Here is a 243,793-nt window from a genome sequence, read left to right as displayed (position 1 = left end):
AAAATACAAAAAACCCAATCGCAAAAACAACCTTCTATAAATTCGCCTTGCAGGTAGTCTTAATTATATTCTGTTTTTGTAAAAATATTTCCTAGCTGTCAAGCAGGTAAAAATCAGCTGACTGCTAATATCAAAACGGCGCTGTAAATAAATAAAGACGCGAAATTTACTTTCGCGAAGTACAGTAGCGCATTTTATTTATAAGTTTGTATATACATATGTATATCTTGGTCGTATGGAAAAACTAGGTAATTAATTATTTGAAGACATATTTCACTAATTATTTAATATGAATTTATATTATTATGGCCGGGTAATTTATAAACATACAGTCAAGGAAAAAAGTCTACATACACCCTATGATTTAGGGGTTTTAGAGACTCCGTGAGGGTGTTTTCCGGCTTATGCACGAATAAGAGCGGTTTTTAATGTTTCAAGGCTATTGATGTCATATTTTCGCAACAATTTTTACAAAACGTCCCATCTGTGCTCTATTGGGTTTAAATCTGGTGACTGGGGTGGTGAATATAGCTGTCTTGGGGCATAATAAAGAAGCCAGAATCGAACAACGTGCGCAGTATGCTTAGGTACGTTATCTTTCTGGAAAATCCATTGATTTCCCAGGCACTATCAACAAATGCCTTAATATTTTGTTCCAATATGTTTTAATATTGATAGCGGTCCATGTTACGCTCGAAAAAAAACCAAACGACCTACTCCAGATGACGCAATGACACCCCAAACCGTAATTTTGCCACCGCCATGTTTGACTGTAGGTATAATATTCTTTGGATCAAGTGCAGTGTTTGGTTTTCTCCAAACATTGAATCGGACATCACTTACGAACTTTAGCAAATATGAGCTTTAGCAAACTCAAGCCAAAGTTTACGATTCTTCGCTGAAATGAGTGGTTTTTTGCGTGCTGTTCTGTTTTAAATCCATTGTCATGTAAAATGTTTATAATTGTTCGTGGAGGAATAATGTTATTGGAAAATTTTTCGATCGGTTCCGCCAATTTTGGAGCGCTTATTTTCGGATCCTGGTTCACTACTTTCAAAATACTGGTAACATCACGTCTCGAAAGCTTCTTAGGTCTGCCAGGTCTTGTCATATTTTCGGTTATATTGGTGTTATTATAATTTTTTATGATCGTCTGTACAGTAGCCGACTTAATTTTGTTGTCTTAGAAATTTCTCCATAAGATTTATTTTCCTTTCTGAGATTTACGACCATATTCCGAACTGGAATATGAATCTCTTTTCAATTGGCCATTTTCAAGGATAAAAATTCAAAAAATCTTTAATTATCACTTTAACAACTGTAATGCTTGTAAATTTAAATAAATCAACAAAATTACTGTTATTTCCTTTTCTTTGTTTTTAATATTATATTTGATGTTAGAAGATACTACGTTGTATGTAGACATTTTCCCCCAATAATTTCTATGTTACATTGTTTTCATATTCTTTTTTACTTCAAATAGTCTTAATATTAAATACCTTAAACATTGCTATAACATATTTTTTAATTTTCGCCACCAACTCTCTAAAACTTCAAAATCGTAAGGAGTATTTATACTTTTTTCCTTGACTGTAGTTAATGCTTAATCAATGTTTAACCCTCTAATGCTCAAGCATACCTATATTTTGCGATGAGTGCTTAAGGCATGCTTAAGCATTAGAGGGTTATTATATTACATATTTTTTTCATACAAATTAAATAAATTTTATCTTTGATTAAGCCTAAAAACATATTTAAAATTTAATAAATTAACCAGCCTATGCATATGCAATAAACAAAACATAATTTTAAATAATGTTAATGATTTCTGATTCCATTGAATTAATTTTTGTACATTAAAACTGAAAATCGATATCAGTTACCTTGTATTTTCTAAAAATGGAGTTTCCAAGTTTTTCCAAAAGAGCTTTTTTTTATATTTTACGGAATTAAGTCAATTTTAGTAATCATTTGTGGCAAAACATATGACTCAGCAAGTAAATTTATCAGTTTTTTTCATTTTATTCCTATATACATACATATCAAAAATAAGCCGTGTTTTTTTTACGTGATATAATTATATATTATTCGATTTTCAGTTAGCTTTTAAAACTATTCAAAAATGAAGAATATTTAATACTGATAAACTTTTTTTTAGTTATTTCTTAACTAGGATGAGGAATGTGATATGCGCAGTGGTCCTATTTGAAAAAATTTTGTTCAGATGTACGTATGTCTGCTTTTACACAGGGCAAGTTTTCTTGCGCAAGTCTAGAGTTTATAGGATAGAGAGGCAAGAAGAAAGAAGAGGGGTACACACTTGCTTGTACTGGCAAGTCTCTTCAATTCTCTTTTGTTTTCTCATTTTCACTATGGCGTCTATTAGATTTTGACATGCAAAATTGAACACAGACTTGCTGTGTGTAAACAGTCGAGCAAGTTTAAAAGGAAATCGAAGAGACTTGCTTCAAGTAAACTTGCTTTGTGTAAAAGCAGACTATCTATTATTTTTCTTGATGAATTTTTAAAATTGCATTTAATTTTCATAGAATATTTTAAAAACAATAAAAATCAGATATAATTTATTTTTTTGAGGAATCATATAAAAATGTAATATCAAATTTCTTCTGAATCGGCATACACATTTAATTTATTTAAGTACCAAAATGTAAAAAAAAAACAAAGAAATTAGAAAAATCCTTCAACACAAAATATAAGCAAAATCACCTCTGTTTTTCGTAAAACTTCTCGCGTTGTATATTTTGTATTTGTGATGAAGCAATTTTACGTTTTCTCTACCTGTGCTTAGCAATAAAAATAGCTACTTGCAGACCTAGGGTAAGGTTGTCAGCTAGATAGAGAAAATACGTTTTTTGAATTTCATGTTTAAATCAATTTTTTGACATGGGCTCATGTTTTAATAAATAAAAGATAAATAAATTTAATTTTGTGATTAAGGAAATTGAATTTTCAGCGATATTCGATTACACATTATGTTTTAAATCGACAAGGGGAGGTTCAAACATTTTTTAGCATCCTCGAATAAGGGGTAGAGGTAAAATTGTTGTAAAATAGGATTTTTTTAGCTAAAGCCGTATTCAAAAACGGTATTATAGAAAATGCAATTTTTCGAATTATCAGAAAACCATTAAAAAACTAAATTGATTTTTGGTTTTCTATGCAAAAGGGGCGAAATATTATTTGTTTTTAAAATAAGATTAAAACGGGTTTCATTTTATGCCAAAATACCCTACAATAATTTGCAAAATATTGCGTTTCAGTTAAATTACTTAAGTACTTACTAATAAAAACAACCACTACTTTAAACACAAAACATATGTTTGACGTGGTTTACTCTACTATATATAAGTGTTTTGTAAGAATTAAAAATAAAACTAAATATACAAAAAAAAACATTTATTTATATACATATTATTATTTAGTGGTCACGTCTTTTTCTTGATATGTTGTTGTTGTATATTTAATATAGTGACCTTTTAAATAAAGTAGGTTTACTTAGCACAGACACTAACCAATTTAAATGGTGATGTGGCAGCGCTATAATTTGCGAAATTTTTTACTTCTGGCAATACCATAAGAAATGAAATTAACAGAGAGGGAGAGAGAGAATCAGGGAATTGTTCTCTTGATAATCAATATGAAGCTGGCAATACTTATAAAGTAGGATAAATGTGTGTTTCCTTTTCCTTTTAATTGTGATCCATTTAGGCGTATGATTAATATAAAATATTTATAAAATTAATGAAAGAATGTTTAAAATTATTACGTGATTATTGTATTGTTTTAAAAATATAAATGAATAATATTTTGTATTAAACAGTTTAATAATAACAAGTTAATTATATTTTTATATATTATTTTTTTGGTTTTGTTTACAAATAAAACGCTATTTTTGCCAAGTTAGCAAAATAAATGAATATGTGTGTATGTGTCAAGAGAAATGCATTTTTAAGAGTAAATCATTTAACTGTTTTTATATGCTCTTCTCTTATGTTATTTTCTTTTAGCTGTGCTTTTTTTATTAAACTTAAACTTAAAAAAGCATATTGTTTGGCCATTTTCTGCTCATTCGCGTAACGTCTGTTGTCTAAAGCGTATCGTTGATATAGTTAAATTTAAGTTGTTTTTTTATACTAGAAAAAAAAATAAATAAAATAAAAACATTTGTTAAAGAAATAAATACACAAACAAACGCGCGTGTTTTGTTTTAAGTTTTTTCTTTCTTTCATTCTTTCTTTTTTTGTAAATTTTTATATTGTTATTAAATTACAAGCAAACAAACTTATAAATAAATAACTAATAAAAGAAAAAAACCTTCTGTTAACCATTTGCTGTTATCGTTTTAAAACAAAACAGCAGAACAAAAATTTACTGACTTTAAGTAAAATATTCAGTTTGTTTTAATTTAAAATGAAAAAGTAAAAATACAAAAGTATAAATTGAAAATAAAAATAAAAGAGAAAATAAGCGTATTAGTTTACTTGCTCATTGTGGTTGGTGTTGTAGAAAAAGTTTCTCTTGTTTAATTTTTGTTTAAAAATAAAATACGTTGAATTTAAATTGTACTAAATATGTGTGAGAGTTTGAAAACGTTGGAGAACAAATTATTAAAAAGTTTGTGTTTCAGATTTGTTTTAGCGCGCTAGTGTGTGAAACGTAAAACGAAGTTTAAAAATTAAAAAAAAAATACCTACTTATAAGTATAAAAAAATGCTGACGTTTTATATTTTAAATTAACAAAAATGTATGGAAATCCATAGAAAGAAATATGTATAGCAAAAAAAAATAGTTATAAATAATGAAAGATAATTATTATGCATTAATATTTATACAAAAAAATAAAGAAAATTAAAAAAAAAATTAAATAAAAAATTCATAATACAAAGTGTCTTTAGATTTTTTAAAAAACGTTTACAAATAAAAACATGAAAACCTTTAACAAAGTAATACACCCAAATGTAAGTACCTATGTATGTAAAAGTAATTAAACTAAAATTTTGCTTTAAACACTTAAAATAAAACGAAATTGACAAAAATGTAAAATAAGTAGATAAAACGAAAAAAGATAGAAACAGCAACAATAACAACAAAACAAACCTTAAATAAAAACAAACAAAACACCTTGAAAGAAATGTCTATAAAAAAAGATCACCCATTAAATTGACTCATTCCCTCTACCACCCCCTTAAACACTTAACACTCTTGAACCTCTTACCGTTATTTACAAAATGAGCGTATTATAGAAAAAAACCTCCAATAATTTTGCTTTCATTTATTTTCTTTTTGTTAAAAGAGAAAAATAAAAACATGACTCTCCATTTTAAATACAGATGTAATAAAAGAGTGTAGTTGTACTCTGTACTCATTTAAGAAAGTACAAACGAGTACAAAATGTTTGAAAGCCAAAAAGTGCGTGATTTTATTTTGTTTTTATTAACGTGTACTTATTTATGCCACAAACGAAATCAAACAAAACAAAAAAAGCAATAAAAGCCAAATAGACAACAACAACAATAACGAAATCAAAAATAAAACAAAAACAAGTGCAAGGTGCATGTTAAAGTTACATATATGCATTGCATGCATGTTTGTGACAATTCGGCATTAATGTACGAGTACATCAAAACATACATACATATGTATATTTATATGTATGTAGGTGAGTGTGTTCAGTAATTTTCAGTCAAAAATGACACTCATGAGTGCATAAATATACATACAAACACACTCATAACTCTATGGCTTTTTTGCACTCGTGTTTGCTGTTAAATGATTTAAACTAATTTTGTATATGAAAATCAAATCGTTTAAATTAAACCTTTATTTTTAATTTAGCTTTTAAATTGTTTACTCACTGGCATTTTTGTAAAGCAAAATATTCATAAATTACATTTAAATTACCAAAACAAAAACAAAACTGTCAATCATTAATATATTCATATTCATATTTTGTTTGTACCTATTTATTTATTTTGCATTTGTTTTATTTATGATCATCATCTTTCTCCCTTATTACAACAACTAAGTGCACATGTACATGCATATTTACATAGTATATATGTAAATGTTTAAAATGTTGTTGTTGTTATTATTTTAAACATATTATATAGATACTATGTACAAGTAAATACCCTCTTTAGTATACAATTTCAATATTTTAATTTGTTTTATTATATCACAGTGGGGTGATAATAAAATTAAAATTGCCTATTGCAGTTAGGAGACTGAGTAACTATTGGGAGTGTGACTTAAAAATGTGGGATTTTTAAAAATTTTTAGCTTTTATTTTGAAACTTTTGTACAATAGAAATTTATTAAAAGTATTGGCAGTTGTTTGCTATTATAACCTTTTCAAATCTTTCTGGCAACATATGGATTCCAAGTCAAAAAAACTGCTCATCTTTTGAGGCCAAGAACGAATTAAACCAATTTCGGATATTCTGAGGTGAAGCGTATCCCAGAGAGAGCGTTCTGCATCGATCGAAGCAAATAGTAGTCGACGCACAGTTGCGCCATTTGATTTTTATCGTTGCAAAAATCATAACTTTTAAACCACATGAGATAATAAAAAAAATTAAAATGCATATGGTAAATAATTCATCAACCTATGAAATGAGTATTTGAAAAGCGTTCTACGGCTTTTAGGTACCTAATTATGGGTTAGTAAAGTTCAAATTTGAGAACAAATTCATGTTATGGGAAGTTAAATAAAATATTTTTGATTTTTTATGTTTCTTTTAAACTCTTTCAATTGAATTTTTACTTTAATCAAGGTTAGATTATTATAAAAAGTAAGCAAAAAATGTCAAGGGTTTTTGTGGTGTGAAGTGGTTAGTTTACTAATCACCGCATAGAGGGATTTTGGTGTGAAAAAGTCAATTTTTCAAACACTTAATTTCAAAAATCAAATGATGCAGTTTTGTAGAGAAATGTTTAAAGATGAAATGTACACTGATAGTTTTAACAAAAATTTTATTTTTTTTTTAAAAATTTAAGTAAAGTCCATGCAAGGGTGTTAACCAAAAATTTACTTATATTTTCACGCAATTCAGTGGTTTATTTATGTATAATTTTCCTAATAATACCATTTAACTTTAACATATTCGAAAAATATAGCATTTCACAAACCGTTAAGAAGATATGGCTATATTTATAAGCCTCTAAAAATTATTTTATTTTTGATTCTCCATGGAGAAAAAAATGTTGCCCCACATTCCCCCAAGCTGTTTTTTAATAAAATGAAAGGTGGGATTGTCTTGTTTCGATTAAAAGAAAAAATAATTTTCGGAAGTTTTTTTGTCGAATAGTAAACAAAATATCAAAAAATTCTTATCTATGTATGTTTTTCGTGGGCGGTGGTCGTGACCGATTTAATTGAAACTCGGCATGCGTTCCTTTTTTGTATCAATAAATGTATGTACCAAATTTCTAGACTTTTGCTTGGATATAAACAATTTTATGCGAAAAAATCAATTTGGATTGTATGGGCAGTGGGCGTGCTCGATTTTGATAAAATTTAAGTTTTTTCATAATTTAGTCCATATAATTCTCGGTGCCAAATTTCAATGCTCTACGACCACTGCTTATAATTTTTGCACAAAAATGTATTGCATTTGGATTGCATGGGCGGTATGCGGTGGGCATGGCCGATTTTAATAAAACTTAGCATACGTTCTTCTTTTGTTTCAGAAAATATATGTACCAAATTTCTAGACTTTTACTGGGATAGGAACAATTTTATGCGAAAAAATCTATTTGGATTGTATGGGCAGTGGGCGTTGGACGTGGTCGATTTTGATAAAATTTAATTTTTTTCTTAGTTTGGTCCGTATAATTATCGGTGCCAAATTTCAGCGCTCTACGACCACTCCTTATTATTTTTGCAAAAAAATGTATGAAGCCAACCTCTGTGCACCGTGGCGTATGATAAAAAATTTCGTTTCGTATAAGTTTTTAGAAATCGAATATTTTTGACTAAATTTTCTGACCAACAAATGAAAAAGCAAAGCAACACTGAATTCGATGATCAATAACACAGGTCAACAGAAAAAAAGGCTTCACTAACCACTATAAGTACAAAAATGGTAATATTTAATCGGCTCAGTAGTTTCGGAGTTATAATAACAAATTGAAGCAAAAAATATATTTTTCACGTGAAAATAGCAAATTTTTGTGTTTTAAAAAACTCATGAAAGGAAAAAACCAGGACAATTTCGATTTTTGACCTATATCTGGATTACTAAGTCATTAATATAGATAACACTGATATCTAATGATAGACATTTCAAAGACTTGTGCAACGACGTATATAAAACCATTGTAAGTTGGACCTACAATGGGTCAAAATCGGAAAAAATATTTTTAACCCGAATTTTTTTTCACCAAATTTTTTTTTCCCTAAATATTAAAAAAATTTAAAAACAAAAAATTAAAAATAAAACAATTCGAAAATTTTTTTTTCAACTTTGAAAAAATAATATATTTTGTTTACCTAAAAATATTTAAAATTTTTATTTGAAGTATAATTTGGTGAAGGGTATATAAGATTCGGCACAGCCGAATATAGCTCTCTTAATTGTTTTTATACCCTTCACCTTCGTGAGAAGGGTATATATAACTTTGTCATTCCATTTGTATATGATGGATCCTTATAGATAGCGGAGTCGATTAATCCATGTCTGTCTGTTGAAATCAATTTTCTGAAGACCCCAGATATCTTTGTGATCCAAATCTTCAATAATTCTGTCAGACATGCTTTCGAGAAGTTTCCTAGATTTTTTACCTATTTTTGACCTATATCTGGATTAATAAGTCAGTAATATAGTCAATATGGATATCTAATGATAGATATTTCAAAGACCTTTGCAACAACGATATAAGTCCATAGTAAGTTGGACCTACAATGGTTCAAAATCGGAAAAAATATTTTTAACCCGAATTTTTTTTTCACAAAAAAAATTTAAGAACTAAAATTTTTTTTTTAAATTTAAAAAAAAAAATTATTTAAAGAAAAAAAATTTTAAAATTTAAAAAAAAAATATTAAAATAATTCGAAAAAATTAAAAAATAAATTTTGTTTACCTAAAAATATTTAAAATTTGTATTTTGAAGTATAATTTGGTGAAGGGTATATAAGATTCGGCTCAGCCGAATATACTAGCTCTCTTGTTTTTTTTTAATTTTGTGTTAGTTCTTTTCCTTTAAGGGGTTTTCTTAAAAAAAAATCATTTCATAAAACTATTAAATTGTATTTGTTTGTTATCGAACATTTCCTTGGTAGCAAGACCATAGTGCATAAATTAAATTTTGTGTGCTTTTTGCTGTTATTTATTGTCATTTTGTTATGAGTCTTTCATTTCAGTTGTTGTCATATACATACATACTTTCCTATAATTTACATAGACTGTATAAGTCTATACATACATCTATGTAAATACTTATATACATTGTGCATACATATGTATTTATTCATGTATGTACTTAAATATGTAAAGGTATAAATTTGCTCCCGTGGCCTATTGTTATTATATATTGTACATAGGTAGTTTATTTTGTTGCTGTAGTTGTACCCAGTTGATTACTTTCGTGCTTGTTACAAAAAAAATTAAATAAAAAAAACAAAAATGTTGTCAACCGTTGACGTTTACTCGTTTATTTACTTGTACCAGTCCGTCTGTCTGAATGTAGTTTTTTGCCGCTTCTGCCTTTTAAGCAACTACAACAAAAACAATAATAACAGCAACAATATAAAATACAAAAAAAAAAAAAACATTGATTACTTGCTGCTCCACTTTTTTTTCTTTCGTTATTGTTGCATTTTATATACAGACGACGTGCATTCAGTCAAATATACAAACATTTCGATATAAATATTGGTTTATATGAATGTTTGATGAACGAGTATGTACTCTTACTCGTATCTACTTTTTTTATATACTAAAAAGAGTATTCTCTTTTGTTATTACTTTTTATGTATATATATACGTTTTTTTTTATTTTTACCTACAACAGTAGTTTGTTGTTATTGTTTTTGTTTATATATACAAGTGATAGCAGTAGTAGTAGTGTTAGTATGCAGTAGCCGTTTTTTTTTTGGTTTTGTTATTGTTTTTTATACAGTGGGTTGCATTTACAAAGTATTTCTTAAGAAATCTTCTTAATAAATAATTAAATTTTTTATTATTTTATAGAATTTATTTTTATTGCTATTTTTTGTCTATGCAATGTTTTGCTTTTGTTTTTATTGCGCCATGTTTTTTTTATTTTTTTTTGTAAGAAATAAAATTAACACTTTCGTTGGGTTTTTTAACCTTTTGTGATTTTTAATTAAATGCAAAATAGCTGGCTTATGTTATAAATAAATTTATATGATAATTTTTTTGTTGATGTTTTCTTTATAATAGAACTTTAAAACTTATAAAGCAAAAAATAAATAAATGGGGCATTTTTTAACGTTTTAAAGAACATTTAATAGTGGTAAATTTCTATAATAGCTATTTATACAAATTAATAAATTATACCTACTGTTGATTTCATTGTTAATTACACAGAAAAAAGAAATTCATAATTGGAATGAATTTTGTAATAAATATTATTAATCGAACTTGACTTTTTTTTCCCAAACTATTTTCATTCAGAATAAGAACATATTCGTAAATATTATAAAATTGTACATGACGGATATTTTTGCTTTTTTACCTAAATTGTACGCTATTTTATAATAAATTGCATTATAATTGTATAATCTGATGAATTATTTCAAACATTTTTGCATAATAGCCATATATTGGCCAATATACATATGTATTAAGACGAATTATAAACATCTGAAACTTAAAAAATATAATTAATCATAATAAAACATCAATAAACAAGTATTTCATCCTTTTAACAAAATTTAGTGAATTTCGCGCATATTTTCACATTTTGTAGCTGAAAATCATAAAAAAATAAAAAATTTTCAAAGGAAAATTTCTAACATTTTTGAACAACATAAAAATAAAAATGAAATTGAAATAATATTTTTCAAGCCTTCTAGATTTTTTTTGAAAACATAAAATATGAACAAAATCATACTATTTAAGAAATTATTTATAAATGTTATGAATTCAATTCAATGAAATCAAATCATAATATTTATGTTGAAACTTTTTTCTGTGTAAGAATAGTTTTGTTAAATTGAAATACACCCACTTCTTTTTACAAAGCATAAAGGTTATAGCCGAAATTTATTTGGCCTAATTTGTTAAAGTTTTAGAATCAAGTAGGAGTGCTAAATTAAGTTCAGATACCTATACGATTCGTAAATAAAGCAGCAAACAAGTGAAAAAGTAGCAAAATTTATAATTTGAAAGTACAATATTATCATTAACCATCAATTTAAAAGTGAAAATGAGAAACCTCCAACATACTATGGCCTTATATACGTCGTTGCAAAGGAATTATCTATCATTAGATATATTAATCACTTAGTAATCCAGATATAGATAAAAAATAGGTCAAAAATCGAGGTTGTCCCGGTTTTTTCCTTATAGCTCAGCCACTTGTGGGACGATGACGTCCGTCTGGATGTTGATGACTATATCGATGACTATATTGATGACTATATCGACTCCGCTATCTATAACGATCCAGAATAAATATACTTTGTGGGGTCGCAAAAAAATGTAGAAATTATAAGCTTATACTTGCTACTCATGGTGATGCGTATAAAAAAGTGCCACTGAAGCACATCGATTGCTCACCAAAGCTTATGGTGAATGTGTTCCATCTGTTTCAACGTGCGAGAGATGATTTGTTCGGTTCAGATGTGGTGATTTTGACAAAGCCAGCCACAAAAGTTTGAAGGCATTACTACATGAAAATTGTTGTCAACCTCAAGAAGAACTTTCAAAATCATTAAGACCTACTCCGGCAACAATTTTAAAACGTTTGAGAGCAGCAGTATTTATCCATACGAATTGAAGCCGAGAGACCTTCATTAGAGTGTTCCTTAGAATTAAATTTTTTGAAATGTTGAAACGGTACCCGCTGAAAACTTTCGTAATGTCCTAAAATACCACCAAAATTTTTTTAGCTTGTTCTAAGAAGGACAACTCGTGCCGACTTTCGATTTAGTTTTGAGGTGCATTTACAAGGGGAAGAAATTATTTTTTTTCAGTTTTTTTTAAAATTTTTGCCATTAAATAATTACTTTTGCAATTTAATTTAAAAGAATCGAAATGTGTATGTCGTTCTAATAAGATATAAAACACAAAAATTGGTTAAAAAATGTTATTAAAAAATCGCCAGGCCATTAACGTGTCTCAGGCCACTAGAGCAAGAAATGTAGGAACAAAATTAACATATTTTGAGAAATATTAAAACAAAAATTTATTCTCACTTAAAATATATCCATATTTACTTAAAATATGAGTTTTTATCTTCATAGGATACCGTTAACCTATTCGCAGGTATAACCAAAAAAAATATATTTTTTAACGGCAGTTTCAAAACTCCAATTTAAATTTTTTAAAAATTTTGTTAAACAAATTTCAGAATTTTTTGATCATCACATGGAAATTTATTTACAACATAATAGGGAATAAAAATGTGAAAAAAGTATGTCAATACCTCGTATAGTTTTTCCGTACCTGTGATATAAATTTTGCGATTTTCGAGAAAAACAAATTTTTTGACCATATTAATTTTAAGTAAAATATCTGTTCAGAATATTATAGTCCAGGTAATTCTAAAGATAGTCTGAAAGTTTGCCTAAAATCGGAAAACGTTAACCCTTAAATCGTAAAGGTCAAAGGTAAATTTTTTAAATATTTGGAATTTCTAATGGAAAGATAGCGAAATATTACATATTTTTTGGGCCGATTTTGATGAAACTTAAGAAAAATATAAAATGAAGTCTAGTATTTACAATAACAGCACAAAAATGAAAATTAACCCTTAAGAGCACTTGGGGTTAAAATTACTGTGTTTTTCGTGATTTTAAAAGTTCAGGGTCATTTGGACCCCAAGGGCTATTAAGGGTTAATTTCCATTTTTGTGCTGTTATAGTTAATACTAGACTTGATTTTATATTTTTCTTAAGTTTCATCAAAATCGGCCAAAAAATATATAATATTTCGATATCTTTCCTTTAGAAATTGCAAATATTGAAAAATTTGACTTTTGACGAGCATTGGCCGAATAACGCCCAGAATATGAGGCCAGACATGAAACCGTAATATTCCATCATGACAACGCTCGGCCACATGTTGTAATACCTGTTAAAAAGTATTTGGAATGAAGTGGTTGGAAAGTTTTGCTTCACCCGCTTTATAGTAAAGACCGTGCCCCGTCCTACTACTATTTGTTTCGATCGATGTAGAACGCTCTCTCTGAGATATGCTTCAGTTTGGAACAGAATATCCGAAATTGGCTTGATTCGCTCTTGGCCTCAAAAGATGAGCAGTTCTTTTGGCTCGGAATCCATATGTTGGAAGAAAAATGGGAAAAGTTAATAGCTACTTCAATAAATTTATATTGTACAAATGTTGCAAAATAGAAGCTAAAAATCTGAAATTTGTATGTTCTTACTTCACTGAGAACAACCTATTATGATATAATGATTCATCATAAGCATGATTTGCCATAAAAATATATTTATTTACTACAATCATGTATATGATTGCTAAAATCATGTGAATGGTAACTGAAAGATGAAACAGATTCGTTGTGATATGTTTCCAAATGAATGATTCGATTAAATCTATAGATTTTTATGTTTCTAGCTATAGGAAGTCAGTTGACAATGAAGAATTTTGATTGAATTTTACCGAATTTTGTTCAGATCATCTAAATTTTTTCAGCCACAGCAGCAAAATTCGGTCATTAAGGCTAAATTATTTGACTAGCAATACAATCAGCCAGACGGACTGTCGGATGTACATCTTTTAATCCATTAAGATGGGTGTTAGACTAACATACCTATGCGTTTTAAAATGCAAACATTAGTAATTTAATATCAAACTTAACAAGACACAACTATGTCCACTCCCCACCACATAATACAAGGTGGCGCAAAAGTAAACTTCCGATGTTTTTTGGCAGTAATTAAAAAAAAAAATTAAAAACTTTGATTCTTCTTGTGGATTATTTTTATTTGGTCTTTTAATTTTTTTTACATCAAGTCGAGAATATGATGTCATGTAAATGGCCGCCGCCACAGTTGATTGTCATTTGAGCCCTTTTTATGCCATTTTCCATCACTTTGGCCAAAACTTCCGGCGATAGGTCCTCACATTCTTGACGGATATTGACTTTAAGAGCTGCAAGAGTCTGAGGCTTGTTGACATAAACCCGCGACTTCAAAAAGCCCCACACAAAGAAGTCTGGAGCGGTCAAATCAGGCGATATTGCTGGCCAGTGCAAATCGCCAAAACGGGAGATTAGGCGCCCGGGAAATGCATCCTTCAGCATATCGGTTGTGGCACGTTCAGTGTGTGCCGTTGCACCGTCCTTTTGGAACCACATGTTTTCCAATCCCAATTCATCAAGTTGCGGTAAAAAGAACTCTTTGATCATTGCTATGTAGCGCTCACCATTCACAGTAACCGTTTGGCCCGCGACGTCTTCGAAGAAAAAAGGTCCGATGACTCCTCCAACAGTACACCATACAGTGACTTTGAGCGGGTGTAATGGCTCTTCGTGGGTTACACGCGGATTTTCAGTGCCTCAGAAGCGTAAATTTTGCTTATTTACGTACCCGCTAAGATGGAAATGGGACTCATCACTCATGATTATTTTTGATGAAAAACCTACCGATTATTGGTCAAATAAATAGTCAGCAATATTCCGCGTTCTGGAGCAGAGTAGCGTAACATTGTTTATTAACGTGTATTTCGCATGTGTTTACTACACAAATGTCAAAACAGAACTGACATTAGAGGCCAATCGGAAAATTTATAGCATTTTCTGATAGGAGGATTACTTTTGCGCCACCTTGTATATGCCAACATAAACATGTTAAACCATTTTATGATCACAATTTTACAACTAACACTAACCTAGCTCAAAATTCCTAAACAACTATTAGATTAGATTTAACAAAGCATTAAATAGCCTGATCAGTTGTATAGTTATTTTGACCTAGGTTAGTGTTAGTTGTAAAATAGTGATCATAAAATGGAAGCGATTTATAATAAAACTAAATAAAGAAAATCATTTATTTATTTATTGGATTATACAAGTAATTGTCAGTATTGATAAGAAATTTGTTTATATTTCACCTGACAATAACAATGTTTACTTTAATCAAATACTACTAAATACTATTTTGATATTTAAACTGTTTACTTAACAATAAAAAAAATAATAACAAATTTCAAGGGCTTAAAGACTGATAAACAAAATTGTAGCCACAATTAATAACAAAAAATTATTAACTGATAAAATGACAAAAACAACTTGGGTAATACAAGTGCATGGTGTTGCGACAATTATATTACAAAGTTCTATCTACAGCTGTATTGAGAATTTTCTAACAGAAAAACTAAACAAATAATTGAGTGTTTCGTAAATTTAAGTTTTTTTTTTTAAGTTCTAAGAATAATTGTTTTAGTATGAAGGTGTTGAGCACATTGGGTGTGTTCGCAAATAAATACTGATTTAAAAAAGCTATACTTTTGTATGATAAACACAAACTTCCATATGCATCAAGAATTTTTAAATTTATCAAAGGTTTTTAAAACAAAATTTCCATTCAAAATTTGTTTTATAAACCTTTGATCCCATGCAAACTCCTAGAGCTTGGCCACCAGATCGTTTGCCCCTTACCAATCTATTAGTGCAGTAACATGAGAAAAGCACACTGTGCAGCAGTGCAGTTAAGCAAGTAGTCAATGTATCCCTTATAGACAGTAATTGTCTCTAATGTCTGATCACTTGGCTGACTCCAATTTACATATTTTGGGTCATTTGATACGTATGTGCTCTTTGTAGTGCAGATGAAAGTTAATTGTTTACTTTATTCATTCCTGGTAATCTATTACTTGAGTGTCTCTAAGTAATCTAGAATGTAATCACTTTAATCATTTCTGTTGCACTTTTTTGTGAGTAATTCGTACAAATTTGTATTATACAAATTGTGTTGATATAATTCTCATACGGTTTATTTTCTTTTAGCTTAAAGACTTCCCAAGTAAACTAGCGTGAAATCAATTGTCACTTTAGTGTCTCAAAGTAATCTAGATTGTAGTCACTTTAAACGTTTATTTTGTACTGCACAAAGTGGTTATTTTACCCACCAGGAGTAATCTATCAGGGAGTTGTTGTAGGAAAGTCTTTTTACAATCAATCGGTTATTGGACTGTCTATGAAATGTCTTTTTAACTAAATATTAGATGTCAATTAGCACCCCTACATGTTAAAGTAACTAGTTGTGTTTTGGGTGTGTGACTTAAAACTCCGGGATTTTTTTTAAATTTTTTGCTTTTATTTTGAAACTATGACCATAGAGAAAACACATAGAGCGGAAACTCTCCTGTCAAAGACCTAACTCAGTGGTGAGAATGTATTAGTAAAAAAATCTATGTGAAAACAAAAACAACACTCGTATGTGTAACTTTTTTGAGTCATTTTTTTGTTTGAGTTTTTTTCGAGTTTCCGCTCTACGTTCTCTATGACTATGACAATGAACTGCTCATCTTTTGAGGCCAAGAACCAATCAATATAATTTCGGATACTCTGTTCTGAAGTCAACCATATCCCAGAGAGAGCATCCTGTAACGATTGAAACAAATAGTAGTCGAACGGCGCACGGACTGGACTATAAAGCGTGTGAGACAAAACTTCCCAACCACTTCTTTCTAAATATTTTTTAACAGTTATTGCAAAATGTGGCCGAACGTTGACATGGTTTTATTTCTGGGCGTTTTCGGCCAATGCTCGCTTCATACGAATCAGTTGCATTTGGTACAGGTTGTCTGTGATGGTCTGGTCAGATTTCAGCAGCTCATAATAGATAGGACTCTTTTGGTCAGACCAAATAGACAGCATTATCTTAGCGCACGCGCGGAGCCATGTCAACCATTTGGGGGGGAAATTGAAATTTGTTCTACATTTTTCTTTTTATTCCTTTTTTATATGAAAACTATTCGCTTTTAGGGGGGGAATTTCCTATTTCACCCCTTCTGGATCCGCGCCTTTCTTAACGCCATGGATATTTGGCTTTGGTGTAGATTCGGCTGGATGGCCGGGCTTCACATACGATATCTTAAGCTTCGTGTTATTGTAATGTATCCATTTTTCATCGCAAGTAATGATTCAGTTTAAAAATGATTTTATTTTATAGCGCTCAAGCATCATTTCGGACATTCAAGGTCTCTCGGCTGGTACCCAATTTCCCTGCTTTTGGATGAATCCTTCTGCTCGGAAACGTTTTGAATTTCCTGCTTGAGTAGTTCCCAATGATTTTGCAAGCTCCTGTTGAGTTTTACAGCAATCATCATGGAGTAATGCCTTCAATTCTTGGTCTTTAAACTTTTTTGGCTGGCTTCGGGGATCTTTGTCTTCCTTGTCAAAATCACTACTTTTGAACCGCACAAATCATCTCTCGATTGCTCACAAAAGTCAAATTTTTCAATATTTGGAATTTCTAATGGAAAGATAGCGAAATATGATATATTTTTTGTCCGTTTTTGATGAAACTTAATAAAAATATAAAATAAAGTCTAGTATTCTAGTATATACAATAACAGCATACAAATGGAGATTAACCCTTAATATCACTTGGGGTCCAAATGGCCCTGAACTTTTAAAATCACGAAAAACACAGTAATGTTGACCCAAAGTGCTCTTAAAGGTTAATATCCATTTTTGTGCTGTTATTGTAAATACTAGACTTCATTTTATATTTTTCTTAAATTTCATCAAAATCGGCCAAAAAATGTATAATATTTCGCTATCTTTCCATTAGAAATTGCAAATATTGAAAAAATTGACCTTTGACCTTCACGATTTAAGGGTTAACGTTTTCCGATTTTAGGAAAACTTTGAGACTAAACTTTCAGATTTAAAATTACCTGGACTATAATATTCTGAATAGATTTTACTTAAAACTAATAACAGTAAGGAAATTGGACTCATTCGCCAAAATATGTCCAAAAAATTAGTATTTCTCGAAAATAGCAAAATTTATATCACAGGTACGGAAAAACTATAGGAGGTATTGACATAATTTTTTCACATTTTTATTCCCTATTATGTTGTAAATAAATCTCCATGTGCTGATCAAAAAAATTCTGAAATTTGTTTAACAAGATTTTTAAAAATTTGAAATTGGAGTTTTAAATTAATTAATTGGAGTTTTAAGTTAAAAAAATATTTTTGTTGGTTATACCTGCGAATAGGTTAATTGTATCCTATGAAGATAAAAACTCATATACAAGTAAATATGGATATATTTTAAGTAAGAATAAACTTTTGTTTTAAAATTTCTCAAAATATTTTAATTTTGTTCCATTTCTTGTTCTACACCATTTCCAATTGTAGTTCAGAAGTTTCTAATTGTATTTCAGAAAATTCCAATTCAATTTCAGAAATTTCCATTTATATTTCAGAAATTTCCATTTATATTTCAGAATATTCCAATTATATTTCAGAACTTTCTAATTGTATTTCAGAATTTTCTAATTGTATTTCAGAATTTTCCAATTGTATTTCAGAAATTTCCATTTGTATTTCAGAATTTTTAATTTATATTTAAAATGTTTCTAATTGTATTTCAGAATTTTCCAATTGTATTTCAGAATTTTCTATTTGTATTTCAGAAATATCCATTGGTATTGCTATTAGAATTTTCTGAAATACAAATGGATATTTCTGAAATACAATTGGAAAATTCTGAAATACAATTGGAAACTTTTTAAGTATAAAATAAAAATTCTGAAATACAAATGGAAATTTCTGAAATACAATTGGAAAATTCTGAAATACAATTGGAAATTTCTGAAATACAATTAGAAAATTCTGAAATATAAATGGAAATTTCTGAAATATAATTAGAAAATTCTGAAATATAATTAGAAATTTCTGAAATATAATTGGAAATTTCTGAAATATAAATGGAAATTTCTGAAATATAAATGGAAATTTCTGAAATTCAATTGGAATTTTCTGAAATATAATTAGAAATTTCTGAAATTCAATTGGAAATTTCTGAAATACAATTAGAAACTTCTGAAATACAATTGGAAATGGTGTAGTGGCCTGAGACACGTTAATGGCCTGGCGAGTTTTTAATAACTTTAAAATTTTTTAACCATTTTTTATATTTTATATCTTATTAGAACGACAATTACGTACACATTTCGATTCTTTTAAATTAAATTGCAAAAGTAATTATTTAATGGTACAAATTTAAAAAAAAAACTGAAAAAAATAAATTTTTTCCCCTTGTAAATGCACCACAAAACTAAATCGAAAGTCGACACGGGTTGCCCTTCTTAGAACAAGCTACATTTTTTTAGGTGGTATTTTAGGTCATTACGAAAGTTTTAAGCGGGTACCGTTTCAACATTTCAAAAAATTTAATTCTAAGGGACAAAAACGGCTTTCAAAAGTTACGCCATCTATTATATGTCATACACCCAATAGCTGATCAGGTAACCAGTTAGGTAGCTAGTAAGGTAACAAACTCTATATAGCCGGAATGTGAAACCAATGCGTTGGCTACTTTAGGCCAGTAATATTAAATATTCAATCTCACTAAGAATTTGTCTAATCTCTGGCCGCAAACTCCTTAACCTTGGCCATTAGAACTTTTGCCCCTAACCAATATATTAGTGCAATAACATGACAAAAGCACACTGTGCAAATGAACAGTTACCGCTACAAACAAATGAAATACATACATACACACTCACACATACTTAAGCACATACAAATACATCCATATATACAAAGTTTGGTGGGGTCTTTGTTTTTTTTGATCCACTTTTAGTTGTATATTTGAAGTATTTTGTTAGGCTTCTCTTAGTTATTTTGTTGTTTATTATTTTACACTTTTTTTGTCTACTTCTTTCGAGTCAATGTACATATATAGTTACCTATACATTTATCTAGATACATTCATACATACATACATACATACATACATACATACATACATACATACATACATACATACATACATACATACATACATACATACATACATACATACATACATACATACATACATACATACATACATACATATGGATGTATCTATGTATGTTTGTCTATAAACGTCTGTTATCATGTATGTAGGTAAGTGTAAGTATGTGCTGTTTGTCTATAAGCGTGTGCTTATGTTTATTATATTTACTAGTTGTATCTATACATACATCCATACTTCCATATTAGGGGTATCCCAAAAAAATAGTGGTCAATTGTTAATTTCAGCATTTCCTATAATGTTTCCGTTGCAGAGCTGAATTAAAGGACCATACATTATATTTATCAAGTTTCAAAGGATCATTATGCATAATGATGGCAATTTCTAACCGAATCCAAAATAGCTATATTTTCCCGTTTTAGTTAAAGATCAAAAAATTACTATACATAAGTGTGTTGTTTTTATTTTCATATCGGGGGACTATATTCAGAACACTCTATCTTGAAAAACACAACTTTTTTTTTTTGCACTTTAATAAAAATTAATTATTTTGATTTCATTATGCCTAATTTAATATTAGTGGTTATTTTGTCGAAGGTTTTATGCTAATAATTACATAAGATAAAAAAATAAACAATATTAAACAAAAAGTTATAGTTATATCGTAAAAATAATTGTATTTCGATGGTCTTACGCTCTTCAAATCTTGCAAATTTTTCAACTTATTAGGCTGAATTGATAGTGGTCCGAATATAGAGGTTTTGGTTCAATCTTAAATTAGACACAGTAGGATCGTTCTTTACTCGTCCTGGTCTAATGGAAGAAAAAACATAAGTTTGTCATCATTGTTATTATTAAAGAAATCATAATTTAAATATTCTGCATCAAAAGCTTTTTTACGATCTCATTGTTAATTTGAATCGATAGGCAATTACATATATAGATTGATTTTACAAATTAATCTCTATCTTCTCTACACGCAGAGAAAAAATATAATTGGGCATGGTTACTGTAACCATTTATATAGTGTTACAAGTTTTTTAACTATATTATAGTCACAGTAACCATTTACATGATTGTTGTAACCATAATATGGTTAACTTACGATTCACATGATTGTCTCAACCATATATATGGTTACAGTAAACAAATATATGTTTGTGGCAACCATATTTATGATGAATAATTTTATCATAATATGTTGTTCTCAGATTATGATAAGCCTTAAGCCGAGAGCACCATAATATGATAAGTCCTTCATCATATAAATGGTTGTCACAAACATATATATGTTTACTGTAACCATATATATGGTTGAGACAATCATGTGAATCGTAAGTTAACCATATTATGGTTACCACAATCATGTAAATGGTTACTGTGACTATAATATAGTTAAAAAACTTGTAACAATATTGAAATGGTTACAGTAACCATGCCCAACTATATTTTTTCTCTGCGTGTAGGAACTTCTGTTCAACAATTTTATTGTTATCCACAGCAAAATTGGATAGAGCTTTAAATAAATAATGATTGCGGTTTTGGTAGCCACAACCACTTTAAAAGTTGACACTTTTTTATGCAAATTCCAACTTTAAAGATAAAATATGTTTATGGCAATTCAATTCAGAATCGGCTTTCGTTATTTTGATAAATGATTGAAGAATGTAAAATTCGTATTCAGCATGCAAAAATTAGTAATTACAAGAAAAAATTATTCTAAAAAAAATTAATTATTTGTTTTTGCATTCAGAAAAAATTAATTGTATAAGATAGAGAATTAACAAAAATTCAAATAAAACAGCAAAAACAAAATATGTTCGTTATGAAATTCACACCATAGATGAGGGCTGTTTTACTGAAAATTTTACCATCAATAAGTCATTTTCGTGAAAATCAAAGATAGAGGGTTTTGAATATAGACCCTCGATATAGTTAATTTTACTAATACATTCTCACTACTTAGGCATTTGACAACTGAGTTAGGTCTTTGTCAGGAGAGTTACCGATCTATGTGTTTTCATCTATAATTATTGGTACTTGATATTTGCAACAAATAATATTAAAATAAAAAAAAAAAATGCTAATGTTGATTTTTATTATAAAAATCAAGAAAAAAAAACAATCGAAAGGATAGAGTTACGAGAAAGTTATACTGTAAGGCAATAAGCATTTAGTAGCAATTTAATACAAATTATTTCTAACAAAGAAACAAAAATCATATCTGGAATGAATTTGTAGTAATTGAATATTCAAATTTATTCCAAAAACATTTGAATTTTGTTTGTTATTGAAACACGAGTATTTGGTTTTAAAACTGGCTTACGTGATAAAGACGCAATATATTAAATGTTGTTTATAACTGCATGCTTAAAGAAAAAATTCCTAAAATATATCAATAGCTTAGTGTGCAAACGTTCTAAGTTTTTTCACATTTTTATACCCTTCACCTTCGTGAGAAGGGTATATATAAGTTTGTCATTCCGTTTGTAATTTCTACATTTTTCATTACCGATATATATTCTGGATCCTTATAAATAGCGGAGTCGATTAAGCCTGTTTGTCTGTCTGTCTGTCTGTCTGTCTGTCTGTCTGTCTGTCTGTCTGTCTGTTGAAATCAATTTTCTGAAGACCCCAGATATCTTCGGGATCCAAATCTTCAATAATCCTGTCAGACATGCTTTCGATAAGTTTGCTATTTTAAATCAGCAAAATCGGTCCACAAATGGCTGAGATATGAGGAAAAACCCAGGACAACTTCGATTTTTTACCTATTTTTGACCTATATCTGGATTACTAAGACATTAATATAGACAATATGGATATCTAATGATAGATATTTCAAAGACCTTTGCAACGACGTATATAATAGTAAGTTGGACCTACAATGGGTCAAAATAGGAAAAAATATTTTTTAACCCGAATTTTTTTTTCACCAAAAGTTTTTTTTCGCTAAATATTAAAAAAAAGAATTGAAAACAAAAAAAAATTTTAAATTTAAAAATTTTTTTTCCCAAAAATTAAAAAACTGTAAAAAAAAAAAAATTTTGTTTACCAAAAATTTTTATTTTGAAGTATAATTTGGTGAAGGGTATATAAGATTCGGCACAGCCGAATATAGCTCTCTTACTTGTTAGCTATAATTTTGAAACAATTGTACAATATAAATTTATTCAATGTATTGGCCATTGGCTTTTCCCATCTGTCTGGCAACATATGGACTTCGAGCCAAAATAACTGCTCATCTTTTGAGACCAAGAACGAATCAAGCCATTTCGGATACTCTATTCAATAGTGAAGCGTATCCCAGAGATTGAGTTCTGCATTGATCGAAACAAATGTTAGTGCGACGGGCGGGAGTGGCAAAACTTCCCAACCACTTCTTTCTAAATTGTTTTGAACAGGTATTGCAAGATGTGACCTAGCGCTGTCATGATGGAATATTCTGGTTTCATGTCTAGCTGCATATTCTGGGCTTTTTTCGGCCAATGCTCGCTTCAAACGAAACAGTTGCGTTCGGTATAGGTTACATGTAATGGTCTGGCCAAGCTTCAGCAGCTCATATTAGATAGGATCCTTTTGCTCCCAGCAAATACGGAGACTTACCTTAGAGTCATGGATATTTGGCTTTGGTGTCGATTCGGTTGGTTGGGCGGGCTTAACATACGATCTCTAACGCTTCGGGTTATTTTAATGGAACCATTTTTCATCGCAAGTAATGATTGGGTGCAAAAATGATTTTCTTTTATAGCGTTAAGCAGCATTTCAGGACATGCAAAATCGTCTTTCAAGGTCTCACGGCTATAATTCGTTCCCTGCTTTTGGATGAATCCCGCTGCTCACAAACGTTTTGAAATTGCTGCTTGAGTAGCTACCAATGATTTTTCAAGCTCTTGTTGAGTTTGACAACATCTTCATAGAGTAATTCCCAGAACTCATGGCCTGGGCAATATTTGTTCCGTGTCAAAATCACCTCTTCTGAACCGCACAAACCATCTCTCGCACGTTGAAATCGATGGAACACATTCACCATAAGCTTTGGTGACATTTTTTTTTAAATTAAAGAAGTAAAGCAAAACTTTCCGCATATGAGGTTAGCGCTGGGATAAAAATGTTAACAAATTGCAGCATAAAATCCAGTTTAGTTTTAGCTGGGAACATCAACTACGGTTTTTGGCTCTAAATAAACGTGGTACACCCTAATGTACATAAATATATTGTTATATGTTCGTATGTCTGTAATTGTATTTGTAGTTATTGTATGATGACATTACCAAATGATATTATGATGATGATGATGATGTTGTTATCGTTGTTGTTTATATTTTTTTCTCTTGTTGTTGCTATTTGTATTTTAAGCTAATGTTAAGCAAAAACAACAGAAGACCAAAAAAAAAAAAACACAACACAACTCGACACAATACCTATACAATACCCCAGTACAACAAAACTAAATCGGGTTCAATAATGATTTTGAAATGTTGTTATTTTGCATATGAATTGCTGGCTGGTTGTTGTTATTTTGCTTTTTTTATTATTGTATTTTGTATTGTTTCAGTTGTTGTTTAAGTGAGTGTGTGTTTTATTTAAAAAAAAACTGTCTGTCTTGTTCGTTTTTTTTTTGCCTTCAGTTTCTGTGTACTTTTGTGATATGACGATTTGATTATTTTTTTACGGTTTCTTTACATTTCACCTTTTTATTGAAATGCTATTTCTTTTTTTGCTTTTGTTTTCCTCTTCTCTTGATTGTTTTTTTTAAGTTTTTTATATTGAAATAAAAAAAACTGCCAATAAACGTTTAAGTTTGTATCTGTGTCTATGTTATCTAGTTTTTTTTTGGTTTTCTTCTTAAATTGCCAATTTCATTGTGTTCTTTTATTCGCATTTTATTTCAATATGTTTTATCGTTTGCATTTATTTTTTTTTTGTTGCTGCATTTTGATTTTCCTCACATCATGCTAAATTATAAAACTCATGCATACATTTTTCTTAAATTTCTTTTAAATGTGTTTTTCTTCTTATTTTTTTTGTTCGTTATGGGTTATTAAATATATTAAATACCTTTTTCTTTTTTTTTGTTGAATTTATGAAATTATTTATTTTCTACTCTTTAAAGCAAAAACTATATATTTCAAATTAAACTGTTTAATTTAAACTGTTATTTTTGTTTACTTTAAGGTACTCTTTAAGTAGTTGTTTCTCTCTCTCTTTATTAAGTCGTTTCTCTATTGTGTTTAATAGCTCTTAGTTTATTGTATTCTCAAATTGTGTTTCTCTATAGAAACGGAAAAAGGAAACGGAAGTTCCTTTCATACATATTTAGTTGAACTTAAAAATAAAACATTCTCTTTATTTTGGTGATGTTAATTTAACGGTTTTTGAAAGTGTTGTAATAAAAAGTTAATAAAAACAGTTATTTCTTATATTTTATATGTATTTCTTTTAAATTCTGGATCTAATAAGGAAAAATATAAAAAAAAAAATTTTGAAATTTTTTGTAAGAACAGCTTTATGTTTTAAATAGATTTAAAAAAAATCTTTTTTTTTTGGAAAAATAATAAAAATAATGTAAATTGTAAATATTTTTTATCATTATTTTATTTAATAAAATTAAAGTGGAAAGATTCGCTTCTAGTATTAATTTTATTATTGACGCTATTTTAATATTTTGAGTATGAAATATTGATTTCATGAACATTTTTTTGCAAATCAAAAATGAATTGAAATACAACAGCCTCAAAAGTGAGTAAACACCACAAATTATTTGAGTTTTTTTAAGATAATGAAAATCCCAAAATCTATCCATCGATTAAAATTTAAAAGATTAGGTTTGTTAGAGATTTGACTAAATAATAGATTCGGTTCTGGAAAAATTAAGCAAGTCGGACTTTAATGATTTTCATGATCTTAAAAAAATCATTGGTGGTTACACACTTTTGAGGCTGTGACGAATTTTATAAGACAAAGATTGAAAACAAACAAAAAATATTTGTGAAAGAATGCTGACAAAATTTTATGGTAAATTAAAGGCTGGAAAACAATTCGTGTTATTGGGTGTATGACTTAAAAATGCGTGATTTTTTTAAATTTTAAGCTTTTATTTTTAAATAGTTGTACGATATAAATTTATTCAAAGTATTGGCCATTGTTAGCTATGAACTTTTCGCATCTTTCTGGCAACATATGGATTCCGAGGCCAAGAACGAATCATGTCAATATTTAATACTCTGTTCCAAAGTGAAGTGTGTCCCAGAGAGAGCATTATGCATCGAAACAAATAGTAGTCAGGCGGGGCAAGGTCTGGACTGTAAAGAGGGTGAGGCAAAACTTCCTAACCTCTTCTTTCTAAATAGTTTTTAACAGGTATTGCAACATGTGTTAGAGCGTTGTCATGTTGGAATATTACGGTTTCATGTCTGACCTCATATTCTGGGCGTTTTTGACCAATGCTCGCTTCAAACAAATCAGTTGCGATCGGTAAAGGTTTCCTGTGATGGTCTTGCCAGCACCCTTTTGGTTGCACCAAATATAGAGCATTGCATTACCGCCATGGATATTTGGCTTTGGTATCGATTCGGCTGCTTCATATACGATATTTTACACTTCGGGTTGTCCTAATGGATCGATTTTCGTCACAAGTAATGATTAGGTGTAAAAATGATTTTCTTTTATAGCGTTCAAACATCATTTCGGACATGCAAAATCGTCTTTCAAGTTTTACTCAGTAATAAATTTTTGGTTTGCCATTTTGTCTAAATACTTAAGAAATAGTTGAAGTACAGTGCTTGTTGCAGTAACCTAATAAGCCACATGAATTCGAAAACTGATATTATATGTACATATATTAATTTTATTACTAACTAAAAGCATGACCTTAGCCTTCGAGTATTAATTAGAGTTTATATACATTGGGGATTAATTGCAGCAATTTGATTTCAATTTGATTGGGTTGTGACTTAATTTTATTTTAAAATTAATTCACAGCCCCTTTCATATTAACACACATCAATTTCTGCCTTGCAAATTTGAATATTAATATTTTTGTAGATAATTTCATAACTCGCGAAAACATATAATTAAGATATAATTAAACATTACTCATACCAACCATTGTCCTGGATTATTTATTCAAGTTTTCAAATGGAATACAGGTGGTATGAGTAATATTTAACTAAATTTTTCGGGAATTCAATAGTTAATCGAAAAAACTAAAGGTATATTCATTCACACACTGTCTCTTATTTTGGAATATTGGGTGTATGACTTAAAAATGTGGGATTTACAATAGATGGCGTATCTTTTGAGCACGGTTTTTGTTTTTAATAACTTATATATCATTTAGAAGGGTACATATCTGTTATTTCTATATAGTGTAAAGAACAAACTTTTTTTTATTTCGATAATGTGGAATTTTGTACCAGCAAATCGTCATATGCGGGAAGTTTGGCTTTACTTCTTTAGTTGGAAAAAAAATGCTGATGAAGCACACCAATTGCATATGGTGAATGTGGTCCATCGGTTTTAACGTGAGAAAGATGGTTTGTGCAATTCAGAAGTGGTGATTTTGACACGCAAGAAATTTTTTGATTTTCTGATTTTGCCCAGGCCAGTTAAAAAGTTTGAAGAGCAAGAAATGGAGGCATTACTCCATGAAGACTGTTGTCAAACTCAACAAGAGCTTGCAAATTCATTGGGAGCAATTGAATCAGCAATTTCAAAACATTTGCAAGCAGCGAGATTCATATAAAAGCAGGGGAAATTGGGTACCATACGAAATACGATCTATGTATGTCCAAAATAATGCTTTAACGCTATAAAAGAAAAAGTTTTTGCCCCGAATCATTACTTGCGATAAAAGATGGATCCATTATGATAAACCGAAGCTTAAGAGATCGTACGTGAAGCCCGGACAACCAGCCGAATCGACACCAAAGCCAAGTATCCAGGGTGCTTAGATAATGCTCTGTATTTGATAGGAGCAAAATGTTCCTATCTATTATGAGCTGTTGAAATCGCACCAAACTATCACATGCAACTTGAGCATGTGAATATTCGGCCACAAATGGAACCGTAATATTCCATCATGACAACACTCGACCACATGATGCAATACCTGCACCATGAGTGTCAGGTATATATTGAGTTACAAAATTTTTATTTTGATAGATATCGCACTCACATCCCACTAAGCGACAAAATAGGTCTTAAAGGAAAAGACCTAGACTTTCTTTTGAGCAAAAAAAAATTTTGGAAAAAAAAAATAAATTGTATGTCTTGCGTTACAAAATATTTATTTTGATAGATATCCCACTCGCATCCCACTAAGCGACCAAAAATATATTAAAGGAAATGATCTTGGCTTTCTTTTGAGAAAAAAAAAATAAAAAAGAGCCCAATTGGAAAAAATTTCGATATTGCAAAAAAAATTGTATTTCTTGAGTTATAAAATATTTATTTTGATAGATATCCCACTCGCATCCCACTAAGGGACTAAAAATATCTTAAAGGAATGGAACTAAGCTTTCTTTTGACTAAAAAAAATTTTAAAAAAGGGCCCTTTTTGAAAAAAAATTCGAATTTGCAAAAAAAAAGTCAAAATTTGGTCCCACTAAGCGACCAAATAGGTGTTCAATGAAAATATCAAGCTTTATTTTAAGAAAAAAAGGGGCCATTTTAAAAAAAAATTCCAATTTGCAAAAAAAAAGTCAAAATTTGGTCCCACTAAGCGACCAAATAGGTGTTCAATGAAAATATCAAGCTTTATTTTAAGAAAAAAGGGGCCATTTTAAAAAAAGTCAAAAAAGTTTTTGATTTCGGAAAAAAAATATTAAAATTTTTTTATTTTTTTTTAAATATTTTTTTTCGAAAGATTGAAGAAAGAGCTATATAAACTAATTGGGACACATTTTGCTAAGAACAATAGGTAATAAGTTACATGGATAAGAAAAAACACCTGCTTGACCAAAATGTCAAAATTTCACCCCCTCTAACTCTCGACCGTTCTTGTTGAAAAATTGTGTCTGAGTTACTATCCAATAGAACTAACCTTGGTGCAAATTTCATCCCGATCGGAAGACATCGATTTCAAAAGTTGGTTCACTTGACATGAAATGCCCCATATATGTATGTATATTCTGGATCGTTAAAGACAGCGGAGTTGATATAGCCATGTCAGTCTGTATGTTGAAATCAACTTTCCGTAGACCCCAAATAACTTACATACATGATTCATACATCAATATATCGGGAATTCTCTCGGATCGGTTGCTGTTTAAAATCGAGATAAGGAAAAAACCAGGACAAGCTCAATTTTTAACCTATTTTTGATCTATATCTGGATTACTAAGTCATTAATATAGATAATATGGATAGCCAACAATAGGTATTTCAAAGTCCGATGTATATAAGGCTATAAGTTGGACCTACAATGAGTCAAACTCGGGAAAAATATTTTTTAACCCGAATTTTTTTTTGAAAATTTTTTTATAAGAAAGTTTTTTTAAATTTTTTTCTTTTCGAAATTGTTTTTTAAATTTTTTTAAAGAAAGTTTCTTCCAAATTTTGAATTTTTAAATATTTTTTTTTTTGGAAAAATAATTTATGACAAAAAAAAATTTTTATGATACTAAAATTCGGTTTAAAAAATATTTTTCCCGATTCTGACCCATTGTAGGTCCAACTATAGCTTTATATACATCGTTGCAATGGACTTTAAAAATCTATGATTAGATATCCATATTGTCAATATTAATGACTTAGTAATCCTGGTATAGATCAAAAATAGGCCAAAAATCGAGGTTTTCCCGGTTTTTTCCTTATATCTCAGCCATTTGTGGGCCGATTTTATCGATTTTAAATAGCAACCGAGGCGGAAGAATTCCCGACATATTGATGTATGAATCATGTATGTAAGTTATTATGGGCTACGGAAAGTTGATTTCAACATACAGACGGACATGGATATATCGACTTCGCTATCTATAACGATCCACACAAAGTATATTATACTTTGTGGGGTTGCAAATGAAAAAAGTAGAAATTACAAACGGAATGACAAACTTATATATACCCTTGCCACTCATGACGAAGGGTATAAAAGAAAAATTTTAAATTTTGTTTACCTAAAAATATTTAAAAATTTTATTTTAAAGTATAATTTGGTGAAGGGTATATAAGATTCGGCACATCCGATTATAGCTCTCTTACTTGTTTTGATCTATATCTGGATTATTAAGTCATTAATATAGACAATATGGATATCCAATAATAGATATTTCAAAGCTCTTTGCAACATCGAATATAAGGCCAAAGTAAGTCGGACCTACAATGGATCAAAATCGGGAATATTTTTTACCAAACATTTTTTTCAACAAAAAACAAATTTTTCTTAAAATTTTTTTTCCAAAAAAAAATTTTTGAATTAAAAAAAATTTTTTTGAATTAAAAAAAAAATCTTTGCCATACAATTTTTTTCGCTAATAAATTAAAAAATTTTAATATTTCAAATTTTTATTTTAAAGTATAATTTAAAATCGCTGAAATGCTAATACCAATACTCTTAAAGCTTAATTCTCTTTTAAGCTTTCTCTCGCTCTCACTCAGTTTCATAAACATGCACTCACTAACACAAACACCCATTCATATTTACCCCTTTTCTCAGTTACACACATTCAAGGAAGAAGAAAAAATCATGTTGAATGAACATAGGAATTTACTTAAACCACCACCCACTCTTATTACCCCGGCAACCACTTGTTTTCTTAAAACAAACAACATGCTTTTAACTTGTTTTTATTTCTATTTTTTTTTTCAACTTTTTGTTTTTTAGTGTGTATGTCCTTTTATATTTATGTGTGTGAATAAGTGTGAGTATTTTTTGTATAGTTTTATATGTATTTTTTTTTGTCCTTATTCACCCCATTAATGTAAACATGCACAAAAGCAAACACACACATACAGAAAAACATTTAAATACACACAAAAAGTAAAGCATACATTTTGGTGTCAAACAGCGTTGACGTTGTTAAAACAACATTGTTGCTTATTTTTTTCATTTCTTTTTATTATTTTCCACACAATATGGTTGCAAGTGTGTGATGTTGTGTGTGTTTGTGTGTGGCACAGTGTGTAGTAGTTTTTAGTATAACTTAAAGTCCCTTTCTATAAGCACGTAAATGGAAATGCTCGTCTTGGTCGTAGTCGTTTAAGAAACAAGAAAAAATAAAAATAAAATACAAAATAAATAAATAAAAATTGTTTCGTGTAGAAAAATGACAAGTAAAAACAGAAAATTGTGACATTTTGTTTGTAAATGTTTGTATGTGAGTCTTTCTTAACACTCGAGTTGAGGAAGAAAAACTTTACGGAGCGTAAAATTACAAAAAACAAACAATTTTAAATTAAAGCAGTTTTTGTTGAAATTCTGCTAACTGCTGCAGTGTTAGTTAGTTATTATTATTATTTTAAAATAATTGCGGTTTATTTTTTTGGAGTCTTTTTTTTTTTTTGTAAAATAAAGTGAAAGTGTTGATTGGATTAATGAGTTGTCGCGGTTGTTAAGATGACATATAAAATTTATAAAAAATAATTTAAATGTTAGTTTTTTTGCCGCCTGAATATCTGATTTAATAGTTTTGTAATTTTCTTTGATTTCTGATTGTTTTTTGTGTGTTAAACGTTCATTGCCTTTAATATTTTCGATTTATTAGTGTTTGAGTGTGCCAAGTAAAGCTATGAATTTCAATTGTCAAATACTTGGAAAAAAGTTTTCAAACTAAAATTTATTTCAAAATGTTATGGTAAGTTGTACATATGTTAGGGTGTGAATGTGTTTCCTGCTAACATATGTTGGTTTATTGAATTGTTTTTTCCCCATTATTTTGTTAGATTTCTATACACATGCAAATGGATGAAATATGTAGGTGTAAATAAGAGATTTTTAATGTAAATTTTATGGTCATTTAAAACACTTTAAAATTGGTCTATCATTATTTATCTTAAGTATGTCATTATTTATCTTAAGTCTGTCAAAACCAGACTTTAAAATTCCTTAAATTTATAAGAATTCTTTAAATAATTTCCCTCATTTGTATTGCTGTTTTCATTTCTATTTGTTGTAATTTATATTTTTCATTTTCATATTTCTTTCTAATAATCCATATTTTTCCTTTAATTTATGAATTCTATTCCCTAATGCATTGTAAACATATGTTTTTCATACCCTTTAAATAGAATTGTTTGTTTCTCCTTTTAGTTGTTATGTATGTATTTAAAAAAAATAGAATTTCTTTACACCCATCCACCCACTCACTGTACAAGGTTAAGGGTAGACTGTCTATCGTACACATATTTTATTTGCTAGATATTAAAATCTTTGGGGAATTTAAATTAATGTATTTCATTTTATTTATATGAACTATTAAATCAACATGTCTTTAAATCTAAACAGTAGTTTATTTTATTAATTAGAACATAATTTAACTGCTTTTGATGTACTTGAAATGTATTACAACCATTACTAATAAACAGTAGGATGGTTCCCATAAACAAATTTCCAAATTAAGGATTTTTTGATTTTCAATACTGCTGTTATACATTTCATTGTGGGGCAGAATCAAAATATTTGAGAATTGTTGGGTGTATCACTTAAAAAGGCGGGATTTTCTAAAATGTTTAACTTTTTTTGAAACCATTTGTACAATATAAATTTATTCAAAGTATTGGCTATTGGTAGCTATGATCTTTTTCCCATCTTTCCGAGCCAAAAAGAGCTTTATCTTTTGAGGCCAAGATCGAATTAAGCCAATTTCGGATACTCTGTTCTAAAGTGAAGCATATCTCAGAGAGAGCGTTCTGCATCGATCGAAACAAATAGTAGTAGGACGGGGCACGATCTGGACTATAAAGCGGGTGAGGTAAAACTTTCCAACCTCATCATTCTTAATACTTTTTAACAGATATTACGACAGATTTCAGAAGTTCATATTATATAGGATCCTTTTGCTCCCACCAAATACTGAGACTTACCCTAGCAGCATGGATATTTGGCTTTGGTGTCGATTCGGCTAGTCGGCCGGGCTTTACATACGATCTCTTACATTTCGGGTTATCGTGCTTTTTGATGAATCTCGCTGCTTGCAAATGTTTTGAAATTCCTGATTGAGTAGCTCCCAATTTATTTACAAGCTCTTGGGTTTTACAACAATCTTCATGGAGTAATGCCTTCAATTCTTAGTATTAGTTTGAAATGTATTAGAAATATGAGGATATTTTTGGACAACTGGAGTGGGGCAAAAGTAATCACCCAATGTACAGTGGGGCAGAATCAAAATTTTTTGGAAATAAATCTGGCATTTTTAAACGGCCATACAAATAATCCAGTGGCGGCGCTATGGGGGCTCAAAGTACCTTCAACATATATCATTTTTAAACACGTGCAATTTTTTTGTTTCCTATCCGATTTCAAAGATTTTTATATTTTTGGTCTTGAAAAAACATGATTGCGTGTGCTATTTATCTCTTATAATTTCCGAGTTATAGGCATTTCAAAATTGAAATTTTAAAATTTTGCCATACCTGGTCCGCTTTTTTAAAAATATGGGTCGTACTTTTGGACCGAATGGACTCGAATTTTTTTTATTAGTTAGACAACTAAATTACGAATAACATACAAAAGATTTCAGAGCAATATCAATTATGGATCCAAAAAAAATAAACGATTTTCAATTTAAGTATTCAAAAAAATTGTTGATTTTTGCTGTTTTATGGGCGAAAAGGCGACTTAACTCTTTTTTAATTAAAAACAGCTTTCTTTAAGAACATATAACAATTTTATGTTTATCTGAAAGATATCTTTATGGATAAACATGTCCTACTCTTCGAATATGTCGCCACAACGCCTTTCGGAATTTGACCTATATTTTATCAAATATTCAACTATGGGCCACATGTTCTAAAATCCCAAAACTGGGATCAGAAAACAAAAAGCAGCTTTGGAAACCTTGATGTGTTCCCTATTTATCGCCAAAGTATTTTCCCAGCCCCGAAGGAAATGTGGACCCTATAGGCAAAATTGTAAAAAAAAATTTTTTGGGATTTTCGCTCCAATTTTTTTTGCGGGATTGCCTTTGACCTTTTGACAAGTTTTTTTACACCTTGTTATTTAGAATGACAAACTTAAAAAACGTTGAAAATTACATTGAGTTTCGTTAATAAATAAAGATTTTATTACATATTACATATTCATTGAGTTTCTAAAACTAAAATTTATATCAAAATTTTAATAGGATTGCAAATATTAGGAATAATTTGATCCACATTTATTCCGAGCTATATTTTTTTGTTTAGATAAGTTAATTTTTGGTGGAATTTTTTATGGGGTTGGAAAACAAAAAATGGCACGTGTTTAAAAATTTTACATATCGAAGTTACCCTAATTTGAGCTCCCATATCGACGCCCCTGGAGTGTTTGTATGGCCCATTTTAATAACTTAATGCTCCTTGGCTACGCCCATGTAAAATTTTATCCCGATCGGACCATCCGTTTAGAAATGCCAGCTTTATTTCCAAAAAATTTCTGCCCCACTGTGCAATGTTTTTTTGCTGTAATTTTTGTTTAATAAAAACTTTGGTTCTATTTGTTTATTTAATCCATTCGAATTTATTCCATGAAGTTGAGAAAATGCTATCGGCCAAGTGGCCGCCGCTAGAGTTGATGAGCATTTTCCATCACTTCGGGCGACAGATTTTTGCATTCCTGTCGAATATTCTCCTTAAGAGCTTCAAGAGTCTGAGGCTTGTTGACGTAAACTTGCAACTTCAAAAAAACCCATAAAAAGAAGTCTGGAATAGTTAAATCGGGTGATATGGCTGGCCAGTGCAAATCACCAAAATGAGAGATAAAGCGACCCTTCAGAATATCGGTTGTGACTCGAGCAGTATGCACCGCCCTGTTGGAATCACATGTTCTCCAGTCCAAATTCTTCCAATTGAGGAAGAAAAAATTCAGTAATCATGGCTCTGTAGCGCGCAGTCGTCGTATGGACCGGGGCGTTCTCAACAAAAAAATGACCCGATGACTCCTCCAGCGTAAATAGCACACCACACAGTAACTTTGAGTAATTGATTTTAGTGGTTGATACACGTATGATTATTTTTTTTATTCACGTAACCGCTAAGATGAAAATGAGCTTCATCGTACATGCTAATTTTCGATGAAAAATCGTCCCCCTCTTCGTTGAGATTAAGGATGGCTTAAGCATTGGCTAACAGCTGAAGCCATGCCTGCACTTTATAAGGGAACATCTTCAAATCTTTCATCAAAATTCTGCGTAGGGAGAGCCGGCTAATGCCCAATTACGTGGCACGTCCTCTGGCCAATATTCTGGGCTCCTACATTTACAAATGTCAAAACCGAATTAACATTTGGCGCCATTTACAAACGTTATAGCGTTTTCCAATAGGTTAATTACTTTTGCCCCACCTTGTATTAGCGAAGATATTATCGTAAAACAAAATAAAACTAAGGGGAGGATCCATGTGAAAGCGGACAGCAGTCGAATTAACCATCTCGGATTTTAATGAAATTTACTACATACATAATATATCCAATATGTTTCTCATATCAGTGACCTTCATTTCGATGTAAAAATATCGCGATTTGAAAATTGAAAAATTTTTTAAAATTGTATAAAATTATATGCTCATAATTTCCCATAACTTCGAACCTACTCAAAGTCCAACATAATTTTTGATACCATTTTAAAGGCAAAGATATTATGCTTAAAATGGTGTGAATAGAATTCCTGTTGAATTCTATGTGGAAAGGTGAAAGGTCACTTTTCGAAGTATGTATTTCCATGTAAAAAATATCAAAGATCTCGGTGTAAAAACTTCAAAAAGAAAATGGTATGAGGACACCTAAACTCTCTATTATATTCGTGCAAAAAAATTTTGATGGAGACTCGATTAGTTCAGGAGTTATAAAAAAAACGTTTAACTTATAAAATTTAAGTGTTTTACCACATAAATTGAAATTGATTCAACTGTGATCTGTTTTCTATTTGCTTAAATTTTTATATGAATTTAATTGAAAAAACGTACTTTTAATAACGTTTTTATATTATAACTGAACTAATCGAGTCTCCATCGAAATTTTTGGCACGAATATAGTAGACAGTTTAGGTGTCCTCATACCATTTTCTTTTTGAAGTTTTAACACCGAGATCTTTGATATTTTTTACATTGAAATATATACTTCGAAAAGTGACCTTTCACCTTTCCACATAGAATTCAACAGGAATAAGTTTAATTTAGACATAAATCAGAGGACCTAATTTCATGGCTATCGGTCTATAATTGGTCGTAGCTCCCAAATAAGGTCCACTTCCAAAAATCACTCACGAATATAAATGATTGAAATTTTAAATGAAAATAGTTTTTCTTCATTTACTCAGATTGATCCGACCATACTTTTTTACTTGTTTTAGATTGTATTCAATTAGTGATAGAGCTATCCTCTGTTTGGCACGATCTATGTTGAAAGATATTCTATTAAAAAACACATAAAGTATAAGCCTTGTACAACCTTATAGCGATCTCATGATTTCTAAATTCTGTAGTTGAGAAATGGAAACAAATTTTTATATAAATAATACTTCTAGATAAATTAGAAATTTCTTAAAAGGTTTCCTAATATAAAACGTGTAAATATTTAATGCGAAAAAAATACATCACAATTGACCCACAAACGCGATAACATCTTCTAACCAAATAAAAATGCATTTAAATATTGTTTTGGTTGCTCTTCACAAGTAAAATACATTTTAATAAAATAAATAAATTACATAAATTGAAGGTAACGTTCGTTGTCATTTATAATACAAATCAACATGAAAAGACAAACAATAAAACGTTTTCTTTATTTAGATAAGAAAACGGTAACAATCTTAAGTTCAAAAATGAATTAATGACAGACAATTCTTCTTTCTTCACACATACTGAAACATTCATCAAGAATGTCAAAAATGTGTGCGATAACAATTTGTAAATAAATTTACAATATAAAAATTTACATATATGTATGTATTTTTTTATTGCTCTGTTACACAAACAGTTACACTCTCAATTAATTCCAAATAGAGGCAACAATTATATTTTACATTTTGTTTTTTCTTAAGAAATGGGAAAAAATTAAAGCGAATTGATAAGTCCATTCGTTCGCTGTCAGTTGAAAAACACTCAACCAAATTAGGTTACAAATTTATTTTGAATAAATTTTCCGTTTTTTTCTCCTTGTTTTACTAATTTAAATAAGTTTGTTTGTTTGTCGGATTATTTGTCTAGGGGTGAGCTTTAATGAAAATGTATAGCTACTCCACACTCCACAAACAAACATAAATATATTACAGCTAGATACAATAATTAAGGTAAAAATAAAAATAAACGATTACCCAGGAAATTTAATTAAGTTAAAATCCATTGAAATAATCTAGCCAACAAAAGTGAAATATCACAAACCTCACACTTAAAAAACAAACTGGCTATTTGTGCACTATTAAAATAGATGTGAAAAACAATAAATTCCTTAGACCATATCAAGGAAGAACGATCAAAGTTCTGTACGATTATGATGAACATTTATGAGTTTGAGAATGTACTGGGCAGGGGCTTTTTACTTTAACTTAATGGTGCTGATTGTCGAACAAATAAAGTCTGCTTAAAATTATTTATTATACTTTTTTTACTAAGCAATGGGAAATAGTAAACTGTGTGTGAAACAGGTACAATTTGAAATAATTTACTTATAAATAAACTAGCGGAGGGCAATGGTCATTTAAAGGAGGGTAGTTGTATGATGTACTTATATGTGAGATATATTTGAGGGACATAAATAAACATATGTGAACAATTACATAGTGGGGGGTGATTGAAATATGAATGTTAGTAAATATAGATTTTTTTAAACTACTACTGCACAGTGGAAGATACATATTTCAAAAGAAATAATAATAAATATCAATATGAAATAAGTAAAAAATTTCAATAATTTATTTTCGTGAGTGATTTTTGGAAGTGGGCCTTATATGGCAGCTATGACCAATTATGGACCGATTACCATGAAATTAGGTTGTGTGATTTATGTCTATATCAAAATTATTTCTGATGAATTCTATGTGAATACCAATATTTTTAAGAGATTTATGCTCGTTAATGTGATTTTCGGAACTGGGTCATATATGGGGGCTATGACTAATTATGGCCCGATCATCATAAAATTAAGAGACATGATTTCCGCATATATATATAAGACTTAATTGGAGTGAAATTTGTGTAGATGCCTATATAAATTAAACATTTGTGACCGTTAAAGTCCTATTTCGGAAGGACATTTGTGTGGGGGCTTGGTGAAATAATGGACCGATTTCATCCTGTTTCTATAGACTTTGTCAGTTAGCTGAAAAAATGCATGTGCCTAATTTGATCGAAATATCTTCAAAATTGCGACCTGTACTTTGAGCATAAGGTTTACATCGACAGCCAGCGAGATGGACTCAGAATGTGATTCTGGGTCGATCGGTATATTTTAAGGTGGATGTTAAACTAATATTTTTGGGCGCACAGTAGTATAGAAAACAAGCAACCAAATTATACTTCAAAATAAAAATTTTAAATATTTTTAGGTAAACAAAGCCCTAATTTTGTAAATCACGTCACCAAAGTGATATTTATATGGAAAGCAAAAACAAAATTTGAAAAGTTTGTTTTTGTTTTATATACAAATCTTAACAGAACAAACGCACCAAAATTAAAGCGTTGATTTGCCTTTCATAATTTGAAAATTTTTCATATAAAACAAAAACAAATTTTAAAAATGTTTGAAATTTTGTTTTTACTTTCCATATAAATATCACTTTGGTGACGTGATTTACAAAATTAGGGCCAAAAATTTTTTTTTTCCAAATTTGTTTTTTCTTTATTTTTTGTAAAAAAAATGTTTCTTTTGTTTTTTTTTTTTAAATTTAAAAATAAACTTTTGGTGAAAAAAATTCGAGTTAAAAAATATTTTTTCCGATTTTGACCCATTGTAGGTCCAACTTACTATGAACTTATACACGTCGTTACAAAGAAAATATCTATCATTAGATATATTAATTACTTGGTAATCCAGATATAGATCAAAAACTGGTAAAAAATCGAGGTTGTCTTGGTTTTTATCTTATATCTCAGCCATTTGTAGACCGATCGTGTATGTAAGTTATTTGGGGACTTCGGAAAGTTGATTTCAAGGGTTGAAGGCTAGAAAAAGAGGGGAATAAATTTGTAACTTTTAAACGTATAGCCCGATTGGATTGAAATTTGACATGCGCAAAGAAACAAGGGCACACCAGGGGAGCGGCCAGGGTCTCCAAAGTAGGACAACTCCCATAGAAATAACATAGAAATTCAGACTTAACAACCTTTTTATGAATGAAAATAACTGTGTTAGGTAAATTCTCTGAGAGATGTTAAGTTTTCCCTAAGTTATTTGCTACGTTAAAAACATAACGTAGGCATGTTATGTATCAATGGATAGGGGACTTTGTCTATTTTTCAAAAATATATATAACTTTTGACAATTAATAAATTCATTGAATATATTTTTTTTTTTTGAAAAATATGACAAAAAATACTTTTTATTGATTTTTTGCGAAGATACAAATTTTTCAAATTGAAATTAAATTTTTATTTATGAAAAGTTTTTAATGAAATTTTACAGTTATATAGATTTTTCTATTGGAAATGGAAAAATAAAAACAAATTTTGCAATTTGTAATCAGGAATCCCGCAATTACCAACAAATTTTTAAAAATCTCAAAAATGGGATTTTTTAGTTTTTTTTTGGTTATAATATCCATACCAGAGGCGGGGTTATAGAAAGATTTTACAAAATAATTAAGAACATATTGGCCCGTCTACAATGGGTTACTAAATTTTTGATATCGACTATGCGATTTGAGAATTTTTGGTCTAAAATAAAATTTTACATAAAAAATAGGTGGTTTTTGTATGGTCCAGGTCCCCTGGGTATCAAAACTTATAATTTTTTTTTTTTATTTTTAAATATTTTATGTAGTTATAGATCTTCTTAGAAATTTTTTAGATAATTTAAAAAGTTCTTTTATTTCCAAAAAACTAGCGAAAAATCGTCTTTTTAAAAATATTTAAATTCAAATGCATATAACTTTGGAGTCAGTCATGATTTTGAAAAAATTATTTTTTTTTATTTGACATATACATTTGTTGTTAGTCCAATAATGGAGAAATTTGGATCCGTTGCTTTCAAAAAAGTGGAGTAGGGTGGGTAAAAATGTGTAAAAATATCTCCTAAGCTATAAGAGATAAGTGATAGTAGTGCTCTTCGAGGAGATTATATATGAACATATTTTTAAATCGGAACTCAATCGAAGAAATTTGATATTTTTAAAAATTTAACATACCTGAGGTGTACTTATTGTCTTCCAGTATTAAAACTGTTAGAAAAATTTTAGTTTAAAACAAACCGAAATAAAATTGAACTTAAATAAAAAATTTGTGTTTGTTGTGTAATTTTAATGTTCGAAATATTAAAATTTTTGTTTTATTTAAAGTTAATATTTTAATTGTTATCAGTTTTTGGTCATATTCGAAAATTCGAAGATAATTTCGAATTTTCTAAATTTGTTTTACAGGTTTTGAACTATTTCTAAGTTCGAAATTTTTAAAAATCTAAAAATTTCGTTTCATTTTAATTGCATATTTAATATTATCAGTTTTAGACATTAATCGGTTCGAAAAATTTCGAATGTTCGAAATTTATCATACATTGTTTTATATTTTTTTTTTTGTAATAAATCATAATGTCAAATGTTCAAAATTTGTAATTTAAAATAATGTTCGTGAAATTTGTGAAAAAATGTTTTTTATAGAAATGGAATTATTTAACTTTTTATGTTCGAAAATTCGAAGTTTATTCAAAATTTTCAAAATTATTTACTTCTCAAAACCTGTTCAAATTTAAATTTAGTTTTATTTCAAATGCATATTATCAGTTTTAGATTATGTTCGAAAATTCGAAAATAATATTGATGCTTCAAATTATTTTTATAAAATGTTTTTTTTTTTGCAACAAATCTAAATATTTTATGCATTTTGAATGTAATTTTAATGTAATATAAATTTTATACCATGTTCGAAAATTCGATGACAGTTCTATATTTTCGAACATTGGAATTTAGAAAGATTTTGGTAAAATTTTTAATATATTATTATAATTTACTTTAATTTTAAATATGTATTGATTTATTTTAATTTTCTATCTATGTTCGAAAATTCGAAGTTTATTTAGAATTTTCGAATTATAGAATTTCTCAAAAATTATTAAAATTTAGTTTTATTTGAATTATATATTAAAAATTATCAGTTTTAGACCAATTTCGAAAATTTAAAAGATACTTCGAATTTTTGAAATTTTGCAATAAATAATTTTATAAAGTGTGTTTTTCGTTAGGAATCAAATATCTATATATTCTAAAATAGGATATATACATATTTGAATGGAATATATATAATTAAAACTAAAGCAAACATTTTATTGAGACACTTCTTAAGTGTAATTCTACGGAAACAAGTGCATGTTAAATTCGTCTATACTGATTACAATACTCCCACTAATTTGGAATTTTTCTTTATATTTATTTAGGTATTGTGAGCGACTAGTTATTTTAAATGACTTAACGCCCCTCCACCAATCAAATGAACAAATAGGTGGTGGGTTATAGTTTGTTGGTAATATTTAAAACATCAGGTTTTTCAATAAAAATCAAACTGACAAAAGTATAAAGTAGACCAACTAAATCAATGGTCTGATGACCATTTAATGTACATATAGACATTTATAAAGTTTACAAGGAGATTGTGGGTTTATTTTGTTTATACATATGTAAATAAATGTGTTATGGATGAATTTGTATTAGTTAGTCTAAGAATTTACCAAACTATGAATACGAATGCTATAAAAACTAAAACTGAATGACATTTAATCATTAATATTTAATCAGTATTTTTGTAGTAATTGAAGAGTCCTTGTCTACCTAGCTATCGCTCTACTTATTACTAGAATTATTAACTGTATGTAGGGTTTATCTGTTCTTTAACTGTGTATGCATGAGGATTTTACCAGCAGGTCCTTTTTAGAGCATGCCAATCAGTTCTAGGAGACTGTACCGATTTAGTGATTTTTCCTATCATTTAGGGTGACAACTAGTTACATAACTAGCTACTTGTGCATGTCCTAAAAAGGGGGTAAATTGATTCTTTTGGATTACAATGAGATTGTCTGGTAGCTGGTCCAAAGTTGTCAACTCATTGGATTCACATACCGGTTATATATTGTCAGTTACCTTACTAGCTTCCTAACTGGTTACTTGATGAACTACATAACTAGTTATTTTAACATTTACGGGTGCTAATTGACCTCAAATAGTCAGTTAAAAAGTCATCTCATTGGTAATCCAATAACCGATTGCTTGTAGACAAATCTTCCTACGACAACTCTTCAATAGATTATTTCGTGTGGGTAAAATAACTACTTTTTAAAGGACAGTACAAAAAAAATGTTTCAAGTGACTACACTCTAGATAACTTAGAGAAACTAAAGTGACAATTGACTACACGATAGATTACCTGGGTTGTATAAAGTAACCAATTGACTTCTCTCTTCGCTACAAAGTGCACTTACGTGGCAAATGAGCCAAAGTATATAAATTGGAGTTAGCCAAGTGATCAGACATTACAGACAATTGCCTTCTAAAAGGGATACATTGACTACTTTGCTTAACTACCGGGTACCTACATGAATCGTATGTGTGTATAGGTCTGTATTTAGTTCATAAAATCATGTTTTTATAATGTCACTTTTTTATAGATTTGTTATTACTCCTTCATACAATATAATACAAACACACCAACCAACTAATATTGACTAAGGGGTTTTTACGCTTTTTTTTATTTTTTTTAATTTTTTTTCACTTTTTCAATATTTTTCACTTTCATTCTGTCTCTATCTACATATTTCATTCATTTTATTTTCATTTTTCCATTTATTATTCTACCACCACAAACGTAGCAATATTTTTTCCTTGCTACTGGGCCAAATTGTTATTAATGTTATTATTTTTATAGTTGTTGCTGCTTGTTATTGTTTAGATAGTCATTTGTGTGTGTTGTAAATTCCATTTGTTCAACATTCAAGTTAAGGACAATATCATTGGGGAAAAAAGCGCAATTTTTTTTTTTTAGTTCAATTGAAGGTGAATTTAAAGTGAAAGTAATTATATTAAAATAAAAATTCTAATGAAAAAAAATATATTAAATTCAATTTTGTTTAAAATAATTAAAAATTCATTAGTGGGATATGCTTAAAAATGAAAAAGGGCTTATAGTGAATGAATTAATGAATTATATTGGATAAATTAAGTAAATCAATTATAAAAAAGAATGTGTTAAACCTGTGAAATATTAAAATATTGAAAAAAATATAAATTTCTTTCAACGAAATTTATTAAAAACTAGTTGAATGTTAATTCTTCAAGTTTCTCCAACCCACATAAACCTGCCTGTTCTTATTTATTTGCAAATAAAATATCTAAATTTGTACTGTATACTTTAGGGAGCTTTTTTATTACTGTTGACTGGACTCCAAAAAATAATAATTTCCGAGTTTTACCCAGAATTTTTGAATTTTTTTTCTTTACAAACCATCTCCTGAAAATTTCAAATCAAATAAAAAAACAAGTAAGAAAGTATGGTCGGTCAAGCCCGACCATATAATACCCTACACTAAGTAAAAGAGCAAAAAAATTTTTCTTTTAAAATTTCAATAATTTATATTTTTGAGTGATTTTCGGAGGTGGGGTTATATGGGGGCTTTGAACAATTATGGACCGATCACCATGAAATTAGGTCATGTGATTTATGTCTATATTAAAGTTAACTATGTTGAATTTTGTGTGTTTACCAACATTTTTAAGCGATTTATGCACGTTAAAGTGATTTTCGGAAGCGGGTCTATATGGGAGCTACGACTAATTATGGACCGATCGTAACAAAATTTGGTGACATGAATTTTGTGTATATAAAACTTATTTCGAGCGGAATTTGTGGAGATACATATATAAATTAAACATTTATGACCGATAAAGTCCAATTTCGGGAGGACATTCGTATGGGGGCTAGGTGAAATAGTGGACCGATTTCAGCCAGTTTCAATAGGCTTGGTCCTTGAGCCGAAAAAATAATATGTACCAAATTTGATCGAAATATCTTCAAAATTGCGACCTGTACTCTGCGCACAAGGTTTACATGGACAGCCAGCCAGCCAACCAGACGGACGGACGGACGGATATCGCTTAATCGACTCAGAAAGTGATTCTAAGTCGATCGGTATACTTTAAGGTGGGTGTTAGACTAATATTTTTGGGCGTTACAAACATCTGCACAAACGTATAATAAAATAAAAAAATCAGCCAAATCGCTCCAGCCGTTCTCACGTGATGCCATTACATACATGGCCCATTTCATTTATATATGTATACATATATAGATAGATTGTTTCACAATGTTCAAAAAATCATTTATTCAAATTTCGAAAATGCTCATAAATGTTTTTAAAATTTATCTTCATAGTTTCGAATTTTTTCATAAAATGATTTAATATATCAATAAAATATACTAATTTCAAATTATTATTTTGAGTGCAGTTTGAAAATACTTTTATTTGATTATCGAAATTTATTAAATATTAGAATTTTTGAAATTCGATCCCTAAAAGGGTAAAAAAGCAAATGAATGCCTTCAAAAAATAAGCGGAAGCGTGTATAATACTTTTTTGATAATTGTACTTTTAAAGGATAAAACGGGTAAAAATAAAATTTTGGTAGTACTTTTTTTATTTAATTTATTTTTTAAGGTATTAAAGATAGGAATAAATTTGAAATCGAATTGTTCTCGTCTTGAAAACATCTCGAATGTGTTTCGGTATGTGTTTTGAAGTTCAAACAACAAAATTTAACTGATTTATGGTACTTTTTCTAAACCAAAAAAAAATTATAAAAAATCTGCTCTTCTTAAAACTTTTGGAATATAAAGTATGCAGTTTCAACAAACTGATAAATTGTTTCAACTGTTAGGAATTAGGAGGATCTTAGGAGGGGTTTCTGCGTGAACGAAGCGGCGGGCAAAAGCTAGTAAAAAATATTTTTGTAAAAAAGTTCCAAAATAGGGATCAAATTTCAAAAAATTGCCAAAATCTATTTGAAATTTTGTTTAGTAGGACTAAATTTAAATTTAATTTTAAATTTAATTTATTTAAAAAATATCATAACTCGATTTCGCCCGTTTTATCCTCTTAAAGTACAAAAATCAAAAAGTACTACACACTTGGTTTTTTGCATAAATTAAGTTGGATTTTTTGTGCTAGCTAGTTCCGGAGTAGAGATATCGATTTTACTCCTTGAAATTCGAATTGCCAAAAATCCCTTGTTAGTGGATCTATCTATACATTGGGAGAGGTGCAAGACATACACATTTTCAAAAGTTCAAAATTGGGGACAAATTTTAAAACCATAAAAGTATAAGTTTTTTTTTTTGCTCACTCATAATTTATGTTGTTTTGAACTTGTAAGTTTAAGAGTACCGTTATTTCACTAATCGAGAAAAATTTTAAGTATTTTTGTATTCCAACAGAACATAATTAGAATTGCCACCTTTTGAAATTTCCAAAACGGGACACCGCTAAATGATCAGAGAAAAATTCAAACAAATTCGTTTATAATTATTATCCTAAGTATTTTATTTATTAAAATCAACTATAACACATTCATTTTAATTGTGTAAAATCTACTCATAAAACTTTAACAAAACAAAAACATAAATAAAATAGGAATAGTTAATATTAATAGGACCAAATTAATGTATGTATGTTTATTTGTTTGTGACTTATAGCAGAATAAACCACTGGACCGATGCTCTTGATATTTGTTCAGTATATTCCCCTATATCTGAAAAGACATACAAAGTAAATAGTTATTATGGAATATCTGGTGAACTATAACTGTGAAAGCCGTAAAACTTACCAGAATTTACTTCGGTATCATTGTTTCTAATTTGTTTCAAAATGGGCGGGTTAATAAAAGTGTAACCTCATTAAAAAAATGGATTATAAAATCTTCCACATATTTTTATTTTACTACGTACACGCAGAGAAAAAATATAATTGGACATGGTTACTGTAACCATTTATATAGTGTTACAAGATTTTTAACAATATTATAGTCACAGTAACCATTTACATGATTGTGGTAACCATAATATGGTTAACTTACGATTCACATGATTGTCTCAACCATATATATGGTTACAGTAAACATATATATGTTTGTGGCAACCATATTTATGATGAATAATTTTATCATAATATGTTGTTCTCAGATTATGATAAGCATTATGCCGAGAGCACCATAATATGATAAGTCCTTCATCATATATGTAAATGGTTGTCACAAACATATACATATATGTTTACTGTAACCTTATATATGGTTGAGACAATCATGTGAATCGTAAGTTAACCATATTATGGTTACCACAATCATGTAAATGGTTACTGTGACTATAATATAGTTAAAAAACTTGTAACAATATTGAAATGGTTACAGTAACCATGCCCAACTATATTTTTTCTCTGCGTGTAGGGATAGCGAAGCAACAACAAAATATATGCTAGTCAATGTATTTTGTTGTTGTATCAAACATATTTTTTGTTGTATTTTTGTTTGACAAATCGTAGTGTCTCGTCTCTATGTACAATTCTATATGCTAGTATTTATAGAAAATTTACATAGAGACGAGACACTCCGATTTGTCAAACAAAAATATAACAAATTATATGTCTGATACAACAACAAAATACATTGACTAGCATGTATTTTATTGTTGCAAGAGTTAGGTTTTTGACAATTACGTCTCGTCTCTATGTTACCCTATGCTAGTATTTAATAAAGTTTAATTATTTCAGACCTTAATTTTAAATTTATATTTTTAATCACTTTTATCAGCTTTTATTAAATCTTTATTTGAAGTAATAAATTCAACAAACTCAGCACATCTTAAGCTGAAATTGAAATGAACCAACAACTCAGCTTTAACTAAAGGTATAAGCATCCTAGAGAGGGTATCGTTATCGTGCCATTTATTTTTCATGAATGTTAAAAAATGTTTACAGTATACATACTTTAAATTTTATTTGATATACATATGGGGGATTTCATGTCAAGTGAACCAACTTTTGAAATCGATGTCTTCCGATCGGGATGAAATTTGCACCAAGGTTAGCTCTATTGGATAGTAACTCAGACACAATTTTTCAACAACATCGGTCGAGAACTCTCTGAGTTATAGGGGGTAAAATTTTGACAATTTGGTCAAACAGGGGTTTTTTCTTATCCATGTAACTTATTACCTATTGTTCTTAGCAAAATGTGTTCCAAATAGTATAGATAGCTATTTCTTCGATCTTTCGAAAAAAAATATTTAAAAAAAAAAATAAAAAATTTTTAATATTTTTTTTCCGAAATCAAAAACTTTTTTGACTTTTTTTTAAAATACGCTATTTTTTTTTATTTTTTTTTTTTTCTTAAAATAAAGTTTAGATATTTTCCTTGAACACCTACTTGGTCGCTTAGTGGGATGCGAGTGGGATATCTATCAAAATAAATATTTTGTAACTCAAAACATAAAATTTTTGACTTTTTTTGCAAAATCAAAAACTTTGTTGACTTTTTTTTTCAAAATGGACCCTTTTTTAATCTTTTTTTTTAGGTTAAACAAAAGCTTAGATATTATCCTTGAAGACCCTTTTGGTCGCTTAGTGGGATGCGAGTGGGATATCTATCAAAATAAATATTTTTTAACTCAAGACTTACAATTTTTGACTTTTTTTTTTGCAAATACGATTTTTTTTCCAAATGGGCCCTTTTTTAAAATTTTTTTTGTAGTCAAAAGAAAGCTTAGGTCCATTCCTTTAAGATATTTTTAGTCCCTTAGTGGGATGCGAGTAGGATATCTATCAAAATAAATATTTTGTAACGCAAGACATACAATTTTTTAATTTTTTTTTGCAAAATCAAAATTTTTTTCCAATATGGGCCCTTTTTTAATTTTTTTTTGTTCAAAAGAAAGCCTAGATCCATTCCTTTAAGATATCTTTAGTTCCTTAGTGGGATGCGAGTGGGATATCTATCAAAATAAATGTTTTAACACAAAAATTGTATGTCTTGAGTTACAAAACATTTATTTTGATATATATCCCACTCGCATCCCACTAAGCGATCAAAACCATCTTAAAGGAATAGGCCTAAGCTTTCTTTATAGCAAAAAAAAAAATTACAAAAAGGGCCCATTTAAAAAAAAAGTCAAAAAAGTTTTTGATTTTGCCAAAAAATCAAAAATTGTATATCTTGAGTTACAAAATATTTATTTTGATAGATATCCCACTCGTATCCCACTAAGGGACCTAAAATATCTTAAAGGAATGGACCTAAGCTTTCTTTTGACTAAAAAAAAATTTTTAAAAAAGGGCCCATTTTGAAAAAAAATTCGAATTTGCAAAAAAAAAGTCAATAATTGAATGTCTTGAGTTACAACATTTTTATTTTAATAGATATCCTACTCACATCTTCCTAAGTGACAAAATAGGTCTTAAAGGAAAAGACCTAAGCTTTCTTTTGAGCAAAAAAAATTTTTAAAAAAAAGTCCCATATTGGAAAAAAATTTCGATTTTGCAAAAAAAAATTAAAAAATTGTATGTCTTGCGTTACAAAATATTTATTTTGATAGATATCCCACTCGCATCCCACTAAGGGACTAAAAATATCTTAAAGGAATGGACCTAGGCTTTCTTTTGAGCAAAAAAAAAAAATTAAAAAAGGGCCCATATTGGAAAAAAATTTTGATTTTGCAAAAAAAAATTAAAAAATTGTATGTCTTGCGTTACAAAATATTTATTTTGATAGATATCCTACTCGCATCCCACTAAGGGACTAAAAATATCTTAAAGGAATGGACCTAAGCTTTCTTTTGACTACAAAAAAAATTTTAAAAAAGGGCCCATTTGGAAAAAAAATCGTATTTGCAAAAAAAAAAGTCAAAAATTGTAAGTCTTGAGTTAAAAAATATTTATTTTGATAGATATCCCACTCGCATCCCACTAAGCGACCAAAAGGGTCTTCAAGGATAATATCTAAGCTTTTGTTTAACCTAAAAAAAAAGATTAAAAAAGGGTCCATTTTGAAAAAAAAAAGTCAACAAAGTTTTTGATTTTGCAAAAAAAGTCAAAAATTTTATGTTTTGAGTTACAAAATATTTATTTTGATAGATATCCCACTCGCATCCCACTAAGCGACCAAGTAGGTGTTCAAGGAAAATATCTAAACTTTATTTTAAGAAAAAAAAAAAAATAAAAAAAAATAGCGTATTTTAAAAAAAAGTCAAAAAAGTTTTTGATTTCGGAAAAAAAATATTAAAAATTTTTTATTTTTTTTTTTAAATATTTTTTTTCGAAAGATCGAAGAAATAGCTATCTATACTATTTGGAACACATTTTGCTAAGAACAATAGGTAATAAGTTACATGGATAAGAAAAAACCCCTGTTTGACCAAATTGTCAAAATTTTACCCCCTATAACTCAGAGAGTTCTCGACCGATGTTGTTGAAAAATTGTGTCTGAGTTACTATCCAATAGAGCTAACCTTGGTGCAAATTTCATCCCGATCGGAAGACATCGATTTCAAAAGTTGGTTCACTTGACATGAAATCCCCCATATATGTAATTGAAATAGTTTTTTCGGAACTCATAGAAGTTAGTGCATCATGTTAAATAGTGATATTAAGTTTTATGTTTTATGTCTATATTAATGACTTAGTAATCCAGATATAGATCAAAAATGGACGTTGTCTCGGTTTTTTGCTTATATCTCAGCCATTTCTGGGCCGATTTTGTCGATTTTAAATATCAACCGAGCCGGATATATTGATGTATGAATCATGTATGTAAGTTATTTCGGGGCTACGGAAAGTGGATTTCAACATACAGACATACATGGCTATATCGACTTTGCTATCTATAACGATCCAGAATATATATACTTTTAAAAAATGTAGAAATTACAAACGGAATGACAAACATGTATATACCCTTGCCACTCATGGTGAAAGTAATAAAAATATTTGAAGATTTGATATCTATATGGAATTTATGTTGCAAAAAAAAAATTCTGAATTTAAGAAACAATAAATATTCTTTAGTGTAATTGTTAGCGTATTCTATATTTTGATAATATTAAAAAAAAATTATTGAAAAATTTCCCAGTCACCTATTTGTAAATCCCCAACTAATTTCTAATTTAAAATTTCTCTCGTTACAGGTTAAATTTCTACACAAAAACACACAAAATAATTTACCAAATACGAAATAACAAACACATATGGATACTTTAAATAAAACACAATACTAAATCAACAACAACATCAACAATAAGAACAAAACAAAAATAACAATAAAAATACGTAAATAATAATAATAATGGATGCAGCTAGTGCGGTGGTGACAGTACCAGCATCAAGTGCCACAGCCTCAGCAACAACAACACCAACATCGTCTAATGCTATAAATGTTAATCAGAGCAATAACCATATACACACACATACAAACACACACAGTGGAGCAAATAGTTTGAGTGCGACAACAAATAGCAGTAACAGCAGCAGCAACAACAGCAACATTAGTATCGGCGGCAATAGCAGTAATAGCAGCAACAGCAATAGTAGCTGTAGTAGTAGCAGTACAAGTAGCAATAGTAGTGGATATGGTAGCACAACAACAACACCCACCAATAATTATGATTTACAGCAACAAACAACACCAACAACCACACCCATACCAACAACACCTGTAGCCATAGCTGAGCCCATAATACCGGTAGCTACGGTAGCAGCTGTTACGCCTTACTACAATGAATCAATAACAACACACAATTTGGAGACACACCAACTACAACACCACCCACCACATCATACGCAGCAACAACAATTGCAGCAGCATCAACATCAGTTGCTGCAACCAAATCACCACCTTCAATTGCCACAGAATCATTTGCAGGCAAACCTACAGCCACAGCAGCATCAATATTTACCAAGACAACAATATTATTCAACGTATGATTATCAACAACCAGCACCAACACACAATTTATCTGGCTCCTCAGCATTAACAGCTGCTGCAGCTTACAATGTGGGTGTAACAGGACCATATGAATTAAGCTCTCCTGCGTATGGTTCAGGGCAATATAAATCTTCGAGCTTAAGCGGGGCCATAAATTATGAACGTGCTGGAATAAGAACCAATACAGCAGCAACCAGTTACAATCATCAGCAGCAACAACAAACTGAACAGCAACAGTCCAAGACAATAAATCAACAGACGCAACAATTTCCGGCAGTGTTGGCCTCCTCGAAACAAAGATCATCCTCCTTAATCGGCAATTCTACGAGTACCAACACCTCTAAACCGCAAGCTGCTGCCACACCTTTCTATGCCCAACCACTGGCCTCACAGTCTCATTCTAATCCCACCCCATTTTATGACAATACCAAGTATAAAATGCCCTTAGAATATCATGACTCATATGGAAATCCCTCGGCTGCTGCCGCGGCCTCATACCATCAGCAGCAAAAATATTATGCGGCCGCAAAATCACAACTTAAAGAGGCTGCTTACGGAGCTGTGGCCGGTTTAAATAGCAAATCTGTATATCCTAATACGGCTAACTTTTTTCCAGGACCTGCGGCCAATCATGGCTTGCCAGCTACCTCGTATGACAAATACATGTATCCACATGCCTCGACCACGGGTTATTCGGCATCAGGACATATGGGCAATGAAACGCCACCAGAAGTCAGCAGCTATCGTAAACCGGTAGTGGCAAATTCTATGAATTCTCCCTCTTGGCCTTGGGGCATAGATTATGCGTCGGGCAATAGTCGTACTATACCGCCGCCGCCGGCCAGCCATTTACCTACAGCTACTGTGGCTCCAACACATGCCACCTATTTGCAACCAAATCCTACAGCTTTAACACGCGATCCCTACTATATGGCTCATGATAAATATGCTGTGAAGTATGACAAATATGCAGCACCATCATACCAGCAATCGTATGTTAGCCCGCCATCCTCCAGACATCATTTATGGCCGAGCACTGCTCATGCCTCCAACCTAACACAACTTAATGAAAGACATATGTTGGCCTCGGCTCCAACTGCCCCACCTTCTCATGGTCTACATACGACACCGTATTTTCCTAACAACTCTACAGCCGGCCTAAATAGTCGACAATCCTGTTGCTCTCAACCCTATCAGCCACAAAGTTGCTACTATCCCTCCTCTCATGCTATACCGCCCCGATTGCCACACAATCAATCCAACTCAGTGGCAGCACCCTCGAGTGGCTATTTAACCTCCCAACAAACACTGGGCCAATCGCCTCATTTAAATGCCTTAACAGCTAGCTGTAAATATGGCGGAGTTATACCCGACTATGGCAATGGAAATAAAATAAAAAACTCTAATGATCTCTATCTAAACGCTCATCACTATGATAACAATACTTCACCGCACACCTATGGCTATGGATCAGCTCATAGCAGCCAGCAGTTATATGCCAGCAATGCTCATCAATCTATGGCCCATGGTCTCACGCCCTCATCTTTACTAACACATGATCCTCTAAACGCTAACCAAGCGTCGTACACAAATGATCTCAGTTTAACGACAAGCAATTTTGATAATTATCATACACACCTTGACCCACATCTAAGCCCGCAAACATTGGCCGGCATACACGGTCAACAGCCACCACCCGCCTATGGGCCCACGGTGGCAAAACGTGCCTTATTGGATTATCGTAAACCCATACAACCTCAACCCCCACCTACAATCGCCGAAGAGTGCTATACCACGCTCTCATCAAGGGACCATTACAATCAACAGGAGTTGTTAAATACACCCGAGACAACAACGACATTTGCGGAATATGAGGCTCAACAAAATAATGCCTCCAGCCTCTCGTCCTATTCACACACACCTGAAGCTCTAGCCGATGCAGAGAAAGCTAATGATGAAGGTAATAAAAATTTAAGTTTACGTGATTTCATAGCCAACTGGAATGATGATGAAGACGAATTTCAAAATAATGAGGAACTAAACTTTGATCAAGCCAACGTTATCGATGAAGTTTTGCAAACCGCTCCTGTAGAACAGGCGGCGGCAGCAGCAGCAGCAGTAGAAGATTCGGAGATAATTAAAACTTCCTCTTTAGATTCCAAAAATACTGAGCACTCTCTCCTAAAATCCCACAAAATTGTGGAAAATCTAGATGCCCAAACATTAAGTGATCAATATGTCAACTTGCCTGATATTGTAATAGATATTGAGAAATCGAATAATGTTAATAACTCTATCACAACACCCTCAACCAGCCCAACTCCCAACACACAACAAGAAGCTAATAGTTTTCCCCCAAATCTCAATAATTTTGATGTAGAAAAAGAATTAGATGAGCTTAAACTAAAGAAACCCACGCAACAAGAATTAACCAAAGATTTAAATGATATTAATGACACCAATAGTGTTACCACACCCCAATTGAGTCCGTGCAAAAATCTGACCACCCAACTCAGCTTTGAAGATTTAAATTTGGAGCCAGCTAACAAAACCGTCCTTAATGCTACAGCACCAACAACAACAACAACACGCCTTACAAACCAGCAGAGCTCGGAGTTAACGGAAACTTATTTCAAAGATATGGAGGGCTACGAAAGTGGCAGTAGTCGTCATTCAAATGAATCCGCCTTTGAAAAAGAATACGAAACATTTATCAACAAGATCACCAGCAATGCATCCGTTAATAAAAACACAGAGGAGAAATCAAACGAAGCGGATAAAGAAATGGATTTTGAGCAAAATGTTCAAGATTTTTCAAAGTTCTATAAACGCAAACGGAAACTAAAGGAAGATGAACTTAAGACATCCTTGCCAGAGACTCCAGGACATAAGAAATTAAAAACGAATGTGGCCACAAAAGTTTACAACTCAAATTTTCCCCAGGTCTACACGAAAAAGTCCAGAAATAGATTAAACAAAGCCAAACAACAAACTCCACATAAACGTAAACCCTTGTCGGTTTATTACAAAGTTATACATTCCATACGACGTTTCGGCTTGCATCGTTTAAAACGGGTAAGAGAATATATGACGGAGTTAAAAGATAAACACTTGCCCTTAATAAAAAGGCAGTCCATCAAGAATTACACTCATGGTTTGCCCGATAATCTGTTTAATGCAAAATCTTTGAAAGCATTATGTATAATGGCTATTAATACAGAGGAATTCCGCCAACGTTTAATGCTATCGATCGAGGATCAAGAAAGCTGTTTACAAACGGAGGAGAAACATATATGCACCGATCCGACTTGTGAAACCTGTGAAGTTATAAAAAGTTTAATGGAGGCGGAAAGTTTCGAAGAGAGTTTACTGCAGCAAGTATGTGAAAATAATACTGAAACTCTGGATATCTCCTCGGCTATTTTGTGTGAAGAGGGCAAACTGGAAACAATAACAATTGTAGACAATGCGGAAATTATTAGTTTCCACAAAGAAGAGCCTACAATGATCTCAAATGAAATTGAAAATGTTCAATATTCCAAAGAAATTGTAACAGAATTTGAAACAGAACTTTTGGTTTCTCCAAATGAAACTAATATCAACAAATCTGAAACAGAATTTGATTTGAATAACTGGTACGAAAAATCAAAATCACCGGAACAAAACTTGCAAACCAAAGAATATTCTGAAATTCCTTTGCAACGAGAGTCTGCAATTGCAAATTGTAATAAGAAAACTAGTCTAACTCAGCACGAAAAAGAAGCTAAAGATGATCTAGAAACTGAGAGCTCTAATTGTGGTGCTTTTAATCAAATTAATCAAATAGAAGCAGCTGATGCCAAGCTCGTTTCTCAAACTACATTATGTGATAATGAAAATTTAAACATTTCTACAGCTTCAAAAGATATCAAAGAACCAGAAATTCCTACAACAGCAGAATTCAATGAATCCTCAAACACAACATTGAAAACAGTAAAAATCGAAGCTGAAAAGTTTTCACACTCTAAAAATCAAGAGAGTGAAAGTGACGATTCCGATTCGAGTGAATCTGATAGTGATAGCAGTAGTTCCAGTTCAGACGATGAATCGTTTGATGATAGTAAAGATTCACACAAGAAATCTGACAGCAATGACAAATCTAGTGATACCGATTCAGAAAGTGATTTAGAAAACGATGATGAAAAAGTTAATTCCGATTCTAATCAGTCATATCATTCGGTAAATAACAAACGAAAGCAAAACATTGCAAGTAAAGTTGATAAAGAGTTAGTTAAGCCTTTTGATTTAACCAAATCGGAAAATATGGAACAAAGTTCAGATAGGAAATATAATGAAATTAATGAACCTAAAAAAGCATCCCTAAAATTCAATCCAGTTAATAAAAACAGAGATGTTAATACAGATAGTGATACAGAAGATGAAATCATTCCAAAAAGTCCTCAACATATTGTGATACGTATTAAGAAATCTTTTAAACTCAGTCCAAATAAAAACAGTTCCAGAGAGGTGTATGTTTCTGAAAACTCTTTAAAATCATATGGTAAATTTGATAATCAGTCCGAAACTGAGTCTGAAGATGAAGACATATCGGAAAAAGAATGCGAGGTGATTTCAACAACTTTGAAATTGAGTCCAAAGCAAAACAAATCCTTAGACGATAATGTTAGTGAAAATTCAGTATCATCTGAATCTGAATTGGAAAATCAAACAAAAAGTGAATCTGAAGATGATGACATTATTAAGAAAAAAGTTAAATTCAGTCCAAAACAAGTGGAACTTGCTAAAGAAAATGTGATGGAACCAGATAATGAATTGGATAAACATAGAGAAACTGAATCTGAAGATGACGAAATTTCGAAGAAAAAAATTAAATTGAGTCCAAAACAAGAAGCTCTTGCAACAGAACAACTGATGGAGCCACATACAGAATTGGAAAGTGAATCAAAAGGTGAAGACATTTCCGAGAATGAATCAAAAATCGTTTCAACATCATTACAATTAAGTCCGAAGCAAGAAGATTCCCTTGAAGATCATGTGCCTAAAAACCCAATTCAACCAAATACTGAATTGGATAATCATACAGAAAGTGAATCTGAAGATGGCGATACTGCGGTGAAAGAAACTGAAATAGTTTCAGCGTCATTAGAATTGAGTTCAAAGCAAAAAGATTCCATTGAAAGTCTTGCTATTGATAAACCAATAGAACCACAAACTGAATTTGATAATCATACAGAAAGTGAATGTGAAGATGACGATAACTTGGATAAGGAATCCAAAATGATTACAAAGAAAGAAGATTCCATTGAAGATCATGCGACTGAAAATCCACATACCGAATCGGATAATCATACAGAAAGTGAATCTGACGAAGACGATATTTCGGAGAATGAAATGGTTTCAAAGAATATAAAATTGTGTACAAAGAAAGAAGATTCCATTGAAGATCATTCAACTGAAAAACCAATAGAACCACATACCGAATCGGATAATCATTCAGAAAGTGAATCTGACGAGGATGATATTTCGGAGAATGAAATGGTTTCCAAGCCTTTAACATTGAGTACAAAGCAAGAAGATTCCATTGAAGATCATGCAACTGAAACCCCGATAGAACCACATACCGAATCGGACAATCATGTAGAAAGTGAATCTGACGAGGATGATATTTCGGAGAAAGAGTACAAAACGCCTTTGAACTTGAGTCCAAAGAATAAGGATTCGATAAAAGATGATGTTTCTGAAAAATCTTTCGAATCGCATACTGAATTTGATAAACAAAGTGAATCTGAAGATGACGAGATTTCGGAAAAAGAATCCAAAATAATAACAATATCATTGACTCAAAAACATGACAATTTCATAGAGGAGAATGCAGAGCCAACAGAAAGTGATTCTGAAGATGACGAAATTTTACAGAGAAACTGTGAAATAAATGTAACATCCCTCAAATTAAGCCCAATACAAAACGATAATGCTGAATTTGATGATCAAATTGAAGAAGAATCTGAAGTTGATAATAAAAAAGATAAAGAAATGGAATTAATTTCAAATTCTTTGAAATTTATTCCAAAGCAAGGAGATTGTACAGACCAGCCTACTTCTCCAAAATCTGAATTGGAAAGTCATACAGAAAATCCAACTAAATGTGATGCATTATACGATGATTTTGAGAAAGAATCAGACATACTTACAACTACTTCAGATTTGAGTCCAACAGCGCAGAATTCAATGGAAGAATGTACGCCTGAGAAATCCGCCGACTTATCGCATGAAGCTGAGGTATTTGCTATTGAAAAACCTGCAGAGTTTTTTACCGAACTTGATAAACACACTGAAAGTAAATCAGAAGATGATAGTGTAGATGATATATCGAAAGATAAATCCAATTTCTTGGAATTGAGTCAAAAAGCAGACGATGTCAAAATTGATGAATTTTCTAAAAAATCTACACAGGAATGTATTGAAGTCAATGATCTTATAGAAAGCCAATATGAAGATGATGATACAGATGACGAAGAAGATTTACCATTGGAACAATCAGACATTAATGTACAACATAAAGATGCTGATCATACAATTATTCTATCAGATTCGGATAGCAGTTCGTATTCTGAATCTGAGAGTGATAATGAGGATGAAGATGTTGCAATGAAATCAATTAAAACATCGAATGACTCAATACCAATCATGATATCTGATGATGAATCTATGCATAATAGTTTTGATAATGTAGACAGCCAAAAATCCACAAATATATCTGAAGATTCACTAAACGAAATTAAAAGTGATACAGAACTCACCGAGTCTAATGATTCGGAAAAGTCATTGATTGATGGAGATAATAATGATCTGTTGAGGAATTCACAAGAGAGAATTATGAATGAAGACTCTAACTTTCCAAGCAATAAACTGGATCCAGAGATACCAGAACCAGCCAAAACCACAGAAGAAACAATGCCTGCAAATGAAGACATATCTCTAGTTAATGATCCAGAGATACCAGAGCTAGCCAGAACCACAGAAGAAACCATGCCTACAAATGAAGAACTTTCTCCTCCAGATTCCAAAATTGTGGAAGATCATAAAGTTTCAAATAACGTTATTGAAAGCGCTGAAGAGTTTTCTTCAAATATTAATAGCCCACAAGAAGATTTGCCATTAGATTGTGTCGAAATCAATCAAACTCAAACTATAAATGATGAAAAGAGTTGTGAGAAATGTATTTCCGAATACTCGAGTTCTTCGGAAGACTCAGATGAAGACATGGATGATAAATTATCCACTAAAGATGATCAAGGAACAGAAAACCAGTCGCCCCCAGAACCATTATTACAAAACATAGAAGATCAAGAATCGATACACTCGGAGAATAATTATTCCGAATGTGAAAAAAATGCAGCTGTTGCTCAAGAATCTAATAATCCTGATGCTGTTTTAGAAACTAATTTCTCAAAAATCAATCAAAATTCTCCTAAAATGGCTGGGTGTGAATCTGAAAGACCCATATCATCGATACATTCACCAGATGAAAATGAACTACTGCAGAAATCGGAAGAGTTAAATGAGGATTTAAATAGCTTAGAAGAAACAAGTAGAATACCAGAAAATTTATCAGAACAAACAAATGAAAATAAGGCTGTCATTGCATTATCCGAGACTGTATTAAATGAAACTTGCGAAAATTTAGAAATTTTGGCAGATACTGTGAAAAACTTTACCACAGACAATTTGGAAAATGCTTTATCCGAGACTATACCAGAAGAAACCCAAGAAATATTGACAGATGACACAGTGAAAAACTTTGCTACAGAACCTGAAAAAATATCCGACAATTTGGAAAATGAAGATCAAAACAAAATTAAAGAAGGTTCTAGTATTATAAATGAAAATATTTCTGAAGAAAGCAATAGTCAAGGTTGTGAAGATCATGAACATTTTGAGAGAGAAGAAACTATTGCTCAGACAGCAAATACTGATGACTCAAATATTCTAGAAGAAGTCAATGGTCCAACATCAGAATCGTCTAAAGAAACACCTGATATTGAAGAACGTCAAGAAGATTTTGAGAGAGAAGAAACAATTGCTCAGACAACAAATACTGATGACTCAAATATTCCAGAAGATGTCAACAGTCCAACACCAGAATCATCTAAAGATACACCTGATATTGAAGAATCTCAAACTAATTCTAAAGCTATAACTGAAGAACTAATTGTGTTAGATAAGATTCCTGCAGAGACTAAAGAAACGAATGCTGATTCTATGGTAAAGGACATCGATTCGGAAACAATAACTGAGGAATCAAATTTTGTAAAAACCCTTAATGATACTTCAGCCACTTTTGATGAAATTTCTTGTGAAAATCCATCTATCGACGATCCACCAACTGAAGATTGTGAGAATATTTCTGAAACAAAAACTTCAGAATCAAAAGAAAGTGATAATGAAACTATTGCTGAATCAATTACTGAAAAATCCGAGACTGCTGACTTGTCAGTGGATATTAACAATGAACCTTTAGAAACTTTAAAGGAAATCTATTATAAAGAGGATACTAATACTGAATTTGTAACTGAAACATCCGCAATAATTAGTCAGATAGTAACTGAAGAGTCAGAATATTTAGAAAAGGTCAATAGTGAAGAAGCCTGTAATCCAAAGGATATTACCGGTGGAAATATAAATGAAGAATCAGCAATAACTGAAGAGTCAAATAATCGCTTATCTCCAGATTCCTTAAAGATAAGTGATAAAATTATCTCCAAGATAGGAACAGAAGTATTAGACATCATTCCACAAGAAATATCTAAAGACTCAGACATTTTGGACAATAATCAAACCCTAGAAATATCCGAAAATACAACTGAACACTGTACAAATTTGGATGCAAATGTGATTAATGAATCTGAAAGTCTTGAAAAATCTTGTGATGATGAAGTAATTGTATGGAAAGAAGCTTTACAAACAGTGGAACACATGTCTGCTGGAAAGGAAGTTGAGTCGCCCGTAACAGTTTCAGAACCAAAACCGGAAACATTGGAGTTAGCTGAAGAACCCAACACTGAATCATCTGAAGTTTTTGAAGAAGACTATGATCAAGCTAATGAATCCCTGAATAATCTGGAAGATACAGATATTTTCAAAGAAGTCATGCAAGAAGATCTAGGAAGTAGCCAAGAAACATTTGATGAAAAGGAATCTAATAATGAATCTTTAATTAAGAACTCTGCAGCAGATCCAGTAAATGATATATCCGAAATTTTAGAGCATGAAAAAGATCATACCATATCTGAACCAAAACCTGAAACATTGGAGTTAGCTGAAGAAGCCAACACTCAATCATCTGCAGTTTTTGAAGAAGGCTGTGAACAAGCTGCTGAATCCCTGGATAATTTGGAAGATACAGATATTTTTAAAGAAGTCATGCAAGAAGATTTAGGAAAGAGTAATGAAACATTTGATGAAAAGGAATCTCATAAAAAATCTTTAACAAAGGACTCTGCAATAGTTCCAGTAGCTGATGCATCAGACATTTTAGAGCAAGAAAAAGATCATACAACATCTGAACCAAAACCTGAAACAACGGAGTTTGCAGAAGAACCCAACTCTCAATCATCTGAAATTTTTGAAGAAGATTGTGAACAAGCTGCTGAATCCCTGGATAATTTGGAAGATACAGATATTTTCAAAGAAGTCATGCAAGAAGATCTAGGAAGTAGTCAAGAAACATTTGATGAAAATAAATCTAATAATGAATCTCTAACTAAGGACTCTACAATAGTTTCAGTAGCTGATGTAGCGGAAATTTTAGAGCAAGCTGAAGATTCAATGACCAACAATGAAGCAATAGTTGAAAAAGCTGAAAGTTTAGAAGAAACCATAAATAAGAGTAGCGAGATTGTTAAAGGTTTCGAAACTAGTTGTGAAAAGGTAATTGAAAAGCCAAATACATTGATTGAAGACGAAAATGAAAACTCCGAATGTATTGAACAAGTATCCATCCCTATGAATGAACGTTTATCTGAATCCGATGTTTTAGTTGAAGTACCAAATAAATGTATTGAGGATAAAAATGATGATTCTGAACCCGAAGCTGCAGCTGAAGAACCAAAGAAAACTATTGAAGACAAATACGAAATGACTGAATGTTATAAAGATTCCGGTGCAGTTCATGGATATCTATCTAAATCTGAAGAGGAAAACGAAGAGTCCGATCCTTCTCATAAAAGTTTATCAAAATCTGAAGCTGTAGTTAAGAAACCAAATAGTTTGGTAGAAGACAAGATTGAAAATTCAGCATGTTATGAGGAAGATCATATTTTATCTAAACTCGCAAAACCAAGTACTTCGATTGCAGACAATAATGTTACTTTTGAAAGTTATGAAGTTGAGACTCATTCTAAAGATGACGAATTGGTGGCATTAAAAAGTCAAACTGATGCTAAACCTTTAGCTGAACATCAAGCAGAAAATCTAGAGTGCAGTTTTAAAGAAAGTTTAGGTGAAAATGTGAATAGTGTCTCCCCAGAAGAGAATGAAAGTATTGAAGATACTGCTCTACCTAAAGATGATGAATTGGTAGCCGAAAAATTGCAAGCCGAGGAACCACTTTCAGCTGCTCATCAAATTGGAGATCTAGAGCGCAGCTTAAATGAAAGTTTAACTGAAAATGTTTCAAACAAAGACAGCAACACCCAAGAAGACTTATCGGGAGACTTTTTAGGTTTCAAAAATCAATCCAGTTTTGAAGATGAATCCGAAGATTTTCATGGTTTCGAAGATTTAGAAGAAGTGGCGAGAATACGTCAAGAAATCGAAAATATAAATGATGACTCAACAGCCAATGATGGTTTCCGGAATTATGCCAACTTAAATAGAGACCTGCACAAATCCTCAACTACTTCATTAACAGGCAGCACAGCATCGGAAATTAATGAACTGGAGGCTTTAGAAAAAGAACTTTCACAACATCAAACCGAAATGGAGGAGGAAAATGAGGATGAGGACAAAGAGACTGATAATGAATTGCAAACACAAACTGTTAAAATTGTGTCTTCAAACGATATAGAACATATCAAACAAATGTTGGAAAGTGATGAAGAACTGCAACAAGATGAAATAGAAGTAATGGCTGATGCTGATAATAGTAAAGATAAGTTTGTAGAAAATAGTAAACTTAATTCAAATGATATTTTAAGTTCTGTAAATTCTATAATACCAAAGTTAAGTGACCTTTGTAGGGCTGCCTTAAATAGTTCCTTGAATTCTAATAGTAATTTAGCACAACACACTGAAACGCCCACGATTTTAGTGGAACGTGAATTAAGCGTAGAAGAAGCTTTAGCTGAAATGTACCGCCAGGCGGGCGTATTATTATCCGATCCCGAGGATTGTGATAATGATATTGCAACAGATGGCCGCGTTGAGGAGGCGCATGATGTGTTATTGATTAATTTACAAGAAATTTTAAATAGTGATAATAATGAAGTCTATGTTTTACAATGTGATATGAATGAAAATCTGTTGAATGTAGTGCAGCAAACAGCAGAGGAGCAGAGACATGAACATCAAGATAGTGATGTAGTTGATGATACGGAAAGAGTAAATACGGTACAGTTTATAGGCATCTTAGATACCCAAAGTACAGAACCACAAATTCACATCATTAGTTCCGATTCGGAAAGTGAGGTTATCATATTGAGCGATGATGAATCCGATTTCGGTTATAGACCATTTATTGCTCGCCAGGAACGCATTACAATACCATTTATCAATGATAACGATATCAATGATTGCGATAGCTTATCCGATATATCGACTATACATCATGAGGAAATAGTACCTGATAATTTAAATAAATTCTTGGAAGAAGAATTCTATAAATATTTACACGAGAAATATGTACAAAGAAATATATCAAAATATTATCATGCCAATCGGGTGTTGAAAAAATATAGAAAACGATTTGTAAAGACGAAAAGGCAGTGAGAGAACTACTATAACGAAGTTAAGCATTTGAGTATTTTGTAGGGAGAGAGTTTAACATTAAGAGTCCCAAACTGAGTAATATTTGATATCAAATTTAGAAAATACCAAGTTTATATTTCCTCTGTTAGGTTAGAGAGAATTAGTTTTGATATCAAATTGAAACATCTCTCTCTCTACTAACTATTATTTAGCCAGTAAAATTTTCAAAATGTTATTGTGCTCAATTTAGAAAAACCATTAACTGCCATTAATAATTGAAAGGGGCGTTATTAATTCAAAAAATATCAAAAAGTAAATTAAATATCAAACAAAAAAAAAGAATCTCAATAACCAAAAGTTTTTAACTAAAATAATTGAAAAAAAACAATTTGTATTAAAAATGCAAATAATAATTATTTTTTGAATCTCATATTTAAAACACAATTAAATCAAAATAGCAGAAAACCATAACTTCTGATCATGGCCTTTTTGCTGGGATAAACGAATTTTAATAGGTTTGTTTTTAAACAAATTACTTTCAAATTGTACTCAAAATACTAAATATTTAATAATGATAAGCTATCGATTTTAAGGTTCATTTACTCTTTCCGTATATACATATTTATTTAAATAATTTTTACATTTTCAAAAAACCAGCCCATTAAAAATATTTTTTTCTATGAAAAAAGTATTTAAATTTTAGATAAAAAACATCAACTATATTATTGTAATAATAACATTGCATGACTTTATACATTTTTATTTTTTTTTCGCTGATTTTGCTGTCATTGTGCATTAATAATTACTTGTAAAACATAGCATTCAATGTTTTCAAAATCATATAGTTTTTGTAGCAAAAAAGGTTTTACATGATAATTATCCATTTTTTTTTGTATATTAAGGTATTTAAATTAAAATAAGTTGATATTTTTTAGTAAAATAGTTTAAAGTGTCAAACTAGCTTTGATTTTATTTAGATTTTTTCGTTTTTAGTCAATTATATTTATATTTGTTGTGTTTTATTTTCTGTTTGAATTTAGATAATTTATATTTGATGGTTTTATGTTACAATTAAAATATAATGGTTGAATTGTTATTTTGTTATTTAACCAAAACACCCTAAGTGCATTAAATTTGTTTTTTTGTTTTTAAAATTGTTTAATTGTTTAGATTTTAATAAACTAAAATATACATATGTAAATCTTGTCTGAAACTATAGAGAAATAAATAAAATAAGACAAGAAATAAATAAATAAAATAAGGCAGATTTTGAAAGGGGTTATAAAGTTTATTAAATTAACTGATTTTACTTAAATATTTTTCTTGAAACCCAGAAACATTTCTTTAATTAAATGTTTCCTTAGTTTCTTTAATAACATTCTGGGAGCTAATAATTTCGGATTCACTTCTAGAACTCGATCTGTGAAATAACGAGTTGTTGCGATATAAAACCAGATATGAACCAGTTCATAAACCGATGTAAAACCGGGTATCTTCTAGCTCTTCTCTGGATCAAGTTTTTGAAAATTGCAGCAATAGTTCTTAGCTCAAAAATATAGTATAGTAGTGAATTCTCTAATCGTACTCGGGCTATTATTCCAATTTGAAATACAATTTAAGGTTATTGGTTTAAAAATTAAATCTAAAAGTGGACTTATGTACATCTCTAGATGTCAGCAGACGTTCATTGTTTTAAAAAAAATGTTCCAAGTTCTTTAGCAGTTCTATGTTAGAAATTATAGTTAATTAGTAAGTCTCAGAGTAAACTTTTCTCTAATCGGTCTCGGGTTATTATTTCAAATTGAAAAAACAGGCTGGTCTAATGTGAGGTTATGAAGAAAATTGTCTGCAAAAAAACACTTAAATTTGGACAAATTCAGATTTATTGATACCAATGTAAAGTAGAAATATGGGAATTAATAATGAAATATGATGTCAAGCAAATGTCCACCTCCGCCCACAACCTCTGTTTTCAAACAATTTTGAATCACAATTTTAAAAACTTTTCGCCGCATCAAACACTACCCAGCAGATAAGCAAATAGTCAATGTATCCCTTATAGACAGTAATTGTCACTAATATGTGACCACCAATTTATATATTTAGGGTCATTTGACACGTATGTGCTCTTTGTAGTGCAGATAGAAGTCAATTGGTTACTTTATACATCTCAGTTAACTTCACTTTAGTGTCTCCAAGTAATCTAGGGTGTAGTTATTTTAAATGTTTATTTTATACTCCATTTTTGTGTGAGTAATTCGTACAAACTTGTTTTATATAATTCTCATAAAGTTTATTTTCTTTTTGCTTAAGTATACTGACATCCCATGTAACCATTAGTGTCTCTAAGTAACCTAGAGTGTAGTCCTTTTTAATTTTTATTTTGCACTGCACTTTAGAAAGTAGTTATTTTACCTACCAGTAGTAATATATTGGAGAGTTGTGGGAGGAATGTTTGTTTGCAAGCAATCGGTTATTGCAGTGTCTATAAGATGTGTTTTTATCTGACTAATTGAGGTCATTTTGCACCCGTACATGTTGATCACGTAACATGTTAGGTATCTAGTACAGGAACTGACTCTATGTAATCGGTATGTGAATCCAATGCGTTGACTACTTTGGACCAGCTATCAGACAGTCTCATTGTATTCCACATGTTAAAATAACTGGTCACATAGCTAGTTGTGTTACTGATTGTCACCCTAAATGATAGGTAAAATCACTAGTTCGGGATAGTCTCCTAGAACTGCTAGGTACTGTATTTGACAGCTTCTACATCCTGACAACCATAATCAGCTGATCGGTTGAACACGCCTGTTAAATGAATTCGCCTTGGTTATTATCTACTATTGAGACCCGTTCAGGGTCTCATGATTAGATGTCATGTCACATCCAAAGAGAGAAATGGTTTAAATGATAAGCGAAAGGATGGCATTCGTGCTGTGTTTGTATAAAATCACTAATAAAGATGAATTTGAGCGTAAAATTTTAAACATTCAATTCAGGTAAGAACTAAAATAATCTAATGCAAGGATGCCCAAAGCTAAAACTGTATTTGTGTTGGTGAGCGAAAGAGAACTCCACTGAAATAAAAGTTTAGTGACCTAAATAAAAGATGTCAGTATTTATAAGACTTTATTTGTTAACAATAATCATTCTATTAATTTGTTTTAATTAAATTAATTCCAAATCTGAAAAAAATGTTCTCAGATGTAAATTGAGGTAAAACACGAAACAACACTTCAATGTTTTTTGAGTTCGAATTCTAATAAACAATCCAATTATTTTTTTCAGTGGTCATGTAAATAGCAATACAGCCACTTAGCATGTGCATTCGTCTCTGTCACAGTGAAGACTAAACAAAAGAGAACAAGAATATGTATGTATGGATATCCATGATCTATAGCTACTAAATCATTTTGAAAATTATACAAAAAATAGTTTGTGTAAAATAAGTTAATGAAATGTTATTTTCCCATTCACAAAAATCTGCCTCAAACAAAATACGTAAAATGTTTACAAAGACATAACTAAAGAAAAACAATGTTAAATCAAATAATTAATTGTTATAAATAACATGAAACATATTTTTAAATAGTAGTATTTATATATTAGAGTGTAAATATTTAAATATTTATATACAGGAATATACACATATAAAAAAAAACTAAAAACCAGGATAAATAAAAAAGAATAACTAAAACATACAAATATTTTTAGCTCAATTTTATAAAAAGAAAATATAAAATAAAAATATATTTAAAAATAAAACAAAAAAAAATCATAATAATTTGTTAATATTAGTAAACAAAACACTGCTTTTTTCGTGTCGTTAATAATTTTATTTAATTTTCTATTTTGTTTTTGTAACACATTCCAAAGTTAAAGGACCAAGAGTTTTAGCTGAATAAATATTAAATATAAAATTTTTATTAAAAATAATACATAAATATATGTATTTATAAAAAAAATATACAAATATTTTTTAAAATAATTTTCTTATAAATTTATTTTTTAATACGCTTATTTTTTTGTAGTACAAAACAAATTTTTCCAAAACAAAACAAAAGACATGTTATTATTATTATTTTCAAAATTTGTATAAAAATTAACGTTAAGTTTCAACATAAAAATGAAAAAATAACGGTTGTTTGTTTATTTTTGATTAATTGACTGATATTAAAAGGATAACGTTTGTTTTTTAAGGTGTAGGCTTTATAATTTATTAATATTGAAAAAAGGCTTTATTTATATTTATAAACAATAAAACACTAACTAAAATTAATATTAAAAAAGAAAAGATTTTATTTATAAAAATAAATAAAAAGAAATATATATTTATACAAAACAAATATAAATAATAAATGTCTTAAGAAACTACAAAATATTTTATATTTGAAAATCTTTAGTAAGTATACATATATACAAAATACACCATTTGGATCTGTTTTTATCGTATTGCCTTTAAAATAAAATTATAGTAGTTTTATTAACCCGTATTTTATTACACCACCCCCCGTATACATTACATCATAATTAATTATTGTTCATTTATAAGATAGCGACAAATAAATTAAATATTTAGATTGTATGTATTTATATCTCTTAAAATTATTGAAAATATTTAATGCGAGTACGTTGAAAATAAAACTACTTAATTAAATTGTAAAATCATTTGTTATCAATCTGAATGTTTAAAAGTGCATTTGTGTAACAATATTTTGTATGTTATTAAGATTTAATATTATAATTATTATAATTTTTCTCTTCTTATTTCGAAAATAAATGTTTTAAATGTATCAATGTTTTAAAAAAAAATTTAAATTTTCTTTGGTGTTTCATTGCAATTCTTTAAAGAGAGAGTGAAAGGTAAGTTCAAGGACCAACCACATACAATACCTTTACTTTAATTGCAACTAAATAGTTAAAAATCTAACTAAACACATGTTTATCATACATTAACATCAGAGATCGACACTCATAGCCAGCAAGGGACGATCAACACAAATGTCAGCGAATTTCATAAATATTGTCAAACTAGTATTAAAATTCGCTGGCCAGATTACAACAGAGTTAGAAAGTGCATAGTTATTTTAACTAATATTTCATGTTCTCTTTATGCCGGCCACTGATATACATACACACTTTAATTAAAATTATAACCTTTAAAATTGACAGCAGCACCTTACTCAGACCATTAATGACGACTTTTATTAGGAAATATCCAAAACCTTTCGTCTCGTACAGCTCACTTGGGTCCCTTTATGGGAACGATCTCTCTTACTAACCCAGCGAAAATATGGAAATGTCCAGCCATTACTGTTTAACATACTTTGTAATAAGTACTACTGTGTCATCTGCATTACTTAGAAGTAGTTTAATAATGCCTGTACTTTGTATCAACCATATATATGGTTACTGTAAACAAATATATGTTTGTGGCAACCATATTTATGATGAATAATTTTATCATAATATGTTGTTCTCAGATTATGATAAGCTTTAAGCCGAGAGCAACATAATATGATAAGTCCTTCATCATATGAATGGTTGTCACAAACATATATTTGTTTACTGTAACCATATATATGGTTGATACAATCATGTGAATCGTAAATTAACCATATTATGGTTACCACAATCATGTAAATGGTTACTGTGACTATAATATAGTTAAAAAAAACTTGTAACAATATTGAAATGGTTACAGTAACCATGTCCAACTATATTTTTTCTCTGCGAGTGGATTTCGAGCCAAAACAACTGCTCATCTTCTGAGAAAGTAAAGCGTGTAAGAGAGAGAGAGAGAGCGTTCTACATCGATCGAAACAAATAGTAGTCGGACGTGGCACACTTTGGACTATAAAGTGGGAGAGACAAAACTTCCCAACCACTTGTAATGATGGAATATTACGGTTCCATGTCTGGACGCATATTCTGTGCGTTTTTCGGCCAATGCTCGCTTCAAACGAATCAGTTGAGTCAGCTTTCAGCAGCTCATAATAGATAGGACCCTTTTCCTACCACCAAATACAGATAATTACCTTAGAGCCATGGATATTTGCCTTTGGTTTCGATTCGGCTGGTTGGCTGGACTTCACATACGATCTCTTACGCTTCGGGTTATCGTAATGTATCCATTTTTCATTGCAAGTAATGATTCGGTCATGCATCATTTCCCTATGGTACCCAATTTTCCTGATTTTGGATGAATTCTCCTGCTAGCAAACGTTTTGAAATTGCAGCTTGATTAGCTCCCAATGATTTTGCAAGCTCTTGTAGATTTTTACAACTATCTTCATGGAGTAATGCCTCCAATTCTTGGTCTTCAAACTTTTTTGGATGACCTGGGCGATCTTCTAAACCACTTTACTAATGTAATAATATCGAATTTTATGCTTTGGAAAATAAACTAAAAACAACATTTGGTTAGGTTGTGAAAAGTCATAAGATTTCAGTAGCATTCATAATTCCTGAATGGTATTAACAAACAAGAAATTGAACAACATAATACAATTAAGTTTTTGATATATGGTCAAGTTTCTTCTGAAATTTCATATTTCAACTGTCTCACAGTGGTTTTAAAACTTTTTATTTTGGAAATAATTCGGTAGCTCGTTTTTGAGTTGATTTGTATTTATATCTACCCCTCAGGAGACTCACAAACCTTGCAATGCAAACTAATTCGTTTATCCTGCAGTCAGACGTTCAAGTTTTGCTTTCAAGTTTTTTACACATACGGCTTGTCAAAATTCATTTAAATTGACAGCTGCGACGTTGGCTGCACGCAACTTTAAAGCAATTTTATATTTCAAGATGCCATAATTTTAAAAAATTGTTTTATAATGCGGCAGAGTTTTTGTTAAAAACACTACAAAACAAGTAAGGGAGCTATATTCGGCTGTGCCGAATCTTATATACCCTTCACCAAATTATACTTCAAAATACAAATTTTAAATATTTTTAGGTAAAAAAATTTAATTTTTTTTCCAAAGTTGTTTTTTTAATTCATATTAAAAAAAAAAATTAAAAACTAAAAAAAAAAAATTTTTAAATTAAAAAAAAAATTATAAAATTTAAAAAAAAAATTAAAATTTAAAAAACAATTTCGAAAAAACAACTAGAAAAAAATTTAAATTTTGTTTACCTAAAAATATTTAAAATTTTTATTTTAAAGTTTAATTTGGTGAAGGGTATATAAGATTCGGCACAACCGAATATAGCTCTCTTACTTGTTTTTTTTTTGAAAAAAAATTCGGGTTTTTTTCCAATTTTGACCCATTATAGGTCGAACTTACTATGGTCTTATATACGTCGTTGCAAAGGACTTTGAAATATCTATTATTGGATATCCATATTGTCTATATTAATGACTTAGTAATCCAGATATAGGTAAAAAATCGAGGTTGTCCTGGTTTTTTCCTCATAGCTCAGCCATTTGTGGACAGATTTTGCTGATTTTAAATAGGAAATATCTCGAAAGCATGTCTGATATAATTATTGAAGAGTTGGATCCCGAAGATATCTGGGGTCTTCAGAAAATTGATTTCAACAGACAGACAGACGGACATGGCTTAATCGACTCCGCTATCTATAAGGATCCAGAATATATATACTTTATTTAAAGGGTATAAAAACTGTGGCGAGAGAATATTTGCAAAAACTACTATAATCAGATGTTTTCTTGAAAGTGAAATTGAAAGCAAATTCGTTGTAATTTTCAAGAGATTAAGTGTATCAGACCAACAGACCATTTCATAAGCAAAATGCAACTAAATTGTAGAATAAGCTTATCATAACAGAAAAAGTTGACAATTTAACAAATATGATTGCAAATGACTTATGCACGCAATAGTTTTGTAAGTATTGTTGAGAATGATGTCCCGTTATATGACGTGTGCGTGCATTTAGTATTATTTCTTGAAGTTTTTAGTCTTAGTGTTTTGTTCAAAGAGTGAAGTGTTTTAAAAAGTTTAAAACTTTTAAAAAAGTAATTATTAAAATAATAAAACTTAATAAATAATTTATAAATAAATTTCTGAAAAATTAAGTACAAATGAAAAACGAGTACAAATATTATTTGGTTATATTCCCAAGCTTACAAAAATATTACGATTGTAAGCAGACAAGTAATATTATAGCAAGGGCTCAGTTTCCATTATTAAATAATTTTTAATAAGAGTTTTACAGTAGTAATCACAACACTTTTCTAAGCTTAAGGCTTATGTTGGTAAGCTTGTTATAAGTTATTTCTAAATAGTTTTGGTTTGTTGGGAAGTAAAAACCTGTGTGTGTATTAAAACTTGAAAGGCAAAATTTGAACGTATTACCCCCAAGTTAATAAAGTGAATATCGAGTCATATTTGATCATAAATTTCATGTTAATTGACTTGAAAAATTTTCTATGGTATTGATATGAATATGGGTCGATTTTTACAGAGGTGAATTGGGGTTTTTCGCCCCACTAATGATGGCATTAAATAATCTGGAGGCAAATTATCGCATTTCTGTCCTTTTCTTATTGAATAATACTTATCCGACAACGAACGATAACGAGGGACAATTCCGTACTGGCTTAAAGTTAATTTTTAATATAAAACATAATAAAAACTTACCAAAATTTTAATGCAATTTTAAATTAATGTCTCACAAATATTCCTATATAAATATTACTTATACATACTTACCTACATTGTAAACATAATTGTATTTATTCATTTTCGAATATTTCTTAATTAGCAACTTAGTTTAAAATAAAATTAAAATTACTAAAAAAAAACGGCCACCGTATAACACTCGCGCGGTACTAACTAAACGCACAATTTAAAACAGAAATTCTTAGCATTTTATTTACTGAATCACTGATTTAATTACTATAATTTAAACTTTACACTATTCTAATTTTAATCGTATGCAAATTTAAACAATGCACATTTTTTGTTTTTGTTATTTTGCACAATTTTACAATCATTTTATTAGCACGTGTTTAAGTTGCGCGCACAGACAAGACAATTAACTAAGAAAACAAAAACTGTATGGGAAATCATAACAAAGGGAAGAGGAAGAAAATAATTGAAGTAAAAACAACATGAACATCAGCAACAACAATTGAGAGTAAACAACAGTTATGTTTGTGTTTAGGTGTTAAATTAAAGTGATGCCAACTTTTTCAGAGCAAAACATTAGAAGCAGAAAAGTAAATAGTTGTGTTCGCGTACTTGATAATTTGTACAAATTATCACTGGAAGTTACTGGATTCCGTTCGTTTACTTTTAAAAACTTGTAACGACTTTTTACTGGACATTTTTTGTCCAATAAAAAATATCAACATAAAAAATATGTTTAAAACATATTGTTGCAAATGTAAATAAAACAAAAAAGTTGAAAATTAACACAATTTACAAGTCTTGCAAAGAAAATAAGTAAAATAACACAAAACAAACGTTTTAAATTGATTTATAATAAAATACAACTTATTTTTACAAATTGTTGTTCGCGTACTTTTTTGGATATTTTTTTAGATTGAGAGTAAATATATTTTTACGCTCTAAATTAAAGTTACTGGATAATTTTTACTGGAAAGTACGCGAACACACTTAATAATACGAGATTTACACGAGTCATGTATTGGATGTATGACTTAAAAATGCGAATTTTTGAACGGGGTTTTTGTTTGTAATTACTTCTATGTCATTTTGAAATAAGCATAAGCTTACTATTCAAGCAAAAAGCTTGCAAAATCATGCTAATCTCGTATAACTCGCTTAACTTTGATATGTCTATTTTTAATTGTAGTTCTATTTTTAATTATATACCCAAGTAAATGCTATAATTAAATTTCAATCAATTTCAATTCAATGTTAATATTAAATTTCAATTTGTAATTGTTTTTATACCCTTCACCTTCGTGAGAAGGGTATATATAAGTTTGTCATTCCGTTTGTAATTTCTACATTTTTCATTTCCGACCCTATAAAGTATATATATTCTGGATCCTTATAGATAGCGGAGTCGATTAAGCCATGTCCGTCTGTCTGTTGAAATCAGTTTTCTGAAGACCCCAGATATCTTCGGGATCCAAATCTTCAATAATTCTGTCAGATACGCTTTCGAGAATTTTGCTATTTAAAATCAGCAAAATCGGTCTACAAATGGCTGAGATATGAGGAAAAAACCAAGACAACCTCGATTTTTGACCTATTTTTTACCTATATCTGGATTGTTAAGATATTAATATAGACAATATGGATATCTAATGATAGATATTTCAAAAAAAATTGAAAAAAAAAAATTTTTTAAATTTAAAAAAAAAATTTTTAAATTTAAAAAAAAAAAAATTTCAATAACAATCGAAAATTTTTTTTATAAAAACAACTGAAAAAAAAAAATTAAATTTTGTTTACCTAAAAATATTTAAAATTTTGAAGTATAATTTGGTGAAGGGTATATAAGATTCGGCACAGCCGAATATAGTACTCTTGTTTTTTTTTAATTACATCCATGTAACTATGTTAATATTAAATTTCAATTTGTAATTGTTTTTTTTTTAATTACATCCATGTAACTAAAAAGATCTCCAAATTTCTTTGAATTTCTCATTTGTTAAAAATACAGCAAGGCGAATTTATACAAGGTGGTGGTAGTTCTACAAAAACAACAAATGGTCTTAACAAATGCCAAAAAACAGAAATTAAAAATTAAACAAATATGTATTAAAACTAAATATAGTGTAGATAAATGAATAGTGAGGGCTTTACTTATTTATGCAAAATATAAATATTTTGTTAATTAGCTTAGAATATGTAGATATTGAAGTATAAAAATAAGCTTAGACAGGTGTTAGAACCAAACAAGCGAAAAAAGTGTAATCAGCTGATTCACTGACTCCACCTTGTATAACTTCGCCTTGAAATACAGCAAGCTGTCAAAAGTCCCCATTTTGAAAACTAATCTCAATTTAAATTTAAAAAAAAACTATTTATAACTAAGTATTTGTTTTAATTGCAATTTTTTTTATTAAAAATCTTTTTATATTGTTAAACAAATACAAATGAAGTTTTGTTTTCGATTTTGTTGTTAATGCTTTTAATGTTTATTACAATAAGCCTTATTTAAATAAAGTTTAATTTGTTCTGTTTTTTTGTTTATGTTTTGTTTATGTTAATTATAAATAAATTATAAAACATTTATGTATATTAATATTTTGTTGTTTTATTTATAAAAAAGAATTGACAAAATAATTTAAGTATGACTGTAGATAACAACTTATTCATTTAATTAAGTTTATTATGTTAATTATTACTATTATTTTTTGTTCTCAATAAAATTGTTTAATGATAATCTTTGGTATTTTGTTCATTTAAATAATGCGAGTGCTTTTAGAAAGAAAGTAAATTTTAAAATTAAAATACATATGAGAAATTTAAAATAATTTTCATTGTACTTATATTGACAAATTAAACGTAAATCCAACCTCTACAATGCGAGTACTCGTATTTTATTCATAAGTAAAGTAATTATGAAAAAATTCTATTATTTCTTTAACTACTTTCAAGCTTTTTAATGATTTTTTTGTTTTTGTTTTCTGTATTCATATTTTCGTTTTGTTGTGGTGTATATAGAGACAGACACTGCTGATCCAAAGAATATTAATAGAATTGTTTCATTCATATTTTTCGAAAAAGCGTTTTTTTAAATCCGGCGGATAAGTTACATAAATATAATGTTCATTGTGCCCAACTTCATTTTGTATGATTTCATGAGATGAGGAGGAGGCGCGCAACGATTGCTGCGAACCGCTGACATAACGTTGTCGGGGTTCGAGAGGTCGTGGTATGGTATTATAATGTTTGACGCCCCCACCACCAGCCATCGAAGCTGTGCTACTGGCACTGCCCAAGTGTGTGGCCGGCAGAGTGTTATCACAATCCATTTGTGCCGAATGATGACTGAGGGCTCCGGTCGAGCCGGAATTTGGTCCATGCGTATTAATGCCACCTGTTACCACAGATGTTGCAATGGGTCTACTTATATAGTCGCGTCGGTCTAAAATGTCCTGTTGGTATGCCAGATTCGTCTGCTGATGACGCAGTGGAGTCTGTCCGCCTCCTCCCATAGGAGGACCGCCACCGCTCATCGTAATCGTGGGCGTACCCGGCAGACGCTGATCTCCTATGTAGCGTCTTGGACTGTGACGATAATCGTATTGCACTGGTTCTGGGTATATATCGTGTTGCATTGCTTGCTGGTGATGATGTAGTTCGGCCTGTTGCTGTTGCTGATGCTGTTGGTGCTGCTGCTGCTGAGCCTGTTGCTGTTGTTGTTGCTGCTGTTGGTAATAGTATGAGGTGTTGGTCTGAGGCTCGACGTTGGTCATACCATGATGTATGCCGGTGGTAGGGTAATCTTGAAAATGATAATGATCTTGGTGCATAGTTTGTTGTTGATGATGCTGTTGCTGCTGATGCTGTTGCAAATGTTGTGGGTGATAGTGCTGGTGGGTGGGTATATACATATGCTGATGATTGGCTGTGGCATTGATTGTCGTCTCTTCGGAGCTGTAACAAATAACTTGGGTTTAATCAACATTTTCTACCGCTAGTCTCAGAAGGAATTTTATTTAAAGTCTACGAGGGAAGGTTGAAGTGTTTTAAAGTTTTTAACAGACCAAAAATAAAAATGTTTTCGTTTTACACGGTTTCCTTTAAGAAACTAATTTTGATTTATAAATAAGCATAGTTTTTGGTGAAATTTTAAATAAGTTGTAGAAATTATATACAACTATTTTTTAAATGTATAAAAATTATGTTAGAATTAATTATTGATTCGTATAAAATTTTGTTAATAATTCAGTTTCGAAAAAAGTAGTAAAAATACTACCTTTTTTATATTAAACAAAAATCATTACAATTGTAAGGAAAAATCCATTAATTATAACCTTCAATTGAATTCTTTATTGAATTTTTCATAATAAACCAGATTTTTGTAAGATTTTATTGAATTTATTACTTTTTTCGTAAAATTTCAAACCACAAAATTAAACAAAAATGGTGTTAAAGAAAGTTCATGTAAAAAAAACATGCTAAAATTATGAATTTTTACATTTTAAAAAAATTTAGTAGAAATACTACTTTTTAAAATTTTCACTAAAATCGTTAGATTTGTATGTTATGTTTATTTAATGTTTTTCAACAATATTTTTTATAATGCAAAGCATTTTTAAAGAATACTAGTACTATTTTATCAATTAAAAAAAGTAACAAAAAAAAATAACTATAGTTTAATATATTAAATGTGTGAAAATTTTGTTAGAATGATAAACCAACAAAATCTGTATTAAATGTTATTAAAAAAAACATTTTTGAAAAAAGTAGTAGAAAATACTACCTTTTTATATTGACCCAAAATCATTATATTTGTGTAAAAAATGACTTAATTCATAATTTTTTATTAAAAGGAAATATTTTTGGTAATATTTCGCTACCTTTTTACTACTGCTTTTTTAAAAGTACTAAAAGTTTAAACTGTAAGTTTAACAAAAATATTGTTAAATAATGTTCATGTTAAAAAAAAAATCTAAAATTATGAAATTTTATATTTTGAAAAAAGTGGTTGAAATACTACTTATTTAAATCTTCACCAAATCATTAGATTTGTATTTTAAGAGATTATTCAATGATTATTAGTACTGTGTTCATATTAGAAACCAAGTACTAAAAAAATAATCTACAATTTGAGTGAAACTTATGTTCGAATTATTAAATCCAAAAAAATTGGTATTAAATTTTGTTAATGATAGATTTTTAAAAAAAGTAGTAGAAAATACTACCTATTTATATTGACCCAAAATGATTTAATTTGTGTAAAAAATTATTTAATTCATAATTTTTTATTACATTTTTTAAAAAGGAAATAATTTTGGTAATATTTTGCTACACTGCTCCTACTGCTTTTTGAAAAAGTACTAAAAGTTCAAACTGTAAATTAAACAAAAATATTGTTAAAAATAATGTTTACGTTAAAAAAAACGTAAAAAATTATGAAATTTTACATTTTGAAAAAAAGTAGTAGAAATACTACTTATTTAAATGTTCACCAAAATAATTTGATTTGTATATTAAGAGATTATTCAATGATTTTTAATTCAAAGAATTCTAAAATAATTTAGTACTATTTTCATGTTCAAAATTTTAGTTAGAATTATTAAATCAACCAAATCTGTATAGAATTTTATTAATGACAGATTAATGGATTTTCCCAAAATTATAAGTTTTGTGGAAAATCCATTAATTGAAGGGTTTTTATTGATTTTTGTAACTATTTGGTACATTTACTACTATTTTTAAAACTGCACTAAAAGTTGTAATTAACTACTATAGTAAGCAAAAATAATGTTAAAAACAATTAAAAATCATGAAATTTTACATTTTGAAAAAAGTAGTAGAAAAATTATTTTGAAATTTTCATTGAAATTCTAAAATTGTGTTTGAATTATTAATCCAAAAAAATCTGTATAAAATTATGCTAATGAAACAGTTTAAAAAAGTAGTAAAATTACTACCTTTTTATACCCTTCACCTTCGTGAGAAGGGTATATATAAGTTTGTCATTCCGTTTGTAATTTCTACATTTTTCATTTCCGACCCTATAAAGTATATATATTCGGGATCCTTATAGATAGCGGAGTCGATTAAGCCATGTCCGTCTGTCTGTCCGTCTGTCTGTCTGTTGAAATCAATTTTCTGAAGACCCCAGATATCTTCGGGATCCAAATCTTCAATAATTCTGTCAGACATGCTTTCGAGAAGTTTGCTATTTAAAATCAGCAAAATCGGTCCATAAATAACGGAGATATGAGCAAAAAAACGGGACAACCTCGATTTTTGACCTATTTTTGATCTATATCTGGATTACTAAGTCATTAATATAGACAATATGGATATCTAATGATAGATATTTCAAAGTCCATTGCAACGATGTAGATAAGGATATAGTAAGTTGGACCTCAAAATCGGGAAAAATATTTTTTACCCGAATTTTTTTTGTCATCAAAAAATTTTTTTTGTCTTACATTTTTTTCCCAAAAAAAAAAATTTAAAACTAAAAAAAAAAATTAAAAAAAAATTTGGAAAAAACTTTTTTTAAAAAAATTTGGAAAAAACTTTTTTTAAAAATATTAAAAAACAATTTAAAAAAAAAATGTTGAAAAACAATTTAAAAAAAAATTAAATTTTGTTTACCTAAAAATATTTAAAAAAATTTATTTTAAAGTATAATTTGGTGAAGGGTATATAAGATTCGGCACAGCCGAATATAGCTCTCTTACTTGTTTATTTATAGTATTTATATTAAACAACCATGTTTCAACAATTTTTAACAGATTTTGTTAAAATCGTTAATGTAAAATATATGTATATTAGAGTTTTTTGTTACTTTTAGTTCGAATTTCGAGGTTAAAAATGTGTGTCAAAACTCTTAATAGACCCGCAAATTAATATTTTTGAAACTCTTCAATCTACCCTCGCAGCAATATCGGAGGTTTTTAAATTACTTACTCAAATAGTATCCAAATGATATAATAACAAAAACAAATGCCGGTTGATAAAACGAAAATTAAAATTAATATTAAACCCCAAGGAAAGGCACGTGGTTCCAAAGGACCATCTTCCCAATAACGCTCACAAGTTAGATACCAGCATACAGCTTTATTCATTTCCTCTATAGAATTTAAAAGAAACTATTAGTACACATCTTCTTAATTACTCATATGTATGCCAACTTACCCTCCATATCCTTGAACTGTTGATCGGTCATCGAGAGTATAAGGCCTCCTATACAACTTCTAACCAAATACTCACATTTGGCTTTAAGTTTGCTCAACTCTTCCGCCTTACAATTGGCTCGTATCTTTTGCATATTTGTTAATTGGGCACTCGAAGTCTTATTGCTGTCATCTGCCGATGTGTTGGCATTTCTTTTCGAACTATTTTCATCGTCATCATCATCTTCATCAGGCGTTTGGTCCTTGTTGGACCCAGTCGAATCTTCAGATAACTCATCTGTTGGTGTATTGGCTTGTTTCGTTGTTGTTTTTGTGGCAGATGCCGACGAGTGTTTGTGTGCATGAGATTTTGACGAAGACGCAGCTGAGGACGACGATGAAGATGACGACGAGCTGCTGTGATGTATATGTGGGGCTGCCGAAGATGTAAGACTTTCGGCTGAAGACTGTGCTTGGGGAAATTTTGAACGCGAGGCACCATTATTGTTGTATATATTTTCATTAGAATTTTGGTGTGAATCTGTAATAGAACACTTAAATATTTTCTTCTGTAAAAGAGAGAAAATATTTGATTTACCAGTCTGTTGACATTTAGTTTGGCCAATTTTATCCTGACACAATTGACGATTTTGTACTTTGGCTGCACGTGATGATGCACCAGTTGAGGAAGTTCTGAAACAAGACAACAACTTTATATAATGTATATTAAAAATACTTTGATTCTGCCTACCTGATGGGTAATAAACTTAAATATGCTACATTCGCCTTAGCCAGTGCTGAATTTTGACCAAATGAATCGCCCCAAACTTCAATATCTGTTACAATACTTTGATCGCCCAGCTTTAAAGATGATGACTCTTCCGATTGAAACACCTCACAGCGCATTATATCGCAATAATCTGCCAAACAAACAGCATCTTCCGCCTGAAATTTTAATTCTTAAATCCATTCATCTATAACGATTTATTTCAACAATAACTTACCTCATTTATAATCGTGTTATGTCTTGTTTCAAAATGTAAATCCAAAAATTTCTCCTGATAGAAACTTTTACCACACAAACGACACGTCCATTGTGTGGGTCTATCACGTTTTTTGGCATCTTGTCGGGGTGCAAAAATATCTCGAAATGGATGTAGAGGACATTCGAGCGGAAGTTTAACCTAAATATTTATTTTTTTGTATTAATTTGTGTGTTATTACAGAGGGAGGTTTTATTAGTTTGTTTTTTACCTGATATTTATCTAATATCGGTGTCCATTTGGATCGAACAATTTTACGTACTAAACGACTGTTATCTTTGGAGCACAAACGTTTGAAAACATGTGTATGAGGCCATGGTATTAGTAGAAAAAAGTAAATAAGGAAAATCTGCAAAAGTAGGTAATGATGGATTATTATGTAGATTTTTTAGAATACACATTAAATAGTTAGTTCGCCCATGACTTCTTGATACCACGAATATAGACATTGAATGTCGTATAGATATAAATTAAATCGTCCTATTTTCTAAATATTTCTTTCAGAAGGTCAGACAGATTAATCACAATAAATATACAATAATCGATATCTATTCAAATAAAGAACTGGCACAACGTTGAAGAAATTAATAAAATATGAACAAAGATTAGTATATCAAGCAAATAGAAAAAATCCGTGTAATGATTATTTGGAAGAAACAAGAATAATAATCTAACAATTGTACCGCAAAGGTCTTTGTCACCATATCTAATAAAAAATTAGGAGCTTACGCGGATTTAGTTAGGATGGTTTATTGAATTGATAACTGTATTTGATGCATGTTAAAGATTCCTAAGAAGTAATAAATCCAATAAACCTCTCGATTAATAATGGTTATTTGTATAATAAAACCGAACTTTAGTAATTACATTGGCATTAAAATACTGTACTAATAATGTAGACTATTTACGAATACTAAATCAGGAGAGTATACTTTTTATATCCACCATCGAAAATGATGTGGGGTATATTGATTTTATCATTTCGTTTGTAACATATCGAAATATTGGTCGTAGAACCAAAAAGTTTATATATCCTGGGTCCTCATTAGATTCTAAGATGATCTAGTTATGTCCGTCCGACTGTTATATCAAATTCTGTACCGTTCGGACCATAACTGATTCAAGTTCACATAGAATAGCAAAACTACATATTGATGGTGGGTATACAAGATGCGACACATCCAAATATAACACACTTACTTGGTCTGACTGTTATTAATGATGTTCTATTTATACCCTATACCACCATAGTGGGGAGGGTGTTATGCGTTTGTTCAGATGTTTGTAACGCCCAAAAATATTAGTCTAACACCCACCTTAAAGTATACCGATCGACTTAGAATCACTTTCTGAGTCGCAATTTTGAAGATATTTCGATCAAATTTGGTACATATTATTTCGGCCCAAGGACCAAGCCTATTGAAACTGGCGGAAATCGGTCCATTATTTCACCTAGCCCCCATACAAATGTCCTTCCGAAATTTTACTTTATCGGTCATAAATGTCTAATTTATAAATGTATCTCCACATATAGCGCTCCAAATAAGTTTTATATATACAAAATTCATGTCACCAAATTTTGTTACGATCGGTCCATAATTAGTCATAGCTCCCATATAGACCCGCTTCCGAAAATCACTTTAACGTGCATAAATCGCTTTAAAATATTGGTATACTCACAAAATTCAACATAGTAAACTTTCATATAGACATAGATAATTGGTCATAGCCCCCATATAAGGCCCACTTCCGAAAATCGCTCAAAAATATAAATTATTGAAATTTTAAAAGAAAAATGTTTTTGCTCTTTTACTTAGTGTAGGGTATTATATGGTCGTGCTTGACCGACTTGTTTAATTTTGAATTTGTTCAATTCTTAGTAGAGGGACGTTAACATGACCCATACCCCGTTAAACACATTTCGATATGTTGTACACACTTAGGAAAGTATTCCTCCCCATATACAAAAGCCCATAAAAATAAAAGTCGTCTTGATTAAAAACATAGTTCCCTTGTTTCGTATTCTTTCTTGATGAGCCTTCAACTCAGTATGGCCAGTTTATGCATTAACTAGTCTTCTGAATGTTGGTCTCGTTAGGTTCTGAACCTTCTTTGTTTTTGTTGGGTTTCGCCATATACTGTCGATCGTTCTACCGACTACAGAGTTCTGACAGTTTCACTGCCTATTCATTAACTTTTAAATTTTGTTAAGCGTTTGAAAGTCTTATCCATACATGATTTCTTCCTGTGAAAACCTGGGACCCATATTATCTCAAAATGTTCGAAACTGGTTCTGAGATTTAACACTATCGTTTTTTGTAAAATACAAGTTGGAGTTTTGTTACCAATCCTCTTCAACCATGTAATGCTATCCGTAATCGCCATTATCTTATCCTGGAAAACAGAATTATGATCTGGGAGAGGAAAGTATTTAACTATAACTCAGATTAGTTCGCTGAGCTCCATAAAAGTTCGGTCACCTATTTTTGAACCATCTGTATATAAATATGTTTATTCCCTACTCCTGTTACTTTACATGATTCTTTCCCTTTCGATATTATGGTGATGCAGTTCTTAACTCAGTTAGAGCATTGATATCTATCTATCCTCCTCAACCAATTATCTAAGCCTGGAAAACAGTATTATGATCTAACTATAATTCAGCTTAGTTCGTTGAATCCCATAAAAGTTCGGTCACCTATACATATATAGATAGGTTTCTTTCTTGGTCATTCATTATTCTTGTTACTTCATTAGATTTTTCCCCTTCCGGTATTATGGTGATGTAGATCTTAGCTCAGTTCTACTAAATAAATATCAGATGATGAGTACAATTCAAACTGCTACAGATTTTAAATGCAAGTTCTGATAAATTTTAAAATCATAAAGTGGGAGTGTTTAATGGGCGAAATATATAGAAATCGTAAGAGCAGAACCAAAAATTGAAAGATTAGTAGTATAAACAGTGATGTTATTAGAAGGAATTTTATGTCACATGATCTAAGTTAAAAGATCATTATTATGTCGAATAGAGGTAAGGAATTTGCACGATAAAAATATGATAATTAGCAAAATATATCCTGTATCCTTCTTGAAATAAATTTTATTATTCGAATAATAAAGTTAAATTTTAAATAAAATACATACATGGTACAGTTTTATTATTCGAATAATTTAAAACCCGAGTTATTTTAATTTAATAAAAAAATCCTGTTTTCATTATTCGAATAATTTAAAAACCGAGTAAATTATTCGAATAAATAATTTAATTTAATAAAATTTAACATTTTCTTGTTATATGTTACAACTTTTATTATATAGATCCGATTTCTTATCGCATAATTTAGTACGCGGTTCTTTTATTCGAATTATTACCAAATTTTTTTATTATTTTTTATCTATCGCCTTAGCGCCGAAAAAGGCTTTATAAGAAAGGCAAAATTAAGAAAAGAAATTTTGTGCAAGAAATAATTAAATTTGTTGCGAAATACTGCAAACAAATATATGAACTGGTAAAAATCGGTTTTTATTATTCGAATAATTTAAAACCAGAGTTAATTATTCGAGCAAGTATGTAATTTGAAGTTATAAAATTGTATATATGTTTGTTATATTTTATTCGAATATTTTAAAACTCGGTTTTATTATTCGAATAATTTACCAAAATTTATTAGAAAATTAAAAAAAAACCAAATCCAAATTCTTAAAAATCAATTTTATTATTCGAATTTTAAAATTTTTTTAAATTATTCGAATTATTAATGATATTTAATAACCTTTCGATAAAGGAGATTAAATACTCTTGATGGATATTCTAGCCAAATTTATTTCTTAAGACCATCTAAAGAGGTCAGTCTAAAGCTTGAAATTAGTTCTATTTTCCCGAATAATTAAGTGGACTTGATGATGGTAACAAGTTGAGTTCTTTATTAGTACAAAATTTCCCTTGCTCTCATTAAAAATCTATTTAAAAACAATCAAAACAGACTCTCGCTATAGAAGAAAAAACCTCGGACACGAAATTTGTTCATTAATTTCACACTTGATAAACACCGTTTTCCTTTTCTTATTAAATACAGTTAGTTACAGTTAATCATAAATTGCCACCATAAAATGGCCAACGGAAATGTTTATAAAAATGTCTTAAAGGTCTTATTCTAACATACCGGAAATGTCGACAAAAACTAATCAACAACCTTTACCAAATTGACACGAAACACAAACCAACTAACTACGAGTGACGATGTTAGTTGAAGAGTTCTAACTATTTTTAGTTAGTTTTGTTTTTTTGACAAAATGCATGCCAAATGCGACACGACGACGAATTATGCAAATTCCAACATGTTAAAGGAAATCCCACCAAAAACAAACGAATGACTTTAAAAAAGGCCAGTCATGAAACCATCGACAACTGAAAGAAAAAGTACAAGTGTTGGAAGGAAAAATGTGTCAAATGGCAATTAGACGACACGCTAACACACAAATAACTAAGCACTCAAGTAACATACTTACTAACTAAATGCTAAACAAGTATGTACTCGTATTTGTACAACAAAGCCCTTTAAACTTTAGCTATAAATTAAAATATTATTAAATAACTTTCTGTTCAAATGGTACGTACAATGAAAATGTAGCCATATTGGCTACAAGTTTTACCACCATTCGCATGTTTGTTTTGTATGTGTATTAGTTGAGTGAGTGATTGCACTCTTCCATTATAAAAGAATTGTATTAGTGGTAACAGCAACCAGCCAACCAACATATGCAGGCGAAATTGGCCTTAAAACGCGCAAAGACATTTCCGTTTTTATTTATTTTTAAGCGCCAAATGCCGCATACTGAGACCTAACGGCAAATGTACAACCAATGGTCATTAGCACATGCACCGTTATTTTTAGGTCATTTGTGTGAGAATAACCAAAACAACAACAAGAACAACTACAACCACGCGTAAAGCAAGAGTGTAAGGAGAAATACTAAATGGAATAAGAAGGACCAAAGAAACAGACAAACAAACAAATACCAAAAAAAATGAGAACGAACACTCACATATGTATGACAAGTCACAAAAAAATCGATAACACGCTTTGACAGGACTTGGTAGGGAAAAAACGAAACCAAAAAAAAATATAACGAAAAGGGAAAGAGTAGGAAAAAAACTGTATATATATGTATATAAATAAATATGTACTATATTCATATCTACCATTGTATGTATGTGGAAATATGAAAATTTTTTCATAAATTTTCATGAAATTATATTAAATAAGTTTCTTTTTTGTTTTTTATAACACAAAATATTTAACATTTTTATCAAACTCACCTCTAAATTAACAATTTTGGAACCCATACATAATAATTATTTGTATAAAATTTAATTTCAAATATATAGGTGTAAGAGTAATATTTCTTCTATATAGTTTTCCAATTTTTTTTACTTTTTCTTTACAAAAAAAAAGAACTTTGTATAAATTTGTTGTTTTACTTTAAACTTTTCTTGTAATTTCCAGTTAAACTTATGAAATAACAACTTTTTCACTATATTTTTTATTGCTTTATTTTTTTTGTGTGTGGATCTTATTAATAATTCTAAAAATAAAGATTTATTACTTATGAAATAATGTACGTCTACACCTGTGAAAATATCTTAACTGTCTAAGAAAATTTTTTCAGAGTTTTTCTTCTCCTTTTCAATCGACTGTAAGGACTTTTTATTGGTATTTTTCTCTGAGTAAAGTTTTGGAGTAAACAGGAAACCAAAATACGTACAATAAGTATGCTTTAATAATTTTCAATTGGCATTGCTCTCTTTTTTTGTGGTGTTTTTGCGTATGTATGTGTGTAGAGTTTTGTTACTTGATAACAGCCGGTAGTTGAAGTGTTGCCACATTGTTTAGCTAATTAAGAATTAGAGATGCCACATTTATTTTATTTATTTATTTTTTATAAAAAAAAAAAAAATTGTGTGATTTTTTCGGTGGTTTTTTTTGTTGGTGTGGGTCTCGACTAAAAAGTACACTCTCTCTCTCTCACTCTAACTATAAAATAATCTCTTTCTTTCTTTCTATCTAATTCAACAACCAACCCACATAAAAAACTGTAAAAATTCATTGCCTACTTTTAGGATGAAAATTTTTTTGCATGACCTTGAACAATTTGACATAACGGTATTTGTGGTGAATTTCTAAAACTCACCACGATTTTTTTATTCACCACGATTTTTATTCACTCACCACACTTTTTTTCTCACCACAAAAAAATATAAAAAAAAATCCGTCCGTCGAGGGAGGGGGTGTTTTTTTCCCCTTCCGTCCGTCCGTGTCTGTCTGGCGGTCGTCGACGTCGTCCGTCACTGCTCTGGCGCTGCTCGGTTCCGCTGCTATGTCGTCGTTTTCTGTCGTCGTAGCTGGCCTCGCTGCCGCAGCACCATCAGCGGCTTTTGAAGAAAGCCGGGTTTCGTGGTATTTATTATGCGAACTTTAAAAAAAAAAAGAATATGGGAATTTTTTCAACTATTTTTCCAAATTTTTTAACGAATAAAAAAATGACTCTGGCATCTCTATGCCATGACAGCTGTTTCGTCGTGGCATGCTATCACTTTCCACTGAATACTTGCATTAAGAGGCAGCATTTTCTGGCCAATCAGCGCAGACCACGCAGTTGTCATAATTTTTTTTCTAACAGATACCGTGGAATAAATTTTTGCAAGCAAAAAACATTAATAAATTATGTATTTTTAAAAGAAAAACAGTATAAAATTAATATACCTATAGTCAATAATTCCTAACAAATAGAAGTAAACAAATAAATACAAAAACAATGAGAATAATAGCCGTAGTTTTACTAATACAAATTGCTGTATGTCTACTGGATTCGGCTTTGGCCGGAAGGGATTTTTATAAAATTCTAAATGTCCGCAAATCTGCCACAACAAATGAAATAAAGAAAGCCTACAGAAAACTAGCCAAGGAACTGCATCCGGACAAGAATAAAAATGATCCCGATGCTTCAACGAAATTCCAAGACTTGGGTGCCGCCTACGAAGTGCTGTCCGATGCGGACAAACGTAAGACCTATGACAGATGCGGTGAAGAGTGCTTGAAGAAGGATGGCATGATGGATCATGGCGGTGATCCGTTCGCCAGTTTCTTTGGTGATTTTGGTTTTAATTTCGGCAATGGTGATCCCCATCAGCATGACACTCCCAAAGGAGCGAATATTGTCATGAATATGTTTGTCACATTGGAGGAATTATATTCGGGTAATTTTGTGGAGATTGTAAGAAATAAGCCAGTTTTGAAGCCTGCTGCCGGTACAAGAAAATGTAATTGTCGCCAAGAAATGGTAACACGAAATTTGGGTCCCGGTCGTTTCCAAATGATACAACAAACTGTCTGTGATGAATGTCCCAACGTTAAGTTGGTGAATGAGGAACGCACTTTGGAAATTGAGGTGGAAGCCGGTATGATTGATGGCCAAGAGACGAAGTTTGTGGCCGAAGGTGAACCCCATATGGATGGTGAACCGGGAGATTTAATTATTAAGGTTTTACAAATGCCCCATGAACGTTTCCAACGGAAGGGCGATGATTTGTATACCAATGTTACCATCAGTTTACAGGTGAGATTCTTTTTTTTGTTTTAATTTTCAAAAATACAGTTTCCAAGAAAAGGAAATTTAAGAGTAATTTTGGTTAAAAAATCTATATTTACAATCTAACAAATGATAGATTGATTGATTATTTTGAAAAGTGGGCGTATTTTGTAAAATCAATAATTTACTTACTAGTATTTTGTAATTTTGTGGACATTTCATTTAGATTTCGGTTCTTACTCATACTATGCATAAACTGAAATCAGAGTTGGGGGTAGTGCACTAAATGTTGAGTGCAATCAACATTTCGCTAGCACTATATTTTAAAAAATATATTTTTAACTAATTTTCATCAGCTTTAGTGGTAGTGAAGCTTATATTTTTATCACTAATATTTTATAGTGATAGTGATATTTGTTTAACTATAAATCAATTGAGTGGTAGTGTAGAAATAAGCACTAAACTCAAATAGTTAAAAAAATTTACAATAACTAAAAAAAAGCTTCAATAATTAATTTTCTTTGCACTAATATATTCAAAATTAGTGATCATGAAGTTATTCCAGTTTAAACTAGAATATTAAATATACAGATGTTTGTTGAGCAAGCTTCAAAGTGTTTTTCAGCATCCGAAGAAATAATAACACAAAAAAACACTCAGCCCAATTATGAATAAAAATTCCCTGGGAGTTTTTTCCCTTTTCCCATTTTTCTTATTTAAATTCAATGGGAAAAAACTCCCTGGGAACAAACTCCCGGGGAATTTTTTATTCATAATTGGGCTGACTGATAATGTAGGATTCTTAGATTTTGGGAAAATTGACAGTAAGTGAAAAAGTTATTGAAGAAATTACTTAGTTCAATATTAGGACCTTCAACCTTTGTGCAGAAAGATGGCATAGAAAGTGAAATACGTGCGTTCCTTTTAAGCTCGGACACTGATATTTGCATTCTCAACAAATATCCAATAATAAGGCAAATGTTTTTTTAAATTTAGCACGCCTTTGGCTTCTTCTGCTCCAGTAGAGCGGTTATTTTCTTTTAGTGGAATGGTGGATTCTCCTCGGAGAAATAAATTAAGTGATTCGAATTTCGAAAAGCTTGTTTTACTTAAAGCCAATAATCGCTAATTATTTTCTGTGTAATTGCTTATTTCTCTTTTTATTGTAATTTGTGTATTTATATACAGCTTTTACGTTTTTTCCTTAAATATATTAACTTAAACTATGAATAGAGTAAAACATTTCTTTGTTGAAAAAAATAGTGCAGGAATATTTTTTTAACTAAAAATTTTAGTGTAGAAAAAATTATTTCATTAGGCTGCAAAAAAAATATTTGACCTATTTTCAAAATATTATTAATTAAAAAATTTTAACTACACTATCACTATTATTGAGTGAGTTTATATTTTTCAACTCATCATTAAACATTAAAAAAATTAGTGAATTATTTTACACTACCACTAACTATTAGTGATAGTTAAAAATTAGTGCACTACCCCCAATTATGACAGAAATCAATAACCATTTTTTAATTTGCCTACATAACAATTTGAAACTCTTTCGAACCAATAATTCGAATCTATTGGATATTATTGGAAATGGTCAAACATTTCTAGTTTATATTAGTATTGAAATTAAATCTTTTGACATACAAAAATGCGAAAAAAGGATGGAACAATTTCCAACAAACGTTTTCTAGTGATTTTTTTTTTAATTAATGTTAAAATGAAGTATGGCTATTCCGTATATCATATATCCAGTACCTTAGTATGCACAAAAAAAAAATAAAAAACTTGCATTTAGTGAAAAAAATTTAATAATTCTAATTTATTGAGCTTAAGTCACTTTTTATATTGAAAAACAATGTTTAATTTATTTCCGATATTTCGCTACTTCATTGAACATTGTTTTTCAATATAAAAATTGACCTTAAGCTCAATAAATTAGAATTATTAAATATAATAAAAGGTCGAAAAATAGAATACAAAATTGAAAAAATTTTATTTATGAGAAATCGATTTTTGAATAAATTTTTAAAACACAAAATATTTTTTTATGAAAGTTTGAATTTTAACGGGTTTCGCTTATTACTGACATTCATGGACCAATTTAACAGGGTTTTTCACAGGACTTTTTATTACATATCTGAGCCTTTACAAAATATTTTCATTCATTGTTTTTTTTTCATTTCAGGATGCTTTGGTAGGCTTTAACATGGATATTGTACATTTAGATGGTCACAAAGTAGCAGTATCTAGAGAGAAAATTACATGGCCCGGAGCACGTATCCGTAAGAAGGGCGAGGGTATGCCAAATTATGAAAATAACAATCTACATGGCAATTTGTATATAACATTTGATGTTGAATTCCCTAAAAAAGACTTGGATGATACAGAGAAAGAAGGTAAGTTACACATTATTCTGCCATTTTTAAACTGAAAATAGTTAATTTGTTTAAATTTTAAATTTTTTTTTACAGATTTAAAGAAAATCTTAGATCAAGCCTCAATTAATCGTGCTTACAATGGTCTGTGAGAAGGCTCTGAAAATATGAGCTCTTTAAAAGCTGTAAAGACTTACAACAAAACACTTTAGTTATTTAATTTAGTTTGATTTATTTTTTAATAAAAACTTTGTGAATATTAGAATTTTTTCCATTTGATATACATATATTTTTTTGTGAATGTAGTTTACTGAAAGAAAACCAATCCTAAAATTGTGAACACGAATTTTCTTAATAAAACTTTATAAGTTTTTTTTTAATAATTTATTTAAATAGTAAACCAAAACCATTTATAATAAAGAACACACAACATGATTGAAAAAAAAAATAACAAATTAAGTCGAAATTATTTAAATAAACTGCCTATTACTAACATGACTAGCAATAACAGACACTGGAGAACTGTCTTTCAAATTAGCCAATGACTTGTCTTAGCCTCTCAAATCCTGATCCTTGGAATGCTTGTTGTCATTTTTTAGGCTTCTGACGCTGCTGGTTTCATATAAATTCATCTTGATGTGATTGTAGAGCTACTAACGAGGAGTAATTTGGTGCAATTTCATCAGGACCAGTATGTAATTATTTGTTCGATTCATTATAATACCATAACTCAAGGCAATTTTTAACTTAAAATTAAATGCAATGTTTCTTTGTTTTTCTCGTTATAGAGACAGTATTATTCATCTTTAAATTTTAAGTTAGACATTTTTAAAATTAATCACCCTTATTGTGCTTGGCGTAAACGTCATACGCCTACGACAGTTTCGTACTAGATTAAAGAAACAGTTTGCATTTTAATCTAGTACGAAACAGTCGTAGGCGTAAGACGTTTACGCCAACCACGATAAGCACCAATATTTTTAGGTGATACATTAGATATAATTTAGAAAGAGGTATAAAATGAAAATTAATGATACATATAAAAAAATTAAAATATGGTCTGTTGTTGTCTCTGCTGCTCAATATTTTGCAAAATTTCCTGGTGTCTTTCTTGCGCCCTTTTCTGTTTAAAGGTTCTTTTTCCTTTATTGCCATCTCTTGTACGCGGTGGCCTGCTATTGCAGCCTTGTTCACACCATTCCTGTATTTCTTTGGCCATATTTATGTGGCCGGCTATGTGAATTTGCCGTATTTGCACACGAACGGTTAAAGGAATTTTGTTAGAATGGCGCTATTTTCAAAAAGGCCGGCTACAAACGGAAATATTAATCAGTGAAGTCTGATTTAAACACACACCTGAAATTAAAACCATTACAAGGCGACCATAGGGCGCCTACAAAGACTTACATTTTATGTCCAAAAAAATAACTTCACACATGCTATTCTTATGTGCATGATATCCAGCGGAAAGAAGGTAAGTTACACATTATTCTGCCATTTTAAAACTGAAAATTGTTAATTTGTTTAAATTTCAATTTCTTTTTTACAGATTTAAAGAAAATCTTAGATCAAGCCTCAATTAATCGTGCTTACAATGGTCTGTGAGAAGGCTCTGAAAATATGAGCTCTTTAAAAGCTGTAAAGACTTACAACAAAACACTTTAGTTATTTAATTTAGTTTGATTTATTTTTTAATAAAAACTTTGTGAATATTAGAATTTTTTCCATTTGATATACATATATTTTTTTGTGAATGTAGTTTACTGAAAGAAAACCAATCCTAAAATTGTGAACACGAATTTTCTTAATAAAACTTTATAAGTTTTTTTTTAATAATTTATTTAAATAGTAAACCAAAACCATTTATAATAAAGAACACACAACATGATTGAAAAGAAAATAACAAGAATGAAGTAGAAATTATTTAAATAAACTGCCTATTTGGCGGTGGCAATATTATGGTATGGGAATGTTTTTCAGGGCAAGGTATGGGCCCAATTGATATTAAAAAAGATACCATGACAGGTATAGGATACAGAACCATATTAAACAATGTTATGTATCCATAAGCTGAGGAAAATATGGAGATTCCAACACGACAACGACCCGAAACACACCTCTATGGTTGTAGCCGAGTGGTTACAATCCAACGAGGTACGTGTTTTGAAGTGGCCTTCCCAATCGCCAGATCTCAATCCCATAGAAAATCTATGGGAAATTGTAGATCGTAAAATAAGGACACAAAATTACACCAGGAAGGAGATTTATCGGAGGCGGTTATAAGGGAATGGCAAAATATATTTAAAAGGAGACCATTGACTCTTTAATTATTTCAGTGCATCGTCGATGTGCAGCAGTTATAAAAAATAAGGGCTACCCAACAAAATATTGAGTTATTGCAAAGTTTAGACCATATTTGTTAAAATAATACCTAAGTTTCCATTGTTTTGTCAATGCCGTAATAAAGAAATCTTTTAATTTTTTCTCATTTTTAGAATTTAATTAATTATGTCCTTTGTTTTTTGTTAAATTAAGTTAATAAAAGTATACAAATAAAATACTACAAAAAGTTAAAATTTTTAAAAAAATTATTTCAGATTTTAGGCCACTAATGAAATATTTGGAAAAGTTTGTCAACCACTGTATATGCACAGAGAACACAGATTCATGATAGCAACCGAATTTGTTGCCAATCGAATGATTCTACCGTAGTGCCTACAATATGTTAAAAGGGGTAACACAAGTTGTTTGGTTGCTTTAACCGAAATTCTTCTTTGTCAACTGACTTTCTGTTGATAGAACCGAAAAGTTCTATGTGTGCAACCAAATCATTCGATTGGCAACAAATTCGGTTGCTATCACGAATCAGTTTTCTCTGTGTACTTACTTGTTGGTTCTAAGACTAATATCTCGATATGTTATTGGATGTAGTATGAAAGAAATCGTAGTCGGGTGCGGCATGGTCTGGACAATAATGCGGGTGAGGCAATACTTCCCAACCAATTTATTATAAATAGTTTTTAACATGTATTGCAACATGTGGCCGATCGCTATGATGATGGAATATTACGGTTTCATGTCTGGCCGCATATTCTGGACGTTTTTTGGCCAATGCTCGCTTCAAACGAATCAGTTGCTTTCTGTACAGGTTCCCTGTGATGGTCTGGTTAGTTTTCAGCAGCTCAGGACCCTTTTGCTCCCACCGAATACAGAGAATTACCTTAGAGCCCATGGATATTTGACTATAATATAGTAGTAGCAGCACCGCCCTCTTTTAGACACTTTACTTTTTAGATGTTGTTGTCACAAAATTATTAATGAATCAACACAACAATTGCACACACCAACACGTCTATTTTTTTATTGCTGATTTTTATTTTAATAATTTCAATACTTGTGATGATTATTCCACCTTATAGGGGGAAAAAATATCAAAATATAACAAATATCTTGATTTCTTCTTTATTATATCTTCGCAAATTATTAGACTGATATTTTTAGTTTTTTCTAATTCCACTTTTCTTCCACCAACAATAACATCTTCCCCCTTCGACTTACTTGTAACAACTAAATTATGACGAAGAAATTTCATTGAAACATTGTGTTTGATTTCCATAAAAACAAATTCTGCGACAGAAAACCTCTTCAAACAGTCACCTCACACGAACACACGTAAACCTTACCTGACTGACAGTTTGACTTTTCCCTGCTTCACCATGACTGACAAACACACCATGTAAATTAGATGGGGTGTTTGAAAGGTCTGACTGACAAGCAGGATGTTGCAGCGCTGTCGTTTCCAGTCTTGGAAAGTCTCAAAAACAAATACAAAATACAACTCTGTATAAATGAATTAGAAGGAATCAGTGTTGCCACAACCTCAAAATATTTCTAACAAAGTTTGTTTAAAAAAAATAACCGAAATGCAAAAAAAGTAACCAACAAAATTTATTGGAAACGTCGTTTTTAGATTTTTTTTAAATATGAACAGAAGTATGAATATATTTAATTCATTTTACACAGGTTTTTATACTTCAAGATAAAGTTTCAACATTTACAATGTTTTTGGTTCTTATTAATCGCAAAATCGATAAGTTTGGTACTTTTTGGAAATTCGAACCTTTAAGGGATAAAAATTGTATTAATTTTTGGTACTTTTTCATAAAATATGTTTTTCTATAATTTGACATAGAATACGAATATTTTATTATGAAATTTATTTTATTACATAAATTTATTTGAATGAAATTGTACCACCTCAATGGGGATAAAAAAGGTACCAAAAAGGGGATAAAATCGGGAAAATATATTATATTTGAAATTAAGCCAATTTTGATAATTTTTTTAACGTTGGTTCCTGGATTCATACAAAAATTAACTAACAGGGTGTTATTTGGAACTCGAGTACCAATGTGTATATTGGGCCAAATCCGGGTAAACAGTTTGGTACTTTTTTAAAACATATTTTTTCTTGGGCACATTAACACAGATTTTAATATTTTGAGACATGTCTGTAGCATAAACAATTTTGGCAAAATGGAATATTTTTAAAGGTCGAACTTGAGGGGTGTTCAGGAAGAAAAGGGAAATTGGTACTTTTCCCCTAATGGTACTTTCTTAATATTTTAAATTATTGCACTTATCGACATTAAAGTTAGCTGATTTGTATCTGAGTGAAGTTTGTGTTAGGCATAGGGTATAATATTTAGGTACCAAAATGTGTGAACAGAACTATAGGTACTTTTTTGAAATTTCTATAACAATGGACTTAGAAACATGAAATTAAACATATATGGTCCTAAGTGAGTGATAATTCTAGGGGGAGACTTTTTGGTACTTTTTCTTTATTGGAATGGTACTTTTTGTAATTTCTTCACCAATGAACCTAGAAACATAAAATAAAGCTTATATATAAACCGAGTGAGTAGGAAACCACAAGTGTGGGTTTTTTGGTACTTTTTCTATATTCTAATGGTACTTTTTTTGAATTTTCTATAACTATGGACTTAGAAATATGAAATTAAGCATATATGGTCCTAAGTAAGTGAGAATTCTAGGGGGAGACTTTTTGGTACTTTTTCTTTATTCGATTGGTACTTTTTGTAATTTTTTCACCAATGAACCTAGAAACATCAAATAAAGCTTATATGGAACCGAGTGAGTGGGAAACCACAATTGTGGGGTTTATGGTACTTTTTCTATATTCTAATGGTACTTTTTGAATTTTCTACAATAAAGGACCTAGAAACATGAAATTAAGCGTATATGGTCGTATGTGAGTGAAAATTCAAGCGGATACTTCATGGTACTTTTTTTTATTATAATGGTACTTTTTTTTAATTTTCTATAACAATGGACTTAGAAACATGAAATTATGCATACACGGTCCTAAGTCAATGAGAATTCTAGGGAGAGATTTTTGGTACTTTTTTTTAATCGAATGGTACTTTTTGTAATTTCTTCACCAATGAACCTAGAAACATGAAATAAAGCTTACATGGGCCAGAGTGGGTGGGCATCTACAAGTGACTGCTTTTTGGTACTTTTTCTATATTATAATGGTACTTGCACCTAGAAATATGTAATTAAGCGTAGCGGTACTTTTTGAATTTTCTGTAATAATGGCCATAAAAATATGAAATTAATCGTATATGTTCTAAAGTGAGTTAGAATTCTAGGGGGCGACTTTTTGGTACTTTTTCTTTATTCGAATGGTACTTTTTGTAATTTCTTCACCAATTAACCTAAAACCATGAAATTAAGCTTATATGGGAGTGAGTGGGAAACCACAAGTGTGGGCTTTTTGGTACTTTTTATATATTCTAATGGTACTTTATGAATTTTCTGTAATAATGGACATAGAAATATGAAATTAGGCGTCTATGGTCCCAAGTGAGTGGAAATTCAAGGCGCTTGGTACTTTTTCTTTGTTCTCATACGTACTTTTGTGAATTTACTATAATAATGGACCTAGCGTTTCCAAAAAACCAAAGAATTTCAAAACCGCGGTTTCGTTTTTTTTTTTGGGTTTTGTAATAATTTTTAAATATTAATTGTTATAGAAACAAAATTAGTTGATAATATAGGAAAGGCTATACAAATTTAAAATTCAAAATTGACGGGTTATGGTTTAGTGAATGCGAATTCAGAAGTGATAATCAATGGTACTATTTGTTTATTGCAATGGTACTTTTTGAATATTTTATAATAATTTTAGGCACACATGATTTTAAATGAATTTGAATTCACAAAAGGTGACTTTAGTGGTAACTTTCTTTTGCATTTTCTATAATAAGGGACCCAGAAATATGAAATTAGACATTTACAATTAGATTCACAAAGGGAGACTTAATAGTACTATTTCATTCTTCTAATTGGGGTGGCGAAGCGCACCGGGTCTGCTAGTTAGAAATATTTTTTTTTACAATTTTTGTTATTTTTCTATTTTACACAATTATTTTTACTGAATGTAAATCTTTTAATTGTACTTTATTTTGTCTAACCTCTACATGAAATACCTGACTTGAACATAGTAGTAGTGGCATAGTTTATCAAATATTACACTTTTTCTGTTGTTTTACTAAACAATATCTTACTTGCGATACTGTATAGAGCAAGACTATTTTATAATTTTTATAAAATAAATTATTAATGAAATTTTTGACAAATAAAACGAATTTGGCGTTAAAAGGTTATAGGGAATACAAAATTAATATTTTAGTAAAATTGTTTTTATGCAAAATTCCCAATTTTATTGATAAATTCACTGAAATTTATTGTTGGGGGATAATTTGTTTGAAATTGAAATATAATTGTCTCATGTAAATACAGTTTTATACATACTTCTTTACATTTTGGTTTGGTCGAAAAATATAATTGATAAAACATATTATTATATAATTTTTGGACAGCTCTTGTTTTTAAAGTATCGCGGTTTTATTTTGTTTGGTTATTCTATATACATATTTTTTTCTTATTGGTTGAATATAGCATAAATTGATATAATGTATAATTAAATATATATGTATTAGGGTATTCGAATAAGAGATTTTAACTTGTTCGACTAATGCGATCACACATTTAAAATTAATTGAATTATTCGAATAATTTTTTTTTTTTAAAAAAAGTAAAGAATGAAGTTTTGATGTAGGTTTTTTAATATTTTATTGTTAAAGAAAAACAAAAATAACGTTAATGTTAACAATTCAAGTATTGATAATGTTAAAATGAAAAACATTAGAAAACAAAGGACATCATTAAATTTTCATCAGAAATATTCTGATCAGATTCCCTCCCGTACAATCTACAAAACAATTGACTAGCAAACCCTTTAGTTTCCGTTTTGAAGCTATGCTTTAAAAAATTTGAGATATGGACATGATCCCGAAATCATGTACAATATAAACGTATTAAAAACTTTTTTATGTCGTTCATTAATTCGGGTTTTAAAATGAGTAACTAATTCTTTAGTAAATGAATTATTCACTTTTTCTAAATTATTTATAACAAATTGTATTATACCCTCAAGATCTATCAATTGCTTAATCAAGTGGTCTTAGGGAGTTACACAAATATATCCAAAGTTTGATATCATTGTCAACGCAATCATTATAAAAATGTCATCCTCAATATCACTTTCGACGACCGTTTCAAAATCACATTCGACATCAGTGGTGTTGAAACACTTTAATCTAAGTTAATATTTTGATTATTAATTGAGATTCTGCTATTTCCCCAGCATATGTTCATGTATATACGCTAAAATTTCAGTTCCGAAATCAATTATAAAAACATTAAGCCTTTTTTAGTAAATAATAAATATTTTATTCCGTACCTTTTATTTTCATTGGGTCAAGTCCTAAATTAAAAATTGTTAAGGACTTATATTTAGAATTGTAACTTCTAGAACAAATATTTATAGGAGCTATCGTACCACCCATCTGCAGTGATCGAAATACTCCCTTTAACTTTAGTTATTTGTCGAATTTCAGAAACAATACAATTTCAGTTTTTGTAAGTTTATTACTTATTTAAATTTGGAATTATGAAAAAAAATTTTAAGCAATTTAATAAATTTAAATATATATGTAAATTTATTCGTTTTATTCGATTATTCTACATAAAATTATTCGAATTATTCGTTATTCGAAGATGGCAATTGTTATATTGTTCGAATAATTAATTATTCGATTAATCGAACGATCATTACTCGAATAAATACCGTAATATGTATGCACAAATATATTTTTTTCTATAAAGTTTTCTTGATATTATCACTTTGATAAAAATTTTACCAAAAACGCTGTATTTTATGTTTTGAAAAATTTTTGAAAAAGTAACCAAAATGAAAAAATAACCAATTTTTTTGGTTGTAAAGAATAACCAAAACGGCAACACTGGAAGAAATTGTAAAAAAAAACAAATAAGAAAAAATCATTTTGTTATTTTCTTTTTGTCACGTATTCGCAATAACACAGGGTTGGTTAATTTAAACATAGCACCGGAAAAATACAACTCTGTTTAACAGAGCTAATAATAACCAAAAAAAATTTTCACAAACGCACATTCAATCCATAATTTTTCAACACTTTTATAATACGCGCAAATTTCACAAAATCTATGTATAATTTTATGTTTTCTGCTTTTTGCACATTCTTTTTATAATTTTTAGTAGCTAAATAATGCAACCGTTTTTAGGTTTTCACAGCAACCAGCTTTTTCATATAAACCAGTCAGCTGTTCCATTAAAAATTTAGTTTGTTGTTGTTCTAGTTAATGAAATCATTTAACATTGTTCTTTCGGTGGGCGAGTGTTGCAAAGTTTTTAATTAATTGCTAATTTAAACAAAAACAGGTTAATAATTATCGTATAAGTGAAAAGCAAACAAAGTGCAATATTAGATATATATAAATATAATAAAACAAAAAAATAAACAAGCTTTCTACTGCCAATTGTACTTGCTGTGTCTTTAATATTAAACAAATAAAGTGCCTAATTTTAGTTAATGCAATATATAAAACGAATTATTTAAAGATACAAATTTAACTAAAACGTGCGCAAATTTTGGTATTTGTATAATTTATTTATTTAATCAGTGATTTTTGCTGTGCAACTACTATCTTTTGCCAAGGTTTTCCAGTTGTCCTTGGTTTATTTAGCAAATCAGTGAATGATTTTACCAATTTTACACTGTAAGTAATAACGAACTTGACTTTCAACTTTCTGTTGTCTTGTATTTGAATTATTTGTACACATATGTATGACTTGCAAAGTTATTAAATATGTATAAACATTTTCAAAAGTACTACTACTGGGTATTAATTTATATGTCCAATATTTTAAATGCCTTTAGTTTCGCACTGTTTATCTAATTGATAGAAGTAAAATTGTTGAATAAGTATTATAGTGCATTCAATAAGGTCAACAATTAATTGGTTATTTGATTCTTTTTGAGACGATTGACAGCTCGAATGTTTTTAAATATTTGAAAATAATATAGGGTATCGGTCAATCATTAACCAATTGACCGGTATATTTTTGACGATTAACTGTTCAAAGATTTTAAAATATTTCAAATGCTTATGATCGTTAACTTGTAACCAGCGTTTGAGGTTTCCCGGATAATTTTATTTCTGGGAATGATCAATTTCATTTCAAGTTTACAAAAAAATCTTTGTTTGTTCATAGGAAAAATCAAGTTTAATTTTGGACAAATTATGAATTTTTCATGCTGATTTAAAATTTTTGAGTTTGATTATTTTTCACGACTAGGTTTGGAGTTTATTAGTTATAAAATAATGTTTTTAGAAAAAAATTTGCAGAAAACAAAATAAAGTCAAAGTAAAAATCAAAAATTTAAAAATTGAAACTTAAATATCTTTTTAACTGATGGTCAACTTTGACACCCTGCATTTCACCTTGTATTCTAATAGGATGGTCACAGATTAAATTTTTTGAAAGTTTATCTCATCGTGTACGATTAGTTAGGATATCATTTTGTACCAATTTTCTACCGACCACACTGTGATGGATTTGAACAGAATTATCAGGGGTTTTGAGACCAGTAGCTTATGCTAGGAAAGTATAGTTGTAGTGTCGTGAGTGAGACAAATAAAAATGCATATTTATAAAAACGGAAAAAAACATTTGGAATATTCACACGGTCTGCTATTAGTCATATTGTCATAATTTCCTAATATATTATTTGTATATATGTATATAATATTTGTTGTTGTTGTTGTGTTTCAAACAAAAAAGATCTAAACTAATAACACTTGGTCTGTTCAATAACAAAAAACTAAGGGTACTCATTTAAACGCTTAAGTTTCCCATTTGTGCAAATGGGCAAATTTGCGCGACATGTTTCATGAACCCACCTTTTCAATTATGTGCAAGTTTATACAGAAAATTTATATTTGTCAAATAAAAATACATAAATTCAACAAAAGCTTTAATAATTTTTTTTCAAATTGTATAAATTTTAAAATGTTGAATGAAAGTTAAATCTTTGGAACAAACGGTGGTATACATAGTTTGGAGGACTTTGTTTATGTTCTAGCTGTTGGTTAATGTTTTCATACACAATGTCATTTAATACAATCATTCTGTTCCAAAGTTACACAATTTTCACATGCACAAAATTTTTATATTTTATTTGATTTTTATTTCTTATAAATAAAAGTAAACAAAAGCAGCTGATTCATCAATTGCACAATAAATTCAAGTTTGCGAGTCTAAATTGTCGCGCAAACTTATCGGAGTTGTGCAAACGAATTTCCATACATTTTTTGACATTTCATTTGCGAGAGTGTAAAAATGCACAGATTGCACAGTTTGCGAGGCTTTTAAGCGTTTACATGAGGACCCTTACTATTATGAATTATCACAAATTGTTTATAAATTTTCCTGTTTTTCAATACAAATTTAAAATGTTTGTGTGAAAATTTGTAATAATTCGAAATAGTTTTTTGTTATTGAACAGACCAAGTGTTATTAGTTTAGATTTTTTTTTTGTTTGAAACACAACAAAAATTTGTTTAATCTATCATAATATATTAGGACATTATGACGAAATAGTAGACCGTGTGAATACTCCAAATAAATATTTGCAATTTACAATAGTTATTCATGACTAGTACAGCTATATTTCAAAAATAATATCTCAGCCTACATATGTATTTCAAAAATGCAACTTACAATAATCTTAATATGCAGCAAAATGACTCAGTAGTCTAATGACATCATCAGCACTCTCTATCCAGTAATTATAGATAATTACTTTTTTATACTTATATATTTTTTTTTAATAAACTGCTTTATTTTTCTTAACTTTAAACCTTAAAACACGAACCCTCAATCTACTCCAGCTATTTACAGCAAATCGTTATCAAGCGTATGAAAAAATATATTTTTCCAAGTAACTAAACAAAACAATAAATGGATAATTGCATGTAGTTTTATTGTTGATATACGAGTTTGAGTATGTAGAATAATTGTTTTTAAAACGCAAATATTTTCTTTTGATAAAAAAAATAAAATTGCTTATATTCTTATAAAAAGAAAAAATAAACTTTTGGTCAGAGAAACCTTACAGCAGAAAATAAATTAAAGTAAATTGTATTGAATAAAAAAACACTGCACGTTAGTTATTTGTGGAAATTAAATTGGTATTTATTGATTTTAAAGGTAAATTAATTGAACAATTTAAAGCATTATCAAAATTGTAGTATTTTGTGTCTGAGTGTCTGTTTAATTTCTAAATTATTTTGAGTTGTAATAATGAATGTATTTAGTTTGTTTACTTATAAAAATGTAATTGCAGTGGTAATTTGGATTTTCTTTTTCATATACATTACAATACATACAATATTATATTTGTAAGTACAATGTACAAGTAAATATGTATAACGAAACAAAAAAATCCAGCTAATGTAAATAATTTATTTGAAATATTAATTAGTACTACGTCACCTTAATTTTGTTTATTAATTTTCGACTGAATAATGATTTTCAAATATTTTTCCACAATCATTATACAAATCTTTGCATTTGGTTGCTAATTCTGTTGTTAATCTCCAAAATGTATACACATGTATGTAAATTGTAATTAGGAACATTTTTAAAATGAGGTAAATAAGCGTATAAAAGCTTAAAATTGACGAAATGTTCGAAATCAATTTCAAACCACAACAATATTATTATAATCAATAACAAATTAGGTAGAATGTTAACCTCACACTTTCGAAATAATTCATTTAATCAAAAGTATGACGGCAACAAAATAAAATTGACGAATTTAACCGGTTTTTAAATATTTTTTTTTTAAATTATTGGGTGTATTAATTAAAAAATTTACAATGTTTTTTGAACGCGATAGCCCTCAAATAACTTACATACATGATTCATATATCAATATATCCGCTATAGACCTGGTTGGGTTGCTATTTAAAATCTAGTAAACCAGGACAACCTCGAATTTTGACCTATTTTTTTTATCTATATCTGGATTACAAGTCATTAATATAGACAATAATATTAGATATTTCAAGTCATTTATATAGACAATAATAACAGATATTTCAAAGACCTTTGCATCGGCGTATATAACCATATAACCAGAAAAATATATTTTAATCCGAATTTTTTACACTCAAAAAAATGTTTGGTCAAACATTTTTATCACTTATAAATTTAAAAAAAAGTTTATAACAATTTTTTGCAATAAAATAAATTAAAAAACAATTTAAATTAAAAAAAATTGTTGAATTGAAAATTAAATAAAAAAAATTTAATTTTTTTTTTACTGAAACAAAAGAGCTTTTTAATGTTGAAAATAGCAAATGTACAAAATCTGTTATATACCGCAATAAAATTTTAAATCTCTATTTTAAGAAAAAAGTTTGCGCAATTATTGTTGGCGATTTTTTTAAAATTTCACCTCTTTATATTCAATTCGTTATCAACCACATCAGTTTTAACACCTATTTATAAATGATTAAGATTCTAATGTTTTAAAGTGAAACTTTACAGCATGATTCCTGAGTACACAATACTGATCCTTGGTAAATTTTATGTGTATATGACTGTTTTAATAATTAAAACTTGTATGAGTATAAAAGTGCAATTCCGAGGAGAAGTTGTATGGGTGTTAGGCGAAATAATGGACCGATCAACCAAAATCAGTTGGGTTTGTTCTTGGGTATAATTAATCCTAAAAATATTAAAAAAATCTAGCCTTTAACTTAAAAAAAAACATTTTACCAGGTTTTCTGGTAAAATGCTCCAAAAAGAGCGATTGAACTAGATGAGATACATACCTAGTCCATTTTTGAACAATGAACTGAAATGAGCGTTCATTGAATTGAACTAAATATAAATCACAAGTCTAATACTTCGTGATGTCAACTCGCAATACATTGATAAGAAGAGAAAAAATAAATAAAATAAAACAAATAAAAATATTATTTTTAAATAATATTTTGAAATCCGGACGTTCCGTAGCCACCAAATAATTTATATACATGATCGATACATCAATATATCCGCTATAGTTCAACATAGATTGCTATTTAAAATGGTAAAAATCGACCCACAAATAGCTGAGTTATAAGCAAAAAACCACGACTACCGCGATTTTTGATCGATATCTGGATCAATAATATATAAAAGATATCCATATCTAATGATAGGTATTTCAAACACCTTTCGTATATAACGCCAAAGTAATTGTCAAACCATTGACAATCTAGATTTTTTTTACCAAAAATTGTTTTTAATATTTTCCTTAAAGTATACTTTGGTGAAGGGTATATAAGATTCGGTACTGTCAAATATAACACTCTTACTTGTTTAGTCTCATACTTCCACTAGCTTTGCTCAAATTTATTTCCAAAATTGTTCTTTTTTTAATGGAAAATGTGGCTTTTTAACAAAACTACAATTGTTTATGGGAATAAGTCTTTATTATTATTTTCACAGCAGCATTTTTTATGTGAATGTTAAAAAATAATAAACAAAAAAATTAAACATATTTTGCTTCTTTGTTGCTAAATTGTATTCGTTTTATGTGCTCTTTGTTGAATTTAATTTGTTTATTGCTCAGAATTAACTTAAAAACTATTTTTTTTTTAATTTTATCTTAAAACTCATTTGTTTAGGTCTAGCATATTTACAATACCTACGCAATTGCAAAAAGGTTTTTAGTCTTGCAAATACATATGTTTAAGTTTAGTAAATCAGAGTTAAATAAATGTTGTTGTGGTTGTATTGCAAACTGCAGAACTTTTACAAATCCTACTACGTTTGCAAGGGTAGTTTACTATGAACAGTAAAAACTTTGAAAATTTGGAAGACCTCCAAGTCGATAATCTTAAATAAATATTAAAAGAACCTTGCAAAAATAATACATATAATGGCTATGATATAGAATCTAAATTTTAGATGTCTGTGTTTTTCTTTTTTCTTATTCTCAACAAAGAATATTATTGAAATTTGTAGAGCCTACGCGTTCTTTATAATTTAAATCATAGAGAATAGACATAGAGCGGAAACTCAGTTGTCAAAAACCTAAGTTGTGAGAATGTATTAGTAGAAAAAACTATGTGAAAACAAAAACAACTCTCGTATGTGTGATTATTTTGAGTAATTTTTTTGTTTCAGTTTTTTTCTAGTTTCCGCTCTATGTTTCTTTATATTTTAAATATTGCTTCATATTTATTACTTATATGTTTATTATTGTTATTTATAGATTCTATATTAAAAATGTTTCTTTGTAATATTTACTTCTTATCGATTTAAGTATACACATATTTACATTATGGGAAATTTCGTCAAAAAATGTATTCAGTGGGGCTTTATGAATATGTTTGAATTTCAATGATAAAAACAAAAAAATATATACAAGTATTATTGAAATTAGTATTAAAGAAAAACGTCATTTACTAAATACATACAAATATATAGTGATTATCTTGTATCTGTTATCAAATAATATTTTTTTTATTAATAAAGTACTTAAAATGAGTACATTTCAGTTTATATAAATATTAATGAAACTATAGCTACATGGATACAGTGTTGACGATCTAAATAGTAATACTTATAAGTAAAATAAAGAATTGTAGGATTAACTTGATTTTCATTATATCTGTTTTATGTTTAGTTTCAGATGTCTGTATGTTGAAATTAACTTTCTGTAGCCCCCAAATAACTTACGTACATGATTCATACATCAATATAACCGATACAGTCCCAGTTGGGTTGCTATTTAAAATCCAGAAAATCGGCCAATAAATTACAGAGATATAAGCAAAAAACCACGACTACCTCGATTTTTGATCTATATCTGGATCATTAATATAAACAATATGGATATCTAATGATAGGTATTTCAAACACCTTTCGTATATAAAGCCAAAGTAATTCGGACCTACAATAGTAAAAATTGGGAAAAATATTTTCATCAACAATTTTTTTTACCATACATTTTTTTTCAACGTTTTTTTTACTAATAACATTTTTATCTGGGAAATTTTTTTTTTAAGATTAACATTTTTTTCATGAAAAAATTATTTTAATCTTTATCTTAAAGTAAACTTTGGAGAAGGGTATATAAGATTTGGCACAGCCGAATATACCATTCTTACTTGTTTATGTAGTTTTTTTTTTGTACTTATTACTAATTTATTATTCAGAACTGTATATTCATATCTTCCAAATAGTTAAATACAAAATTGTTCGTTGGAGGCCTATTTTGGAGGCTCAACTTAATCTAATCTGTTTAGAAAACAACTAAAATGATTAAACATACAACGCATAAACATTCTTTTTATTTTAGTTAATATATAACTATTCTTTCAACAATAGATATGCGGAAAATTTAAAATTTCTTTAAAAAATATCAATTCTGTTGTCTTTGTCTAAATCATTGTAAATATATATTTGGGTTAAAAATTAAATGGAAAAAAATTGTTTTTGATTACAATGCATTACAGTAAGCATATGGGTGTATGGCTTAAAAATGTGTAATTTTTAAAATTTTTAGCTTTTATTTTGAAACATTTGTACAATATAATTTCATTCATTTCATCCAAAAGAACTGATCATTTTAGTAAAATTGTTTTATGCTAAATTTCCAATTTTCCAATTCACTGAAATTTATTGTTGTAGGATAAGCTATTTCCTATGCGCATTTCACTGCTTGCTTAGGCCAGATCATCAGGAAACCTTTTCCCAAAAGGCTTTAGAAAAACTAAAGATATTATACAAATAAAACTATAGAGCGTTTGAGAATTACAGACACTCAAGCTTTATTTGTAAAAATATCAAAGCTTAAACAAAACACCAACAATAAACCGTGATTTTATCTTTTCTTACATTTCCTTTTGAGGCCAAGAACGAATCAAGCCAATATCGGATACTCTGTTCCAAAGTGAAGCGTATCCCAGAAAAGCGTTCTGCATCGATCGAAGCAAATAGTAGTCGGACGGGGCACGGTTGGGACAAAACTTCCCAACCACTTAATTTTAAATACTTTTTAGATGGTATTGCAACATTCTGGCGTTTTTGACCAATGCTCGCTTAATATCAGTTGATGGTCGGTCAGATTTCAACAGTTCATAATAGATATGACCCTTTTGCTCCCGTCAAGTACAGATAATTACCTTAGCGCCATGGATATTTGGCTTTAGTGTCGTTTCGGCTGGGCTTCACAAACGATCTCTTACGCTTCGGGTTATCGTAAGGGATTAATTTTTCATTGCAAGTAATGATTCGGTACAATAGATCTTTCTGTGGAAATGCCCATACGTATGTTCTTTTTATCAATGTTATTTTAAATAAATTAAATACTGTTGTTTTTAAAGAATGCTTTTCATAATCTATATTACTCTATATGAGTTTATAAATGTTTATGCAACTGTTTGCTGGAGGTTGTTTCTTGTACTTAATAGTTAATCTTAATCTAATCATATACCTAAATATTTTAAAAAGGAAATACAATTTTGAATTCATAAATTAAACTTTGAATATAAAATATTTACTAGACTATAAAAAATAGCACAATAAATCGATAATTAGAAGCTTGATATATATAACTACCGCAAATAAACCGAATTGACTATTTTTTTGATGATCCTTGTTTTATGAATTATACAGCAGATCTGGTTCAGCGACTGCAATTTGTTTCTACTAAACTTATACAAGTTTAAGACCGATCATATAATAATCTACACTAAGTAAGAGCAAATTTGTATTCTATTAAAGTTTCAATAATTTTAATAACTATTTAGAAAGAAGTGGTTGGCAAGTTTTGTTTTACCCGCCTTATAGTCCAGACCTTGCCCCGTCCGACTACTATTTGTTTCGATGGATGTAGAATACGCTTTACTTCAGAACAGAGTATAAATTGGCTTGATTCGTTCTTGGCCTCAAAATATGAGCAGTTATTTTGGCTCGGAATTCATATGTCAGCAGAAAGATGGTAAAAGGTCATAGCTAACAATTTCCAATACTACTATTACAAATGTTTTAAAATAAAATGTAGAAAATTTTAAAATTTCACATTTTTAAACTATTAATTGTATAAATTAACCAGTCTGTAAGAATTTTGTTTCTAGACTGAATTAAATAAATATCGGAAACAAAAACCTATTTGTAAGAGTTGGACAAATCGTAATTTACAAGGTTATAGAGATGTTAGAAAATTGTGGAAACAAGTGTATTAGATATAGTATTTTGCTAACAATTACTCGTAAATGCTTGAAAGTTATAGATTTAAATAAAATTGCCTTTATATATTCCATAGAACCCCAAAATTTGCAGTTATATCTACTTCTGAAGTGATAAAAATGTAATTAGGTAAAAAACTACTTTAATTTGTTATAAGCCCAAGACAAATACAAATTCATTATCTCAGTGCCCTTATTTTATTTACAAATTGCAACCACTTGAACACTTTTTTGCGATTGCAAGAATATACTATAGGTACATATTTCAATTTTATATAAGCTACAGCTATTTGTGGCATTATTATAAGATTAGAGACGATTAGAAATCGATTGATTAAGACCTCCGGTGTTTATCGTTGTTGTTATTTTCTGTTATCTCTTGGTCGTTCATTCACTTTCTTTTTGCTAGCGATTAACTTATTTAAATATGAACCCTGGTCTGCTATATAATTTTAGTTTAATTTAGTTTTGCTACTTAAACGGTTGTAGTTATATATTTTTTTTTAATATTTTTGTTTGTGAAATCGGAATAATTTTTTATTTCCTTGGCATTTCAATAAATTTATGTGTTCATAAGTTTAGCAGGTATTACAATTTATGTTTAATTTTAAGAGTGGCAATATATTTTAATTGAATCAAAGTGATCGGACAACAAAGTGTTTAAAATGTGTTAAAATTTATTAAAATAAACATTTTCAATAATTTGAAATTTTGTTTAAACATTGTGTGCAAAGTTGTTGGCAATTTATTGTTCAATTTTGTTGAATATATAATTTAAAGAGTTGTTTATATTCAAAATCTTAAAAATAATTATTTTGCTCTGTGTGAATTTTTTTTTTTAAATTTATAAATATTTATAAATAGTTGACAGCCCCGGCTTCGCCGGGTAGCATTTACTAATGTTAGTTCTTCAAGTTTCTCCAACCACATACACCTGCCTGTTGTTATTTATTTGCATATAAAATATCTAAATTTGTACTGCATACTTTAGGGAGCTTTTTTATTACAGTTGACTGGACTGAAAAAAGAAATTTCCGAGTTTTTTTTTCTTTACAAACCATCTCCTGAAAATTTCGAATCGAATAAAAAAAAAAATCAGCCAAATCGTTCCAGCCGTTCTCCCGAGATGCCATTACATACATGGACCATTTCATTTTTATATATATATAGATTTATTTATAATAATTCAAAGAATACATTAAATTAATTATTCTAAACATTTTGCAGACTAAAAATTCCTAAGGTTTGAAACAAATAATTGTCGCTGGGAACCAGAAAACTCCCAGAGCCGCATGCTCTGGCAGTTTTTTGCCAATGCTCTCCTCAAACGAATCAGTTGCGTTCGGTACAGGTTCCCTGTGAAGGTCTGGTCAGATTTCAGCCACTCATAATAGATAGGACCCTTTTGCTCCCACCAAGATCTCTCGGCTTCAATTCGTATGGTACCCAATTTTCAAGCTTTTAAATGAATCCTGCCAACGTTTTGAAATTGCTGCAAGAGTAGCTTCCAATGATTTTGCAAGTTCTTGTTGAGTTTGACAACAATATTCATGGAGTAATTCCTCCAATTCTTGGTCCTCAAACTTTTTTTGGCTCACCTGGTCGATATTTGTCTTCCTTGTCAAAATCGCCACTTCTGAACCGTACAAACCATCTCTTGCATGTTGAAACCGATGGAATATATTAATCACTAGTTGATCGCCCCGGCTTCGCCCGGTAGCATTTACTAATGTTAGTTCTTCAAGTTTCTCCAACCCAAGCACACCAGCCTGTTCTTATTTATTTGCAAATAAAATATCTAAATTTGTACTGCATACTTTAGGGAGCTTTTTTATTACAGTTGACTGGACTCACAAAAAAAAGAATTTCCGAGTTTTACTCGGAAATTTTTTCTTTACAAACCATCTCCTGAAAATTTCGAATCGAATACAAAAAAAATCAGCCAAATCGCTCCAGCCGTTCTCACCTGATGACATTACATACATGGACCATTTCATTTTTATATATATAGATAGATAGAAGATAAGCTTTGGTGAGCAATCGGTGTGCTTCAGCGGCACTGTTTTTCAAATACCCAATACTAAGTTAAGAGAAAACACTTTTTGGTTGTGATAACCGAATTTGTAGCCATTCGAATCATTCTGTCGTATTAATCCAATTTTTTCTGTTTTGGCTGACAAATTTAAGTTGTGGTGGCCAAAAATTCGGTTATTTCAATAGTAATTCTTCTTTCTCAACTGACTTTCTTTAGCTAGAACCTAAAAAATCTGTGAATATAATTTATTCATCACAACGATTCTGTTTTCTCTGTGCAGTAAAGTAGTTCGAATAAGCAGTTTTAGTTTAGTTAGTTGTTCGAATAAGCAATTTTCATATTTTAGGTTGTCCAATGTTGGACCTACGTTTTGTTAAGAGTTTATTGTATGTATAACAGTGATATTTGAATGAAGTTATCACTATTAGTTTTAATCAGTCAAAATTCTATGTCTTGAAAAAAATGCGTAAAATTCATTTCGACACATTATTTTTCAAATCAGAATGTATAAACAAATTTAAACCACAGACAGGTCACGGTCTGGACTTCCCAACAACATCATTCTAAATACTTTCTAATAGGCATTGCAGCATGTTGTCATAATGGAATATTGCGGATTTATGTCGGCCGCATATTCAGGGCGATAAGATATCAGCAGCTCATAATAGATAGGATCCTTTTGCTCCCACCCAATTGTCATTATTTTCTTTAAATATTAATATCCTTAGAAGTTTTAATATTAAGAACTTTAAAAACCTAGAAAAGCTATTTTTTAAGTTTTAAATTACATTTTTTCTGTTTTTATCACACAAAGAAAACTGTTTTGATTGTGATAACCGAATGATTCTAGATTATTATAACAAAATTTTCATTAAATATCTATTGGATAGGACCTGCAAAACAAATAAGAATCCCGATTAAAATTATTTATCTATCACTTGAACTTTTTTATTAATTAGCTACTGTTAATGTTAATAACTGCGTATAAACAATAGATAACAGTGAAAAAAATCCAAAAAATTTAACTAACTCAAATAGAAATCTAATATTAATAATAAAATTGAATAAAAAAAACAGGAACACGACCACTTGAAATATGAATAAATGATCAAGTTTTGTTATCACCACTACCTCTTTATGGTAGGTAAATTCTTTATATACTTAGACAACATTTAAAGCATTTTATTTGAATTAATTGAACAAATCTTATCGATTATAATAAAGATCTTATAAAGGCTATTAAGTATATCATTTAATATGCATATTCAATAATTGTTATATAACTTAACTTAGACTTAGTCCCATTTTCTCAATCTTTGGTTATTTTTTATCGTGACGATATACCGACAGTTTTCATACACTCATTTTATTAATTGGAGGTATAGTTACGAAAAACGATAAGACTTAAACTATGAAGAGGGGCAAATAAAATAAATAGTTATCTAATCTATAGTCAGTATCTTTTTACAAAATAATTAAACTTCTATTTAGTTTTCATTGTTCACCTATATTTGTTTTTAGCTGTAATCTATTATGGGCACTTGCACTTGCAGTTTTTATTGTATAACTTGTCAATAAAAATATCGAGGGCCTGCTTTTGCAATTATTTTTTACTTGCAAATAATTGCATTTAGTTCATTAATTCAATTATTAAAAGCTGGTTATATAACTTTAGATCAGTGGTATGGGGCCGAATTACCGCATTCGATATCTACACGCAGAGAAAAAATATAGTTGGGCATGGTTACTGTAACCATTTCAATATTGTTACAAGTTTTTTTAAACTATATTATAGTCACAGTAACCATTTACATGATTGTGGTAATCATAATATGGTTAATTTACGATTCACATGATTGTATCAATATGTTTGTGACAACCATTCATATGATGAAGGACTTATCATATTATGTTGCTCTCGGCTTAAGGCTTATCATAATCTGAGAACAACATATTATAATAAAATTATTCATCATAAATATGGTTGCCACAAACATATATTTGTTTACTGTAACCATATATATGGTTGATACAAACATGTGAATCGTAAATTAACCATATTATGGTTACCACAATCATGTAAATGGTTACTGTGACTATAATATTGTTAAAAATGTTGTAACACTATTTAAATGGTTACAGTAACCATGTCCAATTATAGTTTTTCTCTGCATGTAGTAAAACTGATCGTAATTTTCTTATTTGAGATTATGGCATTCGAGACAGAGAAAGTGTAAAATAAGTTATTATTATCCATGCTCTCTTTATGAAGACCAACAATTTTTTTTTTGAAATAATACGGTAGCTCTTGGCCGATTGGAGATATCTTAATGAAATATCTTATAGTCAATGTTGAGGTGTTTTTATACCCTTCATCTTCATGATAAGGGTATATATAAGTTTGTCATTCCGTTTGTAATTTCTATATTTTTCATATCCGACCCTATAAAGTATATGTATATATTCTGGATCCTTATAGATAGCGGAGTCGATTAAGCCATGTTCGTCTGTCTGTCTGTTGAAATCGGGATCTAAATCTTCAATAATTCTGTCAGACATGCTTTCGAGAAGTTTGCTATTTAAAATCAACAAAATCGGTCCATAAATAACGGAGATATGAGCAAAAAACCGGGACAAACTCGATTCTTGACCTATTTTTGATCTATATATGTATTACTAAGTCATTAATATAGACAATATGAATATCTAATGATAGATATTTCAAAGTCCATCGCAACGATGTAGATAAGGCTATAGTAAGTTGGACCTACAATGGGTCAAAATCGGAAAAATATTTTTTAACCCGATTTTTTTTTCATCAAACAATTTTTTTGTCATACATTTAAAAAAAAAATTAAAAACCAAAAAAAAAATATTTTTTCAATTTTTTTTTTTAAAAAATTTGGAAAAAACAATTTCGAAAAAAAAAAATTTCAAAAACAATTAAAAAAAAAATTAGATTTTGTTTACCTAAAAATATTTAAAAAAAATTATTTTAAAGTATAATTTGGTGAAGGGTATATAAGATTCGGTACAGCCGAATATAGATCGCTTACTTGTTTTTAATTTGATTTGTATTTACATGGGTTCGTGCATGTAATGGGGGCTAGTGAGTGGCATCAAAAAGTCAATTCTTATCCAAAGTCACGAAATTTCATTGGGTGTATGACTTAAATGTTTTATTTCGAAACATTTGTCCAATATAAATTTTTTGATAGTATTGGCCATTGTAAGCTATGACCTTTTCTCATCTTTCTGGCAACATATGGATTCCGAGCCAAAAGAACTGCTCATCTTTTCATGCCAAGAACGTTCCACTCTGTTCGAAAATGAAGCGTATACCAGAGAGACCGTTCGGATCGATCGAAACATATATTAGTCAGACAGGTCACGGTGTGGACTTCCCAACCACTTCATTCTAAATACTTTCAAACAGGCATTGCAGCATGTTGTCATGATGGACTAGTGTCGGTTTTATGTCGACCGCATATTCAGGGCGGTAAGATATCAGCAGCTCATAATAGATAGGATCCTTTTGCTCCCACCCAATAGCCATGAATTACCTTAGCGCCATGGATATTTCATTTTTATGTCGATTCGGCTGGTTGGCCGGGCTTCACATACTATTTCTTACGCTTCGAGTTATCGTAATGGATCCATTTTTGATGATTTGACAACAATCTTCATGGAGTATTGCCTCCAATTCTTGGCCTTTAAACTTTTTTGGCTGGCCTGGGCGATCTTTGTCTTCCGTGACAAATAACCACTTCTGAACCACACAAACCATTTCTCGCAGTTTGAAACTGGTTGAAACTTCAGCTGCACTTTTTTTTAAATTAAAGAATTAAAGCCAAACTTCCTGCACATGGCGCTTTGTTGGTACAAAATTCTTCATTTTATAATCAATTGAGGTAGAAATCAAAAGTGAATTTTTGTCCCTCAGAGTACTAAATTAAAATTTATTTTATTTATTAATTATTTTCTTATTAGCTAAGTTATTCTTTGTTATAGAATGTCTAAAATTGGTGGACACAGTACAATAGCACTGAATTTATGACTCAGAGAGGTCATAATAATTTTTTGTTTCAAAATTTTATAGTTCATATCAACTACTAAACAGAAGCATATTTTTCAAAATATGTAGATAACATAATAATGCACACATAAATATTTCTAAAACTGAATTTTTTTATCAGCACTTGCACACTATGGAATTGTTTTTATTCTAATTTCATTGAAGTCTTATATATATTTAGTAGAGTGACAATCAGTTGTATGGAAAAAATTTTTTGTTAAAATTTTGAAGAGTGCCGGGTGGAATATTGTGACACTAGGCCTAAATGTTAAGTGCTGAAAATTTGAGCCAAATCGGGCAACGATTTCTGGACGCGCATCGAGGTCAAAGTTCAGATATATGCAAAATTTTACTGTTAATATGGAATAAATAGGTGAAACTCGTTAACTTTCTGCATTGTTTTCTAGAAATATGTAGATTTATTTATATTAATGAATATTACATTGAAAAAAAAATTTTGGAAATTAACCCTGTATCTCCTTTGGTTCAAAATGACCCAAAAACTGTATTATCGCCAAAATTAGAGAAAAATGCAATTTTTCAGTTTTTGAAAAAATTTTGCTACTAAATAAATACTTTTGCAATTGAATGCAAAAGAATCGAAATATGTACGTAATTATCGTTGTAATCAGATATAAATGACAAAATTTGATTAAAAAATTTTAAAGTTATTACAAATTCGCCACACCATTAACGTGTTTCAGGCCACTTGAACAAAAAATTTAGGAAACAAATTAAGATCTTTCGAGAAAAATTAAAATAAAAGCCCATTTTTACTTAAAATATGTCCATATTTACTTTTATATGAGTTTTTGTCTTCGTAGGATACCGTTAACCTATTCGCAGGTATGGCCAAAAAAAATAATTTTTTTAACGGCTGTTTCAAAACTCCATTTTCAAATTTTTAAAAATTTTGTTAAACAAATTTCAGATTTTTGCGATCATCACATTGGGGTTTATTGAGATCAAAATAGGGAATAAAAATATGAAAAAATTATGTCAATACCTCTTACAGTTTTTCCGTACCTGCGATTTAAATTTTGCGATTTTCAAGAAAAACTAAATTTTTGTCCATATCTAGGCGAATGAGTCCAATTTCCTTACTGTTATAAATTTTAAGTAAAACCTATTCATAATATTATAGTCCTTGTAATTTTAAATATGTTCTGAAAGTTTTACTAAAATCGGAAAACGATAACCTTTGAATCGTGAAGGTCAAACGTCAAATTTTTCAATATTTGGAATTTCTAATGAAAAGATAGCGAAATGTTATATATTTTTGTGCCGATTTTCATGAAACCAGAGGAAAATATATATTGCGGTCTAGCATTTACAACAACAGTGAAAAAATGGATTTTAACCTTTAAGAGGACTTGGGGTCAAAATGGTTGTGTTTTTCGTGATTTTAAAAGTTGAGGGTAATTTGGACCCCAAGTGCTGCTAAGGGTTAATTTCCATTTTTGTGCTGTTCTTTTAAATTCTGGACTTTATGTTATATTTTCCTTAAGTTGCATTAAAATCGTCCCAAAAATATGTAACATTTCGCTATCTTTTCATTAGAAATTCAAAATATTGAAAAATTTGACGTTTGACCTTCACGATTTAAAGGTTAACGTTTTCCGATTTTAGTAAAACTTTCAGACCATGTTTAGAATTGCCAGGATTATAATACTATGAATAAGTTTTACTTAAAATTTATAACAGTAAGGAAATTGGGCTCATTCGCCTAAATATGGACAAAAAATTAGTTTTTCTTGAAAATCGCAAAATTTAAATCGCAGGTACGGAAAAACTGTAAGAGGTATTGACATAATTTTTTCATATTTTTATTCCCTATTTTGATCTCAATAAACCCCAATGTGATGATCGAAAAAATCTGAAATTTGTTTAACAAAATTTTTAAAAATTTGAAAATGGAGTTTTGAAACAGCCGTTAAAAAAAATTATTTTTTTTGGCCATACCTGCGAATAGGTTAACGGTATCCTACGAAGACAAAAACTCATATACAAGTAAATATGGACATATTTTAAGTAAAAATGGGCTTTTATTTTAATTTTTCTCGAAAGATCTTAATTTGTTTCCTAAATTTTTTGTTCAAGTGGCCTGAAACACGTTAATGGTGTGGCGAATTTGTAATAACTTTAAAATTTTTTAATCAAATTTTGTCATTTATGTCTCATTCTAACGATAATTACGTACATATTTCGATTCTTTTGCATTCAATTGCAAAAGTATTTATTTAGTAGCAAAATTTTTTCAAAAACTGAAAATATTGCATTTTTCTCTAATTTTGGCGATAATACAGTTTTTGGGTCATTTTGAACCAAAGGAGATACAGGGTTAATTTCCAAAATTTTTTTTTAATGTAATATTCATTAATATAAATAAATCTACATATTTCTAGAAAACAATGCAGAAAGTTAACGAGTTTCACATATTTATTCCATATTAACAGTAAAATTTTGCATATATCTGAACTTTGACCTCGATGCGCGTCCAGAAATCGTTGCCCGATTTGGCTCAAATTTTCAGCACTTAACATTTAGGCCTAGTGTCACAATATTCCACCCGGCACTCTTTGAAATCTAAAAAAAAAAAATCGGCTGTCACTCTAATATTTAGTGATAGTGTTTTTTTTTTGGCGGCCAGACATAAAAACTATTAGATTGCAAACATAATATTAAAGCAAGAAGTGAATTTAAAACATATCATTATTAAAATATTAGTTCAGACATCCGCAGTGTACCATATATATGATTGGCATAAGGAGAATATTAATAATAATAACAAGTTATGCTGTTTCGCTGTAATCTGAACAGATATTTATATCTTATTTGATAACTTTTATTCATGTTGACTACAGATAAATAGCCGCTCTTATATGGCCCTTGGTGGATACTTTAAATCATAGTACTTTATATAAGTAATTAATAAATAATTTTCTAATCTTTCAAATATTTTATTTCTTTCAGATGCCTACCTAAAGAGCTACAGCAAATTTGAATATATATTTAAGAAGCAAACTAATTTTTAACTCAAATAACAAACAAAACAAGGACAATCGATTTCGGCAGCAAATCGTGCTTCCATAAATAGTTAACACTTTTATTTGAAATTAACTAAATATAAACTAAAAATGTGCTGCAATTGTTGCAGCGTTAACCAGCGTAAAGCTTGGGTTTATGGTTTGGGTACCCTATTTGCCACTTTGGGTGTAATCCTATTAGTTTTGTGGGGTAATTGGGCGGAATCATTAGTACGAAGTGTAAGTATTTATTCGTGCATTAAGTTACACATGTTTTTTTTTATTTATTTAATTGTTTGTTTATTTGTGTTTATTTATAAACTAGGGTTTAGTTTTGAAACCGGGCAGCGATGCTTATGACAGTTGGGTGGAGGCACCCATACCTATTTATTTAACATTTTATATGTTTAATTGGACCAATCCCGAAGAGGTTAGAAATCCTAAGGTTAAGCCTAATTTTGTGGAAATGGGCCCCTATGTTTTCTTGGAGAAACATTTAAAGGAAAATATTTCGTTCTACAACAATGATACAGTTTCGTATTATGAGAGAAAAACCTGGTATTTCCAACCTCAACTATCGAATGGCTCGTTGGATGATATGTTGACTTCGGGACATGCTGTAACAGCGGTAAGTTAAAAAATCACTAAATATTTGTTGATATATAATTTCGTTCAACTAATTAAACATTTACCGCTACCACATTACAGACTGTAGCCGATGAAATGCGTCATTCCAATAGATTTTTAAAGAAAATCATTAATTTCATTTTCAATCATGAGGGTGGTAAACTATACGCCACCAAACGTGTGGGTGATTGGATATTTGAAGGTTATCAAGATGATTTGGTAGACTTTTTGAAACTCTTCAATACAACCAAAATAAATATACCATACAGTAAATTTGGTTGGTTGGTGGATCGTAATGGTTCCCTAGAATATGATGGCTCTTTTACCGTTTACACTGGTGTGGAAGATATTACAAAACTGGGCCTACTATCGCATTGGAATAGTAAAAACGAGACAGGCTTTTATGAACCACCTTGTGGTATTGTTAATGGTACTACTGGAGATGTCTTCCCTCCAAACTTGGATCCAAAAGGTGAAATCACCATATTTGCCACCGATGCCTGCCGTTTTATGAACTTGCGTCCGAATGGTACAATGGAAAAACATGGTTTAACCGCCATCGAATGGGTGGGTACTGATGAAACTTTAGACTCTGGCGAGAATTTCCCCAACCAGCAGTGTTTCTGTGATCCCAGACTGGAAGATTGTCCCAAAACTGGAGTGGTAGAGTGCAAGAAATGTCGTGATAATGCTCCCATATACGCTTCTTTTCCACATTTCTATCTGGCCGATGAATCATATTTGAATGATGTGTCTGGTCTGACACCAGATCCCCAGAAACACAAATTTGTATTGGCAGTGGAGCCAATTACAGGTCTGCCAGTGCAAATCAATGGACGTTTACAAATTAATATGAACATGATAGCCGACAAAGATTATGAGTAAGTTAAAAGAAATAAGAAATTTGCCAAAAATCTGTTATTTAATTTATTTCAAAACTCTTTTTAGTATCTTCCGGGACATTAATGAATTCTTAATGCCACTGTTTTGGTTTGATCAATCGGCTTACTTAAGTCCTGAGTTGGCCAAAAAAGCCAGGGTAATTATTACAAACTTAAACTTAACACTCGTAATTTATATTAATCAATTTTATTTTTCTTTAACAGCTGGCTATTAATTTAGAAGATTATGGCCGCTACTTTGGCATTGCCTTAATCTGTTTGGGTGGTGTCTTCTTTATCACCGGCATTGCCCTGACTCTTACCAAGAAATGGAAACGCACGCCCAACGATGATGAAGACATGTTAACTAACTGATTTACTTACAATCATATTTATATGTATTAGTTTTTATTAAAAAAAAACTCACCATTTTAGTCTTGTTTCTATTCAGTTATTGTGCCAAAATTTAGTTTTTTATGAACCTGTTTGTATATATTTAATAAGTTTAGTATTTTGTTTTTATCTCATTTAGTTTATTTTGTGTTTAAATTTAGTTGTGGGATTTTAATAGCAATATTTTATTTATATTGCTAGATTTTTTGTATTTTAAATTAAGACAAAAAAAGTACTATACCATTTAAGTTTTTTTTTTAATTTTTTAATTTAGTTTATAATTAAACAAGTAAAGCAGTCACTTAACTATAAATTCCATATTATGTACGATAAAAAACAAATGTGATAGCTTATAAGCATAAAATATGTAAATAAATAAAAATTAACGTTTTTTATATAAAAAAAACTAAAAGTTTATAATAAACAAGTAAGAAAGCTATATTCGGCTGTGCCGAATCTTCACAAAATTAAATATTGAAATAATACAAAATTTAAATACATTTAGGTAAAATTTTTTTTTTAATTTTTTGTTTTTTTTTTCATTTTTTGTAAAAAAAATTTTCGAATTGTTATTTTAAATTTATTTTTCAATTTTAAAAAAAATTGTTTGGTACTTCAAATTTTTTTTGGTGAAAAAAAAAATGGGGTTAAAAATTATTTTATCCGATTTTGACCCATTGTAGGTCCAACTTACTATGGTCTTATATACGTCGTTGCAAAGGTCTTTGAAATATCTATCATTAGATATCCATATTGTCTATATTAATGACTCAGTAATCCAGGTCAAAAATCGAGGTTGTCCTGGTTTTTTCCTCATATTGAAATCAAAGTTTGGCGATAACTTGATTTCGAGAAATGGACCTGTCTATTGGAACCAAGGTCGTGCGATTTGACACCTCTCGATTACTTCCTGTGGGGCCACGTAAAGTTACTGATTTATGCTGATAAACCAGCGCCTTGGAGGCCAACATTGTATGGCAATGCTCGAAAAAGTGGCCTAAAAGTCCAGAATGCGCTTCGTCAAGAAAATATGCCCGAAATTATTTTCAAATGTTGATTGGGTCGCAAATGAAAAATGTAGAAAACGGAATGACAAACTTATGGTCCTCTATTATGGATGGCGACCGAAAAAAAGTTGCGTTGTCAGTTGACAAAATGATATTACAGATGGCAACTGCCAGCTATAATTTTCTGTTGCCAACTAGACATTTGTGGTGGCCATTTGACAATGCAAATGGAGTTCGGTTGCCATCCAAACTTTTTTTAAAATTTTACTAAGTGCTCGAAATTTAATACAATTCAATTGAATATCTATAAAATTTATTAAAAATATAAAATATTTCAGGTTTTCTAAGCTATTTCCATCATTGAATGTACAGAACAAACATTTAAATGCAACGGTTTTATTTTGATGCTGTAGCTATAAATTTATAGCATACCTTCAGGCGTTACAAGTAATTACATAACCATACTGTTACACTAACATTCTATGTTACATTCTGGTATTATAGAGCCTTGTATTTGGAACGCTATAATATGAAAACGAACTGGAGTATAATCTCACTATGGATAACAATTAAAAGCTAAGGAAAAGTAGTTTTAATAGTTAAAACATAACACCAACCTAGCTCTCATAAGTGTAGATATATTTAAGCTTTTAGTAAAATCATATGAATTACTCCAAGTGGGCGTGGCAGTGGGCGTAAAAATTTACATATACATAAAAGCCTTAATTCCGTTTTATAGTATAGTCAAAGTTTTTTGAATGTATCTTTTTTAGTTTTTGAGTTAATACGTTTTAAATAAAAGTAATATTAAATCTTTTGCTTGCTATTACATGCTGTTCACCTGTTACTAACAGAAAATGTTACGATTTTTGGAAAATAACAAAAAAGAAAGGAAAAGTTTATGGAGTAATATGAATTTTATTTAAATTTTTACAACTTCAGAACCACAAAAGATATTTTGATAATTTTTTCACTAAAAGGAAGTTTTAAATAGCGGCTATTTATCAATATTTTTTTTATAAATCAATCATAACTTTAAGACAAATTTTGAGGTAACTTTCACTAGAAAAACTGAGTAAATTAAATTAGTAGCTAGTGAAAAGATTTACCGCTTTAGAACTTACTCTTCCAAGATCATAATTGCGAAATTTTCAACCTTCCATCAAGAAAAATATTAGAAATTGCACAAAATACACTACAACTAGGCATTCAACATTATCGGGGTTGGCGGAACGGTCGATATGGCTAAATTAATATAAATGAATTCCTTCTCAAGTTATAAAAATGAAACTCCTTGATTTTTTTTATTTTACATTTTATTTTTATTTGAAATTTTTATATAAAAATTCTTATAACTAAAAACAGTTTTGTATTCGAAAATACAAACATAATTTTTGAATTTATTTTGATGTTTTATCGAAATTATTTTTATGCAGAAATTAAAGAGAAACAAAAAATAAACCAGTTTATATGGAAAAAAAGGCCCTTTGCCATTTCAAAATAAAAGAATAAAACATAATTATTTGAATAAAAACTGAAAAAGAGAAAAAATCATAAAAATTTGAAAATTAAAATCATACTAAACAAAGTTTGGCCAAATTTAAGTTTTAATTAAACAAAATTTTATGATTTTTTTTTTATATAAAAAAACAAAGATTTGTGACTTATTACTAAAAAATTATATAAGTTTTTTGAATTATTTTCTTTTTATTTTCAAATTAAACATAAAATATTCAATGGGAATGTTGTTTTTTTTGCAAATAATTTTTTTTGTTTATTTATTTAAAATGTGAACAATAATAACATTTATATTATTTGTTTAAAAAAATTAATTAATTTAAGTAATTTTTTTTAAGCTTATCGTATACAATTTTTTTTAAATTTTTATTTATATTTTGTGGTTTTTTTATTGTTGAATATTTTTAATATATAAATGCAACATTAACGATTTTTTTTTAAAAAAGAAAAATATGGCAATTTAATTTTTTATTTTTTGAAATATTTGTGTTGGTTTTTTTATAGTTATACACATTTTGAAATTTAGCCATAGATTTTCTTAAATAAAATCTATGCAAATTTATGTGTTTTTTATTAATGTTTTTTTAACTGCGGTTAACTTAATTCAAAATACAAGTTTGGAAAATACAAGTAATAGTTTTAATTTCTTTTTTTTTAATAATTAAATGTTGCTAATTTTTTTCCTAAAATATATGTTTTTTTTTGTTTACTTTCTAATTGTTGCGTTTTATTTTTTCCTAGAATTATTTATTAATTCTTAATATTCTCTATACATTTAATGTATTTTAGTTTACGGTGGGGCAAGTTGTTTGCAATTTCTTTTTTTTTATATAATAAATTTTGTATAAAAATAAAATAAATATTCTTGTTGAAAAGACATATTCGTTTTCAATATAAATTTTCTTAAAGAAAAAATCTTCTAAACATACGAGTTTCATTTGTCATTTGTGGGTTTTAGTTGTAAGTTTTTTTTTTTTTAAATAAAATTGTTGGTTAAAAGAAATTTTTACAGTAAACGATAAAATTATTTAAATTTTGTGGGAAATCATGAATTGGAGTTAAATTTTTAAAAAAGGGATATTTTGAGTTTAATTTTTCATTAAAGTTAGAGAACCCCCGGGACCCTGAAGGGAAATACTTTCAAATTGTATTATATTTATAAAATCGTACATTTTCGTTTTCAAATAAGTTGCGGTGTACTCACTCGGGATCTTCAATTATAAAATTCAAAGATATTTAAAGAACAAGTTATTTCTTCTAGAATAATTATTACAGAATAACCCCCAGGGGGAATTTTCTAATTACAAACCTAGTTCTGTTTGCACGAACTAGAGTTGGGTTGTTCATGAACGAAAAAGCTCAATTGAATTCTTTTTATTATTTTTGTTCGTTTGACATTACTGTAGATGTTTGAAACCTATTTTTTTAAAACCCTTTAAATTGGTATTTAAGTTGTTTGAATTTTATAACTTTTTGTTTTCCTCATTATTATAAATCAAATTTATTTCCAAAAGGAGGTAGTCCTGTTTATTTTGATCACTGTCTGCAAAAACATTCACAAAATCGTACAGTCAAACTCCTAAGAATTAAAATGAACAAACTAGTTCACATTATCAATCAATAAACAGAACGATTAAGCTCAACTCTAGTACGAATGAAACGTTCGCAAGAAATTATTCTTAATTCGGTTTTCAAATTAAAATTAATAATATTGTCTTTACCATTCCATTGTAGTTGTCTTAATTCAAACGTATTCGTTTGAGAATTCATTCTTTATAGAATTAATTCCTTATAGAATCATTAAAGTTTTTTTTTAATTCAAATCCATTACAAAATATTGATTGCTTCAGTACAAATCTATTACAAAAAACCTTTAGAAAACTTGTTTTCATTCAATTTGTATTAGATTTGAATTAACAAAAATAGATTCATTCCATGAATGAATAAATTTTATAACGAATTAATTCAACAATGAAAACTAAAGAAATATTCATTCTTTGGAGAATTCATTCATAGAATTAATTCCTTATTGAATCATTAAAGTTTTCTGTCATTCAAATCCATTACAAAATATAGATTAATTCAATTCAAATTAATTACAAAAAGACTTTAGACAATTTTGTTGTTCAATTCTTTTGTAAATGATTATAAAAACAACTGAATGAAGAAAATATATTTTCTTTCAATTTGTATTAGATTTGAATTAACAAAAATTGAATCATTCCATGAATGAATGAATTTTATTACGAATTAATTCTGAATTAAGATTTTAGTGAATTAAGCTCAATTTGAATCTGGTACGAACTTGTTTATATTTATTTTATAATCTATTTACGGAGTTGTTGTTGTAATAGCAGTGGTTGCTGGATTGAGAGCTCTTGGCCGATTAAACTCGGTTCATTTCGGTGCATAGAGTGCGAAGTAAACTCAGCTGATAGATAGAACCGATGGAACTATACATTCAAGCTACTTAAATACTTGTTATACAGGAATTGGTTCACCTGGAGATTATTCTGTAACCAAACATTGAAAATTCAATTATTTCTTTGAAACTATTAAATCTTTTAAGTCCCCGAGCTATAAATCTACTATATTTAACAAATTTGACTCAAGCATTTATATTCTAAGCCAAATTTTCTCAATCTCTGGTTATTTCTCATACAAAAAATATATTAATTGGAAGTATAACGTTACGAAAAACGATAACCAGAGATTGAGAAATGTTTTTCAGGCTATTTAAAACATTAGGGAAGAACTAGACTCTCTAGTTACTAGAGGCTTAACTGGGAGTAAGCTGAGAGTAAAAACAATTACTCTCTCCCAAATTTTATATCTGCAACAACAAAATATATTGATTGACATGTATTTTGTAGTTGCAATACTTGGGTGTTTGTCTCTCAGTAAGGCTTCTATGTTTAATTTATTTTAAGGTTTATAAAATATTGAAAATTTCCCTTAAACTAAATAATTTTATCGTTTACTGTAAAATTTCAAACAATTAATTTAAAACTAAAACCGAGTATTTTATTAGAGTAAGTTTGTTTTGATGAAGGTTAAAAACTAAATACCTTAAAATTAAAATAATTTATAATTAAATTAAAAATAAAAAAATATATATAATATATAAAAAAATTCAATCACAGTTGTTTTGGGCGGAATTATTAAGATGTTTTAAGTTAAAAAAATGAGTTAATAAAATAATAAAATAAAAAATAACAATAAAAGATTTATTCAAAAAGTTTCCAAAAAAGAAATTATTAAAATTTATATTACATATAAATTAAAACAAGAACCTTAAAGCCCCCAGGGGTTATAACTCAAAATCCTTAACTAAGCTAAAGATTTTGAAATATTTTTTTTTAACTCAATTCATAAGTAAATTATAATTTGTAGCAAGGAGTAACTTTGAATAAATCTTGTATTTGTAAAATAAATTTTTAATGAAATTTTGTATAGCACTTGTTGTTTTTTAAACAAAAAAAAACTTATGTATAACACAAGTTTTTTTTCTTTTCGTTTTAAAATAATAATGGTTTGTTTGTTAAGTTTTTTAAATTATTTGAAATAATCCGTATTTTATACTTGAGTATTATTGCTGTAAGTTAATTTTTGTGGTTTTTTGTTTGTTATTTAGTTTGAATGAATGAGTTTTGTTTTTCTTCCTAAAAGTGACTAGATTTTGTTAGTTCTGTATTGTTGTTCTTGTTATATATTTCTTTTTTTTTAATTATTCGGCTTTTATTTGAGGTTAGAGTTTCTTTTCTTTACTTGCTTTCTTTCATTGTGTAAAAGTAATTATAAAATTACTTGCTAGTTTTGTTTACTTCATATTTGTTTTAAGTTATTAGTATTTTACATAAGTTTTTTTATACATCTGTCACATTTTGCTGATATTACACGGATTTTATTTTGAAAAGTTTTCAAAATTTTGTGTTTAAGTGTGTCGGTGTGTGTGTGAGAGAGAAGTCAGTTAATAAAGTTTTGAATAAAGATTCTTAAGGTTTAAGATGTATTTTCAATGAAATTATATACAAATAATAAGAGATTTATTAAAACTGAGACACTAAATGTCATATTTTATAGTTGAATTGTTTTGTGATTTGAAAATCTCTTTAGTTGTATGTCACTTTAGTTTGTATTCCTTGTACTTGTAAGGCCTGGGAATGTCTTAGTTGTTATAAAAAAAAAAATCTAAAATATTTAGATTTTGTATGACTCTTAATATTGTATAGGATTTCTGTTTTGAAAAAAATCTAAATTTTTCTCAAAATTTTGAAAAAAAATATTTTCAAAATTTTCTTAAAATTTAAAGTGTTTTTAAAGTGGTTAGATTCGTTGACTATTTTCAGCAAATGTTTACTTGATATTTCATGAATGTGCATATAACTTTAGTAATCAGCAAAAGTTTGAATGAATCAATTCCTAATTCAATTTCCAAAATCAAACTAAATCTTGTCTCTTAATGCATTCAGTGCGAATTAATTCGTTGTCTTAATTCCCTAGTATTGAATTTATTCCTTTTTGAGAATTTATTCTTTATAGAATTAATTCCTTATTGAATCATTCAAGTTTTCTTTAATTCAAATCCATTACAAAGTATTGATTGATTCATGTTTTCTATTCAATTTAAATCTATTACAAAAAGGCTTTAGACAATTCTTTTTCAATTCATGAATGAGGAAAAAATATTTTCATTCAATTTGTACTAGATTTAAATTAACAAAAATTCAATTATTCGATGAATGAATGAATTTTAATATGAATTAATTCAACAATGAATAAATTCTATTCAAATAAAATACTATGAATGAAGCTAAAGTAATATTCATTCCTTTGAGAATTCATTCTTTATAGAATTAATTCCTTACTGAATCATTCAAGTCTTCTGCAATTCAAATCCATTATATTTTTCAATTCAAATCTATTACAAAAAGGCTTTAGATTTTTTTCAATTCATTTTGTAAATGATTATAAGCTAAACAAACACAAAATTGAATGAAGGAAAAATATTTTAATTCAATTTGTATTAGATTTGAATTAACAAAAATTTAAACATTCAATAAATGAATGAATTTTATTCTGAATTAACTCAACTATGATTTAACTCCATACAAATAAAAGCCTATGAATAAAGCTTAAGAATTTGTTTTTGTGAATTGATTTAGGGATTGAATTGCTGATTCAAAATTTCAATTTGATTTTTTAATTCAATACAAATTTTTCATTATAAAACTTGGACTACTATCCAATGAAGTATCGTTTATGTGAATCATTTCTTTTTAAATGTTAAACATTTTGTGGTAAAAAACTTTCCTTTTTAATAGTTGTCCTCATTTTCTGAAATAGACTTCAAAATTTCAGCATTGTCCAAAAAAGTACTTAATTCGTAAATGTAACAAATTTTGTTACACTTACGAATTAAAATATAGTCAATACGAAGATGTAATTATGTTTTTCTTTTTGAAATAGCAAGATTTTTGATGTAAAAGATTTTGTAACAATTTCTATAAAAAATAAAAAAAAACAATTTCATAAAACTTTGTAAACACTTTCTGAATTCGGACAAATTTAAAGTCATAACATTTTAAAAATAACTGTTAATGCTAAAATGATTTCAAACCAAGTCTTCTTTAATAGAAAAAATGATTTGAATTTGTTAAAATTTTGCACAGCAAATAGTTAAAACTAATTTTTGCATAGCAAAAGAGAAAATACTGTTTGTTTAATAAAAAAAAATTTGGAAAATATGTTAAACATGGAAATTTAAATAAAAACATTAGGGTACTAAAGGTTACTCATTTAACCCGGTACTCTATACCAAAAAGTAACAACTCTGTAACTTCAGAGTTGTATTTTTCAGTACAATAAGGGGAAAATCTTCAATATTTGTCAGTGCAACTCTGTTTTTGGTATAAGAATTTTAAAATGTTAAATTCAGTTTTTAAAAGAATTGAGTTGTATCGAGTACCCAAAAAAAAAATATATCCGACATTTAACAACTTTAGTACTAACCATAAAAACAGGAGCCAAATTACCGCATGCGTAATTGAAAGAAATTGCATATCGATAAAGGATTACGATATCGTAATTATGATTTCATGCTCGATATCGAATGCAGTAATTCGCTTGCAGATCTAAATCCCAATAAAAGATGTCGCCATACATAATTTCAAATGCCCATCAATGACAAAATCTCGTCAATTTAATTTCAATACATTATTTAAGAAAGGTATATCGTCCAAACTGAAAACGTCTCTCAAAACCTCTAACTATCAACTGACTTGCTCTCGGTGTTAGATTCTTTTTAGTTAAATAGTAAACAATTTTTGCTTTCATAATTTAGTTTTTTTTTTGGGTTAAAGTTAGTAAAACATCTTGATAATTTCCACCACAAACATAAAAAAGTGTGTTGAGAATTTATATAAAATTTATAATTTTTTCTTTCATCTTTACTCAAAATAAATCATTTTAAAATTGTGGTAAAAGTTTTTCTATTTTCAAAAACTTACTTTTTGTAATACTGCTGGTTGGTTATTTTTGTAATGGAACTGTTTTCACAAGGTTTAGAGACGATTTTTATCTTTATATTTACTGTTAACGAAAACGAATACCTTTCAATATTTATATATTATTTTTAGGTTAATTTAAACGACGAAAATTGCGAAATTTGCCACCGCTGTTCTTCAAATTGGTTTTTGTAGTTGTTGTTATGTATGAGAATTGTAGCTCTTATGATGTTTTAATATTGCTGGATCCATAACATAGTTGTTGGCCTCGGCCAATTGCATGGGTAATGGTGGCAATTTGTCATTGGGATGTCTATGACTTATAGACGTTTTACGGGATTTGGCCACGGCCGTTGCCAGTAATTTGCTAGAGGAAGTTGCTGTTACCGTGCCGGTTGTTGGTGCTGCTGTCAAACTGCCCGATGATGTTGAGCTTATTGTTGTTGTGGATGATCCATTATTGTGGTGTAGACTTAGGCTGGGTAATGATAATTTATTAATCATATGTCCGTTATCTCCTAATATTGTTGAAGTTGTCGACAAGGTGGGACTGGTAGAAGTGGTACCGCTTAGGGTTGTATTGCTTAGTCCTTGTTTAGGATTTCTTGGATGTGCCAGTACTTTTGTTTGCTTGAGTAGGGAACGATCATTGCAGAGAGCAGATATTAAGGGTAAATCTAAATGCTTACTTTTCTCTCTCAATAGAGCGATGTCGAATTCATTGGGTGTTGGAGTGTTGGCTGTAGAAGTGGTTGATGATGATGAACCATTTGTGGCGGCCATATGTAATTGATTTTGTTTGGCGGCTGCTGCCGAGGCTTGCAGTTGTGCCAGAATATTGGTATTTTGTCCACCACGTCCTAGTAGCATATCGGGTTTGGGTCGTTCTCCAGCCCATTGTGCTCCACTGGAAGTTTTTGTCATATGAATGGCTCCGTTTCGTGGCACACTTAGCGTAATGGGTTTACGTGGTGGCAACTGACTGCGTGTAGTTGTTGTGATAATTGATTCATTTGGAATGCTTATTGATCCGCCGCTACTCATGTGGGGTATGGGCTTGGAAGGTACTGTCAAATGGGAGCAATATTAATAAAACATTTCAAAAAATCATAAAATGTATGCACTTACTTGGTGGTGGTCTTTCTGTGGGTGCCGGCATTGGAGGCTTCTTCAGCCGTCTGTCCACGTACGGCGGTGGAGGTGGCGGCGGCAGACGTTTCACTTTCGGCATCGAGTCGAGCGTATTCAGAATATTATCGTCTGAACGTGATCGTGCGAACAGTGGCGCTGGTGTAGGATTGACCACGGCAGCAGCTGCGGCTGCATGCAAATGTGCCGGATGCAAAGGTGGCGGTGGTGGTGGTTCATAAGACGAACAAATACTGGCCATTGAGGGGCTGTACATGGGCGAATAGGCACTCGGCAGTTGGACATAGGAATCCGAGAGATTTTGCGTGGAGGCATAACGTGAATGGGTGGAAAGAGCCAATGGTAAATAGGGAGTGCTACGGTAGATAGCATGACCTTTACATGCTTCCCAGGCCTGAGAAGCGGCTGCATGATGATAGGCCGCCAAATAGGGATGATGATGGTGATGGGCATGAGGAGGCGGTGGTGTTTGAGCCATTGCCGCCAGTATGGAACCCTGTTTGGCATCTAGATATTCCTGTTGACTGACGGCTGGATCCTGCAGGGGATATATGACATAGTCCACATCACTGTACAGCTGTTGCTGGTAGAGTTCTAATTGTTTGCGTGCCAAAGAGCTGGAATAGAGACCCGCCAGTTGTGTAGGCGGTGGTGGAGGTGGCTGTCGTGGAAGACTGGGTGGAGGCGGCGGCAAGTATTGCCTCGGTTTGATTACCGGCAACAAGACACAGGTTCTTGGTGCCGTTTGCTTAAGCTCAGCTGGATAAGGTGGTGGTGGCGGAGGTGGTTGCTGTTGCTGATGCTGATGCAGAGATGACATGCTTTTGTGACCTCCGTGAATGCTATAGGATACCATGGGTATGCCCATGGGATTGGGAAGTACACCAGCTGTTGCTACATGATGATGACCGCTCATTGAATTGTGTGACATGTTGTTTGGTTGCGTAGGTGTTGTGGGTGTAGAGTTCAACGGATGATGAAGATTCAAGGAGGCTTGTGAGCCCGATACATAGTTGGAATTAGGCACCGAATGTTGTGATAAATGGCTGGGTATATGATGGCTACATATTGATCCCGTCGAGGAGGCCGCTGACGAACAGTTTGTTGGAGCTGCATAGCTGGGTTTGGTATTTTCATTGACAATAAAGGTTTGCGCTTTTAATATGTTTATTTGTGGCCTGGTGGTTATAAAACGAGCTGTTATTTCTTCTGATTTCAGGGAAGTCATGGAACCTCCTACATTTGTGAATACATTTGAGCCTGGTTGGTTTAGCGATGATGTGGATGAGGCCACCGATATCAAGGATGTTGGTCTAGGTTTAGAGGCTGCCGGATAGGGTGGTGGATCTCTGCGTTTAATGGCGGGTGGCTGTATGGGTGGTGTTGGAGGTTTCGCTATAAGCAGAGGTTTCACTAACGGTTTTGTATCTGTTAAAGATAATGGCACATGATTGGGGGTAGGTGGCTTAATAACAGGCAAATTAAGTGGTGTATTGGTCGTGGCTGGGGGAATATTGCTTGAAATGGGACGTATGGGAGGACCGCACAGACCTGTTTTCTGGTGTCGGGCGTTGTAAGGTGGTGGAGAACGTGTTCTAATATTGCTTAAATTAGGCATATTGCTGTCCACTCGTTTGGGCGGTGCTGGCGGATCTGTGGGCAATAAATCACTTATTAAATCCTCCACATGATCCTCAGTGGGTGCGGTATCTTGATGACCCTGTATATAGGATTCTCCGGTCATTGACAATGGCAGCGTAACATAATCGCAATCCGAATCTAAAGTGCTTGACACAGTCTTACGATTAGGATACGAGCCTCGGCCCACTATTAAATCCGTGAGTTCTTCGGCTGAGAGCAGCGTATGTTTCATATCGGCCGGATCACTACCATCACCTCGAAACGAATCAGAGGTACTGATATTCGAATCGGATCTCAAGCGAAAATCTATGTTTTTCATACGTTTGCCATGATAGTTGCCACCATCTACTGAATCCTGTAGTTTGCTGTGCTCCATGCGCATGTGTTCTTCACTGATCTTACTTTGCGAAGGCTGAAATATGCCATAATGAGAGCTTTTCTCCGATTCAGCTATTTCCGATGATTGTCCGGTCATTTCACTGCTGTGCATGGTATAAACACCTGAAGTCTCAGTGGGAGCTACCGCATGCACCAAGGTGTAAACACCCGAAACACTTTCGGTTTCATCTCGAGTCGATGTTATAAAATCGTGATCTATACATGATGACTCTGGCTCGCTTAGGGTGGAATTTTGGGCCGTGTGACTGAAACCCAATTCCAAACTGGAAGAAGTGGAGTTTTTCCTTTGGTGATTTGAGTCGGATGTATTTAAACCTGTTCTTACCGCCAAAGTAGACAAGGAAGTGTTATTGTCATTTGTTGAGGAAGCCACTACCACCGTACTACAGGTGGAGGAGCACTGAGAGCCAATATTATGTTGTGACGAGGGAGAGTCCGTGGAAGAGTCATTGTTATTACGCTGACCTTTGGAGGTGGGTATAGAAGAACCGCTGGTTGAGGTTGAATTACCCGTGGAAGAGGTATTACTTAACTCTGTGGGTGAATTGCGTTGACTCTGCTGTTGTTGTCTTACCGTGAGAGCGGCCAATTGCTCCTCCAAATCCTTAAGTGACACCTGGCCCACTGAAGACGTTTGTCTGCTCACACTAGGCCTGTCCAGCAAATGAGCCAAAGCTAAACTCTCGGTTGAGGGAGCAGCTATGGGAGCTGGTGGTGAGTTGATCATTATTTCCAACTCATCTTCCGAATGCACACGATCACTTACTATACCCGATGTCGTATTCGAACTAGTGCTGGATATAACTGATATTCTTTGATCGTTTTTATTTTTATACGTAGGCAGATGTAAACTACGGGAATAAGCATAGCAAGCATGTAAACAGTCACTTTCCTCTTCCTCACGCTTGATGACCTCCTTGAGTCGGGCAGCAATTTTCATACTAAATTGATGTGTCTCTTTGCATAAAGTCAAAAGCATTTTATTTTTCTCATCCGATGTGGCATAAAGAGTTATTTTACTTTCTCCCGATCTTATTTCGAACTTTTTCCTCTCAAACGACAGCTTAGTAATGTTGGGCCACAGAAATGTTATTTGTTGCTGTTGGCCATCGGGTCCAGTTCCGGCGCCAAATATTTTAATACCCTTGGCATAGACTACAAACCAAGAATTACCGGGACCAATTTCACTCTTACTCATGCGCATGCGAAATGTATGAGCATTAATGCATTCGTGCACCAGACAGGCTTGTTGTATGTAATGCAACTCAGCATCGGCTGGTGTAAGGCCACGATTTTCCCGATGACAGGCCCTTAAGGCACTGGCAGCCCAAGCGGTTCTCAAATGTTCGGGCAGATAGTCTTCCAAACGAAAATATTCATTACAAGAGCTGGCAGTTGTGGAGACGGAAGCATTGGTGGAAGCATTACTGGGTCCACGACTTATGGACGATGATGAGGAAGATGGCGAGAGAGGTGTTTTAGCTGCTCCCAAAACACGTTTCAGACCATCCATACCCATAACATTTTCCCGCGTAGAAGCCATATAGCTAGATAAACGTAACACTCTTTCATTTACCATATTAGCTCGTTTACTAATCTTTGGTAATGTGGTAGTAGCTGAGGATGAAGATGAAGTTTTACTAATTTTCTGCTCCCCAGACGCACCATCCAACTTGCTGTCATTTAAATCCACTGATGTCTTTGTGTCGCTACCTCCACTTATTATGCCGCTGCCTCCACTGCTATTACTATTGTTACTGCCAATACAGGGTGCATCTCCTAAATCTGCTTGCAACGCTAGACCAGCTAATAAAATCATCGATTGTTCGGCATATTCACGGGGTATGTCACGCTGTAGGGCATTGTATTTTAGTTGTAGGTAATAATTGTGACGGGTGGTTTCATCTTTTAACATAAACGGGCTCTCGATGTAGAATTGCACCCGAAAATGTAACTCTAAGAGGGGTCGCCCATTGGCATCTAGACCCTGAAATCAGAGAGAGAATTAGTTTTAAATAAATTTCTATAATGTTAGAGAGATGAGTATTGTGTTTTTAGTTAGTTACATGAGTGTGTGAGGAACGCCAACTTTTTGGACCATATTTGGAGAGCTTGCTCTCGGGATCGGCAAACATATATTCGCCATCTGTAATGAGAGAGAGAGAAAGAAATATTATTAAGCAATTTGAAAAATAATTGATAAACAAAATTTAAATTTTAAGAAGAGATCAACAAATAGAAATAGATATAAGATAACTTGAGGTTAATTTAATTTAAATCTTACTCCTCCCCATAGTCTTAACTCGATCCAACTCTGAAACTGTTTAATTTTTAAAACTTAAACCATCAAGGTCATTTTGTATAAATTCATTCTTAATGTTCTGCTTTCTGTTTTTTAGAAGGAATTTAAAGACCATTAAGACAGAAGAAACAAAACATTTTTTCAGGCTCCAACAATCTATGTACAATGTGTTTTTTTTTCATTTGTATGACCCAAACCAGACAGAAAACTAATCAGAATTTTAAATTAAAACGTTTTTTTTTCGGGGTATAATTTGATGGCATGAAATTTCCGGCCAAGAAAATCAAATAAAAATCCTACAATACAACAACAATAACATGAATAAATGAAAGAATGAACAAAAAAAAAATAACAATCATTCCAAACAACAACACCTTATGTCATTTTGACAGAATGACAGACACACACATACCAGCAACATAAAACACTGACAGACCATACATTCAGTTTGAGAGGCACACATATAAAACTGATCTTTTGGATCAAGGAATACTAAAACTACAACAACAACATCAGCAAATAACAAAATGTCAGAGCCAGGCTCTTCAATCTATAAAGATTGAATTTTTTTCTTTAGTTTTTTTGTTGTTATTTTTGTGTTACAGAATACAAGGTGGGTTTTGTTAAAATGTCAGTTTTAAATTGTATGAAAACTAAATTTTAACATATTTTTCTGTTAACGAAAATAAAAAATAAAAAAAAAAACAAAAAACCAAAATAATACTACACACACTCATTCACTCCCCACAATAATTTAACACAACCTGTGTGTACGTTTCTACAGAGTAGAGTATTCATTCTGGGTACACAGTATCTTTTTGTACAACAACATGATCAATTCAACCAAACACAACAACAACAAAATCTATGGAGATGGAAAAAAATTAACAAGAGATAAAAATCTCAAGGGCATGACCGTTAATGTTTGAGCTTTTAAATTCGAACTTACAACAACAGCTAAAATAACAACAATTTCAAAACAAAACAAAAATTCAGCTTAAATTTAACAGAAGATACTACAAATGCCCGTTTTCCATTTGAAATTATTGTCAATGTTCGAAATTCATTTTGAAAAAATCCAAACATTCATGTTTAAGGGAAGGCTTTAATTTAACACAAATACGCCCTGTATATATAATTAATTTATGATTTTTGGTTAATTTATATACCCCACATAATCAGTTTAAATGTTTTGTATATTTGAAATTTAAACTTAATTGATTTTGTTTTTGTTGTTAAAATTTTACTTTCTTTTTTTCTCCAATTTTGTTATGTTAAATATTATGTTTTACTAAATGTTTCTTTTTGGTTTTTAAAAGTTTTAATTATAGTGTATTCTTGATAAACTAACTATACACATTATGATTCAGTCAGTTACTTTTTTAGTTAGACGCATTTTAAAGACTATATGAATTGTCATGTAAAAACTATGTCCGGTATCAGAGTCAGGCAGTGACTCATTTCAAACATTCAGATTTTTGAACTGAGAACATAACAATTTATTTAAAAAAATATTCATGACTAAAATCTTTAATTTAATTTATTAAATACATATCTGTGGACTTTTGATCAAACAACTTAAGTGGAATTTTCAAATTGTAAAAATGTTTAAACGGTCATATAGCAGCAGTTAAGCAAGTAGTAAATGTATTCTTTATATACAGTAATTTCCACTAATGTCTTATCAGTTAGCTGACTATAATTTATATATTTTAGGTCATTTGACACTCTTTTCAGTGCAGAGATAAATCAATTGGTTACATTATATGGACCAATATCTAGCGTGAAGACAATTGTCATTTAAGTGCCTCTAAGTAATCTAGAGTGTAGTCACTTTGGTTATTTCTTTTACACTTTTTTTGTAAGTAATACAAACTGGTTTTATACAAATTGTGTTGATATAATTCTCATACATTTAATTTTATTTTTGCTTAATTATACTGACAGCTCATGTAACCTAACGTGAAATCAATTGTCACTTTAGTATCTTTAGGTAACCTAGAGGGTAGTATCTAGAAGTGCACTTCAAAAATAGTTATTTTTTAATCTTTGGAGAGTTGTTGTGAACCCCTTGACTACTTTGCACCAGACAGTGATAAATCAATAGTTGGGGACAGTCACCAGTATTACTAGTAGTAGATTTATCATTTTAAGATATTGCTAATTCTGTAACAAGTGCTGACCCTAAATGATACGTAAAATCACTAGTTCCTGACAGTCACATAAAAATATAAACAAAAATACTACGATAGTATCCCACATGAGATAAACATAGTCAAAATACGTAGAATTACATATTTACATACACAAAAAATCAATTTAATATGTTTAATATGTACTCCCTTTCTACCCAAAAATATTTGTTTTGGTATTTCTACTACAGGTTTAAAAAAAGTATTATTTTCACTACTTTTTCCAAAAAGTAGTATTAATACTACTTTTTCCAAAAAAGTAGTATTTCTACTATTTTTTTAAAGTAGTATTTCTTCAACTTTTTTATAAAAGTAGTATTTTTAGTAATATTTCCACTATTTTTTTTTCTAAAAAAAAGTAGTATTTCTACTATTGTTTTTAAAAGGACTATCTTTATTAGTATTTTTTCTAAAAAAGGAGTAGAAACACTTTTTCTAAAAAGTAGAATTTATACTAAAAGTATTTCTACTACTTTTTTTAAAAAGTAGTATTTCTACTACTATTTCTAAAAATAGCTTATTCCAAAAAGCAGTATTTCTACTACCTTTTCTAAAAAGTACTTATTACAAAAAGTAATATTTTTACTACTTTTTCTAAAAAACTACTTTTTGGAATAAGCTATTTTTAGAAAAAGTAGTAGAAATACTACTTTTTTTAAAAAAAGTAGTAGAAATACTACTTTTTAAAAAAAGTAGTAAAAATACTACTTTTTAAAAAAAGTAGTAGAAATACTTTTAGTATAAATTCTACTTTTTCTAAAAAGTAGTGTTTTTACTAGTTTTTCTTCTATTGTTTTTAAAAAGTACTATCTTTAGTAGTATTTTTTTCTAAAAAAGGAGTAGAAACACTTTTTCTAAAAAGTAGAATTTATACTAAAGGTATTTCTACTACTTTTTTAAAAAAGTAGTATTTTTACTACTTTTTTTAAAAAGTAGTATTTCTACTACTTTTTAAAAAAAAGTAGTATTTCTACTACTTTTTCTAAAAATAGCTTATTCCAAAAAGTAGTATTTCTACTACCTTTTCTAAAAAGTACTTATTACAAAAAGTAGTATTTTTACTTTTTCTAAAAGTAGTATTTTTACTACTTTTTCTAAAAAGTAGTATTTTTACTACTTTTTCTAAAAAGTAGTATTTCTACTACTGTTTCTAGATAGTAGTAGAAATATTTATACTACTTTAAAAAAAAATGTATTTTTAATAATTTAAGTAGTATTTTTAATACCATTTTGTAAAATGTGGTAGACCAGCTGTCCCCTGATTCATTCGAATACAAAAAATTCAAACAATCGAGGAACAAATTTGTTTTATATTCGAATGAATACAATTTTTTAATTTGGAATAAAAAATTATTCGATCAAATATTGTCGATTAATCCAATATTCGAATAAATTTATTTTAAAGTTAAATTTTAGAAAAAATATTTTAAAGAAACAAAGACAATACACGCAGAGAAAAAACATGGTTGTGGTAAACATAATCTGAGAGCAATATACATATTATGTATGATAAGATTTATGATTGTAGTCCAAACATATTATGATCACTATTAGTATTATAAAATCTCATATTATGATCAAATATAGTCGTAATATTGGGTGTATGATTTAAAAATGCGGTATTTACAATAGATGGCGTGGCATTTGAACGCGGTTTTTGTTTTTGATGTCATTTTGGAAGGTACGTATCTGTCGTTTATTCTCACTTAGTTATTGAATATTATCGTGTAAACAACAAAGTTTTTTTGCCTCGAAAGTGTAGAATTGTGTACCAACAAAACGTCATATGCGGGAAGTTTTGCTTTACTTCTTTAATTTGAAAAACATTTTGAAAAGCATTGTCACGCAATAATGAACTTTCGACATTGCCAAAGCAAAATCTATTGAGTTTATGAACACTATGCATTAATTTAATTCTGAAAAAAGAGGTGTAGTGACATTTAAAGTAGACCTTAACTTAATTATAATTTGGTAATTAATTTTTTTTCTTTGTAACAAATACATGTATTTAAAAAACTCTGCATATGAAATGAGTTATTCCATTACAAAAAAAAAATATAACAAAAACCAAAACAACATTTATTAAAATTCGTGCAACAGCCTCCAAAAAATTGTAGCATCTTGAAAAAAAAACACTTAAAATAAAAGCAGCTGCATACAAGACATATGAATACATTGACTGGTGGTTGGCATGTTAAGAGAGTCATCTTCAATGCCTTTTGTTAATAGTTACCATCAAAAAACACCAAAAGCCAAAAAAATACAAAAATAAAAAAAAAACTATAAGACAACCATCAAAATGATGTCCAAAAACCAAAACAGGTTAGAGAACACCAAAAATACTTAAAAAATACCAAACAAAAAAAACACAAACAATTTTTTTAAATACTTGTATAAGTAAGGTAACTTTTCTTGGGGGTACCAAATGCAATGCTGGGTTTTTTTATAAATTGGAACCTGGAATTTAAATTTCCACTGATGTTTTTATGAGTCTAAGTATGTGTGTGTGTATGCTGATAAAAAAAACACTACAAATTAAAATTTATTTCAATGACGGTCTGCATATTTTTTGGGGGTATTTTTATGGTTTTGAAAAACAGCATCCAGTCAAAACAACCAACAAATTGTTGTTGAAAAATAAAAGCAGGTGTGAGTTTTTGGTTATTTGTTCATCATTATTACTGGGATACTGTTTGGTTGTTTTCTAGTTATAAGATTAAAACAAATTGCCACAATTTATTTGAATTCTTTCCAAATTTTTGTTTAAAAAACTAAATTTTCAAAGATTATTTATTGCATTTTTGTTGAGTAAGTCTTAAATTGTATTTAGTGTTGTTTTAGTTTTTAATTAAAGTAAGTAAGTCCCTAAAGGTGTTGTAGGGTACTTACAATAAAATAAAAAAATATAAAATATAAGGTTTAACAGACACACAATTCACGCAATCATGTTGAAGAACAAATCAACAACAACAAACAACACCCAGGAATCCAAAAAGAATATTTCAAAAATCTTTAACGTTGGCAAACAAAACACAAAAACCAAAGAAGTCGTTGAAAAAAAATTAAGCATCTGCTGCATAATTTTTTTTGTTCTACACACAAGACACGCATTGAGCAAAAGAAAGATACAATGGAATGTTAAGTTTGTTTTCACGAAAATTTATAATAAAAAATCAACAACCAGCCAAATGATGATCATTATTATTACGAGATAATGATCATTATTTTAAACAACAAGAAGGATGGTTTGTTATTTTTTTTTGTATATTCTAAGTTGATGATCATATGTACATATATACAACGTATATACATATATGAGATTGTTTAATGTTAGTGTGTAAAAAGAAATAAAAATATGCTGCTGCAATATGCACAAACAACATACAGTGGGGTTAATGAATACAAAAATGTAAAACAATGTGAACAAAAAATTATTTTAATTTCTGATAAAAGACCATTCCGTTAACCGATCAGAACCAGAACTGCACTAGAACTGAACTAGAACTGAACTAGAACTGAACTAGAACTGAACTAGAACTGAACTAGAACTGAACTAGAACTGAACTAGAACTGAACTAGAACTGAACTAGAACTGAACTAGAACTGAACTAGAACTGAACTAGAACTGAACTAGAACTGAACTAGAACTGAACTAGAACTGAACTAGAACTGAACTAGAACTGAACTAGAACTGAACTAGAACTGAACTAGAACTGAACTAGAACTGAACTAGAACTGAACTAGAACTGAACTAGAACTGAACTAGAACTGAACTAGAACTGAACTAGAACTGAACTAGAACTGAACTAGAACTGAACTAGAACTGAACTAGAACTGAACTAGAACTGAACTAGAACTGAACTAGAACTGAACTAGAACTGAACTAGAACTGAACTAGAACTGAACTAGAACTAGAACTGAACTAGAACTGAACTAGAACTGAACTAGAACTGAACTAGAACTGAACTAGAACTGAACTAGAACTGAACTAGAACTGAACTAGAACTGAACTAGAACTGAACTAGAACTGAACTAGAACTGAACTAGAACTGAACTAGAACTGAACTAGAACTGAACTAGAACTGAACTAGAACTGAACTAGAACTGAACTAGAACTGAACTAGAACTGAACTAGAACTGAACTAGAACTGAACTAGAACTGAACTAGAACTGAACTAGAACTGAACTAGAACTGAACTAGAACTGAACTAGAACTGAACTAGAACTGAACTAGAACTGAACTAGAACTGAACTAGAACTGAACTAGAACTGAACTAGAACTGAACTAGAACTGAACTAGAACTGAACTAGAACTGAACTAGAACTGAACTAGAACTGAACTAGAACTGAACTAGAACTGAACTAGAACTGAACTAGAACTGAACTAGAACTGAACTAGAACTGAACTAGAACTGAACTAGAACTGAACTAGAACTGAACTAGAACTGAACTAGAACTGAACTAGAACTGAACTAGAACTGAACTAGAACTGAACTAGAACTGAACTAGAACTGAACTAGAACTGAACTAGAACTGAACTAGAACTGAACTAGAACTGAACTAGAACTGAACTAGAACTGAACTAGAACTGAACTAATGCTGAGTTGAAGTCGTGTAAAGTTCAGAAAGTTACAGATCTCAATGCGGTGAAGAACTTAGAAGCAAAAGAACGAGCGAAAAAAATGAGGTCAAATTTTATAAAAAAATACACCTGCTGTGGGATGAATGATGAAACTTATGTACTGGCAGACTTTTAACAATATTCTGGTCAAGATTTTTATGTGGCTGATGGAGGAGGTGAAGGAGGAGGTTCATTAACAATACAATTAAGAGAGCTATATTCGGTTGTCCCTTCACCAAATTATACTTCAAAATACAAATTTTAAATATTTTTAGGTAAACAAAATTTTCCAAAGTTGTTTTTTTTAATTTTTTGGAGTTTTTTTTTCGAATTGTTATTTTGAAATTTTAAATATTTTTAAATTTTAAAAAATATTATTTTTGTGTTTTAAATTTTTTTTGGTGAAAAAAAAATTGGGTTAAAATACCGATTTTGCTGATTTTAACTTGGTTTCAACTGACAGACGGACGAACAGACAGACAGGCGGACATGGCTTAATCGACTCCGCTATCTGTAAGGATCCAGAATATTTATAGTTTATAGGGTCTGAAAATTATATTGTGGAAATTACAAACGGAATGACAAACTTATATATACCCTTCTCACGAAGTTGAAGGGTATAAAAACACACAAAAATCCCTGAAGTTTCTTGTGGGACAAGCCATTTGCAGTTGTTGCAAAAGAAGCCAATCATTTATGACATCAAGCACGATAAACACAGAAATATATATTACTGAGTGTTTACAAAAACGGCTTCATATTTCTGGCCCGATTTGACACCATGTCACTTTGGAAAAAAGGACTTGATTGGTATTCAAACAATAATGATAATTTTTTACCACGAGAGGCAAATCCACCCAACTGTCCAGAACTTCCAGTGGAAAGGTATTGGGCTCTTGTAAAAAAAGAATTAAAGAACAAAGGAAAGATGACCCAGGGGGACAATTCTCGTTCTGTTAAACGGTGAAATGAAAAAAAAATTCATTTTCGTTTTCATAAAAACTTTTCATATTATCATAACACAATTACACAAATTGCGATTCCCGTTCTTTTAATGATTTTTCATTCCAATTGTTCTTTTCATATGAAAACATTTAAATTTATCACTAAACGAGAATCAGAAACACTATGAAACTATGAAAAAACTTTTCATTTCACATGTCCGATTTAAAGCGTAAGTGGACCACCTCGTCCAAAAAGGTAACGGAATCAACTATAGAGGCGATTTACTTAAACTTCAATCCCAGTATTTTCGCGAAAGTTATAGATATTATTGTAAAGATTTCAGTATTTTAAGTAAATCTGCTTTCTTAATGAGCGGTGAGCATTCAACACATAGATGCTATTTTAACGTATTTTAAAAAGTTATTTTTTTTTTCAACAATTCATCTGAAAAATGTCGAGCCCACTGTGCAGCGTTAGCATTAAATGCAACATCATCAATATTATTGTAATCAAGCATCAGTAATACAGAAGCAAAATAACAAATTTTTTGTAGTATTTTTGTTGCTGTTGTTGTTTTTTGTTTATTTGTAACTTTTTTTTATTGTTTAAGTTGTTTTTGTAGTTTTTTTTTTGTTAACCAAAGGCATTCTTAACAAAATGAACAAAACGAAATGAAAAACAAAACAATAAAGAATCTACAATAAACTACAATAAGAACAGCAACAACAACAGAGGCAGCAGCAATAAGACAAACAAGCCATTGAGCCAAACAATACCACAGATTTTTGTTGTTGTTTTTGTTGTTGCTTATTTTAATAGTGGAGTAGAATGGAGTGGAGTGGCATTTTATGCACAATCAACAGATGACGATGATGTTGCTGATGATGCTGTTGTTGGTTTGGTTTTGGTCATGATGATCATGAAAATGATGAAGATGACGATGGTGGTGATTATGTATAGTTGTTGTTGTTCTTGTTGTTAGTTGGTGTTGTCAGGTTAAATGAGAGGGGGAGCTTCAACGTAAGAGGCGCGTGTGCTTTGGTGAAAACCAGCCACTTTTAGTAACAACAACAGCAAACAACAACGAGTAGTACCAGTAGCTAAAGATTCCATTAAAAAATAGCTCTGCTTATTACTCCTCTTAACAAAAACAAAAAATGTTACAAACATACTACACAACAGCAGCAGCAGCATATGAAAACACACACATGCAGGCTTTAGCAGCAAGCATACAATTTAAGCTTACAGTGAGACAAAAAAGTGTTCGTCAAGTTGTAAATGTCTGCCAGAATTTTATAATAATTTGAAACGAAAAGGCTTAAAAGTCTGTCTCTGTTTTTTGTAGTTCAATGTTGGCATTTTAAAAATTTTGTTTATGAAAATGGGTTTACGTTCTAGGTGTCATAACTTTGAATTGCAAAACCAGACTTCTCATATTTAGTATGGAAACATTAGACAACATTAAAACCTTTCAGATGACTTCATATTTATTGAAATATAATGTAACGTCCTAAAGTTATGTTATCTTGGACTAAAATATATATAAATTTCTTATGTATTTTTAAATTTTACAAAAAAATGATTGTGTTCTCACACTTTATCAATCACTGTACTGTATTCAACCTAATAAAAGAAGAAAGTGCTTATTTTGCCTTCACTTGGCCATATTTATATTGCTACTACTGCTGCTGGATTTTTTTTTATTTTTTATTTCAATTTTATTTAAGAGTAGAGTATAGTTTGTTTGGTTATTGATTAAAAAATATTACAGCCACAAAAGCAGAAAAAGAATACAATATAAAAATAATAAAATAAAAGATGTCTTAAAGTAGTTCATCAGCAAAATCGATGACATGGTATTTTTATTATTATCATCAGCATCTACTATATAATTTTGTTTCTAGTTTCTAGCTTTGTGTATTTTTTTTTTTATTTTAATTTGTTTTATTATGATTTTTTTCCATATTAAACTAAAACAAAACAAAAAATGAATATTATTAAAAACAGAATTCAAATTAAATGGGTTTGTTGTGGAAAATAAATTATAATTGTTGGAATTTTTTTTAAAAATGATTAGAAAGCTTGTTTGTTTTGAAGTAATGTTTATAAAATCAAACTTTATTTCAAACTCATAGGTATTTCCTTAAAATTTAGTCATCAAAATTTAAGTTTTTGAGGGCCGACCACTGCTCTAAACAAATTCAAAACTCCGTATTTGAGAATATTAATCAATAATTTATTTTAGGTACATGACTTAAAAATGCGGGATTTACAATAGATAGCATATCTTTAGAATGCGGTTTTTGAAGGGTCCATAGCTGTATTTATTCTCACTTATTTATATAAACTGTAAACAAAATATTATTTTTTGTTGCTACGAAAATGTTGAATTTTGTGGCAACAAAGGGTCATATGCGGGAAGTTTTGCTTTACTTCTTTAATTTGATAAATGAGTCGCAAAGCACACCGGTTGCTCACCAAAGCCTATGGTGAATGTTTTCCATCGGTTTCAATGTGTGAGAGATGGTTTGTGATGGTTCAGAAGTAGTGATTTTGACACGGAAGACAAAGATCGCTTAGGCCAGCCAAAATCGTTTGAAGACCAAGAATTGGAGGCATTAATCCATGAAGATTGTTTTAAAACTCTACAAGAGCTTGCAAAAACATTGCTAGCTACTCAAACAGCAATTTCGAATTTCGTTTGCGAGAAGCAGGATTAATCCAAAAGCTGTGAAATAAATTGAAGCCAAGAGACCTTGAAAGACGTTTTGTATAACTGAAATTCTGCTTAAACGCACCGTACCATTACTTGTGATGAAAAATGGATCCATTACGATATACCGAAGATTAAGAGGTCGAATTTGAAGCCCGGCCGACCAGCCAAATCGATACCAAAGACAAATATCCATGAATCTGAGGTAATGCTCTGTATTTGGTGGTAGCAAAATGGTCCTATCTATTATAAGCTGCTGAAATCTGAGCATTTGCCGAAAAATACCTGACATGAAACCCTAATATTATATCATGTCAACGCTCGACTACATGCTGTAATATCTATTAAAAACTATTTAGAATGAAGTGTTTGGGAAGTTTTCCCTCATCCGCCTTATAGTCCACACCTTGCCAAGTCCGACTACTATTTTTTTCGATCAAATCAGAAAGCGCTCTCTGAGAGCTCAAAAGCTGAGCAGTTCTTTTGGCTCAGAATCCATATGTTGCCAGAAAGATTGGAAAAAGTCACAGCTTACAAATGGCCAATACTTTGAATAAATTTATATTGTACTAAAGTTTTAAAATAAGAGTTATCAATTTTTTAAAACATAAATAAAAAATTTAATTACGAAATTGTTGATATCAATTAATAAATTGTTTGATTTAGCTGCAACCATCAAAATTATAGCTTTTTCTACCCGCTAAAGGATTGAAAAAGTCTCTGAAATTCCAAATTATTCTAAAATAGAGGTAGTCGTATATGTCTCTGCCATTAGTGGGCCGATTTTACCTATTTACTGACTTGTCTATAGTCAAGACAATTGATAAGACTATAGTCAAGACTATTGACAGGATTATAGACAAGAAAATTTACAGTCAAGACTACAGTCAATAATAATAACAAGGCTATAGTCATTGACTTGCCTATAGTCAAGACTATTGAGAAGATGATAGTCATAGACTTGTCTATAGTCTAGACTGTCGACAAAACTATAGTCATTGACTTATATATAGTCTAGACTATAATCAATATTATTAACTAGACTATACTCATTGACTTTTAATAGTCAATATTATTGACAAGACTATAGTCATTGACTTGTCTATAGTCAAGACTATAGCCTAGACTATTAAAAGGATTATAGACAAGACTATTTTAGGTCAATACTATTAACAAGACTATTGTCATTGGCTTGTCTATAGTTAAGACTATTGAAAATTCGATAGTCATTGACTTATCTATAGTCAAGACTATTGACTTGCCTATCGGCAAGACTATTGACAATACTTACATATATTCAAGACAATTTACAAGACTATAGTCAAGACAATTGACATGACTATATACAATACTATTTTCAGTCAAAACTACAGTCAATATTATTAAAAAGATTATAGTCATATAGTCAAGACTATTAACAGGATTATAGACAAGATAAGTTTAAGTCAAGACTACAGTCAATACTATTAACATGACTATTGAGAATTCGATAGTCATTGACTTAACTATAGTCAAGACTAATGACTTGTCTATAGGTAATACTATTGACAAGACTTTCGTATATTCAAGATAATTTACAAGACTATAATCATAGAGAATTATACATAGTTAGAGACACTTCTATTTGTCAAACAAAAATACAAAAAATAATTTTTCTGATACAACAACAAAATACATTGACTACCATGTATTTTGTTGTAGCAAGAGTTAGGTTTTTGACAACAGACTTAGGTTTTTGACAATTACGTCTCGTCTCTATGTTACCGTATGACTATAATCAAGACAATTGACATGACTATATACAATACTATTTGCAATCAAGATTACAAGGAGTATACCCGATAAATTGATATAATATCATGTGTGCAAGTTGTTTAGTGCCTTCGGAAAGGCACCAAATAATATCAACAGAAAGACGGACATGAGCTAGATAAAGTAGATCGCAGTAGTGTTTAAAATCACTTCACATTTTTAATACAAATTAACAGTTGGTACTATAAATATCAGTGAACATTTTTCCAAAATTAATTATGGAGGTTATTTTAAAAAAATATTTAAAAAAAATTATTACAACTGTTTAACTGTAACTGTACACAAATTTAACAATAAAAGATTTTTATTTCAATTCCCACTTAATTTAATCATAAATACATTTTTTATAGTCGCACTCCTTAGTAACAAAATCTTTGGAAAATCAAATACAAAGCATTCTACTTGAAAGTATTATTCTGTTAACAAAGAAAACTAAGTAATTTTGTCAAGTATATCTACCTTTCTACATAGCTGTTTCAATAAAAATAAATCAATTTATCTTTAAATACCATCAATACAGAGTTCGAAACATTTTAGACTGTCTAAATTTAACATGGATCTAATTTTTCTTTCAAAACTAAAACTCTAAAACAACAACAACAAATTAGAATGGCAAATATTTCATAGCCTGGCAAAAACAAAGAAAAAAAGCTGGCAGGCACATCTAATTAGAAAGTGTTGAAAAAAATTCAATACCATTTTTGTTGTTTTTGTGGTACAGCTCTTAACTTATGCAACAGGAAGACAGTAAGAAGAACTTTTTAAAAATAACAAAAACAAAAAAAAACTATTCAAACATTTAAAATTTATTTTGTTACATTTGTGCATGCTGAAAAGTAATAATGATGATGATCAACAACAAAAAAAAACCAACAGGAAAAACAAAACTTTCAACCAAAAACAGAAAACCAAGAAAAAAAAACTTAACTGGTATGCAGTTTAATAAACCTAAAAATACTCGTACCAGAGAAGACAAACTTCTTTTTTTTTCATTCTGGCTTTACATTTCATACACCAGTCTTTACATAAAGCATACCTTTGCCAAGAAAAGTATATAATAATTGAGAAGACAAGAGGGGAATGAGGACGGACGAGGCAGAGAAGAGATATTTTTCATGAACACTTAACTGCCAGATTCTAAAATTTACGTTCCTTAACATATTAGTTGTTGATGTTATTGTCGCTGTTGCTATAGCTGTAGCTGATGCAGCAAAAGCATCAAACGGCACGCTTGCTTGCGGTTGTATTAAAGCAATGCACAACAGCTACCTGAATTACTGAACACGCGTCTTATGTTTAGGTATGTAAGAGTATGACTTGTTTGTCTGTCTGTCCAGCCGTCCGTCCAACCATTCAAACAGACACACTGTTTGTATGTGTTTTTTTTTCATTTCATTTTTTTGTGGTACATTACAAGCATCCCATACCTCCGTCCGTCCTTCCTTTCATCCATGTCTGTCCCATTTTTTTCATACTTTTTGTCTTCAGTTTTTGAAATGTTTAAACGTTCTAAAGTTTTGTTGCTGCTGCAGTGTTTTTTTCGTTTATACATTTAGTTTTTTATTTTAGTTTATAAATTTTAGTACTTTTTTCTTTTCGTTGTATGTAGTTCTTTATGTTGCTGTTCATAATGTTTTAAATGGCCTTTGCATGCATGCAACATGCAGCATCATCTTTTTTTGTGCAAAAAAAAACAAAAAGAGAAAAAATAATAAAAATAAGGAACACAACAACCTCTCCAAAAAGAACCAGTATAAGTAAGTCTATGGTTTATTTCAAGCCACCATCCATCCAACAGAAATTCTATGTATGTTGAATACAGGTTTGTATATGATAGTGTCTTGGATTGTTGTTGTATTTTGGGATACGCCAGTTTAAGCATCAGCAGAAAAATTTCATCCAAAAAAAATTTATTTTAAATGTGAATTTATTTTTTTTTCTTTCGATATGTTTGTAATGATTTTTTTCTTCTGTTGCTTAAAACTTCTAAGTATACAGTATAAATTTTTGTCTTTTTTTTGGGGTTCTTTATTTATTTTGCTTTATTTTTTCCAGCATCATATAATTTTATAAATAGTTTTTGCAGCATTTTTGCCAAAACCCAACAACAAAAAAAACACATATTTTTGTGTTGGTTGCTTGCTAGTAATCAAATGAAATACCAAAAAAATGTTAAGTTTAAAGCCAAATTTGTTAAGAGCAGATGAAAAAAAAAATATAAAAGAAACGGTTGAAGCACATGTTTCTTTTTTAAATACACAGAAAAATCCAAAGACTTAATGTTGTGTTGTGTTGTTAGGCGAAAAAGTGTTAAATGGCTGAATGAAATAAAATTCTGCTCAATTCAGGCATTAACAAATTAAATAATCAATAACTATGGGGAAGAATGTCTAAGGAGTGAGATCGAAAAATTCTTAACATACATATATGTTTATAAAAAAGAAACCACTAAACTTACAGCTTTAATTTTTTTTTTATTTGATTGAAATTATTATTACAATTTACAAAAAAAATTATTTTTATAGTTTTAATCACTAGTGATGAAATTTTGAACCTTTTTCGGAAACCCTTCCATTAACGTTTTTATAGTGCTTTCTGTCACTTTGCTCGAACATGTAGTCCATCTCCGTTTAAAATCTACCACACTTTTGGACACCTTTTTTGTACTCTTCAATTCTCTTTTAACAAGAGCCCAATATCTCTCCACTGGCCTTAGCTCCGGGCAGTTTGGAGGATTTGCCTCTCTTGGTACAAATACCACATTATTGTTCTTGTACCACTCAAGGGCTTGTTTGCCATAGTGACTGGATGCCAAGTCAGGCCAAAAATAAGTGGACACATTATGAAGTCTTATGAATGGAAGCAGCCTTTTTTGTAAACATTCCTTGATGTAAATTTCGGTATTTATAGAGCCCGTTGTAACAAATGAGTGGCTTCTTTTGCCGCAACTGCATATTGCTTGCCATACCAAGAACTTTCTGGGAAATTTTGTCTGCTTTTGGGTCCTAAACTTTTCTTCAACATTCCCTCGAGCATCAGCAACATAAAATTTTTGACCTGGAAGTTGCGAAAAATCTGCCAGAACATACGTTTCGTCATCCATTATGCAGCAAGAATATTTTTTTATAAAACTTGACTTCAATTTCCGTGCTCTGTTTTTGGCCTCTAAATTTTTAGTAGCGTTCCTGTCAGGAACTTTTTGAGCCTTGTATGTTTTTAAACCTGCATTAGCTTTAACTTTTCGTACCAAATAGTCCGAGCACTGAGCTAACCGGGCTGCTTTCCTACCGGATGTGTTGGGAGCTCTTTTGAAAATGCGTTCTATTTTTTTGGCTTTAGAAACATCATGTGGACCATTCCTTCTACCTGAACCAGGTTTTCTATCAACTGACAAGTTCTCCCGGTACTGTTTAATAACATTGGAAACAGTTTGACGGCAGACCTTTGTATGCTTGGCCAACTTTTTGTAAGACCAAGTTGGGTTTTGTTGAAAATATTTAATAATTTCAGTACGCACTTTTTTCTGGTCACTCATTTTAATCAGATTAACAAAAAAATTAATATAATTGACATTACACATAATAACTGACATGTTTTTCAAAGGTAACTTGATCAAAAAAAAATTCAAATAATACTTGGGTTAAAAAATGTAATGAAAAACGTGTGTTAAGAATTTTTCGATCTCACTCCTTAAGTAGGAATATAATGAATGGCAGTGTGACTACAACTAGGAACATGAGTTATTTCCTCATATATTTTTAGAAAGATTTAAGACAATCTTCTTTTATTAAGCACAGGGGCATTAATAAAGTAATGAAATCTTAGCAAACTTGTTTAGTTATGAAAAATTAATGGAAAATAAGGAAAACTTAATTGAGGATTGTTATTTAAAGTTATGGGATCTAAACAGAATATGCAACGGATCCGATTCTTAAAATTTTAACATAGAAACAATTGTACAATTCACAAGGCCTGCTATCATGTCATATAGTCATAATGTTCTAATATTTCATGACTCGGCTGCTCGGCTTAACCGGCTCTTATAAACACAATAAACATAGCATAGAGAAATTTTAGAACAATATGACAATATGATATGATAGGAGACCTTGTGAATTAAACAAATGTGTGCAATAAAACTAATAATAAAATTCTTCCTAAGATAGTTCTATTCATACAGTCTCTTGATTTAGTATAATTCAGATTCATATAATTTATCAGAAAATTAAAAATTTGGCATTTGTTCAAATGTTTAGCATTTATTTTAAAACATTTGCGCAACATAAATTTATTAAAAATATTGGCACTTGTTAGCTATGAACTTTTCCCATCTTTCTGGCAACATATGGATTCCGAGCCAAAAGAACTTTTTGAACTTTTGAGGCCAAGAACGAATTAAGCCAATATCGGATAATATTTGAGACAAGGTCTGGACGTTTTCATGGACACATTTTGTCCCATCAAATACAGAGCATTAACTTAGCGTCATGGATATTTGGCTTTGGTGTCGATTCAGCTGGTTGACCGGGCTTCAAATATGATCTCTTCGGGTTATCTTAATGAATCCATTTTTCATCGCAAATAATGATTCTGTGTACAATTTTTTTACTTTTATAGTTTTCAAGCACCATTTTAGGCATACAAAATCGTCTTTCAAGGTCTCTCGGCTTTAATTCGTATGGACTCAATTTTCATGCATTTGGATGAATACTTCTGCTCGCAAACGTTTTGAATTTGATGCTTAAGAAGCACCCAAATGTTGAGTTTGACAACAATCTTCATGGATTAATCTATACAATTTTTGGTCTTCAAACATTTTTGTCTTCTGTGTCAAAATCACTACTTCTGAACAGAACGTTGAAAACCAATTGAACACATTCACAATAAGCTTTGGTGAGCAACACTTTCGAAAATTTTTGTTTGAATTGATTTCTAAAATCTCAATTTTTCCAATACATACATATTTGCAAGAAAAAGATATTCCGTATTCAAACACCCAGTTTATCAAGGTTTCTTTCCGTAGAAAACAAAAGAGTTAAGACACAGGCACTGTTAATGTCTCTTTCGTTAGACTCCTAAAAAACATAAGAAAGAAACAGTTTGAAGACGAAAATCAAACATGGTGGCCAAATTCGTGAATAAAAACAAAAGACTTGAGACACATGCGCTAAACTTACTCTTTCAGGAAGAAATCTAACATGGCGGCCAAATTCATGTACAAAAACAAAAGACTTAAGACACATGTTATTAACTTACTCTTTCTAAGAGAAATCAAACATGGCGGCCAAATACAGAGATACAAAACAAAAGACTTAAGAAATAAACGTATTTTTAATATAAAAGGAGACAATTAAAAATGGCGCTTAAAATCAGAGTTGATAACAAAATTACTTAAGAGACTTCTTTTAATGGTATATTTAATAGATTTTTTAATAAATTTTTGGTTATTATAAAATTGCACTTACCTATCAATACCGCTAAACCGAATAGTTCGGTATCGAGCATGCCTTGTGTGGCAAAATGTAGACATGTTTGTGTATACACTTCTCTGACTCGACTCTTTGCATCGACTAGGAAGTATAAAGTTTTGGGTTGTTGATTGCCTAAGAGCCTAGAAATAAAATGACAATAATTAATGATAATGTTTAATAATAAAAGAGCTTTATTTGTTAATAAATATTTCAGAAAACCTTTTAAAAAGTTCAAATATTCTTAACAAACATATTTTGAAAAACAATTTCCTTAGAAAAGTTGTCAATTTTTAATTTTTGTTATAATTTTGTAAGGTATACTTTATACAAAAACTTACCTTAGAGCTAAAAATCGTGAGCCCGGTGATAGCTGTTCGGCCGAGGACGCGCATACTTCTAATGGCGCGCTGACAGTACAAAACGCTCGCATGCTGCATCATTATTTGAATGCAACAAATTCGTTGGAAATATTTTTCTAAAAAGAAAAACAAAAAAGAAATGAAAATAAAATAAATTATTATATAGATAAAAACCTAAACAACTAAAAACCATCAATCTTTTATACATATTTTATGATAACAAAACATCAAATTAGAAAAATAAGCAGCTTAACATTCCTTTTCCAGTAAGAGTTTATCAAATATATATCACAAATAGTTTTACGAGCTTTAAATATATCAAAAAAAAATATTTAAAAGCTATAAAAAATTTCACCAAACCAAAATATAAATAAAAAAAACCATGCAACTCAAAACTTACAGACAAGTTTCTAATACCGAAAAAAATAAGTCTTGATATATTGAATTATAAAATAAACCTAATAAAGAAAGTTCACTTTATGTTTAAAAAAAAATAAAATAAAAATATCATAGATTTATGCATAAATTAAATTTAAAACAATATATAACATGTATTTTTTTTTAACGAAAAAATGCTACTGTAGCAGAAAAGCAGCAAGTTTACACCATATAAAGCAGAAGACAAAATAAAACACACATAAATATTTTTTCCTTAACAGCAACCTGAAGAAAAAATATGGTATACATGATAAACAAATTTATTTTTTTCATTTTCGTATGACATTGTTTTCTCTCTAGCAGTTTTGTGTTGGTTTTTTTTTTTTTGAAAAATTTAAAAAAAACACATACAAAATATTTATTAATATTCATGTCTAGTTTCTTTGTTTTAACTATATGTTGAACTTTTTTCCAAAAAAAAAACAACAGAAAACAATAAAATGTTATAAAAAAAACAATATTTATGTATTTTTTCCATAATCAATCAATAGCAGACAGACATAAATTATATTTAATCCCCAAGATGTTGAAAAATTATAAAAAAGAAAGAATATATATGTATAAATAAAACTTAAAGGTTTAGATTAAATTTCAATCACTCATTTTTAGTTTGTAAGCTTTTTTTCTTCTTAATTTATTCATATAAATGAGACGTATTTGTTTAAAAACTGCTATAATTTATGAATAATTTCAAAGGCTTTCAGAAATAAAAAAAAATATATATTTTAATGGAGTTGAAAACATTTTTTAGTTTATAGTAGTTAATATTAAGTGTTATTAAGGCTGGTAATAAAAGTATGTAGAATATTTCACATATTTTTTTATTTTTGTTCGAAATTGATTAGTCTAGGGGGGTAATTATGAATTTTAAAACCAGTATGTTAAATTATGCGTTCATTTAATAATAAGAAAAGGTTTGTGTATATTTTATGTATAATAATTAAAACGAATTGTTTTTGTTGTTGTGTTATTTTTTTTATTAACGTTATAATCTTTTAAGATTGTACTGATTAGTTCGTTAGCGAATTAGTACTAGCAGGCATAGTTTTTCTTAACAAATGTTTGTAATTAATTAAAGTGGATTATAAAAATTGTAAAATCTTTAAACATTTATCAAATATTTTGTTGTTGTATTAGTAGTTTTGAAAATAGTGCTACTGGGATTTACGATGACTTGTGTAAACAATTACACTGGGCTACAAAATATGTAAAACTTGATTATGAACTGAGAGCGTTACAATAAGTCAACTAAATTTTAAATTTTTTTGGTTATGTTTCGGAGTATGTATTTTAAATTTTTGAAAACCTTCAACAAGTTTTAAAGCGGGTGATATTTCAGCTACAGGATAGTATTGAGAATTTTTTAAAACCTTTCTGTAAAAACTACACCTTTCTAAGATTCAGAAAAGCTCTGCTATTATTTTTGTCTATTTTTAAAATATATTTTATAAAAAGTTATTTCAAATTTTCAATTTCAAACCTTTTTAAAATTTTGTTAAATAAATTCAAAAAGGTATAAATTATTGTTTAAAAATATATTAAAGGTACAATGTGGAATAAAAGCCAAAAGGTATTAGGTTAATAACTCTTTGATGTAGTTTGGTTTTGAAATAGAAATTTTCGACAATAATTTGATCAAACTTTTTAAAATGTTGTTAAACAAATTCTAAAAATGTAAGAATATTTCTTTAGAATTTTATTAATCACATATTGCTGAATAACATTCAAAAAGAATTAGGCCAAATTGTTCTAATAATTTTGCCAAACCTTTGATTTGAACTCTTAGATTTTTCTACTTATACATTCTCAGCACAACTAAGTTAGGTCTTTGACAAGGACAGTTTATTTATGAGAAAAACGTTAACCCTTTTAATATCAGTGTCAAAGGTGTTACACTCTTAGGAATCCGTAAAAACTCAATAATTTGGTGAATACTAAAAGTTGCAGTTTTTTGGACAAAATCTTCAAAGATTAAATTGATTTTAATTTAATTAGTAATTGTTCTTAATAGGCTGATAATATTATGTTGTGGTTTTCAAGTGCATATTGCTAAAGAAAATGTACAATTATACTGAATTTGTCATCCCTGTTCAGAAATATGTACGTAACCAGTCCGGAGTAACTAACCAGACTTTTCGTTTCACTGTTAATTAATTCCGTAAGTCTTTACGACCCATGAGTTAGTAATTCCTTACATGTAATTAAAAATTTAATCACACCTTCATCTCGCCTCCAAAAAAAATTAAGTTGTTTACTCTTGTGTGTTGTTTTCCACACATAGCAACATTTTTTTGGGCAGTCAAAATCAAATTCAATTACCTCAAATTATTTTCCTAGTGCAAAATACATAGATATTACATATGTGTGGAAAACCACACACCAAGATAAGCAACGTCACTTTATAAATATGTATATCGATATCTCTGTGATAAAGCAGTAGGAAAAAAATTCATGAGCAATATTATTTAAAAAATATAAAAAAATGTTCATGTGTGGTTTAACACACAAGGGAAAAATTAAGGTTTTTTCCATATTCGAAGGCGTGTGTGTAAAATAATGAAATAATATGGTCATGTATAAGTAGTTAAGAGTCGTTATGTTAGCGTTTTAATCCATTACATGTTAATGAAAGTCTAGAGCAATTCTAAATTAAGTCCATTTATTTAACAAGGGGGAATGACAGTAGAGGGTAGACATTTTAAATCAGTTGAAAGCAATTAATGTTTACTAGCCAAAAATCATTGTTAACTTAAAGGTAAAAGTTCGTGGCTAAGATTCTGTACAAAAAGCCTTTGAAAACCCTTTAGGAAGTCACCAAAAATGTTGTGTTTCTTTTAGCAGTTTCAAGACTAATTGTAACTTTATTGTCATTTTAAGTTATTTGTGTCTGAGTTTTTTTTTGTTTTTTTTTGTTTTGTTAAATATTGTTTATTATTGTTTTTTTATTTTGTATTTTATTTTATATATAGTAAGTTTGTGTGCTTATTTATATTTATTTAGTGTATTGTCATTGTACAAATACTATGCCTAAAAACGGAATAAGGTCAGTAAAAGTTTGTTTGTTATTTGTTTTGAGATTCTTTTTTTTTTGTTTTGTTTGTTTTTCTTACAGTGTGTGTTTTTTCTTCTTCTTTTGTATGTCTTCTTTTACCACTTCTCGAATTTATGTGTGTATGACCGACCGACCGACCGTGTGGTAATAAACAGGGGATATAAATGTTTGTTTAAATATGAGTGTTTGTGTCAGTGTAATGTTTTTTAAAACAATTTGCAATAACACTTACAAACAAACAAACAACGGTTATTTGTTGTTAACAGCACAACAACAACATCAGCAGCAACAGCAACAAAAGCATTATTTTAAAGAAAACTATAGTTTTTTTGTTTGTTTGTTTTGTTATTGTATTGAGGTAGGTGTTGTAATGTTTAACTCAAACAAATGAAAATAAAAGAAGAAAATATACTTTTGTGATTTTTATTTATTTTTTGTGTTTTTTTTATTTAAATTTATGCAGATTTTTTTGAATTTTTTGTTTATATTTTTTATTATTATTTCTTGCTTTATTTGTATATGTATGTTTTTTTTCTCAACTTTATTATTTAAGTGGCCGTTAAATGATGTGTGTAATGAGTTTTAATCATAAACATTTAATGTCCACTTTAATTTCTATTTCATTATTATGATTTTTGAGTGTGAAATTAACAAAAAAAAATAAAAAAAACAAAAATAGTATAAAAACATTAACCCTTAAATGGCATTTCGTTTAAATATGAAGAATATGGACATTTTAATGGTTTAAATTTTATAGGCGCCAACTATTGTTGGAAGCACATATTGTAATTTATTTTCTTGACCTATTCTGTTAACCATAATGCCTAAAATACTTAATTTATTGCTGATATTGGTATTTATACTAAACATTTTATAGAAAAATTATATAGTTTTGTTTAAAATCAAAAAAGGCTAGCTAGTATTTTGCAATTCCCCAGCAATAAGTACTTGGAATAATATAACTTTAGTAGTAAACCTATTGGGTAATGAGAAAATTTCTAACATTTTTTAAAAATTTTGTAATTTCCATAATTTATTATGTTTTTAAAAATTTCGAAAATAAATTCGAATTTTCGAAATTCACTGAATTGTCCTAAATTTATATATTTAGGCTTGAAATTAAATAAAAATTAAGGAAATCATTTATGTTTAGCTAAAAATATTATTTTAGAAAGTTTTAGCATGTTATTACACAATCTCGAAATTAAGTTCGAATTTTCGAAATTCACCAAATTGTCATAATTTCTTTAATTTTTGCTTAAAATTAAAGAAATATTTAAACTTTAGATAAATATTGTTCTTTCGAGAGGTTTTACTCTTTTTTAAAGAATTTCGAAATTAAGTTCGAATTTTCGAAATTCTCAAAATTGAACGAAATTTTATATTTTTGTTTAAAATTAAATAAAAAAAACAAGAGTAAACACAAATTTTAAGGCACAAATATCATTGCCGAGACTTTTTTAAATTTCGAAAATTAGTTCGAATGTTCTAAACTCACCAAATTATACCAAATTTATTATTTTGACTTGAAATTAAGTATAAAATTTTTATTTCAAATATGCCAAATTTGACATGAAATCAAGTATAAAATATATATAATAAATATATAATATTTTTATATTACTGTGAATAAATGAATAGATAAATAAAGAAATTAAAATTTTTTTTAGTCAAAATTTTATTTTCGATAATAAGTTTGAATTTTCGAACTTAAAGTTCCAAATAAAATTTAGAAAATTTAAAAAAAATTGAATTTCTAAAAATATTATTTTAGAGAAATTAATTTCAAATTTTCTAAATCCTACTAAATTCAAACGCTCAAAGTTTATATATAAAAATAAAAATTTAGGTAAAACTATCTTTTTAAATTTCTAAATTAAATTCCAATTTTCTAGATTAAGTTCTCGGAATATTCAATAAGTGTCGAATATTCACGGAATTTTACAAAAATTAATATAAAATTATAAGTCAAAAAATTGTATTATCGACATTTTTACACAATTTAGAAATTAGTTGGACTTTTCGAAATTAAAATTTTTTTAATTTTTAAAATTTTACATTTCGAAATTTAATTCGAATTTTTGAAATTCTTCAAATTTTATTAAATTTTATAATTATGTTGAAATTAAGTGAAAATGAAGAAATTAGTAATTTTTAGATAAAATTCAAGCTTCTGAATTACATAATTTTGAAATCATGTTCGAATTAAAATTTTTAAATATTTCATAATTTTTATAATATATAAGTATAGGCGAATATTTTACAATATATTTTAAGATTTCGAAATTAAGTTCGAATTTTCGAAATTCTCAAAATTGTATTAAATTTAATATTTATGCTTGAAATTAAATATAAAATTAAAAAAATACTAATATTTAGGTAAAAATATTATATTAGAGAGTCTATTTAAAATTTCGAAAATAAGTTGGACTTTTCGAACATAAAATTTGAAAATTATTTTTAAATTTTCGTAATGTATAAGAATAGGCGAACATTTTACAATGTTATTTTTAAATTTCGAAATTAAGTTCGAATTATCGAAATTCACCCAACTAAACTAAATTTCATAGATTTACTTGAAATTAAATAACCTAGCGTTTACACATGCAAGTAACAGTTCGAAAAACACAATACATTCACACTTTTGCACTAACACAAGCACACATGCAGCCACTTACAGCTCACTGCCTAGTGAATTTCGATGGACAGTGATTTTTTGACACTTACTGCAATAAAGTGTCAAAAACACAAACAGAGTTGCCTAACTAAAAAAATTTAAAAAAAATTACTGGATTGTGGTAAAATAATTATTATATTTTTAACTTATTTTATGTATTTTTGAAAAAGAAAATAGTACAAATGGCCACTAATGCTTATCGTTTTCGTAAAAATAGCAATTTCATTAGTTTTAATAAATAAAATTGTTACTAATATCTATAAAAATTGTTAACCTAACATTTTCCCCAGAAATGTTTGTATTTGAATATCATGGTAACACTTTATTGTTATGAATAAAAATAATAAAATTTGGTTTCAAGCCGCAAATTGACTTAAAAATAATAAATGCTGATATATAAATGGTTTATTTATCAAATTAGCTGTAATATTCTTATATTTGTGGCATTTTGAAGACATCATTCTCCTTCGCTAACATTTACAAAATGAACTTTTACTTGCATGTGTAAACGCTCAAGCAACTTGTAGACATTTCGATGTATTTTCGACATTTTCGATAATAATACGTATTATCAACTTTCATCAATCTACTTGCATGTGTAAACGCAGCGTAAATCATAAGCTTTTTAGGTGAACATTTTACACTGCATTACACAATTCGAAATTAAGTTCGTATTTTAAAAATTTTAAAAATTCTGTAATTTCATCTATTAATTGTTTCGAAATTATGTACGAATTTTTGAAACTCTTCTTATTATCCCAAAATTTTATATTTATATGTACTTCGAGAAATCGAATCTTAATTTCAAGTTTCTTAAGCTCTAAAAAACGAACTACATTTAAAATTTACCATTTATCATACAAAATGGTATCCTTCTTTAAAGTAAACTTTTAATTAATACTTATAAAACTTTATCTTTTTTTTAAACTAAACATTTACATAGTAAATTTAAATAAAATTTTTAATCAAAATGCTGCAAATAATTAAATTATTCTAGAAGGCTTTAAAGCAAATATTTTTGCACATATTTTGTTTACATATTTACATTGAATAGAATAAACCTGGTGTAAATATTTAATGTTTGATTATTGTGGTTTTTTAATACAACATGGAAATACCTATACAGACAAACATACATACATACATACAGATATAAAGACATGCACATATTTAAACGTAAATAAATAATGCTGACTCTTAATGCCAGCGTCTTATGAATAAAAAATTTTAAATTATAAAAAAAACAATAATAACGCGCCACAAAAATACCATTCTTGTGAGATCATAAGAAGCAAGTGAAATAAAAAAATAAAAATAACAGACAATGAGTAAAAAAAATATTAATAAATTATAAAATAATATTTGAAAAAAAATGGCTATTAACACGTAAATTTAAGAGTAGAAGTTAAGTTAATAAAAGTAAGTAAACATTAGAAATAAACTCAAAAATGTTAATAAAAGCAAATATTTACAATGCTGTCTATTTTATAAACATTTTGCACACAATTAAAATTAATAGAATTTCTCTGAAACCTCTTTTGTTTTTTTTAACAATTTTAGATAAAACGTTTAACAGTTATAAAATTAAGCAACTTTAAGTTGTTTTTTCAGTTTTTTTTAAAAAAACAATTATTTGTTTATTCTCTTCTAAACGTTATGGCAATTTAATGTTTTTGCTATTTACTTTAATTGTTTTATTAATTGTATTTTAATTAAGTAATTAAATTTCAATTAAATGTTTATACATGTGTATTCGTAATTGTTTAAGAATGTTTATTTTCGTTTAAACTACAACCACAAAAAATAAGTCAAGTTTTGTAAAATACTTGTTAAATGTGAAATAAAAAAACGTTACTACAACCCAGCGATATATTTTTTTAAATATATTTCAAAAACCTTAAAGTTTTTGAAACATATTTAGAAATTTTCTTAAATTGTTTATATCAGTTTCTGTTTTTAATATGTTGCTGGGTTATATTTGAGTATCAATATATGTATAATTATAAAAATGTGTGCTACATTTTGTTCCGTTCAGTTTGGTTTTTTTTATAAATAAATATCTGTCCGTACTCGTACATTCTGTGGTTTTGGACATGTATTTAAAGTTAAAGAGAAATTATCGTTTTTTTTATTTTTTGTTTAATGATTGTTTTATTTAAATGAGACATTTATGCAATTTTATTTAATGAAATATTAAAAAACACAGAATGTTGATTTACAGGTTTTGTATTTCTTGCATTTTGTATGGGAATTATTTGAAGTGTTTCGTTGTGAATATTGGACCGATTATTACAATGGAATTTCATAATTTAGTGTTCAGACATACATATATAAGAAAAAATGTAGTTTAGTTTATTAATTATAAGTGACATTCTAAGAAAATAATTGAAATTAACTGGAAAATATCTTATAGAAAACCTTAAATACCAATTACTAAAAGGGTAGATTTTAATGCAATATAGAGCAGACATTACAAAATTTCATACTGTACAAAACCTATAAAAATACTTTTAAATTAAAACAAATTTTGAAATTTCCCTAATTTTATAATCTAAAGGAGTATTTAAAATTTTTTTACCTGAAAATATAATAAATTTTTGAATTTCCCTAATGTAGACACATTTGTCGAATAAGTTTTAGTGTGGTTTTGAAATTATGTTCGATTTTTAAGAAAACATTGTCAAAACAATTCAAAATTGAGAATTTTTTTTAACTTTAAGATTTAAAACTCCATCATTTTCAGACTAATTCAATAATTTAAAACATATTTTTGAAATTTCGAAATTTCGAATTTATTTTAAATCATTTAAAAAATCCAAAAATTTATGAATTATCAAAATTAAGTTCGAAATTTAAGCATGAAATTTTGAGATTTCCATAATTAAGAAACATTTAAATATTTTAGCATGTATTTGCCAATTTTTAAATTAGGTTCGATTTTTACCAAATTGTAATAAATCAAATATCAAGGAAATCATTAATTTTTAAGGATTTAGATTTTTTGGAGTTTTTTTTAAATTTCGAAATTATATTCGAATTTTCGAAATTCACCAAATTGTTATATATAAAATTTTTATGCTTGAAATTTAATTTAAAATTAAGGTAATTATTATTTTTTATAAAAAAATCTAATTTTTGAAAATTTTACAAGGTTCCGATTAAGTTCGAATTCTATAATTTAAAAAAAATTTTGTCATTTCCGTAATTTACAAACATTGAGGAGTATTTTACCAGGCTTTTTAATATTTCGAAATTAATTTCGAATTTTCGGAATTCACCAAATTGTACTATATTTAATATTTATGCTCGACATCAAATATTAAATGAAGAAAATCATTAAGTTTTAGGTAAAAATATTCTTTAAGAGAGTTTTATCATATTTTTTTAAATTTCGAATTTAAGTTCGAATTTTCAATATTAATCAAATTGCACTAAATTTAATATTTTGCCTAGAAATTAAATAAATCATTAAGTTTTAGGTAAAAATATTGTTTTAGAGATTTCAATTTCTAATTTCTGTAATTTATTGATTGATCATATTTTCTTTTCGAAATTGGTTTCGAATTTTCGAAATTCGCCGAATTGTACCTAATTTTATAATAATGCTTAAAATTTTATATAAAATTAAATAAATCATTAATTTTTTAATTAAAATTAAATTATGTAAAACTGGAATTTTCGAAATTAAGTTCGAATTTTTGAAATTCCCAAAATTATAAAAAAATTCATATTTATGTTAAAATTTTAATATGAATAAATCATTAATTTTCATGTGAAAATGTTATTTTCGAAAAATTCGAAAATAAAAAATTCTCAAAAATATTTATTTTCAAATTAAATTACAAGAAATTTTATAATTTCTGTAATCGACAGACATAAACGGAAATTTTATCATGTTTTTTGAAATTTCGAAATTAAGTTCGAATTTTCGAAATTCAAATTATAACAAAATTCACATTTATACATTAAAATAAATATATAACTAAAGAAATTATTAATTTTTATGTAAAATTGGAATTTCGAAATAAAGTTCGAATTTTCGAAAATCACAAAATTATTGTAAAATTTATATTTATGCTTGAAATTCAATAATAAAAATTAAAAAATCCTCCAATTTTCACAAAATTTAATATTAATTTCAAATATCAGAAATTCTCAAAAATATTTATTTTCTTTTCAAAATTTTTACTTAAATTAATAATTTCGAAATGAACAAAAATAATTTTCGAACTGAGAATTACAAGAACTTTTATAATTTCTGTAATCGACAGACATAAACGGAAATTTTATTATGTTTTTTGAAATTTCGAATTTTCGAAATTCATCAAATTATACCAAAATTCACATTTATACATTCAAATAAATATATAACTAAAGAAATTATTAATTTTTATGTAAAATTGGAATTTCGAAATAAAGTTCGAATTTTCGAAAATCACTAAATTATTGTAAAATTTATATTTATGCTTGAAATTCAATAATAAAAATTAAAAAATCCTCCAATTTTCTCAAAATTTAATATTAATTTCAAATATCAGAAATTCTTAAAAATGTTTATTTTTTTTTTCAAAATTTTTACTTAAATTAATAATTTCGAAATGGACAAAAATAATTTTCGAACTGAAAATTACAAGAAATTTTATAATTTCTGTAATCTAGAGACATAAATGAAAATTTTATCATGTATTTTGAAATTCCGAAATTAAGTTCGAGTTTTCGAATTTCACCAAAATTCACATTTCTACATTAAATTCAATACAAAACTAATGAAACCATATAATAGTGTTAATTTCAAGGAATTTTGAAATTTCGAAATAAAGTTCGAATTTTCGAAATTTACCAAATTATTGTAAAATCTCTATTAATGACTTAAGGTAGTAGTAAAATTTAAAAAAACTTTATTTTCGCCATATTTCATATTATGTAATTTCGAAATTCACCAAATTATACCAAATTTCACATTTATACATTAAATTCAATATAAAAATAAAGAAATCATTAATTTTTATGTAAAAACGTTGAATTTCACAAATTTTATATAGAAAATTTTTTCTAATACATTATTAACAAAGTATGCTAGGTTTATTTAAACGACTTATTTAACATTAAAATAGAAATAAAAGTTTCGTAATCAAATTTTCGAAATTTTTAAAAATATTCATACCAAACTTACTAATAAAGTACCAAAATTTCTAAATATGAGCAACAGTAAGATTCGACCTGTTTATTTGAATAGAGTGCAATTACGTCCAATTATTATTTATACTTAAGCTCCATTGTTAATTAAAATATAAGCACATATTTTAAAATTTTTATTTAATTTTGCATCATCATTCTTGATTAGCTAGAATTAATCACAAGTAAAATGTCTACCATTACCATGATTTAATAACTTCTGGCCCCTTTTCTTAGCATAAAATAACTCTTCACACCACTAAACAATCAATTAGAATAAAAACCTACACTTTTATTACATTCTTTTTCTTTAAGTGTCTTTATACAAATGGCTTCTTCTAGCTTAAGAAGGCACACCTAGAATTATTACATTAACCGTATGTGTAAGTGTGTTGTTGTTTTTTTCTAGATTTATTAAATAGTTAATTTAAAATCAACGCATAAACATGAAAATTATTACCATAAACATTTTATGATTACACCAAAACTAACACACGCACAGACACACACATGAGCAAACATTCTTTCAAATCAATTTCATACACAATTAACTGACCTGAATTGATGTTTGAAAAAAAAAAAATGAAACAAAATTAGTAATAAAATAAAAATAAAAAAATACTAAACAAATTGTTTAAGTACCTGCATAAAAATAAATATTTATCATCATTAAAGCGAAACATTAATAAATTTATTTAAAAAATAAGTAAATAACCTAAAAAAAAATTTTGAAAAATTCTAAAGATATGAAAAGTTATTAATAGTACAATATTAATTAAAAAGGAGATGATAAATTTGGAATAAATAGTTTAAAATTAATAAAAATTAGCCATTTGTAGCAATATTTTTCTAAGTTACAATGTTCGAAAATTCGAACTTTATTTCGAAATTACAAAAGTTAAAAAATACAAAAAAATTGTGAATTTCATTGTTCGAAAATTTTAAATTGTGTAATTTCGAAAATTCAAACATAATTTCGAATGATAAAAAACTAAATAAAATTGTTGATTATACAAAATTTTTCAATTTCGAAAATTCGATGTAAATTTTCAAAGTTCGAAAACTTGCAAAAATTCTTTATTCTATCACAAATAATTTAAAATAAATTAATTTGTTTTGCTTTAACGTAAAATTCTATGCAATTTTCAAATTATTTCTTGTCTCCCCTGTTCAAGCCTTTGTATAGAGGTGCATTTATCTCGACCTGTGTATGTAAATTAAGGTGTTAACAGTTTTTTTTATTATCATTCTTATTACATTCAGCCATTCTCGCTCTCAGACACACTTGCTTACACATATTTGTGTTTAATGTTTTTTTTATTATTATTATTATTTTTATTCTTTTTTTTCTGTATTTTAACCATAACAAATTATCCGCATTCCTAAGCAAAACACAAACACATTAATTATAAATAAAATAAGCAAATAAAAGAGGTTTTTTTTTCAAAAAAGCCTTAAAGCCAGCAACAACCAGCTTACTAATAAATAATAAAAAAATAACACAACGACAACACCAATACAATGTGCAAATAAAATGAAATGTGAATAAAAAAATGCTAAATTTATTAAATAAAAAATTGAAAAAAAAAATATATTAAAAGTCCATAAATAACAAATACAAACAGCGTTGAGTGTACAAAAAAATGTGTTTTATGGCGATGAACAAACAGAATTTGTTAAAGGAATTTCAAAAATGTAAAATAAAATTATAAAGAGATCAAAAAAAAAACGAAAAATAACACACAAATATTAAAATATTAATTTGGGCAAGGGATTTCCCCATCACAATTTAAGCGTATAAATCCAAGAAACTTTTAGAAAATTATTTTGTTTAATAAAATAGTTTATAAGGGAATTCTTTAATTTTTTCTATAAATTAATATTGGGCGGCCTCTTAGTCATACTGTGCCGGTGGGGGAGGGGCATTTGAATTAATAATGTTTAAGTTTATTTGACCGCTAAATAATAAATTAATTATGATAAATTTGGAATAAATAGTTTCAAACTAATAATTTTTTTTCTTAGTTCCAATGTTCGAAAATACGAACTTTATTTCGAAATTACAAAAGTTAAAAAATATAAAAAATTGTAAATTTCATTGTTCGAAAATTTGAAATTGTGTAATTTCGAATATTCGAACATAATTTAATTTTCCAAGGAAATATTTTCTTTAACCCATTTCGCTCCGCTGTTCGATTTTTCGAACAATAAAAATAAAATTTTTCAAAAAAAATTTTATATGTGAAAAAGGTGGAATTTCTCATCTTTTAGCTAAGAAAAAACTATATCCCGACGTGCCCATCCCCCTCCCCTCGTTGCTAGGGGCAAATTTCCGCAATTACATTATATTAAAAAAGGTGTCTAAAAATAGACATTTTTTAAATTAATTTTTTAAAATAATAATAAAACTAAAATTAAAATAATAAACATGAATTATTGCGAACATATGTAACTGTTTCATAAATCATAAACTTAACTGTTCGAAATTTTGAACTGGCTTTTCTGAGAAAACGAAAAATTTTTTTGACCAGATATTTGCAATCAGGGAGTCATAATTACCCTAAAAAAGTTTTTTTTAAATAAATAAAAATTTTATCTCGGAGCGAAATGGGTTAATTTTTTGTATAATTTCGACATTATGTTCGAACATTTTCGAAAATACCAAAAAATAATTTTCGAAATTAAGATAACAATAAATTTTATAATTGCCGTAATTTTGAAACCGAAGAGTTTATTTTGTTACCATACCATTTACATAGATTGTTTAAAAATGGGTTGAATCTGAACAGTGGGCGTGTACCACCCATAAAAAGTAAATAGTTATTTTCGAATATATTTGAAAACTGTAATTGTGAGAGTAATTTTGATGCCAGTGTTCACTGTTAAGCCAAAAATAAAATAAATCGAAAATTGGTTACTTCTATACATCCCATGTAATCTAGCGTGAGGATAATTGTCACTTTAGTGTCTCTAAGTAATCTGGAGTGTAGTCACTTTAAATGTTAATTGAGTATTGCATTTGTTATAAGTAAATCGTACAAACTGGTTTTATATAAATTGCATTAATATAATTCTCATCAGTTTATTTTCTTTTAGCTTAAGTATATTAACATCCCATGTAATCTAACGTGAAGTCAATTGTCACTTTAGTATCTCTAGGTAAACTAGAGTGTAGTCACTTTAAACGTTTATTTTGTACTGCATTTTAGAAAGTTGTTATTTTATCCACTAGAAGTAATCTATTGGAGAGTTGTCGGAGGAAGGTTTGTTTACAAGCAATCGGTTATTGGACAGTCTTTGTAACTAACTATTTGAGGTTAAATAGCCTCTGTACATGTTAACATAACTAGTTATGTAGCTGATCAAGTAACCAGTTCGGTAGACTCTATGTAACCTGTATGTGGATCCAATGCGTTGACTACTTTGTACCAGCTATCAGACAGTCTAATGTGTAATCCAAAACGGTCACCCTTGTTTAGGGAATGCATGTATTAAACCCAAAAGGGTCAGTTGACCCCTTGCTTAGGAAATGCATGTATTAAACTAATCAGTTATGTAACTAGTTGCCACACTAAATGATAGAGAAAATCCCTAGTTCGGAACAGTCTCCTAGAACTGGATTGTGTCTTTTCTAACATTTTAACGAGTTTCGCTCTCATTCGTATTGTGTACCTATGAATAGCCGATTGCGTTTGGGCCCTGTTGGATGTGAGTACCAACCATTGTTCTAAAATACCCCTAAATAGCACTCTCTTTTCTTTACAATTATCAACAAATTTATTTTATTGCCAGCAGTTTTTTTTTCATTAAATTTTACATTTGCAATAACCCAAATTCCTTTACCTCATTTAACTCATTCATTCTTTTTCTTCATAAAAATTTTACTAATCACTGTAAATTTGTATTTAATGCATTTGTTTATTAAGCTTAAATAAATTTTTACACAAAATGGTAAAATAAAAATATTGCTATTATGAGAAAAACTAAATTATCATAAAAAAATTACTAATAAATAAAATCAATATAAATTTAGCATTAACACAAATCACTAAAACAACTCAAGAAATAATGAAAAAAATATGCAGCATTATTTTGCATTTTGAGCAAAAGTTTAGTTAATTTTATTACTACAAGACTTATTAATTACTTGACAGTTGCTAATCAAAATATTAAATAGCAGAAATAAAAGATACTTAAACATAAACTTGCATAGCAAAAACAGGCAGACAAACGGATGGAATGTTTAACAAAAAAATACTTGAAATATTTAAACTTAGACTTAGATTATAGATATTTGTTAAGAAATCCAAAATATTCTCATAGTACAAGGTATAACAAGAACTACCAGCAAAAATATTTTTAACAGTTTATGGAAAATAATAGAAAAAAAAGTAGCTTGTTAGTAACAAATCTATGGGTTAAGTTTAGTTACGAGACCCCAACTAGTGCGCAACAGTAACACCAACCTGTACATGTACCTGCATGCATGTACACAGCTCCCCTGCCAGTACCATTAGCTGGGGATAGAGATACAACAACATTTATACATATGTACATTGGATATGTTCAGGTAGATATAGTTAGATAAATAGCTAAAACCACTTATCGTAAACACTTGTAGTAATTTATTTTTTTTTCTTATTTTTTCTTCTTAATATTTTTTTATTATTATTTTACTAATTCTTAAAAATCCCGTTTTACCACTTTCAAATGCATTAAAATAAAAGTATAAAAAAATAAGGAGAGAAACAAAAAAAAAAAACAAAACTACAATAAATATCATTCTATGCCATGGCATGCCATACTTCAAAAAAAAACTTATTTGAAAATGTAACTAAAAGAATCTCAAGATATGTATATAGGAATACAGTTAATGACAAGAAAATGGTTCAAACATTTAATCTGTAAAAAATATAAATATTAGAAGAAATCTAAAACAAACTTTAAATATATCTTGAAATTGTGATCAATTTTATAATTGAAACTGTGTACCACCGATCACAATCTCTCGATCGGTTATTTATCTGTAAATAACAAGAATGTCAACGAAGTTAATACAAATTATTAAAAAAGGAACGAAAATCACATTCAATATCTGGTTAGATTACAATAGATAAAGAAAATGTTTAAAGTAATATTCAGACATGGAAAAATAAAATTAAAACTACAAAGAAATTAAACATACAAAGACCGTATACACCTTGGTATTGAGGACTCCCTTATACACCCTTATAGACAGCAATTGTCATCAAAGTCTGATCATTTGGCTGACTCCGATTTATATATTTATAAGTCAATTGGTTCCTTTATACATCCCAAGTAATCTAACGTGTAGATATTTGCCACTTAAGTGTCTCTAAGTAATCTAAAGTGTAGTCAATTTAAACGTTTTGTAAGTAATTCGTACAAACATGATTTATACAAATTGTATTGATATAATTCTCATACCGTTTATTTTCTTTTTGCTTAAGTAAACTGACAACCCATGTAACCTAGCGTCAGTTGTCACTTAAGTGTCTCTAAGTAACCTAGAATGTACCCACTTTAAAAGATTATTTTACACTGTAATGTACAAGGTATTTAGTAATTTTACCCACACGAAGTAATCTATTGGAGAGTTGTCGCAGGAAGGTTTATATACAAACAATCGGTTATTGAACTGCTTATGAGATGTCTTTTTAACTGACTATTTGAAGTCAAATAGCACCCATACATGTTCAAATATCTTGTTATACCAGCTAGGTTAGCTAGTAAGATAACTGACTCTATGTAATCGGTATGTGAATCCAATGCGTTCACTACTTTGGACCAGCTGATAGACAGTCTTTTTGTAATCAAAAAGGGTTAAATGAACACGTTCTTAGGACATGCACGTGTTAAAATAAATATTCCCGTAGGTAAAATGAGTCCGGACAGTCTTCTGGAACTGCCGAGCAGATTATGTTGTAATTCAAAATGTTCACCTTTCAATATATTCTGTGGTAAGTTTTATTACTCCAACTTAAACAAGTTTTAATGTTCACAAAGCAATTTAAACGAAGCTTACAGATTCTCACAATAATAGTTTGTCAAGTTTATATGGGAGCAACCATGCCCACTAATCCAATTCCATCCATTTTTAATCAACTTATTTACAATCATACAGAAGTATTTCATACAAAGTTTGAAGACTCTCACTATTGTAGTTTTCCAGATATTCGAAAATAACTATTTAATTTGTATGGGTGTTGCCACGCCCACTGAATTGGTCCAACCTATTTTTATTGCAACTACGTACCATGGTACCATCATGTAAAATATTTAGAATCTCCCTTTCCACTGTCCACCACTGTTGTAGTTGCAAGGACAGGGAAAAGGAGGAAACGGTTTTCCACCTTCTCTTCGAATGCCCGACCTTTACTGACATGAGATATGGGGGTTACGCCCACTATTCTAATCCCTCTCAGTTTTAACTCAACAACGGATACTGGAAACAAAGTAATTTACACAAAGTTTAAAGAATCTTACAATGTTCCAGTTATTAAAACTAACTGGAACATGTGAAGGCATGTGAAGTGCCACGCCCACTTTACAAATACCACTCATTTAAATTCCATTTGTATACAATAGTTAAAAACTAATTCATGCCAAATTTTGAAGCTGTAGCAAGAAAAGTTCCCCGTATATTAGAAAATAATTATTTACTTTATGCGGGAAGAGAAATGCCCACTAATCCAATACAGGTCCTTTTCAGTGAATCTACATATTTGTATGAAAATTGGAAATTAATTTAAAGTTTTTGAGAATTATGAAAATTCTTTGAAATTATAGAACTAAAAACAATTTTAATTCAGTAATTTATAATTTTGCACTGTCGAATTTCTCTAAAATTCAAAAATAATCTGTTTCATAAAATTTCGAAATAAATTGTGAATTTTCGAAATTTTAAAAAATTGTATTCTCACATATTTGAAATGCAATTCAATAAAATTCAAACAAAATATGAATATTATTTTAGGAATGAAATAAAACCTATTGAAGTTCTCTTAAAATTCTGCAATTATGCTGCACAACTTTTTCTTGTCGTTGAGTGTATGCCAGTAAATGTTCTTAAATAAAAATGTTGTCTGTTTGTTGCATTGAAAGAACCATAAAATAACATTAAGAGATTTGTAATATAAGATTTTTTTTTTGAAATTTAAAACAAACACTCTAACAAAACTGCAGGCAATATAAACAATTTATGATTACAAAGTGTATGACTGCATGTCCGTCCATCCGTCTGTCTATCTATCTATTCAGCTTGTGGTAAATATGTTTATTTACAATGTTTAATGGTTCAACATTCTTTTACATATTTTTCGATAAAAACTAAAGATTCCAATAGCTTTATAATATTTGATGAATATTGGAAAATGCAATAAATTGAATTTCTTTTTTTTTTTTTTTGATTATTTGAAAGTACAAAAATCTCACCTCATTTACAGCTGGCAATAGATATTTGTAATTGTAATTTTTTTCTTGCATCCGGCTTTTTTTTAAATGAATCAATTTTGTATTATTGTATTGTATTGCTAATTTATTTAATGTATGCCTCAGTGGAAATATTTTATAAATATTTGACATTCCAAACATATAAACGTTAGTTTTTTTTCGCTGGCAACAATTTCGCATTGAATATTTATGATTGGGAAAAGGGTGTGTTGTTAGAATTTCAATTCAATATAGAGGAGTATTTAGTCATTTGGCTATTTTTTGCTTTTATTATTAGCATAGTTGGCCAGTAGTTTACAGAAAAATCACTTAAAGCGCCGGCTGAATTTTGAAAAATTAAAAAAGAACCGCAATTTTAATTGGAAAAATAATAAATCAAAACAAATTGTCAATAGAAATACATAAATACTTACATACGTATAAATTTACCTACATACCAGTAAATTCCAATGAATAGCAGCAGCAAGTGCTTAGATTTTATTTATATTTTATTATATTACAATATTAGTTTTGAAATTCAACATAGAGCTACAGCAACAAGCGGCCAAATACTTGTACATTTTATGCAAATTGTTTTGAATTATTGGAAAAATTATTACAAAACCCTGATTGATCGGCTACGTGTATGAATAAATAATTTGTGTGAGTTATTTTTTTCTTCTCTCTAGTTTTTAATAATTAATAGAAATAATAAGTATTAAAGCCATTAAATGAAATTTATTGATTTAATATTAAATAAACTATAAAATGCGTGCCGGTATTTTTATGCCTGGGAATCTATAATTGTCTTTTTTTAACGACCTCCTTTTTTGAATGAAACTTGAGCGAAAGCTGCCACCCAGAGTAAAACTTTCTGTTGATATTAAAATTTATAAGCCAAAGGAGTACCTAGTAGGTTTTTTACACAGACAATTAAAAGACATTTTATGTTTCCTGTTGTTGAGAGTAATTTGTGCAGGCAGATATTTGTGCATATTAAATAATAGCCAGACTTAGGTTTTTTTTTTTGTTTTTGCTAATTGACAGACATTTGACAATTGTTTTCAGTGATTTCAGACAGAATGTAAATTGCTTTCTAGCATTTCAATTTTCATTAGATTATTGTTACTAGACAAATGACAAATACGGCTGATATCAGTTCAAAAGAGTATGGTGCCAACCTGAGTATAGCAAGCAGACAGGAGTGGCAGCTGTTTCAAAACAGAAGAGTCAGGAATTGATCATGTTATTTTTAAGCATGATCGAGCTATAGTTGTATATATATCTCAAACGTAATTGAGCATTTGTTTGATTCGAATGAATTCAGAACGTTAAAATCAATTTTTTTTTTCAAATTTTTGCCATATTTTTAAGTCTCGTAACGAATTTTTAAAAAGACAAATTTTTCATAAAATTTTCGAAAGAAGACACAATTTTCTTATATAATGATGTATAATATGTCTAATTTATCTTTATTACATGTCAAACTAATGAAATTTGTTGATTCAAAACGTTGAAATCCAATATTTTTAATTTTTCCCTTTTTTGACTATTTCTTTAAAAACGACAAATTTTTTATACATTTTTAAAAAGAAGATACAATTTCCTATTCAATGATGTATAATATGTCCAATTGCTCTTTTTCACATGTCAAACTAATGACTGAACGTTGAAATCAAATTTTTTTTTTTGTCATATTTTAATTTTTTTTGTCATATTTTTACAAAAGTCTTTTTTTAAGAAGACATTTTTGAAAAAAAGACACAATTTCCTATACAATAATGTATAATATGTCTAATTGATCATTATCAAATGTCAAACTAATGAATTCGGAACGTTGAAATCCAATATTTTTCATTAAAATACTTCCTTTTTTTGTCTATTTTTTACAAAAGTCTTTTACGAATTTTTAAAAATACAAATTTTTTATACATTTTTCAAAAGAAGACACAATTTCCTATACAATGATGTATAATAAGTCCACTTGCTCTTTTTCACATGTCGAACTAATGAATTCAGAACATTGAAATCCAATATTTTCCACTAAAATACTTCCTTTTTTGTCATTTTTTTACAAAAGTCTTTTACGAATTTTTAAAAATACTGATTTTTTATACATTTTTCAAAAGATGACACAATTTCCTATACAATGATATATAATATGTCTAATTTGTCTTTTTCACATATCAAACTAATGAATTCAGAACGTTAAAATCCTATATTTTTCAGTTAAATATTTCACTTTTTTGTCATATTTTCACAAAAATATTCAACGAATTTTTAAAAAGTCTTATTTTTTATACAACTTTCGAAGGAAGACACAATTTCCTATACAATGATGTATAATATGTCTAATTGGTCTTTATTACATGTCAAACTAATGAACTCTGTATGTTGAAATCAAATTTTCTGAGACAATAGACAATTTGAAGAACTTTTGTCTGTAAATTTAAGTTCTCTACACAGAGAAAACAGATTCGTGATAGCAACCGAATTTGTTGCCAATCGAATGATTCTGTCTTAGTGACCGAATTTTACAGTTGTGGCTACAATATTTTGGAAGTGGCAACTAAAGTTTGGTTGCCTCAACTGAAATTCTTCTTTATCAACTGACTGTCTGTTGTTAGAACTGAAAAATTCTATGTGTGCAACCGAATCATTCGATTGGCAACAAATTCGGTTGCTATCACGAATCTGTTTTCTCTGTGTATAGTCCAGAATAAATCGCTATTGAAAATCAGTTTCAAAAACACTTATTTCGGCAGATTTTTCAAATATTATTTAACAGTTCCGCAGGTCTTTCGTTGAGGGCTGGCCGCTTCATTTAATAAGTTTGAATATAACATTATTTTATTATTATTTTCTGTTAATTATTTCTTGTTAATTTTTCTTTATTTTCATGAAAATAATTTGTAGTTTTAAGAATATTTCGTATTTTAATTATAACCCAAACTCAAGTCATTTAGTTTTATTTTTTTTGTTTGTAAAGCCAAATGTCAATGCCAAGGTTAATGTAATTAAAATCGTAGCTTAGTTAAACAAATAATAAAACAAATTGCAAACAAAAACCTAAATGAAAGAATTTGTATTTAAATTTAATTATACAAGAGACAAAACAACAAGATATGTATGTACAAAGAAAAACTATAAAAAATAATAAAAATCATTTACAAAACAATAGACTCATTGTAGAGCATTTAAAAGCATATAAAAAAGTTTTTGATTTTATTTTAGATTTTTAAATTTCTTTTTAATGGCTCATTAACAAATGGCAATTGTGTTTAATGGAAGAATATAGAAAATACAAAGAATTAATAGTTTAAAAAAATAAATTTCAATATTTCAACAAATATTGAAGTACAGACTTCTTAGAGAATGAAATTTTAAGTACTTCAAAAGTATAAAAAAGAACCTAGTTTGCTATACATAATTCTATTAGTAAATTGAATAAATTAAAAAATGATAAGCAATTCTTATTTTCTAGTTTTGTCCATTAGATAGATAATTCATGAAACTACTAGAAGATGGCCAGTGTATATAACAGAAAATTGCAGTAACATTCAACTGAATTACCAGTACATTATAAAATGTTTGTTTTAAAAGAAAGTGACCATTTAAATTGTTGTGTAAATTTTAATAAATAAACAGTTGTTACAATTTTAAACTACTAAACTGCTTTAATTTGCAATAAAAATAATACAATTTTTTTAAAGCAAATAAACCACCATTTTTAAAAGGTAAAAACGTAACAATACTTTAAATTCTCAATAATTATTTTTAAATTTCTTTAAGTTAAAAGAATACATTCCTTTAATTCTATCTATATCCCATTAAATGGAATAAATTCATAGACTTTATGTTCAAAATAATACCGGTTTTTATGAAAAGATATTTTTTCTTCTAAAAAAAAACAACATCAGACAAATTTAAATTAAGAGAGATTATCATGTAATTACAGTAACTCAGGCATGACATGTCAATCTAAATTTATATAAACAAAAAATAAAAGAAACAACAACAACAATAAAATTAAACTGAGCTGTCTTTATAAACAATTTGTATCATATTTCTTTTCTTTTAATTTTTTTCTTCTCTGAGTCCCCTTAGCCAGCACAGGGTTAAGGCGTGTGGTGTGAGTAGGGTTGCCAGCCTGGCTGGACTTGGCTGGATTGTCCAGCTTTTTTGATGCCTGTCCAGTTTCAAGCTAAAATTTTATTTGTCCAGCTAAATAGAAATTTTCGACAATAATATCTATATTATTTATAAAAAAGTGTATGTATTTTTTTAAGAAAGGAAAAAATAAATGCCAAAATGTCGATATAATGACCGTACTTATAAATAGCCAAAGTTAACAGCATTTTAAAAAAATTTCGCCTAATGAACAAAAAACTTTTAAGACTGAAGTAGAAGACTTTTCAAAAACAGCGGTCAGCTATTTAGAAAATCGTTTTTTTAAAAAATAGCATTTTTAAAATTAAAATAAAAACATATTTTCATGGGTAGATTTACAAAAACTTCCGCAAAACCTTCAAATATCTGAAGAAATAGATAACGATAAACTTAACATATATCGATTACTGCAGCCTTCGCGAAGTTTATAAACAAATACCAAGAGATTTGTCAAATGATATGATCCTATTTTATTACCAAAGGTGAAAGGAATGAATTCAAGAATTTAAGAAAAGTTATATGTTTCGTATTTTCAGTACCAGTAAGCAAAGCTTTTTGTGAAAGAGTTTTTACTGTTTTAACCCTCCGACGGTTGAGGAGAAGTTGCCCTTATACGAAGTACAAGGTCCACAGCGACCCTGTACTTCTATTATATAAAAACGCATTTTTTTGTTTTGATTTTTTATTATTTACTAATTATACGAAAAAGTTTTTGACACAATTTGTAATGTACTCAACAAAACCTATAACCCACGCTTTGTAGTTTTCCATGTTTCCATGTACCGTGTAATACAAATATATGTTGATTACAATAGATAAAAATATATTTTAATAAAAATTATTTACACAAATCAAAATTAACATTTTCTCAGTAATTTTTTTAATATCCAGTTTTTTTTTGATTTGTCCAGCTTTTTATACCCCAATGTCCAGCTTTTTGCAAATCTGAATCTGGCAACCCTAGGTGTGAGTGTGACGATCATGCCAGCGAATGAGTGAGTGACTGAGTATGTTGTTGATTGTCATCATAATATGAAACAATAAAATAAAATTAAACAAAACCAAACAGCCACAGCAAAAAAAAAAATAAATAAAAATTGTTTATACGACCTGTTGATTAAACGTGTAGGAATTTCAAGATCATTAAAACATGTTGAATTATTTGCTAAAATAGTTTAATGAAAAATAAAAATTTCAAATAATAATAACACATATAATAAATACGAACTGAGTAACTGAAAAATTATGACGAAAAGGTCAAGGGTATATTTACGTAGTACAACAACTTACATGATATGATGCATTTTATATGCAAAAACGTACGTAGTACGAGTAATTGGAATAAATAATGAATGAATGAAAACGTATTTCGTTTTGTTTTTTTTTTTTTTTTGTTTCAAGATTGACGTAAATTTTTATGATAAATTTATTTTAAAGCATTGCTATAAATTATAACACATTAGTGTTTGTAAAAAGTAGGTGAGGTTAATAAATCACCTGTTCTGTAATATTGATTTCTATAATCATTCTGTACGTGCACGCAGAGAAAAAATATGATGGTACATGTTTACTGTAACTATTTCAACATTATTACAAGTTTTTTTTAACAATATTCTGGTCATTGTAATTAACTATATGATTGCGGTAACCATAATATGTTAAAGTTATGATTCACATGATTTTAGCAATCATATATGTGATTGTAGTAAATAAGTATGTGTTTGAGTTTTATTAATATTTGCTTAGTGCCTCTGAAGCACACCGAAGCTTATGGTGAATGTGTTTCATCATTTTCAACCTGCGGTTCATAAGTGGTGATTTTAAAGGGAAGACAAGGATAGCCCAGGCCATCTAATAAAGTTTGAAGACCAAGAATTACTCCATGAAGATTGTTGTAAAACTCAGCAAGAACTTGCAAAATCATTGGCAGCTACTCAAGCAGCAATTTCAAAATGTTTGTGAGCAGCAGGATTCATCCAAGGGAATTGGTTACCATACGAATTGAAGCCGAGAGACCTTAAAAGGCGATTTTGCAATACTTACTTGCGAAAATGAATCCACTACGTTTACCCGAAGCGTAAGAGGTCATATGTGAAGCTCGGCCAGCCAACCGAATCGACACCAAAGCCAAAAATCCATGGTGCTGAAGGTAATTCTCAGTATTTGGTGGGAGCAAACGGGTCCTATCTATAATGAGCTGCTGAAATCTGACCATACCATCACAGGGAACCTGTACCGAACGCAACTAATTTCTTTGAAGCGAGCATCGCTCAGAATATGCGGCCAGACATGACACCGTAATATTCCATCATGACAACGCTCGGCCACATGTTGCAATACCTGTTAAAACGTATTTAGAATGAAGTGGTTGGGAAGTTTTGCCTCAGCCGCTTTATAGTTCAGACCGTGCCCCGTCCGACTACTATTTGTTTCGAACGATGTAGAACGGCCTCTCTGGGATACGCTTCACTTTGGCTTGATTCGTTCTTGGCCTCAAAAGATGAGCAGTTCTTTTGGTTTGAAATCCATATGTTGCCATAGAGATGGGAAAATATCATTGCTAACAATGGCCAATACTTTTAATAAATTTATATTGTAGAAATGATTCGAAATTAAAGCATTTTTAAGTCATACACCCATACCCCATATTCATAAAATAATCTTAAATTTAAACAATGTTTTAAAGCTAAATTTCCATACAAAATTTGATTTTAAGATCATAACTTTTGAACAAAATGAAAAAAATTAAAAAGCGTATGATAGACAATTGATCAGCCTATGAAATGAGTACTTATGGGTTAGCAAATTTGAAATTTTTAAATTTAAAGATTAAAAAAAATTTTTTAGTTGGTTTTTTCACGTTCATATTCATTTTTGGAAACATGTCTTTTTTCAAAATTTTACATTCAGCAAAAAATGCGGCAAAAACGGGCAGCTGGAAATGTTTACATTAGGTAAAGGAATAATCAAAGAACTTATTTTGAAAATATGGTAAATATAGAAATTGATAGTTTTTTTATTTTCCTTCAAAGTTGAGAAATATTGAAAAAATGGATTGTTGGTAAATATCGATTTACCTGCACAAATATAAATCAAACAGTACAATTTGTGTTTATTATTTTCTTAATAAATATATCTATCAATAGAATCAAACACAATGACTATCCGTTATATAATTTTCAATATATTGTATCTGAAAGCGGACCAAATTACCTAAAAATGGTCTGTTTTTTTTTTTGAAAACTGAAAATCAGTCGACTTTGAAGTACTATATCTTCTGAACCAAAAATCTGATTGTAAAAGAGTAGCATATTTGAAATCGTTGGACAATTTACTGCAGAAGAGGTTTATTGGTTTTTTTTTTTAAATTAATTTTTTTTTATGAATACGGGGAATAATATTTAATTAAAAATCCATAAAATATATTTGTAAAAAAATTAAATATTTTCCAGATAAATTTTAAGTTCTCTTATTACTTTTTATCATCCATATTATATATATAAAAAATATAAAATAAACGTATTATACATCAATGAAAAGGTGATTGTTTCTTCTTCAAAAATATATAAAAATGTTATTTATTTACAAATTCATAGAATGTATTTGCAAAAAAAGTTAAAAAAAATCGAGTTAAATTTCAAGTTTTATTATTATTTTTATCATTCCATTATATATAAAAAAACTATAAAACAAACGTTTTATATATCAAGGAAAAGCTAATGGTTTCTTCTAATCAAAAATATATGTATAAAAAAAGTTATTTCATTAAAAAATCAATTCAGACATTTCCAGAATATCCCATTCTGCGCCATTTAGTTTAATAAACAAACTTGCATTTTAAAATTCTTTATTTAGCATAGAATTTATATATTTACTACCTCTAAAGTGTCACTAATTTTTATGAATTTATTTTTCTTTGTAATAAAATTGTAAAAAATTATAAAAAAAATATATATATAAAATTGCTGAACTGGTATTTATGGTTTCAGTTATTTTTTTATGGTGGGTTTTATAAGGTAATTTTTTTTCTTTGCTGTCATAAGTTATTCACTCTAATTTGGCACACATTTTTTTTCTTTATTTATTGTTTTCAATTTAATTATCACACTTTGTACTTTGTAAATTTATCAAAGGCCCCAGCACAAGTAAAATAATTATTTTCTATTGTGTAAAAAAAAAAAAAACTGCAAAAACTTAAATATGCATTATTTTGTTTTATGTCACACAAATTGTCACCTTTATGGGTTTTATTTAAACAATTAACAAGTAAATAAATAATTTTAAATGACATACATTCAAGTGGTGCTTTGTTAAATGCTGCTGATATAACTTTAGTCATTTATTGAATTTAAATTTTGTAGTTTTTTTTCAGTGGGCGAGTGTTTGAAGTTCTATTGCTGTTTTGCAAAATATGTTCGAAGTTTAATTTGTTTTTAATAAATATTTGATTTATTTGTTGTTCTATTAAACATTTTTCTGTGGTTTATTAATGCAAACCAAACACATAACTACATTTTTGCCCCACCCTCTCTCACTATTAAATTGGAAAAAAAAAATAAAGTCAGCTATTTAAAATAGAAATAAGTTTTAATCAATTCCAAATAACTGTCATAAATATTTAAACAGTTTTAGTTTCATTTAAGAATTCTCAAGAATTTTATAAAGAAATAATTTACATGTTTAGCAAAATATAACAATAAACTGAATTTAAAAATAAAACTTGCAGAATCATTATATTTTCCATTTAAAAGGACTTATATTTTATTAAGACTGTTCTCAGTTTTATGTATTTATTGTATTTTGTAATGGATAATTTAAAGAACTGAAAAACGTAGCGATCTACAAAATACATTACACTCTTTAAGGTGTGGATCCAGGGCCGAATTTTTTTTTATAAAAAAGGAAAAAAAATATAAATAAATGTTCATTTATTTAAACAAGCACCAACTTCCCCAAATGTTTGAGATGGATCCGCGCCTGAAATTGTGTCTTCTTTCAAAAAATATGTTAAAAATTTAAATATCTTGTAATGCATAAATTACTTATGTTAAAAGAAGATACAAAGAGAACAATTTTACACCGATATGTTATGTTAACGTGCTTTAATTTGTTATATATCTATATATATAAAAATGGTCCATGTATGTAATGTCATCACCTGAGAACGGCTGGAGCGAAATTTTCAGGAGATGGTTTGTAAAGAAAAAGAAAATTAAAAAATTCCTGCTAAAACCGGCTTTTTGAGTAAAGTCAACTGTAATAAAAAAAACACCCTAAAGTATGCAGTACAAATTTAGATATTTTATTTGCAAATAAATAAGAACAGGCAGGTGTATATGGGTTGGAGAAACTTGAAGAACTAACATTAGTAACATCAACTAGTTATATATAAAATATACACATTATATATCGTTAACAAAGAAATTGTGTCTTCTTTTTATAAATGTATTGGGTGTATGACTTAAAATGCGGAATATTTTTTTTAAATTTTTAGCTTTTATTTTGCAACATTTGTACAATATAAATTTATTCAAAGTATTGACCAATAGCAGTCGAACGGGGCACGGTCTAGCGGGTAAAGCAAAACTTCCGAATCACATCTCTCTAAATAGTTTTTAACAGGCATTGCTTAATGTGTTCCAAGTTCCAAGTCTGGCCGCTTCAAACGAATCAGATGCGTTCGGTACAGTTTATCTGTGATGGTCTGGTCAGATTTTAGAAGCTCATAATAGATAGAACCCTCTTGCTCTCACCAAATACAGAAAATTACCTTAGCGCCATGGATATTTGACTTTGGTGGGCTTCTCTTACGCTTCGGATTAACGTAATACATCCATTCTTCATCGCAAGTAATGATTCGTTGCGCGAAATCCTCATTCAATGTCTCTCGGCTTCAATTCGTATGCTACAAAATTTCCCTGCTTTTGGATGAATTCGGCTGCTCGCAAATGTTTTGAAATTGCTGCTTGAGTACCTCGCAATGATTTTGTTGGGTTTGACAACAATCTTTTTCTCCAATTCTTGGTCTTCAAACTTGTTTGGCTAACCTGGACTAAAGAAGTAAAGCAAAACTTCCCGCATATGACGCTTTGTTGATACAAAATTCGACATTTTCAAAGCAAAAACTATAATGTTCAATAACTAAGTGAGAATAAATGACATCTATTGTAAATCTCGCATTTTTAAGTCATACCCCCACATGTGAAATTCATCATCGTGACAAGGGTATATATAAGTTTGTCATTCCGTTTGTAATTTCTACATTTTTCATTTCCGACCCTATAAAGTATATATATTCTGGATCCTTATAGATAGCGGAGTCGATTAAGCCATGTACGTCTGTCCGTCTGTTGAAATCGATTTTCTGAAGACCCCTGATATCTTCGGGATCCAAATCTTCAATAATTCTGTCAGACATGCTTTCGAGAAGTTTGCTATTTAAAATCAGCAAAATCAGTCCACAAATGGCTGAGATATGAGGAAAAAACTAGGACAACCTCGATTTTTGACCTATATCTGGATTACTGAGTCATTAACATAGACAATATGGATATCTAATAATAGATATTTCAAAGACCTTTGCACCGACGTATATAAGATCATAAGTTGGACCTACAATGGGTCAAAATCGGAAAAAAAATTTTAACCCGAATTTTTTTTCACCAAAAAAAATTAAAAAACCAAAATTTTTTTTTCAAAATTTTAAAAAAAAAAATTCTAAATTTATAAAAAATTAAAATTTAAAAAAACAATTCGAAAAATTTTTTTTTCCAAAAAATGAAAAAACCTGCAAAAAAATTTTTGTTCACCTAAAAATATTTAAAATTTATATTTTGAAGTATAATTTGGTGAAGGGTATATAAGATTTGGCACAGCCGAATATAGCTCTCTTACTTGTTTTTATATAGCTTTGAAAAGCAAACACAATTTCCTTTAAAATGATATATAATAATTGTATTTTTCTTTTTAGGGGAGTGGCAATTTATGAAATTGTAGGTTTTGTTGAGTTTAGGGGATTTTTTTAAGCTGTAACTTTGGAATAATGTTGTTTAATATTTTATCGTAATAAATTATGAAATTTACAGAGTTTTTCTATCAAAATTTTCCTAAAAATGTTGTATGACTCAATATTTGATATTTCTGCCTAAAAATAGTTTATGACTCTCTTTCTAAATTGAATAAGGTCTTCATTTTCTTTATTTATTATCAGATTTTGGATTGTTTGTCAATATTATAAGATCATCAGCTATTTATCATTAAACTGAAAACGATTTTTTCGATTAAGTAGCCAGTCAAGCGTAAAATCTATTTAGCAAATATATATTTTTTTTTTATAATTTTTATGTTAAATAATGTGAACATACCATGGCAATGGAATAAACATTTATTTTTATGGACAAAAAAAAAACACCAACAAATAAAAATAAATATAAAAAATACATACAATATACATAAGTACGAGTATTTTTTGTATTTACAAAAAAGATTATAAATTGCCAAGAATTTCATATAACTTTTTTTTATTCCATTATTTACTATTGTTAAAAAGAGCTCATGTGCGAAATGGCTATGAAAATAACAACAAAACACAAAATATTATTATATTTATTTATTTTGTCGTAGCTATTTTGGTATGTAAGGTAAGTATTGAATAAAAAAAACTTAAAATCATTGGGCGGTGGTGCAGTATAAGGCACACCTTACAAAACAACGACATCTACCCAAAACGGTATAACAAAAAAATAAAAAATAAAAAAAAAACAGCCAAAAGGTATGTTCAGTTCAGTTCAGAATATGTTGGACTGTATGTGACTATTAAACAAAATAAATTTTAAATAAATAAACAAATAAAAAACTTATTGGTTTACATACAAAACAAATCAGTACAAACATACAACAGAAAAAGTACGTACGTACGTACATTAACCATGTTTTGGTACGTAAATAAGTACGTATTTAGTTTTCAAAACATTGAATTCAAACATATTATTTTTTTGTTTTAGTACAACCCATGAATTTCATACAAAAAAAAAATAAAGGCAAAACACAAATTTTACACATATAATCATTCAAATAATATTAAGTTGGAGGAAAAAAAAACGTTTAACTTATAAAAAAAAAGAAAAATAACAGCTACATAGTTTTGAGCAGCTCAATGTTGGCCAGAAATGAAAAGGAGTTCAAACATTTTTGAAAGTATGTATAGAAGAATAAAGTTATAATTTGAGTCTTTTAAGACATTTTTAAATTATACAATTTATATAACCTACACCAGCACAGTGCACAGTAGAGCAGAATCGAAATTTTTTGGAAATAAATCTGGCATTTCTAAACGGCTGGTCCGATCGGTATAACATTTTACGTGGGCGTAGCCAAGGAGCATTCGAGTTTAAGTTATTAAAATGGGCCTTACAAATGCTCCAGGGGCCTCGATATGGGGGCTCAAATTAGGGTACCTTCGACATGTAAAATTTTTAAACGCGTGCCATTTTTTGTTTCCCCATCGGATTTTCCATAGGTCTTCAAAAAAACATGCTTGCGTGTGCTATTTATCTCTTCTAATTTTCGAGTTATAGGCATTTAAAAATTGAAATTTTAAAATTTGCCCATACCTTGGTCCTATTTTAAAATATAGGGCGTAATTTCGGACCGAATCGACTCAATTTTTTTTTTGTTAGTTAGAAAACTAAATTAGCAATAATATACAAAAGAGGTCAATATCTATTATGGATCAAAAAATAAACGATTTTCAATTTAAATATTCAAAAAATAGTTAATTTTTGCCTTAATTATTTTTTAATTAAAAACAAACTTTCTTTAAGAACATATAACAATTTTATGTTTATCTGAAAGATATCTTTACGGAGAACATTTTGATATAAATAACATGTCCTAGTCTTATATATAACGCTCCTATGCCCTTCGGAATTTGACCTATTTTTTATCAAAAATTCAACTTTGGGTCACATGTTCTAAAATCCCAAAGCTGGGATCAGAAAACAAAAAACAGGATTTAGTATGTTATTCGTAATTTAGTTGTCTAACTAAGAAAAAAATTCGATTCCATTCGGTCCAAAAAGACGACCCATATTTTTAAAAAAGCGGGCCAAGGTATGGCAAAATTTTAAAATTTTAATTTTGAAATGCCTATAACTCGGAAATTATAAGAGATAAATAGCAAACGCTATACCTAGCCGAGCGCTTTCCAAAAATATAAAAATCTTTGAAATCGGGTATTCAAAAGAATACGGTTTATTTAAGTTTAAGTTTTTACCATTTAAAACCACCGTTTTTAAAAGGTAAAAACTTAACAATATGTGATCGTGTTTTTGGTTGACACTATTTGCTTTCAGGTAACTGTGAACTTTAATATCCTGTATTTAATTGTTCCAACACGTTACATCCAACAAAATGTTTACACTCTTTCAAGCCCCTGCCATGCAACTTGGTATGTGTGCTGAGTATGAAAAACGCCAACTATTTCTTGAATTTTTTTCTTCTTATTTTCTGTTTTTAATAAAAAAAAAATAAAAAAAAACTGAAAAAAACACACATTCAACGACATGGTATGCATCTTAAATAAACGTGCGAACCAAAACTATTCATACTTGTTGTAATCAGCCACCGTACAAATAAATACAACACACAACCATCATGCCATTCCATACTTTAAATGTTGTGTAAAAATATGCGAAATGGCCTAAAATAAACTTGTATATAAAATATAAACTACAACAAACGAATAACTACAATAATATTTTATTATTATTTCTTTTTAGATTATTTCTAGAGATTTTAATAAGTGAAACAATCGATGTTTAATCAATCGACTGTTTAAAAAAGGTTTTTTTGGAGGGATTTGTTTTTAGAATAATATTAAAATTGATTTGAATATATAGATCTTCTTCACCTACGCCATATATAAGAACCATGAGGACATGCCTTTTCGGTATAGTTACTATCACTTTGAATCTACAATGAACCCATTTCGGGACAAAATTTTTCTATATTCATTTGTATTCTATATATTTTGAACATACGAACAATTCATATATATCTAATCGATTTAACGGTATTCATTTGTCCATGTGTTACATAAATTTTGTACCAACAAAGCGTCATATGCGGGAAGTTTTGCTTTAATTCTTTAATTTGACAAAAAGGTGCCGCTGAAGCACTGCGATTGCTCACCACAGCTTATGGTGAATGTGTTTCATCGGTTTCAACGAGCGAGATATGGTTTGTGCTGTTCAGAAGTGGTGATTTTGAAGCGGAAGACTAAGATCGCCCAGGCCAGCCAAAAAATATTGAATACCAAGCTCAGGAAGCATTAATCTATGAAAATTGTTGTCAAATTTAACATGCAAAATCGTTGGGAGCTACTCAGGTAGCATGTCCCAAATGATGTTTGAACGCTAAAAAAGAAAATCATTTTTGCACCGAATGAATCATTACATGCGATGAACAATGCATCCATTACGATAACCCGAAGCGCAAGAGATCGTATGTGAGGCCCGGCCAACCAGCCGAATCGACACCAAATCCACGGCGCTAAGGTAATGCTCTATTGTGAACTGCTAACCACACCATCACAGGGAACCCGTACCGAATGCAACTGATTCATTTGAAGCGAGCATTGGCCGAAAAACACCCAGAATATGCGGCCAGATATGTAACAGTATTATTCCATCATGACAATCCTCGGCCACATGTTGCAATACCTTTTAAAAAGTATATGGAATGATGTGGTTGGAAAGTTTTGCCTCAGCCGCTTTATAGTTCAGACCGTGCCCCGTCCTACTACTATTTGTTTCGATCGATGCACAACGCTCTCTCTGGGATACTGTATCCCATATTGGCTTGATTCGTTTTTGGCCTTAAAAGTTGAACAGTTCTTTTGGCTCGAAAGCCATAATGTTGGCAGAAAGGTTAAAAAAGTTCATAGCTAACAATGGCCAATACTTTAAATAAATTTATATTGTACAAATGTTTAAAAATAAAAGATAAACATTTGAAAAAATCCTGCATTTTTAAATCATAAACCCAATATGTAGTTAAAGGTAGTGTATAGCCAAGATATTAAGCTTTATTTTAAGGTATAATACTATACTGCATGCGCTCACATTCCAGAGATTTTCATTACGTTTGTAACACACCAAAATATTTCACGCATTTTGATGCATATTCTGGGTCCTCATAGGATTCTAAGACGATTTAGTTACGTCCCTCCGTCTGTCTGTTGAAAAGACGAAAGGGCCCAAACAAAAGGAGCTAGCTGGCTGTGAATAATGTTTTTTGGTATGGAAAATGGGCAATATTGGGTCAAGATTTCACCGAGCCCCCATACAATTGTCTCCCCGGAATACTGTTTGAGCTGTCATAAATATGTTGATTGAACGACAATCCAGACTCAATTTTACACAAAGTAGTTCAAACTACTCTGAAATTGTACAGTAAAGTATGGCGAAAATCGGGCAAAATTTATCCCTAGTCCCCATACAAGGTCCCCCTCAGAATTTAACATGAACATTCATAATTGTCTTATAATAATTAATTGGATATAAACAAGTCTTATATGAATCTAAGGGCCGTTTTCTCATTAGGTGATTATCTTTTTTCCCAACGAAAAACTGCAGATTAAAGAAATTTGGTTTTCTCAATGTCTCATTTGCTTCTATTCTGTCGCAAAGCTAACCCTTCCTCATCTGCCAATTATTTATTTATCGTACAGATGAATTCAATCAGCTGACTGCTGTTCATAGTTTGTATGTGTTTGTGTTTTTGTAAACGAAATTAAATAGATTTTATAAAAAAAAAAGTTTAATAGAGGAATTAACATTAATTTGATGGAGGATGAACACGAAGAACATGAGTTCCAAGTGAATGCTGAAAAATTTTATCATGTCAGGCCTAACTACCTGGCAGACATGGAGGATAATGAATATTTCAAAAGATTCCGGCTGTCGATGGCCACGTTAAACAGCTGATTTATGTAAACATGTTGTCAATTGAAGGCGGGGTTCCCAACTTTCACATCTATTTTGAGAGGTATTGCCAACTGAAAATAATCTTTTTTGTCGGTATATTGAGAAAAACAAAATTGTTAACGGACAGTTTATCGGCCTAATAAATTTATGTCGACATTTAGTAACAGGCAGTTTGTCGATACATTGAGAAAACGGGCCTAAATATGTTAACGTTTAATTCTAATTTTGAGAACTTTTTTTTTAAATCTAAAATTTTATTTAAAACAAATTGAAATTTTATTTGTACCCCCTACTTCTGAGTCAGTAACAAACTGTTGTTTTATTTATATTTAAAATTTCTTGTACAATATATTATTAATCAATCTATATAATTAAATTCATAAATTCCTTAACTTTTGTTTTATAAATGGCGTGTTACATGAAATACAAAAGAAATGTCATTGAATTTAATTTAATTATAAACACACTTTTTAAATTTAAAACAATATTTTTTCCAACTCATAACACATTTATCAATAATTAATCTATAAATAAAACTCTATGGGAAATTGCTGTGAATAAAACAGGCCTTATAATAATTATAAAAACACAACCAACAATGAATATATTGTAAACAATTTCTTCAAGAATTTATATATTAAATATTAACAAATTAAATGTCTGTTTCTTAATATAGAACGAATGATTTTATTCGCTTTTAAAGTGAATCTTTTGATTGTATTTCTAACTTAAATTCAAATATTTCTTTTAATTTTTGGTACTTAATTCCAGTAATAACTGTTTTATCTGCCTTAATAAATTAATTTTGAATTCTTAGACTTTCTATTATTTTTGATTTCAAATTCAACTTTTATTTTCTTTTTCTGTTATTTATTATACCCTTCACCTTCGTAAGAAGGGTATATATAAGTTTGTCATTCCGTTTGTAATTTCTACATTTTTCATTTCCGACCCTATAAAGTATATATATTCTGGATCCCTATAGATAGCGGAATCGATTAAGCCAAGACCCCAGATATTTTGACCTATGTATATCTGGATTACTAAGTCATTAATATAGACAATATGGATATCTTATGATATATATTTCAAAGACCTTTGCAATGACGTATATAAAACCATAGTAGGTTGGACCTATGGGTCAAAATCGGAAAAATATTTTTTAAGCCGATTTTATTTTTAACCAAAAGTTTTTTTTCGCTAAATATTAAAAAAAAAAATATTGAAAAAACAAAAAAAAAATCGAAAAATTTAAAAAAAAAAATATCGAAATTTTTTTTCCAAAAAATGAAAAAAAACAAAAAAAAAATAAATTTTGTTTACCTAAAAATATTTAAAATTATTATAATCTGGTGAAGGGTATATAAGCTTCGGTACAGCCGAATATAGAACTCTTACTTGTTTTTATTCTGTTTCTATCATTTATCTGTCTTCAGTTTTTGTGATAAGCTACTTTAAAACAAATTGTATTATAACTTATCTTTTAAATATTTTCATGATCGTTATAAACTAATTAAATAATTAAACTATTGTATTAATATTAGAGTAAAACAAAGCAAAAAAAAGAAAAAAACACTCACCTTACGCAGTGCTGAAATTAGCACTCGTTTGCATAAATTTATACAAACATGTTGATGATAAAATAAACATAATCCACAGAGCAAAAATTTAAAATTTAAAACAAAAAAAAAATCACTTACAAATACAGAATTTCGTTAAAAGTTTATAACAATTTTTCTCTTAGAGCAAACAAAAATTTATTTTAAAAATTTTTGTAATTTTTTAAATTGTAAACGAAAGTATTTCTAAAACTATTTTGGATTATTTTATGTTTTAACACTTTTATTACACTTTGCTGGATTGTAAAAAAAACACGCGCACTGCAAAGAGAGAAAGAGAGAAATATAAAGAAAATTAATGATTTTAAAGTGATTATGAACAATTAATAAAATTATATTCTAATTATAACAACATAATACTTAAAATAAAGATTATACATAAATAAGTGGGATAAATAAGGAAAGTAATCATAAGAATGGTAACATAAACCTTCATCAGTAAGGTCAGTATTCAATTGCGATCCTCATTTAAGAGATGTCCGTCTATCTGTATATAAGTTGAAATAGGTTTCCCAAAGCCCCCAAAAAACTTACAAAACCCACATATGGTATCATTATATGAGGAGCCGCAGAACAAAAGGTACTTTTTCGAATTTTTTTACAAATTGATTTTTTGGTATTTTTATAATATTTGGGTGAAATCTTCTAGAAAAAATCAATTTCCCAAAATTTTTAAATTTTCAAAAAAGTACCTTTTGTTCTGCGGCTCCTCATATCAATATAGTCTTGAGAATATTTGTATTGAAAATCAACAAAAACGGCTGAAATACAAGGGCGGGTCAATAACTTCGTGACTTTTTTAATTTCCCGGCTCTTAACTGAAAGGACATACAGCTTCTGTCAACATGCATCTGTCAGTTGACTCCTGTTAAAAATTTGAGCCAGCTGCGTCGTTTAGTTTGAGTTTGACAGCCATTGATAGCAGACTATCATCTCATGACTTGAGGAGAATATTGAAAAAAGTTAAATTCTTCTGCTCATTAAGCATTATTTTGTTGAGGACAACAACCTTGGTTTGAGAGATGATCTAAGCTTAATAAATACCATGGAAACTCTACACTATCAATTTCAATGGTAAGCAAGTGGTTTACAGAATTGCTATGTGACCGAGCAAGCACGGAAGATGCCGAGGTTACCACACCCGCAACAATTCGCGATCGGTGATTGAAAGTAAGAAAGATTGTGGAAGACATCTGAAATATCTCCATGGTTTCAATTTTGAATGATCACTTGGGTATCAGAAAGCTTCCCGCTAGATGGGTGTCTCGTTTGCTGACTATCGTGCGCACATTTGCAGTTTCTATGGCAAAAATCTATAAATTATGCTACGAATTCCTTACTCATCCATCTTATTGACCGGATTTAGCCCCAAGTGACTATTTCTTGATTCCTCAGCGGAAAGAGATTTGACTTGAATGATGAAATCATCTCACAAACAAATACCTGATTTTGATAACCTCGAAAAATCTTATTTTTTGGAAGGGATAACAAAAAAATGGGAGAAACGTTGGACAAAGGGCATAGAACGAATCAAGCCAATTTCGGGTACTCTGTTCCGTATCCCAGAGAGAGAACGTTCTGCATCGATCGAAACAAACAATAGTCGGACGAGGCACGGTCTGGACTATTAAGCGTGTGAGGCAAAAATTCCCAACCACTTCATTCTAAATACTTTTTAACATATATTGCTACATGTGTCCGAGTGTTGTCATGATGGCATATTACGGTTTCATGTCTGGCCATTTTAAGGCCAATGCTCGCTTCAAACGAAATAGTTGCATTCGGTACAGGTTGCCTATGATGATCTGGTCAGATTTCAGCAGCTTATAATAGATAAGACCCTTTTCCTCGCACCAAATACAGAGAATTACCTTAGCGCCATGGATATTGACTTTCGGTGTCGATTCGGCTGGTTGGCCGAGCTTCACATACGATCTCTTACGGTATACGGTTACGGGTTATCGTAATGGACCCATTTTTCATCGCAAGTAATGAATCGGTGAACAAAATGATTTTCTTTTATAGCGTTCCAGCAGCAATTCGGTCATGCAAAATCGTATTTCAAGGTCTCTCGACTTCAATTCGTATGGTACCCAATTGCCCTGCTTTTGGATGAATCCTGCTGCTCGGAAACGTAGTAGCTCTTAATGAGTTTGACTACAATCTTCATAGAGTATAATACCTGCAATTCTTGGTCTTCAAACATTTTTTAAGACAAGATTGTCATCCCTGTCAAAATCACCACTTCCGAACCGCACAAACCATCTCTAGCACGTTGAAACCGATGGAACACATTCACCATAAGCGTTGGTGAGCAATGAGTCTATTTCAGCGGCACTTTTTTCAAATTAAAGAAATAAAGCAAAACTTCCCGCATATGACGCTTTGTTCGAAATTTTTGAAGGAAAAAAACTTAGTTGTTTACACTATAATGTTCAATAACTAAGTGAGAATAAATGACAGATATGTATCCTTCAAAATGATATATAAGTTATTAAGAACAAAAACCGCTCTCCAAAGATACGCCATCTATTGTAAATCCCGCATTTTTAAGTCATATTCCCAATAGAATAACGGTATTTTCCATAACGATATTTTAGCGGTAACGGTATTTGAGCTGAAATAATATTTTAGGGGTAACGGTAGGCAAAACCATGTAAATAGTTACTGTGACTATAATATTGTTAAAAAAAAACTTCTAACAATATTGAAATGGTTACAGTAACCATGGAAAACTATATTTTTCTCTGCGTGTATACAGCCAAATTATGAATAAAAATTCCTCGGGAGTTTTTTCCTATTCATATTCAATGAGAAAAAATTCCCGGGAAAGAAACTCCCGGGGAATTTTTTATTCATAATTGGGCTTTATTTCGGTAACGGTAGTCGAGCAGAAAGGGTATTTAGGGCTAACAGTGCTTCAAATCGTAAAATATTCAATATAGTTCAGCCCTATTCAAGAAAATGTGACTGACAGTTTTGAAGCAATAAAAAAGCATGTATATATAAATTTAAACCTGACATTATTAATCCTTAATTAAATTCAGATTTCAAATTTATAAAAATCGAAAATGTTTTATGTGATTTCTTGAATAGGGCTGAAAAAATTAAATGAAATTCTTAAAATAAAATCTTTTAATAACAATCTTTAGTTTTCAATTACTTTATAATTATTTAATAAGACATTTAATTTCATCATTTACTTTATTTAGCACTTCAATGTTGTGTTTATTCTTAAATAAATTTTAATTGAGCTGTAAATATTTTTCTTGAAAAGCATGCGGTCTTTTTTTTGGTATTTTTTGATTTGTTGAAGCCAACAACTTGTTGATTTTGTTGTCAAAATTTATAAAATATTTAGTGCTGAATTGACGTTTTATTATTAGTTTTTGTTGTTGTATATTTCTTTTGCTTCTTTATAATTTCAATACGTTTAGTGAGTGAGTGGTCATTGGTGGTTGTATTAGTTTTATAGGGGAACCATCATCATTTATTGAAAAAAATTGTATACATTTATAATTCATTTTATATTTTCAATATATTCTTTAGCCGATGGTTTTTGTATTTAAAATAAAATAATAATTTTATGAAAACAAACAAATATAGAGGCCATAAACAAAAAAAAAAAAATCATGGTTATTTCACATGAATACACTCATGGTGTCTCTCTTATTAGAAAGAATGAATCAGAGTAGGAAAATTCATTGAAGTAAATTTTATTATTTAAAAGTTTTTAAGCTGGAAAAGGTACTAAGGGTATACTATGGTACTAAGTATCGAATAGGAGTTGTGTGCTATTCTTGAATATTAAACATTTAAATAATAGTATCTACTCAAAATAATTCTGATCACCTAGGTTTTTGACAACTGAGTTAGGTCTTTGACACGAGAGTTTCCAATCTATGTATATGTATTTATGGTTTTTACTAATTGTCAATTTAACATCAAATCCGAATTTTGTTTTATACAGCTACCAAAAATTTGGCATGAGCTGCAAGTGGGGTTTTCTTTAATGTCAAAAGTACTTAATTTTCCAACCCCGCCATAAATTGAAAAATTTAATGACGTTTTATTTATACATATGAGTGTTTAAAACGCATATTTTTATAATTAACTCATATTTTTCTTTCACAGTGTGTTTACAATTCTCTAAAGAGCAAAGAGTATATTTTAACTAAAGAGTGGCAATAAAATGGTTGAATTGTGGGGGGGGGTTGAGTAGGAGAGAGCAAAACAAAACCAAAATATTTTGTTTTGTTAGCTAGATTTTAATATTAAACAATTTTTAAGAGCTTTATCTATTTTAAATGTTTATTTTTATTTTTTTTTTAGAGAGAAATTTTTGTTTTGTTTTTATTATTGTAGTTGACCTTTCTAAAATAGAATACAAAGTGTTTTTTGTTTAATTTTCAATACCCTTCGCTATGGGTGGATGACTTTTGTAATATTATTATTATTTTTATTTATTTATCTGCCACCCCCTTCTTGTCTTGTTATTTTGGTCCAATATAGAGATGCAATGAGAAAGTTTAAATTCCATAAAATTTGTATTACTAATAATGGCCTACTATTTAAAGATTATTAAAGTTTAACCCTCATTTTATCAATCTCTGATTATTTTTTATCGTGACGATAAATTGACAGTTCTTTATCGTTACGAAAAACGATAACCATATATTGAGAAAATGGGGTTAACTATTTTAAATATCTAAAATCGAAAAACTTTAGTTATGGCAATTATTTCAAAAAATTCTTATAAAACAATAAAAATTATAAGATGAAATTTAAATAATAGAAGTGGTTGGTTGTATTCGCCAAATTTCCCATCTTTCCCATGTATTTAACATTCGTAAACTTCTTTTAATTAAATTTAAGTTAACTTTACACTATCTTGGTTTTCAGCTGACATAAGCAACATATACAGTTTATCTGATCATCAACAAATCATTCAAAAAACCTTCCTAAATGTTAGGTTAAGATGAAGCTAATAAATTAGAAAGTGTTTGAACAATCTTTAAACTTTAAAACAGTTTTTAATATGTAACTCATCCAAAAACTCGGATAGTTTAAAGCAGTATATTCCGATCTAATTTTAAATTTCCTTAAAATATGAAAAAAATTCTTAATATTAAATTAAGGAATATTGATTGAAACAGAGATTTTTAGATACAAAACTATGTTATTTTTCAACATAGTCTCCTTTTGAGCTCTGTGCCCTTGTCCAACAAGTTTCTCCAATTTTTTTATTCCTTCTATCAAAATGTGTAAGGAATCAAATCCTTTCCGCCCACACATTTCTTCAGATTTGGAAACCAGAAATAGCCACTCGGGCATATATCTGGAAAATATGAAAACTTCACATGTGTGTACCCTTTTGTGCATCTGATTGTGAGCAAACGGGGCAGCCATCTTGCTTTAAGCTTTCTCATAACCAAGTGATCAATATGCAATGCAATATTGAAACCACTGGCTTCCACAATCTCTCGCACTTTCAATCTCAGATCGGTCATTTCGGTTATTTTTTTTAATTATTTCGGGTGTAAAGACCTCAATTGGTCCAGAATGTTCGACTATTTAAAGTCTGGAAAATCGCCCCACAAATGGCTTAGATATAAACAAAAAAACGCCACCTATTTTTTCGGTCATTTGTGAATCGATTTGGATAATATTTTTTAATGTAAAATATTTGTTTTTAATCCCTACATTTTGTTTAAAAACTGTTTGTTTAAATCTTTGCAAATTTATGGTACAATTGGATATGGATATTGCTTAATAAACAATTAATAATGATGTTCATGGTAAATAAAAAAATTATTGTGCAATTTCACAGATTTGCAAAATATTTAAAAAAGCATATGATAGATAATTGATCAGCCTATGAAATGAGTGTTTGAAAATGATTCTACGCCTTTCAGGTGCCTTCTTATGGGTTAGCAAAGTTGATATTTGTGGAAAAATCAATTTTATGGGAAGTAAAATAAAATATTTTTATCGATTTACCTGGACAAATAAATACAAAGCAAACAGTACAATTTTTGTTTATTCTTTTCTTAATAAATATATCTATCAAAAGAATCAAAAATAATGACGATCAGTTACATAGTTTTCGATATATTGTATCTGAAAGCGGACCAAATGACCTAAAAATTTTCTGTTTTTTTGAAAACTGAAATTCAGTCAACTTTGAAGGGCTATATCTTCTTAACCAAAAATCTGATTGTAATAAGAGTAGCATTTTTGAAATCGTTGGACAATTTACTGTAAAATAGGTTTATTCAATATTTTTTAGGGCCACATGAAATTTTGATTTTTGCAACCTCACTTGTTCGCCACTGTGTGGCGGCTCAAATTCTTTGATTGTAGAACATCGAATTAATTTAATCGTTTATTTAAAAAAACAGTCAAGCAACGAAAAATCTAAAATTGAGTTATGCATGGTTTAATGCTAAAAAAAATACTTCCCCCCCATTATGATGAAGCAAAGCCGAGAAATCCGTTTTGTAAAAGTAATTTTTAGGTAGCTAGGAACTTTTCTGTAATTTGCTCAAAATCAATATTTTGTTGCTTGACTGGTTTTTGAAATAAATATTTCAATTGAAGCGTAATTTATTAAAAACTAATTTCAGAATAAAAAAATTTACGTTTCAATCTATAAGTTTATTCCCAAAGAAATAATTTTTTAGCTTTAGATTCAAAATCATTTATATGTACATATAAAATTCGACTTATTTTAATTAATAATGAAATTCAATTATTTGTCAATTAAAATATCGCAATTGATCAACAAGAGAGTATTCCCTCAGTTGATTTCTTGCCAAAAGTGAAATTTTAAAAAATTTCTCCATAATCAATTTTTAAAATTATCAAAGGTTAAAACAAAATTTTCATTAAAAAAAATTTTATAAACTTTTGATAAATTTAAATTTTTTCATGAATATGGCCTTTGTATTTAATATTTGTTTTACTAATATAAGGAAAACATTATTCAAATCGATTTCGTGGAGGATTTGGGGGGGAAAATAAATTAAAATTTATTTTACATTTTTTTTAAATTTTTTTTTAGACTCATTAATTCATAATGAACGTATTTATGAAATGAAAAAGATATCTAATTAGATTTTAAGAACTGTTATAATTCTTTCGAAATATTGATATAAGTATAGTAATAATTTTAAAAAATATATAGGTTTAAACATTAGCTAAATTAAATAAATTAATTTTTGGCTCTACGGTACAGGTTTCATTCATTATTAATATTTATTAGGAATCATTCATTCAAACTTTATTTAAATTAGTCAGAATTGTGGATTTAGAATATTCTTAGAAAATATTCAATAAGTCTGCTTCAAGTTTTTATTAAATAAAATTTTAATATTTTTCTTCATGGTTTTTATAGCTTATGATATACATATATAATTTTGTAAGAAAACTTTATAATTTTTATACACAATTTTAATAATTCATAATTTTTGTTTTAAACTGGTTTTTATTTTAATTTTAGAAAATTTTGAACTTTTAATGCCAATTTGCCATTTGTCTAAATTACATTATTATATAGTAAATTTGATCTCAAGCCAAAATAAAATAATTTTAAAATTCATTTTCAATTGGGGGATTCAACCGGTCTATTAGGTCGTATTGTCATAATGTCGTAAAATATTTGTTTAGTTTAAACAAATTCTTGTTGTGCTTCTAAAAGTCTTATTAGTTTATAACTTTTTTGTTTGAAACCCAACAAAAATTTATTTAAACTAAAAAAATATTTTACGACATGACAATACGACCTAATAGGAGACAGTTTGAATTTTTTTTTTATAATTTTTAATTTCGAAAAGTTGACAATTTATTTTTAATATGTAAGCATTTTTACTGGAATTCAAGTTGAAAGCAAGTGTAATTCAAGCATTGAATTATAAACAAGTAAAGCAATTGGATTATTGTTTTATTACCAGAAAAAAGGAATCATAAATTCAAGCCATATGTTTTAAGTTTGAAAATATTATTCAAGTTTAAAAAATAATTTTATTTGCATTCAAGTCAAATTCCAACAAAATGTTCAAGTGCTTGAATTTTTGGGTTTTGGTGCTTATTGGGTAAGTAAATTTATTTTCAAATATTCTTCAGCTTTTATAAAAGTTCTTTTTAATTTGTTAATGCACTGGGAGTATTTAATTTTTGTAATAAATAATTAAAACATTAGTTTAGTTAGACACTTGGCAAATTGGAGTTTTTATTTAATTGTTTTATTTTATAATTTTGTCACTTATTGAGTTTTTTTAAATGTTGATTTTTAATGTCTTTTTTATATTTTCACTGTTATTTTAATTACATATTAATAAATATTTTTAATTTTTAAATATTTTTTTTAAATTGAATTCTATATTTTTAGTGTTATTTTGTTTGATATTTTAATAATCAATAAATGTTTGGCAAATTTTAAATCGCTTTAGTTTTAATTTTTTTTAACAATTTTTAAAATTTTTTTAAAAAGTTAAAATTTTTTATAAAATTTTCAAACTAGAAAATATTCAAATTTTTTTTTAAATTTTCTATGTATAATTTTTTAGAAAATTTTAAAAATTTTTATAAATTTTAAAATTTTTTTAAAAATTGTGCAATTTTGTAATAATTTGATTATAAAAAAGTTTCACTTTATTAATAAAAATTAATATTTGAAATTTTTTTTAAGTTTTATAGATTTGTTTGAATATTTATTGGCTCAAAAATAGGTATATACTGGTTGTAAATATTTTGCTTTTTCATACGTTCGAATATTTAAAATTATTACTGTTTATTTTATATGAAACATTTGATAATATTTTCCAGAAAAATTTAAAATTTCTTGATATAAAACCAATTAGTGTTCATTTTATAAACACCATTTAAGAAAAATTACAAACATTTCATATAAAGAATTTTATTGAACTCGATCCCAGTTATTTCAATAAAATATTATTGTTATTAATACATATATGGCTTTTTTAAAGCCAATTTATTTATTTGTTTATCAGGAATTTACTTTATTTGGCATTCTTTTAAAAAGTCGTTGGTTTTTTTGCTACTTGTGATCAGATTAAACACTTTTGTTTCAAATTTAATTACTGTTTTATCATGTTTTCAAACAATTTATTATAATTTAAACGGATTTTAAAATCTTTTTTATCTGAATTGTATAATTTTTGTTTATTTTTTAGCGGTTTTTTCTTGCAATTGTATCGAATATTTTTTTGTTTTTAAAATGCACTGAGAAAAATAGTAGTTTTTCAAACACTAATCAAAAAACAGAAAAAGAGTAATAGCAACAACACATGAAACCAGAGAGTGAGTATTGGGGTTCTTGTTGTTTTACTTTATCATTTCATTTGGTATGTATTTTTTTTTTCATACACTTTGTTCGTTTTACGGCAATAACCTGATGTGTTTCGTTTCATTTCGTTTTTTTTTTCTTTTCGTGTAGTTGTTGTTGCTGTGTATTTAACGTCGCCAAAGTTGTTGTTTTTATTGTTATTGTTGGGGAAAAGAATGCCATACATTTTGTTGTTGTCGTTTAATTTTTTTTTGTTGAGTTGTTGTTTTTGTTTTCTACTTTAAACATCACACTGTTGCTGTTGTTGTAGTGTATTATAAAAAAAAGATCTTGTTTTTGGTTTTAAAACACACACATACACTCCACACGATTCAACTCTCCAAGAGAGCCAGAAATTTATTTATCAAACATAATTGATTTGATATTTGTAGTGGTATTAAATATTTATTACAATTTAAGGGGAATCAAAATAAAATTTAAATAAAACTTTAATATTTTTTTTTCATAAACTTAACAAAAATAAATAAAATAGTAAAATTCTTTTTAATAAAACTAAATAAACACTTTTAATCACCTTTTTTGCAGTAAAATTTCAACGCGTTTTAGTCAAAAATCACTCTCGCATGTATTTCATAGAAAATTTGTTTAAAATAAATTTTTCTTTTTTTTCATAAATTCAATACATTTTTTCTATACTTTAGGCAAATTGTACGAGTAGCTTAAATATTGATGTGTTAAATTTAAAACAAAATTAAAGTAATTTCCACTTTTATTTAAAAATAATTCTTTTAATTCTATATAATTTTTTTCAATAAACTTTGAAAAAGTTTTTTTTATAAATTTTCTCTTTTTTTCTTTATTTGTAACAAACTAAAAAAATCTTTTCAAAAAAATTTATTTTTCAACCGCTTCGCTCAGCACCGTAAACTAAACTGAACTGAACTGCTTGGCACCAGCAACATTTGTTTTTTCCTCGCACACACAAAAATTCCATCAGAGATTCATTCCAACAATGTTGTTTTTTTTTGTGTTTTTATAAATATTTTTTTTCAGTATTTTACTTTGTACACTTTGCAATCTGTATCTGTGTATCTTAAAGATACTCGCGGGTTTTTTCAGTTGTTGTGGTGTGAGTAGAAATGTTGGGTTTTCTTTACATGTTGTTGGTCGCTGTCGTCGTTGTTGGACGTCGTCGTCGTCATCGTACCTGCTGCTATTAAAACAATTATGGTGTGTGCGGTTGTGTGTAAAAATGTAACCGTGAGTCTCTGTGTAACTATTTGTATATTGAGGTCTTTTTTCACTGATTTCTCGCTTTTTTTTTTACTTCTGTACTTCACTCTCTTTTAACTATAATTTAAATTTTTGTTATTTTTTAGTTTGTTTGTTTTGTTGTTATTCATTCCCTCTCTCTCCATATCATTCTCTTTCAAGATCGTTTTGAACAAAAATATTTGTGTTAAGTATTGCCAACTTGAAATGTGTACAAGTTCGTGTTTGTTTGTTTGTATGTTTTGGCCGCAAACAAAAATACAAAAAACAAGAAGTAATGAACAAAAAAATCTAATTGGCAAAGAATTTGAAGAACAATTTTATTTCTCCAAATCACCATAATTTCTTGCAAGGTCAGTTTATCATCTTTGGATACACAAATGTTTATTGTGGCATTGTACACTCTGTAAAAATTAAGGAAACCTACAAGAAGTGGTAAAAAAAATATTGAATAATGTTGCAAGGAGCAGAAAGAATGTGGGTGCTGTGATGGCGGGTTTAACACATTGAAAAGCTTAGGAATATAATGGTGAAACTAGCAATAAATATTCAATACATGTAAATCAATTTTTAACTGTAAAGAACATTATTTGAAATGCCGTTATATTTTTACCGATTAAGGGTTCGGAGTTCAAGCCGGCGAAGATCGAATTGGTACTTTTTACCTATAAGATCACGGAATTTAGACTACGGTTGGATGGTACCATTAGAATGAAGCCAAATACATTGCCGTAATTATGTACTGTAAGCTCTAGTAATTATGGAATTGTATGAAATACTTATATACCTTAGAAATAGATATGGAGTCTCAAACTTAATATTCAACACTAGATAAATACACCGGTATTAAGAACTCTTCTAACCTATGGTACTCTAGTCCGGTTGAGAGCGGAAGACACTAAAACATATACGGTACAGAGACTAACATGTCTTGCCATTACAGGTTCCATGCCACTCCTCATAAACATACAAACAAAGGGACAGAATTACCGCATTCGTAATCAATTAAAATTGATCGTAATATTGATATTTGAGATTATATCATTTGGTCTATATTATATATTGATTCCTATGGTTCCAAGTTGGAACAAAGGGCCGTAACGAAATTCCATCTTCCATCGGGATATGTCCTGTGCCATTAGTATAATCTCAGACCAAGTTTTTCCTGTTCTGCTAGTTTCGGATTCTAATTGCCTTCTACAAGTGTTAGCGGGTCTTCCTCTTCTTCTGCTGCCTTGAGGGTTCCAGTCAATTGCCATCTTTGATATATCATTATGAGGTCTTCTCAAAATATGGCCAACCCAGCTCCATTTCCTCCTTGCAATTTATATGCGGATTGGTGTTTCGTCTGCTATTTGCCAGAGGTCCCTGTTGGAAACTACGTTCGGCCAAAATATTCGCAAATTGTATGTCGCTTGCAGTACAGTTCCAGGACTAATATTCGTATAGCAGGGTGGAGCGAAAATTTGAGGAGAAAAGGCTAAGCTTAGTATTCATATGTATCTGTGATGACCTCCACACTATATGTGTGGAAATTACTGTTTTGACTTTCCTATGCGATATGCAATATCATCACGTGAGCCGCCTGTGGTGGATATGCTACTACCTAAGTAGCAGAACGATTGCACATCCTCGAGCTCTATGTTGTTGACCTTGAATTTAGAGAGATTAATTGCATTGATGCGTAGAAACTTAGTTTTGTCGAAGTTAATATGAAGGCCTACATCCGATGCCAGCTGATGTATCTGATCAAATTTGGCTGATATGTCGCTGAAGTTGTGTGCGAGCAGGCAAATATCATCAGCATAATCAAGATCTTCCAGTCGACCATTCATACCCCTATATTAAGTCTATATAATTTTGTTTATATAATTTCTCATTCAATCACGACAGCGGTAATTCCTCCCCAGAAGTGTCAAAGCTTAAAGTCTCTAAGAGTCTCAAAGAAAACCATGCTACAGAAAGTTGTGCAGGCCAATCATGGGACATCGGATGGATTATATAGTTGCTACACCGAACTTCGATAGGACTTTTAAGACCAGAATACCGATCTAAAGTGACTGGGCAGTAAAATCAGCCTTCTCAGGTGACACGATCCCGTCTATACTAATGGTTCAAAGACGGAAATCGACATTGGTTCGGAAATTTTCTCTAATAAACATGAACCCTTGGTTTTTGGATAATATGCATTTTTAGCGCATTTTTAAGCCAATCCATAGTAACTCAACAAGGTGTTGGTCTAGCAATTGAGATGACATATTGATTCTTTGTTAGAGTTGAAAGCCTTGACTGTGCAAAGACGAGTGACGAGACCTTAACGAGTTATTATGGGTTCCAGAAGATAAGGGCATCCGTGCGAATGAAATTGCTGATGAATATGCACCAAATAGATCTTCCTTGAACGAAACTTTTATAGACAAAGATATATTCAAATCCCCTTGTCTGTAGTATTGAATATAATTGATTAATGGGCATTAAAAGAAATGCAACTCACGTGATATATGATTACTACTTATAGAAAATCCTAACTTCTCTGGTCCTAGCTGGCATGGGAATAGTACAGGACTCTTTTAGCTCTTGCTATGAACTGGATTAGACTTCTAATAGGTCTGTCTGATTAGATATATAACACAATGTTTTAATTAACCATATAATAACTACTGCAGAAGATTAGGAGGAATCAGTTTAACACCTTCAATGTAACTATCCCGCTCTACAGTAGCAACTACTAAGCTATTTTGGTACAAGTCTTTTTTATGATCTGGACTTTATCAAAGGTTTGTCGTTGAAGGATCTAATCAAATGAGTAATATATTCGGGTTGGTTCTCATGGAGACCATAAGATTCACGATCAATGCTCAAAATTTTGTATCACAAGATCCACGATCATTGGTTAAAATTTTGTATCAGAAGATCCACGTCGTTGCTCAAAATTTTGTATAACAAGATCCTTGATCGTTGCTCAAAATTTTGTATCACAAGATCCACGATGGTTGGTTAAAATTTTGTATCTGAAGATCCACGATAGTTGTTTAAAATTATGTATCACAAAATCCAAAATTTTATATCGCAAGATCCACGATCGTATTGTATCACAAGTTCTACGATCATTGGTTAAAATTTTGAATCACAAGATCCACGATCGTGGAGACCATAATATTCACAAAGACAAAGGGTATTGCAATTGACCTAAAGGTAACCGAGTTTACTACTCACTAATTGGGAATGACCCATGAAACCCAACCTAGGATATTGAATAATTGAAGATCATTTATTCGATTGTTAGAGTGTACTTTGCAGGAGTTTCCTTTTTTCCACTCTTCATCAATTCATCTGACTTCAATCGCCGATCTAGTTGAAGTATCCAGCCTTTACATCTCTCAATGGCTTTATTCTGATATTAATATCATCGCATAATGCTGCTGCCTATTCCAAAACTTCTTCATTGACCTGTTCACATAATTAAGAGAATTTAGGATTAAACAAAGTCATTTTGTAGTGAAGTATTATTAAATAAGGCTTCAAGCAATGCGATCCATAAAATCCTGTTAGATGAAAGAACAAAAACATCAGGAGACGCCATTAAGGCCCTTCCAAGCCATTTCGCTTTGCTCGTCGTCTCTCACAAAGCACGCTTTTTCCCACCATTGACTAAAGAATGTATTCTCAAATAGTTCCTTACGACTTTTGGAATATCGCTCGCAACAGAGTAATGAATCGTTGTGAGTCCTGACAAGGCAAATTCAGATTAAACCCAAGATCAAACTCTTTCTATAGAGTATCTCCGCGGAATGCCAAAGAAAGGTTCAGGTCACTTCTATTGGCAAAACAATCGGCCCGTTCTCAATGTCAGATCATTATGCTCACCGATTTCATTCAAATAGAGGTGTGAAAGTTTGAAAAGAAATGTAAGAGATCAGCTTCCATTGGGATTAAATGATGATGGACATCAACTATTCTAAGGTCAGCTGCCCTCTCTCGAATCAACTATTTTTGGAATGTTATTCACAGTTTTATTTCTATTCGAGAGGGATAACCCCAAAAAAAAATAAGACGCCAGGTTCTAATATGAACAGAGCGGTATGTTATGGTGGCATTTCCATTGTAACTGGACATAGTTGCTCATAACAATTTCCAGATGAAGCAATGTGTTTCAGTCTCTACTTGCGAGTACTTGCGAGACTTTAGTTAATTACCAGAATCAATGTTAGAAATTTGTATATATCCAGACTATTGCATGGGTGGATTTTCTGTTGTCCGATCCAGGAGACTGCAATATTCCTAAGTGGATTGAGTTGCTACAGGAAAACTCTCATAACCACTAACACAAAATGAGTCTTATTTACGTATAAGACTCATTTTGCTCTTGATTGTTGCATTTGGTGTTCAGAAAATCCATAAGTGATTGTTAAGCTACAATGCAGATTGTAGACGGGGTCGGTCCATCATAGGAATTTCCTATTTCGAAATGCTGCTGATCGGACAGAATAGCTAACAGAGTTTGTAATCGCAACATGATAAGACATTAATTAACTACGATCGCAATAGATTGACTTCGTAAAATATTGTACTGACGACTTCGATCGAAGAAATCGGGTTTTCGAACTTCTTTAAAATTGCTAACAATTTCAAAATTATATTTTCACTAGGGATGCCTATCGAGAAGCTTAGGATTCGGGATTTTGAAAATTTAAATCCAGGGATACCGAGTTATTTCAGTATCCCGGAAAAATTCAGTCTTGTTTGGCATCTCCAATTTTCACTCAATTTCTCGAACTGTTTTCTTTAAAGAATTGTATAAAATTCATTAAAAAATACTATACAATTTTAAATTCCTTTATATCCACTTGAATATCATTTGATATCATACGAAGCCTCATTGTATTAAACACATGTCAATAAATTTGTCGAAATATTTGCACAAGAAATTCTTTTATGTTTTTTTTGACAAATCATATTCATAAAACATGAGACTATTGATACAGGTGTGGAAGAGTTAAACAATATAAACAAATAAACAATTAAAATGCGTATGAAAATATTTAAAACAAAAATACAAAACTACATTCCAATTTGCTAAAATATACTACTTATACAGCTGGTAGTAAAAGTATTTACCGGGAAACAACAAGGTCCGTGTGAAATTTCAATTATATTCCCAAACAGTTTAATGTAATACATACTAATTCATAAAAGCTCTTTTAATTTTTACTCCTTGATATCTCTCAAACATCCTTCTTTAACAAACTCCTGCTATAAATCATTTTAATTATTTCGCAAAAAGAAAAAAAACAGACAAATATTTAAAGATAAAATCCATTTTATTTTAGCTAAGAGACCATTTTTTATTAAAAACAAATATCAGCGATCTTATTCAATTAGAAATTAAAATTCAATGGTCATCGTTGTTCATTATTATTTTGTATGCTCTTTATCATTTAAAATTATATTGAAAGTTCTTAATCTTGTTTAAGTCACATAATCCACATTCCTTGGCGTAAATAACCATTGGCTGTCAATTCCAGCTATTAAACAACATGAATATGCAATCCATGTCCCAGCTCTCTAGCGTCATCACCATCATCATTATTATAATTATGATTAAAACCCAATTCAAAAAAATACTTTTCAAAATATCTTTTCTTCTAGATCGAAAAAAAAACAATCAAACGATATTTTATGAATTTATTTTCAAAATTGTTGAAAATTTTGTATTCAAATGGTAACAACTGTATGTGGGGTTGTTAAGCAAACAAATAAACCATCCAACCAAACCAACTGATCGACCAACCAAAAAAAAATCCGTCTCTGTCCAAAAAAATCAAGCAAAAAAAAAAAAGAGTCAGAATGATTTCTTCTGATTTTGATTCTTTTGTCGGCTTTAAGGCGACATACTAAGCGGTTTACTTTTGATGTGTGATAATAAAATAATTGCGATAAACTATCTATTCTTTTCTTTATACGAGTACAGTACATACGTAAAGGTCTTCTTTATATATTTTTTTTGCTTTCTTATTATTATTCCCCTGCATTATTTGGATTTTTTGTGCAAAAATACTAAACTATAATACACTTTTACATACTCACAAAAACAAATACTCAAAAAAGTTTAAATCAACCTAAAGAAAGACTTTTTCAAAAACAAAATTAAAAAAAAAGAAAAAAAAACACACACAGAAAACAAGGCTTAAGAACGTACCAAAAACAAACGCGATTCTTGGTGCAAAAACAAATGCAAAAAAAAAACGACAAAAATAAAACAAATAAAAATAATAAACTATCGTACGAAAAGAACTTACAAATAAATATTATAACAAGAGCATAGTTTAGGAGACAACGAGGGTACAATAACCAACCGAGAGTAGAACCAACAATCCAACCAACCTGTAAGCTGACAACATATTTTTCGAAGACACAAATTCACTAACAACGAAACGACAGTGGGACCATCTTTCATAACAACATTTTGTATTAAATGAGAATTATTTGTAGAATTATTTGTCAAAATCTTCTATCACCAGTTCCGCGATCGTTGTTTAAAATTGTATATCACAAGATCCTCGATCGTTGTTCAAAATTTTGTATCACAATATCCACGATCGTTGGTCAACATTTTCTATCCCAAGATCCACGATCGTTGGTTAAAATTTTGTATCACAAGATCCACGATGGTTGGTTAAAATTTTGTATCAGAAGATCCACGATAGTTGTTTAAAATTATGTATCACAAGATCCACAATTTTATATCGCAAGATCCACGATCGTATTGTATCACAAGATCTACGATCATTGGTTAAAATTTTGAATCACAAGATCCACGACGTTGCTGAAAATTTTGTATAACAAGATCCTCGATCGTTGTTAAAAATTTTGTATTACAAGATCCACGATCTTTGGTCAACATTTTGTATCCCAAAATCCACGATCGTTGGTTAAAATTTTGTATGACAAGATCCACGATCGTTGGTTAAAATTTTGTATTAGAAGATCCACGAGCGTTGTTCAAAATTATGTATCACAAGATCCAAAATTTTGTATCACAGTATCCACGATCGTTGGTTAAAATTTTGAATCACAAGATCCACGATCAATGGTCAAAATTTTGTAGCATAATATCAACGACGTTGGTTAAAATTTTGTATCACAAGATCAATGGCGTTTTTTAAAATTTTGAATCACAAGATCCACGATCATTGGTTAAAATTTTGTAACACAAGATCCACGATCGTTGTTCAAAATTATCAACGATCGTTAGTCAAAATTTTGTATCACAAGATCAACGACGTTGATTAAAATTTTGTAACACAAGATCCACGATCGTTGGTCAACATTTTGTATCCCAAGATCCACGATCGTTTGTTAAAATTTTGTATCACAAGATCCACGATCATTGGTCAGAATGTTGTATCACGATCGTTAGTAAAAATTGTGTAGCTCAAGCTCCACGATCGTTGGTCAACATTATTTATTAAAAGATTTGGGATTTTTTGTCTAAATTGTATGTCACAAGATCCAGGTTTGTTTGCCAAAATGTTGTGTCATAAGAACTAAAATTGTTGGTCAAATTTTGTATCACAAGATAAACGATCGTTAGTAAACATTTTGTATCACAAGATCCACGATCCTTGGTCAACATTTTGTATCAAAAGATCCACGATCGTTAGTCAAACTAGTTTGTTACAAGATTAACGATCGTTGGTCAAAATTGTAATCAAAAAATCAAAGATTGACTAGAGTTCGGAATCAAAAGAGCCACGAGTCTAGTATCAAAAGCGCCACGAGTATGGTATCAAACAAGACCACGAATCATCAAATTTGGTATCAAAGAGCTATGACTCTTAGTCCAAATTATCCTTGATTCTGTATATAGAGCTATGATTCTGTGACAATTTTGGTAATTAAGATTGTTTATACTAGAACAAATTAGTTATCAAATAATCCTTGATCCTGGATAAAAATATTCATTGATCCTTGATATAAAGATCCACGATATTGTGATACAAATGATCAAAAATTCGGAGAAAAATTTGGTAAAAATAGAGCTATAATTTAGGGTCAATATCTTAGTAGAAAAGATTCTCGATCCAAGATATAAACTTGATACAAAAATATGTATGATTCTGGAACAATATTTGGGTGTAAAGAACATCCTTTCTAATTATAAGAGCAAATATTCTGATATAATTATATCTGTGATTTAGTTTAGTTTAAAAAAATCCTCGATCCAGAATAAAAAGATCCATGATTTATTTATCAATAGATTCGCAATAGATTCACAAATATATTCTCGATCCCGTATAAAAGCAGATCCATGATTAAGGCTTCTCGCTTCTGCACAAATATTGGCAAAAATATACACGATACTGGGTAAAAACATCCAGGATTCTAGAAAGAACTTAGAGTAAAAGGATCCTCGATTCAGAATAAATAAACGTGGCATAAGAGATCCACGATTAAGGTATATCAAGATGATCGATCCTGAAGAAAACTAAACTTGGCTATTCGGAACGAAAACCTCCACGATTAAGAGGTCTTCGATCCAAGAAAAACGTTAACTATCCAATTCTGGTACTAAGATCTACTATTCAGGTGTAAAAAGATACACGATTCAGAGTAAAATTTACTAAAAATAAGTAGATCTGTGATACAGTTTAATTTAAAAATATCCTCAATCATGGATAAATAGATCAATATTATTTTAAAAAAATTATCTTCGATCCTGGATAAAAACACATCCATGATTAAGTGTCAATATTTTGTTATAAAAATATAAATAATTCTGAAAAAATCTTGGCAAAAATATCCAGAATTCTGAGTGAAAACTTTCAATATTCTAACAAACTTGGAGTAAAACGATCGATGTTCGAGGATAAAAAACGAGGCATAAAAAATCCACGATTCCCACTCAAATTTTTTATAAAAATATCATCTATCCTGGATAAATAACACTGGTGATTCTGGTTGAAAATATCCACGATTTTGGGCCAAACTTGGTTTGAAAAGAATATCTATCCAGGAAACAAACCTTGAAATAAAATATCAACGATTCCGGGTAAAAACGTCCACAAATTTGGAACAAACTTGGTAAAAGGGGATCCTCGATGCTGGTTAAAAAACTTAGCATAAATGATTCTCGACTCTAGACAAATACTTGCACAATTTTGGAACAAACTTGGCATAAACAGATTCTCAATATAATATAAAAACTTTGTTTGGTATTCGATCCTGGATAAAAACTATACAATATCCACGATTCCGGCAATGCTTTTGTGAAACGATATATATGTATCTCTAAAGTTCAAACATTGTTGTTATTGTTGGGCCCACTGTGCAAACAACTACATTGAGCGACGTTTAAATCAACAACGTTTGTGATAAAAACAGTAAGAACAAGCAGAGAACAAACACAATTGTACTACAAACTAAATGAGAATCCCAGTAGCACAAACATTGATCTACACAAACACACACTCACTCGTGTACACTAACATTCAGGGATGGCAAAGTTGATACGATCGTAGTTTTTTAATACAATTTCATATTAAAAAGTTCCATGCAAAGTTCCAAACAATGTTGATAACATGCTGTTATTAATATTGTTTATAAGTATGACAACATTAACTGTGAAGTAGCTCTAAAAGCTATAGGTGATCATTGTGGAAATATAATATTTGGATGTTTCTGGAAGTATATAGCAGATGGCGCTGTGTCCGTGCGTTGTAATATTGGAATATTACGGTTTCATGTCTGCTCGCATTTTCTGGGCGTTTTTCAGCTAATGCTCGCTTCATACGAATCAGTTGCGTTCTGTACATGTTCCCTGTGATTATCTGATCATATTTCAGCAGCTCATAATAGATAGGACCCTTTTAGTGCCACCAAATACAGAGCATTACCTTAGGGCTTCATGGATATTTGGCTTTCGTGTCGATTTGGCTGGTTGGCCGGACTTCCCATACGACCTCTTACGCTTCGGGTTATCCGGTGCAAAAATTATTTTCTTTTATAGCGTTCATCCATCAATTCTGACATGCAAAATCGTTTTTCAAGGTCTCTCAGCTTCAATGCATTTAGTTGCTTGCAAACAGTTTTGAAATTGCCAATGATTTTGCAAGCTATTGTTGAGTTTGACAACAATCTTCACGGAGTAATGCCTCCATTTCTTGGTCTTTAAACTATTTTGGCTGGCCTGGGCGATCATTTTTCTTCCGTTTCAAAATCACCACTTCTGAACCGATCTGAACAATCTCTCGCACGTTGAAGCCGATGGAACACATTCACAATAAGCTTCGGTGAGCAATCGTTGTGCTTCAGCGGCTCTTTTTTTAAATTAAAGAAATAAAGCAAAACTTCTCGCACATGAGTTGGCAAAACTACTATTGAAATATTATTTTTATACCGAAAATAGTTTTAATTTTCCATCCCTGCTAACATTCTATATTTTCAAATCTCCCCCCATAAAAGAGAGTAAGAGGGTATGCCTCAAATTCCATTTAGATTTTCCATCATTGTATGGGTGAAGCAGCAGCAGCAGGCAGGCAAGCAACAGTCGCAGCCACAGCCAACACAAAGCAGCAGCAACATTCATTCTATAGCGAAAAAATGAATGAGCAAAAAAAATTGTAAGAAAAAAAACTAAACCAAAAGTTAAACAGCACAAGACAAGCAAGACACTACATAAAACCCTACTCTACTCCCATCCAATCATCCAGTGCGAGTTTCTATACTACAACTCTCCTCTAGCTACGGCGAGTACGATCTTCCATCTAACCATATAGAGCCGATTCAACGAATGAAGCAAATAAACGCGTTTTTTATTTCAATTTTTTTTTTCTTCTTCTTCTTTCGAACTGCTACGATATCGTCACTTGGGCGCATTCCACAGCATAATGTGAGCTTGATTTGCTGGATTCTTTTTAACGTTTGTGTTTTAGTTTTTTATTTATTTTTTTTTGTTCTTGATGTTTTTCGCAAAACTTTTGTACGTTTAATTCTAAGTTGGTTGTTTTTTTATAGCTGGCTGTTGGAATTGTATATTTTTCCTTCATATTTTTTTTGAGGTCTTTGCAGTTGCGCAGAGGCAGCAATCGTTGTATATTTACTCTAGTCTCTATTTAGAATGTATGGAGTTGGTTCGGGGCTTTCTAGGTTCAGTGCTGGCTTATGTAGTATGTGGCAAAAATCCAAGGAGGCTCGTTTGTCGTGGTCGTAGTCATTCGTAATCGTGGCTAAATATTTTTCTATACTTTTTTATCATTTCGTTGTACTTAGCAGTTTATAGCTGGTATTTTTTCTATGCGTTGTTTTTTTCTTAAGTTATTTTCATTTATTTTTTTTTGTTGTTGTTGTAACAAGAGGAGACTGGTTTTGTTTTATTTAAATTCACTGCTCAAAATTTCAATGTCTGTTTGCCTGGTCCAAGATTTAACTTAACAACAACTCAAGCTGCAGGCTGGCTGGTTGGCAGCAATAGCAGCAGCACATCGATCGACTGAAACTATTTGGTTTTCGTTGTATTAACAAAGTGTATAGAAGGAACATGGGGTTGCAGTTGTTGGTTGCTGCTCTATGGTATGTTTTCTATTAACCCATGAACATCGATAGCATTTTATGTTGTCGTTTATGTCTAGCCAGGTTTAACTTATATTTTAAAATACTTATATCAAGAAGAAATCATAATCATATCTAGATAGCCGAATGGACTATGTATGTCGTTATCGGAACATATCGGAATCATCTGTCTTCTGAAAAACTATAATTTGCCAACGAGCATGACTAGGACCGACTGTGCATGAGGTCGAATGGAAGTTTCTTCAAAATTGCATCATGTCAATCAATTAATGTACGCATTTTAGAGTCATAGCAGAACATCCGTCCTAACAGTTCCAACGATCACCAATATCCTTGGATATTCCATCAAATCTCGGAGTCCTCCAATGACGGCCCAATATTGTTGTGTTAAAATCATATCATCAATCTTCTCTAAGTCATAGAAAGATAGGACTGTAGACCACGACTTAGAAAATTAATATTTCTGCAATTCAGCGAAAATGGTGGATGTTTAATTTTAAATGAGATTTGATGCAATATCCAAAGAGAACTGATCTATGCAAATTTAACAAGCCTTTTCTTATAGAAATATCATAGTTTTCTCCGCCAACTTCTGATGTAGAGCCATTGGAAAAAACGACATATTACAGCTGATGCTGAAACACCTTCCAACTCCTACAAAGAAAACCAATTATAGAAAAATTATCGAAGAAATCCAACGAATAGTGAAAGTCAGAAAATCGATCACACTCGAGGCACTTCTTCTCCACAAGCAAAATGGAATTTTTAAGTTAGATCTTGTATGCCTAAATGTGATCTAGTGAAATAACGATACAAGTGATACATGACTAGTAAAATGGAAAGTCAGAGAAAATCTCACAGGCGGATATCAATATCCAGGCGGATATCCATAATTTCAACAAACTTGAAAATACCCGTGGTAATTCTTTTTCACAAGCAATATTGAATTAATTAGTTGGGTCTGAAAATATAATGAATAAGCTTTGTGTTCGTCAGGCAGTAGTATAGTTTTGGAACGTCTGATTAAAAAACCTCAAAGTTAAGCAAAGAGTTACTTGTCCAAAATTCTGTTCTGAAGGAAAAATGTTCAGTTGATGCAGCTGTCGATGAGTTAACCATCTTTAAACGAATGGGAGCAGGATCGTTCTGGATCAAAGATTGTGCTCAATTCGAAAATAAACTTAAGGTTAATAAAGCTGTTGCTGTTTTAACAATATATATTTGGTTAAGGCTTGACTAGTTCCAGAACTCTCATCGCAGATGCCGAAAAGAACTTGTCGTGGAAAACAATATTCTGGAACAATTAAAGTTGGGAGTGGAGTTTTGGAAGGTATGCTCAAACCCGCTCAGAGTTAAGTAAAGAGTTCCTTGACCAAAATTCTGTCCTGAAAGAAAAACATATGCAGCTATTGATGAGTTGACAATCTTTAGACGAGTGGGAGTAGGATCGTTCCGGATCAAAGATTGTCCTTAGCTGGAAAATAAACTTACGGTTAATAAAGCTGTCGCTGTATTGACAATATATCGCTGGTTGGAGTCTGAGTAGTTCCAGGGCGAACGCTCTGAACTTGAAGAACTTGTCGCGGCAAACAATATTCTCGAACAATTAAGGACAAGATGAATATTCGAAGAATAATTCGGCGTCTTTTTAGTCACATCTCTCCTCTTATCTGCCTTAAGATACAAAAATCCTTGTAAAATGGTTTTCACAACTGGCAGTTCCATCTATTTGCTAGTCTGAAATTGTGCTGGATGTAGTGGTATTGCTTAGAAAACCAGGAGCTAAATAGTGCTTATTGCAGTGGTATCGCTAAGAAACCACTGCTTCCAAGTTTTTGATAAGATCTAATCCTTTCAAAATTGCTGCTTAAAGGTGCCACAGAACCAATCTACCGCCAATCCAGTTTTGTCGTTACCAGCTAATCAAGATGAATATTCGAAGAATGATTCGTCGTCCTTCGAAGCACATCTCTCCTCTCATCAGCTTCAAGTTACAAAAATCATTGATTAGCTCACAAAAAAAGAAAAGAGCTTTCTCCAATAGTGAAGTATCCTTACCAAAGGGTTAAATAGTGCAACTCATTATGCAAAAGACGGCTAGTTTAAACGACAGACATATGAATTGGTCTGAGAAGTGCATATCACCAAAGTAACTGAAGCTAAGAAAACCTGGTGCTTTTAAGGCTTCCAAACTCCTAATAGTATATTCATTCAAATTCCTGTTTCAGATACTGACAAGGCGTCCCAGAACAAACCTACCGTCAAGCGAGTTTCTCCATTACCAGCTAATGCTAGATGAATATTCAAAGAATGATTTTGCTTCCTTCAAGTCACACCAATCCTCTCGTCAGCCTCAAGGTACACAAATCCTTCTAAAAATGTCTTAACAACAAGGAGTTCAGCACATGTGCTAGTTTATCGAGCTATTCATGAAAGAAGACCCGGTTGATTAGCTCACAAAACAGGAAAAGAGCTTTCTCCAATAGTGAAAAACCCTTACCAAAGTGTTAAATAATGTAACTTATTCTGCAGAAAATGCAAGGCTTAAACAAATAACACATGAAGCGGTGTGAGGAGCACACACCACCGAAGTATCTAAAGTAATGGCACCATCTCCTCAGGTAACTGAAAGCAGGATGTCATGGCTCTAAGTAGGGTCTTCTTAAAATTCTTAACCCAACATTCTTAGCCCAAAGTAATGGCACCATCTCCTCAGGTGACTGAACGCTGGATGTCATGGCTCTGAGTAGCGTCTTCTTAATATTCTGGACCAGTAATGGCACCATCTCCTCAGGTAACTGAAAGCTGGATGTCATGGCTCTAAGTAGGGTCTTCTTAAAATTCTTAGCCAAACACCCTAATATGAAAAGTTGACTGTTAAGTGACTTCTGACTAGTGGAAGTTTAGACCAACATGCTACTTTAAGTTCCATTGAGATCTATCGTTAAGATCCCTGCTCTACCTTTCGACCCAAAGGAGATTCTGGAGATATTATAGATCAGTAACCTACCACACAGGACTGGAAAGTAGAAAACGTTAATGAAGTTGTAGATGGCTACTGAAGGGCAACTGTCATATTGAATAGAACTGTGGGTTTTCGGTTTACATTTGGACTGTTATAGGCAATATTATGCCCAAAAAAACTATCTTAAAGCCTGGGATCTTAGTGATCTTAGTCGTCATTACTAAAAAACGGTCTGTTAAACATTTTCCTACTGAAACATACAACCAAAAGTATTCCCTAAAAGTGCTTTAAAATGGGTTAAACTGGCACCTCGTTTCTCCCATTGTCTTACTCAGTAACAATACGGCGGCAGCAGCGTTAAGCCAACAACAAGCCAATCACACAGGAATTCACGAAAGCACGAATTGAAACAGGCAAGCGAGCAGTTAGGCAGCCAGCCAGCCATCCAGCCAAACAACCAACTCAGGCAATCATACATAAACATTTCAGGAGCCTTTTGCCAGCATCTACTCTTGTGCCCCTCCTACACCCTCGCCTTCAGCAATGTTGTCAACGTTACTAGTTTCTCCCGTCTTCAAAACTCTCAAACGTACAAAACAAGAAGAAAAAAACTTAAGCATCTTAAAAACTTCAACTTTTTATAGGAACATCTTTAGTTGTTGCTACAAATGCAGCTGCTGCTGCTGCTGGTGCTGGTGATGTTGTTGTTATTGTTATTGGTGCTGTTCATATAATCGTTTATATTATTTTGGCATTCTTGAGGTCCCTTCTTGGCATCTTTATTTTTAAAAATGTTGCTCCTTTTAATGTTTTTTTTTTATTTTATTATTATATTTATTTTTTACTAAATGTGATGTTGCAATACCAAGTTGTTGTTGCTGACTGTTGCTTAGCGTGGCCTGGCTTGGCTGGCATATGGGGTTTTTTTTGTTGTATGCGTGAAATTGGCGCGCATTTTTTAAATTTCAAACATTTTTTTCAGCTTTTTGTTGTTTTATATGGCTTGTTGTTATTTTTCCTTAAAAATCTTTTTTGGATTGTTTTTTTTAAATTTTGGAAAAAAAATTAAACTGCACCTGGTTTTTGTATTGTTCAAAATTAAAGTCGTTGTTAAATTTTGTGTGTTTCGCTTAATATTGCTAAAAACATAACTGCCAAAGGAAATTTGATTTGAAATATTTTTGAGAGAAAACCACAATCAAGTCAATCAAATCTTATTAAAGGAATATGTATTTGGGTATCCAAAATTTTTTCATTCATATGTTTAGTTTAATTAATGTTGGTAGTTCAGTAAGCTATAACCTTGAGCTTGGAGATGTTTCTATCAGAAGTAAATAAATCCTTTCTATACAATATTTTCCAAATATCCTAGTTGGTTCTAATAAGTTCTAATAGTTGAATATCTAGGGATTTTCACAAACTGATCATAAATTGGAGACGATATAGTTTATGCGGGATTAGTAGACATTTTGGCCTTGCTTTAACCTGACCTTAGTTGTTTTCCTCGACAATTTCCTCTCCGTATCTGCATGCGGTATCCTTGGACCGCTGAATTGAGGACTTCTCTATTTACGATCTGAGATCCATTGTATCCTGCACATATCTCTGTAGTTCTTCTCGTGCATACGAAGTTCTTTCCTGACATGCATCGGAGAAGATTCCAACTACATGGGCACTGCTACACGATCAATATATATTCTATATATTATATTAGGCTATTCTGCTATCCATCAATACTGCTTGCTACACGTTCAATAAATATCGCGCTAGCAGTGCCCTATGATGTTGAAGTTAGGATGGCTTCACCGATGACATATCCGAAGGAACTGTCACTATGCAATTGTGTTTCATGATCGGTACAACATTCGTTTCCTCGAATAGATAAAAGGTGTTCCGAGATGATTGATAAGATTGCGTTTTGGCGGCTTAGAAAGTTTCTCAACTTTATATCACGTAATTGATATCAGCGTAATTGGGAACTAGCCGACCAATCGTCGATATTTCCTTATACACACCCAACAACAATAATTTTGAAATACTTCTCCAATACATTTTATTACAATAATTTTGCATACGATTTCCCAACTCTTACAAATTCCTTTACAAATGTAGTCCAAAAAACTGAGACCTCTTAAAAGAAATTACTCAATTCAGCGAACTATTTTGCATCTGCTTTGTTTTATTCACATTTTTTTTTTGTTGTTTAATATTCAATTTAAACAATGTAAGCTGGCAGTTTTTTTTAAGGGTAAAATTATTCACTTTATCATCTTCCAACATCAGACGACATAAACCATATAAAAAAAATGCAAAAATAAAAGGAGAAAACACTAAATATTTGAAATGTTTCAACTACAACAATGTTGAAATAAACATTTTTATGTTAATTCCAGCGTTAAATTCACAGTCACATCAAGTCTCACCACACACTTCCAGTACCCAGCAAGTTGTTTTAGAAGATTTTTGTAAAAAAAAAACAAGCTTACATGATATTAAGCCCATTCTGTCGACATTCATGTGAAGCAGCTTTGGCTACAGCTCCATATTATACTTCCGAACAGGGATATATGGTTGCGCGGACTCTTGCCCCCTGACGATGGCATAAGGGTATATACTGACGGCTATAAAGGGGGAAATAGGGTAGGTGGCGGTTTATTTATTGAGAAATTTGGGACAAAATCCCACATTAGGCTATCTAACATCCACACTGCTATTCAGGCGGAACTTACTGCCTTAAAATTGGCTAAGATATTATCAAACATCTGGAGATATACATATGTATATTTACTGATAGTAAGGCTGTAGTTAACGGGATAGGGGGTATCTTCACTACATTAACCGAGGAATGCTGAGTATCCCTAAATGAGATGGCGAGACATTCTAGGATAACTGGACACGATGGAAATCAGGGTAATTGTATAGCAGATGAATTGTACAGAAAGGGGTGCAATGATGGATGAGGAGGCGATCGATCCCTTTTCTGGTATTTCCCTTGCAAAATGCAAGATCGTTGTACAGCAGAGACTATATGAGATTACACAAAACAGATGGACCAATGAACCCACCTGTGCTATAACGAGGTCGACTTGGCCCGGTAAGACGAATCTGCTTATGGAATTCCGTTGTGAGCAAATAAGGCTAATTGTTTCCTTTATTACAGGATACTGCATAATTGGGAAAATGCTAGAAGGCTGGGCCTACTGTACAACGATTACTGTATAAGATGTCATAACGAAGAAGAAGAGGAGACAGGGTCCTATTCTGCCCGGCTCTGACAAAATTGAGGGAACGTATCATTGGAATCCCATTCCTATATTATTTAGATGATATATCAAGGATGAATCTAAAACAAATCCACTCCTTCATCAGAGAATCTGGTTGGTTCACCTCGGAGACAACAGACGTATTATAAATAACCTGTTGTTTACCTCTTGGCTATCATAATGGGATCAGTTTTGAATGAACCTAACTGAACTGCTTGACGAGTGGCTGGCCATAGAACTTAACCTAACCTTGGCTACAGGCATCAGAAGATATAAATTTGTTTACCAAGGAAATCTGTGATAATTCCTAAAAGATAAACATGGGATGGAGAACTGAAGTAATGAATAAACCAAGAACCAACAACGACTGTACGGAGAGGGTGCTTATGATATACACAGGTTACTTCCCCTTCCAGATCACAATACAAGATTGTAGCAATCATAGGGACGATACAATCATTAGTTCGCAGCTTAGTTCGTATCCTTGAATGTAAGATAAGTCAAAATCTACACTATACAAAAATTTGCTGGATATTGGGTCCCAAACCACTGGCATCATTGGGAAATGAAAAGGCCAGCGAGCTATCCAGGATGGTTTCTCCTCACATGCAATGAACCATGAAAATATTAAACTACTTCAAAGAAATTGCGTTTGTAAACATGTTTAAACTTGCTTAAGGCAAATGTCTGGTGGACCAGAAATTTAATAGATTAGCTCTCAAAAGACTAGTTGATATGCTTACTTATAGAGATCGCATAAAACTTTCCAAATCTTTAGATTATATGGCATGTGAGGAAGCGAAAGGGACACTGAAGCTCACTCTATATCCTGTGTTAAGTCGGTTAATTACACCGTTAATTCTTAAAAGGATAGAGCATTGTGGAGATTATCTATGTCCCAGACCACTGGCATTATGGTAAATCCTCGAATGCTTCCTGGAAAATACTAAACCATTTCAAAAGTTTAACAAATATCTCAACGACAAGACAAGACATTTTATAGAGTAGCAGAAGATAAATGTAGGGTGGACAAGAAGCATCCTAACCAAACCAAAAGAGAATCGAGAAAATTCTTTAATTTAATGTATTAGCTCTCTGATGACCAGCTGAGATCGCATATATCTCGTATAAAACCTTCCAACACTGTAGGTTGTAGGACATGGGAGGAGGAGAACAAGGAGAGGGACACATTCGAGCATTTATTGGATCAATATGATTGAAAACACAAATAAATATTTGTTAACGTGCTTCAAATTGAGATAATATGATCATATTTTTGATCAAAAACCGATATTTCATATGAAAAACTCAAAAAATCTTTGTCACATTGTTGAAGCAACATCTGTCGAATTGGCTGTTATTTATTCAGATTATTTTGCCAAATCACCATGGATGGATATAGCGTTCAACAACATGTGCAAATGAAAAATTGTTTTATCGAAATGGGTGCTCTGTTCGGCCAACGTTCCGCACAATTCGCCTCTTTTAACGTGAGGCTCATTTCTGGATGAATTGGTACGTCAACAAACAAAATTGTCGAATTTAGGGCGATAAGAATCCACATGAGATCTAAGAGGGTCCAATGCATCCCGAAAAAGTCACAGTTTGGTGTGGATTTTTAACTAGTGGCTATCTATAACTAACTATATTTCTTTAAGAACGACGTTGACCAGGTCATAACCGTCAACGGCAAGAGCTATATGTCGATTATTGCCACATTGCACGAACGATTTGAGGGCATGGTCATCTCACTTGGAGGTGGTGTGAAATGGCCACCTCAAAGCCAACATAACATATGACATCTGGGTAAAATTCATTCTGATTTATACGCCAGAGTCATGGGTAATTGGAAACTTCGGATGCTCGCCATTAGCGACAAATAAAATCTTCCACTAAATTTGAAAAAAAAGTGCCGCTGAAGCACAGCGATTGCTCACCAAAGCTAATGGTGAATGTATTTCATCGGTTTCAACGTGCGAGAGATGGTTTGTTCAGTTCAGAAGTGGTGATTTTGACACGGAAGACAAAGATCGCCCAGGCAAACCAAAAAAGTTTGAAGGCCAAGAATATGCAGCATTAATCTGTGAAGATTGTTGTCAAACTCAGCAAGAGCTTGCGAAATCGTTTGGAACTACTCCAGCACTTTCGAAACGTTTGTAAGCAGAAGGATTCATCCAAAATCAGGGATATTTGATACATACGAATTGAAGACCTTAAAAGAGGACTTTGCATGTACGAAATGATATTTGAACGCTATAAAATAAAATCATAACTTGATATGAAAAATGGATCCATTACGATAACCCGAAGCGTAAGAGATCGTATGTGAAGCCCCGACAACAAGCTGAATCGACACCAAAGCCAAATGTTCATTGCGCTTAGAATTGAATGGTTGGGAAGTTTTGACTCACTCATCTGATACATTTTTTTGATCGATGCAGAACTCTCTCTCTGGGATACGCTTTGCTTCAGAACCGAGTATCCGATATTGACTTGGTTCGTTCTTGGCTTCAAAAGATGTGCAGTTCTTTTGGTTCGGAATCCATATGTTACCAGAAAGATAGGAAAAGGTCATAGCTGCCAATAGCCAATACTATAAATAAATTTATATTGTATAAATGTTTCAAAATGGAAGCTAAAAATTTTAATCGATCGATCGATTTACATCTTCTTTGTGACTCTAAAATTCCTTTTATTCATTTAATTTTGAATAAAAAACACAAATGTTTGTTGGGTTCAAATGAAATGCTCCCCTTTTTCACAAAAACATTTTCCAAATTCTTTGTTGCTGTTGTTGGCTTATTTATGATCGAATATACATATTTGAAATATTTATTTCAAGCTTTAAATTTTAAATCTGGCATATTTCATGTCAGTTCTGTTGGTTCACAGTAAGGATGTGAATGTTGTGAATAAGACAAAAACTCCAGAAATAACAATAAAATATAAACAAAATAACCCAAATATGAAAAAGTTCAAAGAGGTGCTTAGTACTTTGTATATCATTGTTTTTGGATTCTTTACCCACAAGAATTTTCTATTCAAAATTTTGTATGAATTTTTCGTTTTTTTCTTTACATTTTCAGTTTGGCACCAAGCTAAATTCCAAATTTGAGCACAACAGGAATATAACATCAACTTCTAGCATAATGACGAAAACGACAATGAAAACGACATGATGGTAGTAGAGAAGAATGAAAATCAGTGACTGACAGACATACCAAAATGGACAAACCGAACAAATACATTCATACAAAACTATTTTAAAGTTGGCAACAGCTAAAAACATGCTGTGTCAAATAGTCAGTTCTCCAGTTAGTCAGCCAGCTTGTTTGCCAGCCAGCCATCTAGCTTGTTTGGTTTATTTGGACGCTGCTCTAAATAATGTACAAGGCAGGGGAGTAAGTGGAAAAAAGCCGCGAAATCTTACACACCACACCAAAGCAATAATGTTGTAAACCTGTAAGACCTGCTAACATCATTATCGCCTTGATCATCATCATGATGATGATGGTGATCATCATAGTAGTGCTGATGTTGGTGGCTTGCTTGTTGCAAGAAGTTCAGTTTGTTTGGCCGAATACCAAGTTGTTTTGCTTTTCTTTCCTGTACTTACAAGGTAAATCAATGAGTGGTTTTAATTATAAGTATTTTTTAAAAAAGTTTTGGGGGAAATATGTATTATTCTTGATAATAATAAGAATATGTATTTATGAACAATTAAAAATTTTTTTATTTTACGATCTTCATAAAAGATAGTGTTCTTAGATAAAGCTCGTCAAGAACTTTGTCAATATGCATCAAATTGAGAAAACAAACTGTGATCACCATAAACTGATCGTCATAATATTTACTGTGAGGAAAGACAAAAACTCTTCTGATTTCGCTTTTAAATCACTTGTCCAACCTCCACTATAAAGAGCTGTTTAACTCTAAGGATCGATTTATATCTACAATGCAAAATCTCCTTTTGCAGTTACAAAATTATGCACCACTAAAGACTGTTTTTTGGAATTTATTAAAAAAAAAATATTTTTAGTCAGAAGTAATAGTGATCACTGATTAATTTCAAAGTTATGGAGCAATAAAGATTTTTAACAATTGCAAATCCTCGAGCTCTATATTGTTGACTTTGAACTTGTAGAGATTAGTTGTATCGATACGTAGAAAATTGGTTTTGTCGAAGTTAATATGAAGACCAACACCAGATGCCAGCTGATGTATCTGATCTAATTTGGCTGATATTTCGGTAAAGTTATGTGCGAGCAGGCAAATGTCATCAGCGTAGTTGACTACTTCAAGTCGACAATTCATACCCCATGTAATGCCTCTTCTAACGCGGCTTGTTTGCTGCATAATTGAGTCCAATACAATATTGAATAACTGAGGAGGTAGGATACATCCCTGTCGTACCCCAGTGCTAATACCAATCGGATTGCTGAACATGCAGTACTCGTCTTGTTGAGTTGCCATGCAGATATCTCAGGTGGAATTCCCTTGCATCGAAATATAGTGAAGATCGCCATTCTACCGACTGCTCGATCGGTATGGTCTGAAACCAGCTTGCTCATTACGAAGATCAGCTGAATGTGATGATGAAAGTCTAGCATAGAATATATTCACTAACACCTTATTAATCTACGTTAATGTCTCCTTTCTTGAGTAGTTTAATTTCACTTAGTTCAGCAGGATGAGAGTGCGATGTCCAAAAGTCTTTGATAATAGGTCTGATTATTTCAGCGCTAAGAATCGGATCAGCCTTAAGCAGTTCTGGATTGCTGTAGTCTACATCTGGTGCAGGCCATTCTTTAGTGTAATTATAGCATTAGCGATCCCAGTTTCGTTTGATCAAATCGTACCCATGTCGGATCTGATTTGATGTGAAGTACAGTGACATTGCCAGACAGTTGAGGGTTACGGAATTGATAGTATGCCGGCATGATAGTCGAACCATATTGACAATTGCGGCTCCACGGAGAGACAGTTCCTCTTATCGGCTCTTTAAGAGGATACATGGTTGAACGGACGTTCGCTGATATCTGTTGTGCAATTTTGTACAAATTTGTACTTCGTTGCGTATCGGCAGCTGTCTGGGTTTCTGTCTCGCTGCGAGTTTCTTTTGACCAAGCGATCTAAACTGGTATTCTGGGCCTGTAGGATAGATTTAGAAACTCAACGTTAATGGCACCTTTAAGTTGTTTTCCATCTTCAATAAGTTGCCAATTGGCTTCCGATCAAACTATTTTAGTGATATTCAAGTAAAAATTTAATTTTGGTCAGAAATAATACTGATCAAGCTACTTTTGCCACAAAAACGCTTTTTTCAATGCTAGGGTCCATTAAATGTTTGGGAGATTTTCATAAAATAGTCAGGAATTATAATATTAATCAGAGATCATCCTTTAGCTCCTTTAGCAAATTCAACTATTATTTAGACGGTAAAAGATTTTTAGCGATCTTCATTTAACAAATAATAGAGATCCTGAATATAGCTCATATTGCCGTTCAAAAGCATAATGATGATTTTTGTTAATTTCATAAAGTAACAATTTCTATCCTAAATAATAAATTACAGATCAATTGATCTTCATATAAAAAAAGAATTTTGATTTTAAATAATAGTGATCAAAAATCAAGTTCCTTTTAGAGACATACATATTTACAATATTATGAACTATTCAAGATTTTTAGTGATCTTCATATAAAAAACGTGATCTGGTCAGCAATAATAATGATCACCAATATTGATCAACCACCGTTTTTTTGGATAAAACGATTATTTAGAAAGATTTTTCGAGATCTTCATATAAAAACCGTTTTTTTTTTAGAAATAATAGTGATCACATATCAAACTCTTTTTTTAGTGATCTTCATATAAAATATCGAGTTTTGAAGTGAAAGTGATTTTTAGTGATCATCATATAAAAAACGAGATCTGATCAGCAATAATAATGATCACCAATATTGATCAACCACCCTTTTTTTGGATAAAGCAATTATTTAGAAAGATTTTTCGAGATCTTCATATAAAAACAGTTTTTATTTTTGTTAGAAATAATAGTGATCACAGATCAAACTTTTTTTTTAGTGATCTTCATATAAATATCGATTTTTGAAGTGAAATAATAGTCATCTCAGATCAAGCTTATTTTTTCGTTTACACTATTGTTTACAAAGTCATGAACGATTAAAGATTTTTAGTGATCTTCATATTAAAAATTTATGTTTGGTCTAAAATAATAGTCAGATTAAGCAGCTTTTGACGTCTAAATGTTTATTTACAATTGAACATTTTTAGTTATCTCCATATAAAAAATAGAGTTTTGCTGTGAAAGAATTGTGATCACAGATTTTTGTGCATCGTTTTTGTTTCAGAAATAATAGCGATTATAGAGCAAGCTGCTTTTGCATACTTACAAAATTAAGAACAATTCAAGATTTTTAGTGGTCTTCTTATTAAAAAAAAAAGGATTTTTAGTCATAAATAAAAGTGATCACAGTTCAAATTGCTTTTGCCGTTTAAACGCTTATTTATAAAGTTATAGTCCATTAAAGATTTTTGGAGACTTTCATTAAATTCTTCGTTTTTAGCTAGAAATATTAGTGATCACAGATCACACTATGGATCTGTGATCATTAATACTCCCGGCTAAAAATCAAATGAGATCTGGTCAGCAGTAATAGTTATCACCACGATATTTTTCGTGATCTTCATATAAAAACCGAGTTTTTGTTAGAAATAATAGTGATCACTGATCAAACTTCATTTGCCGATTAAACGCTTTTGTGCAAAATTATGGGTGATTAATGATTTTTAGTGATCTTCATATGAAAACAAATTTTTTGTTAGAAATAAGACCCCTTTCACACTGGGCAATTTAGTTGCGCAAGTCTCTTGTGTTTGTAGATGCCTGAGTTAATGTCGGGTTAAGGAGAAGAACATTTTACATGCTGTTTTGTTGTTGGGCAAGATACTTGCGCAACTAAATTGCCTAGTGTGAAAGGGGTCTAATAGTGATCGCTGCTCAAACTCTTTTTTTAGTGATCATAAAATTCAGGTCCATTAAAGATTTTTGGAGACTTTCAATTTTTAATCTTGATTTCTAACCAGAAATGTAAGTGATCACAGATCAAGCTATATATCTAGAATTATTTTATTTTTGGATCATTGAAGATTTTTAGTGATCTTCTTATAAAAAATGTTATACAAAGTCATGGACGTTTTAATACTTTTAATTATCTTCATATAACAAATCGATAAGAGTGATCGCAGATCAAGCTCCTTTTGTAGTCAAGCTATGGATCTAGGATTATTTTAGTTGTGGACCTTTGAAGATCCTTAGTGATCTTCTTATGAAAAATTGTACTATTAAAATGTTATTATTACATATTTTCATATAACAATTCAATAAGAGTGATCGCAATTCAATAAGATTGACAAAATTATGCACGTTTAAAGATTTGTGGTTGTTTGAGTCTAAATACATACAATATATTTAAAAGAATTCCATAGAACTTATCTTGGACAGCTCTAAGAAATGTCAAAGAGAATTTTCAAAAAAATAGTTGTTGCACATTATCGCCGTTTATAACTTACTACTAACTATTCACATTTAGTCTATATTGATTTTGATTTGAATTGAATTGTGTTAAGTTGTATTCAAGAAACGACTTCATATAGTGTGGAGTAAAAGACCACAATTACAAGTATGAGTTGGAGCGGAGTAAGTTGGTTTGTTTGCTGATGGTCGATCAATCGTTTGGACACTCCACATATAATTGTCGCATACATATTTAATACGTTATTTATTTATTTCTTTTTTTTGTAATTCATTTTTTGTAACTACAAATATGTTCGATCTGCTTGGTATTGGTTGGTGTATCTGTGTGTGTGTTGTGTTTATGAGTGATCGTGTGCCAAAATACAATTGAAACGTTAGACGTCAAACCTCAAATCTAGTTGAATGATTTTGTTTAATAGTTTAAACATAATTGTTTAAATGATTGGAAAAACGTTTCAAGCTTGCTAATGTTAAGTGGTTGCCATTGTAATCCTTTTAAATATGTAGTTATTTAGTTGCATGTATGTACATATGTAAGTTTGTTTGTTTGTTTGTAAGAGGTGCGCAAGCGCGCGCGCTTCATCGCTTGTACTTTTTATTCGCTTGTTATTTTAACTCCTCGTATGGTATTCACTTGGGTGCGGCGGTATTTCAACTTTACCATATATTCTGTTTTTGTTTTTTTTTTTTAAATATAAATTTTGTTTGTAAGTTTTTGTCTTGTTCATTTTATCCAGTCAACCAGCCAAAGCAACCAACCAACCAAACAAACATTCAAGTACCTCGTAGTTACAAGAGTGTAGTAGATAGAGTCTCTCGTACTTGTATCTACAATTTATAACTATTTTTTTTCCTTTTTGAATTTTTTTTATTTTTTTGAATTGGAATGGAGTAGAGTTTGTAGTAGATTGTCTTTAAAATTGTATTTTTTTATCATTTCTTTATTAATAATTTTGTTGCTGCTGCTGCTTTTTAATATTAAATTTCAAGAGCGTTGCGTTCCGTCTTGCTTATGAGCGTGGGTAAACATTGTAACTTATTGGCATAACCCAACCGAACCGCACAAAAAAGAGCAACAAATTTTAACTTAAATAAAAATAATAAAAAATAATACTAAATTGGATAAAATTGTTGAACAAACGAAGCAAAAAATACCAACAAAATAAGCTATGAACATTACAGCAATTAGCATGCCACATGATGACAGCAACAATGTCAATATTATTGCATAAATAATTTTATTTTTTTTATATTTTTTTTTTTTTTGCATAAATATGGCATGCAAAAATGTTGAAATAGAAATAAAAATTATTTGCCAGGATTTGAATGGTTGACAAATATCAGGTCTAACAGGTTTATTGAGTTGACAGGCAGGCAGTTCAAAGTAGGGTGACAAAATGTTAACAGAAATAGCAGTGGTCAGACAAGTTGTCAATCTTAAGCAATTCTAAATGTATTACTTTGTAATAAATGGCCTTTACCTTATGCATTACTTGGAAAGGAACACAAATTTAGGAAAAAATCTAGGGACAGTAAAGATGTTTGGAGATTTTAGTAAAAAATCGGCCAATTTAACGCTTATTTACAAAGTTAAAGAAATTTTAATGATAGTGAAGCTGCTTTTGCCGATTAAACGTGTTGATGACTGCCGCCTTATATTTCTGATAATTTTATATTTATAATTAATTTCAATACTCGTACTAATTTTACTACTTTCACTACGTACATAATAATACAAGACTGTAATGACTAATTTAAGACTTTGGTAACCCTGGAACAAGGAGGACAGTATAATAAAAGAACCCGCATAAATAAGAACATTTGAAATTGAAAGAAAACTATTTTGTGAACAATATTAAATAATAACAAGTAAGAGTGCTATATTCGGCTGTGCCGAATCTTATATACCCTTCACCAAATTATACTTTAAAATTTTAAATATTTTTAGGTAAACAAAATTTAATTTTTTTTAGTTGTTTTTTTTAATTTTTTGGAAAAAAATTTATTTTAAATTTTTTTTTTTTTAAATTAAATTTTTTTTTTTTTAAATTTAAAATTTTTTTTTTAAATTTTAAAATTTTTTTTTTGGTTTTATAAATTTTTTTTTTTTGAAAAAAAAAAATTCGGGTTAAAAATTTTTTTTTCCCGATTTTGACCCATTGTAGGTCCAACTTAATATGGTCTTATATACGTCGTTGCAAATGTCTTTGAAATATCTATCATTAGATATCCATATTGTCTATATTAATGTCTTAGTAATCCAGATATAGGTAAAAAATTGGTCAAAAATCGAGGTTGTCTTGGTTTTTTCCTCATATCTCAGCCATTTGTAGACCGATTTTGCTGATTTTAAATAGCAAAATTCTCGAAAGCATGTCTGACAGAATTATTGAAGATTTGGATCCCGAAGATATCTGGGGTCTTCAGAAAACTGATTTCAACAGACAGACAGACAGACAGACAGACGGACAGACAGACAGACAGACAGACAGACAGACAGACAGACAGACAGACAGACAGACAGACAGACGGACATGGCTTAATCGACTCCGCTATCTATAAGGATCCAGAATATATATACTTTATAGGGTCGGAAATGAAAAATGTAGAAATTACAAACGGAATGACAAACTTATATATACCCTTCTCACGAAGCTGAAGGGTATAATAAACCAGTGAATTAAATGAATTAATATAAAATGCATTGTTTTATTTTGTATACAGTCCATTAAGGAAACGTACATATTTTTGGTCCAATCGATCCAGATACGGTTGTGTAAAGTGAAGTGAGAAACTAAAAAACAACAATTTGCATAATAACAAAAACAATACATACGCGTCGCGAACGTGGTAGTTCTTATAATTGTTTCAAATTCGCAAGCAACAAATACGTCAATTGTATACATGTTGAGGTGTCTCTCATTGTTACAACAACAAATACACGCGTCGATCGTAATAATCTTCTGTTAATGCATATGTTTTGTTATACATACGGAATATACGACAAATATTGAAAATTTTGTCATACATACGAAATATAACTAAGTGTCTAAGGGTGTTTTTTCCTAAACATGATACAAAAGAGTGAAAGTGCCTACATACATGGAATTTTTGTAAGATAAAGGAAGTATCAACATACATGGAATTTCAGTAGATGGTAGGGAAGAGGGAATGTGCAAAATCAGTTGTCAGAAGCTCGATTACATACATGAACAAATTGGTGTGAAAAGGACAAGTGTAATATTAGAATTGAATACATGGGAATTAGTAAGACAGTGACAGTGTTGATTATCAGTTACATTTTAAATTCGACAAGAATGGAAAGCAGTGGCTTTTTAACTATAGTCTAATAAGATCATAACAAGTGTGAATCAGTGCTCTATGAACTTGAATGTTTTGTAGGATTGTGAGATGTGCTAAGGGATGTAAGCACATTGGTTATAGAATTCGCTTAATATTGATATTGAATGAAAAGTGCCTGAACTATGAAATAGGGTGTGCGCGTGAATAAATAAGACTGTATAACTTTGAAAAACCGGGAATTAACATTAAATAAGTAAGTGATACTTGAAAACGGTAATGAACTATTTTTTTTGAGAATTGCTGATTATAAAACGTACATTTGTTCAAAATGGAACAACTGAAAAGGAAACGCACACAATTGAAAAAATCTATCACAAGATTGTATAATTTTATATCTGGCCCTAATGCCAATTACAATGATATTAAGGTACGTATCGATGAATTTGAAAGTGTTTTTATGAAATATAAGGACATTCAAGATGAAATTGATGGCTTATGCGAAAATGAAATTGAAATTCAGAGAGAGGATTCATATCGTAATGAAATTGAGGAAACGTATTTTAGTGCAAGATCTATATATTCGTCATTTACTCAGGAAAATTTGGATAATACAATGATTGAAGGAGCTGCTGCAAGTACTCCACAACTCAATAATGATTTAACAGCATTACTACAAACAATGTCAACAACATTGACATCAGTCGTTAATTTGCAGTCCTCTAATATGAATGATTCGAACCACAACAACAATTCAGGTATTCGTTTACCACAAATTCAGATTCCAGATTTTGATGGCAATTTATCAAACTGGATTCGGTTTAGGGATTTATTCAACGCCATGGTTGATGCTAGGACAAATTTATCAGAAGTCGAGAAGCTGGAGTATCTTCAAACGAAACTAAAAGGCGAAGCGTCGTCAATAATTAAACATTTGACTCCTACGAACAGTAATTATAGAATAGCTTGGGATCTGGTTAAGAGGAAGTTCGACAGACCAGATCAAATAAGGGAAACGTATATTAGATTACTATTGACTCAGCCCTCGGTCAAGAATGGCACTTTATCGGAAATTAAACAATTTTACAACAACACTGTTGAATGCTATAATGCCCTTACTATTTTGTATGAATCTGTGGCTTCATGGGATCCATTATTATTATTTTTAATAAGGGAAAAGTTAGACCGAGAGACGATTACGCTGTGGTATCGTCAGCAGAATGAGGATAATAGGCAGTCATTTCAAAAGTTGTTGGATTTTTTGGAGAACCGTTTAATAGAGTTGGAAAGTTTGGACATACCTAATCAGTCATCGAAATTTAGGAAGGCTAATAAATTTGTAACTATGACTACCACAACTCAATCATGCCCTGTCTGCAAAAAGGATCACTTCTTGTTTGCATGTCAGCAGTTTAAGGATCTGACTATTGAGAAACGCAGGAACATGGTTCTCAAAAGTGGTTTTTGTTTCAACTGTCTAAAGGAGAAGCATCTTTCTAAGGACTGTAAGTCCAGTTCTTGCAGAACTTGTGGCTTAAAACACAATACATTATTACATGTTAATACCAATCAATCAAGGGGCATCGCCGATCAGCCACATGTCGATCCTAATGGCTCCTCTTCGATTACAATAAATTCAAGTCAACAGACTACAACACATCAAACTACGCTTTTGCCAACAGCAGTAATAATGGTACGTGACAAGAACAACAGCTTGCAGCCATGCAGAGCTCTGATGGATTCTGGTGCACAGTCAACGCTTATTTCGGAAGCATGTGTTCAGCGACTTCATTTGAATAGGTCGTATGATAAAACTGCTCTATGTGGAGTTGGTGGAAATAACACAAGTTACACCAGAGGAAAGGTACAATTGGAAATTTTTGCTAAGGATATCGGCAGAACGATCATAGTTCAGACTTATTGCTTGTCAAATCTAACACAATATATTCCATCGCAAACAATAGTTAACCAAGGGCTCGAATATTTTCAAAGTTTGAAACTTGCAGATCCTGCCTACCATAAACCAAATCGCATCGACATCATATTGGGAGCTGATGTGTTTCCCCATTGCATTTTGGATGAAAAGGTATCCCATCCCTCAGGTTCCCCAACTGCACTTAGTACAATATTCGGTTGGGTGATTATGGGTAATGTCAATAAACAACCCGAAATGTCAATCCTAATAGCTCATGTACATACTGGCCTGGATGAACAACTACAACGTTTTTGGGAGATAGAACAATGTGAAGTTCAATCAAAGCATCTAACTCCTGATGAGGAACATGCTGAACAACATTTCATGGAAAATGTTCAGAAACAATCTGATGGACGATATATGGTGAAACTCCCATTCAAGACAAATGATTTTCAACTTGGGGAATCGAAGAAATCGGCTATGCAAAGACTTGAGTCAATGGAACGACAGTTTTGCAGGAATGTTGATCTCAAAGCAGAGTTTCACGAATTCATGAACGAGTACATACAGCTCAATCACATGCAAATATCACCTAATGGAACGGAACAACAAGTTTACTATATGCCACACCATGCTGTATTAAAACCGTCAAGCACCACAACCAAATTACGCGTTGTTTTTGATGCATCTTGCAAGAGTTCAAACAACACATCGCTAAATGATCACCTTCTAGTTGGACCTACAGTTCAAAATGATTTGTATTCAATTCTTCTAAAGTTTCGGCGACATAGGATAGGTTTTACCGCTGATATCGAGAAGATGTACAGGCAGGTGCTCATACACCCGGATGATAGGTCGTATCAAAGTATTTTATGGCGTGATTCAACAAAGGATCCTCCAACCACATATCAGCTCAAAACAGTTACGTATGGGACTGCATCGGCTCCATTTTTGGCCACCCGTACACTAATGCAAGTTGCTTTAGATAATTCACAGGAGTTCCCAAAAGAGTCCAGCGAAATCATCAACAATTTTTATGTAGACGATTACATGTCTTCCGCACCGAATGTGGGATCCGCTTGTTCGCGTCATGCAACACTTTGCTCAATATTATCGAAATCAGGTTTTAATCTTCGCAAATGGTCAACAAATTCAAGGGAATTGTTGGAAAGTATAGAGCCCCAAGATCGAGCATGCTCGTCTGAGATGATAATAGATCAGACGGAAACAGTAAAGACTCTAGGACTGCTATGGAACACTTCAACGGATTGTTTCCAATACAGTGTATGTTTTCAACAAGTCTCTGAAGTAATCACAAAACGTCGCGTGCTATCAGATATATCAAGGATTTACGATCCGATTGGTTGGCTATCTCCGGTATTGATAAAAATGAAGATATTTATGCAGAAACTTTGGATTAAAGGTGTTAATTGGGATCAAGACCTACCGAGTGATTTAAAAGCCGAATGGTTACAACTGCAGAATAATGTCGAGAACATTCGAGATCTACAAATTCCCAGATGGTTTAACTTCAACGTTGGAGATGGTATTGAACTTCATGGTTTCGCAGATTCATCTGAACTAGCTTATTCAGCTGCTATCTATGTACGTGTCATTAAACCAGATGGATCGATGATAACCAGCCTAATAACATCAAAAACCAGAGTTACCCCGATTCGACAGATAACACTTCCACGTTTGGAGCTGTGTGCTGCTCATCTCATGGTAAAAGTAATGGTTAAAGTGAAACAAGCTTTGGAATTGCAGAATGTACCTACATATGGTTGGACTGATTCAACCGTCGTACTAGCTTGGTTAAGAGATCATCCCAGGCGGTGGAAAACCTTCATTGCAAATAGAACGTCTCATATTATCAACGTTATTCCCGCAAGTCAGTGGCGTCATATTACGTCAAAACAGAATCCTGCAGATTTGGCTACACGTGGCATCTCTTCAGCTGAATTAAAGGACAACAATCTGTGGTGGCAAGGGCCACATATATTACAAAGTATAACAATGGAAGCTACACCGACAACGTCAACGGAAATTATTCCAAAAGATATTGATTTAGAGGAGCGCAAGGTGATCGCAACGGCAACATCAGTCAAACAAACAGATTTGTTTGAACTATTCTCAAGTTATAATGTGCTACTTCGTGTAACTGCTCTAATTTTGCGCTTTGTTGGTAATTGTAAATGCAAATCTCAACGGCAAACTGGTTTCATCACTACCATGGAACTTCAAAATGCTCATAGAATGCTGGTAAGAAAAGCTCAACATGAATCATATACCGCGGAAATTCGTACGTTAACACATGGCAATCAACTTCCTTCTGGAAATAAGCTTACCAGCCTATCTCCATTTCTCGACAATTTTGGAATTTTGCGAGTAGGTGGTCGTCTTGAAAACGCTTCTATCAGTTATGATCAGAAGCACCCATATATTCTACATAGGAACCATATTCTAACACAACTCATCGTTCGACACTTTCACACAAAACATTTACATGCTGGAAAACGTCAGCTCCAGTACTCATTAGGATTGAAGTACTGGATTCCAGAAGTGTTTCAAGTCATAAAAAGAACAATCTACCAATGTACAACATGTTTGCGGTTCCGACAAAGACCATTTCAACAACGTATGGGTGATCTTCCTTCCTGTCGCTTGCAACCAGGCTCAACATTTTTGTATGTCGGCATCGATTTTGCCGGACCAATGTTCATACGATCGTGGAAGGGTCGTGGTTCCAGGACATATAAATGTTGGTTGGCAGTATTTGTTTGCTTAAATACAAAAGCAATCCATCTTGAACCTGTAACGGACCTTTCTACACCGACATTTCTTGCTTCATTCCGTCGTTTCACCTCTAGACGGGGGACACCACTTCACGTTTACACAGACAACGGAACCAATTTCGTTGGCTGCAATCGAGAATTGAAGGAGTTATACGATTTTCTTATCACGAATTATCCATATATTCAAAAAGAAATGTCCAACGAGCAGATACAATGGCATTTCATACCTCCGTCCGCACCTAATTTTGGTGGCATATGGGAAGCAGGTGTCAAATCCGTCAAATTCCATATGAAACGTGTTTTGGGCAATTCATCTACAACATACGAAGAACTAAGTACGCTGCTGTGTCAAATTGAATGCTGCTTAAATTCTCGACCATTATGCCTGAAATTTGAAGGAGACATCGACCCTCTAACACCAGCACATTTTTTGATACTACGCTCAATGAAGTCAATTCCAGACGAAAATTTAATTGATGTCAACGTTAGTCGTCTAAGCAGATGGCAATACATACAAAGCTTAGTTCAACAATTTTGGTCTAAGTGGTCTAACGAATACCTTAGTCAACTACAACAACGGCCAAAGTGGCGCCGGAAAATTCAAAATCTACAAATCGATGATATCGTTCTCATCAAAGAGGAAAATCTTCCCCCTACACAATGGCTTATGGGAAGGATCATATGTACTCATCCCGGTAAGGACAACATTGTCAGAGTGGTTTCATTGAGGACAACAAAGGGTATCCTCAAACGTCCAATCTCAAAGATATGCCCGCTACTTATGGATTGTTGAAAGGAATCCTTTCAAGGTGGGCCGATATGTTGATGACTGCCGCCTTATATTTCTGATAATTTTATATTTATAATTAATTTCAATACTCGTACTAATTTTACTACTTTCACTACGTACATAATAATACAAGACTGTAATGACTAATTTAAGACTTTGGTAACCCTGGAACAAGGAGGACAGTATAATAAAAGAACCCGCATAAATAAGAACATTTGAAATTGAAAGAAAACTATTTTGTGAACAATATTAAATAATAATAAACCAGTGAATTAAATGAATTAATATAAAATGCATTGTTTTATTTTGTATACAGTCCATTAAGGAAACGTACAAAACGCTTATTTACAAAGTAAATTGAATTTTTGTCCTAATCCCAAACTGAGATGAATCATCTCTAGTCAAGCTCCTTTTGTCCAAATGCTTATTTACAAAGTTATAAGCGATCAGGGCTTATTAGTGATCTTCAAATAAAAAGAGATTTTTGGTCGGAAATAATACTGATCACAGGGAACTTACTCCTATTGCCGATGAAACGATTATTTACAAAGAAAATTGAGTCAAATAATAACCGAATTTTAATTTTGTCCTAATCCCAAACTGGGGAAGTTTTAATGTTGATATTTTAAAGAACTGTTTGAATTAATAGTTTAATAATGTAACAGAGATTTAATTTTTATTTTAAGTTTTGAATTCCCATTTAAATTTTCGTAATTCCTTTTGTGGGGAAATTTTCTTTTGAATTTTGGATTTTTTTTAAATTGTATCTTTAAAGTATTTTTTATAAAAATTAATTTTTTCTTGATATTTTTGAATTCCCATTTAAATTTTAAAAATTCCTTTTGTGGGGAAATTTTATTTTGAATTTGGGAATTTTAAATTTAATTATTTAAAAATAACTTTAAAAGACTATTAATTTATAATAAACATTATAAATAAAATCCCTAAATTTATTCCTTATGCCAATCTGGGGAAGTTTTAATGTTGAAATTTAATAAAAATGTTTAAGAAGAATGTTAGTTAGATTAATAAAGCAACATATATTTAATTCTTGTTTTAACTTTTTAATTCCCATTTAAATTTTAAAAAAATCTATTTTTGTCAATAATTAAATTTTGCTTTGAATTATAGAACTCCCATTTAAATTTTAAAAATTTCTTTGTGGGGAAATTTTATTTTGAATTTAGGAATTTTTTAAAATTGTGTCTTTAGCCATTTTCTTTATTTTTTAAATAAATGCATTTGTTATTAAAATTTTTGAATTCCCAATTAAATTTTCAAAATTCCTTTTATTGAATTTAGGAATTTAAAATAAAATTATTTAAATTAATTTTTATGGAAGATTAGTTTATAACAAATATTATCTCCCAAATCCCTAAATCTGTTCCTAATCCCAATCTGGGGAAGTATTAATAGTGAGATTTTATAAAAATGTTCAAGTGGAATTAAATAAACTAACAGAGATTTAATTCTTGAATTCGCATTTAAATTTTAAAAAAATCTTTTTGTGGGGAAATTTTATTTAGGATTAACATATATGTATTTTAAAATTATATTATAAAAGTATTTTTGACAATAATTAAATTTTTCTTTGAATTTTAGAATTCCAATTTAAATTTTAAAAATTCCTTTTGTGGGGAAATTTTATTTTAAATTTAGGAATTTTTTAAAATTATATCTTTAAAGTATTTTTTAAAAAAATGCATTTATTATTAAAATTTTTGAATTCCCAATTAAATTTTCAAAATTCCTTTTATGGGGAAATTTTCTTTTGAATTTAGGAATTTTTTAAAATTGTATCTGGTATTAAAGTATTTTTTAAAAAAATGCATTTATTATTAACATTTTTGAATTGCCAATTAAATTTTAAAAATTCCTTTTATAGGGAAATTTCTTTTTGATTTTAGGAATTTAAAATTAAATTATTTAAATTAATTTTTATGGAAGATTAATTTATAACAAACATTATCTTGCATATCCCTAAATCTGTTCCTAACCCAATCTGGGGAAGTATTAATAGTGAGATTTTATAAAAATGGAATTAAACATTTTCTACTTGAATTAAATAGATTAATAAACTAACAGAGATTTAATTCTTGAATTCGAATTTAAATTTTAAAAAATCTTTTTGTGGGGAAATTTTATTTTGGATTTAGATATATTTTAAAATTGTACTATAAAAGGATTTTTGTTAATAATTAAATTTTTCTTTGAATTTTTGAATTCCCATTTAAATTTTAAAAATTCCCTTTGTGGGGAAATTTTATTTTAAATTTAGGAATTTTTTAAAATGATATCTTTAAAGTATATTTTATAAAAATTCATTTTTTCATGAAATTTTTGAATTCCCAATTTAAATTTTAAAAATTCCTTTTGTGGGGAAATTTTATTTTGAATTTAGGAATTTAAAATTAAATTAAATTATTTTAATTAATTTTTATAGAAGATAAATTTATAATAAACATTATCTCGCACATCCCCAAATTAGTTCCTAATCCCAAACTGGGGAAGTTTTAATGTTGAGATTTTATAAAAATGAGTAAAATAGAAAATAAAATTCTTGTTTTTGAATTCCTATTTAAATTGTATAAAATCTCTTTGTGGAGAAATTTTATTTTGGATTTAGATACATTTTAAAATTGTATCATGAAAGTATTTTTGTTTATAATTAAATTTTTCTTTGAGCTTTAGAATTCCCATTTAAATTTTAAAAATTCCTTTTGTGGGGAAATTTTATTTTAAATTTAGGAATTTTTTAAAATTGTATCATAAAGGTATTGTTGACAATAATTAAATTTTTCTTTGAATTTTAGAATTCCCATTTAAATTTTAAAAAATCTACTTCTGGGGAAATTTTATTTTGAATTTAAAATTTTTTTAAAATTGTATCCTAAAAGTATTTCTGTCAATAATAAATTTTTTTTTTAAATTTTGAAATTCCCATTTAAATTTTAAAAATTCCTTTTATGGGGAAATTTTATTTTTAATTTAGGAATTTTTTAAAATTGTTTCTTTAAAGTATTTTTTAAAAAAATGCATTTATTATTAAAATTTTTGAATTCCTATTTAAATTTTAAAAATTCCTTTTATGGGGAAATTTTATTTTGAATTTAGGAATTTTAAATTTATTTATTTTAAAAGAATTTTTATTGAAAATACAATTATAATTAAAATTGTTCGATAAATTCCTAAATTTGTTAATAATTTCTTTTGTGGGGAAGTTAAAATTTGACTCTCATATAAAAAAATTGATTTGTTGGTCAGAAATGCTAAAGATAAAAGAGATCAATTCTTACATAACTTAAAAAGGATATTGCTGAAATTAGTAGAACTATTCAAATAAGAAATAAAAAAATATTGTCTATATAGGTACTCTGCTGATTTCTTTGACCAGATTACAATTTAAAACAAAATATGCATAACAAGCTAAATACCTAGAAATACTTAAGACTTACTTAATCTCACAGATTCATCAATATTTCTGCAAACTTATTTACAGCACAAAACCCACAAAATTCCAACTGATGATGACACTTTAACCAAACAGAAATACAGAATCTGCTGCTGCTGCTGCTGCAGGCAGCATCTTTTTAATAATAAACCAATTTTGAATATTCTCATGATTTTTAATCTCGAAAATATTTACACAATCATTACAAAACTAGGAAGTTATTCCCGGTAATCATAAAAATTCTTATTAAATTACTAAAATGAAAAAGAACAACAACAAAAACAAAAACAACAACACATTGAATTCATATTTGTGCAACAACAATAACAACTGGAACCCAGGCCAAGTAAAGAAATTCCAAAGAACTTACAAAATTTATTTATTATTTGCTGTCATTATAGTGGTAGAAGTGGTCGATCGGTTGTTTGGTTGGTTGTTTGGCTGTTGTTGGTTGGTTACATTCCTTAGTTGTACTCATTCGTAGTGGAGTGGAATATTCGAATATTTTTAGCTGCAACGTAAATATTATTCATTATAAGCATCAAATATGCAACAGTAATAATAACAATAACAATAACAACAACAACACAACAGCAGCATCCACCGAAAACTTAACATTCTTTAGAAAGAATACGACAGACAGCAACAAGAAAAAAATTTCAACTCCTAAGAAACCTTCTGGCAAATTTTTCCAAAGATATGCAAAAGTAATAGCAACAACAACTCTATACATACATATATGACAGATATAGCAACAGCAATATTGAATTTATTTTAAATCGACCATAAATAATAAATAATACTCGTAAAATAAACATTATAGAGGAAATATAGTATTTAAATGGCTATTTAATATGGAAAAAATGTTGTTTGATATAAAAGGAATTTGTAAAAAATAGAAATTGCACATTTTATACCTTTCTAGTAGAATCTCTAAAGTTTTTAGTTAATAACAATTAATTTAAAGTTGTAAATTTTGCAATCCTAGGAGAGCGAACCAGGTCGTCCTATCATACAAATTGTTACAACTAAAATAGTTCTCGATGAACCAATTAGTGGGGGCAGAATCGAAATTTTTTGGAATGTCCGATCGGGAATTTTACGTGGCCATAGCCAAGGAGCATTCGAGTTTAAGTTATTCAAATGGACGATTTGGGGCTCAAAGTACCTTCGACATGTAAAATTTTTAAACACGTGCCATTTTTTGTTTCCCATCCGATTTCAAAGTTTTTAATATTTTTGAAAAGCGCTCGGCTAGGTGCTATTTATCTCTTCTAATTTTCGAGTTATAGGCATTTACAAATCTAAATTTTAAAATTTGATTTGTGGTCAATATCTATTATAGATCCAAAAATAAACGATTTTCAATTTAAATATTAAAAAAATTGTATATTTTTTCTGTTTTTTTTTGAGAAAAGGTGACTTAACTCTTTTTTTATTAAAAAATTTCTTTAAGAAAGTAGTATTTCTACTACTACTTTTTTTAAATAGTAGTAGAAATACTCCTTTTTGTTAAAATAATAGTAGAAATACTACCTTTCTTTAAAAAAGTAGTAGAAATACTACCTATTTTTAGTAGTTGAAATACTCCTTTTTTAAAATAGTAGTAGAACAGAACCTTTTTTAAAAAATATTAGAAATAAGAAAAAAAAAGTAGTATTTCTACTACTACTTTTTTTAAATAGTTGCAGAAATACTCCTTTTTGTTAAAATAGTATTAGAAATACTAACTTTTTAAAAATAGTAGTAGAAATACTCCTTTTTGTTAAAATTATAGTAGAAATACTACCTTTTTTTAAAAAAAGTTGTAGAACTACTACCATTCTTTAAAAAAGTAGTAGAAATACTACCTTTTTTAGTAGTAGAAATACTTCTTTTTTTAAAATAGTAGTAGATTAGTACCTTTTTTAAAAAGTATTAGAAAGTATTTCTACTACTACTTTTTTAAATTGTAGTAGAAATACTACTTTTCTTTAAAAAGTAGTAGAAATACTACATTTTTTATAATAGTAGTAAAAATACTACCTTTTTTAAAAAAGTAGTAAAAATACTACCTTTTTACAAAAGTAGTAGAAATTCTACCTTTTTTATAATAGTAGTAGAAATACTATCTTTTTTATAATAGTAGTAGAAATACTACTTTTTTAAAATAGTAGCAGAAATACTACTTTTTTAAAAAAGTGGTAGAAATAGTACTTTTTTAAAAATACACCCAGAGTCTCTGACGGGAATCGAACCCGCAACCCTCAGCAGCACACTATCGTCTGGTCTATCGGGGCACCCAAAAAATATTGTCAAATATGTCAAGAAAAAGATGGTCGGACTCTGAGACTCGATCCGCTTTTTTTCGGTCAAAAAGTACGACCCCATGTACTTTTGGACCGAATGGGATCGAATTTTTTTTTATTAGTTAGACAACTAAATTACGAATAACATGCAAAAGATTTCAGAGCAATATCAATTACAGATCCAAAAATAAACGATTTTCAATTTAAATATTAAAAAAATAGTAGATTTTTTCTGTTTTTTTTTTTGGAGAAAAGGTGACTTAACTCTTTTTTTATTAAAAAAAACTTTCTTTAATAATATATAACAATTTTTTCTGTAAGGTATCTTACGGAGAACATTTTGGTATAAAAAACATGTAAAATTTTTCAAATATGTCGCTCCTACTCCCTTTGGAATTTGACCTATTTTTTATTAAAAATTCAAATTTGGGCCACATGTTCTAAAATCCCAAAGCTGGGATCAGAAAACAAAAATCAGCTTTGGAAACCTTGATATGTATCCTATTTATCGCCAAAGTATTTTCCCAGCTCCGCAGGAAATGTGGACCCTATAGGCAAAATTGTAAAAAATACCATTTTTGGGAATTTCGCTACAATTTTTAGGAATTGCGGGATTGCCTTTGACCTTTTGACAAGTTTTTTTTTACACCTTGTTATTTAGAATGACAAACATAAAAAACGTTAAAAATTTCATTGGGTTTCGTTAATAAATAAAGATTTTATTACATATTAATTGAGTTTCTAAAACTAAAATTTATATAAAAATTGTATAGGATTGCAAATATTAGGAACAATTTGATCCACATTTATTCCGAGCTATATTGTTTTGTTTAGATAAGTTAATTTTTGGTCTTACAAAAAAATTTCAAGTCAATATCTCACTTTAAAAATCCGTCCTTCGGACCAGCCGTTTAGAAATGCCAGATTTAGTTCCAAAAAAATTTTGATTCTGCCCCACTGGGTAGTGTATCATTCTAATGCCCGTAACTTCAACAAATAGATATCTACGGTGTAAAATATCCAGCAGATAAATTTACCTAAAAGGTAACTTGACATTAATTTCAAATCAATATCTACGGTAAAAATTACCCTATATTTTTACTCCATAAGTAACTATGCACTAATAGATATCTATTTGTTGAAATTACGGGCATAAATAGAATAAAGGCAAGTTTTTTTCCAAAAAGAAGTAATAATTTTCCTACCCTACAATCCCACGACAGCCGGTTCTATGAACGGGAATTGATCGATTTTACTCGGTCAAGGGCTGTCAACTCGGCTGCCACTGCTGTTTCTGTTCCGATCATGGTTTTCTGTTCCGATCATTTTCTTTCCCGAATCATAGTATTTTGCGACATAATTGCGAGGACATGTCAGTGCAAGATGCAACTCTTGGATGAGATAGGTCACTTTTTAGACCTCAACCATTAAAGGTAGAGAAAATACGAATGTTTCGTTATAGATTTAAAGAAACTGTTATGAAACACAGGTTTTTAGAAAAAAATCATTTATTTTTCAACATAGTCTCCTTAAAGATCTATACACTTTTTCCAACGTTTCTATAGAGCGGATGACGGAGCAATTCGTAGCCTAATTCATGGAAACTGCACACGTATGCACTCTTGCATTGTTCTGATGAAAAATAACTATTTCCTTATTAAATCGACCCAATAAATTGGCATAATATTCGCCATCGTTTGTTGTACCCAAAAAACTTTCGCCATGACTTTATTGGCTGAAAAAACCCACATTGGCCTTCTTTGGCGCCAATTCGCCCCGAAAAAAACTCGTCCATAATGTGGTTGAACAACGCCAAAAACTCCTGCAAAGTAGTCTCACGATTGTGTTTGTTGTCGATTGTAAGCATACCCAAGTATCATTCAAAATTGCAACCTCTTAGCCATGTGAGAATCCTATGGCTTACACAATCTTTCTTACGAAAATTTCTTTCGGAATGAAACCACTTTCAGTTTTCAAAGTGGAATTGGTATTTCATTGTAATTAGGTCTGTTCATTTACTTTCCCAGTAAATACTTGCAACGAGAGAATAAAATCAAAATTTACAAAATGACTCTCTTAAATTCTCAAAAATAGTAAAAAGTAAATGAACGCTTTTCCAGTAACAATTGTTTTATACACACAATTTTCTTATTTTATTCCTTTTAAAATGTATAAATACTCACATTTTCTTTAATTTTATTGAAAATTCTTTTGTTTTGGCATTTTTTCAATTGTTACTAACTAGTAACAACTTTTAGTTATTGAACATAGCTATTATTTGTTTTTCTGAAATTTTTTATCAATTTCTGTACCAAAAACTTCACTTTTGTTTTAAAATAAAAACGCTGTCAAATTAAAATCCAAAATACAGAATTGTTAAATATTTTTGGAATTAATAAATTGCACGGAATCTGAAGAACCTAAAATGAAATCGATCGGAATACAAACTACGGAATTGAAATCATTCCGAAAAAAATGTGTGACAGGCCTGATACACAGTGGGAGAAAACCCTAATTTAGTGGAAATAAATTCGTATCTTTTAAACGCTTGGCCAAATTAATTTCATTTATATGGAAATATTACAGGCAAGGAGGTAAGCTAATAAAGTAATGCGAAATGGGTACTGCTACTTCAGTATAATCAGCGGTAGTGGCTGCTAAACTACACTACCTCGGAAGAAATTCTATACTATTTTCAATTGTAAGAAATTATTTTAATATATCTTTCAAAAAATTTAAATTATATAAGTAATTTTATTTATAGCAAGTAACTATTTAAATCTATAGATTATGGACATTTACCCTATTACCGGCATAGGTCGAAATATTCATATGAAATTAAACTTTTTTTAGTTTTATTAATAAGATTATTTTTAAAAACGAATAACAATTACACTGTGCAACAACCAAAATCGGAATGGAGGAAATCGGGAAATATTTGGACCCGCTGTTATCAAAAAACTGGAGTCTGATGAATCACTAGGAAGTAATGGATCCAACAAAAGATGCATAACATCTTTCGATAACGCTTACACTTTTTAATAGCTTACAGAAGAAGTTCTGGACAATGTGGATATAACACTGCGTTAAAACAAATATATTAATATTGACATAAAACGCTTTGCAAATGTTATATTTTTAATCTAAATAAAGCACTACCATATTTAAAAGGACTCATAATTTTATGTCAAATTTGGTATATTGGCATTTGTTTTTAGCAACTTGTAAGTAGTTAGAATTACATAAATTTCATTTTTATATAATGTAATTACCAATAGCAATTCCTATATACAATCTTAAAAAAATAAGGAACAATTTAGTACGAGATTTTACATCGTCCAAACGATAATAATTTCTTAAAAAAATTATATAAATTCACCTCGCACTTTTTCGCAGCTAAATTTTTCACCATATGTAGTCTATAATATAGCCTTGATACTGGTATAAAAATTAGGACTGCATCTCACAGCATTAGTAACTGGCAACCTTCCGAAAATTCAAAAAGTAAAAAAAAAAAATTCTATAAGAATGTGGCCATTGGATATCACAAATAGCGGGAAATATATTTTTATTTTTCTGATTTACCAAGCCTCATATTCCATCTACATAAAAAAAAGTAAAAATACAAATTAAAGAAAATCTTGTACTATCCAGCTTAACAACAACTTTGAAACCAATTCTTCATAAAAAAATTTCCGAAAAATTTTTTATTTTTAAATAGTTGTCAAAACCAAACCACTGAAGTTATTAATAAATGTTAAATATTTTTAAGTACAGCAACAACTACAGATTGAAACTACATAACAATAAATCAAATATGCGAAAGTTTTTTTTTTTTTATTTTGCGCCACTAAATTGTTGATTTCTCCCACAGTGTGATAGTCCGAATATTGCGCATCAGCTTGCTTGATATTAAACTCAATAGTACTGGTCTGATCAACATTGTATCCTGAAAAACCTAGAATCTGAATTCCTGCTTATGTTCTTTAAATTACAAAAAACAAGAATTGGAACGTGGTCAGAGACTTCAGCCACATATTCAAGTCTCATTTCAGATGCTGCTTTGAAACAGTAGTCACACTCATAGCCACCAGAGATCGAACGATCGAGTATTCAGATGCATACAATACGAATTCTAATATATGTATGTAAGCAGTGGTACTCCCACCAGATAACTACGAATTACTCTGCTGATTCGGAATATCAGCAAATTAGTTAAAAAGTATAAACATAAATAAATTCTAAATCATTAGAAGAACTACAAGTTAAGTTTAAAAGCAGTCAATTGATGAACCAAAGTCTGATATCCCTCCAAATGTATAAGGAATTGCTATAAATTTTATCAAATATCATTTCCGACCCTAAGCATTATTGCTTATTTAAAGCCGATAAGGCGAAACTCTGGTCACAGTTCTGAAAACGTCATCCATATAAAGACCGCATAACTCAGGCTGAGATATTGGGGATGCAGTACAACACCACTTGGAATCGTTATAACCGAAATTTTCAAATACTTCCTTCAGAAGGCTGACAAGGTTGCACAAATTGGAAACATGCAAGACTGTCAGAAAATTGTGGCCGCATACAATTAGGATACAAAACTTGAATAGGAACCGGAAGAACAGTTCAAGCCTGTTTCACGATGTCGAAAGAAAAATAATTCGAACAAATTTGTATGAAAACTATTCGAAAGAATTTTAAAAACTGAGTGTTTCACATACAAATTTTTTCGACTCATTTTTCCTTCGACATCGTGGAACAGACAGTAATAGCAGTGTTAATGGATCACTGGAATTGGTGAGCATGCAAGCTGACTCGAACTTATATTCAACAGATAAAGCCACAACTGCCCAGATCGTGGAAAGCAATCAATTGTTTATCACCTCCTCTTAATTTGTTTAGATATATATTTCTGGGTTTACTTATACTGAATGATCTATCTGAGATATTGATTACCAGACTGTATGATATAATTGGATTCATTTATACGATAGGTTAGATCTAGTACTATTTTCACTAGCATCTGAACTCGTTCTCATACGTGTAAAGGTACTATTCTAACCTTTTTTAAAAAAGTAGTAGAAATACTACTTTTTAAAAAAAGTAGTAGAAATAATACTATTTAAAAAAATTAGTAGTAAAAATACTATT

The 243,793-nt window shown here is 29.8% G+C and overlaps 6 protein-coding genes across 8 annotated transcripts; 4 read left to right on the top strand and 2 right to left on the bottom strand.

The window, feature by feature from the left end:
* The first annotated feature begins 4,125 nt into the window (after nt 1-4,125).
* On the top strand, nt 4,126-63,753 carry LOC135950054 (uncharacterized). The gene is made up of 2 exons (XM_065499548.1): nt 4,126-4,979; nt 50,651-63,753. Exon 2 carries the CDS (start codon nt 50,809-50,811, stop codon nt 63,433-63,435), a length of 12,627 nt encoding a protein of 4,208 aa, XP_065355620.1. The 5' UTR covers nt 4,126-4,979; nt 50,651-50,808; the 3' UTR covers nt 63,436-63,753.
* A 10,652-nt stretch (nt 63,754-74,405) lies between these two features.
* LOC135949825 (uncharacterized) lies at nt 74,406-85,603 on the bottom strand. Of its 2 annotated transcripts, none has more exons than XM_065499262.1 (8): nt 85,541-85,603; nt 80,429-80,566; nt 80,179-80,358; nt 79,926-80,119; nt 79,773-79,867; nt 79,197-79,715; nt 78,969-79,131; nt 74,406-75,971 (listed from the first exon to the last, which is right to left on the bottom strand). In XM_065499262.1, the coding sequence occupies exons 1-8, from the start codon at nt 85,565-85,567 to the stop codon at nt 75,077-75,079; spliced, it is 2,211 nt and encodes a 736-aa protein (XP_065355334.1). In that variant the 5' UTR covers nt 85,568-85,603; the 3' UTR covers nt 74,406-75,076. The 2 variants fall into 2 exon arrangements, with proteins under 2 accessions (XP_065355334.1, XP_065355335.1); XM_065499263.1 differs by having other exon boundaries at nt 75,247-75,984.
* A 1,260-nt stretch (nt 85,604-86,863) lies between these two features.
* Nucleotides 86,864-90,649, top strand: shv (DnaJ homolog shv). The gene is made up of 3 exons (XM_065499264.1): nt 86,864-87,837; nt 90,005-90,215; nt 90,291-90,649. Exons 1-3 carry the CDS (start codon nt 87,037-87,039, stop codon nt 90,344-90,346), a joined length of 1,068 nt encoding a protein of 355 aa, XP_065355336.1. The 5' UTR covers nt 86,864-87,036; the 3' UTR covers nt 90,347-90,649.
* Nucleotides 90,650-99,007: 8,358 nt separating this feature from the next.
* crq (croquemort) lies at nt 99,008-119,370 on the top strand. Its single transcript, XM_065499792.1, has 6 exons — nt 99,008-99,386; nt 117,005-117,297; nt 117,383-117,685; nt 117,766-118,565; nt 118,633-118,723; nt 118,791-119,370. The coding sequence occupies exons 2-6, from the start codon at nt 117,169-117,171 to the stop codon at nt 118,938-118,940; spliced, it is 1,473 nt and encodes a 490-aa protein (XP_065355864.1). The 5' UTR covers nt 99,008-99,386; nt 117,005-117,168; the 3' UTR covers nt 118,941-119,370.
* Nucleotides 119,371-128,045: 8,675 nt separating this feature from the next.
* On the bottom strand, nt 128,046-198,491 carry ex (expanded). Of its 2 annotated transcripts, XM_065500445.1 has the most exons (8): nt 198,045-198,491; nt 188,125-188,424; nt 151,573-151,709; nt 151,229-151,374; nt 133,245-133,324; nt 129,118-133,165; nt 128,679-129,056; nt 128,443-128,619 (listed from the first exon to the last, which is right to left on the bottom strand). In XM_065500445.1, the coding sequence occupies exons 3-8, from the start codon at nt 151,662-151,664 to the stop codon at nt 128,585-128,587; spliced, it is 4,779 nt and encodes a 1,592-aa protein (XP_065356517.1). In that variant the 5' UTR covers nt 151,665-151,709; nt 188,125-188,424; nt 198,045-198,491; the 3' UTR covers nt 128,443-128,584. The 2 variants fall into 2 exon arrangements, with proteins under 2 accessions (XP_065356516.1, XP_065356517.1); XM_065500444.1 differs by having other exon boundaries at nt 128,046-129,056.
* A 29,243-nt stretch (nt 198,492-227,734) lies between these two features.
* On the top strand, nt 227,735-232,906 carry LOC135949893 (uncharacterized). Its single transcript, XM_065499347.1, has one exon. It carries the CDS (start codon nt 227,735-227,737, stop codon nt 232,904-232,906), a length of 5,172 nt encoding a protein of 1,723 aa, XP_065355419.1.
* The last annotated feature ends 10,887 nt before the right edge of the window (nt 232,907-243,793 follow it).

Source organism: Calliphora vicina, chromosome 2 (genome assembly GCF_958450345.1).
Source record: "Calliphora vicina chromosome 2, idCalVici1.1, whole genome shotgun sequence".
Lineage (NCBI taxonomy): Eukaryota > Metazoa > Arthropoda > Insecta > Diptera > Calliphoridae > Calliphora > Calliphora vicina.
This window is presented reverse-complemented; position numbering and strand designations above follow the sequence as displayed.

Coding starts and splice junctions, on each gene's coding strand:
- LOC135950054 (XM_065499548.1), top strand. CDS start 50,809: ATGGATGCAGCTAGTGCGGTGGTGACAGTACCAGCATCAAGTGCCACA.
- LOC135949825 (XM_065499262.1), bottom strand. CDS start 85,567: ATGGGTTCCAAAATTGTTAATTTAGAG. Junction 80,120..80,178: donor ATAACACGATTATAAATGAG/GTAAGTTATTGT, acceptor TTAAAATTTCAG/GCGGAAGATGCTGTTTGTTT. Junction 75,972..78,968: donor ATCATTTGGATACTATTTGA/GTAAGTAATTTA, acceptor TATTTGTTACAG/CTCCGAAGAGACGACAATCA.
- shv (XM_065499264.1), top strand. CDS start 87,037: ATGAGAATAATAGCCGTAGTTTTACTAATACAAATTGCTGTATGTCTA. Junction 87,838..90,004: donor ATGTTACCATCAGTTTACAG/GTGAGATTCTTT, acceptor TTTTCATTTCAG/GATGCTTTGGTAGGCTTTAA. Junction 90,216..90,290: donor GGATGATACAGAGAAAGAAG/GTAAGTTACACA, acceptor TTTTTTTTACAG/ATTTAAAGAAAATCTTAGAT.
- crq (XM_065499792.1), top strand. CDS start 117,169: ATGTGCTGCAATTGTTGCAGCGTTAACCAGCGTAAAGCTTGGGTTTAT. Junction 118,566..118,632: donor ATAGCCGACAAAGATTATGA/GTAAGTTAAAAG, acceptor AACTCTTTTTAG/TATCTTCCGGGACATTAATG. Junction 118,724..118,790: donor AGTTGGCCAAAAAAGCCAGG/GTAATTATTACA, acceptor TTTCTTTAACAG/CTGGCTATTAATTTAGAAGA.
- ex (XM_065500444.1), bottom strand. CDS start 151,664: ATGCGAGCGTTTTGTACTGTCAGCGCGCCATTAGAAGTATGCGCGTCC. Junction 133,325..151,228: donor CGGTTTAGCGGTATTGATAG/GTAAGTGCAATT, acceptor CTCTCATTACAG/ATGGCGAATATATGTTTGCC. Junction 129,057..129,117: donor CACAGAAAGACCACCACCAA/GTAAGTGCATAC, acceptor CCCATTTGACAG/TACCTTCCAAGCCCATACCC.
- LOC135949893 (XM_065499347.1), top strand. CDS start 227,735: ATGGAACAACTGAAAAGGAAACGCACACAATTGAAAAAATCTATCACA.